At 38.8% G+C, this 288,358-nt stretch overlaps 9 protein-coding genes, 1 long non-coding RNA gene, 1 other non-coding gene and 1 pseudogene across 15 annotated transcripts in view; 6 read left to right on the top strand and 6 right to left on the bottom strand.

The window, feature by feature from the left end:
* Positions 1–11,957, bottom strand: part of mcama (melanoma cell adhesion molecule a) — a 68,195-nt gene extending 56,238 nt beyond the window's left edge. Inside the window, exon 1 of one of the 2 annotated variants that reach the window (XM_067437800.1) lies at positions 11,780–11,957. In XM_067437800.1, the coding sequence (XP_067293901.1) occupies positions 11,780–11,861 (82 nt within the window). In that variant the 5' untranslated portion in view covers positions 11,862–11,957. The remainder of the gene's footprint in view (positions 1–11,779) is intronic. The other variant, XM_067437799.1, reaches the window with a different exon arrangement.
* Positions 11,958–60,285: 48,328 nt separating this feature from the next.
* Positions 60,286–62,335, bottom strand: mis12 (MIS12 kinetochore complex component). Its single transcript, XM_067439946.1, has 2 exons — positions 62,224–62,335; positions 60,286–61,555 (listed from the first exon to the last, which is right to left on the bottom strand). The coding sequence occupies exons 1-2, from the start codon at positions 62,237–62,239 to the stop codon at positions 60,918–60,920; spliced, it is 654 nt and encodes a 217-aa protein (XP_067296047.1). The 5' UTR covers positions 62,240–62,335; the 3' UTR covers positions 60,286–60,917.
* Positions 62,336–65,149: 2,814 nt separating this feature from the next.
* On the top strand, positions 65,150–73,705 carry derl2 (derlin 2). The gene is made up of 7 exons (XM_067437798.1): positions 65,150–65,289; positions 65,694–65,759; positions 68,932–69,005; positions 69,111–69,204; positions 71,531–71,726; positions 71,870–71,960; positions 73,247–73,705. Exons 1-7 carry the CDS (start codon positions 65,197–65,199, stop codon positions 73,350–73,352), a joined length of 720 nt encoding a protein of 239 aa, XP_067293899.1. The 5' UTR covers positions 65,150–65,196; the 3' UTR covers positions 73,353–73,705.
* Positions 73,706–76,205: 2,500 nt separating this feature from the next.
* Positions 76,206–83,351, bottom strand: LOC137071747 (uncharacterized). Of its 3 annotated transcripts, none has more exons than XM_067439943.1 (6): positions 83,161–83,351; positions 81,938–82,018; positions 81,742–81,853; positions 80,875–80,935; positions 80,711–80,793; positions 76,206–76,585 (listed from the first exon to the last, which is right to left on the bottom strand). In XM_067439943.1, exons 3-6 carry the CDS (start codon positions 81,848–81,850, stop codon positions 76,218–76,220), a joined length of 621 nt encoding a protein of 206 aa, XP_067296044.1. In that variant the 5' UTR covers positions 81,851–81,853; positions 81,938–82,018; positions 83,161–83,351; the 3' UTR covers positions 76,206–76,217. The 3 variants fall into 3 exon arrangements, with proteins under 3 accessions (XP_067296044.1, XP_067296046.1, XP_067296045.1); XM_067439945.1 differs by having other exon boundaries at positions 81,954–82,018; XM_067439944.1 differs by having other exon boundaries at positions 81,742–82,018.
* A 6,786-nt stretch (positions 83,352–90,137) lies between these two features.
* On the top strand, positions 90,138–135,351 carry rabep1 (rabaptin, RAB GTPase binding effector protein 1). 2 transcript variants are annotated; one of them, XM_067437796.1, is made up of 19 exons: positions 90,138–90,287; positions 94,188–94,316; positions 98,117–98,320; positions 101,182–101,342; positions 101,513–101,632; positions 104,199–104,279; positions 104,812–104,947; positions 107,865–108,043; positions 112,217–112,327; positions 115,157–115,615; positions 116,662–116,766; positions 116,856–116,972; positions 118,735–118,833; positions 119,372–119,512; positions 121,622–121,811; positions 129,286–129,341; positions 130,063–130,161; positions 130,445–130,561; positions 132,763–135,351. In XM_067437796.1, exons 1-19 carry the CDS (start codon positions 90,242–90,244, stop codon positions 132,862–132,864), a joined length of 2,652 nt encoding a protein of 883 aa, XP_067293897.1. In that variant the 5' UTR covers positions 90,138–90,241; the 3' UTR covers positions 132,865–135,351. The 2 variants fall into 2 exon arrangements, with proteins under 2 accessions (XP_067293897.1, XP_067293898.1); XM_067437797.1 differs by lacking the exon at positions 104,199–104,279.
* A 1,100-nt stretch (positions 135,352–136,451) lies between these two features.
* Positions 136,452–153,013, bottom strand: nup88 (nucleoporin 88). The gene is made up of 17 exons (XM_067437795.1): positions 152,747–153,013; positions 152,499–152,668; positions 152,286–152,411; positions 152,093–152,179; positions 149,371–149,544; positions 148,200–148,386; positions 147,966–148,116; positions 145,648–145,746; positions 145,469–145,559; positions 145,166–145,270; positions 144,218–144,370; positions 143,854–143,979; positions 142,214–142,279; positions 141,874–141,954; positions 141,616–141,742; positions 141,352–141,470; positions 136,452–136,735 (listed from the first exon to the last, which is right to left on the bottom strand). The coding sequence occupies exons 1-17, from the start codon at positions 152,981–152,983 to the stop codon at positions 136,672–136,674; spliced, it is 2,163 nt and encodes a 720-aa protein (XP_067293896.1). The 5' UTR covers positions 152,984–153,013; the 3' UTR covers positions 136,452–136,671.
* A 1,369-nt stretch (positions 153,014–154,382) lies between these two features.
* On the top strand, positions 154,383–213,552 carry vps37d (VPS37D subunit of ESCRT-I). The gene is made up of 4 exons (XM_067439942.1): positions 154,383–154,694; positions 179,825–179,996; positions 197,989–198,071; positions 212,311–213,552. Exons 1-4 carry the CDS (start codon positions 154,527–154,529, stop codon positions 212,788–212,790), a joined length of 903 nt encoding a protein of 300 aa, XP_067296043.1. The 5' UTR covers positions 154,383–154,526; the 3' UTR covers positions 212,791–213,552.
* trnaa-agc (transfer RNA alanine (anticodon AGC)) lies at positions 203,596–203,670 on the bottom strand. Its single transcript has one exon. It is a non-coding gene; the product is annotated as a tRNA-Ala (tRNA).
* A 15,306-nt stretch (positions 213,553–228,858) lies between the features above and the next one.
* LOC137072203 (5S ribosomal RNA) lies at positions 228,859–228,975 on the top strand (annotated as a pseudogene).
* Positions 228,976–241,535: 12,560 nt separating this feature from the next.
* LOC137071745 (uncharacterized) lies at positions 241,536–244,361 on the bottom strand. The gene is made up of 3 exons (XR_010904482.1): positions 244,252–244,361; positions 243,968–244,143; positions 241,536–241,660 (listed from the first exon to the last, which is right to left on the bottom strand). It is a non-coding gene; the product is annotated as an uncharacterized lncRNA (long non-coding RNA).
* Positions 244,362–249,810: 5,449 nt separating this feature from the next.
* On the top strand, positions 249,811–259,407 carry prkrip1 (PRKR interacting protein 1). The gene is made up of 6 exons (XM_067439941.1): positions 249,811–250,015; positions 250,147–250,225; positions 251,046–251,146; positions 258,523–258,608; positions 258,704–258,765; positions 259,142–259,407. Exons 1-6 carry the CDS (start codon positions 249,890–249,892, stop codon positions 259,231–259,233), a joined length of 546 nt encoding a protein of 181 aa, XP_067296042.1. The 5' UTR covers positions 249,811–249,889; the 3' UTR covers positions 259,234–259,407.
* A 1,547-nt stretch (positions 259,408–260,954) lies between these two features.
* upk3b (uroplakin 3b) lies at positions 260,955–278,685 on the top strand. Its single transcript, XM_067439940.1, has 6 exons — positions 260,955–261,317; positions 269,340–269,480; positions 270,659–270,905; positions 275,760–275,839; positions 275,928–276,057; positions 276,678–278,685. Exons 1-6 carry the CDS (start codon positions 261,245–261,247, stop codon positions 276,871–276,873), a joined length of 867 nt encoding a protein of 288 aa, XP_067296041.1. The 5' UTR covers positions 260,955–261,244; the 3' UTR covers positions 276,874–278,685.
* Positions 278,686–288,358: the final 9,673 nt, after the last annotated feature.

Here is a 288,358-nt window from a genome sequence, read left to right as displayed (position 1 = left end):
AAAAAAGGAGAAAATCCTGGACAAACTGGCCAAAATAACAAGACTGCACATTTTAATGGACTTTTGTTTGGTTTCTTTTATAATTTTTGCAGTAAAGTACCTAAAATTCTTCTGCATATTTATGAGATAATGAAATGACTTGTTTTATAAATGAGAGGGAAAGAAGGAAGAAAGTATGGACACAATGGTAACTGAGTATAACATGCTGGAGGACAAAGAGATGTGAAGGGTGTGGTGCTTCTAGAGGAATTTTTGCCTTCAGTAATCAGCAGAAGCGCACAATGAATGCCTCAACAGCTCTTTTGTCAGGAAAGATACTCATAGGATGACATATGTCTTGATCAAATTTCAAAAAGCACTGAAATACATTTCGTGCCATTCAATAGGACGTGTGCAGGATCACATGCCACTAACACCTGAAGAGCTTATGATGATATTTAAAGGTGTGTAATTTCTACCAAACTAACAGCATTAAACGTGCAGTATGCAACTTTTGGCCACTAGGGGTCACTCATTCAAAATAATAACAACAGACGTACTTTGATGACGTCGGGAAAGTGCGTGGGCTCATGGGAGTTGTTGTCATTATTGCCACTGTCAACCAGCGAATCTGGCATCTCCAGCAGAAAACATGTTCACTGACAAGGTAATTGTTATATTACATCTCTATTATTGTTAAGTTTAGTTACGGCTTTTCACTTTATATAATGTCAATCTAATGAAATAGCAGCGAGCTACCGTTACTTAACAAACTTATCAGTAACGTTAGCTAATGTGTGAGACAGAATGTTGTGCGGGCGGTCGCTATGTCAACACACCTATAAGTTGGTAGGCTATGTTGACATATTAACCGCACATCATAATTTGAGTTACTCAAATTATAGATATGTTGACATGGCATCCGCGATTGTCGAACATTCTGTATATCAACTCTTCAATAAGGAAATAAATTTCAATTTAGTTTATCATTACCAACATAAAACAGTAAATGAGAGAACCAGCACCAGCAATACGTTGTTCATTGGAACACGCGCTGTGTCGCTCCCCACGTTCATCAATCATTCTAATAAACATTTATTTTGGAACTCAGAGATATATGAATAAGTAGATCATTATTAAATCAATATTATATTTAGCTAGTATTAACATATGATAAAAGTGACGGTCACCTTATATTAATTGACCAAGATAGTGGCATATTACCTTATGAAGCTAACGTTACTTTCTCCAGCTACATATAAAACCAATAATAGCTAGTCCATCTGCGTTTTACACATGACATCATCGTGTCACCAAATATACGGATAGAAATACACTTTTGAATCAGTTTTTTAAAAAATAGCTCTTTCAGTCTCCAAAAACAGAGAATCCGCCTGTTTGAAAAGCCGATACAAAATGTATAACATTACGTATTCAGCTAAACGCGTCTCAATGTGGTCAAGATCGCTATGCAATATGCAAACATACAGCATGTTATGATTATATGATTATTATGTTAGCTGAATGGTTACTTAAATGACCTGTTTATTAAAACGCAAGCGAGATCAGCATCTCTCTGCAGTCCGAGCTTGTCACGAAGATTTCGCCATCTTTCAAAGGCTTCTCCAAGGTTTACACCTCTCTTGCTTCTTCTACTGTCCCAAAATCTTCTCGGGTCATTTTTTTCACCCGTACGTTTGCGCTTTGTTGAGCTGGCAAAACGTACAGGCAAAGAGTAGTCATGATCCATTATCATACAGACTTTTTTATACGGGGGTTCCCCTTATACTGTCTGTCAGTGTTCCTCTTTGAGTTTGAAAAATATGAAACAATATAAAACACAAAACTACGCATTTTGAATACCTGGCAGAAAAAATATACAGTATATCAATAATTATTCATACTTACAGGTTGTGATTCAAAGGAGGAAGCTGGTACGAATAAACTGAGAACTGCCCCATCTACCAAGAGCAAGTGTTTTGCGAACCCCGCGTTAAACTCAGAGATCTGAGAAGCAGTCATCAGTAAAATGACATGACAGGGCTGGTCAAGTTGTTTACAGGCGAACAATGTACAACATAGGAGGCCATTATGCAAATGTCTTTTCTAGTAACGTAGAACTGTCACACAGATTCGAATTACAAATTACTTGTATAGGTGGTTCAGAGTCGATTCTTTCTTTTGGGAGACAATAACTTTATTTATTGTGCACTTTTTAACTTTACAACTTTTTAGACTGTTTAAATTTACAAACAGCTACACACTGCATGAAAGGGAATATTCGAAAAACCATAATAGGGGTATTTAACAATGCCCTGGCAAGCCCCACTCGCAGTTTCTTCCAAAAAATGAAATCAAGTTAACTAATAACGCTACTCAAACAGACTTCTAAGTTTTTTAGCAGCACTTGGCCACTGAGAATTACCTTGCAACCACCTGAAACAAAAACACAGCAACTGCAGGTATGTCTGCAAAAATCAATAAAGATTTTGGAGAAAGTAAAACGCATAAAGGGCCTGAAGCCCCTGGCTCCCTTTGAATGGGCCGGTAGCCAAGCCTGAGTGAAGGGCATGTGAGCATGAGGGAGAAGTGGGAGGAGGCGTCTAAGACCGTGGGGGATGGGGGTAGACAGCAAGACTAGAGGTGCTACTATTGTGGTGTATGATTTCTGTAACATGAGCAACCTACTAACTCACATGCATGCACTGCACACACATCCAGAAAAAAATTGTATCCACATCTGCCTACTCAAAAATGAGTAAGCCACCAGGTGTTTGCAGCTGTCTGCAGATTTTACGGTAAACAGAGAGAGAGAAAGAGAGATGGAAAGCGATAAAGACGGACAGGTTTTGGAGGAGGGGGGATGAGAGGCAGTGATTTAGAGAGAGATTTTGGAGAAAACATTATCCAAGGACTTCCGAAATCCCCCTTCCATTGTGAGGATTTCTGCCAGATCCAGAATCAGTTCCTGGCCAGTGACGTGTCCCACAGATGGGGCTCTCCAAAAGTGACGGACTGCGTTCACCCAATTAAATACTGCATTTTGGAAGGGTGCGCTAAGCTGGTTATAAGTCTGAAGAATAATAATGAGATAAAGCCAAAGAATCACAAGGGACATGGTCTGCAAAATTAAGCCTTTTATCAGTACATACTATGTATTTCTCATTTATTTTAATGGCATTAGAAAACTGTCTACAGCTGTGTCCTTAACACTGTTGTATGAAGCATATAATTGCTATTGATCCAAAATGAGATTATTTAAGAATGGTATTGGTGGGGAAATTGTCCTTGTACAAAATAAAGGAATATAGAATGTAACAATCAGCTGTATATTAATGACACATGTTAAATGGATAGTTCACCTAGAAATTCATCTTCTCATGTCATGTCAAACTAGTATGACTTTCCTGTCTTCTGTGAAATACAAAGGAGAATGGAGGAGAAAAAAAATGTCCAAACTGCTCTTTTCCATAAACCAAAAGCATACACTACCATCATTTTTAATTATCTTATGCTTACAGTCTTCTTCGATATCACATGTTCCAGAAATCATCTTAATATGCTGATATGGTGCATAAGAAACATTTCTTATTGTTATCAATGTTGAAACAGTGGTGCTGCTTAATATTTTTGTGGAAACCATGATTTAAAATAGAAAGTTCTGTTTTTTTATCAAACTTTTTGGAAACATTATAAATATCTTTACAGTCACTTTTGATCAATGTAATGCATTGCTGAATAAATGTAAATATTATACCTACTCAAACTTTTTTAACGTTAGTGTAGAGACTTGTCAAGCTTCAAAGAGAACAAACATCCATAAGCATTCATACCTGTTCAGTATATTCAGTCATAAAATTAGATTTTCGTACATAATAAATTTATCATGACAAATATAATTTTAGATGTTTGTAGATTCATGTTTAGAAAATCCAAATGAATTATAGTTTAAAATATAAAGTTTAAAATAACCATTTTCAGGGGATTTTCCTCCCAAATTTCTGTTTTGGACAAAAAATGTTATTTCAGTACATGAGTAATATATTCTAATATAGAGAAGCTGTGTGTGAGGAGAAGACTGCTACATTAATATATGTAGCGGCCTACTCCTCACACACAGCTTTTGTATTAGAAAATATTATTTATGCACTGAAATAGAAATTCTTGTCCAAAACAGAAATTATATGGAAGTATACACCTATCTAAAGGATTATTATTATGTTCAATTTCTCATTAATGCAATTATCTAATTATCCAATCACATGGCAGTTGCTTCAATAAATTTAGGGGTGTGGTCCTGGTCAAGGCAATCTCCTGAACTCCAAACTGAATGTCAGAATGGGAAAGTAACGTGATTTAAGCAATTTTGAACATGGCATGGTTGTTGGTGCCAGGGGCCGATCTGAGTATTTCACAATCTGCTCAGTTACTGGGATTTTCACGCACAAACATTTCTAGGGTTTACAAAGCATGGAATGAAAAGGGAAAAACATCCAGTATGCGGCAGTCCTTTGGGTGAAAATGCCTTGTGACCCCACCGGGTACCACTCATCTCCACTACAAATAGGAAAAAGAGGCTACAATTTGCACAAGCTCACCAAAATTGGACAGACTGGAAAAATGTCGCCTGGACTGATGAGTTTAGATTTCTGTTGAGACATTCAGATGGTAGAGTCAGAATTTGGCGTAAACAGAATGAGAACATGGATCCATCATGCCTTGTTACCACTAAGCAGGCTGGTGGTGGTGGTGTAATGGTGTGGGGGATGTTTTCTTGGCACACTTTAGGCCCCTTAGTGCCAATTGGGCATCGTTTAAATGCCACGGCCTACCTGAGCATTGTTTCTGATGTCCATCCCTATATGACCACCATGTAACCATCCTCTGATGGCTACTTCCAGCAGGATAATGAATCATTTTAAATTGGTTTCTTGAACATGACAATGAGTTCACTGTACTAAAATGGCGCCCACAGTCACCAGATCTCAACCCAATAGAGCATCTTTGGGATGTGGTGGAACGGGTGCTTTGTGCCCTTGATGTGCATCCCACAAATCTCCATCAACTGCAAGATGCTATCCTATCAATATGGGCCAACATTTATAAAGAATGCTTTCAGCACATTGTTGAATCAATGCCACAAAGAAGTAAGGAAGTTCTGAAGGCGAAAGGGGGTCAACACAATATTAGTATGGTGTTCCTAATAATCCTATTATTTATATATATATATATATATATATATATATATATATATATATATATATATATATATATATATATATATATATATATATATATATATATATATATATATATATATATATATATATATATAGTGTTTTCTTGTTTCTGGAGTTTGACGTAATTCTTCCTCATTCACTTCCAAATTATGCAGCTGCAGCAAACAGGGCATTCAGCAAAATATCTTATTTTTTGTTCCAACAAAATAAAGTCAAATAGATTAGTGTATGTAAATGATGACAAATTTCATTTTCAAAAAAACTATGCCTTTAACAATATTTGCTCTTTTTATTATTGAATAGCCTGTAAGAAAAAAAAAACTGGGACAATTTTAGTGTGACCAATCTAATTTTGGATTCCTTTTACAGCTTTCTAAAATTAAAAAAAGAGAAAGTGAGGGAGAGGGAGAGGGGCAAAAAGAGCTGGCATCCATCCACTGTAAATTCTTCACCCCCTTCGTTGCACTTGGATGATTGTTATTCATTCTCACGCTTCATTAATGTGGTCAGTCTCCACATCTGACTTTGATAAACATGCCATCACTATATCCCACCTAAGCCCAGGGTTTTACACATTTATTCTTTAGCTGGATCAAAATGTTGCTACGATGGCAGATTTTGCCACTCAGAAGTTCCCTGAAAGTGCAAGAATCTATACAGATCATTGAATAAAGTAACATAAGACAAGCTGGCAGCTCCGGCGGCCTCGTGGCCACAGCAAGTTTGACACATTTCCCAGACCACACTAATATTGTAAGATGTAAGCCAACAAATATTGCGGAGCAGCCAGACTGAGCCGAGCTTCACAAAATGACCAGACACAGTTTTCTTCATTCCTTAACCAGTCGGTTCTTTTAAGATATCCCCTTGTTCAAATAAAGCTCAGATAAAGACTAGGTGACAAACACAGAGCCTTTTCCTTTCAACAACACAATTGGCAAGCCACAAAAGGCTTTGATAAGAGCAATCTCTATCAGATAGTGATCTAACCCTGTAAACTCACCTGTGGATCTTAGACACGCACACCTCAAACTACCATCCCCCATTCTGCTTCCTACCAATAAGCATTTAACTGAAGAATCTCATGCCATTGTTTTGGCTGAGCTCAAAGCGGAGGACTTCAAGCATCGGGGCCCGCTGTGCTGTCGTCTAGCCTGTCTCAGCTCATCACTATAGGGAAATCTAAGCATCAGGATCAAAATCTTGACTTCAGGGATGTGATCAAAAGAGATCTAATACTGAATTATGTTTGAAAGTAAAGGGCTGTGCTTTGATTGAGCACCAAAGCATCTATTGGATTTGATGGGATGATTTTTTTGTTAATAGGTGTAAAATATTTAGTTATGAGTGAAATGATTACCATGGTTACTGCCTGACCTTTCAGCAATTCATAGAGTCTATTTTTGTGGTTTTGCACAGGGTAAACCATACAAATACCATATGAATGACTCAATAGTGTTGGTTTGGATGCACTTTTGATGATAAAACTTTAGAATAAGGTCTCATTTGTTAACATTTGTTAAAGGGGCATTAGTTAAAGGTGCTGGGAAGATGAATCTGTATTTAAACTGGGTCATTAATGTAGTGAAATTATTTTAGAATTTGGTGTCTTCTAGACAAAGAAAAGACAGAAAATGTATTGTGTCTGTTCAATATAACGAGTGAGTCACCGCGCAAGTGTCATAGCACAAACGCAGCAGAAGTCAGATTACATTCATTGTGGTGATGAATGAGCTAAATGAGCTCTCATGATGAGAGCTGAGGTAAACGCGTCCGTGCCCGCTTTTTTGTGTTATTTAAGGGCACATTAGTAATATTCCCCTATAGGCTGTAGTGTTGTCAAAAATACTGACCGCGATACCAAATCGGTACTGACATGGTCAAAATGTGTCTCTTCGAACGCTTTTGAGCTTTAATTGTAAACACCTCTGACTGGTAATTGTGCTCACGCGCTCATCGGATGTGCCTGTGATTGGCTACAATGATGAACGCACAGCAGCGGTTTGAAAGAACATGGAAGTGTTTGAAAGTGTTTTGAAATCCGGAGCAGGAGCGTTTAAAAGCACAAACAGGCATCAACCAGTGGACCAGTAGGCTGATAGACGCCTGCATTCAAACGCTCCGTGTCTATCTATGTAAACGCTCTGTGAAAAGCGTCATTGATGTATTTTTACAACATGTTTGTGAAGTGCTGATCATAGTAGCCAATCACAGACCTATTTGATGAGCGTGTGAGCACAATGGCCAGTTAGAGGTGTTTACGATTCTGCTCAACAGCGCTCAAAGCATCAAATTTTTTGTTGGTATCGTGGTCTGTACTTTTGACTAATAGACTGGTCCATAACATGCATACACTCTGCTTATTACACACACAGGGATGCGCAGCAGCAAACACAAATTTAAAAAAAAAAAAAAAAAAAAAAAGGATTCCTCTATGGAGAAGTGCTCAGTCTTTCCGCTTGCAAATTCTGCCATATAAATAGCTAAACTAAACTAAACTAGCTTTTAAAGGGGTCATATAATGCCATTTTTGTAGAAGTTAATATGATTATTTAGTGTCTAAATTAAAACTTTAATTAATAATTCATCTGTTTAATATTCTAAGAAGTCACTCATTTAACCTGGTTAAGAACAGCTCTGTTTTCAGTAAGCCGTTTCTGTGCATGTGCATTTTATGCTAATGAGTCTTGCTCACCCCGCCCCTCTGTTCTGTGGGGGCTTTGAGTGAGAAGCGTTGCTTAGACAACAGGAGAAAGTTTGACAACGTTATTTCTGCTTTTGTAGGCTCATTTAGTAAATATAAGCACCTAATTTGTATATGCAAACTGGGGGCCGGTGTGATGAGATGTCATGCTCGGCTAGATTCGCCGGGAGCTCGTTCATCTTCTGATGCGGAGCTGCGTGCGGAGTTACCAAAAATACGCTGCACACCACCAGGCGAAAATGGGGTCTTGCGGACCCAACACGCACGACCGCCCCCTCCGCGTTGACGTCATTTTTGCCGCGCGCACCCTCGCGTTCATGCGGACGCGTCATGTATAAACAAGGATTTAGAAGCCATTCTGCACCAGCGTATCCACAATGGCGGACAGCTTGCGCTCGCTCAGGGCGAGTCTGAGCTGAAACGCTGCTGTCAATCAACAGCCGTGGGAGGGGTGTCCGATCGTGTGACGTCACACATCGAACGGCTTGATTTTAGACAGGTGAAAACATATAAGGAGATTTTTTTTAAAAACGTGGATGGATTTCTATTATTATAGGATGGTTGTGCACAGTCACTACAACACACATTGCTGTATAATCAACTTGTAAAAGTGCATGTACCATTATATGACCCCTTTAAAGGGAATGAGACTCTGATTGGTTTATTGCACGTTACGCCCAAAACACACCACTGACTCATTAAGAGACTATGTACAACCCTTTTGGACCATGCGACTGGCGTCTGCTGTTTTTTCCATCGTTAAATAGCAAAAGTAGATTCAGACACGCCCAAAGTGCACCTGAGCCATGGGCAAAAGACCATGTGCTCAGATCATTAAAATAGGGCCCTTAGTCTGCTTAAACCCCCACCAATTTTTTACAATTGACTGCAAGCCTACGTTCATATCTGCCCAGAGTCCCAGCCCCAGCCCTTTCGATAATCTATTTCAATCAGATGTGTCATTATATGAAAGAAATTATCTGACTTCAAGAACTGAGGTAAAGGAAACTGGTTCAAGATTAGTAAATCCAAAGTACACACTAATGTCTTTTGACTAAATATATGAATGTGATAGTGACAAGATATATAATCTATAGCTACAGAATTCACTATACACTAAGAATGCACTGCATACTTCAAACTGAACTTTGAAAGTTAAATATGAGCAGTAAGAGTGCAGTAAATGTGAGGTAATGGTGTACTCACAGAAACAAGTGCACAATTCAAAGCATTCAATCAAACATTATGCAAATACAATGCATATTTGTTGCATGCATACATGTTTAAAGTCAATAACACACAAGTGTTTACTTTTGTTTAGGTAATTGCCTTCTTGCTGCCCCCTGCTGGTAAGAGTCATTAAAGGCTCAGTGTGATTGGATTAGATAGGAGATTAACTCCTAAACTTGAGATGAACCTTTCCATAAGTCAGATTCAATATGCATCAGTTATTGTTTCATTGTACTCATTGCATAAAGTTGAGCATACACTTTAGGTCAAAACAATGCTCAGCACCACATATTTCCAATAATGACAGTTTAACCCCAAATATGTAATGATCTCAACCTTCATCTAATCCACATGCTGTTGCTCGCTGAAGCCGAACAGCAAAACAACAATGCAGATTATCCCTACAGAGGTCTTCACTGATTTCCACCTTCTGCCAGGCCAAAACAATAAGCCCACAGGCTTTTACATGACATTTACTGTCAAGAGTGACAGACAGGGGCTCAACCCAAGATTTTGGGCATAGAAACCCCCTCAAACCAGAAACAGCCACTCAATTGTATCGCCTATACTGTGGGTCACGGGCTGCTATGGGAAGCAGGAAGTCTAAGGCAAGGCATCTTTGTCGCTGGCACACAATGCAGCTCATACGAATTTAAGGGAATGAGTACAGACATCTGGGATAAAAATGCATGTTTTGGCGGATGTCCTATATTAGGATTTTTCACTCAAGCTCTGGTTTTCACTTTAGATTGGCAAGATCTTGAAATGGAGATATTTCTCATTGTCTTTTGCTGTGGCCATGTATATATATAGCTCTGAAAAAAATTAAGAGACTACTTAACATTATACCGATATAGCGTAATCATATTTATTAATCATGATTAATCGCATCCAAAATAAAAGTTTGTTTTTATATATCTGTGTATAATTATTATGTATGCATATATAAATACACTCATTTATGTGCTGTATTTAAGAAATATTTGTATGCATATGCTTTATATATTTATATAATTTATATTATATATAAATAAAAAAAAAAAATATATATATATATATATATATATATATATATATATATATATATATATTCATGTGTGATATTACTAACTATAATTTGATACCGTTTTAATATCGGGTTTTTTTATGGTTCGTTAAAATAAATAGGTTATTAGTGTGACAATTCACAGAAAAAAGATAAATAATACTTGAATAATAATTTAATAATAATGTTTTACTTTTCGATCCCTTTTTTCAGTACATATTCTATCATCCACATCACAGTCACTATAAATTGTAAGGATGACACTTTCAATGTCAAGTTCTTGGATGAAAAATAGCCCCCTCACATCGAGGAAGCAAGGTGACCCCTCTTAATCATAGGGGCAGTTATCTAACGGGGTGTTCAGTAATCCCAGGACAGCCAGCTTTGGTTCATCTGCTGGGGACCTTATTAACATAAGGGGAAAAAGAAGGTAGGAAAGGGGCTTGCTAACAACCTTTGGAAGAACCAGCATTACAGGAGAGTCCTGATCCACACTGAACAAAATATTTTGGGAGAGAAAAAGCGATGAAAAACACTGAAAAAAGGATGGACAAAAGTAGTCGGATAACACAACAGGGGATAGAGATAGATGGACAAGGAGAGGATTATGCAGTGGGGGTCCATCATCTGTTCCCTAATGAGAAGGGCTGGTTCGCTAGTCGTCTAGGTCATGTACAAGAGACCTACAGGGCAATTTGTACAGATATAAGCACGATCAGCGTTGTTTTGAAGAGCTCGGTCTATGGTTATACAACGGAATATTGTGTATTGTGAACGGCTTACTTATCACTGTGAAAATCTTTCATATCATCACATTTCTGAGCACCCTATAATAGAGTTCCACAGACTGTATCTGAGGACAGACACACAAAGCCTGTTTTTGTGACCAGTCTCATGATCTGAACCACTTCAGTCATAAAAATAACACCAGAGGAAACTGCAAATTGGCAAGTTAGTATATGAAGACTCATGTTTAAATGATGGCTTTGTTAAATACATATTTGCTTTGTATTACTAGATAAAATAGGGTAATTAGATTAAATATTTTGAGAAACTTTAAGAATAATATTAAATAAACACTTAGTCCACCTGCTGTTTTTGTATCAAGTCCAGTTTTAACAGTTTACGTATGGGTTTCTGCAAATTCAGCATTTATAAATGACAGGAAAATTAGACAAATTAACGTTACTTATTTAAAAGCAATATTGCATTACTGTACAAACAAGTGCTATGTATTTGTAGTAAAAAAGTGTGTATTTGAACAGGCTGAACGTATTTATGAGCTCACGTGCAGTGTGTTTTGATGAGAAACTTCAGTCTTTTCTCACTCGAATAACAAAAGCCAGAAGGTCAAAACGATTTACAAATGTGGTCTAAGCAACTTTGAGCAGTCGATATCCCAGAATTACACACAGAGCGTTTTAAACACCGCATTTAAACACAATGTGGTACAGTATAACTGCAGCATCTCATTCAAACGCTCGCGCGGTCGTAACGCTCCAAAAGTTTCTCATAAAATTAAACCGCAACAACAAACAAAAAAACAGCACCGCGAGGAAAGATGAGGTGAAATTGTCTTACCTGGCCACGCAATAGCGCACATTTGAAGAAGAACCAGAAAAAGTGAAGTGTTTGGCAGAGCCATGTTTCTGAAGTTATCCATCTGAATGAAGCGCACTGGAGGAGCTCAGCAGTTTTGGCCAGGGGGAGCGCGAGAGAGGGAGGGAGATGGAGTCGAGTTGCACAAATGCTCCCTGTCTGGTCGCTATTGTACTGTCTTACTGCGAGTGGGAGGAAATTTTGGGACATTCAATTAATGCTCCCCACCCTACAAAATAAATATGGTTAAAATAAAATTATATATATATATATTTTATTACCCTCGTGTGAAAGAGTGTAATAGTAGCCTACGACTAATGTTTGACAATTTGATTCTGGCAAAAGTGCCTTCCTAGCATGTTTTGGACATTGACGTGTTAATAACATTTTGTTGACATTGTAACCTTGTTAATAACATGTTTATGGACATGTACCAGTTGTATTAAAAAAAATATATGTATTTGGTAGGCCTATCGTCACTATACCACCATGGTATTGATTCCTACCATCTGATAACAATTTACCAACACAGTGCTTTTTTGTAATGGTCTTTATATAATTGATTATGTGAAATTTGTGTTTGTTCCCGTTTATAATGCATGACTGATTCTGAATATTTCAGATAGCATATATTATTTCTCAGATATCAGACTGTAGCATTTGATAAGCTATGATAACCTATGTCAGATGCCTATGTTAAAAAATGACTTAAATCCACATTTAAACCACTTATAATACACAAAATAGATGTATAATTTAAATGATATACTGATAAATTATGTTCTGGCAAGTCACTGCTCAGAAATGTCTCCTGTAGCCAGATTGGGGGGACTATCCATGAGAGAGAAAAATGTTTCGCATTGTTCTGGAAGGTGTTGTTGATGGTTGTGTGTGTTGGTTTAGGAGAGGGATTTCTTCCGACCTAAGTGAGTGTCAGCATGCAGGTTGTTAACAACCTCTACTGTTATCACCACTCCTTTATCACCTTAGCTAACAGCTGCTAGAGAGAGAGAGAGAGAGAGAGAGAGAGAGAGAGAGAGAGAGAGAGAGAGAGAGAGAGAGAGCGAGAGAGAGAGAGAGAGAGAGAGAGAGAGAGCAGGCCAGAGGAGGGCTGTCACTCCAGCTGTCTACCCAGGCTCCTGCCATCATTCCATGCGCCTATTACTCAAAACAGGGCCATATAATAACACAACATTCATTCATGAACTCAAGTGCTCATATAGTTTGTGGGGGTTTATAAAGTACACTTTTTGTAAAGAAAATTCACAATATAGGGGCAATATATATGTGTTTGTGTTTTCACGTTTCACATGTCCTGTTATTTCTGAGATTCTAGGTCCCATTCACTTTTATAATACAAAAAAACAACTTTTGAGTTATTCTTCAAAATATCTCCTCTGTGTTCTCCAGTGTCACGGGTGGATGCAGGCAAACCAACCCGATCACATGTAAATGCGTATAAATAGTACGAGTGTGCAATGTCGTGGAATGTATACGCCAAAACTCATTTTGGCGTGCATATGATACGCTGTTTTTTGCGTGCATACGATACGCACTTTATGACGTGTATATGACACGCTCTTGGGTAGGTTTAGGGTAGGGGTGGGGGGTTCGTATGTATAATACGCCATAAAGTGCGTATCATATGCACGCGAAAAACAGCGTATCATATGCACACCAAAATGAGTTTTGCCGTATACATTCCACGACATTGCACACTCGTACTATTTAAACGCATTATGAGTGACTGGACCAAGAGTTACTAAGAAAGTACAATTTAAATAGGAACACAAACAACGTAATTAAAGACACAGCTGACACAAACTAACTCAATAATGACAGAAACCTTGACAACCAATCCCTTGGCGGGAAAATTAACAAAGGGAGACAGAAAAATAAACTAAAAGTCCATGAGAACTAAACAAACTGAACACAATGGTGACATAACTCCCCCCTCCTGCACGACCTTGCACCGTAAAGAAACAAACAGAAGATGGAGAGGGAGGGTAAGGGGTTTAGGAGGAGGTCGAGGAGTAGGCGAAGGGCTGGTGAAGAGGAGTAGGTGAAGGGATAGTGAAGAGAAGGTGAAGGGCTGGCACAAGTGTCCATGGAGGAGTAGATGGTGGGAGCATCCATGGGAGTAAAGATAGGAAGAGTGGCCAGAAGGTGCTGACCCAGAGCTCCCCAGTGCCAACAGCCCACAGCGGAGTTAGAGGGAGGGAGAAGCCAAGATGTAGTGGCTGCCGTCATCTGGTACGACCTAAGGAGATGAGGCTGATGGATCCATAGATGCAGACGGAGGGCCGATGGAACTGAGCGACATCAATGGCACTGGAGGCCTATAGGCGATGCCGCAGTGAGGAGCATCAGAGATGGAGCCAGAGTCCACGAGGGCTGAGGTGGAGCCGGTGTGACAGAGAACAGAGGCAATGCCAAAGGGAAGGAGGAACGCGCTCCAGCCATAGGGGTGGAGGGACGGAGCGCAGCAGACGTGGTGGAAGTAGAGTGACGACTGACCAAGGGAATCAGGTGAAGCCACAAGGCTGAGGGTCTCGGGTGGAGCCCAAGATGGGAGGAGCCAATGTGTAGCCGAAATGTTGACGAGATGGAGCAAAGGGATCAGAGGCCCAGAGGCAGAACTGCAGGATCAGTTTCCACTGGCAAGGTTAAATAACAATAAAGCAGGCAAACATGCAGAGCAACACACACTAAGGCCCCGTCCACACAAAGCCAGTGCTTTCCCAAGCCGATCTTTTATTTTCCTAATTTCAAGAAATATCTGCGTACACACGAGATCACTGAAACCGACTCAAAACGATGTAGTGTACATGCCAGGCCAATGTGTGGCGCTGTAATTCTGTCAAAGAAATACACAAAAAATGGAGAAGAATAGATGTGACTAGAAGGGGTATAGCAGTAGTAGGAGGTGAGGCAAAATCTCACGATAAAATAACAATAAATATATTTGCTACTTAACAGATGCGTTTTATTAACGCCTACACCTACCCCAACCCTAAACCTACCCTTACAATAATGTACACTGAAAACTATAGTGAATACAAACTAAAAGTCCATGATAACTAAACAAGCAGAACAAAAAATCATGCAGGTTTCAAATGACTGAGTGAGTGAATGATGACAACATTTCACATTTTGAGTTTTGCAGTGAACATCTTCCCCTCTGCTTTAGCTCTTAAAGGTACACTATGCAACTTTCCGTCCACTGGAGGGCACCTATTCAAAACAAATGTGTAGTTTGATGACGCCAAGTTTGAGCGCAGCATCTTGGGAGATGTGGTCTTCACCTCACAGCCGGTGGAAAATAGGACTCGGGCAGAAATCATGTTCATGTATGCGGTTATTATCGTTACTGTAGTGTGAAGCAGAGCAGGACCGAGTGTTGTGGAGCTGAGCACGGCTGCTGGAGCGATTGTTATACAAACACACGGCTCACGAACACCGGGACTTTTGTTATGACGGGATGGGACACAGTCGCCGGGCGCCTGCACTGATCCGCTCTTCCGCTTATGATTATGAGGTAATGCAGCTCTGTTTATCATATTAGATACATTTAAGTGTGTTGAAAATGATGTTATGACATTACTCCGTGCGTTCACTTGTTCACGCTGGTAAGAGTAAATCCCTCCTGCCAAATAAAACCCGAAACCGAGGGTAGCGCAGATATGACGCAATTGACCAGCGACTTCCTAACTCTATGCTGAAACGTCCCGGTCCTTAGTTAAAATAGCAATTTTCTCACAATTTACAAATAGTTGAAAACATTTGGGATATTGTAAGTACTCAACTAAACAAAATATATAACACCGGCCAAGTGGTTTTTGGATATTTTACTGCAAAAGTTTTTATTTTACTACATAGTGCACCTTTAAATCTTATTTACAAGAGCACCGGAAATATTATGAAAAATCAGCCATTTCATTCTGTTCCTCAAATGTAATTTTTATTATAGCTCATACATCATATGGACTACTTTTATGCTGGTGTGATGGTCCTTTTTGGGATCTTGACACTTTAACATGAGGGTGAGTAAATTAAGACAACGTTTTTCATTGTTGGGTGAACCTTTTAAAAAAATCTGACAACTTGGTGCTCAATCTAATTTTGAGTAAAATGTTACATTCATGTAATTGAAAAGTGAAGAGTCTCTCTTTTTTATATTTTAAAACGCACAGAGTGCACTTGAGCTGTAATTAGAACAAAAGCTGGCAGTGAACCAAATCCAGGTCAGTATTATTAAGGGGCTCCACACACTGAGCCTTAAGACTTATAAGTGCGCTTTGAGGCCGCTGAAGGAAATCATATATGACCAAAGAGGGAAAAAAGAGAATCGTACAGCTTTGATGTTGACTCAGTCAGAATCCAGATCTCTCTCCCTCTCTCTGCTTCCTCCCTTCCCTCTTGTATGTTCCATCTTCGTCCCCACAATCATTCTCCTTCACTCTAAAGGAAGAAATAAAAATTCCACTTCCACATTTATATATACATTATTCATTCTTAAAACAATCCCTGTATTCTTTCACTGCATGTCTCTGTCCCCTCCTCCCCTGAATTATCCCATATTTCCGTTGTACATCCAACTATATTGTCCAAGTTACTTCATCTTGCCAGCCCATCTGTATGTCTCATAGCAGTTTTACGGTTCCAGCAGACAGAAGAATTGGTTTGCTTGGCAGAGAAAATATTGACAAACATGTCTTAAAGACATAGTTAACAACCCTGTAGTCAATAATTGTATCGCTTAAAGGTGACATGAACTGGATTTTATTTTTTATACTGTTGTCTGAGGTCAACTAATGAAGTTCGTGTGTTTTTTACATTCAGAAACATCATAACTAATAAGTAATAGGTTATTTTCTACACTGGTTTTGAGGCTCTCTCCAAAACGCTGGGTTCTGATGGGTGTGCAGCACTGGAGACATGGTAGTCACGGCTAGGATTGGATAAGATTTGCATATTTAATGAGCTTCCTCTCCTGTCATATCTATGCCCCTGTCAGTTCAGTTCACATGAGGGAGGGATTGTTTTGAAAGCGGCAACCGGAATGATTCTTTTGATCACAGGGCTCGTCTTTATCAAACAAACACAATGATCTACTTTTCATCTCATCCACCCGCGATTGATTGGACTATTATTTTTGCATTACATAGCCCGCACAATCGTTCAATACACACATGCGCGAGCGCGCCCTTCAAATCTTAAGTCGAGAGAGAGTGGCCAGCGCAGAACAAGAAAGAATATAATAAGATTCATCGGCTTGCCGACGGGCTTACGCTTTGGTAGCCCATCAGGAGAACACACAGCCCGGGGGACGTTGGGAGAGCCCATGGATCATACATGTCTGAGTCCAGCGTGCTAAAGGTATGTTCTGTTAGACACGTACACATAAGCAAAATGATCTGTAACATTGCAATATTATTACATATAAACACACGTTTTACTCACATAAGTGTGTTGCACGATTCCTCCTGTCAGATCCAATATAGACAAAACTACATTGTGTTTTAATCTCAAATGTCTGCAAATGTAGCACCACCTGAGATTTGTTTACAAACGATTCAGCAGTGAAATGAAGCGAACAAACAAGCAATGTCTTCCCCACGTTAGCTGGAACTTCATTCAAAATAAATTTCAACCACACATTCCTAATATTGGGATCCGAAGGAAGCTTATGCAGCGACTGTTGTTCCACAACCAGGAATAGCGCAATATCTTGCTATCTTCTTCGCAGCTCCATGATTCGGTGGGTGGGGATACTGAATTAGACTCGCTGTAGAGACGTGATTCGTCGCACGATGACGTATAGATGCGTCACACGGCCGTTTTCTGGGCCTGGTGTCTATAAAATCTTTTCTTTGACTAAGTATGAAGTTTTCAGCTCTGAAAATTACAGGATATTCTTATATTACCATGACGTTTTATATATATCAAAAGCTCAAGGGAAAGTTGATTTCTCAATTCATCACCCCTTTACAACTCACCTTTAATCACCAAAATTGCATATTTTTAAATTGCAAAAAAAAATCTTCATACCTTAAAATAGCTTGAATAAACCATGAATATGCAAATTAGCCCTGAATCCACTCACACCAGCTCAGAGATGCTCAACGTTACTATAGTAAACGCTGTACAATGCCAAGTGAAAATTAGGGCTGTCCCCAACTAAGGATTTACACATTCGAATCAGAATTTTCGAATCTCTTTATGGTCGACCGATTGTCGAATCATCTATGTGTGTGTAAACCATAGACCGTAAAAAAATTAACGGTATAAACGGGTTGGGAAGGGCAGGACACTAGTCAGCAGGGGGCTAAGATTATTTTTCTTTTACTTTACACAAGGCATACAGCCACCACTTTTAATAAAGTGATCAAAACTAGGCTACACTACACATTCGTAAATTAACCGTTCTCTCTTAACATTTAAAAACCGCGATCGAAACACAGAACATCACACAAATATATGAAAGAACATTTTGATAAATAAACCTAAAAAAATACCTGCCTAGAGAGGAAAAGAACACTTTGAGTGCGTTTATATGCACGTTCTTAAGCCGATTGTGCCTAAAGGGGGTCGCACACTGCCGTGACTCAGGTATCTCACGTTCAGGCAGACGTGAACATTAACGTTATATACACGCGAGCTCAATTTTGAATCGACTTCTGACAGAAGAGTTGTACGATGAGTGTATCTTGTAGCACAGGGTGAAATCAGTATATGTACAGGGCTCAGTGTCCTTAAAGGGGCGACCGCTCAGCGCCGCGACACGTCTTTATAACACTAATATTGAGCATTCGACCATGAGATCAGTGGACGAATCCGGTCCTGCATATCGATGCATCGAATCTTCCACTATTAGGGGTCACCCTTAGTGAAAATACTGATTTAATTAATTGTATGTATCTCTCAACCGCTCAGCGTCGGACCCTTAACAGTAATTAATATGATTAGCCTTTTGCTTGACTACATTATCAAACCAATGTGTTTGTAACACAAACAATGTTTCTGTTCACCATCTCAGACAGTGGCATTCTTCCTTTTATAACTTGGTAACTTAGTGGAGAAAGGCATATAGTTTGTCATACCAATGTAATATACATAATTCACCCACTACTGTATAGTGCTAAATGTACCCAATTTTTCATATCAGCAGAAAAATATACCAGAATAACATGGCTTCTCTTGAGACTCTCCTGCATATAGGTAATGCTATGCTAAAGCCCACCCTCTCATTTGATGGGATTGGTTACATCAATCATAAATAGTATTTGTGATGTAGAGAACAAGAGCAATTTGTCTTTGGTTCACTGTCAGGAGAAAATACTCTGCAGTGGTGTCGCTTTATGAATATGCACATGTTTTGTCTTAAAGCATATTAAAAACACCACATAGACATACTCTATAAACAACATTAAAAACTTGATTTTTTTTTCACCACAGAGAAATAGAGATATAAATAATCTTAAAAATATGAAAAATTAAATGAAAATTCTGTCATTTTACTCACCTTAACAAATCTTTCTTCTGTGGAACACAAAAGCAGGAAATAATTTGGACCCCATTGACTTTCATAAATGGAGGGTGAAAAAACAGACATTTTTGGCAGGTACTGTCCCTTCAAGACTCCACGAATGGACAGATGCCACCTCTTATCATTTAAAAAATCAAAAATGTTGAATGTGAACAAGAAACTTACATAAAGGTATTACATAAAGTTATAAAAACTTGGATTAAAATCTTTGCTCTGAAAAGTTGTTTGTCTCCAGCAAAACATTTTGTGTTGGCCAGTCTGCTGTATTTTCATGTCGGAGCACGACTAAAGAGATGAAGTTCAAATGAAACTGACATTGTGCACTACCTATATTTATTTACAAAGAATGCAATTTTTTATTTTGCATATTTGGACACAAAAATGTATGAATGTCACTGTTGTATAACAAAATATCATATCTTAAAATGATTGGGGTTCAGTTAAGTTCTGCTCATTAAACAGAATCTGTGACATACTATTATTAACAGTTTGTTTGACCTTAATGATAAAAAGTAGATTTATAGACATTTTGTGGTTGTCAAATGTTAGTGTTCGTTATTCATTGTTAGTTATGATAAACTATACTTGTGGTCACTTAGTTCACCCAAAAATTTAAATGCTGTCATTATTTACTCACCCTCATGCAAACCTGCAAGACCTTCATTCATCTTCAGAACACAAATGACAATATTTTTGTTGAAATCCGAGAGCTCTCTGAACCATCCATAGACAGCAATTTAACATTACAACTAAAGTTAAAAAAGTGAAATTGTATGCAACCACCCCTTTAACACTTTCAAGGCCCTGAAAGGTAGTGAAGACATTGTTAAAATAGTCCCTGTGACTCCAGTGGTTCAACCTTAATGTTATGAAGCGACAAGAATACTTTTTGTGCACAAAAATCAAACAAAAGGGCCTAACGGCAGCTCACCATTGGCTAGCTCCTGCGTCAGCATCACACGCATGCATCTGCGTTGAACGTTGTCCAATGGTAAGCCAGCGTTCTGAAGTAGCGTCTCGAAAATGCTGCACTGTATTGATTAAGTCAACAGCGTAGGAGACTGGCACAGACAAAAAGATATTGCTAATTTTATTTGTCTTTGCGCAAAAAAAGTATTTTTTGTCGCTTTAAAAAAATTTGGTTGAACCACTAGAGTCACATGGACTATTTGGAGGGGTCTATAGAGGGGTCAGAGAGCTCTCAGATTTCATCAAAAATATCTTCATTTGTGTTCTGAAGATGAACGAAGGTCTAACAGGTTTGGAATGACATAAGGGTGAGTCATTTTTGATGAAATCCAAGAGCTCTCTGAACCCTCCATAGACAGCAATTTAAAGGGGTGGTTCCATGTTTTTTTCTAGGTTTGGTTGTGTTTATGGGGCAGTAGAGTATAACATGTCTTAATAATATTTTTTTTTTAAACGTCATATTTTTCTTATATTTTACCTTTATTCCACTCTGTGTCTCCACTGTCCTTTGAACGGCTCGTTTGCTTCCTGCTTCTAGGAAGCCCATCTCTCCGAAAAACGCAATGGTCTTAGATTGGTTAGATGGCCAAATGTAGTTTCATGTATTTTTATTGGCTGAAGTGTAATATATTAATATATTTTATCTTCTTTGCCAAATACATTTTGAGACCACTATAAGTATTTTATGTGTAATTCTATAGTGTATGCAGATACTGGGTGTTAATTGGGTCACTGATATCTGGGGTTAAGGGCGGTTTTTCTTATCCACAGGTGTGCACATTATCTATTCAACATCAGTTTACTTTGCCAAGGACAGTAAGTTCCAAATTCTTGCTAGTTATTATCATGTCACGAGTGAGCTTACACTTAAAGGGCACAAGTTGTATGGAACCTATTTAAGATGATGCATTTTTTTCTCCTTTTTGTCGCTTGACAGCAAGTCACAGTCTACTTTCACTGTATGGAAATGGACAGCTTGCAAAATATCTCCTTTTATGTTCCACAGAGGAAAGAAATTCATATGGGTTCAGAACAGCATGAGGGTGAGTAAATGATGACAGAATTTGTGTTTTGGGGGGAACCGGCCCTTTGAATGTCTTCCCAATTCCCACCTAAGAAAAATAAGACAGCTGGGAAAGAAATATTCATCCAGGTTCATCATGTATGCAATCAGAACCAAGCAAGGCATTTGTGATAATCTCTAAAGATTTATGTGGTTGAATGAGACCTCCCATTGCATGGGTTCAGTTATGGTAATGATGCAGTGAAAGTGTGTGCGTGTCGTGTGGAAGCTAGTTTGACCTCACAAAGGCTAGATTCCATGTCCATCGGCACCTGCAGTCCCAACCTGGGTATACAGTCACCCAACACCACCCCTTTGGGCAAATATCACATCTACTGGTATCATCTCTCAATGACACCAAGTCAAAAATATTCCATTTTCTTTTCATTGTTCTTTCCAAGCCTTTAGCTGCCTTATAGGTCAAAACACCAATCTGACTGTTAAAAGAGCTTTCTTTCTTTGTATTCACAACAGCATTTGGCCACTGCCGTGGCACTATAGGGCAGGTCATGGGTGTAACACCATTACACCAGAACATTTCCTGCCATATTACTTCCTGACACCAAGCGCAGCAGATAACAGTCAGTGATCATGGGTAATGTGATTAGATTGGCTATTCTCCACCTCATGAGCAGGACAGAGACTGTCATGCCCACCAGCTCCAGTTTCGCAGACTGAAGAGCAGTACGTGTCACAACAGGGGTGTCAGACTCACCCCAGACAAATGTTAAGATGAAATATGAGAGCTTGACCAAGAGAGAACAATTCTGTCTCAAACCCCTCCTCCATGACCCTCTAGATAAAAGGTCATTTTGTATTCTGGGTTTCTGTAAGGATTGTATTTATTTTGTGGCTTGCTGATAAACCCTAACGCTCAAAATACCTAATTGGTTTGAGTATGACAAACTTAAATTAAGCTTCCTTTTTTCTTTTGAGTTCACAGCACTGACATATTTCAAGTAAACTGAACTGTTTCATTGTTTTGAGTTGAATGAACTCATGTCCTTTCATTTAGACTAACTTAAGTTTAACTAAAACTGGGCTGAGATTTTTGTAATTTCCCAGCATGCTTTGGCAATGGCATTCGAAAGGGAGAGTAAATGCTAAAATTAAGTGTTATATGATGTCTTTTTGTGCAAGATTAATGTTAAAGGAGATTTAGTAGTGATTAATGTTTTGTTGCTTATTTAGAAGAGTATGGGTTTTTACACATGAGCTTGGTTTGAGAGTAGATAAGTTACATGTTTTAAGTTGCTGTACTTATTCAGTAAGTGTTATACCATACTATTGCTAAAATGTTAGCAAATTAGCAAATTGGGATTTTCTAAATTAGTTTATAGCTAGCCAAATATTTCTTAACTAAAAATGATCTCCTTCAACTTTTTTGAGTTCTGACAACTTATTAGTGTTTACAGTAAACTCATCTGATTTGCAAGAACTCAAAATAAAATATTTCATCAAAATGTATGAGATACCTAACGCAATACTTCAAGTTAGGAGCAATTAACATGCATGAGTACTACAAACTCAAAACTTGAGAGTTCTGATTACCTCACCTTATTTTTGGACTTATTCAGGTTATTCGGACCCAACTTATTTAGGTTTACATGGTGTTGTGTGACTAAAGATGGTGGATTGGAAAATTAGACTCATGGTGGGGGGTTCTTTAGGAAATTGATGTCTATACAGCTTCCAATTCATAAATCTATAGCCGGCTAATAGAAGTGCCAACCCCATCTCATGAGAAAACAGCCATTTTACAAATTGGTTGTTTTGTATTATCTCTCCCTCAATGGGACATAAGCAAATCATGCAAAAGCATATGAATACGAGATTGTAGAAATTCATTCAAATTTGCCACATTGGAATGGTTAGAACTGCTGGATGTAAGAGGCTCGGAGTGGGAAAAACTATAAAAAGTCATATTTTCTCATAATTTTTTTTTTTTTATGATTGACGTTAGTACGCTAATGGTAGTATTAGGTAGTATGCTATTCCAAATAATGTTTGAACATTGCATGCTATAACAGAACACAGTATTTATACTGTGTGAATTAGGCAAAGTTTCTGTATAAAAATACAGGGATGACCTACAACATTTGCCAAAGTGTTGTTTAAGTGCACTGTGGGGAATACTACACAATGCAATGAACTTTACTTGACCTTCAATTTCCAATGTGACAAATGAACCAGAAATAATTTTGACCGGCATTTTAACGTCTTCTTTTTGAATAAATAGCTAAATCAGCTAAATACAAATATATTTCTTATATTAATATATATTTCTTATAGTAATTGTTAAGACATTTTTGACTATTACAAATGCAAAATAACCCTTTTTATTGACAAGCCTATTGCATAATGAGGTCATCATTCGACAACAATGCAGCATACTACAGTTTGAAAAGTGTATCATTGCATAATGTATACGCTTTCACATGCTATTTTTAGTATAAAACGCCATAACAATATTCTGGCAATCTATTCAGAACAACGTCTCGGTTACGTATGTAACCCTCGTTCCCTGAAGGAGGGAACGGAGACGTACGTCAGAACTGAACCGACGAATTGGGATCTGCCCTCAGAGACCTATCCACTTCGAGTGTAAAAAACGAGCCAATCGGAGATTGGCATGTGATCCACACATTCCACGCTCCGCCCCGCAGCGCGGGTATAAATAGGAAGTGGAATGGTAGATCAAATGCTTTTTTTTTCAACTGAGGAGCCGAATACGTGACTGGGCTCCTAGCTGAAGCACAGCTCCTGGCGACGGGACGTACGTCTCCGTTCCCTCCTTCAGGGAACGAGGGTTACATACGTAACCGAGACGTTCCCTTTCAGTCGGTCACGTTCGACGTACGTCAGAACTGAACCGACGAATTGGGATCCCTTTGGAAAACGCCAGGATGCTGGCCCTTCCAGCGTCCTGCTTGAGCGCACTGGACCGTCTAGTATGGTACGGAAGTCAGGGCTCCAAGCAGGGAGGTCAGTCACTGCTGTTTCTGCAAGACCCACTTAGAGTGACCATAGACCGCTGGGAAGCGTGCCCTCTCGGAAGAGGTACGCTGCGGGGCCACGTCCTTCAGAGAAGGAGTGGTGGCGGAATACACATAAGGACTAACCTGGCAGGGTAGTGCAACATATGGCAGTCTCTGGGGTGGTTCCAACCTAATTGTAGGGGGGAAAGAACACGCCCAGAGACGACAGAGCGGGCTCTTTTGAGGGAAAGACACGGGGCTAGCCCGAAGGGTAGCTGCTTCCGTGGACGAATACACATATGGGGTTGCCGTGAGGGAACCGCTACATATGGAACCCAGCCTACAACCACGTTCCACAAGCATACGGGTGCAGGCCTAGCGTCAGACGGTCCGCAACGTCTGACACCGCATGGGGTGACGGAGGAGCTCGACAGGGTTAGCCGGTTTCCCGGGGAACACAACTGGAGACAATAAACGCACGTATCCGGCCCAGAGGGCGGGAGTGGCGTTGCAAGCCGACACTTAGAACGGGCACTTAGCGCTCCTGGCCACCAGGGGCGAGGATGCGGGAAGATACCGGCTCTACACGTAAGCTATAAAACCTAGCAAACGTGTTAGGTGTCGCCCAGCCCGCAGCTCTACAAATGTCTGTCAGCGAGGCGCCTTGAGCCAGCGCCCAGGAAGAAGCAACACTCCGAGTGGAGTGTGCTCTTACACCGAACGGGCAAGGCACGTCTTGGGACTGGTAAGCCAAGACTATAGCATCCACTATCCAGTGGGCTAACCTCTGCTTGGAGACAGCCTTTCCCTTCTGCTGGCCTCCGTAACAGACGAAGAGTTGCTCTGAGGTCCGAAAGCTTTGGGTCCGGTCAACGTAAGCGCGAAGAGCGCGGACCGGACACAACAAAGCCAGGGCTGGGTCTGCCTCCTCCGAAGGCAGCGCTTGCAGGTTCACCACCTGGTCCCGGAAGGGAGTGGTAGGAACCTTGGGCACGTATCCGGGCCTGGGTCTCAGGACAACGTGAGAGTTACCAGGCCCGAACTCTAGGCACGATTCGCTGACCGAAAGTGCGTGCAGGTCCCCTACCCTCTTGATCGAGGCCAAAGCAGTCAAGAGCACTGTCTTCATTGACAGGATTTTAATCTCAATGGACTCCAACGGCTCGAAGGGAGGGCTCTGAAGTGCTCTGAGCACTAGAGCCAAGTCCCAAGAGGGTATCGAGGATGGACGAGGAGGATTTAGTCTCCTCGCACCTCTGAGGAACCTGACGATTAGGTCGTGCCTTCCGACGGACTTACCTTCGACTGCGTCGTGATACGCCGCTATTGCGGCGACGTACACTTTGAGGGTGGAGGGAGACAGCCTTCGCTCCAACCCGTCTTGCAGGAAGGAAAGCACAACACCAATCGAACACCTTCGGGGGTCTTCCTGGCGGGAAGAACACCACTCAACGAACAGGTTCCACTTCAGTACATAGAGGCGCCTCGTAGAGGGGGCTCTAGCTGAAGAGATGGTATCTACGACTGCTTGTGGTAGTCCATCTAGAACCTCCGCGTCCCGTCCAGGGACCAGACATGAAGATTCCAGAGGTCTGGACGCGGGTGCCATAGAGTGCCCCGTCCCTGAGAAAGAAGGTCCTTCCTCAGGGGAATGGGCCAAGGAGGGGCTGTCGCGCGGAGAGTTAGTTCTGGGAACCAGGTCCGGTTGGGCCAATACGGCGCAACTAACAAGACCTGCTCCTCGTCCTCCCTGACTTTGCACAGGGTCTGTGCAAGAAGGCTCACTGGGGGAAACGCATACTTGCGTAGGTCCCGGGGCCAGCTGTGCGCCAGTGCATCTGTGCCGAGGGTACCCCCGGTCAGGGAATAGTACCACTGGCAATGGGTCGAGTCCGGAGAGGCAAACAGGTCTACCTGTGCGGCTCCGAACTGGTCCCATATCAGCTGGACCGCCTGGGGGTGGAGTCGCCATTCTCCCGGAGGTGCTGGCTGCCGAGAGAGCTCGTCGGCTGTCTGGTTCAGCGCACCAGGGACATGCATGGCCCGAAGCGACCTCAGATGCTTCTGACTCCACAGGAGCAGGTGGCGGGCGAGTTGGAACATGCGACGGGAGCGTAGACCACCCTGACGGTTGATGTACGCAACGGCCGCCATGCTGTCCGTACGGACCAGTACATGCTTGCCACGTAGCGGCCCCTTGAGGCGGCGCAGTGCCAAGTGTACTGCTAGCAACTCGAGGCAATTGATATGCCAATGCACTTGCGGTTCCGTCCACAGACCCGCAACTGCATGCCCGTTGTACGTGGCCCCCCAACCCGTGGATGAGGCATCCGTGAATAGCACAGCATGCCTGCACACTTGTTCTAGGGGCACCCCGGCCCGGAGAAACGAAGCGTTGGACCACGGGCTGAAGGTTTGGCGGCAGTAAGGAGTCACTGGGACCCGGTACTGGCCGCTCTGCCACGCCCACCTCGGGACTCGGCCATGAAGCCAGTGTTGGAGCGGTCTCATATGAAGCAATCCGAGCGGCGTGACCGCGGCTACGGATGCCATATGCCCCAGGAGCCTCTGAAAAAGTTTCAGTGGGACCGCTGTTCTGCCCTTGAACATATTCAAGCATTTCAACACCGACCTGACTCGCTCCTCCGTGAGGCGCGCAGTCTGGCTGACCGAATCCAGCTCCATACCGAGGTAAGAGATTCTCTGCGTAGGACAGAGCTTGCTCTTCTCTCGGTTGACCCGAAGGCCCAACTGGCTGAGGTGACTGAGCACCATGTCCCTGTGTTCGCACAACTGCTCCCGAGACTGGGCGAGAATGAGCCAGTCGTCGAGATAGTTGAGGATGCGAACGCCGCGTTCTCGGAGTGGAACAATGGCTGCCTCCGCGACCTTCGTAAAGACGCGAGGCGACAGGGACAGCCCGAAGGGCAGGACTTTGTACTGGTATGCCTTCCCCTCGAACGCAAAGCGTAGGAACGGTCTGTGTCGGGGGAGTATAGAGACATGAAAGTACGCGTCCTTCAGGTCGATCGCTGCAAACCAATCCTGGGGACGGATGCATTGAAAAATGCGTTTCTGCGTTAACATCCGGAACGGGAGCTTGTGCAGGGCCCGATTCAGGACGCGCAGGTCCAGGATTGGCCGGAGCCCACCCCCTTTCTTGGGCACGATGAAGTAAGGGCTGTAGAACCCTGTCTTCATCTCGGCTGGAGGAACCGGCTCGATCGCGTCCTTCGCCAGTAGGACCTCGATCTCTGACCGCAAGACTTGAGCATCGCTGCTTCGCACTGAGGTGAAGAGGATGCCCTTGTACTTGGGTGGCCGGCGCGCGAACTGAATCGCGTAGCCGAGTCTGATGGTACGGATGAGCCAACGGGACGGTCGAGGGAGCTGTAGCCACGCTCCCAGGGACCGTACCAGCGGGACCAACGGCACCACAGACATGCCCGGGGTGGGGCAGCGCATCGGAGAGCTCTGGCTCGACTCGGGAGGCCCGGAGGCGGCCCGGAGTGTCGCGCGAGCTCTCCTGGTGCGGGCAGGGAGCGGGTGAGAAGGCCCGGAGGCGTCCTCGGAGCCCGCTCGACTGCTCGCTGCCCGGAGGCAGAGAGGTGGGATGTTCAGACCCGACTCGGGAGGCCCGTGGGCGGCCCGGAGTGTTGTCTGAGCTTTCCCGGGAGAGGCAGAGAGTGGGTGAGAAGGCCCGGAGGCGTCCTCGGAGCCCACTCTGCTGCCCCCTGGCGAGGGGAGGGGAGGGAGGGAGAGACAAGGCCCGGAGGCGTCGTGAACTGCCACCCTGACCCTCTTGGGGCCCAGGGGGATAGGAAACTGCTCTTTTTGTGAGTATGTGGGTACCGCCGAGCTCCGGAGAGCTGGCGGCAGATGTTTCGGACCAGTCGGGACCCCCCGGTCCTCCTCCGGGGGGTGTGGGAGGGATGCGGACATCATCTCCCGAAGAGCAGCTCCTGTCCTCCCTGGGCTGCCTGTCTCAGGGCCGCTTCCCCTTGCGCTTGCCGGCAGGCTTAGCGGTCTGGACAGGTTGGGCGCCACCCTTGCGCCCGGCACCCTGCTTGGCCTGTGGAGGCTGCTGCTTTGGCTTGGCAGGGGCGGAGGCGGACGCTGGGGGACGCCCTCGGCGACGAGCAGGCGGGGGAGCTGCGGCCGGCGACTGGGTGGAGGCAGCAGCAGGTCGCCGGGGCAGGATGTTCCTGATAGCCTCCGTCTGCTTCTGGGCCACCGAGAACTGCTGGGCAAAGTCCTCGATGGCGTCGCCGAAGAGGCCGGCCTGACAGATAGGGGCGTTCAGGAAGCGGACCTTGTCCGCTTCACGCATATCTGCCAGGTTCAGCCACAGGTGGCGTTCCTGGACCACCAGAGTGGACATCGCCCGACCCAGGGAGCGTGCAGTGACTTTCGTCGCTCGTAGAGCGAGGTCCGTCGCCGCACGCAGTTCCTGCATAACGCCCTGGTCGGAACTTCCCTCGTGCAGTTCCATGAGCGCTTTGGCCTGGTAGACCTGCAGGAGCGCCATGGCATGCAAAGCCGATGCGGCTTCTCCACAGGCTGTGTAAGCCTTGCCGGTCAGCCCGGACGAGAACTTACACGCCCGGGAGGGGAGACGCGGGGCACCACGCCAGTCCGCAGCGGTCTTGGGACACAGGTGCATCGCCACTGACCGCTCGACCGGGGGGATTCCCACGTAACCCTTCACCGCACCGCCATCGAGGGAGGTGAGGACGGAGGAGTCCGTCGATCGCGAGCGAGCGCTGTACGGCGCTGCCCACGACTTCGAGATCTCCTGATGCACTTCCGGGAAGAAAGGCACCGGGGCGGGGCGCTGAGAACCAGCACGGGCCGTCCCGAGAAACCAATCGTCCAGCCGCGAAGGTTCGGGACACGGTGGAGGGTTCCACTCGAGCCCTACGCTTGCGGCGGCCCGGGAAAGCATAGCCGTAAGCTCTGGGTCAGACTCGGGCAACGCTGTCACACCCGAAGGGGGCAGCGCAGCCGAATCCTCATCCTCAGAGCCCATTAGCTCGTCCCCCGATGCAGCGACCGACATCCTGTCTTCCGCCGGAGCCCCAAAGGAAACGGCTGGCACTCCACGTGAGAGGTCAGCACGCTCCTCTGGAAACTCCACCGGCGCAGCGGAGGGGGGAGGGGCCCGAGGAGCCATATGACCCGGCGGGTTTGCCCTGACCGTCACCCTCAGGTCCCCACCCAAGTCATCAGCCAGAGTAGCAGCCCTCTGCTTAGGCGCAGAAGGACCGCTAGACCGGGGGATGCGCGAGGGTGCTCCACCTGCCTTGAGGTATTGGAGTCTGGACCGTAACACTGCGATGGTCATGTTCCCGCAATGGGAACATGAGTCATTCACGAACGCAGCCTCTGCGTGCTGAGTGCCCAGACACGAGAGACAACGAACATGACCGTCAAGCGGGGACAGAAAGCGACCGCACCCAGAAACACACGGTTTGAATGACATCTTGAAAAAGACGCAGGGTCAAACCGTGTTGCTCTTTTAGGATGGAAAACTGCTCTTTTAGTTGTGCTGAAGCACTCAGGGAGATGACCGCGGTCAGCACGCAGTCCGAATGCAAGCCTGCGTGTGACACTCAAACAGGGGAAAACGCCCAGCGAACCAACAAAGGAAGCTCTTTTTGAATGAATGCAAACAATTGCAACTGGTCGGTCTCTCGCTGAGAAGCGCTGTAACACCCGCACTGGCAGTTCTCCTTCCTCTCTCCAAGACTCTTTTAAACACTCTTCGTGGAAACAGCATGAACTGTTCGGCTCCGAAGTTGAAAGCATTTGATCTACCATTCCACTTCCTATTTATACCCGCGCTGCGGGGCGGAGCGTGGAATGTGTGGATCACATGCCAATCTCCGATTGGCTCGTTTTTTACACTCGAAGTGGATAGGTCTCTGAGGGCAGATCCCAATTCGTCGGTTCAGTTCTGACGTACGTCGAACGTGACCGACTGAAAGGGAACATTGATTCTACAATTTTGTGCGTAATCAACTATCTTCTTCTTCTTCTTCTTCTTCTTCTTCTTCTTCTTCTTCTTCTTCTTCTTCTTCTTCTTCTTCTTCTTCTTCTTTCGGCTGTTCCCTTCAGGGGTCGCCACAGCGAATCATCTGCCTCCATCTATTTCTATCCTCTGTATCCTCTTCTCTCAGACCGACTAACTTCATATCCTCCTTCACTACATCCAAAAACCTCCTCTTTGGTCTTCCACTTGACCTCCTGTCTGGCAGCTCTAACCTCAGCATCCTTTTACCGATGTATTCACTCTCCCTCCTCTGAACATGTCCAAACCATCTCAACTTGGCCTCTCTAACTTTGTCTCCAAAACATCTCACATGTGCTGTCCCTTTGATGTACTCATTCCTGATCCTATCCATCCTCATCACTCCCAAAGAGAACCTCAACATCTTCAGCTCTGCTACCTCTAGCTCTTCCTCCTGTCTTTTCCTCAGTGCAACTGTCTCCAAACCATACAACACCGCAAACATCATAGTCCATGGAGATATTGTTTTAAAATGTAATCTCTGACATTGTGTTTCTCCTCCTAGTGCAACAAACCTCTATCGATAATGTCACAGTACGTGCTTTTTGTGACCACATACCTAAGTGCATCTCAGTAGATATACGAGTGTGACTGCTGAAGGGGTGAAAGTCAATCTCTGGGGGTCTTGCTGTGTGTAAGTGTGAGTATTTACGTGGGTGTGTGTGTGGGCATGTTTTTGTGACATATGAGGACACAAATGTGTATAATGACACAGGTATTACAAGGAGAGGGTGACTTATGAGGACATTGGCCGTGTCCCCACTTTTCAAAATGCTTATAAATCATAAAGGATGAGTTTTTAAAAAAAAGTAAAAATGTAGAATGTTTCCTGTGATGGGTAGGTTTAGGGGCAGGTGCAGTGTAAGGGGATATAAAATACGGTTTGCACGGTATAAAAACCATTACGCCTACAGAATGTCCCCATATGTAACAAAAAAATGTGTGTGTGTGTGTGTGTGTGTGTGTGTGTGTGTGTGTGTGTGTGTGTGTGTGTGTGTGTGTGTGTGTGTGTGTGTGTGTGTGTGTGTGTGTGTGTGTGTGTGTGTGTGTTAGGAGGGACAGAATGGTTTTGGTTGACCTCTTGTAGCAGCCGTTGCCATAGCAACCACCGAAGTGGCAATATTTGGCTAATGAATCACTGTGGAAAACCACCACTGACATGCTTCTCTCTGATTGGTTGAATGTGGGAGAAGGCAGAAACCACAAAGGGAAGTGGGCGTGCATTAGTAATGGTAGACCCTAAAGTGCCTGGTGATTTCTTGAGACTGACGCTGGGACATTGTAGGGACCCAGGTGGCTACTTGAAGGGCAATATGAAGTATTAAACAGGAGTATTGGCACCTTTTAATCTTCATTAGGTTGATGGACAGATTATATTCACCTCACTATGACTGTAGTCTCCCATAACCTTGAACTCACACTTGATTTCCCACAATGGTGATTTGTAAGAGGTGGAAGCGGTTCTCTGTGATCTTCGAGACTCATTCAAATCACTTATCCATGCTACGCTGGGGTACAAAAGAAAGGACATGCTTCATTACTCAGAATTTGTTATAGTGATGTAGCTGTCAATTCTCCTTCCTTCACTTGTATAAACACTGACATCAAGAAAAGCCACAACAACCTCCACAACTGATAGATTTTTTGGGAGGAAAATTTGTGTGCTGCCTGCTTAAAGGGATAATTCAACCAAAAATGTTTTATTTTGTCATCATTTATACTCACCCTCATCTCTTTTTAAACCACATCTTCATGATCTCATTTTCTTATGTGGTACAAAAAAGAAGGTTGTTTGAGAAAGGTGTTGTTTTGTCCATAATGGAAGCCAATGGACACCAAAACGTTTTGGTTGCCAATATTCTTTAAAATATCTTCTTTTATGTTATGCAGAAGAAAAAGTCACACAAACACTACAATAATCATATATGATGGCACTAAGTAATATACTGTTGCTTTGTGGTTGTTAAAGTGCTGATCATGCTTGCTAGTGCATTACAATGTGTTTTTTATGTTGTTTGGGTGGTTGCTAGGTGGTTGCTAAAGTGATCTTAGGGGATAGTGCTTTGCAATGTGGTTGTTAGGGTGTTCTGGATGATTGATTGGGCGTTGCATGGGAGTTGCTAAGGTGTTGTTAGTGGCTGCTTTAAGCATTTGCTATGTGGTTGCTAGGGCATGTCTAGTTGGTTTCTTACTGGCCTTGGTTATATAAGACCTGAGACACAAGGTGCTTATTTTTTTCTGGTAACACTAATCTTTATGATTTGAAGATTCATTCATGTCTTTAGCACAACCAGTGTGGGATATGTTTAAAATGTAGGCTTAGTTTGTTTGTTTGAATTAAATGAATGAACAATAGTAAAATTTGCTATAGCAATAAATAAATAAATAAATAAATAAATAAATAAATAAATAAATAAATAAATAAATAAATAAATAAATAAATAAATAAATAAATAAATAAATAAATAAATAAATATTTGTAGTAATAATAAACTATTAACAATTAATATAGCTATTATTAATAATAATAATATTGTTGTTTTTATGGTGATACAATTAATTCATATTTTGATAAATAATTGTAGTAGTAATAATATAAACTATTAATAATAATAGTAATAAATGAATTGCTAATAATTATTGTTAAAATAAATAAATACATAAATGATTATGATAAATAATAGTAATACACTATTAACAACAATAATAATAAATATAAAAATTGAACTAAATAATAAATAATATTGTTAATAATAATAATAATAATAATATAGTATTATGAATGTAAAAATAAATAAATAAATAAATAAATAAATAAATATTTGTAGTAATAATAAACTATTAACAATTAATATAGCTATTATTAATAATAATATTGTTGTTTTATAATGATACAATTAATTAATATTTTGATAAATAATTGTAGTAGTAATAATATAAACTATTAATAATAATAGTAATAAATGAATTGCTAATAAAAAAATCAAATAAATAAATACATAAATGATTATGATAAATAATAGTAATACACTGTTAACAACAATAATAATAAATATAAAAATTTGAATTAAATAATTAAATAATATTGTTAATAATAATAATAATAATAATAATAATAATAATAATAATAATAATAATAATTATATAGTGCTATAAATGTTAAAATATAAATAAATAAATAAATAAATAAATAAATAAATAAATAAATAAATAAATAAATAAATAAATAAATAAATAAATAAATAAATAAATAAATAAATAAACAAACAAACAAACAAAGAGCCAAAGCATTTAAAGACAGCATGAAGTACAGTATGCTGACTGGTGTCCTGCCAAGCTCTTGCTTTAGCCCACTAGAGGGAAAAAGGCAAAAGCTGCAGGCACAGGTCAACCCGTGAACTCCGCTGAGATGCTTGGGGACATGGTCCCCAATTTCCTCAATTGACAAGGGTAACAAAATCAGCAGAACCCTGCCTTCGGCGTGGGCCATGAGCATCAAGCGAGAAAAGCAATTAGAGCTCAGCTGTTCGGGGGACGTGGTCTGCCACAAAGCCCAGGAGATAACAAATTCAGCAAACAAATATGGCTAATATTACAGTGCGTGGAGCAGTGACAGTCATGATTGCTGTAAGTGCTGCACAGGGGCCTGCAGGCAGTGACGGTCATTAGCGCCTTGTGCTTTGGGCCTTGTGAACTGCACCTCTACATACTCAATCTCATTCAGACTACTGACTGAGCACAGATAAATTACTGGCTCAATGAAACTACAGATGGAGAATTCGGGGCTGGCTGCATATCAAACAGACGCAGCCACAGTTAGCAGGTCCTTCATATACCGCTGCTCATGATATTGCATACGCCATATAGTACAATTCTTGAACTTTTTTTTTTTCTACTTTCTCTTTGAGAATAAATAAAACATTTAAAGAACAACCTTCAACACTACATGACAGGATGCAATAAAGAAACACAAACATCATCCTATTTATTTGTAATTTTGATGAGTTAACACTCGCTGAATGATAGCACTGCTAACTAATGCACAAGGACGTACGATTGCTTAACGCATATTGAGAAACAACCTTCCTAGTAACAAGTATGTCAATGCTTTGTGTACTTAGGCCTATTTCTCCTTTTCTATAAGCGCCACCTACTCTCAGGCCACATCCAAACAAAGCCAGAGCTTTCCCTATTCAATTCAAAAACTGCTAAAACAGACTCAAAACAATGTACATGCCAGGCCAGTGTGTGGCGCTGTAATTCTGCCACAGAAATAAACTAAAAACCGATACGAATGGTTTTGGCTAGAAGGGGTACAGCAACTAGCCTAGAAATCTAGACGCACCCTAGTGGCAGCAAATTTAATCTGCCCGCGAGTATTGTCTAGGAACTCTCAATACCCTTCTGAGCTGTATTCCCCTAACTCTTGCCAAACCAATCACATTGTGTATAGAGTCGGTGGGCGGGGCCATAATGACGACGGCCGAGTTGCGTTTGCGTGCTTCTAGTAAACACAGAAACTGGCGAACGGCGGCGGTCTTTCGAATCAGCTTTGCCTGCGATTCTGGAAGACTTGGAGTTAAGCTTTTCTCTGAGTAAAGAACGGCACTGAAGTCATTCTTAAAAAGGGAAGATGTGTTCGGATTTGCTGACCAGATACGGCGAATGTTTAATCTGTCAACAAGCTCTGTTTCACCTCCGTTGCTCTGGTTGGTGGTAGCGCTATCCTATCGCGTGCAGAGGGAGTTTGAAAGACAACCGTTTATCCCGCCCCTCGGGATTGAGCCCTGTCAATGATGAGTTTCCAGACCAAACATCCTGATGTGGGTCTGGCTTGTCAGGCTATACAGCAACAGTATGTGAGGTAAAATCTCACAATAAAATAACAATAAATACATTTGCTAGATTTTACCGGATTTGTGTTTTATTAACGCCTACAGCTACCCCAACCCTAAACAGACCCTTACAATAATGCAAATACAGTAATTAAATGACACAGTATTGGTGTGCGCACACCCAGTGCCCGTAGCAGTATCCCTTTAGTCTTTAACATGCAGGGCCTGTTGTGATGACATCATCGTTTCACAAAAGATAGGGATTGGCTGTACACACGAAGGGTGTCGTTTCAGATTCATCCACTCTGGGACCCGGTTTCAAAAAATATCGGTTGCATGCTCCCAAAACGCTGGATCTGTGTGAACAAAACACAAGTTAACATTTTTACGTATACAGGCCTAGCTAAATGCGTATCCATGTGGACAGGGCCTAAGAGAGTGAATTTTTGTGCCGAACTTTTGTGTGGTGTGAACAAACCTTCAGCCATCTCCATGAGCCATTATATTTTGTTCTGTTTCCCAGAAGGGAAAGACTGTAAATTTAAATGAATCTCTGCTTAAATTTAAATGTCAGGTTTTAGGATTACATTAGCATATAGATGACCTCAAAGCTAACAAACATGAGCTCAAAGTCAGGAAACATTCTTGATTTCATGATATCTGTAAAGCGTCATGTGTCAAAAGGCTATATTTTGTTAAGTGCAGAGAACTCATTCAGAAATATAGGGGTTGTTTGGCAAAGAATGGTGGAGTGATTTCATGGATAGTTTATGCCAGTTTCACATGGAAGCCCATAATACGGGAGCAGCTGCTATGGGTGGAGACAACAGAAAGAGCGGGGGAGTGGAGGAGAGACTGAGGCAGACAACAGCTGTCAGAAAAGATGAAGCTTTGAAAAAAAAGAAAGAAGGATTTCCAAATATGCATGTTATTCTTTTTTGGGAACTATGCATATGTAGATATACAGTATATAGTTGTTAGGGTGAAACAAAGTTGTTTAGGGGTTCTGGTTGGTTGCGAAGTGGTTATTTATTGGCTAAATTGAACGGAGCTCCCCTTCAAATTTATAATATTTTGGGACCCACTTTATATTAGGCAGCCGTATGTACTTACATTTTAAATAATCATTTGATACAATGCACTTATTGTGTACATACAGGTTTTTACATTGTACTTACTCTTTATAAAAATACCTGTGCTGTAATTTTTTTCTGTAGTTACATTTCTAATGACACTATTGACACTTCCCTTACACCTACCCCCTACCCTTAAACTTACCTATATCACCACACCTGTCCCTAACTCTACCCGTATCCCACCTCATTATCAGCAAAAGTGTTTTGCAATACAGTGTGAACACATAACTGTTTTTATTTAAGTACATAGTAAGGCTACCCAATTAAAGTGGGGCCATATTTTGGATATGACTAAAGGTGCTGTCACAGCAGAATTTTGGCTATATTTTGTGGGCAAGAAGTTCATTGTAAAGTGTAGCAATACAGTACAGACAGACCACTCATGCAGAAGACCCAGCAGCTTTCTGTTGGTTAACACAGCAAATTCAGGTGACCAACTCGAATCCGCTGCAAAATCTGCTTGTGGAAGATCAAGACATTCATGATCACTTGGACTCTTATTGAAATGAATGTGACTGCCTTAAAGGGTTAGTTAATACAAAAATAAAAATTCTGCCAGTAATTACTCATCATACTCAAGTTGTTCCAAATGTGTAAGAATTTCGTTCATCTTCAGAACACAGATTAATATATTTTTTAAAGCTTTTTGACCCCTCCATAGACTGCCACGTTATAACCAATTCCAAGGTCCAGAAAGTTAGTGAAGACATCGTTAAAATAGTCAATGTGACTTCAGTGGTTCAACCTTAATGTTATGAAGTGACGAGAATACTTTATGTGCGCAAAACTCCCCGATAATAATGACTTTATTCAACAATTTCTTCTCTTCTGTGTCAGTCTCCTAAGCTGTTCACATTGTGCACAAATTGCAGCGCTTCCGGATTCTACATCAGAATGCCAGAGGTGGACGGTAACTAAGTACATTTACTTGAATATTGTACTTAAGGACACTTTTTGAGTATCTTTACTTGAGTAATATTTTTTTCTGGAAACTTATGACTTTAACTTCACTACATTTGAAAGACAAATATCGTACTTTTCACTCCATTACATTTCTATTAAGCTCCTCAAAGTCGAAAGTCGTTTCTGTAGCAGCTTTGAAAGTCAGTGGATGATTTTTTTTTCTTCTTTAAAAGGTGGTTTAAAAGGTTTGGGTTTTTGCAGAAAGCCTTTCAGGAATCACTCTTGTAGGGTCACGTGAAGGTCAATGAATTCCCAACATTTTTTGAACATTGATTTATAGTTTATAGCAAAATGGAAGAAGATGGATATGAAAATGTTCATTTTGGCAAGTATTCACATAAACAAAGTTGATTATGTCTTAAGTGAAGGTAAACAGTTGGGAGAATATCAGATGTCTATCAGTGTATTGGATCCGTGCATTCAGCGTTAAAGTGACAGCAGCTTTGTAAAGGGCTTTGTAATTTTATACAAGTATTTAAATTAGTTTAAGTTGGTCTGTATGGGTCCCACTTTATATTAGATGGCCTTAAGTACTATGTACTTACATCAAAAAATAAGTACAAAGTACTTACTGTGTTTAAACCGTCCGTCGTATGCTAGTATGTCAGATGGAGCATCACTGACTGGCTTAAACCATGATGGTACAGTGTGCATTTAAACAACAATAGTACAGTAATGCGTTGACATAAAGGAAATTTACTTTTGATACTTAAGCACTTTTGAAAACAAATACTTCTGTACTTTTACTTAAGTGAAAATCAGTTTTTACAACTTTCACTTGTAACTGGTAATATTTTTCCACACCGGTTCAGTATTGGTCGACACTGATCACGTGAGCACCACGAAGCATGAGTGTGATGCTGATGCAGGAGCTGTCCAATACTGAGCTGAACAGAGAGCGCCAAAAAAAATACAACTGAAATAATGCTACATGACAAGACAAAGAGATCCTTTATGCCAAAAAGTTCAACACCCATATTTCATTTTTGATTTTTGGCAGTGCCCCTTAATAAAACTGACAGTCTATGGGCAGAAATGCAAAAATGCGGCAGTTCCATTTGTTGTTTCAAATTGTTCCTATTACGCTTTCTCAGAAATTAGCTTTCAAGCAAGGTACGGCCCCAAATCAGACAGAAGGCACTTTTGCAGTGAGAGGCGCCTTTTTCAAATAGTTTTCTGTTGGCAGTGAGCATTATGCGCACTGTTTATGCGCACCAGGCGCCTCACGTATTAACCGTCTGCTGCGCCTCACGTTTTTGAAGTTGAAAAAAAAAAGTCAACTCTGACCGGAAAAGCATCCGACGTCATCCCGTTTTTTCTTTTTTCTGTTGTCCAATGGCATGAATGGAGAGGCAGTGTGGTCTAGTATCCGGTGCAGTGTGGTGTAATATAGCTGTTTGTGAATGTAAGTGCACAATAAATATAGTTGTCTCCCAAAAGAAAGAACTGCCTTATTCTGAACTGCCTGAAATGAGTCATCAGTAATTCCAGTAATTCAACGCTGTTTTCTACACTGCGAAAGCAAATCCGCTTTGCATGCACTTCCAAAGGATGAGGGCTCGGGCGGTAAAAACAACATCATTGTTACATTGTAACAGCTGAGGAAGCCCCCAGAGCTGAAATTCAGATATGGTAATGGACATTTACAGACTCGGTCATCTGAATCATCAATCTCTGAAAGGATAGGTTTAGAGAGACCAAATCCTTTACGATTTCAGACACTGTGAGAACAGAGATAATGCTGCAAAAAATACAATTATATCAGAAGAGCTTTAATAATTAAGTTTTATCCCCTCATCAGTTCATGAGATGTAAATAAACACACAATTTGAAATAAAACTCATGTAAATATACATCATGCAACTGAGCGTGTGCACAAGCCATTTTTTAGTCCGATTGAGAAAGTCAGATTTAAGCATTTACATGCTTAACTTTTCCCTGTTGAATGGTTTGTCTCAGGTCTACGCCACCGCTTCCAAACCAAACAAAATGTACTTCAGTTATACTGAATGAGGTGTTCATATTAAGGTTTTCAGTCCATCTGAACCAATCAATCTGATTACACGTGTAAACACAGCTACCAAAAAAGTTTAAACAGAGAAATTATCCTTTTCAGGCTCTTTTTTTCAATTGAACTATGTGGGATTTTATGCCTGTTTTATTTGGAAATCACAAGTCCGGTGATGTAGAAAAGTAATAGCATTTCCTCAACAAACCACATGTCTTTTATGGCACAGCGCTGGACAAGTTTTACTCCAAATTTTATACTTGAGGGTTTTGAAAAAATCCCCAAGATTATGCAGTAAAAGGGATGTTTATCTTAGCATCTGTTTTTCCCCTTCTAAATATCTTGTACAGAATCAGAAAAAAAAATATGCCCCTGTCAGCAACCAGCTGTGGGGCTTTGAGTTGAATTGAAGCATATAAGATGTATTTTTTTTAATCTGCAGGCCAAATGCAAACTTGATCTTGTTTGGATGCAGCTCTGCTGAATGGCTGAAAAGTCCCCGAACACAGTCTTTTCTTTGTGGAAAGCCATGTTCGTTTGCAAGGAGGGGCAGAAAGGCCCTTACTTTCAAGAGACAGCAATAATCACATGACGGCTGCAGTCAAAAGGCACAGCTAGCAGCCACAGATTTGACTTGTGCGTTTATTTGATAAGAGCTTTTCCAAAATGAGCCGGCTTTCAGAAATGGCATTTTGCGACGAGGGTGGGAGGCAAGGGCTGTCAAAGGGAGGCATCTGACTCTTCCATTACAGACTTCCTCAGGGCAATCACACAAGCAAGATAAATCATAAATTACTAGAGTGAGGCCTGATGGCTTTTCAGACTCATAATGTGATAAAGACTTCCATTAGCAAAGGGAACTCGTCATCTCAATGTTAACAAAAGATACATAATGAATTTCCATCAAACGCTGTTTAATCTCTGATAGGCCTACATTTGTTGATCAGTTTCATATAAACCAAACCTCTTGCCCACACAGATGGAGGTCAACATTGGCCAAAATTCATAATTTAAGAACTGGCTCCCTTACAACTCATGTCTGTGAATTTGAAATGAATTGACCACACCCACAAGATGTTGATTATGCATGAATTCAGTCACACAACGAAGGAATTTCAATAAAACACAAAAAAGGTTGCTTGTTTTAGACTTTATCTTATTATTTTTATGTAATGTATTGCTGTGATGGCAAAGCTGAATTGTCAGCGTCATTACTCCAGTCTTTAGTGTCACATGATCCTTCTGAAATCATTCTAATCGGCAAAATTGCTTTTTTGTTTAAACTTGATTTTTTTAGGATTCATTGATGAACAGAAATAGAAAATTTGAAAGAAATGCATTGTAAATATTTTTACTGTCACTTTTGATCAATTTAATGTGTCCTTGCTGAATAAAAGTATTAATTATTATAAAATGTAAAAAACTTCTATGCAAAGAACAAATATACAATCTTTGGCATAACAGTATCCTTGTTACATATGGACATAAGTTACATGTACGCATCATAGTAATACAATTTTTTTTCCATAAGTATCCATTGAGCAAACCCTCAACCAAACACTAATCCTAACCTAACCCTTTATGTAGCTTATTATTATTAAATGTACATTGTAAAAAAATATATATATTTTAAAGGTAAAAGACTGTAAAATTCTACGGTGAAAAACAGTTAAAGGGGTACTTCAGTGCTGGGAAGATGAATCTGTATTTAAACTAGGTCATTAATGTAGTAGAAATGTGAAATCGTTTTTTTATTTGGTGCTTTCTAGACTGAGAAAAGACAGAAAATGTAATTTTGTCTCATGGGGATTCGCTGCCCTATGAGGCCACTCCTAAAGCCACCGCTACTGAATCACTGTGACTGGATCACTTTCACTTTCCCACCGCAACCGCGTTCATTTTCATAAAATCAGTTCAGTTAGAGAATACTACAATGTACTACAAGTGTCTGTTCAATATGTGATTTAGCCACTGAGGGAGTGTCACACAGCATAGATGCTCCAGGAGTCAAATTAAATACATTCGTGATGAGCTGAATGAGCTCGTAATGAGAGCTGAGGTAAACGCGACTTCGCTCGCGGCATAGATTCACAGTGCATGTTCAGTCTGGCACATTTTCAGCTCATGCCTTTGGAAGATTAACTTTAATCGGAATTAATTTGAGAAGTTGAAACACTTACTTTGCTCCGCAGGCCGCACCGTTTCCATGAATGCCTGAGGCTGCAGCTGCGAGCTGAGCTGTGAGTCCAATCTCCCATCCCCCATGTGCGAGATGAAGACATTCAAAAAATTCTTTTTTTCCAGGGTTACTCTAGGTTACAAAGCCATATGCTAATCGCTGAAGTAACCCTTTAATTGGTTAACAGAAAGTTTCTGTACTATATATGGTGAATAACTGTAATAGATTTCATTTTACAGTAAAATACCGTCAACTTCACAGTTTTTGGAAGTTAAAAAGAACATGTCATTGCGTAATTTATAGTGAAAAAACGTAAATTGACATTCCCAGAATTAGCGGTGTGATGTATTTTCATTTAAATATCTATGGTTTTTTTTTCTTCTTATCAGTTAAGTACATTAGGGTTTTGTGTCACATCTAATGTTGTTAAATAATGTTTATTGCATTTTTTAAATTTCATGTGTGTTACCATGATGGTGTTTAGTGTTTGTGTGAATGACTAGTTGATGTTAGTTTTTTTGTAAATTTGATGTAAATATTTACATTGTACATGAAATTATTAAAATATAAACCCTTAAATTATAAATTAAAATAGACAGTAAACTATGTGCTGTCCCGTATTTTTTACGGTAAATTTCTGGCAACCACAGCTGCCGTTTTTTTAACTGTAAATTTTAAGTTTTTTTTTTTGTTTGTTTGTTTGTTTTTTACAGTGTATAAATACATCGTAACACGGACACCTTAAAATAAAATGTAACACAATGATTTAATTACGTAATTACATAAAGCTGTTAACTTTAAGACATATACAATACATAAAAAAACACCAGAAGGAGGCTTGGGCATTTTATTACCCCAGAGTCATGCGAGTACGAAGTGAGGGACAGTGTTTATGGTATTTGAAGAAAGCAAAAGCTTTAACTGTATCAGAATAACATTCAAACCTGGTTCTCCTGGGCAGTTCATTTAACTGACATCCTATATCTAAAGAATTTCAACCTGACATGTTTAAATGGGTAGAACTGTTACCTAGCTGTAATTACACATGCTAGTAAAAAATGAACTACATTCTCTTACATTTGTGTAGCCTTAAGCAACCGAGCAGAACAATGACTTGAATCAAATTACTGACTCATTATCTGTGTTGAGAGGATGACGTGAGACTGTGGTCTAGCACAGGTCTGAAATAAATGACACCACCTAGAAAAAAACAGATGTTAAAATAAGTCTTTACGTTTCAGTGTGTTTCAGAAACTCTGATTAATTATTTAGTAAGTAAATGAATAAGGAAATGTACTACTAGGTAATCAATAAATACAAAATTTGTTGTAATTTGTTGTAAAATTTGTTGTAAGAGTACTACTATATACGAGAACATCCATAATGCCTTGTTACAACTTGTTGTTGTGCATGGGCGGCAGTGGCTCAGTGGTTCATGTAGATTTTCTACAAACTGGAAGGTTGGTGGTTTGATCCCTGGTTCCATCTGACCAGGTGTTGAGGTGTCCATGAGCAAGACACCTAACCCCAGCTGCTCCCGACGAGCTGGGTGGTGCCTTGCATGGCTGACACTGCTGTCGGTGAGTGAATGGGTGAATGTGAGGCAAGATGTAAAGTGCTTTGGATGGCCACGGGTCTGTTAAAAGCGCTATATAAATGCAGTCATTACCATTTGTTACCACTGTGCAGGCTGGTGGTGGTGGTGTAATGGTGTGGGGGATGTTTTCTTGGCACACTTTAGGCCCCTTAGTGCCAATTGGGCATTGTTAAAAGGCCACTGCATACCTGAGCATTGTTTCTGACCATGTCCATCTCTATATGACCACCATGTACCCATTCTACCGATGGTTACTTCCAGCAGGATAATTCACCATGTCACAAAACTCGAATCATTTCAAATTGGTTTCTTGAACATGACAAAGAGTTCACTGTATTAAAAAGGCCCCCACAGTCACCAGATCTCAACCCAATAGAGCATCTTTGGGATGTGGCGGAACGGGAGCTTCGTGCCCTGGATGTGCATCCCACAAATCTCCATCAACTGCAAGATGTTATCCTATCAATATGGGCCAACATTTCTAAAGAATGCATTTAGCACCTTACTGAATCAATGCCATGAAGAATTAAGGCAGTTCTGAAGACAAAAGGGGGTCAAACACAGTATTGGTGTGGTGTTAATAATCCTTTAGGTGAGTATATATATATATATTGCATGTTCATAATTATTGAGACCAATGCACAATGTATAATTCATTCTAAAGTGAAGATCATGACTCAAGTATAACTAAATCCTTCAATAATTAATTCTGCAGTGAAAAGCATGATAACTCCCCAGTAGTGAATTAAGTCATTTGCTTTTGATGTCTATAAGGTTTTGGATTGTAATTCTTTCTGAAGGTTTTGGTCATTACTAGTGAGATACTTTAGGATACTGATACAAATGGCCAGTAATTCCTTTAGAAGCATAACACCTCAAGTCATTGCTTTTCTCTTTAGAATACTGATCCAAATGATTAATAATTCCTTCTGGATAATACTCAAGTCATTAATAATGGCTTACCATGATCTTCACTTAAGAATTAATTTTTACATTCATTTTAAACCTGTATTTAACAGGTATTGATTAGATAATAGTGAAATTCCTCATTCAAATGAGCGCTTTACTTTCTAAATAATTCAGCAGAGTTTCATGCTAGTTACTTCTAGAATGATAATGTTGCATTACTCATTTGTTTCTGTATAGTTATGCATTAAAGATTGAACAGTGTAAATTGGTCCGTGTGAATGTATCTTGAATATGTAACTTGTGTTGTTCCATTGCCGGATTTTGAAAAATGTGACACTGTATATTATTTTATATTTATTATTAGGCATTTTTACAGTGTAGCCAGGTAGCATGATTTAACATGCAGTATTTATTATTATATCATTAGATTGCTGTACAAGCAACACCTGGTGAATTTTCTTCCTGGCCTTAAACCAAACCACATAGTTTAGCTACTCTGGGCTGTTAACAGAGATCTCATTCTTAGGTAGGGCACGTCTTCAAAAAGCTGCTATTACATGCCAGTGCCATAATGCTCCAGATTGTATGAGCCTGAAGGCACTGCAGCACTGGCATACTATGCAGAATTATATATATATATATATATATATATATATATATATATATATATATATATTTCTCAAAATGACAGATCTTTGAAATAGTATGGGCTACTTTAAATCTTATGCATGCAGCATGTAACGTATAAATGAGTAAAAAACATGTCCTCCAACCAATACGCCTATATAGGTTGTTTGTTACTTCTATGAAATACGACCCTAGGAGCGTTTACTAAAGTTGCGCCCATATCGACAATATTTTAATTCATGAAATACGACCCATAAGAGCGTTTTCTGAAGTTGTGCTACTTTTGACAACAGGACACTTTCATTTTAAAGGATTTTTCCCTTTTATCTGCATAACATTTCAGGTTTTGCGTTGCTAAGTTGGTAAAGCATTGCACTACACAACAACAACATGTGATAATGCAATCGTGAGTTCGATCCCAGGGAACACGTGTGCTAAAGTGTGTATGCACTATAAATCACTGGGGAGGTTTAGGGATGGGGTGGGTGTAGTTGTAAATAAAAAAATATATATTTTTGCTAAATGGAAATAGGACAAATGGTGACACTGCATTAAAATGAACACGCATTTTGATTGGTTATGACAGTCATACGTCATTTCATGACAATTATTTTTACGTTTAAAACGTAAATAACGGTCGTAGTAAGGTTTTCCCATACTATGGCAGCTTAAAGGGTTAGTTCACCCAAAAAGGAGAATTAGCCCATGATTTACTCACCCTCAAGCCATCCTAGATATGGCAATCTTCTTTCAGACTAATAAAATCTTTATATGATGTTATATGAAAAAATGTCTTGGCTCTTCCAAGCTTTATAATAGCAGTGAATGGCAGAGCTGTTTTGAAGTCCATAAAAGTGCATCTATCCATCATAAAAGTGCTCCACATGGCTCTGAGTGGTTAATAAAGGCCTTTTGAAGCGAATCGATGGGTTTGTGTGAGATAAAATATCCATATTTGAAACTTTATAAACTAAAATAGCTTCTGACAGACGGCCGTACCCATTGATTTACAGCAAAAGAACCTCTGCCCTGACACATGACGGATAGAATAGAACAAAACAATAGTTAAAATGAGAATTTTTAAAGAGGAATGTCAGAGGATTTCGCTATAAGAGAAGAGGGCTTTGAGTTTGCTGCCCAGCCTTATTTGTTTGAACCGCAAGAGGCGTTAAAGCTTGCAATACCCCTACACTGTTAGAAAAAAAAGGTACATTGCTGTCACTGGGGTGGTACCCTAAGGTACAAAACCGAAAAGGTACTAATATGTACCTTTAAGGTACTAATACGGACTCTTAAAGTACTGATATGTACCTTTTAGGGGTGACTAAGGTGCAAAGATGTACTTTTTCACTTTTGTAAAAGTGTACATCCTGCGTCATATTTCGAGTCAGGAGTTATTCTTATGCTGTAAATCCGTCTGCCGGAAGCTAGTTATTTGAGTTTTTAAAATTTAAAACATTTATATTTTTCTTACACAAGCTTTGCTCCAGAAGTCCTTTATTCACCCCTGGGGGTTTTATGATGGATAGATGCACATTTATGGACTTCAAAACAGAAACCATTCACTGACATTATAAAGCTTGGATTAGCCAGGACCTTTTGAATAGAACTCCGAGTGTATTTTCTTCTGAAAGAAGAATTTCATATACACTTAGGATGGCTTATGGGTGAGTAAATCATGTGATAAATTTCCTTTTTGGGTGAACTATCCCTTTAATTAGTAACTCAAAACAGCATATCAACAAAACAGCGTGAAACACACCAAATTAAATAAATGCATATGCTACAAGTACATTGCTTTAACATGGATTGCTGAGTTGCAAGTAATTTTAATTTATGCATATTGAACCCTTCCTCCCAACTCTGAGCTCTCGCAGCGGAAACTCTATTCTGTTTTTGAATACATGCATTTCACGTATTTCAATTACAGAAGCTGAGCGCTGTGACCTCAAGGGACAGTTTTGCCTTTGAAGTCCTTCATTATCACCCTCAAAGCTGAAGGAGGTATAGCAGACCAACACCTTAAAACCCATACACAGCCCCGTCCAGAAGCATCATGCTTTTGCAGACTTAAGGAGCCAAGTGGATTTTAAACATGGAAAAAATTCCATGAAAAAAAAAAAAAACTTTCATAATTAAGTTGGACTACCGGTCAAACTAATTAAGATTTTAATTAAGATTTAATAATTAAGATTTAATTATGATTATTTACATTTTTTGGTGCTCAAGAAACACTTATTATTAAGAGTGTTGAAAAACATTGTTCTTTTTTCGGCAAGAACATTAAACAAAAATGACGATGTATACATTTATATTGTCATAACATTTTCAAATAAATGCTCTTCTTTTGAACTTTCCATTCATCAAAGAATCATGAAAAGATGTATCATGATACTGTTTTAAACATTGATAATAATAATAAGAAGAAAAAAATATAATTTAAAGTCTCTACATGGCTGCATTGATTGGATCAAAAATACAGTAATACACAAAAATAATACACAACACAACGGATTTCAACATTGATAATAATACGAATGTTTCTTCAGCAGTAAATCAGCGTATATTGATTTCTGGAGGATCATGTGACATTGAAATTCAGCTTTGCCACCACAGGAATAAATACAATTTTAAAATATTTATATTCAAAAATATTTTAGATTGTAAGAGAGATTGTATTTTTCACAATATTACTGTTTTGAGTGTTTTTGATCCAATAAGTGGTGCGTAAGAGACCCATGAATTGCATGTTTGTTTGTTTTTTTACGTTTCTTATCCATTAAATCCTTATGTCTTCATTTCCTACATATATCCCAGGTAAACAATCCACTGAATTGTCCTTGGGTTTGCATGTATATCAGTGCACATGATTCCTAAGTGGTCCATATGGAGGAAGCCCACGTTTCTCAAATGTTCAGACAGACATTTGTGAAAGCCCCCGTCGTCTGCCTCGTCCTGCTTTGTACACTCATAGCTGGAGCGGTGCCAGTGGGGTTGTTATTAAGGGTCCTTTGTTAACTCTGAGGGGGGATAATTGTGCGGCGGGATATTGCTCTACACCCCCTCAATGAGGTGCGGGATACAGAAAGAGCCCTGCACCTCCTCAGAGCTGCTCATTACTACTGCTCTACAGCCTGGGCCGGCCCTCTATTGTGCTGATGGGTAACGGTGTACATATTCTCATCCACACCCACCTTCCTCAAAAGACCAACTTAACTTTTTTATTTAAAATGATAAAGTTATAACATATTTTTATTTCAAATAAATGCTCCTTTGAACTCTCTATTTACCAAAGAATCTTTATCTTGGTTTCCACAAAATACATATTAAGTAGCACAAATGATTTTTAACATTGATAATAAGCAAACTTCATTGAAAACCCAATCTGTATATTAGAATAATATCTGATTATCATGTGACACTGAAGACTGGAGTAATGATGCTGAAAATTCAGCTTTGCCTTAATAGCAATAAATTACATCTCAAAACATTTTTACTGTATTTTTTTTTAACAAATAAAATAACAAATAAAAAAGTGTAGTGTAAATCTATCAAACACTGTAAACAAAATCTAGTGAAATTTAATTTGGCCAACTAAAAAAGTTTAGATGTGATAAATAGCTTTCATAATAGCTATTATAATAAATAGCTTTTGAAGGCATTTTATACACCATTTTCAATTAAAAATGGAAAACTTTTATGAGTTTTGGCTGTTCATGTACATGACAACGCCATTTTGGAACTTTCGAAAACGGTTTGAAAGTTTTTGAAAATGATACCATTATTGTGTAAAATACAAAAACGTTTCTATTTCAAGTTCAGTCTATAGGCATAGTGTTTCTGTTTCCTGTTCAGTCTATAGATACGCTCTCAAATGATGTCCATGCAGCTAAACCCTCATATTTCCACAACAAAATTAACAGCACCTCAGACGCACGCACACTTTTCAAAAATTTCAACCCTCTCCTCTGTCCCCCTCCACCACCTCCACCACTTTATCTGCAGACGATCTTGCCAATTTTTTTCACAGATAAAACTACAATCATCAGCAGTCCTCCACACACATGATTTTAGATCAGTCACATCCACAACCAAACATATTCTCTCCTCCTTCTCTACACTCACTGAGGCTGAAGTATCTAAACTTCTCCTCTCCAGCCATCCCACTACCTGCCCGCATAGACCCCATCCCATCACACCTTCTACAAGCCATCTCCCCTGCACTCCTAGCACTCACACACATCATCAACACATCTCTCTGCACCAGCATCTTCCCTACCACATTCAAGCAGGCTCGGGTAACCCCACTGCTTAAAAAAAACCCACATTAGCAACCCAGGCTCATTGGAAATATGTGACTCTGCCTACATTTTTGCAACACCCAAATTATGTACCTCCAGGTACGTTTACCTGCACTTTTTGGGTGAAACATCCACTGGAGGCGCTAAGTGGTAATATTTTTTCTCCATTCCCAGAATGATCTCATGAAACTGGTATTTCACTCCACTGGATTGAGTCCTATCTCACAGGTATACAGGTCTTTCAAGGTTGCCTGGAGAGGGGAGCTATCCAAAGCATATCAGCTGACCACGGGGGTTCCTCAGGGCTCAGTGCTTGGACCTCTCCTCTTCTCCATTTACACTACATCACTGGGACCCATCATACAGGCACATGGCCTCTCAAATCATTGTTTTGCTGATGACACACAGCTCTACCTCTAATTTCAGCCAGAGGATCCGACAGTACATGCAAGAATCTCAAGCTGTCTGGTGGATATCTCGGCATTGATGAAAAAACATCACCTGCAGCTCAACTTAGCAAAGACTAAGCTGCTCGTCTTCCTTGCTAATCCGACCATACAACACGATTTTACCATCCAGCTAGATTCATCTTTGATTACCCCTTCCGGGTCGTCAGAAATCTTGGAGTAATGTTTGATGACCAGCTGACCTTCAAAAAACAAATTTCAAAGACAGCTCGGTCATGCAGGTTTGTGTTGCACAACATCAGGAAGATCAGACCGTTCCTTACAGACCATGCAACGCAGCTTCTTGTCCAAGCCCTGATCATTTCTAGACTTGACTACTGCAATGCGCTTCTGGCTGGACTTCCATCGTGTGCAAGCAAAATGCTACAAATGATTCAGAACGCTGTGGCACGTCTTGTCTTCAATGAGGCCAAAAGGGCTCATGTCAAACCTCTCTTCATCTCTCTGCATCGGCTACCACTCGCTTCCCGGATCAAGTTCAAAGCTCTGACTCTTGCTTATGGATCCACCACAAGATCAGCTCCTGGATACTTTGACTGGCTCCTACACTCTAAAAAATGCTGGGTTAAAAACAACCCAAGTTGGGTTGAAACTGCACCGACCCAACAATTGGGTTGTTTTAACCCAATGGTTGAGTTGTTTTAACCCAATGGTTGAGTTGTTCTTACCCAGCAATTGGGTTGTCTTAAGCAACATTTAACCCAACCACTGGGTTAAAACAACTCAACCATTGGGTTAAAACAACCCAATTGTTGGGTCGGTGCAGTTTCAACCCAACTTGGGTTGTTTTTAACCCAGCATTTTTTAGAGTGTACGAGTCTACACACCCACCAGAAGCCTTCGCTCAGCTAACGGATATTAAACATAATATTCCCGGAACATTGCCGGGTCACCTTCTGTGTGAAAGCAACCACGTCCCGGAATCGATTAACGAACTGAACCCGGGTCGGGGACCTAGTAACATTTTGGGGTTCGATCCGGGACGAGTGCTGTGTGAACAAAAGCCAAAACTAATGCCGCAATGTGTACATAGTTATCGTGCGACTCCTAGAGCTTGTTTTTTTCAATAATACAACCCTGCAGTGCCAGAAGAGCTAACGTTAGTCTGTGTTTTAAACGCAGAGAGAGTTCGTATACAAAAGAAACTAAAATTAAACAAGCAGAAATGTGCGCAAACTGGACACAAGTCAAGACCATGGAGCTCCTTACTATCCGCGCTGAAGCTGAGATCGCTCACCATTACACGTACGGATGTCACGTGTCAACTCGATCCTGGACTGTTACGGGTTGTATGTGAAAGCGCACATATTACAGTATTTCGCTGGCAGTGTGAATGGACCAAATCTAGCAGCCCGGGAAAAAAATGCCAGGTCACATTATCCGTGTATTTGCCGGAATCGCAGTGTGAAAGGGGCTACAGAGAGGCATGAAATCCCTCTCCAGAACTTTTTCATTCACCGTTCCCGGTTGGTGGAACGATCTTCCGTCCTCCATACACATGGCAGAATCAGTCTCTTCATTCATTCAAAAGACTCATCTCTTCCGTGAGCACTTCATCTTATCATTTAAAAAAAAATCCTCCTCTTCCTCCTTTATTTTTCTCTTTCCCCTCCCTATTCTAGTTTTTGCTACTCTACTATTTAGGGCATTTTTTGCGTTTATTCGCCTCTTCATGACAGATCGCTTCCGGTACTCCTCAGTTGTAAATCGCTTTGGATAAAAGTGTCTGCTAAATGTATAAATGTAAATGTAGTGTTTTTGTTTCGTTTTCAGTCTATAGGCACATAATGTTTCTTGTTTTGAGTTCAGTCAATAGGCTCGTAAGTTACATCAACCAACTACTTGCCTGGCATGCATGATATAGAGTTGTAATATATGTGTTATTCATTTTTACAGATCCCTGTGAACAAGGATTTATTTTTTTACAATGTTGTCATCTGAACGCAAAAAAACGCTAAGGAAAAACATTTCCGTTTATAGTGCATCCTTGTTTTGTAAACATACCCTCAGTCATGGTTTTGCATAAGTCCAAAGATTTAACCATCATTGCTGATTAAAATAGTTAGCCTAATGAGGGCACCAGCACACCAGCATTTAATGCTATAGGACCAACCAACATCCTAAACATATGCAGCTATGCTTTTCAGCAGATTCTAAGCCAGAACAATGAGGAGATAAAAATTTAATTTAATCATCATGATCATAGTCGTTCACTCAGACAAAATATTTCTGTTTGTCTTCCATCTTAATCCGCTTATATCGCTGGAGAAGATACTATCAGTTCATCCAGTGTTTGTGCAAACAGCTAAAGATCAAGGCATCTCTGCACGTATTTTGTAACTGGTGCCAGTGCGTTATATTTAGTGTCAGAAAAAACTTAGAAAACAGCAGATAGAAAGACGAATCTGAATCTCAGGCTTCTCAGAGCTTGGTGAGGCGTGGAGAAGGTGACCTCTCCCTGACTGTGCCGGGCTGTCGTCCTAAAGAAGAACAAACAATCTGTCACCAGCTGTCCCCCAGAATATGCCAAGACTCCTCTCCCACCCACAACGCACTCCTGTTGCTCATGGCCAGAAGGCCAAGGGATGGGCACACTGTGAAAATGCTCCTCACCCAGATTTTTGGGGATTAATAGAGCTGCTTGGGAAGCCCCAAATATTTCTCAGCTGTGTCTAACACTGTATATGTTACAGGTGCTGATACAAGAGAAAGCACTGCAATGAAAAAAGATTTCCACACAATAATAAAAAAAAAGATTTTACCTTGACGGAATGTTTTGAGAATACATGAGCATGCGTGCCAAGTCTCTGTTGTTGCAATCAAACAGTTTTATAATCATACGTTTGGAACGACATGAGGGTGAATAAATGATGAAAAACGTATTTAAATTTTTGGGTGAATGATCACTTCACTATCAGAAACCATTTTCAAACATTTTACCTTTAGGGCTATAACACTTATCACTAGGGCAGTAGCCTTAAAAGGACTACTTTGTAAATAATGCATCTTAGTACCTTGGGGTATTAATATGTCCCCTTAAAGGGTTAGTTCACCCCAAAATGTAATTGATGTCATTAATGACTCACCCTAATGTTGCTCCACACCCGTAAGACCTCCGTTCATCTTCGGAACACAGTTTAGATATTTTATATTTAGTCTGAGAGCTTTTCTGTTCCTTCAGTGAAAGTGTATGCACACTATACTGTCCATATCCAGAAAGGGAATAAAAACATCATCAAAGTAGTCCATATGTGGCATCAGTTAGTTCATTAGAATCTCTTGAAGAATCGAAAATACATTTTGGTCCAAAAAAACAAAAACTACGACTTTATTCCATATTGTCTTCTTTTGCGGGTCTGTTTTCAATCCTCAAACAAAGATTTGAATGGTTATGAATCAGCGTATTGAATCATATCCTTTTGATGAACAGAGCGTATTGATGAACCGTCTTAAGGTTGTGAAACGACATTAGGGTGAGTCATTAATGACATAAATTTCATTTTTGGGTGAAAAAATGAACTAAAACTAACTAAAACTAACCCTTTAAGGTACTATGGAATTTTGCAGGGAAAATTTGTCCTTTCTAAAATACTCCCCTAGTGAAAGCGGTTATATCCCTAAAGGTTTTTGCACTTTTTTCTGAGAGTGTTTAAAGGGGTGGTAAAACACGATTTGACTTTTCTAACTTTAGCTAGTGTGTATTGTTGCTGTTTGAGCATAAACAACATCTGCAAAGTTACAACGTTCAAAGTTTAAAGCAAAGGGAGATATTTGCTTTTAAAGAAATCAATTTCTAAGGACTACAGGAAATGGCCGGTAGGGACTACAGCCTTTTCCACCAGACTAGCTGACATCAGCGGGTTCAATATTTACATAAACCCCTCCTCCGAGAATATTAAATAAGGGGGGCGAGGCCATTTTCCAATGGTGATGAAACGCTGTTATTTTTATCCGGATCACAGGTCCAATTTGTTCAGCCTGCCTAGGGACGGGGGAGTTAGGGATCAATGGTTACAATTTAAATCTCACTCTCTGTGCTGCACGGAGGAATTAAAGCTCACAATCGTCGTGAGTTTAAAGCAGGATTCGCGAAAAGGCTTGTCCTGAAAGAGCAGTTCCAACTTTAAAAACAGAAGCTGTTTACAGGCCATAACCTGTAAGTATTATTTTTAATTTTTTTTGTGGGCCGGACGCCCACAACCCGTGATAACGTTACCCTTCAACTAACACAATCATTTTCGACCCTGTTCCTTCATGTAATGTCACATTACATATATCAGGTGAAGTGGATGATCTTGTGTAGTAAATCCAGCAGACTCCGACTCCCTAACAGTGTTGAAAACAGTGCTGAAATGTTGTGGCGGTGCTCCGGATAACTTACTGATCATCAAACACGTGAACACAGCTGGGCGAGCTAACCAATCAGAGCCCATTGTGTATTTTTGAGGGACTGGCTTCATAAAACCTTGAAACCATCAAACCTTTTTTACAAGGAGATACAGAGCAGTGAAGAATAAAGGTAAATTATATGACAAATAATGCAATTTTTTTTAAACGAAGCATGAACACATTACAGTGCAACCCACAAGTACAATCAGGCCTTCGAAAGAATGCAAGGCAGGCGGCCCAATCCTGTTCCTGGAAATCTTCCTAACTGCAGCTCTTTTTATGACAGACCACACTGGACCCACTCATTAAACCTTTTAATCTGGAACCAACATACAATTAACCAGGTTTCCTGGGCTAATCGGGGATGGGGAGTCACAAGATGACGTTTTGGATGTGGGTTGGATGTCCACTGCAGGATACAGTGAGCCCTACTTGGAGAAGCCACCACATGCATGCTTTTAATGTGCCTGGGTTGATCCTTTAGAAAGGTGACCCCGCCTTATCTCAATATGCGATTTGAGGTCATGTCCATGTTATGTATGTATCTCAAAGGGTACTGACGTTTAATACTTAAAGTAACAGTTCAAAATCTCAAACCTTAAAGGGATAACAGTTCACCCAAAAATAAAAATTCTCTCATCATTTACTCACCCCCATGTTGTTCCAAAACGACATGACTTTATTTCTTCTGCTGAATATTAAATAAGGACAATAAGAGAAATGTCGCGGTGCTGTTGTTGATGTTGTTTTTTCCTTCCATTGGTCGCCAAAACGTTAGTTCCAACTTTCTTATATATATTTTTAAATTTTTTTAAATATTAAAATATATTTTTTTGTATATGTTCCGCAAATGAATGAATGCGGAACACGCGTGTGCTGCTAAAATAATTCAAATTATTTTGGCTGAACTATCCCTAAGTATGAGCAAAAGTCATGATTACCTTATAGCAAACACCGCTAATAACCAATGTGCCAATTTAAAGATTGGTTCATAATTCGTAAAATCACAGTTTGTAAGAATTTAACAAAAACCTGGTTTATGAACATTAAAAAACACCTTCAGTAAGCAATCTTGATGTTTGGCCAGAACGAGAGACTATTTTTATCTCTCGATACACCTTACCTTCTTTGAGGAAATCGATGGTGCCATAAGGTCTCGTTTCACGTAACTTTGAGGCCATGCCTTGGATGATTCAAACATCCCCAAAGCAAAGAAATATCTTGTACCAACGGTGTGATGCAATGCAACAGGGACAGAAGTGGGCAGTGCTGTTTGTATCAAAGAATTGAACAAAAACACTTGAGATGAGTGCAAGAAGAGCACTTATACAACAATAACATCATGTTGTTTCGTTTTATATCTTTATTTGGCTGCCTAGGAAACCCTTTACTGAATGAAGTATAAATGGTATAAAATAAATGCATAATCTATATGCAGATGATTGCATCAGTACATATAGATTTATTTAATAGGCTTTTTTTTAAGAAAATCCTGAGCTGGCTTAAAAATGGATCATCTGTATGCAGAATTGATTCATTGTGACTCTGCAGGAGTAGATTAGCTGTTGCAAGCAGTGCTTTCAAGAGTCTATTGATTGCCTGCGTGAGCCGCTTGGCCGTATTGACGTCTCTCACACTCTATTTTTACCTTAAAAATGTTATACTAATTTTAAGATAGATAACATCAAACACGTCCATGCACAAATTATCTGGTAGGTCTATGCATAAATCAGGAAGGAAGATACGTTTTGGTGTTCACCAAGTTGAGTGAAATTCGGTCTTTTTTCGCTTTCACCATTTGTACCACAAGAGGATAAAAAAAGTAGCTTTGAACTTCACACGCTCAAGCATGTTTGCCTCTGGTGGAGACAGTCTTTCAGAGACGTGGTCGGGGGTAATGGGGGCTCTCAAGGCAGTAGTGCATATTTTATTTATTGTTCACTGCAGTACTTTCTGATGTTGTTGCGAGTTAAGTTTAAAAATGAAATGACCTCTAACGTTTGATTTTTTTTTCGAAGCTAACTTTATTTGATGCTAATTACCACTGCTGAATGTTATATTATAGCAATGACTAAAGATATTCAAAGACTCATATGAATGAAGGACTAGCAATATGGTGACATACATCCCACCTTCTTAATAAAAGAGCCAATCAGCAGTTGGTAAAGTCATTGCATCACTTCAGCTGCTGACTGCATGCACATTAGCTGGACCAACCTGAAATATACACTTTTTAAACAGCATTTGAGTGTAAGAAACAAGATTTATGAGGTAGTTCATATCAATTTCATTCCCAATATGCAATTTCATGAAATTGAATCGTAAGCTTAGTGAGCAGGTTTGGAGAATTTGATGTTTCCCAATTCAAAGACTACATGACTGAAATAGGTGCAGGAGAGGTTAAAGACGGCTGCCGAGTAAAATTACTTGCCTTAAAAAAACCTTTGATTATAGATACACATTATATAATTTAGATTTATTGATCATTTTTGAGACAAACAGATTCATGAATGTCATCTTACGATGCAAGCCCATTTGTTGCCCTCACATTAGAGGACATATAAATGTAGCGACCCTGTTAAATGTATACTTTTCAGTAGCATGACAGAAGTTCAGCTGTTTTTAAAGCAGAAGTTTGAAGTATTTTCTTACCTATATATTAAGATAGTCGCGTGAAAATGTGTCATCTTAAACTAGAAAAAGCATAGGGCATGAATTAAGTTTGTATTTTTCACAGCAATTTCCAGTTTTTCACCGTAGCCCTACTGAACTTGAATACCGCGATTAGTTGGTACAGGTGTGTTTTATCACATTTGTACTTTGACTGGAAAGTCTGATTCATTTTGTTAAAACGGTTCATGCTAAATGGTCTTTTAATGACTGTAGTAACTCACATGTAGCAATGGAAAGTTATTGAATCCGTTAATTAAACGGTTCTCTATATGTAGCATTGGTGAGTCAGATCCCTTTAAGTATAGTTTGAACCGATTCTATAGAATGATTTGGAATGATTTTTTCCAGTGTGTGCTACATCTGGAATCATTCCAAATCATTCTATTGAACCGGTCTATGCTAAACTGTCCTCTCATACAAAATTCTGATTCATTCTAATGATTTGACTCTCATAAAAATAAATTATATATATATATATATAATATATATATATATATATATATATATATATATATATATATATATATATATATATACATACAGTGCCTTGCGAAAGTATTCGGCCCCTTTGAATATTGCGACCTTTTGCCACATTTCAGGCTTCAAACATTAAGAAATGAAACTGTAATTTTTGTGAAGAAACAACAGCAAAATTACAGTTTTGCTGTTGCAGGAAAGAACAGGAAATCTTTTTGTATCCAAATCCGGCTTTAAACTTCTCCACAACAGTATCTCGGACCTGCCTGGTGTGTTCCTTGTTCTTCATGATGCTCTCTGCGCTTTAAACGGACCTCTGAGACTATCACAGTGCAGCTGCATTTATACAGAGACTTGATTACACACAGGTGGATTCTATTTATCATCATTAGTCATTTAGGTCAACATTGGATCATTCAGAGATCCTCACTGAACTTCTGGAGAGGGTTTGCTGCACTGAAAGTACAGGGGCTGAATAATTTTGCACGCCCAATTTTTCAGTTTTTGATTTGTTAAAAAAATTGAAATATCCAATAAATTTCATTCCGCTTCATGGTTGTGTCCCAATTATTGTTGATTCTTCACAAAAAATTACAGTTTCATATCATTATGTTTGAAGCCTGAAATGTGGCAAAAGGTCGCAAAGTTCAAGGGGGCCGGATATTTTCGCAAGGCCCTGTATATAAGCTTTAGAATGTTTAAAGTTGAAATACTTCAAATTATGGTTAGCTTGCTTGGCAACCAACAGTAATAGTAACAGTAACTTCTCGAATAACACTGGTGGTCAAGGTCAACATAAATAGCCTACAATCTTTCAGTGTTTCGTGCCATTACAGGATACCATTCGTTGGTTTCGTGGCGTGCAAATGTAGTCAATCTGTCTCTTAATCAGGAGATATCTGCTGTAACCTTATTAAATTTAGCTTGGTTCCACTCTACTGTTCTTTCATAACTCATCACCTCAGTATCTTCAAGCTCAAGCAGGGCTTTCTGACTCCAGCTTGTCAGTGCATGGGTTTGTGGAGATAAGGGGTCTCTTTATTGGTAGACCCTGCTAATCTGACTTGGCAGGGGGGATTGAGGGCAGGCTGTCCGGATTGTGACGCCTCCATCCAGCATGACTTTTTGTGGATGGCCCCAGCTGCTCTGGATACGTCTTTAATGAGTGATGAAAGAGGCAGACGTAGAGTCGGGCAGGTTACGGGGGCCTCCCTCCTCTAATCCACCCAACCCTTCACTGTCTCTGTCTCTCTCAGCCCTTGTTTAGGTGCATGCCCTCCAGCAATACCAGTGCTACGACAATTCCTTTTTACATGAGAATAGCTTTGTCCTTTAGGATTTCCATTTTGCATTGGTGTAACGATGTTGAAGTGGTTTACAACATAAGGTGTACACACCCGAAAATTCTTAAAACAGAAAAAAACTGGCCTTACCTGAGAAGATATGTGTACTTGAATGTGTCATCCACTGACTTTTTTTTTTACTTTCTAAATGTAAACGGTCATAAAATTATGACTGATATTTTGATGTTCCCCCTTTTGCTGCCAAAACAACCCTGACCTTTTGAAGCACTCCAGACCCCTTAAGGTGTGCTGAGGTATCTGACTGGCACCAAAATGTTAGAAGCAGATCCTTTAAGTCCTGTAAGTTGCAAGGTGGATCAGACCACCATGGATCAGACATGTTTGTTCAGGACATATCAAAGATGCTCGGCTGGGTTGAGATCTGGAAAGTTTAGAGGCCAAGTCAACACCTCAACTCGTTGTTGTCCTCCTCAAACCATTCCTGAACCATTTTTTGCTTTGTGGTAGGGCGTATTATCCTGCTGAAAGAGGTCACAGCCACCAGGGAATACCGTTTCCATGAAAAGGTGTACATGATCTGCAACAATGCTTAGGTAGGTGGCACGTGTCCACATGGATGGCAAGACCCAAGGTACAGCAGAACATTGCCCAAGGCACAACATTGCCTGTCAGCTTGCCTTCTTTCCACAGTGCATCCTGGTGCCATGTGTTCCCCCAGGTAAGTGTCGTACCCGGCCATCCACGTGATGTAAAAGAAAACATGATTCATCAGACCAGGCCACCTTTTTCCATTGCTGCGTGGTCTAGTTCTGATACTCATGTGCCCACTGTCGGCAGTACCATGACCCTGTCAACGGTTCTCCACTGTTCCTTCCTTGGAGCACTTTTGATAGATAAGTGCTGCGTCCCAATTCATCTACTTATACTACGTCCTAAAAGTATGTACTCTTTTTGTGAAGAAAAAGTATATACTTTTGAGTGTGTAGCAGAAAAGTATGCAAGCTTCGGGACATACTACTTCGCCATCTTTAACGGACTCTGCTTAGTTACGTGCATCCCGTCACCGTTTAACTGCCCTGTCAATCATCGTCAGATTCGTCAGTTCAAATCCTCCACATTCAGATTAATCTCTTACCGTATCGGACAGAAATGTAGCCGCTCGTTGATCTGCCATTTGTGGGTCTTTAATGCAGAGACTCTCCTCATGTATTTGCAATATAATGATGCATTTAAAAGTTAATGGCCAAACGTGTCATTACAAAAGTTCACAATGCTGCTGCAGGTGAAATATGATGTGACTACACTGAATAAATATATTTTTGTCAGGTTAAATATTGATAGTTGGTCACTCAAACCCCTTTATCTAAACTTCTCTACTTAACCGTCGAACTCGCACATCCGTCATGTTTGTAGTTTTTAACGCTTTTTATCCGCGTTTGTAGTTCTAGTCGAATCCCATACACCTCGCAGTGGGTTGTGAGCAATATCAGCCGTTAGAGTGCCCATCGATTCATACTTCGAATTCGGACCGGAAATGGTAAACCATCCGGGAATCTTTGGAATACTCTTCTCAACATACTATGATTTGGGACATACTAATTCTATTTTCGAATACTATTTAGGATGGATAGTATGCGAATTGGGACGCAGGGATAATCAGTGTTATTCACTTCACCTGTCAGTGGTCATAATGTTATGCCTGTTCAGTGTATCTCAACATAACACTGGCACGAAGATAATTTTTCACTCAAATATTACACATTTTTTCTTTTTCTTTTTTTACAAAAAGTCATATTACAAAACCTTTTTGTATTTTTATTTCATATGGAACAGTTGCATAAAAAATCTAATGTGAACTTACATTCTCTAAAATCTCAATTTAAGATAACTATTTTTTCAATATATTTAAATGTTATCCTGCTTTAACCTAATATTTCCAGCATAGCAATGCAACTTATTTTCAACAACAACAAAAAATTATAATAAAACAAAAATTGTTTCAGTACAGATTTATTTGTGTGGGGGGATGCATCACAATACAAACACAAAAATCACTATTATTTACATTTGTGGACAAAACAAGTATATTAGTCTATTACATTTATTTCTAATATTGCTGTCCAAATTGACACTTGCACGCTGCAGCTCAATCCAAGATGAGACTATGTACAAACTTTAGGTCTTCCTGTGGCGGCGACAAGGTCCTGTACAAGACAACATGAACTTTAAATCTTTCTCCTCACGGGAAAGGGAACATCAAGGCAAAGACCTTAAAATATCTCCTCAGACAACATAAAGCTTGCTGTAAAGTGAAAAACCAACCAGGCTGTTGGACACATCAGTTTGGGCCTGTGGGACATATGGACTAATCTAATGCAGATCTCACTGTACGGAACATCAAAGGAACGGAATCGTAAATGAGAAAAACCAGTGACTTTGAGGAAGGAGAGATGGACTGCATTTCAAATGTCTGAGGAAAATCGGCTGATTACAAATGTATTACTTTGAAGCTGGACTGATCATGGTATGTTAATGTCACTGTACCGAATAGATTGGGCACCACCTCCCCCTGGTGGAAGGATTATGCCATTACACCAAAGCTCTTTTGGTATGGAGATCTCAAATGTTACATGCAAACTTCATCCAGTCCTTTATTTTGCTTGCTAATCTTTCCTACGACGTCCTGCAATTGGCCAACAGTCTCCATCATGTGTCGGACGCTGTCTTGGACACTTCCCAATCCCTCTCGCCTCCACGAAAGACGCAGTTCCTCGATCCATCTCAGCACTTCATCTAGCTGTTTCTGCGTTTCCTTCTGCTCCTCGAGCTCAGCGAGAAGCGCTTGTTTAGCACACACCTCGGCTTCATAAGCCTGTAGAAGTTTTGCAATGGAGTCCTGCAGTTTAATGAGCTCCTCTTTGGCTTCTGGGTACTTCTGGTGCAGCTGGTCATCGGGCAGTAGGACGTTGTGAGGAACGGAGAGGACGCGGTCCATCAGCATCCCCTTCATACGCTGAAACATGACTTCGAAGCGCTCCTGTAAAAACTGCCGTAGTTTTTGGGTGCTCTCTCGAGCTGTCAGTCGGAGCTCTGCTGGCGGATCATGGCCTGGACACAATCTTTTCACAAACACAGACTCAACAGCAACCAATATGTGATTAAGGGAGTCTCGAAAGGCATCACGAACTCGTAATGTGCAGGTCTCTGGGGTGAAGCCGAAGAACTGTGCTTCATACAGCTGGAGGGATTCAGATCCCACTGAAACTACAGTGATAAGAGAGACAAGTTACTGGAAACCAATATCCATGTATATATATATAGTGCCATTACTATTTTTAATGTTGTTGAAAGTAGTGTCTTATGCTCATCAAGCCTGCAAGCCGATTTGAAACCTTTACATTAATTTATCCCGCTTCTGTCACCCTTTTGCGGGAACCAATCACAGACTTCCAATAGTAATAACAGTAAATTATGCATACTTACACATATAAAAACAATGTAACAATTATACATTTAAATGAAGTGTAACCGAGACTTCTTTCAAAAAACTTAAAAATAACAATGTTTTTAAACTTTTGACCGGTACTGTGTGGTACGTACACACACACACACACACACACACACACACACACACACACACACACACACACACACACACACACACACACACACACACACACACACACACACACACACACACACACACATAAATACGTTAGCACGTTTTTCAAAATATGCAAAAACTAGCAGTATTCAACTATAACAACAACAACAACAACAACAACAACATCTAAAAAATAATACATATTTTCTAACACTCTAGAGTTAGAGATGTAGAAAAATAAATAAGCTTCCCGCTATTTGTTATACTGTTGATACTGTACATGTTGTTTAAAAATTAAAGAGGTTTAAAACAAAGATTGGCGTTTTACCTCCGCTCTCTGCCATCTCTACAGCCCGCGCGCAGTTCAACCTTCTTCATGCGTCACTTGGTGAAATTGCGACTCAAAGCGCAATATCGCCCCCTGCTGATTGGGAGCATACATGAACCTAGATATGAACACGTAGACGATTTTCCCAAACCTACTTAGTTCCACTGTCCTCGACATTATATTTTAGTGAATTTCTCTGAGACCATACATGTCACAGTTTTAGTCTGTAAAGAGCACATTCAGGGATTTTCAGAGTTTTGAGGTTTCACAACAATATCTCCTTGGTCTTTAAAAATTACTGTTTTATCAAATTTAGCACTCTTATGGAAATATTTTGTCATTATAATTTAAATCGGACAAATTTTCGAAATGTTTGTTATAAATCAACATCTCAGTAAATGTTATGTTTTTAATCAAAATACGACTTTCTGTCACAAAACAGTGCATGTTTATTAGGCATTTTAGGAGACACAGTTGAAAAGGGAAAGAAAATATCAATGTTCCTATAAAATATTAGATATTATCAAGAAAAAGTTGGAAATGAAAACTACTCCCATTATTACAGTTCTTTTTTCATGCTGCTCCAAGAACACATTAAATTAGATACAGTGTATTGCATTGTATGGCCATTTTACCCACATATTGCATACAGTAAAAAATAGTATGTATTCCGTTGTATCTTTTATAGTTGAGACTCATCTATATAAACAAAGTTTGGTTTTAAAAAAAATCATGAAACCAGAAAAATGATTGGTGAATAAATTAAAAAATCCAGTTTTTCCTATCCTAATGTCCACATAAGTGAACATAACATTATATAAAATATAATTAAAAAAATAAATTCGTTTCTTATGCTCAGTCTAAACAATGTAATGAAACAAATCCAAAAGACTTATCATAGATACAAAAGAGACGCTAAAACCAAAAGACTTTGTTTTCCTGGGTCTTAGGAGGTTAAACTGTGCATAGTAACTTCCAGTCCTGTGGCACAGTGAGTTCATTGACTTTGACCTTCTTACGAAACCAACCATATTATATAGTGCAGAGTGCATAGCATTTCAGCGACACATTTTTCCCATGGAGATTTTAAAAAGATCTTCGATAAAAACAAACCAACCAACTATTTTTTTATATGAAGCAAAAAACTATTTGAAAATCAGACATTTAAAAAAAAAAAAAAAACACCATGTAGATAATGGCTTTATTGAGGGAAATAACTGCAATCCCATCAAGCATTGTGAATGATATAATTCATTAAAAATGATGCTAAAAACCTAATTGAACTTTATATATATATATAACCCTACTGACTTAAAGATGTTTATTGTAGCAACAAAAAGGTAATTTCAGGTTAACTGCAAAATATGCATACAAATTGATGCAGTGTGATCAAATCGGAGGAAGAAATTAAAATAATTTTATTTATAAGTAGAAATGAATAATAAAACAGTCAGCTTTTAATAATAAGAAACAATAAACAAGTCTTTAACCAAATATCTCTAGTAAAATAGTTTTGCCAGAAGAGTAAAGGAGGAGAGGAAGGGCCCTGTCTACATTTGAGATGCAAGAAGAGCAATATATGAGCGTTGGCAATATATACCTACACTCTTAAAAATAGAGTTTCTTAAAGTTTTTTTGGCAGAAAAAAAAAAGGTTCTTTAGAAAACCTTTCACAAAAGGGTTCTTTGGGGAACCAAACTAGCATCACTGTGAAAACCCTTTTTTAGTTCTTTCTGGCACCTTTATTTTTAAGGGTGTGTGTTTAGATCATTATCAGGAACGTTTTAATCATGTAAAAAATAAAAAATAAAATTCCCCCTAACAATCAGCTTTGGCCTCTCGGTATTACAATTTAAGCTCATGCAAAACATTGTGATTTTAACGCCATAGAAGCAGAACAAGCCAAAAAATTTTTTTTTCAACATGTCTGAGTCTACCAAAAACACAAATTAATGTCATGAGACATTTGATAGTGGTCCCAAAAACAGACTTTGCTGAAGAACATATCTCAGCTTTTAGAAAAGTGGCAGCATGTATTTTTTCAGAGCAGAGGTGAACCAATGGTCTGGTCTGCATAGAATATATGAATATGAACTATGATATCAAAAAATACATTCATAAATGGATTGCTACTATATGTTTGAAAAATGTACTGTAGAAATAACCATAAAAGAATAATCATATAGCTTAATTTTTTTTTTTTGTTTTCTCATACACCACAAATCATATAGGCTAACCTTTTATCAAAAGTCAGTCACAAATCTATTAGGCCTATATTTTCAACAGAAGATATGTCTTAACTGCAATCGTTCTTGATATTAAAGTGTCGTAAAAGATCTTTAAGTCAGTTGAAAATAGTTTTTTGCTGTGTGTATATGATATTTCCCAAATAAAATAAGAATTTAGGAAGTTTAGGAAACACTTTAGTTTAGGGTCTATTTCTCAATATTAACTTGTTGCTTAAAAGGCATATTACAGGGATTTTGGCTCTTAAGGCTATTGTTATTAATAACGCCTAAGAATAATGCCTTACTCTGCATGACCATATTCTACATTCCTTAATTCTACAATTTACTAACTAGTAATAAGCAGTAATTAGGAGTTTGTATGTCAAAAAGGTGACCGAATTTTGATTATACTGTCCATCTCCAATAGACTATCAGTATCACATTTCATAAACAAGAGCATTGCAGTAAGGCTATTGTAACAAACATTAAAAACATAAAAAATAAAAACCTAAAAAACGGATAATTTGTCGTTTATTGACAATCTTCACCAACAAATCAAAAAATGACATACTTACAATGACCGGGACAAAGCGATGATCGACACTTCAGCTGACCAATCAGAGCAGCAAGTTCACAAGGCTGTGACCAATTGGAACCATCAAAAACTAAAACCACCTTCTTCATTTGGTTGCCCGGGTGATGACGTGTCAAGAAGGTGCCGGAAGCAGCGTTGTCGCTCCAAAAAATGGCATACCAGACAATCCGACAGGAATATTTACAGATTCCTTTGGTTACTAGAGCTTATACCACCGCCTGCGTTCTCACTACGGCCGCCGTGGTAAGTAAATAAAACGAATGTTAGGGTCTTACGCGCTATTTTTATCTGTGGCCTCGTCCTGATACAGTTATAGCACAGCTGGTGTCCTGTGGCAGCCTGCATGTGGTGTTATCTGGTGATATTTACGTAAAGCCCGCATTTAAAATGTGTAGTTATGTTCAATCCTGTCAAGTGTAATGGGCATAAGTGTACACATCACTCAGTTTGGTTTCCAGTTGCTGTCTGCATGTTCACATTATACATCCTTTTAGCTGACTTACCTCAAGCGAGCTTCTAAAAGTAACTTTCCTTAGTGATTTCAGTAATTATTTGAGTGTAGTATTAATGTAACATCATTAGACAATGTTTGTTTACCTGCAACATGTCATTCGTATCGGACTGTGATGTTTACTTTGTGTTCACAGCAATTAGAACTCATCACACCTTTCCAGCTTTACTTCAACCCAGATTTAATATTGAGGAATTATCAGGTAAGTGTCAACTGTTTCTTTGAAGAGTTTTGTGCCTTGTTTTATTTTGATAAGCCAGACTTATACAATTTTTAAAATGGAAAACTTTGTACTACATATAGAATCGAAAGCAAAAACGTTTCCATATCTGTTTTGTGTACTATTTGATACATTAGGCTTTTATTGCATATATAGTATTATATAATGTGTATCTCTATATACTTTTATTCAGAAGTTCAAACTGAACACGTGTGCAATTTGGGTCTGGCTCCTTATATGATTAAAAAGTAAGATGACATTCTGGTAATGTAAATCAGTGAGATCTTTATAGCAGACTACTTGCATACATTTTGCATATTACTGCTTGCATGCACTCTCTATTTTAGTAAGACGCAATTCAATATGTTGATGATTAAAAAATCCTCAAAAAGCCTGTTGCATCATATTTTATGCATAGATTTTAACATGATTTATATATATCAGGGTATCCGCGGGGTCTTGAAAAGTCTTAAAAGGTGATAAATCAATTTTGGGAAAATTAAGACCCTTATAAAGTATTAAAAAGTCTTATCACGGCTTTATAAAGTCTTAAATTTTGAAAGTATTTTGTTCAAGCTTTGTCAAAAGAGTTTGACTCCAAAAAGTATTTATGAATATATTTATTTTCATCCCCATAAGTATTAAAAAACAACGGGGCGAGCAGTCTGAGATCGGCTCGGAGCGCGCGCGCCACGGATGGAAATAAGCACTGCCACCAGCCAAATGCGGCTGATTTAGAGTTGTGGCGGGTAAACTCGCTTCACCTACCGAGCTGTTTCACCTCTTTGTAAACTTTGTTCAATGCATGCCAGTGCTGCCGTATGTGCGCAAATGACCAGTCGTTTTCTCCGGCATCACTCGCGTGAAGACACGCTGTTAGACTCGCGCGCGCTGAGAAAAGATCTGACGCTGTGCATCATCCGAGAGCGCGCGCGAGTCTCACAGCGCGCAAATATTTAGTTTTCTTTCAAGTCTTGCGCTTAAAAGGACAAACTCACACAAGAAGTATGTCATCATGTCCATCTTGATGAGTATCCGAGCAGACATAGTCTGAATATGCCTTAAGTGAACTGTATAGTATGCACAGTCGAGAAAGACAAGCATATCCCTGCCTCAGGTCTTAAAGGTGCAGTAGCCTTTACTGCTGCCTGAGTGATGTCCTTATATTTAGTTTGACATTAAACAATGCTCTTGATTGAATAGCTTTTGTAAGTTTAATAAGGATTAATCTTTCATTTAAACAGTTAAATATGCAGTTATTTTACATTTGATTACTTCATTCAATTTCTGTACCTTTCTGCAGGCCAGTAGGCCTGTACATTATTATTTAATGTACACATGAGTGAGGTCGAGTTAAACATTCTAGTTTGAATTTTATTTTTTCGGTTTTCGGCTTTTGTTTCTTCTTTTTTTGTTTCGGCCAAGAATTTTGATTTCGGTGCATCCCATTCTGACAATGTTCTGCTCGGTGTGTTGTCAACACGCTTCAAAGATGCCAGAACGAATAGTTTCATTCTTGGGACTAAAAACCATAAAACTGGAAGCCATAAAAGACCACAAATCATCGTGAAAATGTCAGTATTTCATTGAGACTTGAGATTAAATAAACTGCCCAAGTATTGTAGAGCTTGTAGTATTAATTTGTTAAAAACAAAAAAGTGGCTGGTAAAAACATGGAGTGGTAGACTTTAAAAAAAGTTAATTTCCATCCCTGGCGAGCGCAGTCTACGGGTGACGTCATGTATTTGGCGAAATGCGCAGTTAGGTAATGTGTCGCCCACCATACGTTGTAAAACAGATAAGCAATATAAACAATACAACATTTTCCTATGATAGAGATTTTAAGTTTACATTCGACTACAACTGTTTATTAAAGGTTTGTTGCCGATTAGAACTTAAAAGTGCGATGAGGTCTTAAAATATTTTGAGAAGGTCTTTAAAAAGTCTTAAAAAGGTATTGAAATTAACTTCAGGACTCCTGCATATACCCTGTATATATATATATATATATATATATATATATATATATATATATATATATATATATATATATATATATAATTTAAAAACATCCCAGTATATGTTCATCTTGAAATATTGCTAACAATATAACATTTATTATTTTTTTAAAATCATTAAAGATTCCTCAGCAAAATGTAGCCTTTCACAACCTGAAGCAGGGCATTTTTTTTAAAATGATACTAAAAGTCCTTTTACTTTCTAAAACAGTATAACATTTCAGTCTGATGACAAGACCTGTGGTTGATTGTGAGTTTTTCAGCCAAGTTTTGATTATGCTGATAATTTGGAGGCCTTGGAAATTCATACAGTTGCAAGAAAAAGTAGTGGAAATCTGTGAAGTTTTTTTTACCAAATAAGATAGATCAGACATAATGCTGTATTTTTTTTAATATTAATTACTCTCCTGAATAAGATATGTTACATAAAATACGTTTACATATAGTCCACAAGACCAAAAAATCCAGATTTTATAAAAATGACCTCGTTCAAAAACATTGATTCTCAATACTGTGTCATTTGCTGGATGATCCACGGCTGTTTTTTTATGTTTTGTTATGGTTGTTCTTAAGTCCACTGTTTGTCCTGAGCAGTTGAACTGACCAACGATCTTCAGAAAAATCCAGCTTCTGTAAATTCTACAGTTTTCCAGCATCTTTTGTGTGTTTGAACCCGTTAGCAGCGACTGTATGACTTTGAAATCCGTCTTTTCACAATGAGGTCAATTGAGGGAATCAAACACAACTATTAAAAAAAAGGTTCAAACGCTCATTGAAGAAACCTGATGCAGTAAGAGACAGGTGTGTACACATTTGAACAGGATGAGGATATCTCAATTTGTCTTATTTTGATTAAATATAATTTTTTGTTTAGTATTGCCTTTCAGAAGCAACCAAAGATATTTGCATGTTTCCCAGAAGACAAATTAAGCACAATTACCTTGATCTTCAAATTCAAAAAGAGTTCAAAAAGTGTCCCTGGCTCTTAATGCGTCTTGTTTTCTTCTGGAGCATCCGTGAATGTTTGCACCTTTTTAATAGTTGTATATGAGTCCCTCAGTTGTCCTCAGTGTAAAAAAATGGATCTTAAAATGGATGTCTTGCATTATGTGATTTGTGTGTGTGTTTTTCCATAGGTATGGCGAATAATAACCAACTTTTTGTTTTTTGGTCCGGTTGGGTTCAACTTCTTATTCAACATGATATTTTTGTATCCTTATAAAAACATAATATATTGATCGTACATCAGAATATTGTAAAAGCTGCAGTGTGTGTAAGGGATCGAGTCTGACGTTCCTTAACTGGAGTCTCACAGGTACCGGTACTGTCGGATGCTGGAGGAGGGGTCCTTCAGAGGGAGAACCGCTGACTTTGTCTTTATGTTCCTCTTCGGTGGCCTTCTCATGACTGTATCCTTCACATTTTCTCGAAAAGAGAAACACTCAATACATTTATCTGTATATTACAGCAATTAATGTCTAAAATGGAAGACTAAAATGCAGATGTAGTTAATGTCTTTAGCACATTTCATTCAAAATAATAATTTGAAATGCTTAAACATAGGCACACATAGTTTTGTTTGGTAAGCTCTTGTTTAATAAAATCTTACCAGAAAAAGCTTTATCATTTTTTTTTTATTGTACATGCATTTAAAATCTTTTTATTAATTTTATTTATACAATCAGTAGAAGATGTAATTGGTGGAAATTTAATTCCATTGACATAAAGACCTGTTTATAAATGAATTGCAGAGTCCAAAACCACAACTGTAATGATAATGTTGCTGAAGAACGATATTGTTGGAATCACCTTCAGAACCATTTTTTTTCCTAGCTAGTGGGTGATTAAAAACATTGACAGCCAATCAGAATCTGCCCTGCTTAAAGGGTTACTTCACCGTTTTTTCATATTAAACTATGTTATTCCCTTAACTAAAACGAGTTGATACATACCTCTCTCGTCTCAGTGCGTGCACTTAATCTCTCTGACGCGCGGTGATGATCTGCGCGGTGATTATCCCCAAGCCCAGTTCATTCACTATGGAACCAAACAGAGATCAAGTTAGAAGTACCAAACACCTCCATCTTTTCCCTATTTAAATATAATGAGAACGATAATGTATGGCGGAATAGCACTTCTGAGAGTACTTTGGCTCGGTGCAGTAAAAACTTTTTACTGCGCCGAGCCGAAGTACTCTCAGAAGTGCTATTCCGCCATACATTATAGTTCTCCTTTTTAATCCGATTAGAAATGCGCCACGTTTTATTTTGTCACCATACTTGATCGTTCAACTACTCGTGTAACTGTATTTAAATAGGGAAAAGATGGAGGTGTTTGGTACTTCTAACTTGATCTCTGTTTGGTTCCATAGTGAATGAACTGGGCTTAGGGAGCTAAGCTAAATGCTATCAGATCGTCACTGCGTGTCAGAGAGATTAAGTGCACGCACTGAGACGAGAGAGGTATGTATCAACTCGTTTAAGTTAAGGGAATAACATAGTTTAATATGAAAAGGCAGTGAAGTATCCCTTTAAAAGAGCTTAAAGTCCCAGTGAACCGGAAGTTGCAACTGATCTTATTTCAGTGCTGTGATGTATTTCCAAGTGAAAGCAGACTAATGGTTGGAGGGGAGTGGTTAAGGATATTCAAACCCAAGCCGACAACCTGCCGTCATCGGAAAGGGAACACCATTCCAGACTTGAAGTTACTTTTCAGGTTTTGGTTAAAGATTACCACGACAAACATTTTTTTTTTCTGTGTATGAACAGATTAATTGTGCACCCTAAGACCTGTAATGCGCTCCAAAAAAGTTAATGAGAAGATTGCTTTCATTAGGACTTTAAGCATGTAAAGTGGCAGATGAAAAGAAACTGCTGCATAAACAGAACGATTTAATCCCCTGGTGTGGACGCTAATATCGTTTTTGTTATATTGAAGTTATCGTTCATGGTGTGAACAGGCCTTCGCTGCTGAAATGCCATTAAAATTTCAACTACCTTCACTGTGAAAAAAGTATTTTGTAGATTTTAGGAGCACATTTGACAAGAAAATAGCTTTTCAGTCTTTCTACTTAAAAATGTCAAATGTGTTACTTGTCATGTCTTTGTAATTAGTTGTGAGATTTACTATTTCTGATTTTCTGAGTGAAAATTGTTTCTACACCAAATTCTTTTCAATGTACATAGGCATAATACAAAATAAGCAGACAAGTTTAAAGTAATTTAAGATTGTAAGATAACTGAAATAGGAATGAAAAAGTAAAAAAAGATAATTAAAAATGGATTACAATGAAAAAGGCAAAAAGAAAGTATAAATAAAAGGAAAAAATCAAATCTAGTAGTGTAAAAAATAATAGTAGTAATTGAGCATGCATATTGCATTGAAGGCCATGTTCCAATTTATTTTATTTTTTTATGACCATAATGCTCTGATATGTGTTAGATTATATGTAAAAAAGGTTGCAAGTGTGCAAAAGCAAAATTAGTTTTCTCTTACTGTAATGTAGGCATGTAGACAAATATAGAAACAACAATGAAAGATCATCTGTTTGACCATTTTATGTTTAATAAAATCATGTAAAATATTATATATTAAAAAAACAGCAAAAGTTTGTCAAATATACATACAATACGCCATGTATGTTAGGCACTACAAGATTGTGTGATTTCCTTATTTTATGACTTCTAAACATAAACATTGCCTTTGTGACATTTGATTTTCTTAACAGTTGTGCAGATATTTGGCACGTTTGTGAATCTTGTGTTCTTAGGTCAGGCTTTTACCATCATGCTGGTGTATATCTGGAGCAGGAGGAACCCAAACGTGCGCATGAATTTCTTTGGCCTTTTGAATTTCCAGGCACCCTTCCTCCCGTGGGTGCTCATGGGATTCTCTCTGCTGCTGGGAAACTCCATCATTGTGGACCTTTTAGGTAGAGACTTGCTGATTCGTCAGATTTATTCACTTTTCTTGTGCTGATTCAGAATTTAATATGACAATGAGGTTTTTTTTTTACTTATGATGTGTAAAAATTTAGTATACATAAGTTTATATGTTCTGTCATTTTGATATAAGGCATTGCGGTGGGACACGTGTACTACTTTCTAGAGGATGTGTTTCCCAACCAACCAGGTGGCAGCAAATGGCTGAGGACTCCCTACATTCTGTGAGTATTATCAAGGTGTTTTTAATATATGTACCTAATATATGTATTAATGTACCTGTCAAAAGTTCAGAAACATTAACATTTGTCAAGTAATATTTTACAATACCGGTATTACTGTTTTTACTGTATTTTTATTACAAATTAAAATAATAGTTTTCTGTTTGAATAGATTTTGAAATGTAATTTATTCCTGTGATGGTAAAGCTGAATTTTCTTCTGAAAATTCTTTGATTAATTGACAGTTCAATGAACAACATTTATTTTGCATTTATTAAATAATTTATCAAATAGAGATCTTTTGTAACATTATAAATGTCTTCACTGTCACTTTTGATAAATTGAATACACCCTTGATGAATAAATGTATACATTTTTCTTTTTTTATCTTACTTTAAATGTTTTGTATCATTGTTACCAAAATATCATTGTCACCAAAAAAAGTGTCCCATGATTTACTCACCCATAAGCATCCTATGTGTATATGACATTCAATACAATACAATCAGAGTTATATTAAATATCCTGGCTCTTTTAAGCTTTATAATGGCGTTGAATGTCAGCCCAAAATTTCAAGCCCAAAAACTGCATCCATCCGTTATAAACATACTCCACACGGCTCCAGGGCTTAGAACCCTTCTGAGGTGAATCAATGGGTTTGTGTAAGAAAAATATTCATTTAAGTAAAAAATCTAGCTTCCACCTTCTGTATTCAACTTAAGAAGGAAGTTTAATGTCTCTCGCAGTTCAAAATGGTTGCGCTATGCCTGACGTCAGCATTGCGCCTGTTGCACTTTTTTAATTTTCTTTTTTAATTTCTAATAAGTGCTGTTCTTTCAAACTTTCTATTTATCAAAGTTTCTGTTTCCTAAAAAATATTAAGCAACACAACGGTTTTCAACATAATAAGAAATGTTTTTGAACAGCAAATCTGCATATTTGAATGATCCACTGAAGGCTGAAGTAAAGATTAGGAAAATTCAGCTCTGCTGTCACAGGGATAAATTAATAACATTTTAACTTTTAAATTGTAATTTCACAATATTACAGTTTTATTTGTACTTTTAAATCAAATAAATGCTTAAGACTCCTTTCAAAAACATAATATCGGACTGATCTCAAATATCTGATCTGATATCTTGGTTATGTGTGTAAACAAATGTGCCATTTTTATCCTTTTAATCACAAACCTGTGTGCCACACAATCTAAAACAATGAAATAAAAACTTCTAGGTAATATTTTAGTCTTTGCTTTAAAGTTAAACCCCATTTTGTTTCAACATTTCTAGTAAGATGCTCTTTGATACACCAGAGGAAGATGCCAACTACAACCCTCTCCCTGAGGAGCGTCCAGGAGGCTTCGCCTGGGGCGAGGGTCAGCGACTAGGAGGCTAGTCTCTGCACCTGTGTGCCTGCTGATTAATGGACATCTCTGAGAGCAAGAAAATCTTGTTTCTCTTGTGTACAAAAGAACGTGAGCTCTACTCACCGAGCAAAAGAGAGACTTGCAGTTTGTGTGCACGGAAATCATATGCCTCGAAATGTCTGCAAGGCCCATAATGCCCCTCTGACTGTGGGCATGAATGAGTTAAAAAAAAAAGAACTGACTTTTGATATGTTGCTTTTGCTGCCCTGTACAACAGGGGTTACAAATCGAGCAGCTGTGAAAGAGAAATATCTATTGATCATCACCATTTTACTTGTTTTCTTTTCTTTTTTTAAAGAATAAATGTATATAAAAAGTTTGAGTACTGCATTTTTTTTTCTTCAAAAAGCATTTATTTCAAGTTCAAACATTTACAGGACTAAAAGAAAAATGCATACTGTAGTATTAAACATTAAAGTCAGAGCAAATATCATGTGATTTATAGCCATAATATATATTAATATATTTCTCATAGTCCTGAGAAGTTTCATTAACATTTTTTGAACTTACCACACAACCACTTCCGAACAATATGGTAATTAAACAGAAAATGACGTTTTTGAAGATGTATTGCAATAACAATAGGAAGTGAAAGATAGCTTTAATTGAGATACCATGCCATTAGTTCTTGCTTCATGTAGAAGTGTGTGTGTGTGTGTGTGTGTAGGAAAATAAAAATTTGAACACCCTGCTATTTTGCAAGTTCTCCCGCTTAGAAGTCATGGAGAGGTCATGGACCTGACCAATACAGAATAGCACTTACTGATCACCACAGCAACGACCAAAAAGCACACACTTCTGGATCATATCTACGTCTCTCATCCAGATTTGTGACTTCCGCCGGGTGTGTTACATAGTTAGCATAGCTATCATAATCCGGTGTGCTGTATTTTGCGTACTTGAGTTTTTGTTGTAGATGGCTATTGCTGCGCGTTTAGCTAGAATGCCATACAAAACCAACCCATTGGGCCACTGTATCTGCATTAACGACAACAGCTGGGGCAACAGCCTTAGTCCAAATGGGTTGTTATCGTGGCTATCAAAATCCAGTGTTCTGTATTTTGCGTACGTGAGTTTTATAGATGGCTATAAAAAAATACAAATTAAAGAAATTGTGTACTGTGCTAATTAATTGAGACTTTTTACAGGTTGTTGGCCTTGTTTGTTTCGTTGCTTCTATTGCTCTCCCCTTTTTTGTAAGTCGCTTTGGATAAAAGCGTCTGCTAAATGATTAAATGTAAATGTAGGTCTGAAATTGTCATCGTAGGTGCATGTCCACTGTGAGAGACATAATCATTTTTTTTTTTTTAGATCCAGAAATTACAGTGTATGATTTTTAACTATTTATTTGTATGATACAGCTGCAAATAAGTATTTGTACACCTGAGAAAATCAATGTCAATATTTGGAACAGTAGCCTTCGTTTGCAATTACAGAGGTCAAACGTTTCCTGTAGTTTTTCACCAGGTTTACACACACTGCAGGAGGGATTTTGGCCCACTCCTCCACACAGATCTTCTCTAGATCAATCAGGTTTCTGGCCTGTCGCTGAGAAACACGGAGTTTGAGCTCCCTCCAAAGATTCTCTATTGGGTTTAGGTCTGAAGACTGACTAGCCCATGCCAGATCCTTGATATGCTTCTTACAGAGCCACTCCTTGGTTATCCTGGCTGTGCTTTGGGTCATTGTCATGTTGGAATGCCTCGACCCATCTTCAATGCTTTAATGAGGGAATGAGGTTGTTCCCCAAAATCTCGTAATACATGGCCCCGGTCCTCCTCTCCATAATACAGTGCAGTCGCCCTGTCCCATGTGCAGAAAAACACCCCCAAAGCATGATTCTACCACCCCCATGCTTTAAAGTAGGGATGGTTTTCTTGGGATGGTACTCATCATTGTTCTTCCTCCCAACACGTTTAGTGGAATTTTGACCAAAAAGTTATATTTTGGTCTCATCTGACCACATGACTTTCTCCCATGAATCCTCTGGATCATTTAAATGGTCATTGGCAAACTTAAGACGGGCCTGGACATGGCCTGGTTTAAGCATGGGAACCTTCTGTGCCATGCATGATTTCAAACCAACAGTAACCTTGGAGACGGTGGTCCCAGCTCTTTTAAGGTCATTGACCAGCTTCTCCCGTGTAGTTCGGGGCTGATTTCTCAACTTTCTTAGGATCATTGAGACCCCACGAGGTGAGATCTTGCAAGGAGCCCCAGTCTGAGGGAGATTGACAGTCATGTTTAGCTTCTTCCATTTTCTAATGATCGTTCCAACCTTGGACCTTTTTTCACCAAGCTCCTTGGCAATTTCCCTATAGCTCTTTCCAGCCTTGTGGAGGTGTACAATTTTGTCTCTAGTGTCTATGGACAGCTCTTTGGTCTTGGGCATGTTAGTAGTTGGGTTCTTACTGATTGTATGGGGTGGACAGGTGTCTTTATGCAGCTAAGGACCTCAAAAAGGTACATCTAATTTAGGATAGTTAATGGAGTGGAGGTGGACATTTTAAAGGCAGACTAGCAGGTTTTTGAGAGTCAGAATTCTAGCTGATAGACAGGTGTTCAAAAATGTATTTGCAGCTCTATCATACAAATAAATAGTTAAATAATCATATATTGTGATTTCTGGATTTTTTATTATTTTAGATTATGTCTCTCACAGTGGACATGCACCTACGATGACAATTTCAGATCCCTCCATGATTTGGGAGAACTTGCAAAATAGCAGGGTGTTCAAATACTTATTTTCCTTACTGTATATATGTATGTGTGTGTGTGTGTATATATATATATATATATATATACATATATATACTTTTCTTTTTTTTATCTTTTCACCCTACATCATCATAATCCTCACTGTCATCGTTAGCAGGGATTTCAATGTCTTCAATGTCATCATAATCCTCACTGCCATCGTTAGCAGTGATTTCAATGTCTTCAATGTCATCATAATCCTCACTGTCATCGTTAGCAGGGATTTCAGTTTCTTCAGTGTTCTCATAATCCACGCTGTCGTTGTTAGCAGGGATTTCAATCTCATCCATGCCATCATAATCCTTGCTGACTTGATCTTGACTTTTTTTCTCTACTGGGGTGTAGTGTGGCGTGAAGTTGGGTTGTTGGGGTGCAGGAGGGGAGGTGGACTCCTCAACCTCAACATAGTCCAGCACGGACTCCACTTCCTCATAACTCTGATCCACTGGAAATTTAAACATGATTTCAAACTGGTTACATTTCTGTTGCAAAGGGTTTTTGCTAATTTAAATATGCTGAGAAAAAGAAGTATGAAGAGCAAAGCTTTTTTTCATGTTGACATTTAATATGACATTAAAGACATAGTGACCATGAACTGGCCTCAATAAATAATTGTAGGTTAGAGGCAGGTGGTATTGAAGAAAGGGCATTCTCATTCTAGAGGATAGAGCATTTGATTGGACAAACAATTGGATACGCCCCATAGTCATCGATATATTTTTTTTAATCAGTTTTCCTGAAAAAGAGAAACTTAATACAAATTAGTATATCTGTTAAAAGGTTATTTTATTTAACATTTAGGAGTACCCTAACATGAAATACATGTTTTTGGATCAGTGTGTTACTTAGCCCTGTCATTTGTTGGCATCTGTAGGAGCTTGTTTTCATCAATTGAACATGCTGAATTGAAACTTGTCAGGTCATGGAATGTCTGGGAAGTGATGTATTGTAATCTGGTGATTGTCCCTGTTTGTCACCATCTATCGGTGCAGAGTGAATTGGCCTTTACAGTGGTGCTGAAAACCTGGGCGGAGAACTTCATCAGGCTCTCGTGAACATGAGAATGGAGCATTTGTGTCTCTACTGTGGTGTAGTGTGGTGTGAAGGTGGGTTGTTGGAGTGCACTTGAAATTCACTGGAGGAGGATCTGCAGATGTTGCTGAACTTGATGAGCAAGGATCCAGACACATCATCCATCATTCCCTAAATGCTACTGATGACAATGGGTCCTGATGTGCCAGAAGCACTTTTTGACCTCGGCAGTGGCATGTGGGTGGCTGCGCACACAGTGGCCAGTGCAAGAGTCATAAGCTTTTGGCTGCACCCCAGAGCAACATCTTCAGTGCTTTCAGTTTGTTGAGCTGAGAGAGAGCAGATGGCCATTTGTGATAGCCCAGCAGCACAACAACGCTATCCGCTGGTGGTTACAAGCAGGGACCCGCAACGTCGATGAGATCATCAATCTGGTGGGCCTTGAAGAGTTCATTACTCGGCTTCTGAAAGGGACAACCAATTGGTTCCAGTGCCACAACATGAAATATCTGATCTGTAGCTGTGTATTATTCCTTATTATTCCACAAATGAATATAAAACAGCAGAGATTGCAGCCGACCTGAGACCTAAGACCAAAAAGGATGTGAGAGTAACATTTTAGGAATAGATGGTAATATCCCTTGGTTTTATCGCACCTCCCTGAGATGAGTGGGGAACAGATGTGGTGGTGATAGAGGGAGGGAAGTACAAAGCTTCATTGGGGTCATCAGGTGGGAACTCTCTTTCTTTTGTGTGTAGATTATATATGCCCTCAACACCTCCAGAGGACTCATCGGTGACATCTGTCGCCCCAGTTGCGCCCCCTCTGCTTTTACCCCACTCTGTAGTCTGTAGTCACAGGGCCAAAAAACCTCTTAATCCACATCGGCTGCTAGTTCAGCATACCTAAGACTCTTACTTTAGTAGGCCTCCTCCACAGTATCCCAGGGCCCAGTTAGCTCTATGATATATACAGTGCAAAGTGTGGAGGACCAAAGCACAATGTCTGAGATTGGTAACTGCAATTTTGTGTGGGGAAAAAAGGCCTCTGCTTCAGGTTCACTAAAAGTTTCCATTCACAAGCTCCACAAAACTGTCCAGAATTTGGGGTCTTCACTTTGACCTCCCTTGCCCCTTCTCCTACAAACTTCTTTACTGGAGCATAAAGAATGGAGGAGGTAAGGCATTGATGGAGGTCCGTCTGGAGTCTAATGATGCTGCAAGATACTTCAGCACCTGGTATGCCTCCACGTATAGTGACCTTGCATCAAGCTTACCTTGCAGACAACCAAGATGTGCTTCAGGTTTGCTGGTTATGAGCAGAGTACGATATTCTCCGTACCATTTGCTGAGGTTCACTGGAGTTGGGATGACATCATAGGGGGCTCATAACAGGAAATTAATTTCTCCTTCCCGGTGGCAACTCCCACCCATCTCATCTCCCTGCCCTTGCATTGCTTGGGAGATAGCTTTTGCACATCTCATTGTTTGCTCTTTCTGACACACCTCCTCAACCACAAGTTTTGTAGAGTCCACTTTGTTGCAGTTTTGAGGGCACAGACTCTTTTGGCTATAAATGGATAATGGGATTCCACCAGTGTTATATAGACAGTTCCTAAGACTTTCTGGTTATTATAGGTTTATGCTTGATTATTCGGCCTTCACAAACCCGCTGACTGATCTCATTAAAAGGGGAGCTCAAGATCCGGTCCAGTGGAGGGAGCTACGCCAACAGGCATTCACACAGGCTGCTCTGTGTGACAAGCTGCTGTTACTTTCTCCTGACTTTAATCTCCCTTTTGTGTTTCGGACAGACACATTGGACATGAACATGCCCAGTGCTGTACCTCAGTCATAAGCTCAGGCAGTTTGGTAGGTTAGGGCTGTCAAAACCTGGCTGTCTTTAACTTGGGTCGGAGCTAAACTTTGCAGAACTAAACTTTTCTGAAATCCACTGCCGCTTCAATATACTATATATATATATATATATATATATATATATATATATATATATATATATATATATATATATATATATATATATAGCCTAATTAAAATCATAATCAAAACCTTAATCTATATTTATCTTCCTATATTATTATAATGATTCTTTCCAGTTATAATTTTGCTTTATGTTTCTTGTTTTCTAAAGTGTCTTTCATTTAAGTTAATATATTTTATTCCTTTTATATTTCCTTTTACTGAAACACTTAAGAGTCAAGATGAATATTGCCTGTACTATTGTCTGTACCTCTCACTGTGAGAAAGCACGTTATCAGTATGTTTTGGTCAGAACTGGAGCTTTATCAGCTCCAACCTTAAGAGAGACTGTGTATCTGTGTAAGTGCACAATATTCTATGTTACAGATCAGTGTTGAGAATGGTGTATAATGGGCACCCTAAGAGATGGGTGGACTTGTTGTTCTGGGCAAGCTGGCGCCTTCATAGGTCACTATGGGCCTAATTCCGGAGTAAAAGCATCAACAAGTGACACGTCTATGAAAACGTGCATCCGATTAACTGACGTGTGGAAATTTACCATGATTGTGCATTGTCTCTGCACCAACCAGAACCATCCACATTGCAGTAATGACGTGGATAAGACCTTGAAAACGGTATAACTGTTGGGACAATTGAATGTACGATAGGACGAGGCAATGAGACGGTGAGAGAGGGAGCACGGCCTACGAACTCCTTGTCAGACTTGAAGCTGACTTCTGCTTTTGAAACTGCAAACTATTCTTAAGTAAATTTTTCTTTTAATTAATTACACTCCTGACTCTTGGTCTTCATTTCTTCACTACACTCTAAAAAATGCTGGGTTAAAAACAACCCAAGTTGGGTTGAAAATGCACCGACCCAACAATTGAGTTGTTTTAACCCAATGGTTGAGTTGTTTTAACCCAGTGGTTGAGTTGTTTTAACCCAGTGGTTGGGTTAAATGTTGCTTAAGACAACCCAATTGCTGGGTAAGAACAACTCAACCATTGGGTTAAAACAACCCAATTGTTGGGTCGGTGCATTTTCAACCCAACTTGGGTTGTTTTTAACCCGGCATTTTTTAGAGTGTACTGGTCCTGGGTCATAAGCTGTTAACCCCTAACAAAAGTCATCATGTTTTCAACTGTGACAGTGAATGGTTATCAGTATCAACTAATCACTGGATTTTTAACATTTTTGGAGACTGATGCGCCATTGTAATAGGAATAATACTGCATGATGTTCCTGAATAAATATTTTTTTTGGTTGAATGCTGTTATTGTAGGAACATCAATTTTACATTTCCATGCCCCTGAATATGACGCTGAACAGAACAAACTGTGATTAGTTGCTTTTACATGTCAGCCATATGGTCTCTGGATGGTCCTATAGCCAATGAAAATTATTATTGAATCCAGATCTTCTGCCATCAATCTGAAGATTTGGCTAAATGAGACTACCAAAATATAGATCATCCGTGTGGATCTGAAAATCAGCCCGTTCTGTTCGTACTGGAGTTATTGTAAGTTAAAATAAAGTTTATAAAAACAGAACTGACCAGAATTCATGGACAGGAACTGATCTCTTGAAGGTAAAGGTGGTTTCCAATTCTCAACTTCTTTGTGATAAACTTGGTTATCCCTGTAATAGAAAAAGTATTTTGTTTTTTAGAGTATAAACACATTAAAAATATCTGAACTTAAATGACCTTGACAGACTTACTGTTTTTTAAAATTTGTGCCATTGTAATGATTTGGCTTTGCTTGTGTACTGTACCAAGCACCTAGAAAAAGAGCAAAGAAAAATTGAAGGATTGATGTGAAAAATGTTAAATAAAATTAATCAAACAGTGGTATACAGCAGTCAAACTTGTAATAAGGAAGTGGTCACTGGCCTATTTTCAGTAACCATGAGGTTAAGTTTATGTGAAATGGTTATTTCCTGTAGCTTTATGTCGGTTTCAACCATCTACTTCAAACCCCTCTTAAATATGAAAATAACTTCTGTGAATTCCTTCTAATATTGCTAATATTCAATTAACTAGCGTTTTCCTTTTCAATAACTGTGTTATTTATAAAGTGGAGTAAAAAATGTGACACTGGGAGACACACTTTCTGTCTCTGTATTACCATTCAAAAGTTGTCTCAGTATATTTATTTAATTTTTCGGAAAGAAATGAATGTGTTTATTACAGCATGGATACATTTAACTGAACAAAAAGTGACTAAAGCCATTTATAATTTCTATTTCAATTAAATGCAGTTCTTTTATTAATCAAATAATCCCAATGTATCATGATTTCCACAAAATATTAAGCACAATCATTTTCAACATTGAAAATGATATGAAATATTTCTTGAGGACCAAATCAGTATCGTGTGACACCACGAAGGAATAAATGACATTAAAATAAAGTTCAAATAGGACATTGTCATATTTCAAAATAATACAGTTTTACTGTATTATATTGTCATCCAGTTCTACAACAGAATTGTGGCTAACCACACTCATTAAATGCTCTATTTACCATATTTTTATTTCTTTGTGTGGCTCAACAGAACCCCTGTAGAGTTGTTAGATGTGTTTTACCTCTTTTACTGATGCAAACATTGATGAAAATGAAAATGATTACTACCACCAGCGACACCAGAATGATGGCCAGCAGTAATGCTGTCCAGAAGTGTTGACGCAAGAACATTTTCTATGAAGAAACAGAAAATGTTTGGATTCAATGATATCACTAACAGATAAAGGGCATTTAGGTTTATATTACAATGAATAATACTTTAAACTCCAGCTACTTCTCCTTTTCAGCGCTGTTCAGGCACATGCTTGAAGTTTCTTGTTTTCCAGTCAGCTGTGTTTCCTGGGTAGAGAGTGCACCCTAGTTTTAATATGCTTCCAATAGCTTTCACAATCTATTTTGCAATGACAGAAAAATAATCTAGATGAATAATGAATGCAGGATGCTGGAATGAATACAGTAATTGCCATTGTAATATTCCAGATTTATCTCCATCTATGGCTTGAATACAACATTTTCTCTCTCTATCATGCTCACAGCACTCATCCTGCGAAGGCACAAGTTTTACATATGATTAACTGACTTCCTGCATCATTCTTAGCACTGGCTTATGAGCTTCACTTCACTGACCATCTAAATTTAGAGATTCATTTATCTCAATAGTTATGCGTAGTATCTTCACAAACAGAATTAAGCAATAGACAAGCATTCACACAAGTGATCTTAAAGGTTTACATCAAATTAAGCTGTTATATTGATTTATGCTATTGTGAGAAAATATAATGCAAACCATATTGACTTAGAACTTAGAGTGGTCTTAATAATAATGAGCTATAGATAAACACAAACTTACATATTGGCATAATGACATTATAATAATAATATTCTAGCTTACACTGATACTGTTATTAGCATAATTTTCACTTGATTTTAATTTATGCTTTCATGGTCCACTTTAGACATTCTACTAACCAAATGTAAACTAACTCTCATTAGAGCTTTAGTAGACGGTTAGGGTTCAGGTTAGTAAGTTGACATTATTGCTAAATTAGTTATAGTCAGTAGAATGTCTGTTTGGGATCTTTAAAATTAAGTGTTAGAAAATAATAAACAAGCCAAGTCAACTTTATTTATATAGCGCTTTTTACAATGCAGATTGTTTCAAAGCAGCTTCAGGAAAACGGGGATGCCATACAGCTCATTTCAATTATCATAATATGTGGGTAGATCACTCATTTAGTTTATGTTAATTCAGTTTACTATAATTAGACTCATTTGGATATTTGGTTGGAAATTTGTTACAGTCGGTAACTAAACAGTTAGTCTACTAATATTCCAATGACTAGTTGACTTGTAGCTTCAAAGTTACTCATAATCAGTAGAATGTCTAAAGTGGACCATTGAAATAAAGTGTTACATTCACAGCCTAATGGCTATTCACATGTTTTTGTGAAGATGAAAATAATAAGATAAAACATAATTACCTTTGTCTGTTGTAGATGACATCAGTCTTGCACATATTCTATAAACTGGCGATTACAGAAGTGTCACAGACATCTGGAAATTTTAAATAGACAAAGTTCTTCAGAACGTCCAGCTTCTCTGCCCAGTGCCCACTCACTAAAACTTCTTCCACATAAGCTGTAGGTCTGTATGACTCAGAAGTGTATTGTTAGTCAATTGTACATCGACTATGGTTTGGGGAGTTGAGAGAGAGAGAGAGAGAGAGAGAGAGAGAGAGAGAGAGAGAGAGAGAGAGAGAGAGAGAGAGAGAGAGAGAGAGAGAGAGAGAGAGAGAGAGAGAGAGAGAGAGAGAGAGAGAGAGAGAGAGAGAGAGAGAGAGCTACTGAGGGATGGTTTAAAACAGTAATAGTACTTCTGCTATTCTTCAGAGAACTGAATCCAGGCATGTCATTTGTCATCTCAAAGTTTTATGGATTGTTGCGGGCGTGGCCTCTATAAGCAACTTTATTTCTTTACATTTATGGACGCTGTTTTGTCCTATACATTGAGTGATACTGATAATGTCTTCTCACAGCTAATTTGTCCAATCTGTTTTTTTCTTCTCACAGTTTAAGCCAATTTAATGCAACGTGCTGTAGTAATTCATCCTCATACACCCCGCCTCCTTCTCCCTCACAAAATGCACAAAATGATAGTTAGTAGACAAGAATAGATGTATACATTTTTACAAACAATGCAACCAGCAGAGATGTACAGAGGTGGAGAGGAAACAGGAGGAGAGGCACCTAATATAAGGTCCCGTTCTTCGCGATTCCATCTTTCAAAATTTAGCTAGTGTGTAATGTTGCTGTTAGAGCATAAATAATACCTGTAAAATTATAAAGCTCAAAGTTCAATGCCAAGCGAGATATTTTATTTAACAGAAGTTCCCTTTCAAAGCCTACAGCAAACGGCCGGTTTGGACTACAGCAGGAAGTGCAGGGATGTAATGACGTCACTAGAAACGTTTGTTGACTAACCCTCCGCCCACAAGAACACGCAAAATAGGGGACGAGGTCTTGTTGCTCTCCGACATGGAGAAGAGCGCGCATTCAGCGCTTGCATCTCCCCGTTATGGTAAGAGGCGGGACCACAACACGGGAAGCGCTGGCCCAATCAGAACTCGTTACGTGTTTCTGAAGGAGGGACTTCATAGAACAAGGAAATCATCAGGCCGTTTTTAGGACAGAGGAAACAGCGTTGTACAGATAAGTAAATTGTGTGAAAAATATTTAAATGTTTTTTTTTTACACGCGAAACATGAACTCGTGTTATATTGCACACTGTAAACATAATCAAAGCTTCGAAAACACGCCAAGAATGGGACCTTTAATTTCAAAAATATTTTTTTAATGTATAGCTATAATTACAGGCTATTGTAAAAAGTATACAAGTATACTAATAATAACAGTATAGTTTTGAATTGATTTTATTATAAATATGTGGCTATATTGCAGCGCTCCCTTAGTGCTTGCCTGTGTCCCAATTTACAGTCTATAGTCCTGTAAAAAAAGTGCTTATTATTAATCCTGAATAGTATGTGGTATTAATAATTTGTAATACTTTTTAGAGCAGAGTGCACAATGAGATGCAGGGCTTATCTATTTTGCACGATTTGCAGTGTGTTCACCACTGCTCAATATGTGCAACTCCGACTATGGGTTACCAAAATTGGCCATCATGTCCTTTTTTCTGTTCACAGATGATCGGAGGATATTGTGTGGCCTTTATTGCAATTTGAAGATTTTTGTAAAATCACATCTGTTTTTGCTTTTCAAATGGTTTAATATATTGCATGCTCATTTATTTATAAAAATGATTGATCATAAATTATATTGATGATAATAAATAATAATAATATTGGGCTTGTTTTGGGCTTGTGTTTGAATCTTGAATCTTGGGCTTGTTGCTTATTTGTCTCACAAGTGTTGGCAACACTGGTGGGGACACATTTCAAGGTAGGAAGGCATCAAAGCATGTCTGAACCTAATGCTATCTTCACTTCCTGTCTCCTCCTTCATCTGATAGAATTTTGAAGGCAGCATAAATTTGCTGCCTTTGATATCCCACAATGCTATGTGTTCTGTTCAGTGGCAGTTGAGTTAGAAAAAAAAGGTGCTGTCTGAAAGTTGTGGTTGCTGGACAGTTTTTGTCTAAATGTACCTTTTTGACCAACGTTTTTCACTTCTGATGTCAATTTTGGTGAGAAATTACTAACATTGCAATTACATATTTGTTTAGTTCTCACCAAAGCTTCCTTTATTTAGCTGTAGATCATTACACTGTTACACTGCCTCAGAAGTCTGTTTGGCGAAATCAGTTTCATGAGGTACTTTTGTGCATTTACTGTGTGAAAGGCAGCGAGGCAACAAGTCAGCTGACTAAGGCCAATGTCTGCCATATTTATCTCCTCACCAGAGTTTTTGAAGTGCCTTAAAACGTGGAGAATTATTCAATGTGTTGTTGTTAATTTCTGCTGAAACAGGAAGACAGGGCAGGACATAAAAATAGCCACCATATAAATATTCCAATTAAATGGTAAAGCATTACGCTGGGCGGAAACGCTGTATGCACAGAATTACCCAGTTTTGCAGTCCAAGTCAAGCTTTGTGGCCCATTTCAAGGATGTGTTCGGGAAACCTGCCTGGGATGCGTCAATTGGTGAGAGATTGTGGTGATGTCGATTCATGAGTATGCTCTACTATTTCGGACCTTGACCGCTGCCAGCAGATAGAATGAACAGTCGTTGTTGACCACCTATCGTCAAGGTTTGGATCCCTGTGTGTGCTTGCATCTCGCTGCATACGTGGATGCCATCGGGCTTGAACGTTTCATCCAACTATCCATCCCCTTCGCCACTCGTATGCAGTCGTGTATTGAAGAACACCAGGGCCAGTTCATGAACTTCCAGTCTCTCCGCCCACCAGAACCATTACACGAACCCATGCAACTAGATAACCAACGTTTGATTATAACCAGCCTTGCATTGATTATCGTGCCCTCAACAAGTTCCGATATCCACTTCCTCTTGTCCAGACAGCGCTGGAACATCTCCGGGGTGCCACTGTGTTCACCAAGTTGGACCTCTGCAGCGCCTACAACCTCATCCGGATACGTGAGGGGGACGAGTAGAAGACCGCCTTTGTGACCCCTACTGGCCACTACGAGAACCTCGTCATGCCCTATGGCCTGGCCTTCGTATTCCAGGACTTCATACATGAGGTGCTCTGGGAGTTCCTCTACAAGTCAGTTTTGGTGTATATTGATGATATCCTGATCTACTCCCGGAGCCTAGCCGAACATCGCCACCACGTTGCGGAGGTCCTGCAATGCCTGAGGGACTTCCAGCTCTACCTCAAGGCCGAAAAATGCTCCTTCCATCAGCCCTCAGTGCAGTTCCTTGGCTATAACATCGACCACAGTGGCATCCGGATGGACAAGAGGAAAGTAGAGGGCATCAGATCCTGGCCCACTCCATCATCCATCAAAGAGCTCCAACGTTTCCTCGGGTTTGCCAATTTCTATCGCCGTTTCATCAAGAACTACAGTCTCATCTCCAGACCACTCACCCACCTCCTCCGTTGCAAGCCCAAGTCTCAAGAACGCCTTCACCACCGCTCCCCTCCTGGTCCATCCAGATGGCCTTCGTCATCGAGGTTGATGCCTCCACCACCGGAGCAGGAGCGGTGCTCTTGCAACACAGAGTCGGCTCCATCCATGCGCCTTCTTCTCTCGGAAGTTCAACCCGGCGGAGGTCAACTACGACATCAGCAACCGTGAGTTATTGGCCATCAAGCTCGGCTTGGAGGAGTGGAGGCATTGGCTGGAACATCCCGTCATCTTGTTAACCGACCATAAGAACCTTGAGTATCTCCGAGGCGCCAAGCGGCTGAACCCTCGTCATGCTAGATGGGCACTCGTCTTCACGAGGTTCAATTTCACTATATTGTATCGTCCAGGTTCCAAGAATGTCAAGGCCGATACTCTGTCTCGTCTCCACGCTCCTGAGAAAGCCCCCAAAAGTTCTGAGCCCATCCTGCCCGAGAAGCTCTTCCTCCATCCCATCACCTGGTCTGAGGAAACGATTCCTCCCGCCAGTGCCTCCAACTCCACTCCGCCAGGTTGTCCGCCAGGACTCCAGTACATTACCCGCTCACAACGCACTCCCTTGGTTCACTCTGGTCACACGTTGGGCACTGGCCACCCAGGGGCCAATGAAACCCTCTCGCTGCTACCCGAACGCTTCTGGTGGCCCAACATGGCGGCAGATGTGAGAAGGTACGTGAGAGGGTGTCCGGATTGTGCCATCGCCAAGAGTCCCCGGCACCTCCCTGCCGGTAAGCTGCTTCCTCTGCCCGTTCCCAATCGGCCATGGTCACACCTAGGGGTGGACTTTTTCACTGACCTGCCTGTGTCCGATAGCCATACCTGTATCTTAGTTGTTGTGGATAGATTCTCCAAGTCATGTCTTCTGATTCCTTTGAAAGGGTTACCGGGTGCCATGGAAACCGCAGAGATAATGCATAATGTCGTTTTCAGATATTTTGGAATTCCTGAGGATATCGTGTCAGATCGAGGACCCCAGTTCATCTCCCGAGTGTGGAAGGCCTTCCATTCACTTCCATTCACTCCTAGGTGTGACCGTGAGCCTGTCATCCGGGTATCACCCTCAGACAAATGGGCAGACGGAAAGGAAGATCCAGGAGATCGGCAGGTTCCTCCGTACCTTCTGTCACGGTCACCAGAACTCCTGGAACCAGTTCCTTGGGTGGGCCGAGTACGCACAAAACTCGCTCCGTCAGGCCACCACAGGTTTAACCCCCTTCCAGTGCATACTCAGCTACCAACCCCCGCTGTTCCCTGTGCCTCCTTCGTCTCCACCGTCTAGTGTCTCCTCGTCCTTCGATCACCAGTGTCCTGTGGCTGTGTTTTTCGTATTCCATTGTCTGTCTCCATCGTCATTCTGAGTCTCTACGCATCTCTCACCTGGCTGTCATCATCTCAAGACCCCAATCTGGACTGCACTCCACTCTGCTCACTCTACTGGTCTGCTCAATAAACCATTTCATATAACACCTTTGTCTCTGCAGTTCTGTACCGTAACACTGAGCATGTAATATATCAAAAGAAAGAGCTGATCAAAACCCCCAATGCTTCACTGTAGCTCGGGTCCACATTTCATTAGATAGTTTTGATTTATATGATGTTTAAAGCTACACTGTGTAACTTTTTTAGTTTATTCTTAGCTAAAAACACTTAGGTCATTCAAAAATATATGTGCTCATTAATGTATATTTACTTTTTTCAAGTAATAAAGTATTCTCGTAAGTTTATAATATGCCATTGAAAATCCATACGGGTGAGGGGTTTGAATGCTGGTTGCCATGTTGCTCCTCCATCTTGAAAGGACATTAGCCAAAGAGGGACATACCCATAAATTCAAGCTTCGCCTTTCGCGTTTTAACACTCGATGGCACCGTGTCGAATGTGAAGAGGGGGATTGCCATGTTAATCTTGGACTATATCGGCCACCGTAGTTAAAACGAAATCAGAATTGAGAGGAACAGAAACTATTATTCACTGGATGGTCATATACCTTTTCACCGCTAGATGGGGGAAATTATCACACAGTGTAGCTTTAATGTTGAAGATCACATTATTTTGCATAGGCCTATGCATTTGTTTACATATGATTGCTTGTTTTACTGCGTCTTCCTCGCATGTGTTTTGATGAGGAGATTCAGAAATTATTCAGAAGATGCGTATAGCGCCCCCTAACGTCTAACATTGAAAACATGGAAGCCCTGAAAAATCTGTGTTTGGAGGGGAAGTGTTTTCTCACAAATAATGGAAAATTCTGTGTCTAGCGGAGAAAGAGTTATTACACAGATCATACACATGCAATTTCTTTACTTATAAGTTATAATAGCAAGTAAAGAAATTGCATGTGTATGATCTGACATAACCGACTGTGTTTATGTGAACTTTGTGTGTTTTTGACAGTTAAGCACAAAACAATGTTTAAGAGAACTTTGTATAATACTCACATTTCTGTGTTCGTACTTCAGATGTGAGTGCTCAGAAAACCATCATACGTTTAGACTGATGTGGCTTTAAAATTCATGCAAATAATAAACTTTCATGATGATGAAGAACTGCAATGTCATGTGACTGGGTCCTCAATAGAGATGACAATCAAAACCAAACAGATGTTTTAGTTTTTTGCAAAGTATCCGAGGCATGAGCCGTAAATACTCCTCCCCCTTCTGGGGAGCTGCAGCTCATTTGCATTTAAAAATACATGCACGGAACTACAGACACATTTTGGGGACACTTGACACTTGTAAAAAGAGGTATAGGTCCTCTTTAAAGAGGGTGGTGTAGTAGAGGGTGAGGGACATTTAGCCTACTGAATTATTTGTGAGCTATTTATTTATTAATTTAATTTTTGTGTGCCTTTATACTTGTTGTATAGTAGGTGTTGCATTTGAACATTCAGAGATTTATTCATGGAATAAAAATATAAGGATGCCACTAGAAGGTGTAGTGAATTGTTAATGATTTTATTTATTAATTATGATGTTATAATTAATCATTTTAATTATTTATTATTTATTAAAATTTATTAATTTATTATTTTTTTCTCTTCAATTTGGTTGGTTGGTTGTTTTTATTGGCGTAGTACCGTGGAAAATGTACTGAATTATTTGTGAGATGTTCATTTATGAATTAAATTTTTGAGTGCATTTATTTTTGTGTTATAGTGGGTGTTATGGTCACTGACTTGTTAATTAATGTATTTATTGAAAATGCTACTAATATAGGCATCTCTTAAACCATAAAAGAGACACATATAAAGAACAAATGGAATAAATAAAATCGAGATATAATGTCAAGTTCATTAAACAAAGTCTTTGAAGACAGCTCCGCCCATTTGGGGTGCGCATGCGCAGTGCGTGTTATTTCTACAATGACGTTGCTCTGTCTCTATTAGCCTGTTCTGTTGGGCGCTCCTCACTTTCCTACAGAGAGCCGCTTTTCTAAACTCAGCCCCGGGAAACCATGGCCGAGCGGGCCTCGGGATCCACCCGGCCGCCTCACCATGACGGTAAGCGCCATTCTCGACAAAGAAAGGTTTATTGTGCTTATTTAGCTGTGCTCGTTATAGGCCCGCGGCCTGTTCGTCCACGGATTAGCCAGCAACAGTCAACCGGCTGACAGATAGCCTACATCTCTATTATCCTATTTATTAACACATTCTCATATGAAGCTTTAATGCTTGATATGTGTCGACGCTTCTAACAGAACTCTTCTCGCACAAAGCATTTGCTATGCTGATCTTTATGTTCACAAAAACGTGTAAGTTATATATGGTCAACATGATGATGTTGCATCCAGTGGTCAGCAGATGACAGCTGGACTGACAGAAAGTGGTTTCTGTTTTTAATGGTCTGCTATATTTGAAGTGACTGAACATCATGTGTACAGGTTCTTATTATTCAGGCTCGCGTGCGTTTACGTTCATACAGTGTTTTGGTGCACATATTGATTTTTTTTTTTTAAAAGCATGCATTAATGTATATGACACATAAGCATTACCTTGCACTGACCAAAAGTGTTGAATGGTTTTTAGAGCATGCCATTATTGTCACATACTTCAATGTATATGAAGTAGAATATGTTGCACAAGTCGACTTTATCACTTAAAGCACAATATGACAAAAAGTTTGTGATTTTTTTAGATAGAACTGATAGGTTGGTTTTCCATAACATGCAGTTTCCTGTGTAAATCGTAAATACACCCCTGACCACAATCACATAAGCTTTTTTTATGCATTTATATTTTTAGGTGTAAAGATCAAGTAAGATTTTATGGATTTTTTTTCCCTCTCCAAATATTAATGCAAATGTATGCATATGTTGTTTTGATCCTGTTGAGCTACATTTTTTTTTGCCATCCCTAAAGGCTCGTGGTTGCTTTGGGTGTAGTCGTCTACAGACTTTTCCTGCAAATACGTGTTTGTAAAATCTTGTATTTAGGCCAAATTAGAATAAAACCCAATGACAGAGATGTATGATCTGCCAGGACATGCTTGCGTTTGATTGACCGATGTGGTTTGTACCGGCTCGGACTTGGCACTAGAGTCTCTGCTCGTTTACTCGGATGAAGCTTGTGTAGAATGACGTAAGGATCTTCACTGAAGAAAGTAGTTTTGCTTGTTGGTTTCAGTTCTTTAAATGAATTTGCCAGCTGGAATAATGGTTATTGTTCAAGCTGAAGCTTTATCCTTATCATCTGTGGGTCTGATTCAATCAGCATATTTTTTACAGCAGCAAAAAGAGCAAGACATCATGTAATATAGTAATTTAGAAATGTATTTATTTTAATAGTGAATGCTATAAAAACGTTTGGTCTTTGGTTGGTTATCATTTATTGTAAGTTTGAAAAAAATAAATAATTGTATAGAGCACTTTCTAATCCTCCCTATTGCTCCAACCACTGTAAGAAGTTAAAGTAGTTTGTTTAAAGGTCCAAAGAGTAAAAGAAGACTTGCGCATGTTTGATTAGGGAAAGCGAATGACAATCAAATATGGACTCCAAAAACTCTGCACTATAAGCATAATACAAATAAGCGCCACAACTGTTGTGATCATTGATAACCAAATCAGTATATTTAAATGATTTCTGTCACGAGACAATACAGACTGTAGTGATGCTGAACATTCACATGAATAAACTACATGTATATTAAACTAGAAAACGGCTATTCTATTTTTGTTTTTAATTAAGTTCAATTAATGGATTATTTCACTTTAAAATGAAACTTAGACTGTCATTTTCTCACTCTCAGGCCATCCTAGGTGTATATGATTTTCTTCTGTGTCAGATGAACACAATCAGTTTTATTAATGGGGGGGGGAGGGGGGGGGTGTTAAATATTTAGATTTAGACGGACCACCTTTCAGTAGGTTGTGCCCTGCTCTGCCCTATGTTATGCTTTTTCCGCAAGTTGAATATTGAAGGCGGTTTGGCGGAAGGTATACATTTTACTTTATAAAGTTTTAAACATGGATATTTTTATATTTACATATAGCTACAAATCTTTCCTAACCCTCTGGAGATGTTTAGGATGGATGAATGGATGTGCTTTTTTGAGATTCATACTCAATGGACTGCCATTAAAAAGCTTGGAAGTATCAGGATATTTATTAATATAAATCTGATTGTGTTCATCAGACAGAAGAAAATCATATACACCTAGGATGGCTTGAGGGTGAGTAAATCATAGTCATTTTCATTAACAACATAATTTACCACAAGAAAAAAAAAAAAAAAAATACACAGCACTTATTTAAAACTAGAAACGTGTTTTGTGCACTGACACACGAAAGAGCTAACACTTGTATTATTATTTAGCCAAGCAAGCAAACTCTTAGGGGTGGTCGATATACCCTCAAAATTATATCACAAACAATATTTATGACGATATAGAAAAAATGGAACAAAGTTTTGTTGGGGATTGCAGCTGGAAGGCAGCATCATTTATTAGTGCAAACAAAATGAAGGGCATTGTCCATCCTTTTCCAATGAGCTACTGTCATTGATAGAATGTTTATTTCATAAACAAAAAAAGTGTAAATCTATTATCATAAGGAAGTAGCCTTGGTACAAAGTTATAAGTGTTTTTACTGGAAATTTTAAGTAAAACTATAACATTTTAGTTTAGCAATAACTAAAGCAATGCCTTGGTCTGTCTGAATATTCGATTCTGTTTGGCTGGAAGGTGTGCAATAAAATCGTTTAATGCACAGGTAGTTCCAAGTCAGATGAGTCATCGTTCTATTAAAGGTGGGGTAAGTGTTATTTCAAAACCGTTTTAGAAAAAGGACACAGGCCGAGTGGAATAACAAACTTGTAGCCAATCAGCAGGTAAGGGGCGTGTCTACGATTGATGGTGAGTAGAGCACTCGCTCTCGCTCTGTGCACGTCATTATTCAAAACACACGAGTCACACATGACGGACATTAGCCGAGAACTAGCTGCTTTTGCTTAACTATGCTCGTGTGTCTGTTCACTTGTTTGCCCATTTGCGATTGTATTGTGGCTCACTTCAGCGATGATAAAGACCCGTTCATTTCCACACCGTATGGAGCATCTAAATCTCCTCACTGTGCTTCAAGCATCAGCTCACAAAATGTGTCCGACAAGTAAGATACTATACTCCTAATTAGGGCTGCACGATATTGGAAAAAAATTACATTACGATATTTTTTTCCCCAACGATATATATTGCGATATTGAGAGCCATCAATCCAGGATAAAGTCAATAATTACCATTCCGTGATATTAATAATTTCACTAATAAGCAAGCTTCATTACAAGTGACAAAAAAAAACCGTATCACGGTTTTAGGGTCACGGGTTTCCATCCTGTACGGTTCTTGTTTTTTTAATCCAGAAATGTACTTCAGAATGATATATTGATTATCCACATGTTATGTTATGTTATGTTATGTTATGTTATGTTATGTTATGTTATGTTATGTTATGTTATGTTATGTTATGTTATGTTATGTTATCAAGAGGGCTTGAATGAGTTGTACCTAAAGTTGTACGTTTTGTACGATTTAGTACCTAAAAAGTTGTCTTATTAGGTACTAAATCGTCAGGAGGCTGACATGCTGCTCTTCGTGTACTCTCAGGCGGGTGTTGTTATATGCACGCTTTGGAAAGTAAATGTGCCATATGTCATCGCGTCGCTATATCATTGATATCGCGATATGCCACTTTTTTATCATGTAAAAATGTATACCGGTATTATTGTGGACGGTATGATATGACACACCCCTACAAACTCTTACATTTTTTTCCATTGAAAATGTTCCATCATGCATTATTTACACAGATTTTACTCTTGGTTGTAAAGAGCCCAAATGCCATTCAGAGGTTGGAGGTGTAGAGGTGTTGTGAATGTGTGGCACTGATGGACGATGTGTTGTTTTGGCAGGGGTTCTGCAGCAGCGCGCGGCCGAGCAAGAGCAGGAACGAACCGACTTCCTGAAGCTCAAACAACAGCTGGAGATGGAGTTCAACCAGAAGCGCGCCAAGTTTAAGGAGCTCTATCTGTCTAAAGAAGGTAATATATTGTTTACAATATCGGCTGATGGGCCAGTAAGATACAGAAAACTGCATCAGCATCTTCTCCAAACAAATGCTGCAAGAGTTTTTCTAACTAACTAACTAACTAACTAACTAACTAACTAACTAACTAACTAACTAACTAACTAACTAACTAACTAACTAACTAACTAACTAACTAACTTTACTTTATTTATTTGTTTTATTTAGCCTACTTGTATTTTTTGTAGTTTTATTTATTTATTTATGTATTTGTTGGCTTTACGAAGTTCACATAGGTGTCCTTGAAGAGTAACCAGAGGGGTCACATTAACTATGAACACTTTATGCCTTCATTTTGTAGTATATCTGTATAAAGTATCTCTCGTTTTATTATTTAAACCTAACAAACTTAATTTTGTGAAAAGTTGACGTCACTTTCCCACTGGAACAAACTCCCCTCTGCCGGACTTGAGTGGCAGAAGAGCTGCTGCGTGACTAGATTGAATAGGAGAAACTGCGAAAACGGGAGTGAAACAAACTGTTATCAGTTTAAACTAAAGTTTGGACTTGATATAAGTGTTATAAGCTATACATCTTACCAAAAGATCCAGTGATCCATGGATATTGACATTTTGATGCTGGGGAAATACATAAATCAAATTTAGCCTGTGAACAATTTATATAAATAGAATTTAAATCTTGAATCCTGTGATCACTTGTATAATTAAAGGGGGGGTGAAACACTCAGTTTCAGTCAGTGTCATGTCAATCTTGAGTACCTATAGAGTAGCATTGCATCCTGCATATCTCCGAAAAGTCTTTATTTTTTTAATAATTATATAAGAAAGATGCGCTGTTCCGAGTCTTTCCGAAAAAAGCCGAGCGGGTGGGGGCGTGTCGTGTGAGCGGAGCTAAATAATGACGTGTGCGCGCTGCTGCTATTGTGTTGAGTCGAGTGCGTCGTAAAGCTGTGTCATCCCTAACAGCGGGAAAAAAACTTTATTCAAAATAAAAATATGGCTTTTAATCAGATACAGCCATACATCTATGATCCGGAATCAGACCCAGAGGCTGCAGTTGAACAGGAGCAGCAGCAAAAACGACTAGAGCAGGACGTCTCTGTGTGGTACAAGTCATACACTAACTATATAATATGCTTAGCGGCTTGTGTTATTTACATATTTATACTTAAATTATATCGTCGTATTTTTGTCTTTGAAGGTGTACATGTGGGAAGTGCAGTTGTGCACGTGTGTTTGTGTGTTTACGCGTGGTTTGTGTAGACAGTAAGCGGACTAAAAAAAACACAGACATTTGAAGCAGTCTCACTCACCCTTCTAACGTTGGGACTGCTCCATCATTCAGCATTAGGCGATTGGGAAAATCCGGCGTCGAGCTGGGCCTTGTTTATGAAACAGTCGGCACCGAAATGCAGCGAACAGATATAAACATTCGCGCAACTCAGTTGCTGATCCGGAAAAGCAAATTACATCCACTGTTGCCTTAACGCGGGGTTTTTGGCGAATCTGTGCAGGACTGTCTTGGTCTGGCAACCAAAAACGCACTTTTTTGGTGACATTGTTATGTGCACATCACCTGTGCAGCATCCTACAAGCCAGCGCTTTGATGGGCGTAGCCTGTTACTTTCGCTCTCTCCCTCTCTCTCTCACGCGCTTCCGGTAGAATTGTCCGTACGGCCCATACAAGGAAATTCCGCCCCCATTAACGTCAAAGGGGACGCATGATCTCAAAAAACTTGCCGAAACTTATGACTAACCGGAAGTAGTATTTTTGACAAAGAAATACTTCCATCAAACGTCCACCTTAACTTTTGAAACTTTGTCTATGTTTAGTATGGGATTCCAAGTCTTTAACAGTGTAAAAAGATCAGTATGCATGAAACAGCATTTCACCCCCCCTTTAAATATATGTGTGTATAACCCTGGTATATACCCAGCTCCCAACCCAACTTTGAGAATAGATTAACAGCGTTATTTTATTTTTTTATCACCCGATAAGAGTCTCACGTTAACACAGCACGTTAACGCAGATTACGGCCCACCACTACGCATACATATACATATGCATACACACGCACATATAGCAGGCAGAGGAAATTAAAAATTCAGTTTTTTTGTTTTGTTAGTTAATATATATTTTTTTTATTAATTTATAACACTTTTTAAAAATTGCTATTCCTGTTATTTTAATCCCTGTTTAAATGCATATGTTGTAATTTACATAATATATATGAATGTATATGGAGCGTGATAAAAAGGTGACCTTGAAATTGTGGCGTTAAAGGTGACGTGAGCCGGGGGAATTGATGTGATTTTTGTGTACAAGTGCTGCCACTCAAATTGTTTTGCCACTCAGTGGGCATAACTGCAGTCTCATGTCACATGCATACCTTCTACTCAGTGACATTCACATATTTGTATTAAGTGTAGCTCAAGTGTCCTTTATAGAGCCATTGTAATTCCAAGGATTTTGAACACTTTTCTAGGAACACATTTGTGTGGTTGTTAAGGTGCAGTAAGTGATTTCTGAGAATCATTGTTTAACATTGTTGATATTTGAAATCAGCCCAAACAAACACACCCCTCCCTTCATTGTTCCACCCCCAAAATGCACGAACACACAACACTCAAGAGGGGAGTCTCTTTATCATAGCTGAAGCGAAGCAAAATAAAGCTTCTCAAAAATGACATGAGCATACAGTACACGAGTACACAAGCAAGAGTTTGTTGTTATAAGCAAAAGGAACTGGATAAATATTTGAATGCTCCTGATGTGAATTCCGACTAGTAAATAAATGATGCCGCCTGAATCATAATCTCACACCGTGTTGGTTCGTTCGTTGGCCAGAGGAGAAATGCCCCCCGATTTCGCCTGGTTTTCTCCCAAAGTTTTCTCTCCAGCTGATGGGGTTTGGGTTTCTCGCCAATTAACTGTCGCCTCTGGCTTGTTTAGTTGGGGACACTTAATATACAACAATATTATTGATCTGGCTGTACTGGTGCTGTTATATAAGAACTGAACTGAGCTGGACGATGACATAATTTTATTGCAGAACTGCTTTATAGATTAAATTAACTAATTTATTAATTAAGCATCTTTGCAAAAGATTTGAATCAACAGTAAACTGACTTGAGCTGAACAACAGTCACATGGAGTATAGGAATAGGAATGAACAATTTTCCTGTTGTCACTGTGATACTGCTTTAAAATAATCTGTATTGTATAAATAAAGGTGATTGACTTGTTAGTTGAGAGCAGCACACACTCAAAGCGAACTCACAAATGGCGCAGTAACAACCGGTTAAATTTGGTCATGTACCCAACGGTACCTTTTTTGCGGTACTTTAGGGATACTAAATATACTTTAGGGGGATACATATCTGTAAAACAAATATGTAAACCAGTTCTTACCTTTTGAATAGACGTGTACAGTGACACAATCCATTACACATTGTGCCTGGATGCGCATGGATACAGAAGACTGAATAACTAGCAAACAGTTATAGATCTGTATTTCATAGTGAATCTGTCCTGGGGCAGTACTAAAGTACTAAACCAGATACGTTTCAAACATTTCAAACAATGCTAGCAGGGATCTGAACACAAGGCTCCTTTTACACCTAGTGCAATTGTGTCAGGTGATCCGATCACAAGAGGAACGGCAATAAATATGGGTCCAAACAGGGTTGGTTAAACATCATATATTTAGGACACAGTGCAAGAGTAAAACAAATGTGACCTGAACCTGATGGTTCCTTGACATAAACTTTTGTGCTTGTCCTGTAAATACCTCAGAGGAGCTGAAGAAGCAGGCTGCTATACTGGAGAAGGCCCAGGCAGAGTTGAGCAAGATGCAGGACCAGCTGGCCGAGGCTAGAGCAGAGATGGAGACCATCAAAGCGGTGGCCACCGTCTCTGAGAGCACGAAGCAGGAAGCCATCGACCAGGTCAAGCAGCAGTGGCAGGAGGAGGTGGCGTCACTGCAGGCTATTATGAAAGGTAATGCGATACTGACTATTTTTATGCTGAAGTGTCTGATAACCATGGCTGAGTTTTATTCATTGTGCCATTTCTGCTATTGAAACCATAACAAAATCATTCATCACTATCCTGAAGTTGACTGAACTGCTTTACGAGAATAATGTTGCTTTGAGTAATAATAATAAGTGAAATAATTTAAAGCCTCTAAAAGACTTAAAGGGGGTGAAACATTCAGTTTCAGTCAATCTTGAGTACCTATAGAGTAGTATTGCATCCTTCATATCTCCGAAAAGTATTTAGTTTTATTATATTTATAAAAGAAAAATAGGCTGTACCGAGTCTTTCCGGAAAAAAAACGAAGTGGCTGGAGGCGTATTGTGTGGGCGGAGCTAAAGAATCACGAGCGCGCAGCTATTGCACGAGAGTGGCTGAAAGCTGACATCTTCAAGTGTGGAAAAGAAAATGTTACCCTAAATAAACCATGGCTATCAATCAGATTCAACTAATACATATATGATCCAGAATTGGATCCGGAGGTTAAAATAAAATAAACAGGAGAAGCATCAACATCTAACGACTAAACCTTAGCAGTAGCAACCAAAACGGTTTTGCAGGTCAGACTGTGTTATAGTGTTACATAGAAAAACAATGGAGTTGCGCATTTGAATGTGCTTTGTGTGAACGTCACCTAGGTCTGGGGTGGTTTTACAATAAACAAACAGACACCTATAGTGGTCAGCTAAACAAATGTATTTAAACACACACCATAAGTTACATCGCATGCTTCATTGATAAATTAACTATACGATCGTGTTGTTTACTGATGTTTACTCATGCGACGATAGCCAACAACATAGACATTTGAAGCAGTTTTACTCACCACCTGCTTCCAAAGCACGATTGTGAACCTTTATCGTCACAGCTCCATCAAAAACACACTTCTTTGGTGACGTTGTTGATTTGGTGAAGTCCTGACAGAAGTGAGAGCAGTTTTTATAGACGCCGTGCATTTGCTCTCGCTCTGGTCGCGCGCCCGCACGCACCCTTCCGGTAGAGGAGCCCGTACGGCCCATACAAGGACATTCCGCTCTGTCGACGTCAAGCCGACCCATTCTCGAAAAAAACTCTCCGAAACTTGTGAGAAACCGAAAGGAGTATTTTTGACACAGAAATACTCCATCAAGCGCCCAACTTATTTTTTTTTAACTTTGTCTATGTTTAGGATGGGAATCCAAGTCTTTAACAGTGTAAAAAGCTCAGTATGCATGAAACAGCATTTCACCCCCCCCCCCCCCCCCCCTTAATAGATGGCACCATTTATTGGTGTTTTTCATATGAAGTTTAACCAATGCTTTTTTAAATAAATAAATATTCATAAAGGCCACATTAAATTGATCAAATGTCTGTAAAGACAAATATAATGTTATAGTAGATTCCTCTTTTTTAAATAAATGCTGCTCTTTTGAAATTTTGAAATATTTTTATTTATTTAGTTTTCATCTTAATTTAATTTATTTTAGTAATTTTATAATGTGAATTATTCATTATTTTATGAATTTATAATTTATGAAATATTTGAATTTTCATTGCACATCGAATTTGGCTGAGAAATGACTCTCAAAAGATATCATCTTTAATATTGTGTAATAAAGTCATTATTGTGTAAAAAACCTAATAGACATTACAAAATGTAACTTCAGAAGAAATATTTTGGGTGAACTATACCTTTAATGTTTGTTATTATTCATATGGAAATTATACTCTAAATAAGAAACTGCCGGTGACAGTAAATGTGTAATTGAGTTATTCATTCGATTCGTTCATTCAGGTGTGAAGTAAATGGTTCTCGTCATAAAAATGTTAAATGTAAATGGTTCTCTTTATGAAAATTGTAAATATAAGTGGTTCTGTGGCGCAACTTCTGCTCCAACTGTGCCGTGAGTTGCGTGAATTTGAAAGCAACACGGACCAGGGCGTGGAAGAAAAGTAACCTGCACATTCTTTTGAACAAATGATGATCTATTTATTTAAATAAAATGCATGTAAGGGATGATATAGTTGATGATTTACCTTGGATATGAACGAGAGGGAGCATGCAGTGTATTCAACATCAATTGTGTAATAATAAATGTTTCTCAAGCAGCAAATCAGCCTATTAGAATGATTTCTGATGGGTCATGTGAAACTAAAGCCTGGAGGAATGAGCCTAAAAATGGAAGACAAGTATAACGTTGAATTACATTTTTTTTTCGTGCACAAATTATTCTCGTCGCTTCATATAATTATGTAGAACCACTGTAGTGAGATGGGCCTTTATGGGTCTTGAGAGAGGAAATGTCAATGTGGCCAATGGAGGCCTCTCAGAGTCATCGGATTTCAACACAAATATCGTAACTTGGGTTCCGAAAAGATGAACAAAGGTTTTACGGGTGTTGAATAACATGAAGGTAAGCAATTAATGACAGAATGTGGCATTGTGTAAGTAATATCTGGACTTCTATCTAGGCGTTTTAGGCTGGATCATTGTTCACTTTTAGAGAGAATAATCCCTTTGTGGGAGACTATCATCTTTGTAACTTTGCAGACCATATACATGCACAAACAGATACACACTAAAGACAAAGGAAAAAAAGCCTCATATGACCTTGTTAATAAATGAGCATTCAAGAGGCGCATGATGTATAGCGAGAGAAGGAATCCATAGTAACTCTGTGGGTTCAGATTCAGTGTAATCCGTGTTAAATCATAAACGTCATAAATAAACCCTATTTGGACAAGGAAGGTTTAGCAAGATTTCTTTTGCTGTCTGCTGTGAATGTTAAATGTGTTTGAGGATTTCATTTTGATGTATAACTCCTTATCTTGGTGTGTGTGTTTAGATGCAGAGCGGGAATTCAAGTTGCAGTTCCAGCAGAAGTTGGAGCAGGAGCGCGCTCAGTGGACACAGTACCGTGATGGGATGGAGCGAGAGGTGGCCGAGCTACGCCGCCGTCTTACTGAGGGACAGGAGGAGGAGAATTTAGAGAATGAGATGAAGAAGGTCTGGTTTGCTTTTTAAATGTCTACTTTATGATTTTTAGTTCCCTGAACTGTGAAAGAGATAATACAGTAATTTTCTTTAAATCGTGAGTCAAAGCCAAAAAGACTTAAACATCATGTTGGTGTTGGGTCTGTCTGTTAAGCAAGCTTGGTTTTGTAATATCAATCTAGGCCCAGGAGGACGCAGAGAAGTTACGCTCTGTGGTGATGCCAATGGAGAGTGAGATTGCAGCACTGAAGGCTAAACTGTCAAGCTCTGAAGATCGAGTTAAGGAACTTGAGGCGGCGAAGGTTAGACATGCATCAAAATGTGGAACTGAGAGCCAGACTGTTTTGTTCACAAGTATTATTAGATGTGACACATTTTATGTGTCATTTCATTCCTTTTTTTGCGGTTCCCTTTACCTCATGAATAGGCAAATTCACACCTGGACAATGTTCCCTCTAATTTTTTTTCTTGCTGAGCAAAACTTTTCTCTTGGGTGGACAATTTGGCCACCTGAGCAAAAACATTCTTAATACCAGACCTGTACAGCGTATGTAAACACAAAATCGTTTCATTATGCAGCTTTCACTCTTAATTCTAATGTGCCATTATAACTTTTATTTTTTGAAAAGAAGCAGTGAATTCAGAAGTCATTAATGAAGCACATTTTAGGTTACCTGAGAATATATATATATTTTTTTACAGGGCTGTGCCAGTCTTTATTAAAAAAAAATGTTAAAATATAAAAAAATCTAGTCTAGACAGTTTAATTATTTTATTATAATATAATATACAATGAAAAAAATGAAGCAGTTATACTGAGATGTTTTGGGACAACCATAAATGCGTTTTTGTACTGTAAAGGTTTGGCTAAAAATCAAAAAATATAAAAACTTAATGTTTACTGTTTATTAATTTCAAAGATTTTCTATATCAGGGGTTTTCAAACTTGTCAAGGAGCCCTGAACAATCACCTTGTGAGATCAAATCATTATATAATATAATATAATATAATATAATATAATATAATATAATATAATATAATATAATATAATATAATATAATATAATATAATATAATATAATGTAATATAATACATCTGTGCTGTCACTCAAGTAAAAAAACAACAACTAATTAATCACACGCATTTTTCTGTAATTTAATTGCTGTTTTTTATGTTGTAATAATCACTGATAGTAATACTGGTACTGATGTTTCTATGAAATGTATATATTAGGGGTGTAACAGTACACAAATCTGACGGTTTGGTATGTACCTCGGTTTTTAAGTCACGGGTCGGTACGATTTCGGTACACCAGTTTTACAAAATTACTTTATTTATTTTTATTAAACAGTGGTTTACTGAAAAAATTGTCTAAATTAATGCTGTAAATATAGGGAGTCCTTACTTAGGCTACACATTGTAATATTAAAGGTTAACAACAGAGCCCAACTATTAGCCTCAGTTCAGTTATTTTTAGATATAAAAATCAGCACTCATAAGCTTCACATAAGGCAGTTTTTGCATCAACTTCTAAATCTAATTAATTATTATATATTTTCTCTTTTCCAATTCGTTGCTGAAATATAATCATTTATACACGGCTGTCAAATAATGACAGATTTATTTAAACATACATTAAATAAACAAGACATCACTAACAGGTTAAGTAGAATGTAATGAGTATATAGGCTAATATTTAGTGAAAGTGTTTGTTTCTCTAGTGAACTAACACAGATGTGCACACTAAATGACTTGCCTGAGGTAAATGTGATGGGGACATTGCAAGCTTATTTGTCTTTCCATGGTTGAAACACCGATTAAGCGATTACACGACATGATAGATTACATTAAGTTGTAATGTATCCTCAACATAGCCTACCTTAAGAGATATTTCATGTTTATTCTTTAGGAAGAGATGATCGCGTTCACTCGCACACGCCGCCAGCTTTTAAACTGACGCGCCTATACTGATCAGTCACGTCACATTAAAGAGCGTCAAAAAGATTATCGTTTGAATATAATGATAACATGGACTGAATGTGTTCATGAGGTATCTCTGATTGAAGTATGTTCCGCACTTAAAACAAGCCGACTGTTATCTGTTAAAGATTGCATTCGTACCGTTCGGTAGACACGTGCACCGAACCGAAAGCCCTGTACCGAAACTAATATATATATTAGTTAAGGGGTGTAACGGTACACGTATTCGTACCGAACCATATATAAACAATAATGATAGACATTCAGCATTATAGTATAATTGAAAGCTATTCATTTTAACTTTAAAAATTAGCTTTAAAAATACACGTCCACACCTGCGCTGTCTGTGCGTGCGTCTTTCTGTGCGTTGTGTGTGTGTCAGGATGTTCTCAGACTGCGTGTTCTCTTTCGTATTGTCGCGCTTAAATGGTTTAAACGCATTTGTATGAATATGAGTGTGATCTAGCCAAAGGAAGATAGAAGAACTGATGTTGCATTAATTGTGTCAGACTGAAAAAAAATGTATTCCATGTGTTAATGTGTTATTTTTGACAGCACATAATAAAATGTAATATATAAATGTATTATATCAGTTTACATTTTTCAATTTGTTTTAATATTATATTGTATTAAAACCGAAGCATTTAAATAGATCTTATAGCTAAAAATTTCAAGAAAAAGAACATGAACTCTTTAATAATTATCGAAACACACACACTTGGGGGCTGCTCACTGCAGAGCAAATGGGTGGAGCCTACGTCTAGCTCCCCCTCGCTAGCGCGACATCCAGTGAGGAGGAGCGAATGTCATTTGGGCCTAATGGGTGGAGATAGAATATCCAACCACACCCTAACCCTACCCATAACTCTACCCCTCCACCCCATTAGACGTCCAGAGAGGTGGAACTGGACTATCCCCACCCCATTAGACGTCCAGAGAGGTGGAGATGGACGTCATTTGGCTCTGCAGTGAGTACCACTTGCAAGTGCTCGCATCATTCTCTTTCTATGAAACCTGTAAACCTCATTCACTAGTTCTAACTGTAGAGACTATAGTGACACTAACTATAGCAGCTGACCAAAGCACTGCAATTATTCTTCATTGTAAACTACAGATGGATCAATCAGATGGATTTCACTACACATTTAGCTTCTGTCCTCTGCACGGCACTTTGTTCTTTCTGCACGCACACAGCTTAGAGGGAACATTGCACTCAGAAAAATAAATCAAGGTTGCATCTGCATTCCAGCCTTTAGTATGATTGTGATGATAATGTTTTGGCCTCAGGAATGAGTAATAAATCAGTTGAGTCTCAGCCATGAAGTCGAAAGTTTGCAAATGAGTCTGCTTGTTTATTTTTTGAACATAAAATGTTTATTTTGAGTCAGCTTTTTCGACTCTGAAGTGTGAATGTTGCATGAAGGCCTGAAGGTTTATGGGTGCTTTTACTTTTAATCATGAAAAATGAAGTTTGGAAAATGTGCTTGATTTAATTCCCAGGTGAAGGAGCTCAATCACGTCCTGGAGGCTGAGAAATCATGCCGTACAGACTTGGAGATGTATGTTGCTGTCCTCAACACCCAGAAATCTGTCCTTCAAGAGGATGCAGAGAAACTTCGGAAAGAACTCCATGAAGGTATGCGACCAAAATATATATTTTTATGCAGACATTTCTGTTGTGCTTTCATAGAAAGAAAAAAAAATACTTTCATTTTCTTATTTTGCTTGATTGGTTGGCCATTCCATGTAGGTTGCATCATGCTTTCTACGGTCTCTATCTTTACATTTTTGTTTAGGAGCTATTGTGACCCCAAAGTGAACAGCCAAATATTTAGATTTCTATTGATTGATTTACTTATTTACTTACTTGCATTATCTACACATTACCGACATGCCCAAGCATACGATACAAAATATTCTTGAGATATAACTAGGGTTGGGTACCGAAACCGGACCGAATTACCGGTTCCTCATTTTGGACGTGCTTTCGCGCTTTGGCTGGCACTGAGCCAGAGACAGACGCGCTCAACGCTCATCACATATCACAACGATTCAGTGTTTTCACCACATCATGTTTAGTTTAGGTTTCAGACATTTAAATGCACATAGTAGTAGCAAAAACACGCTGATGTCTATGGAAGTAGCATTTGACTGTTTTTTATTTAAATCAGACACACATTACATAAGTTACAATATAGTTTACTCTATTCTTTTCTGAGTTCACCGGTCACTTACCTTCATGTTTTTTGTGAGACGAGGATGAATTTACGTGATGTAAATCGGACAGATCCGATTCTCTGAGGCGCAAACTAACATGGCGGCGTCCATCGCGCATTATAGATCAACTAACATGATCATTATGACAAAACGCATTCACTTACACATATTTGATAATCTGAATATCAGATAGCTCATGACATAGCTTGGCTTGGCTTAGCTTTTACTTTGAATTTAAGTAAATTGTGTTTTGTGTCTATTTATATATTTAAGTATACTTTAAACTTTTAATAAATTGTTAAATTTAAAGAATTAAAGAATAAATAAAATAAAATAAGCCATTCTTTAATTTCATCCATCGTTGTTTTGTGGCTCTTTTTTTTTTTTAAAGTATCGGTTCAGGCACCGTTTAGCCACCGATACCGTTTTAAAAGTACTGGTTTGGCACCGGAATTGTAAAAAACCCAAACGATACCCAACCCTAGATATAACTGTGGTTCTCAACTGGTTTGGCCATGGGACCCCCTTTTCCCCATTGTCGATAAGCCAAGACCCACATTTTTAGGAATTTGAACCAAGATTAATTTATTTCTCGAATGGTTGACACACACACACAAGCACTTTACTTAACATGCACATACATTTTAAGAATATCACCATCACTGATTAAAGGTGTGGTAAAACGCATTTTTTCAAAAGCTTGATTGTGTTTGTGAGGTGCATTGTAACATGTTTATGCTTCGATTTTTAAAATGAAGGTTCTATGAAGCCGGGCCCTCAAATACACAATGGGCTCAGATTGGTTAGCTGGCCCAGTGAGTCCTGATTCACTAACCGCCTAGTGCACGTTTCTCGGAAACCCACTATGACATTAAAGTATATTGTTTTATATAATACACTATACCTTAGGGGGCTTTAACACTGTGTACGTTTGCTGCGGTCAGAGCATGATTGTTTCCGGTGCCCCCGCAGCATTGGTCTGGTTTTACACTCAACTTGATTATATCGAACACTGGTGCGATTGCGTTCTTCTTTTCAAGCCAACTTTGTGCAGAGTCAAACCTCTAAACTTTATGTGGCCTCAAGAACAGTGTGTAGAGAGCTTAATGGAATGGGTTTCTGTGGCCGTGCAGCTGCATCCAAGCCTTAAATTACAAAGTGCAATGCAAAGCGTTGGATCCAGTGGTGAAAAGCACACCACCACTGGACTCTAGAGCAGTAGAGCTCCTGTGTACTTCTGAATTGATGAATCTCAATTCTCTGTCTGGCAATCCAAGGGTCGAGTCTGGGTTTGGCAGTTGCCAGGAGAACAGTACCTGCCTGACTGCATTGTGCCAAGTGTAAAGTTTGGTGGAGGGGGGTTATGGTGTAGGGTTGTTATTCAGGGTCTAGGCTTGGTCTCTTAGTTCCAGTGAACTCTTTATGCTTAAGCATACCAATACATTTTGGACATTTATAATTCATGCTCCCAACTTTGTGGGAAAAGTTTGGGGATGGCACCTTCATGTTCCAACATGAAGTGCACAATGCAAGGTCCTTGAAGACATGGATGACCGAGTCTGGTGTGGAGGAACTAGACTGGCGAGTCCTGATCTCAACCTGATAGAACACCTTTGGGATGAATAGAGAGGAGACTGTGAGCCAGACCTTCACGTCCAACATCAGTGCCTGACCTCACAAATGCGATTCTAGTAGAATGGTAAAAAATTCCCATAAACACACTCCTAAACCTTGTGGAAAGCCTTCCCAGAAGAGTTGAAGCTGTTATAGCTGCAAAGGATAAGCCAACTTCATATTAAACCCTACGGATTAAGAATGGGATGTCATTAAAGTTCATTAGCTTGTAAAGGCAGGCGTTCCAAAACTTTTGGCAATATAGTGGACATCGGCTAAAATGCATACCCAAGTTTTTTTGGTTTTGTTTTGCATTCAAAAACAATGCAAGGTCACAGGTTTAGGAGTTTATTTATTTTTAACTTGACACATTTCTCTTTAAAATTGATGGTGTTAGTTGCAGAACAGTATCATTCGCTAGACCGGATGCATTCTGTGTGAATGCTTTTTTACATGCTAGCAAACTTTTGCATGTTTTCTTTGTTGACTTTTGTGGTATTCAACTGCTGTTTATCACAGTGTGAAATGTAGTTTATACACTCTGAGGTTAGATTGTGCTGATGATGATTTATTGTGATCAGATGTCACTCGCACGGGTATGTCAAAACAGTGTTTTTTTTTTCTTCTCACAAATGCCAGTGAAATGCTTGCACTGACAGGACAGGGGGCTTTATATCCAAGGCAGTTGATTAATGCCCTGTTTGAATTGGGGTTTCTTTCAGTGGTTCACCTGTTGGAGTTGGAACGGCAGCAGCACAATCAGCTGAAACACACTTGGCAGCGTGCCAATGATCAGTTCCTGGAGTCGCAGCGGCTGCTGATGCAGGACATGCAGCGCATTGAGAGTGTGCTGTCCTCCGAGCAGCTGCGGCAGGTGGAGGAGATTAAGAAGAGGGACCAGGTACTTCTGTTTTTTGATGAACTGGAAGCATGAATAATTAAATAAGTTATTAAAAAAAGCAGACCCACAGCAATTCTCGGTTGAGAATTTTTCTGGTCTCTCTAAAACCAAAAATTAAAGGGTTAGTTCACCCAAAAATCAAAATTACCCCATGATTTACTCGCCTTCAAGCCATCCTATGTGTATATGACATTCTTTTTTCATATGAATACAATCAGAATTATATAAAAAAAATCCTGGCTAATCTGAGCTTTATAATGGGATTGAATGGCAGCCCAAAATTTTAAATGTATCCATATTTAAATCTTTATTAAGTAAAATATCTAGGTTCCGCCAAACTACATTCTGTATTCAGCTCCGAGTCCTGCACGTTTCAGGTACCTGCGAGCAGTGTTGTGCAAGTTGCTTCCAAACTGTAATATATTATAGATTACTTATTACTGCTATTTAAAAGTAATTCTTTACATTACAATATTACTGTCTCAGAATTGTAATGCGTTACATTACTCCTGTATTACGTTTGAGTTACTTTCACCAAAATAACTACAGAAGTAGCTCTTAACATTCTAAGATATAGGCTACCACAGAGCATTTTACATCCAGTAGAAGGCGATATGATGAAGCATAATGACGTGGGCCATCCAGGCTAACAATAGAAAATTGGCAAAGTGAATGTTCAAGACAATGCAAGAAATCATGACAGACAGAATCATAAACGATCCAATTCTAAGTATTGTAGAGATAAAGTGATTATCTGGCAATATCTGGGAATAGCTTAGGTCTGTTCATAGACACAGCAGAACTGTGTGTAAACTTTTAGTTATGACTATGCGCATTTGTTCTTTTCTTATTGTTGCAACATCGATAGTTATTTCGGTTGCATTTGATTGTATTTGCATTTGACTAGCCTACGTTCTTGTCCTTATCTCTGATAAACTCTAAGCAATGCGCATCCATCTCGCGAATGTACAGTAGAGATGTGACGGTGGGGACAAAGTGTGATGTGACAACACCGGTAATAATGGTATCTGGGCTTTTAAATCACTATTCTATCTAACCGAAAGGAACATTCGCACTGCCGCTTGGCCATTAATTACGGGAGCGGATGCAAAGAGTGATTTCAATGAATTCCTATGAAAGTTATGCTTCCATATGAACTGAAAACGTATGAGTATTTATAGGTGAATATGCATGAAAGTTTATATGTATATGCGAGTGTTTATAGGTGTATATGCATGAAAGTTTATATGTATATGCAAGTAATTCACAAGTGTGTATGCATTCATTACTAACAATATATGTATTAATATGGATTTCATATTAGTGTGCACGTGTATTTCATATATGTATTTTGAACATCCAATAGTATACATGTATATGCGAGTAATGCATAGGTGTATATGCACGTGTGTTATTTATGTATTGATAAGCGAAGTTTGATTTAAATCCTACGTGGCGCCTCATAAAAACGCGCCAGTGCGCGCACACCGTGAATGACAGCTCGTCAGTAAATGCGCGCTCTGTGCGGCCAAGCAGATTTTAGTTTTGGTTTAAAATTAGCCTATTATTCTTAAAGGGATCCCCTGGTGTTGAGACTTGTATGGCTTAATATAACATTAATGATGTCTCTTACTGAAATATGTAGTAGAAAACCCATGAAAGATCTATTTTATTTAAAAAATCGATTTTATATTTGGACCATGGGCAGCGCCATTTTGTTTGCGTTCTAGGCTGATGACGTAGAATGGTTGCACTCCTCAATCAGCTGGTGTTATCCGTAGCTATTTTTACCACAACGCAACTCGAAAATTGTTTCAGAGTTAAACAAAACCAATGAATTGATTTGTAATTGTACTTAAAACACACTCAAACATACATGTGCGCACAAACTCTCTCTCACACACACGCCAACAGATCGGCGAGGATACACACACCCGCACTGCGCGTGCGTTTTGGTGATGATGCATGGGATGATGGTTCGTGCATTAAAGTTTGTGCACAAGCCCAGTGAATTAAAACCTCAACCTTTAAACTTTCATCTTTAAGACACGAATAACATTCCCTACTTTAGTTCACTAATACAACTTGAAGGAGTGAATGAAGACGAGTGCGTGAAGTCGGACAGCTGTTGTGTGTAATTCGGCTGTACACTCGTTATTGCGGTGCAACGTGAGACTGAATGAGTGCACTCGAACATGTCCACTAAGGTGTCGGACACCACTACAAATGGCCGTCCCTTCAAATAATTCCCTATTTCATGGTATAGGGGTCGATTTCGGATTCAGCCCCTGTCGTGGAGACTGAGCAGCCCAACACCTCGATTGAGACCGCAGTCTCTCAGGTGTGTGTGCACGCCCGCCGATCTGTTTGTGACTTTGTGTAGGTGAGTTTGTGTGCACATGTATGTTTGAGTATGTTTTGAAGTACAATTACAACGCAATTCATTGGTTTGTAATTGTACTTCAATTCAACTCTGAAACAAATTTCGAGTTGCGTTGTGGTAAAAATAGCTACGGGTAGCGCCAGCTGATTGCCGAGTGCAACCATTCTACGTCATCACCCTAGAACGCAAACAAAATGGCGCCGCCCATGGTCCAAATATAAAATCTATTTTTTAAATAACGTAGATCTTTCATGGGTTTTCTACTACATATTTCAGTAAGAGACATCATTAATGTGATATTAAGCCATACAAGTCTCAACACCAGGGGATCCCTTTAATGAAAAACACAACACAATGACAAACTCCCTTTAATAGGAGCTTTCACATGTCACTTTGAAACCAAATCTTCCGCAATCCGCAAGCGTTACTGAAAATGTACCGAGTAAAGTATTACTGAAAATTCATTAGTAATGCCTTACACTACTGCGTTACAGCAAAAAATAATAAGTTACTGTAATGTAATACTTTTGTAATGCGTTACTCCCAACACTGCCCGCGAGTACCCGACGGGTCGACCCGCAAATTTTGCTGAAACGGGTGAAAAATATCCAACTGTGGGATACGGGTGCGGGTGTGGGTTGGACAAGGGGGAAACAAGGGTCTAACATGGGTTTAAAACAGTCAAGTACAAACGTAAAAATATATGTATATTTTTAGGAACACATCTACAAAAATATATCTTGCCTGTATTTCAAGTTAATAAAATAATTTCAAACCAATGTCAGGTTATTTGTGCTCGCACCGCTGCGCGCTCTCCCAGGATTCTCTCACTTTCAAAAAATCACACAAGGCTTCAAGGGGGTCGCATACCGGACGTGAAGCTCAGCGCCGGACGCTGTATATACACACGAGCTCAGTTTTTAATCCACTTCTGATAGAGCTGCATGATGTGTGCATCAGGGTGAAATCAGTACATTGGCGCTTTGTGGCGTGGCAGGATTTTGAACAACTTCCTGAGTCCTACACGGACAGGGGCCGAATGCCGCCGCCGGTGTGTGTACACTCATTGAAAATTTTAAAGACGTGGCGCAGTGCTGTAATAATTTTTTATGACCTGGCAATAAATGTGTAGGCCTATATAATGTTATATGCTAAACTGATTTTATTTCGGGTGCAGGTCGGGTGTCGGTTCTATTTTAAGCGGGTCGGGTGCAAATTTTAATTAGTGATCCATGTCGGAAAACGGGTCTGATGCGGTTTAACGCACCGCGGGTACGGGTGGGTGCGGAATTACAAAATCGGACCCGTGCAGGACTCCGCTTACGGAAAAGCGTAACTGGCGTGACTTTAGTTAAATACGGAAGGCGGTCTGGTGGAATTTATGGATTACTTTTATAATGGATGAATGCACTTTTTAAGGGCTTCATATTTCTGCCATTCACTGCCATTATAAATCCTGGATTAGCAAGGACATTTTTCAATATAACTCAGATTGTATTCATCTGAAAGAAGAATGTCATATACACCTAGGACAGTTTGAGGGTGAGTAAATCATGGGCTAATTTTCATTTTTGGGTGAATTATCCCTTTAACTAATCGGCATTCTTTAAAATGTCTTCTTTTGTGTTATGTCATCAGATTTAAAACACCATTAAGGTTGAGTAAATGTTTTACATGGGTGAACCATGCAAAATTGAAAAATCAGGGATTTATCTTGTTGCGTTGCGTGTTGCATCTGGATAGTTCAGTGTTATTATGACATTTATGCCAACATTTATACATTTTACCAGGAGGAGGATGAGAAGGAGCGGTTGAGTCAGGCTAAAGAGGCAAGTGAGGATGATGGGACAGAGCATGGAGAAACAGTAGAAGACTCTCTGCTCGGACTCTCCATAGAAGAGGTATCCGTGTCACCCCCGTACACCTTGCTAAATCTTTAACTAAAACTTCCTTTAATTAATTTAAAGGTAACATACTGTAGGTACTGTAACGATTTAGGGGGCAACTTTACTGCTCTGATTACAGTCATTGCTAAAATACTGAAAAATGTATAGAGGATATGCATTGATGTTGCTTTCCTGCCTGGGCTCACCCACTTAGCTGGCAAAATGTGCCAAGTGTGCAATATGACTGGCTTTAGTAGGGAAAACTGCAAACACAGAGTAAAAAAAATTATTATCTTATCTTTTTTGTTTATTAAATTAAAGGCATTTAGACTGTGATCCTTGCAACTTACCAAAGAACCTGTGGTCCATAGACATTAGCCCCTTTCACACGTGCAGTCTTTACTGGTATATTACCGGTAACTAAAGAGATTCTCCTCATGCTGCCAAATGAAAAGATTTTAAAGGTAATTTCCGATGACTCACATTATTGAATTTACCGGTATTTTGGAGCTGATGTGTGAATGCTCTCTTAACTTTAGAAAGCCAGAACACCGTTGCTTCTGTGAACAGCATTTGTGTATTTGACAGTGAGGGCATTCTGTTAATGTTACAGTAGTTTACCGGTATTGCTGTGTGAAAGGGATAAGGGATAATTGATAATGTGGCCAGGAATCGAGTGCATATATATGCACCTGATTTGTGTGCAATCCAGTCCTCGGGACCCACTGCTCTGCACATTTTGTATGCCTCTGTTATCTGACACACTCAGTTCAGTTCATGGAGCTCTCTCCTAACAAGCTGATGATCTGAATCATGTGCTTTAATTAAGACATACATACAAAATGTGCAGAGCAGTGGGTCTAGGGGACTGGATTTAAGAGCCACTGTGCTAGATAACACTATGAATACAATATAGGTAGATCTAAATCCGGATGATCACTTATATTAGGGTGGTGGGGGGATATTGCCGCCCTCTTATCTAGAGGGGGGCGATATGACCAAAATCTTAAAATAATAATCAAATTTTATTTCATGATGATAATCTTTATCACCAATATAGTTAATTCCGCTTTACAGTTTTTATGATTTTAACATTTTTGATAACATTTAAATAAAAAATGTCACCATAATAATTGTCACTGTGATGAAATAAGAACAAAGAAACTACTTAGCAGCATATATGTGCACATATGGTTCATATTTACAGAACTAGAGTATATGAAATATGTCCATGAAAAACTTAAATGCGCTCGCTTTGGTCCATATTTGATATGATCCATGTGGTGAGCATTGTTAATTTCATCGCGGCTCTTCGCGTAGAAACCACTGGGGCGATTTTGAATTCAGTCATAGGCTGTAATGCGATCTCCGCTGTGTCCTCACTACAGTGCGACAGTGAAACGGGACCCCTCTCAAACGGTATTGTGCTGTGCCGCGTTCCGAGCGTTGTTTAAGCGTCATATTGCGGTATCATCAAAATTCATGTCGTAATAAAAATAAACACTGGTATTCGGTATGAACCGGTATAACACCCAGCATTATTTTCCATGGTTATCAGAGTTTATGTACTAACCAACCGCAACACCATTTTGTGAAGTTTCTATTTATCCAATGTTGTGGCTGAAACAACAAAGTGTGATAATGATAATATCAGATGCCAATAATGTGCTTTATTTAATATAAAAAGTTTGACTATCATTTTTCGTGACCTTTTTTAGACTGTCTACTGAAAGCAAAATGATGCCTGGATAGGCTAATTCACCTCAGTTCTTGAAAACATAAATTAAGGGAAAAAACAATGTTCAAACTGTCAGCTCAAGGTGACCAAACGTGTATTCTATGATTTAAAAAATTGTTTCAGTCACTCAGTATGTATTTTAAATTGTAAAATAGTGTACAATTTTGGAATTCTCAAATCTAATGTAATCATCTAATCTAATCTATTTTATTGTGAATGCAGTCAGTGCGCTTGCAGAGAGAACCCCTTCATGCCTCTTCTGATTGGTGATGATTTTTGATTGATTGGGTCATGTCTCGGGTTGAGTCTGGTTATTAGATTCACAGTGTTAGGCTTTTTAAATTCTCTTTTCGAAGTTGCAATTTCTGCCAAAGGCCAACTCAAGCAAGAGAACTAACAAGCAGCATCTTGAGCCGTTTATTTCACCCTGTTTTGTCTGAATGTCAGGGTATGCCAACTGCCATATGTAAATGCAGCCCCTGGTCAAGAGCAGAGAGATTTTCTCTATTTTGTTTGATTGACATTAATGACACAGAAATCAGCTATATTAGGCTATTGTCACTTTAAGAGGCAATGCACGGATCCAATATATTGATTCACGTCTGTTTTCTCTCAACTGTTTACATTCACTTAAGACATAAATGTCAGTACTTACAAGAATACTTGCAAAGACAGGCATTTTGACATAAGTAGGCGTATTTATCTGCTCAGGCCCAACTAGGTGGGAAATATGACTTGTTTCAGTAGTCACATGCTCTGAGTAACAGCTTGATGTGTGCGCTCCTCAGACGGCGCCCACATATAACAAAATGAATTCTCTTTTGCTGCTTATTGCGCGTCAAGGGTTTAAAAAACTTTTTTTTTTTAACTGCAATGTTTTAAAAGGCCTGCAAATTATAAACATTTGTGAATGGGCAGAATAGCAATGTCACTTGAATGTAACCACAAAACGGTGTCTTCTCTGCAACACAAACTATACTTCCAGGCCTCAGCTACAACTACAGTGTGGTTGAAGTAGACATTGGCATTACGCAAAACTTGTTAAAGCATCTTTCAGAACAGTTGAGTCAGAGTCTCTTGTTTTTTTTTTCTCTTTTTGATCTCAGTCCCACCTCAGCCACAGTATCCACAGCTCTTTGCACTCTCTGGACGCAGACACGCCAGGCCGCCCGGATGCCTCTGACCCTTATAAAGACGGCCTTCGAAGGGTGCAGTCCACAGACAGTCTGGGTTCATCAGGAGGGGCCCTACAGCCTCACGGGCTGGGGGGACACAACAACAAGGCCAAGTCGGCCAGCCAGCTGGACGAGTCAGACTTTGGTCCTCTAGTGGGGGCAGACTGTGTGGGCTTTGACAGCATGGACACCACCTCCATATCATCCCTCCAGCCGGGACACTTTCTCCTCACTAAGGACCAGGAGAAGGCCATTAAGGCCATGACCCCAGAGCAGGAGGAGACTGCATCACTCCTGTCCAGCATCTCTCATACGGCCGACATGGCATACCTGCCTCCGACTGGCTACCGAATGGTCAGTGAGAGCGAGTGGAATCTGCTGCAGCAAGAGGTCAGATAGTAGATGCTTTTAATTGTTGTTTTTTGTTTATTTTTACATATTTGATGACTGTCTGTGTTTTGTTTTCTGTATAGTAGCATTGTTATTGAAAATATGATGTTGTGATCTAAAAGGAAAACTAAGGTCATGTTTGGAATAGCACACGATCATATTGCTTGTAATATTTTATACTGTGTGCAGTATACCAGTTCATTTGATTCCACAAAATGTATGTAAGACCAGCTTGTGCTACATTTGCTTGTATATGGCCATCAGAAACATACACTGTTTTGAACCAGTTATTTTTAGTGAATCAGAAGCAAAAAGCCAACAAATGACTGCTTTAAGCTGGTTGCTTTTGATAAAGCAGAAACTTACAGTGCAACCGTTATGTTGGTAGTTTAATTCACAAACAAAAGCGCACACAAAAGATTCTTTTACTGAATCAGAAACAAATCACAAAAAAATATTTTTTTCGAGCCGATTCTTTTACCAATTCTTTTTTGAATCCGAAACAAAGCAGAAACAAACGACTCCTTCAAGTTGATTCTTTTAGTGAATCAGAAACAAAGCACAACCAGTATAGTTAAATTTTTATGACAAATGACTCTTGAGTTGGTACTTGTTGGTTTTACAATTTCACAAGCTCAGAATTTACTTGTTTGAATTAGTGTGAAGAAGTTTTGTGAAACTTGAATCTGTATTAACTGATTTTCTCCCACTGCAAAAAAAACCAAAACAACTGATTTCTGAAGGAAATACAAGGAACTGTATCCCACGATGCTATCCACTTGAGTTTCTATTTATATTGTATCTTAGTTTAAGTTACTTTGACTGAAAGTAAAGATGTCTATACAGAAATGCTTAAAAAATGCAGACAAATGTTTTTATAAGGGTAAGCCAACAGCCCGACACTGCTTGCTGAATTAAACATGCAATATAACAAGTTCATGTGACAACAATGTAGGATTTGATTGTTTAAAATGGATCAGCTGTGAGGTGATGTCCTAAATGTTTTTACACATTTAATGTTTGTTTTTGGTGTGGTTTCACCCCAGTTGAAGAATGCTGGAAGGAAGTTGGGGCGGCGATGTGATATGTGTTCTAATTATGAGAAACAGCTGCAGGTCATTCAGGGACAAGAGGCCGAGACAAGAGAACAGGTTTGTCTTTTAATGCCGTTAAAATCATGTACAAGACCCCCATTGAAATGATTCAAAAGGATAATCCGAACTTTATTTGATGCCTTTAGGTTAAAAAGCTCCAGGCCATGTTGCGGCAGGCGAACGATCAGCTGGAGCGGACGATGAATGAGAGGCAGGAGTTAGAGGACTCTGTCAAACAGTCCAATGAGGAAACTACAGCCAAGGTAAAGCTGATTTTGCTCTAATGGATTTAGTGAAGCACAAGCTAGGGTTGGGCCGAAAGACAATGCTCTCTTTCTTTAGACACGTGCCACATTAACGGAGATTAACGCTCAAACTCAATCCCCCGATGTCAACGTCCATCGCAATTTTTCTCTGTAGACATCATCTGATTCCGATTTGGTAGACATTGCTCAGCCCTAGCACAAACACTGGTTAAACATGGATGGTAACATATAAATACAGTTAATTGTCAAAAAGTTGTGTAATAAGGTATATTTCAAACCCTACTAACCAAATGGAACCTCATAAGCCACAAAACCTTGATTATTTATTTATTTTTTTCTCTCATGCAGTCACCACACAAATACTTAATGGGTAACGCCAATATTTTTAACATTAGAATGTTGCACAGCACACATTTTACTTAGTTTACTTCCATCATCCTGTACAGAATATAATTTTTTTTGTGTGAGAATGGAATACTTCTATTCAGCATACATTAAAAATGCATTACATTGATCACAAGTGACTGTCAAAGACATTTATAATGTTACAAAAGATTTCTGTTTCAAATACATGCTGAACTTTCTATTCATCAAAGAATCCTGAAAAAAGTGTCTGTTTCTATAACAATAATATAAAGTAGCACACATATTTCAAAACATTGATATTAAAGTGTTATTTCAACCAAAAATGAAAACTGTCATTAATTACTTAGCCTAATGTCGTTCGACACCCGTAAGACCTTCGTTCTTCTTCGGAACACAAATGAAGATATTTTTGTTGAAATCCGATGGCTCAGAAAGGCCTTCATTGACACCTTCATTTCCTCTCTCAAGACCCATAAAAGGCACTAAAGACATCGTTACAAAGCCCATCTCACTGCAGTGATTCTACAAAAATGTTATAAAGTGACGAGAATAGTTTATGTGCGCAAAAAAACTAAATAACGACTTGTATAGTGATGGGCCGATTTCAAAACAAAGGTTCGAACCGTTCTGAATCAGTGTAACGATTCATGATTCAGATCGCCAGTCTCACGTGATTTCAGCAGTTTGGCAGTTTGACACGCGATCCAAATCATGATTCGATACGATGATTCATAATGGTTCGAAACTTTGTTTTCAAATCGGCCCATCACTATACAAGTCCTTATTTAGTTTTTTTGCACACAAAAACTATTCTCGTCACTTCTTAAAATTATTGTAGAATCACTAGTGAGATGGGCTTTGTAACGACATCTTTAGTGCCTTTTATGGGTCTTGAGAGAGGAAATGACAATGAAGGCCTTTCTGAGTCATCGGATTTCAACAAAAATATCTTCATTTGTGTTCCGAAGATGAACGGGTTTTTAGCGGTGTCGAACGACATTAGGGTAAGTAATTAATGACAGATTTTTCATTTCTGGGTGAACTTACCTTTTAACAAGAGCCCCAAATCAGCATATTAGAATGATTTCTGGAAGATCATATGACACTGGAGTAAATTACAATTTGAAAATGTTAAAATAGAAAACTGCTATTTTAAATTGTAGTTATATTATATAACATCAGAAAAATAAATGCAGCCTTGGTGAGCATTAATGAAGCTTTTTATCCCCAAACATTTTAACGCTAATGTACCTTGCAAGGCAACATGGCTTTGCTGACTACTGTTTTAAACAAAGCCACTGTGTTTAAACGTAAATAGTGCACAGACGGATCTGAATGTAACTGTTCTTCCAAGTCAAACGACTTCAGTAATTTTCATTTGTCTGGCGCACAGATCTTGGAGTTGAAGCAGAAAGTTCAGGAGTCGGAGTCTCTCGTAAGCGCTCTACAACAGGCCTTCAGCCAGGCCAAGAGGAACACCCAGGAACAGATGGTATGACCAAATACCCTCACTCACACACTACACAAAAAACATTCACTTGCTTTGCTTGAGGACTTGAGAGAGAGCATATGTTTAGTTTTTTTCCCATTGAAAAACATCTAATGTAGAAGCTCTTGGTATAGAGCTAGACCTATTTTGAATTTCTTCATGTCTCCATGTACTAATTCACTAAAGTTTCTTTTGGCATTCAGTATTGGCTGCAAAGAATTGATGGTCTCTGCGCTTGCTTGAGGCACATCTGGTTGAAATCTGAAGTTGCACTATTAAAGTGATAAACTTAATGCCGGTGTGACATGATCTCCAGAATAAATCGTCCTGGAAAGGGTTCTGTCGGTTAGTTATTACCTTAGGAACGCACGGGGAATCTCTCAGGGTCACACTGATATTTTCTTTGGCAGTTTTCTTAGTAAATTTTCTTATATAATGGATTGTTTTCCACTGTAAATGGATATATGCTTTATAAAACACTTGTGGCTTGCAGTGGGTTTTGTAGGTTAAGGTGTGTGTGTGCGCGTGTGTGTGTGTCCAGGCTGTGCTGCTACAGTCCAGAGAACAGGTGACCGAAGAGCTGAACAGACTGCAGAAAGATAATGAGAGTCTTCAGGGTAAACACAGACTTCACATGACTCTGCAGCAGCAAGAGGACTTTCACATGCCGACCACTGTACAGGTACTAAATCACATATGAGAGTTGCCTTCATAAAAGTTACACAAATGATTCAGTCAAGAGCAGTGAGTGATTTATTTTATGTTTTGTTGTTTGATTAATGTTGACACAGACGGCAGCAGTAAATTGGGCTGCTGTCAGTGCACACATCCAATGTACTTTTAATTTTTTTTATTTATTTCTCAAATGAAATATTTATTTCTCAACTTAAAGGTGCACTATGTAGGCTTTGTGCAGTAAAATATCCAAAAACCACCAGGTCAGTGTTATATATTTTGTTCAGTTGAGTTCTTACAATATCCCAAATGTTTCCAACTATTTGTAAATGGTGAGAAAAATGCTATTTTAACCAAGGGGCCGGGATGTCTGAAGGAGTCGCCTGTCAATTGCGTCATATCTGCGTTACCCTCGGTTTTATTCTGCAGAAGCGCTTTTCTCTTAGCAGTGTGAACAAGTGTCACAGCAGCCACTGAGCGAACACACAGAGTAACGTCATAACATAATTTAAACACGAGCCATGTGCTGCGTAACAATCGCTTCAGCAGCCGTGCTCAGCTCCCTCAACATTCAGTCCTTCTCTGCTTCATACTACAGTAACGTTAATAATCGCATTCATGAACCTGATTTCTGCCCGAGTCTCGATTGTTTCCAACCGGCTGTAAGGGAAAAACCACATGCCCCAAGATTCTGTGCTACACCTTTTGTTTTGAATAGGTGCCCTCTAGCGGACGGAGAAGTTACATAGTGTAGCTTTAAGACATAACTGACTATGTTTACTAGGATACTCACCAAGATGGTAATTTTAAAATTGTGTGTGAATATGTCCGTTCAAGTGCAAGAAGACATAAAATAGAGCTAAATTCGGTATTTACTGTATTTATGCAGTAGTGATTTTACTAGGGGTGACGCCGAATAGTCGAAGAGTCAATGCATCAATATGCAGAGCCGGATTCGACCACTGAGCTCACGGTCGAATCTTCGCAGGTGTTATGAAATGCGGATCATACCATTTTGGTAATATGGGGGTGTTCAATATTTTAAAGAAGTGGTGCGGCGCTGAGCTTCGTGTCCGGAGTGTGCCCCCTTTAAGGCATTCGCCGCCTGTCCCCGGCTACTCAAGAAGTTGTTTAAAATCCTGCCGCGCCACAGAGCTCCATTTCAAGGTTTTATATTAAATTTATATTTCATTTCCCTCAAATCGTTAATGTACATACTGATTCCCTGTGCTACAAGATACACCCATCGTGCAGCTCTTCTGTCAGAAGTCGATTCAAAATTGAGTTTGCACGTATATAATGTGCGCGTCTGGTGTGAGATACCTGAGACACGGTGCTGAGCTTCGCGTCCGGTGTACAACCCCTCTTTCTTAGGCATAATCAGCTTAAGAACGTGCATGTAAACGCACTCAAAGTGTTATTTATCAAAATGTTACTTTATATATTTTGTGATATTCTGTATTTCGATCGCAGCTTTAAAATGTTATGAGAAAGTTTTAAGAATTTTTATCCACCACATTACCTTTTATTTAAACCTAAATAAGAAAGCCATTGTCAGTTTGTCTGTCAGTTGGCAGGCAGTTTTGATCGCTTTACTAAAAGGTGTTGCTGTGTGCAGTGTGTAAAGGAAAATAAAAATGGTTTTACCTCCTGCTGACTAGTGTCGTGCCCCTCCAAACCCATTCACACACACATGGATGATTTGGCTATCAGTCGACTATAGAAAGGTTCGACAATTCTGATTCGAATGTGTAAATCTTTAGTGGGGACACCCCTAGATTTTACACACTCTAAGGAAGGCATTGTTGGTCAAAATGCATCTGTGTGTAGGATTTTTTTTAAACTGTCAATGAGGTGAGAATGCAAAATGACTTCAAAAATTATACCGGAAAGCATGCCTTGAAATATTTTAGAAACTATGTGATTTAATGCTTTTAAAACACTTGACTCTAATGACTTGTTTATTTTATGAAGTGGCAGTAATTGCAACAAATCTTAGGAAATAATGGAAAAAAACTGATATGCTGTCATTATAAATGGATATATATTAATGTATTTTTTTATTAAGCTCATTCAGTCATTGTAGAGTATTTTTCTAATGTAATTTTCCACACAGGAACTTCAGAATCTGGTGGTGCAGTACAGGGAGGACATTGTTTCTGCACGCACAGCGGCGGAGCATTTGGAGGAGAAGCTGAAGGCTGAAATTCTGTTCCTGAAGGAACAGATTCAGGCAGAGCAGTGTCTGAAAGAAAACCTAGAGGACACACTACAGATGGAGATCGAGGGCTGTAAAGAAGAGATCGGTGAGTGGATTGTACATGTCACTTGAGTTGTGCAGTCACTGAAATCTTACAGCTGGGTATTTGGAAAATAATTGTGTATATGAGCAAAAGTATTGGGAATCCATGCTTTTCAATCAGACCCATTGCCACGGGTGTATAGAATCAATCACCTAGCCATGCAGTCTGCATTCTCAAACATTTGTGAAAAACATTTCTGAAGAGCTCTGTGAATTCAAGAATGGTACTGTGATAGAATGAATTAAATGCTAGATATTCCAGACTCAACTGTAAGTGGTATTATTGGAAAGTATAAGCATTTAGAAACTGCAGCAATTTTGCCATGAAGAGGAAGACCACGTAAAGTCACAGACCGAGTGCGGAGTTAATTTAAAAAGAAAATGTGCGGCGGGAGCTTCATGGAATGGGTTTGCATGGCCGCTGAGCAACCCATCCAAACTCATCACCAAGTTTAGTGCCAAGTGCTACTCAGATGGATTGATGTAAAGCACCTCACCACTGGACTCTGGAGCAGCTCAGACGTAGTTATAGGAAACATGATGAAAGTCACTGAAGAAAATGACCGTATAATGGAGACATGTTTTGAAACATCACCATAGGTTAAAGCTGCTCATACCAGCCTCATACATTTGTGCCTCTGCCTCCGAATACACAGTAGCCCAGCGCCGCGGCTACACATTGTTGTGTTGTAAATAAGAAAACACCTGTATTGCAAACCCCTCCATGTTGCTGTCGGTGTTGGCGTCGGCATATGCCTAGCAATGCAACTTCATTGCCAAAGAAACCAATGCAGATATTCCAGAACACGAAAGAGCCGCATGGACACACAAATCGAATCTGAACAGTTACATAATGGGTGTGTTTACATGCACGTTCTTAAGCCGATAATGTCTAAATAGCCGACAATGAACACGGTCATGTAACCCGTTTTATTTTATCGGAGTAATGTCATAAACGGCTAAGCATGAACAGGTAGTTTTTTTGCCTCTTACCCCGATGTTGCACGGCATGTAAACGCATTACCCTTCTTTCTGTTGGCTTATTGAAGTGCGCATCTTATAGGTGACAAAAAGGCAAATTTAAAAGCATCCAGACAGAGCGATTTTTGCATTAAAAATTAGGACATACTGTATATCACAAACGCAGACTCTTTTTAAGACCCTGAAAATTGAGAACGTGTTCTCATCTCATGCAGCAGAAGTAGAAGAGGTTCATCCAAAACACTGCATAACTGCATGAGAGAATAATATGAGCTATGACTCTCCCGCTAACACGTTGCACGCTTTATTTAACATCACAACTGACGTAACATTTGGAATACTCCGAGTCAGATACGGACATTATTAATAAACCAAGTTATTTCCTTGAAGTGATGTCAAAAATAATAGTCATGTAAACACGGTTTACTTGCATTGTCAGTTTACTGGTTTGCATGTAAACAGGGAAAACTGATTATTTCAATAAGTTGATATTTGTGAATTATCAGCTTACTGGTGTGCATGTAAACACACTCAATGTGGATGTCAATAATTTAAGATTAGATTCCAATCAGATACACAAATAATTGGATTTGGACTGACAGTGTGAATGTAGCCTTAGTGCCTCTGCATACCGAGACATTTTGGACAATGCTATGCTTCCAACTTTGTGGGAACAGTTTGAGGAAAAACCTCTTCTATTCCAGCATGACTGTTCCAGCAACTCCACCCCATCGATCACCTTTGGGATGAACTGTAATGCAGATTGCGAACCAGGCAGTCTCGTTCAACATCCGTTCTTGACCTCACAAATGCTCTTCTGGATGAATGGCCATCCCAGAAGAGCTGTTTTAGCTGCTAAGCAGGGAGTAGGAGTAGACTTCATACTAATGTCTAATGTATTTATAATGAGATGCCATTACAGTCCCTGTTGGTGTAATGATCAGGTGTCCCAATACTTTTGTCCATATAGTGTGTGTGTGTGTGTGTGCGTGTGTGTATATGTATGTTTTTGTGAAATATGAGGACACAAATGTGTATAATGACATGGGTATGACACGGGTATTACAAGGAGAGGGTGAAATATGAGGACATTGGCCATGTCCCCATTTTTTCAAAATGCTTATAAATCATACAGGATGATTTTTTTTATAACGTAAAAATGCAGAATGTTTCCTGTGATGGGTAGGTTTAGGGGCAGGGGCAGTGTAAAAGGGGATAGAAAATACGGTTTGTACGGTATAAAAACCGTTACGCCTATGCAATGTCCCCACTAAGGGTGTGCGATTTATATCGTCTGCGATAATATTGTAATTGTTGTTTTAACGATGTGTGATCTGACAATATCGAGTAATATCCCTCACACACACCCAGAGTACACTACGTGATGTAGTCTTGAAGATTAGACTAGTGCCAGCGCACGCTTTCACTGCGTGAGTCTATTTATATCATAAATGTGATATTTATTGTATACAAGTTTACTAAACAAGAATTTCATATTAACTAACTTGCATTGTAGACACCATATTGCCCATGTTTATTTTATTTGTCCAACGAGAATAGTTCAAACCAAAGTCACAGCACTGTAATCGCGTCTCTGAGCAACACGCAGTGTTTCCTTACTGAATGAATCCGCTTTCTGAACGAATCAGTTGAATCAATGATTCGGTGACTAAGATAGATTAAGATCGTCAAATGATTTATTCCTGAATGAATCAGTTGTTTGAATGAATCACTCATTAACAGTGACTTGCTGCAGTCTACTGGTAGCCTGACAAGCCAGACCCACATCAAGATGTTTGGTCTGGAAACTCACCATTGACAGGGCTCAATCCGAGGGGCGGGATAAACGGTTGTCTTTCAAACTCCCTCTGCACGCGATAGGATAGCACTACACCAACCAGAGCAACGAAGGTGAAACAGAGCTTGTTGATAGATTAAACATTCACCGTATCCGGTCAGCAAAACTCCAAACACATCTTCCCTTTTTAAGAATGACTTCAGTGCCGTTCTTTTCTCAGAGAAAAGCTTAACTCCAAGTCTTCCAGAATCGCAGTCAAAGCTGATTCAAAAGACCGACGTTCACCAGTTTCTGTTTACTAGACAACAGAAGCACGCAAACGCAACTCGGCCGTCGTCATTATGGCCCCGCCCGCCGACTCTATACATGATGTGATTGGCCCGTCCAGATTGTGACGAATACAGCTCAGAAGGGTATTGAGAGTTCCTAGACGACACTTGCGGGCAGATTAAATTTGCTGCCGCTAGGGTGCGTCTAGATTTTTAGGCTTGTCTACTGGCGGTTTTAAAGTATCTTTTCATGTTTTAAATAATTTCAAATATTATATTATTCAAGTATTCAAATTTATGTGTTTAAAACATTAAAACATTATTTATGTAAAATTGCAGGCTATTTGTCACCTCTAAGCTCATTAAATAGTCTGTGTGAATGCCACTTCTGTGTTAGAAAATGCTCATAAAAGGAAAACAATAAATTTAAATGTTTTGGAAAAAAATGTTTCTGTCACTGCTGTGAACTGACCACCACACAGAATATGAAGAATATCAAAAACTTCAGGAGTCAGCTGATCACCAGCACCAAGATACCAGCACTAACACGCTCAGCAAAATATTGCCTAATTATCATTATTGAGAAAATCCCAGAAAATATTGAGTTATAATTTTTTTTGTCCAAATCACACACCCCTGGTCCCCACATTTCACAAAAACAATTGTGTGCATGTGTGTATGTGTGTTTGTGTGTAATATAATTTTACGTTTTGAATTTCAAACCAAAATAAGTACATTATGAAATATACAACTAACATGACATTAAATAACTCATACAATAATGCAAGATTGTTCATACCGCCCACTCTTAACTTGAATGGCTTACATTTTAGGTTAGGAAAAATGTAACTAAATCCAACTTCTCTTTGTTACTCCTTCATTCTTTTGGTTAGCTTCAGGGTAATGAAACTCCTTCAATCAGAGGAATGTACTCTCATTTATCTACTTATCTACTTCATGTTTTTCATTTCAATACTGTCTTTTTCTCCTCCACTTCTCCCTGCATTGGTGACTTGTGTTCAGACATCCTGGAAGGTATGATACTTTACCTGACTGTATGTTTTTCTAGGTCGTGTCTGTCTTTAGTGGCTCCATCGATGCCATCCTAACACACCCTAAACCCATCAGCACTGTGTTTGTGTGCTCAATCACGCCATTTTACACTACACAGCTAAATGAAGTAGAACACTGTACTAATACTATAACTTCATGTGACCTTGGGTTGGTTTCTGCATTTGGAAGAGGAATGAAACTTGGTGCTTCTCCAAATGTGCATAAGTAAATAGAAATGTGTCTCCTCACACTATTCTATGTGCATTTGAGATGTTATCTGCATACTCATGTCAATTTTTCTGTTGTGGAACCTACTCTAAAACTCTTGTCAAGTTTCAATTTAAAGCAGTTTATTTATGGTCAAGTTAGACTTTTGGAAAAAAGAAGTAGGTAATTGCATTGAGGCAGTTTATGGGCTAAGTTGTTTGCAACATACAGTGTCCTCCAAAAGTTTGAGGTTGGTCTTTTTTTTTTTTTAAGTACTCTTATGCAGATCAAGTCTTTACTATTTTAATGTATTTATTAATCAAATAATATTGTGAGATATTACAATTTAAAATAACCTTTTAAATTTGTATATATTTAAAATGTCATTTTTTTATTCACATGATTGCAAAGCTACATTTTCAGTCTGCAGTGTCACATGATTCTTCAGAAATCTTTCTAATATGCTGATTTGCTCAGTGCTCAAGAAACATTCGAGTGGCATTTTTTCCCAAGATTAAAAGTTTTGCTTTTGTTTAGAATAATCACCCCAATAAATCACCGAAACTTTGGAGCAGTAGCGTTTTACTTCCATGTGACACATTTCCAAGTTAAACAGGTTATGATTGGATGCAAATGTGTCCATCAGAATAAGAACATGTGCTTTACTTGGTTTAATTTTTTTAATATTTTTTTATTTTGATTAAGCAGTACAGAATATTGAATATTTTAATTAGGGTTATAAAATACGCTAAATACAACTGAAAACCACCTTTATTTAGATGCAGTAGGCATACGACCGTATCAAATTTTCAAATAACAATAATTGATTAAGCTTTTTTCACTGTATTGGATTAAGGTATCAAAAATTGTTGTCCTCCTAACAGGTTTAATTATTTATTTTTTCATATAGCAAAAAGAACATTTAAATACAATAAAAAAATACACACATATGTATAAATTGGATAAATGTTTCAAACAGTTTAATGTGAAAACGAACACTTTACAGCGATGCCCATTAGTTAATCCGTTAACTAACATTAATATAGTATAACAACTTCTGTGACAAATGTAGATATTGTTCTTTGTTAATGTTACTTAATTAAAATACATGTTAGTTCAGGTCCAATTAATATTAACAGATACAACATTTGATTTTAATGATGTATTAATAAATCTTGAAATTAATATTTGATTAACAACTAACAATAAAAATCCTTCTAAAACATTTATGTTCACTAATAAATTACGGTAACTAAAGTTAAAGGGGTACTTCAGCGCTGGGAAGATGAATCTGTATTTAAACTGGGTCATCAATGTAGTTAAAATGTGAAATTACACATTTTAAAATTAAAAAATGCCTTCTAGACTGAGAAAAAACCGAAATATATTTTTGTCTCATGGGGATGAAGGACTACATTTCCCAGAATGCTTCGCTGCCCTATGAGGCCATTACCAAAGCCACCTACTGGATTACTGTGACTGAGTTAGAGAAGACACTACAATTAAAAACTGAACGTGTCTGTTCAATATAATGAGTGAGTCACCGCACGAGTATCACAGCACTGAGCACTAACTGCAGGAGTCAGATAAATGAGCTGAGCTCTCGTGATGAGAGCTGAGGTAATCGCGACTACACTCACGGCATACATTCACAACGCGAGTTGTTTGGCGCATTTCAGTTCATGCCTTTGCAAACTTAACTTTCATAGAAATTAAGCATTGCGTTTAAATGAGTGCCTGAGGCTGCGAGCTGAGCTCTGAGTGTGATCTCCATCCCCCAGGCGCGAGTTGAAAACATGCGGAAAAATGGCTCCCTCTGCTGGCTGTAGTCCTTTGGCCAAACATTCCTCCTATGATGCAAATATCGTCAATTTGCATCAGAGGAGGAATTTTTCCAGAAATAAAATGCATAAATCTCTTGTCTCAGGGGGATATGAGGGGGGATAGCACAATCATTTGAATATCTCCAGGGTTTCTACTGATACAAAGCCATATGCTAATCGCTGAAGTAACCCTTTAACATCAGAACATTTTCAAACAATATCTAGGCTAGTGCATGTTTTAGTCCAGCTTAAAATGTAAAAATGTTTAAGTATTCATCGTTGTGATAAACACCATAGCAAATACTCACATCTGAATGGGTGTTTGAGCCATATAAGTACTGTTCAGAAACAGAAAGTAGCACAGCTGCTTCTTTTACCGGAATTACACGTTTGCTCGCGGCTGCATTTCTACTGTCAGGGTGTGAATTTCATTTTTATTCAGCCCACCTCCCTCACTCCATGCTTTTCATCCGTGTTGTTGTTTGCATTGACACAGCATACAGGCAGTGTTGTACATTTTAACCGGTTGATGCAAACATATTCTTAAAATCAACTCTAAAAATCTAAATAATTCATAATAAGAAATTGGTCACAGCATTTTGAAGTGCCCACAATAACAATATTGTACAGGTTCATTATCGTGATATATTGTTTTTATCATATATTGGCACATCTAGAAGACATGGTAACGAATGACAGTATTTTACTAAATATTTGCTACAAGAAAAAGCAGCGCAGCAATTTCCTATACAAAGATGTGATTAACAAATAGTTGTTGTTTTTTTTAATTACAAGTTCAATTCAGCAGAACGAAAGAGCGTGAGGACATTTTGGAGAGTGTGTTCAATTATTACCTCAGCTGGAAAGCTTTACACAGTTAGTTTTAAAAACATGGACTGTAGTGCTTTGTTATTTGTTAAAGTACTTGAAAATTCTACATTGTTTTGAAATGGTACCTCAGCTGTTTATGCTGAGAAAATGTAGCATTGGCACTCTTTTAGTTAGTCACTCCCCAGCACTGTTCAGTGCAACCTTATGACTGCTTGTGACACAATGCAGAATGCAGATACAGTATGCCAAGCTTGAGATGTAGTATTTGTAAAGTCATGCTCAATTCATTGTCAAGTCACAGTTTTTCAATTTTCATTCAGGCTCAGGCAGAACTAACACACAGATCTTTGAGCATATAATTCCTCTTGTTACTGAGGAAAATGTTCGCGGTGTACTTGTGCTCTTGTCATAGGAGAACTGGCCATGCATTGACTACATGTGTCTGACTAATGCAAAACACAGCAATGGCATGTGACCATGTTTCTTCTCTGTTGTTGTCTGTCTTCCACCTTATAGCATCTTTTTCCAGCTTGAAAACGGAACTGGAACGAGTGAAGAGTGAGAAGGAACAGGTAGGGCAGAAGGTCAAGTACTGAAAAATGTAGTATTGGCTCCCTTTTAGTTAGCTACTATTGCAGTAATTCCAAATATCTATATCCCAAAAATATATTATTTATAGTATAGTATAGTAAAGTAACTAGAATTTGGGGGCCAGTGTTATTTTTTAGTTTTAATAATAGTTTGAATTGGCTGTTAATTTTTATAGTTTTAGTTTTCATTTAAAAATATATATATATTTATTTTTTTGTAGTTCCATTTTGTGCTTTTGTCTTTTTTGATTATTAATATTATTTTAAATGTTGCTGTTTAGGGTCCATGTATTTTTCTGTTTTATTTGTAGCCATTTTTACTTTTTATTTATTTCCCGTTTTAGTTTTCCCAATTTTAGTGCTTAAGTTTGCAACTTATCTCAGTTTATTGCAAGGCAACATTCCTAATTTTCCTTTTACATTTTTTTTAACTAATAGTTGTATCTTATTTTATTTCAGTTTAAACAGAAAATGTAAACAGAATTGCTTTTAATAGTTTTAGTTAACAATGATAACTCTATTGGGGGTGAGGGGGTTTGTCATTTCTCAAGTTAAATGCAACAATAAGTAATTTCTCCATTTTGTTTATCTACAATTGTATGCATACATTTTCTTTAAGCAAAATGAAATATGACCTAAAGATTGTTGTGATTTGTTGTGTTGCCTCTCTACTTGTTGACCGATCTGTTGATCTTTACAACAGCTGGAGAGCAGCTTGGCGGAGAAGAGACAGATGCTGGAGAACGTCCAAGGCCTGAAGAACAGTCTGGAGGAACAGTTGAAAGACGCCCTCGGCAGCAAGGTCTGAATTCTTATTTGACCACTGCTCTCTGGCTTAACATTAGACGTCTACATGCTGAGCTTTGAGTTATGTTTCTCATAAGAACTCATTGCAAAGTTCATAGTCAACTCAGCACTTCCAGTGCATGTGATGATCAGTTGATCAGATAAGCAGGATTCTCAGAAAGACCATGCAAACAACAGGATTTGCATCGAACAATAGGCATATATATAAGCATTATATAAGCATGATTTATAAAGTAAACTGAAAGTCGAAGTAAACTTGAAAAAATTGTGTGTCTTAGAGTGCTTTGGAGACTCAGGTGTTTGAAGAGAAAGACAAAGCACAGAGACTTCAGACTGAGCTGGACGTCAGCGAGCAGGTCCAGAGAGATTTTGTCAAGCTGTCCCAGACCCTTCAGGTAAACACATTTCACTAGAACATGAAGCACAACACTTCTACATAGAATGTTAAGACCGTTCTGGGAGGTGATAGCTGCTTTGGCCAGAACAACCGAGAATTGAGCCAAAAAAAAAGAAAAAATTGGATGCAGGAATTTATTCTGTAAATGTTTCCTTCATAGTTTATTTATGTACTACATGCTGTCTTACTAAATAAAAAACTTTTTTTTAAAGAGTAAAGGTAACCACAGCTGTTTTCGTTCAGTCGCTTCAGTGTTTATCTAAGCGCAGGCTCCAGACTGTAGCCAAATATTATATACTAGTGTCTATGAATATTAAACTGCAAAATACTATTTAAATATTAATCCTGCATGTTCTGCGTCGCTGTGTGAATGAATGGTGTAGATGCGCAACTCTCACATGTGCACGTACGCGTGACACTCGCTGTCTTTTTAGCCTCTGTCGTGTCACTATATAGGCATGAACGCATAAACTGTCACTTCATGAGCATTTACCGTTTCAGTTGAGAAAACTATTGTCATATTATAAACACACAGATACTCAAAGGTCTTCACAGCAACCGTCAAAACAAAAGGTTGGTTTAACTTGAAGAAATATATTGGGTACAGTTGTACAGTATGCCCTCATGGCCTGATGGAGTTTTGGTTCCTTGCCACTGTCGCCTTTGCTTGCTCAGTTGGGGACACTAAAATGTCGATCTAAATTTCAACTAAATATCCAAATAAGATGAATTACTAAATTAACTGTATGACCGCTGTATGATAAATTGAAATGTGCTGATGACATGGGTAATGGGTTGTTTTCTCCAGAACGACTGTACAGCCAAATCAAATTTTGTTTCAATATTTTCCTATTTTAACACTGTGAAGCTGCTTTGAAACAATCATCATAGCTAAATCTACTGTCAAGTACAAGTCAAGTCTTTTACTATGTCTTTATGTAATATTAAAGGTACCCTAAAAGGAAAAATTTAATTAACCATGGCATAGTTGAATTACAAGAGTTCAGCACATAGACATCACATACAGTTAGTCTCAAGCACCATTATTTCCTCCTTCATATGTAAATCTTGTTTGTGAAAAACACCACAGAAAAACAGGTGATTTTCAGGCGAGCGTCAACTGTGACGCAATCACTGGGGATCATTAACATGTACGCCCCCAACATTTGTATATGGCAGCGCATGCGTCACGTGAGGATAGCAAAAATGGCAGATCATGGAAATAGATGTTATGTTCCAGGCTGTGCAGGGGACGTGGGGACTTTTCATACCCTTCCCACTGAACAAAACTGTCAATAGGCATGTTTATCTATAACCAGATACCGCAACAATTTAATTAAAAGTTGTTCGTTTGCTTGGCCCATTTTACCACGGACAGTTTTTCTAACCTGGACAATAGCAGGCTTCACTCACCATCTGATACCGGAGAAGTGGCAATTCAAACTATATCCCCGCGAGCAGTAAGTAGTGATAAATACATGTTTAAATAATACATTATTAAATAGTTGTATTACTATCTATCTATTTGTCCAATTCACAAGTTGTTTATTAATTTATTATATTTTTAGTTTTAACTGCGCTTCACTAGACATGAATTAAACAGTTTTTAATGTCTGTTCATTTGCCAATTTGAAACGTGATTCATCTTTAAAAGTTTGGAGTCAGTAAAATATTTGTGACGTTTTTCTTATTCATCAAGGAATGAGAATAAAGACATTTATAATGTTACAAAAGATTTCTGTTTCTAATAAACTTTTTTTTTTTTGTACTTTTATTCACCAAAGAATCCTGAAAGAAATGGAGTGTAGTTTCCATAAAAATATAAAGCAGCATTGTTTTCAGAATTAATAATAAGAAGCAAATCGTCATATTAGAATGATTTCTGAAGGATCATGTGACGCTGGAGATAGGAGTAATGATGCTGAAAATTCAGGTTTGCATCACAGGATTACATTACATTCGAATATTTGACAGTATTACTGGTTTCCCTGTATTTCTGATCAAATAAATGAGCAAATGAGTCATCTTTCAAACACATTGAACAAAAAAACTCCCAAACTTTTAACTGTATTGTACATTATTTTTTAATCAGAAAAAAAAAATGATACAAAAAGTGTTTGGAAAGGCAGTTTGTGTAATTGTGAGCGCTGTAGTTATGCCAAGTGCAGCTGCGGATACAATGCTTTTGTTCTCCTGCAGGTGCAGATGGAGCGTATTCGGCAAGCGGACTCCTTAGAGCGGATCCGTGCCATCCTCAACGACACCAACCTTACAGACATCAGCCAGCTTCCCGAGACATGATGTCACTTCCTCCTCACGACTTCCTCCTTCCTCCACATGCACTCTTATACACACTCCACCTGTACCTCAAGATCTTCGGCCCGACTCAAGTGAGGAAGACTTGAGCTTGCAGGTCTTGGAGAAACACTACTGATACTGACCTACTACTGCTATCTGTCCAGCTTATACATGCGTTCACAAGAGCACAGAAAGACTCCCGACTCTGTTCGGGTGAAGGGTTCGCCACGAGGAAATGCCCATCTTTCAATGAACGCATCTTTTGTTCCTCATTCAGTTCAGGAAATGAGAAAATGGATGTGACACTCCCATTCCCAGACCCTACCAAAGTTCCCATCTCTTCCGTCTTTTCCCCTCTCCCTTCCTCGTCTTTCCGTCTGCTGAATTAGCAGCAGCGATCTATGAAGGAAACAGACGCTCCTGAAGTGTGTTGTACATACTTGTATACAGATTACGTGTGTATATTGCATTAGTTAAGTTAATACACAAGACTTTGATTCCAGTCGCCTACGTTTTCTCATCCACCGATCATTTCACTGGCTGTGTCGTATCGTTTACCCTCAACGCCCATCTTAGGAGATCCCCTAAAATCTTTTCTTTTACTTCCTAACAATTGGACAACTTTTGCTTAATGCTACTTTTTTCAGACTGATGTTTTTGCTTATTTTTCCATATTTCTTTCTTTCTGACGGATATTGCAGACACATGATATTTAGTTTACATTTGGTCATATTTTTGATTTTCGATTGATTTGCGTCAGTTATAAGGCAACAGCACCGTTTCAGAAGGTGGGTACCCATCATCCTGCTGTCTGTGTATTAATCAAAGCACACTATGCTAATGATGTACTGTCACAGTGATGCCGTATGCGGCTAAGTGGCTTCTTAAACCGAATCCTGTGTTTTGTGTACCAAATTAAGGGGTACAATAATATATGTATGTCTTGCGGGCAGCGTAAATAGAATTTCATATAGAACCAAAGTTGATCATGTTGACCTTAAAAACTCAAAGCAGCGTATTTGGATAGTTTAAATCAAATTGAAAAGACATGGAAAAGGGCTAATGTTTTTTTAATCATTTTCTTGCTGCCGTTTGTTTTTTTTAACAATGGATACGAGACGATGCAACTCAACTACTGGAAACAATGGTATGTGATTTTTATATCCAGTTCATTTAAATGGCAAAAATTCATGAACAAAATTACAGGACTGAAAGTGCTCAACATGATTTCAACATGGTCTTTAAAAAGAAAATAATAATAATTAATTGAATTGTATTTTAGTTCAGGCTGTAGAATTAAATGATTAGTTCACCCAAAGATGAAAATACTGTCATTCATGAATTACTCACCCTCATGTCATACCAAATCTGTGAGACATTTGTTCATCTTCAGAAAACAAAGAGATATTTTTAATGAAATCTGAGTGCTTTCTTTCCCTTCAATGACAGCTACACAAGCACTTTCAAGGCCCAGAAAATATGTAAAGCCATGTGACTTCAGTAGTTTAACCTCCGTTTTATAGCTTCGCGCAAGATTGCGCAACAAAATAAATACGGCTGTCGCGTCAATACGCATGCGCCGTGGTGGTGCTCTCGTGAACGAAAGTCTTGCGGGTTTGAGGTGAGTAATTAATGAAAGAGTTTTCATTTTTCAACTAACCCTTTAACCAAGTATGTTAATCAAAATGTGCATTGCTTGAAAACAAACATTGGCTCAAATATTGCAAGTCAAAAGGCCTGTAACGTTACCTGCATGGTAAACATTGTCTGCTAATTTTGTAATCAAAGGAGAGAGTATCAGTGATATTTGGAAAAACAAATTCAGTCACAGGTTTCCATTTATGAAAACGTGCATCTTTTTAAATCGATAAATACAATGAATTGAAAGCTTCCTAAGCACATCCCACCACTTTAGCAACTCCCATCTGATGAGTAACGTTACACAGGACTTACCAACGCTACTTTAGTATGACCAGTGCTGCTGTTGTGATGTGTGTACGTGGACTGATGATGAAGATGAAGCTGTTCTGTGTGAATATGTGCATTATATTAAGACCATGTGTGTTGTGGTGGTGTTCTTTTAATTACCTGTCAGTTATAACGCTCACACTTCCTGTGCCGTCTTCACATTCAAACACACATCAAGTTGCTACTTTTCACTAGAACAGAAATGTAGTTTTGACATCGGAAAATTTTAGGAACTACATTTTTTCTTTAGAAGACACTGTTGGAACTCTAATAAAAAATATAAGACTAGGAAACTACCAATTTTGTTAAAATGTTTTTTTTTTCAGTCAGTATAATTTATAATTCATGACAGTCACTTCTGCTGGTTCTGTGATGAGTTAATTGTTAAGATTCATTCACATTAACAGTTATGGTTCTGTTTTTTGCATGCTGTGTTGCAAATACAGAAGCCCTTGCAAATTTATATACTGTACTGTGTACATATCCCTGTATATATCTATATAATAAAACAAATTGAAACAATTTTATGTGGATTTCAAGTCAGTAGATTTCATGAGGTTAGCAAGGATCATATTAATCTCATGTCAACATGTTTAAAGGGATAGTTCACTTTAAAATGAAAATTCTGCCATCTTTTACTCACCCTCAAGCTGTTTCAAACCTGTATGTATTTCTTTCTTCAGCTGTACACAAGGGATGGTATTTTGAAGAATGTCAATAACCAAGCAGTTAACTGGAGCCATTGACTAACATAGTATTTTTTACAAGGTCAATGGCTCTAGTTAACTGTTTGGTTACTGACATTCTTCAAAATACCATCCCTTGTGTACAGCTGAAGTAAGAAATTCATACAGGTTTGAAACAGTTTGAGGGTGAGTAAAGGATGGCAGAATTTCATTTTAAAGTGAACGATCCCTTTAAGACTCATACTTTGGTAAATCATAATTGACAAATGAGGGGAAAAAAGTCAAGTGATGTCGATGTTGGCAGACATAATACGGAACAAAGTGGAAGTTATGGAACAAAAACAGTTATGACCAGTCAGAATTATGAGATGAGTCAATTAGAAGTCAAAATTGGCTCAATTACGATTTGCCTCATAGCTAATTTTATCTAAATTTTGATAATTGTATTAGCTATGATTTTTATTTTTTTATCAATGACTTTCCATAAATTTGATTTGCCAAATTCAAGTTTGTCAGAAATATGATTCACCAAACCTTTTTTTTTTTTTTTTTGCTGTGGTGTAAATGGGCTTACAACACCTTGCCTTATGCACTTCCATTATAAATTAAATTCTTGTAAATGCCCAATATTTTCTTGTTGCAAACTAAAGGAGCAGTCAATGCAGATACTAACGATAGACATGTACCGAACCCAGAACATTCTTAACCCTTAACTACAGTAAATATACAAGCTCCTTGTTCTTGACATGATCTTTTCCTTCGTCACAGTCCGCCTTTATATTATCGGAGGGAAGGAAAAGAGGGAAAAGTCTTCATATCCAGCATGACCTCTTCAGATAAGCCATTGTCTCAGTTCAGGAAATAACGCCGATGTCCAAAGCTGCCGTCTCACAGCTGATAAACTCTCACAGCAGCACATACACAGGAAAGAGTCACTTCAATGTACAGAACTCTTTATTGTTGAGATGTGTACATGTACATACAACTTATAAAAATAGACACTAGTTTATACAAAAATGGTAGCTCTTTCTTAAAGACCTTCTGGTCAAATGCAATCCTTTAAGGAACTCAGGGTCTATGTAGATGCTATTTGGCTTTATTGTCATTTCAAAACGCTGTTCATGCTAATAATACGAGGACTGTTGATTGCTGATGATCAGAAACTGAAATGGTTTTTGATGTCCTTTATCTGCTTCATCATTCCAGCGATGTGCTCTCCCCTACAGGACAGAAGAAAGCAGTTCAGGGTCACCGGACTAACAGTTAAAAGGTAGTGGCCTATGTGTGTACACACCAAGCGGCAACCTCCCGTGATCTCTCTTGAAGCCAATACGGAAGTAATGTAAACTGCAATTCATCAACTGGCCACTAGGGACAGGCTCCAGAAGGGAGCAGAATGTCATTGAGCCCCATGTTAAAATTCTCAACTTTAAAGCAGAAAAAAACATGTTTACAGCCTGGTACAAATTGTGGTTTTGGCGTATAATGCTAATTTTGATCTTCATGACAACTCTGAGGGGGGTGAATTTTTTTATAACTCATTCGTTTACGTTATATAAAGCTTTAAAGTTCTGCATAATTAAGGGCGTGGTTACAAGTGGATAGCCATTTATCCGCCGTCTATAGTTATTGCGTCACCTCAGCTCCGCGCACATCCCGCCTTTTTGCCCATTTTCTGTAATCCGGGAGTGACACGCTATGACTCGCTCACAAGATGGCAACGCCCAGCTCGACCATACTTTAAGCTTCAGAACGGCTTATCGGAATCCTATGGGTGACGTCATGGACACTACGTCCATATTTTTTTACAGTATATGGTACACACTCACACTGGATGTTCTTGTGTTCTATCAGGGGTAAAAACCCATCTCTCTCACACACACACACACACACACACACTGTATATGGATAAAAGTATTGGGGCACCTGATCATTACACCAGAGACTGTATTGTCATCTCATTATGAAAACATTTACATTGATAAGGTGATGTAAGGCTTGGATGCAGCTGCTCAGCCGTGCAAACCCATTCCATGAAGCTCCTGCCGCACATTTTTTGTACTGATATTAATACCGGTGGAATCAGTGGCGGCTACTGGTCTGTCAGAGAGGGGAAGCTCATTTTCGGCCAATTGTCTTATTTATTTAAAAGTAAATTCTGCCCTACGTTCCTTTTCAAGAAAATGGTATTTTACCCTGTGAATAAATGAATGATCTAAAAAAAATATTAAACTGTAAAACTGAAACAAGGAATGTGGTGTATAATTGTGTGAAATGTATGATGAAAATCAAGCAATTTCGCCAAGCAAGTATCAAAGAAATAAGTTGCAGCAGTTTTTTTTCGATTGAACTTGAGAAATCCGCGATGGGACAGAGCGAATAGCTTCAGTGATTCCTTATAGTACAGAATCGCTGTCAGTCAAAAGGAGATGCAGACCCTCCAATCATCACGCAGAAGCTCAGCGTCCGGGCCAGCCCACTCCCCATTCACCCCCAGAGACGCTGAGCGTCCGTGGGCGGGACATAATCGCAGCGTTTATCCAATGACCGTCTAGTTTCGAAGCGCTGAAAAAAAACGTTCAAAGCAGCCCCATTGAAGTCAATGGACGCTGGGCTTCAATAGGGAAATGCACTGTGACACTGCGGGAATGTATGAGAAGGAAATCGAGTCAGCCGACCTGCTATATGTAACTTGATTCTGAACGAACTCGTCTTTGAGATGAACGTTTTCTAACGCATTTTTAGTCAATACAATGTTAATATAATAGTACATATTTGACCATTAATTTTGTGACATTATAAGGGAAGCCGAGCTTCCCTTGCAGTCTTAAAGAAATCACCACTGGGTGGAATCAACTCAGCGCTCGGTCTGTGACTTTACATGGTTTTTCTCTTTGTGGCAAAGTAACTGCTGCTTCCACTTTCCAATAATGCCACTTACAGTTGAGTCTGGAACACTAGCAGGGATGAAATTTCATAAACTGACTTATTGCAAAGGTGGCATTACAGTACCAGTCTTGAATTCACAGAGCTCTTCAGAAATGTTTTTCACAAATGTTTGAGAATGCAGACTGCATGGCTAGGTGCTTGATTCTATACACCCGTGGCAATGGGTCTGACTGAAACTTGAATTCAATAATAAAGAGGTGTGTCTCAATACTTTTGTCCATATAGTGTATGAATGTACATAATCATACATATGTATTTAAACGATTACTTCAGCGATTAGCATACCGCATCCCCCACCCCCCTGAGATGAAAAAGGTCTGTAAAAAAAGCCTCAGATGATGCAAATATTGCCATTTTATTTATATAGTTTATATCGTCACAGCCGCTCAGGAATTCATAACAGAGCAGTGTGGAGCAAAGCGAGTGTTTTCAATGATGTCCTATAAAAGTTAAGCTTCCATAGGCATGATCTGAAAACGCGCTAAACTGGACACGCACCATGAATGACTGCCATGCTTCACTCAGCTCAGTTCTTTACTCTCGTGATGAATGAAATCTGACTCCTGCTGCTGGTCTGTGCTGAGACTCATTCAGCTCACACTGAACTAAATTATTTTATTACCATAGATACAAATGAAAACAGCGGTGGGGGCAGTGCCACAGTGGACAAGTGATAACCGGTAGCCGTGGCTTGGAAGTGGGTTTGTAGGGCAGTGAAGCAAGTATTAATGTTAAGTGTTTGTCTTTCATCCACATGAGCCAAAAATATATTTTCTGGCTTTTTTTTTCTGTGTAACTGTAACAGGGAAGCATTTGCGTAACAATAATTAGCTTTTTTTTTATAACGTTGTAACGTTTTCTACACGGTCATAAAGGATTTTTTATTATTTTTTGTAACAGTAAGCGGGAAGAATTAATGATTTGAACTGATTTACGGTAACGTGTTTTTTGTGTAACTTTTTTTACACAATCAAGTTTTTTTGTGTAACAGCAAATAGGGTGTCTTAAAGGGTAAGTACACCCAAAAATAAACATTCTGTCATTAATTACACACCCTCCTGTGACCAGAAAGACCTCCGTTCATCTTCGGTACACAAATGAAGATATTTTTGTTGAAATCTGATGGCTCAGACAGGCCTTCATTGACACCAATGTCATTTCCTCTCTCAAGACCCATAAAAGGCACTAAAGACGCCGTTACAAAGTCCATCTCACTACAGTGGTTCAACAATAATTTTATGAAGCGACGAGAATAGTTTATGTGCGCAAAAAAACTAAATAGCGACTTATATAGTGATGGACTGATTTCAAATCTGTTTTTCGACCCGTTATGAATCAGTGTATTGATTCATGATTCGGATCACGTGTCAAACCGCCAAACCTCTGAAATCATGTGAGATTGGCGATCTGAATCATGAATCAATCTGCTGATTCATAACCGTTCGAAACTTTGTTTTGAAATCGGCCCATCACTATAGAAGACGTTATTCGTTTTTTTTTCCGCACATTCTCGTCACTTCATAAAATCTCGTCAAACTATTCTCGTCACTTCATAAAATGATTGTAGAATCACTGTAGCGAGATGGGCTTTGTAACGATGTCTTTAGTGCCTTTTATGGGTCTTAAAAGAGGAAATGACATTGGTGTCAATGAAGGACTGTCTGAGCCATCGGATTTCAACAAAAATATCTTCATTTGTGTTCCGAAGATGAACGAAGGTCTTACAGGTGTCGAACGACATTAGGTTAAAGGTGGGGTAAGTGTTATTTCAAAACCGTTTTAGAAAAAGGAAAAAGGGACGTGTCAACTATTGATGGCGAGAAGAGCGCGCTCAGTGCGCGTCATTATTAAAAACCCAAGACACACACAACGGACATTAGCCGAGAACTAATATATGCTGCTTTTGCTCGTGTCATGTTCGCTTGTTTGTCCATTTGTGATCGTATTGTGGCTCACCTCAGCGATGATAAAGACCCGTTCATTTCCACACCGTATGGAGCATCTAATTCCCCTCAGTGTTTCAAGGTTTCAAGCGTCAACTCACAAAATGTGTTCGACAGGTAAGATACTATACTCCTAATATATGTTTGTTTCATCTTTTCATGATCTATATAACCCTTATCCAGTCATAATTTTAATATGTCGTCAGTTGGACTGTCGAGGCTCGTGTACTATCGAGTTGTTCATGAGAACGGTTTGTGTTTTTGTGATAAAAGGGATGACTTTTTCATTAAATATTCAACCTGGATTAATAACAGATTCTGCCGTAGTCGTTGCCTGGGTTGCGTATGTGTGGGGCGGAGCTATCAAAATAGGGCCGAGACCCTTTTGGGGGTAGGGGTGTGTTTGTTTTGGTGATTTGAAATATCAACAACGGTTACACGAAAGCACTTACCCCACCATTAAGTAATTAATGACACAATTTTCATTTTTTGGTGAACTAACCCTTTATAACAGGCAACAGTGACAGGCATCAGTAACGGAACTTTTTTGAGTAGCAATAACAGTGATGTATGTTACTGTAACAGATTTTTTTTGCATGTTACACAAAGTGTAACACATTTTTTAATTTGCAATATGGTAACAGAGATGAGTTCAACATCACTGCAGGCTAGACAATTCTATTTTTCTTAGTGTCTTGTAGAACATAAAAAGGTCACAATGCAAAACATATTTTTCTTAATGCTAAATATAATTTCTTTTGGTTTGGGGTGTAATATGACCTGATCACACTCCAGAATAAGAGAATGGTCATGGACCAACAATAGACCTCAACAAAGTGTTTTTCTAATACATGGTATCACGTTAAAGTATAAATAGCGCACACTCTCGCATTGGCATTGGTATATGTGTGAAAGCAAAGCAGGTGTCAACTTTCTGCACGTACTGTTCTTTCAGCACTCCCTGGACACACTTCCTCTGGTGGGCGTTGAGTGCGAGGCTGGAGCGAGCTGGAGATGCTCCTGTATTCATCTGTTTCTTCTGATAGTCTTTCTTCATGTTCACCTGATAACACATTAAAGCACACAATGACACTGGGGAAATGACGTACATCCGCTCCACTCATGGCAACAGAGTAATGCAGCCAAAATAAACTAGGTTTAACTAGGATACATGAAGCAGCGTAAGGAAAAACAGAGACAGAACAGACCTGTTTAATGCCGTTGTCAAGGTGACGGAGCTGATCGTGGATGGTTTGCAGTTCCTTCTTCATGTCCCTCTCACTGTCTGACAGCACAGGAAGTTGACTACGCAGACTTCCCAAAACCTGTTTTACTCTACACACAGACACGTTCAAGTGGTTTTAGCAGCATAGTTTCAATAACCGAGGAGGAAGTGAGTTATGAAAGTTAAAACATGCCTACATCAAAAACATTTTCTATTCAATTAAATTCACAGGAAGGTAAACCTGTTCATGATGGCTTCCTGACGGTACTTGGCATCTTCATATTTATCAGCCAATCGCTCTGCGGCCTCCCTCAGGCTTTTCCTACAACACACCATCACATTTTTCAACTTTAGCACAGTGCCACCGCAGTAAACCACAGCATTTATGACTCTCCTGTTCTCAGCCCCCTCGTATATTTTGGCTTTTTTCCACACTCCATAATAACATGAGGTTGTGCTCTCTAGTGTGATGTGTCTCTGTAGTACTCATGCATTTAGTTCTTCTCTGTGACTCAGCTGAGCTAAATGTGTTTCTGTACGTGTGGCTGTGATTTGTGTTATTTGGGCAGTGCTGTGGTCACCTCTCCTCTCTACAAAGAGCAAGATCCTCCAGCTGCTTATTCTTCTGTCCAGTCAGGAGCTTTACTCTAAAAGGGAGAGAATCATAAAATAAAAACTTCATGTGGAACAAAACTACTCACCTTTTTACACTACCAAGTATAGAATTAAATTATTTGCATACTATTGCATTGGTACCATGGTTTGGGGTCAGTAGTTTTGTTTTTGTTTTTCAAATAATTAATGTTCATTAAAGCTGAGTTTAATTGATTAAAAATAATAATACTATTGTGAAATACACCAATCAGGCATAACATTATGACAATATTGAATATTGTGTTGGTCCCCCTTTTGCTGCCAAACCAGCCCTGACCCATCGAGGCAAGACTCCACTAGATACTGAAGGTGTGCTCTGGTATCCGTCACCAGGATGTTAGCAGCAGATCCTTTAAATCCTGTAAGTTGCGAGATGGGGCCTCCATGGATCAGACTTGTTCAGCACATCCCACAGATGCTCGATTGGATTGAGATCTGGGGAATATGGAGGCCAAGTCAACACCTCAAACTCGTTGAGCTCATCAAACTATTCCTGAAAATGTTTTGCTTTGTGTCAGGGCACATTATCCTGACGTTTCCATGAAAGGGTTTACATGGGCTGCAACAATGGTTAGGTAGGTGGTACGTGTCAAAGTAAGCCAAGGTATAGCAGAACATTGCCAAAGCATCACACTGCCTCTGCCGGCTTGCATCCTGGTGCCATGTGTTCCCTAGGTACGCGACGCGCACGCACCCAGCCAGCCACATGATGTAATGTAGTGATGTACATGAGATGATTCATCAGACCAGACCACATTTTTACAGTGCTCTGTGGTCCAGTTCTGCTGCTCACATGCCCACTGTTGGTACTTTTGCTGCTTTTCAGTATGGGCACTCTGACTGGTCTGTGGTTACACAGTCCCATATGCAACAAACTCTGATGCAATGTGTATTCTGACACCTTTCTATCAGAACCTGCATTAACTTCTTGAGCAGTTTGAGCTACAGTAGCTCATCTGTTTGATCGGACCACACGGGTCAGCCTTCGCTCCCAAAGTGCATCAATGAGCCTTGGCCGCCCATGACACTGCCGACGGTTCAACACTGTTGAACTCAGGGCGGCAGTGGCTCAGTGGTTCATGTAGATTGTCTACAAACCGAAAGGTTGGTGGTTCGATCCCCGGTTCCACCCGACCAAGTGTCGAGGTGTCCATGAGCAAGACACCTAACCCCAGCTGCTCCCGACGAGCTGGATGGTGCCTTAAATGGCTGACGTCGCCGTCGGTGTGTGAATGGGTGAATGTGAGGCAAAAATGTAAAGCGCTTTGGATGGCCATAGGGTCTGTTAAAAGCGCTATATAAATGCAGTCCATTTACTGTTCCTTCCTTGGAGCACTATTGATAGATACTGACCACTGCAGACTGGGAAACTGTGACTTTTTTTGTGGAAACTGTAATGCATGTTTTTCAGGATTCTTCAAAAGAACAGTTTTTGTTTGAAATGTTTAATTCACACAACATACTGGCTCTCAGACTTGCTAGTTTGATTTAGTTATCTATATTACTTTCTAGAGAAAGAGAAAGAGAAAAATTATTCTAAATATCAGCTTTTTTATATCAGTTTTACCGTCTCTGCATTTCTTCATGAGCCAGACCCAGTTTGAGGATATACTCTTCTCTGAACACCTGTGTGGCTCTACTCAGCAGCTGCAGACATTCTGGAGGAGGAGGAGAAGAGTCCTTATCCCCTGCTCTGAAACACACACACACACACACACACACACAGCGAGAAATCTGTACATCACAAACCAATGTTACGTAACAATGTTAAGGTGGTTAAGGTGATTTTTAGATAATGATAGGTGGTTTGTTGCAGGTTCAAGGTAGTTTAGTTGATAGTCCAGGTAATCGATCATTTAGAACCATGTAAAAACATCTTAAGCTTGTTTTTTGCGCAGGGTTTATAAAAATGAAAGCAGGTCACATTTTACCTCAGCATTAACGGATTAGTCGAGCTGCGTGCCAGGATGTTGCGAATATGCTGTTCGAAAGAGTCTTCAGCCAATCCACGCAAAGGGGAGCTGTCTGACCCCACCCCCGGATGAGAGCAGAGCAAAGGAGGGGATGGTGGACGAATAGAACTTCTACATGGAGATTTAAAGAGAGACTGTTAGCAACAAGTCAAGTACACAGATTTGTACTGTACTGTTACTAACAGCATCATACAAATCAGATAGCAAGTAACTTACTTCCAATTATAATCTAACACGGGTTCCTAAACATTTTTGTCAGCCAAACTGTTTAGATGTAAAATATTTACTTAGTATCCAGAGATTAGAAGGTAATATTTAAACAAATTTGTATGTTCAAGGTCCCTTTGTCCATGAGAGCAATTTTATAACAAAAGAACTATTATATTATCCTGTTGTAAACTGGGTTATTATAAATAACTAAAACTAAAATCTAAACCATACAAAACATTTTCTTTACTTGAAATAAAATGTATATTAACTGAAAATAAAATGGAATAAAACATTTATTTTAATTAAACTAGTTGCCAGTTTAAAAATAAAATATAATAAAGAAGAATTTAATAAAATATAATTTAGTTTAAAAATAAAAACTTTTTAAAAAGACATTAAAAAAAACAACGTCAAAACAGCAAAATGACAAAAAAGTATAATTAAAAAGAAACCGGAAAATATAGCAAACTACTTCAAAATAGTAATAAGTATCTCGATACTAAAATAACAGGTTGTAAGTAAAATTGTACTGTAAAAAAACAAGTGATTATCATGCAGCCCCATTTATTTCTTTATTTTATTAGCTTTTCATTAACTCACGAACCCCTTGCAGTTCCTTCACAAACCCTGTTTGAGAAACCCCGATCTAACAAATAGGTTAAAAAAAAAAGGAGCCAGAAAGTGCTCATCACATACAGAAGAGGGAGCAGAAGACACTCGTAGGTACTCGTGATGCAGATCATGGTGGCTCCAAGGGACAGGTCTGACACTATCCAAAACCCACGAACAGGAGCCGGCAAACTGAGAAAGGGAGAGACATGGGACGAGAGGAGAATTTAAATAAGCACCAGTAATCTACAGCACTTACTCAGCATCTCTTAAGGTTTGCTTAAACGTTTGCAAATCGGGCTTTTCACAAGAGATCTGGGGTTTTGGCTTTAAATTCTGCTTCTGATACCAGAGCACTGAAATGTTAATTTCCTGCAAGAGTTCTTCAACCTGTTAGCGAGAGGTCTGGTACACAGGATGTGCTCCACTATGCAGCGTTGCTCTGCCGCCAGCTCCTGCAGACTGTCTTTATCCTCCTCACCTGCACAAAATACAATATATAGAGCCCCTCAAACACTCCACTTCAGTGTTGTGGATGTAAATAATTAAATGCAAGTAAATGTGCTCACCAGACTCCAGAAACTTGTGTAGCTTTTTGAACCAGGTGAGTCCTACACTGTGAACTCCGGCCTCATGGGTGCAGTGATACCTGTGCTGACACAGAGGATCTGAAGCAAAAACATTTTGACAGAAATGAATACTTTTATTCAGCAAGGATGCAGTAAATTAATCAAATATGACAGTAAAGATGTTTATAATGTTAAACATGAAAAATGCTTTTCTTTTGAATTTTCTATTCAAAGAAACCTGGAAAAAATGATCACATTTGCCTATTAAACTGAGGAAAAAACAAAAACAGTTTTCAACAACATCCTGAGCACCAAATATACATTAGAATGATTTCTGAAGGATCAAGTAATAGTTGCTGTAGGTATCAGTTACGAGTTACAAACACTAAAATTATCACAGAAGTACTGGGAAAGTTTATAGAAGTTTATTTGGATAAAAGCACTGATGTCTATGGTAGTGATCAAAATAGAGTAAATCACAATAATGACATGGGTATGTCAAGGATGTATTACAGAAGTGCAAGACACATGAAAGCCTGCATTCAGCATTTTTACTTTTTCAAAACAAAACAAAAAACTCATCTTGTATGATTTATAAGCATTGTGAAAAGTGGGGACATGAGGAAATGTCCTCATATGTCACCACTTTTCAAAATGCTTATAAATCATACAAGATGAGTTTTTTTTTTTTTTTTTTTTAAGTAAAAATGCTGAATTTTTGCTGTGATGGGTAAGTTTAGGGGCAGGGGCATTGTAGGGGGATAGAAAATATGGTTTGTACAATATAAAAAACATTATGCCAATGGTACGCCCCCACATTTCACAAAAACAAATGTGTGTGCGTGTGTGTTTTTCACTCTGTTATATTGCAATGCAGCCGTTTGCTAAAATCATTTAAGGTAATTTGGTCTCATTTATGTACACACAGCACCCCATTTTGACAGAAAAACACAGAATTGTTGATATTTTTGCAGATTTATTAAAAAAAGATTATTTCCATTTTTAGATCTCTCCAGAGATGCTCAATTAGGTTATGTCAGGGCTCTGGTTGGGCCATTCAAGAACAGTCACGGAGTTGTTGTAAAGCCAATCCTTCATTATTTTAGCTGTGTGCTTAGGGTCATTGTCTTGTTGGAAGGTGAACCTTTCGGCCCAGTCTGGGTCCTTGAGCACTCTGGAGAAGGTTTTCGTCCAGGATATCCCTGTACTAGGCTGCATTCATCTTTCCCTCAATTCCAACCAGTTGTCCTGTCCCCCCCATGCTTCACTGTTGGGATTGTATTGGACAGGTGATGAGCAGTGTCTGGTTTTCTCCACACATAACGCGTAGAATTAAGGCCAAAAAATTACATCTTCATCTCCTCAGACCGGAGAACTTTATTTCTCACCATCTTGGAGTCCTTCAGGTGTTTTTTTTTTCTTTCTTTTTTTCTTAGCAAACTCAATGCAGGCTTTCATGTGTCTTGCACTGAGGAGAGGCTTAACCCTTTTTTGTAACCTTGGCCAGATCTGTGCCTTGCCACAATTCCTTTGACCTCATGATTCTCATTTGCTCTGACATGCACTGTGAGGTCTTATATAGACAGGTGTGTGGCTTTCCTAATCAAGTCCACTTAGTATAATCAAACACAGCTGGACTCAAATGAAGGTGTAGAACCATCTCAAGGATGATCAGAAGAACCACAGCACCTGAGTTAAATATATGAGTGTCACAGTAAAGAAAAAGAATACTTAGGACCATGTGATATTTTAGTTTTTCTTGTTTAATAAATCTGCAAAAATGTCAACAATTGTCTTTTTCTGTCAATATGTGGTGCTGTGTGTACATTAATGAGAAAAAAATTAACTTAAATTTATATTGCAGCCATTTGCTAAAATCATTTAAGGGGGTCTGAATACTTTTCGTACCCAATGCACGCATGCACACGCACACGCGCACGCACACACACACACACAGTAAAGTTCAATTTAAAGTGAAAATGTTGTTAACATTCTTTTAAACTAAAGAGGTTCAAAAATTCTAATGTTTTTAGAGACCTTTCTTAAAATTCACAGTTGAAAATGGTTGCGTGTTATAACATGAAATAGTCATCTGTAGTTTTATAAAAGTCAATTTAAAGCATATTTGGTGAATAAATGTATTTAATTAAATTTTTAGTAAAAAATGTAAAGAGGTTTGTGGTGTCATGCTGCAGTTTTGACATAGTAGTACATGGTGAAAAGCAATTTTATTTTTAGCAAATTACACATCTTGACGGCATACTATAAGTATTCAATTTGGGAAGTATGAATGGTGAGCGCTTGTGTGATGATCTCACCTCGGTGTAATCTGATTGGACAAGTGAAGTCTGACTCTATAATCTCCTCCTCCTCCCCAGCAGGCAGTTTGAGCGTCAGCTCCAGCTCCACACACTCAAACACATAAAGTGAAGGCACAGTCTCTGAGCCTCTGGACCATCTCTCCACCGCCTGAATGCACATACACAGGGGCTCAGCATCTTTTTGCATTTGATGATTTGTAAGATAGCTAGACTGAATTCCATCTGTCTTACTCCACCATCCTCATCTTCTTCTGCCTCCAGCACCACACAGTGGTACAGCATTCCTGATTCAGTGGCAATAACCAGGATGTTGGGCACACAAGGCAGGCAGAGCACAGCACACGCATCATAGCCATAGTTATCTTCTGCCGCGGGGTACATGGGCAACGGGCCCATCGGCTTTCCTAAATTACTGATACTAAGAGAAAGACTGAAGATTAATGGAGCAAATCTCTCTGACAGGCTAGGCTACACATTAAGAAATCATTACCCGTGACAAGAAACAAGAAAAAACATGTTTATATCCACAAAACATACATGCAGAAAAAACAAAAAACTCATGGTGCATCTGGGTGAATATCAGAAATCTTTTTTAAAGGTGTGTGTGCGTATACACAGATATTTTCTGTTCAATCCTAGTTGTATGGATCTACATATATCAAACATTTTTACTTTTTTGCAGGGTTCCTATAGTTGAGTTGCCATTTCAAAATTCCATATTTACTTTTCCAGACTTAAAATTCCAAACCTCTATGTAGATTTGTCAGACCATATTTAAAATAAATGAGTCATACAGCATTATATTTGGTATATTATAAGGTCCTTGTAAAAATATTTTTCATTGGTTTTCTCAAAATAATAATACACTTGCATGAGAAGAAACCCAAAACAATTTATAACCTACATATACTCACCTGACACATCAGTTTGACACTGTAAATGTGGTTTTATTTTGCATGATCACCAAGCAGCAAAGTCTGATTTCGATGATCGTTTGCTGCTTTATCCGTTGCTATTTTGAGTGGAATGTACTTTTTTTGTGAAATTCAAAAGTGATTCTCTTATGGTAAAGACAAAGTGTTTCGCATAATAAAAACCATGCACCTTGAATTCATTTGGTTGTGTTTGATGATCACTAAACTTCTGCCATGAAAACACTGCTTGTATGATACATTTGTGTTTAGAAATTCTTAATTTTATATTTTAGAAAACAAAAAAGTGCAACAGTCTGAAGAGACATTTTTTGCTGTTTTCTTTTTTCCAAACTTATTCAGACCTGGAAGTTACTGAAATCCAATTCTAAACTCCATAGGAACCCTGTTTTTGTCAATGAGTATGTTTTTGTCAATAAGTATTGTTTAACAGCATCATCATGGCACAGTTATGGACATGTGATTGTTACCTGTGTGTGAGAGAGATATAAGTCAAAAATGTCTCTCCATTCCCGTATAGTATGTACAGCGGATACACCAGCAGCTCTGCCTTTATACGCAAACTGCTCAAATGAGGAGAATCCGCCAGCGGTCCGAAGTCAAACGCCACAGCCGTCTCGCCGAGAGACGCTGCATAGGAACGTCTGGAAGAAAAAAGACTTCAGCTATTAGGTCTACATCAGTAAATTTATATACTAACACTTCATTTTTAGACCCAAGCCACTGTTATTACTGAATAATTTTTTATATTAGAATCTTTATTATTTTTATATTTCATTATTCTAATAATTTGTTATATTCTAGTTTTGCTGTGTTACAGTGTAATTAAACATTTAAATGCTGAGTAATAACAATTAACTTCATTTACATACTATAGGGTTAGGCTTAGGAATAGGGCTTGGTTTAGGGATAGTAGCATGTAATTATGCATAATTTATAGTTATTACTACAGTAACTACATGTAACGTGTTACAAGGACACTGTAAAATAACATGTTACCATATTTTTTGTTCTTTTAAATTAGATTTTATATTTATAGTTTCTGTTTTTGTTAGTTTTAGTAATTATGTTGTGTCTTTTTTCTTTTTAAATATGTCAGTAACACTTTACAATAAGCTTGCATTGTTAACTATATTAGTTAGCATGAAATGAGAAAAAAAAAACGAATACACTAAAATCTAAAGTTGTATCAGTTAATATTATTTAATGGACCTGAGCTAATATAAGCTGACAACGAAAATGTATTTGTAATGTATTTATAAAAAAAATACTGTAACAAAGGTTATGCTCATTGTTAGTCAATGCATTTACCAACATTACATTATGGAACATAAATATTAGTGTTACCAATATGTTTTTTTTTTTAAGTACTAGTTTTAATTTATTTAGTTAATATTTTCAGTATTGACTAAACGAGAAATGTTGCCTTTACCTACACTAGCTATAATAAAATAAGTTGTTTTTAACATTATATTACACTTGGGGTGCCTTTACATCTGAGCGTTTGTGTGAAAACGTTTGTTCTTCTGGTGCGTTTTCTTCCTTAGTTCGGTTTGTTTAGGGATATGAACGCTGGGATCCACACCAAAACAATCGCCCGATTGCAAACTAACTCGAGGGCGGTTTGCTGAAGGTGTGAAAGCAATCTGACCCAACAGACCAAAGGGCATTATAATTCATTACAGGAAATGTGCTCTAATAGCAATAGTTTCTGATTCTGTGAGTGAGCACATTAGTTATCACAGATGAAATCCAAAAGAGCAACTCATTTCAAAATGTTGCGTAACTGCCCTTTTCTGCGCGAGAATGCTGTCCTCCTGCTCTAGCTGCATTATAACATTCATTTGTGTGAGTGTGTCTTGAAATAGAGACAGTGCCGCTGGGAGATCCAGAGAGAGTGTGTTTGAATTTTCTGCAGTACTAATACGAATGTAGTAGGGGTGTAACGGTACACGTATTCGTACCGAACCGTTTCGGTACAGGGCTTTCGGTTCGATGCACGTGTGTAACGAACGGTACAAATGCAATCTTTAACAGTCGGCTTGTTTTAAGCGTGGAACATACTTCAATACAAGTTCCCACGCGAACATATTAGGTATTCAGTCCATTTTATCACAAAATAAAAAAGATAAATGCCGTTTTGACTTTCTTTAATGTGACGTGACTGATCACAGTATAGTACGCGTCAGTTCAAACAGCGGTGCCACGCGAGTGAACGCGATCGCTCTTCCTAAAGAATAAACATAAATTAATATCTCTTAATGTATGTTGAGGATGCATTACAACTTACTGAAATGTATAATATGTCATGTAATCGCTCAATCTGTGTTTCAACCGCGGAAAGACAACAGCTTGAGAACATATATATGTATATTGAGAATATATGCACTATATTATATATTAACCTATATATTCATTATGTTCTACTTAACCTGTTAGTGATGTCTTGTTTATTTAATCCATGTTTAAATAAATCTGTCATTATTTGACAGCCGAGTATAAATTATCATATTTCAACAACGAATTGGAGAAAAATATATATAATTAGATTTAAAAATTAATGCAAAAACTGCCTCGTGAAGCTTATAAGTGTTGATTATTATACCTGAAAATAAATAACTGAATGTTAACCGTTAATATTGCAATGTGTAGCCCAAATAACGACTCCCTATAAAGTTCACAGCATTATCTTTAAGAAACTTTTAGCTATAATTGAATTAATTTAAAGACAGAATTTTTTTGCAGTATATATACCACTGTTGAATAAAAATAAATTAAAAGCAATTTTGTAAATCTGCTGTACCAAGATCATACCGAACCGTGACTTCAAAACCGAGGTACGTACCGAACCGTCAGATTTGTGTACCGTTACACCCCTAGAATGTAGTATATAATTTAACAGCAGGAATGACAGCTACATTCATATACTGTTTGTGTGTGTCTCGACAGTTAGACATAAAGCCACAATAAGATCATGGAGCAAACTTTTCAATCATTTTGATGGATGATGGAGAGGAAACTGACCAATAAGAGGACACTTGTACTCGCATGTGACTTAAATAAACCCATTTTGGTACGCTTTGAAATGTTGCCTTGTGAAAGCGAACCAAGCCAAGAAGAAAGTTCAACATTGTAACGAATATAATAAAATAGCAGCGAAATAGTCATTTGGAGGAAAACTGACCACCTTACCCTCTTGTATGAACATTGCTGTCCTCATCCACCTGAGACACAGATAAAACTTTGGCAGGGGACTGCGGCTCCTTGAGATTATAAAATCTAGGGGGAAATACATTCTTTCAACACTCGAGTACAATAATAACAATAATTATTTTGTTTGGGGAGACATCTTTAACACTGCTGTCAGACATTTATTTTTAGATACCTCATGGTGTTATCTGAGGTCAGTAAAACTAAATGAGGCTCCTCAGTTTCACAGGGATACCAGGCAGCTTGTCGGAGTGTCACAGAAGCAGAACTGGTGAAGAAGCGTTCAGCCACGGGAATCGTCCTTGTGAAGAAGAAAACATTTAAAACCAAAGAACCTGGTCACTAGTGGAGGAATAACGCAGCTCCCGTAAAGGTGAAGTTCACTCACTTGCAGTTGATCTGGATGCGTCCACCCTCAAACTCTGACCTCTTGCCCCAGCGCTGCGGCAGTTCCAGTATCGTCGCTCCACGCTGACCGATGAGAGCCACATGATACTGCGTAGGGCTGACGAGAACCTGACACACCTCAAACAGCGGCGGGTTGATGCACAGCAGAGTCTGCGGAGAGCTCGGTCACTATTTACACACTGCCAGTGAAACAACTACAGCAGAAAGACACTATTTAAAGACACTCACCTGATATTTAGAAGTGTCTGTGTCGCCGTCAGCGTTAAGCTGTCGCAAATTTGTCGTGTAAAACACACTCTCAACACTATCCCATATAAAAAGGTCGCCATTCAGACAAAATGTAAGGTTCTTGGCTATTCTTTTGCTAGTCCCCTGAGGCTCTAAATGACGGCTCTCTTGTAATTTTGTGAAGATATCGTGGTTCTTAAGCGCTTCCCTCCAGCGATCTCCCGCGAACGACGCCATGTTTTTTTCTGTATTGTCGTGGAATAAAGACGTCAGAGACACCCACCAATAGAATCACGCTACACGACTAGGTCGTTTGTGTTGATTCGCGGGTTTTGTAGTTTATTAAGGACCGTTGTTTTTAGCCTGCACTGAAAGGAGAAGTTTAACCTACACTGAAATAAGAAATATTATAGTTATTTCATATTGTAGTTTAAAAAGCTGATAAACAATACCATTTAAAAAGTTGATAAATAATATTTTACATGTATTCATTTAGGACATAATATATTATAATATACTTTTTTTTTTTAACATACTCTGTTTACTTTGCGAAAATGGGCATAATGATATATTTTATTGTATTTTTTGTTGTTGTTTACTATATGTGCTTAAAACAACTGAAAGTAGTGTTTGCTGGTCAGTTTCTGTGTAAATGTAAAAAAAATGTAATCAACATTTTCCACTTTTGATGTCATTTCTAGAAATAAATATTTAATAGATTTAATATTAATTAATTTGTTTAATTTATTAATTAAATATTTGTTTTGTTCTTACCAAAACTCTCTCTATTTTGCTTTAGATAATTAAACTGTTACACTGCCTAAGAAGTCTGTCCGAAAATCAGTTTTGTGAGGTGAAAATAAGTCCTGCCTTCTAAAGAAAAGAGCCAATCATCGATTAGTAAAGTCATTTAGTCACTGCAGCTGCACTGTTCCTATAGAAACAGTCAATCTTTTTACAGTCTATTTTTCGAGACTCATGCCAAGGTCCTTAGTTATTTCCATAGATTGTAAAAAAAAAAAAAAAAAAAAAGTGTCCGTGACGTCACCCGTAGACCGTTTCTGTAACCTAACAAAAAAGGTCTACGGCCGGGCCGTTGCCATCTTCGCTTCAGTGGCAGAAATTGATATTATTGTTATATTAACTTTAATTCCAGCTTAATTTTTAATAAACGGAAATAATGCTTAATAGTTTTAGTAGTTAAAAGGATAGGCTGGTTCACCCAAAAATACAAATTCTGTCATAATTTACTCTCCCATCATGTTGTTCCAAACATTCTTCCAAATATCTTCCTTTGTGTTCAGCAGAAGACAGAAACTCATAAATGTTTGGAACAACTTGATAGAGAGTAAATGATAACAGAATTTTTATTTTTGGGTGAATTTTCCCTTCGATAACAACACTAACAAATCTGAATTGTAAGAAATGATCATTTAAGACAACTGGTCAGTTTATAAACAAGTAACATAATCTATTTGCCCTTTTGCTTAAGATAAAGAGAACTTGGTTAATGCTCAGTTTTTGTATGAAGAATCGTATTATATCTGATTTCTGTTTTATGTATATTACCGTATGTATGGCACGTTCTAACTGCTGCGGCGTAGCGCCTCCTCGCGGTGGAATGCGGAACTGGGGGAATCTGTAAACGTATGCCATAGTCTCAGTGTGCATTGTCTTCGCAAACAGTCAGTGGTGCGCCTTCAAGCCGACGAGAGCTTCTCCAGCACCACTCCCGTGTTCACGTACATTTGGCGCCGAGCGTGAGCAAAATGGAAGTTAAATGGCTGGCAAACGGAGTTGTTTAGTGCGCCTCACGGGGACAAGAATGTCCCAGAAAAGAGACGTGAACTCTTACCCAGACGGGTACAGGGTCCTCAATAGCAGTGAACTACGGGAGCTCCTTCAAGATGAAGAAAAAATGAATCAGATCGTGCGACTCAGTGAAAAGGTATTTGTTGGTTTCTCACACACGTTGTAGAGCTTTAACAGGCTGTTTCTTTGCATGCCTGTCAATTTTTCTCTGAACAAACTGGTGTACTTGTCATTTGGCCAAACTGAGGTAGATTATTCCATTCACCTACAATCGAGTGATTTGTGTAGCATGTTATATGCATTACACACCATCCATCACATACATCCTGTACCATACAGCGCTGCGGACCATTGCACTGCAGATGTACAAAGACATGATCAAATTATCTTTTGTTCAGACATTTTGTCCCCTTTAAAAATCGTCAATGTTAAAGTTTTTACTTGAAAAGTAAATAGCGAATTCAACTATTTTGGTAATATTAGTTATTTTCCATTAGATAGTTTTGCAACAACTGTGTTGACAAAATGCGTATTTTTTACTCACTTAATGTAAAACAGTGATAATCCGCAAGTCTTTGAAAGACTTCATTATCATGCATATTTACATGCATTATGTAGCAATAATAAATGTTTATTTCAGTGATGTGTAACACTACAGTAAGTTGCAGATTATTCATGTATAAATTAGTATTGTAACATTGTTGTAGTGTTCATGTTGTAGATGTCATGGACTATTTTACTTAGTTGAAGCTTTAGGCTATATTGAAGCTTCTCTAAAATCTTTAATTAATATTTCATGTCCATTTATTCATATATTTATGTCATGTACCCCCATATATAGACTGTACATTATCTCTTAAGTATTGCATTTAAGCATATTTCTTGCATTGTAATGCAGTCAGTGTTTGATACATTTGAATTGGGTTTTATATATTTTCTGACTCACCATGTTTAGTCTATACAATTTCTCTAGTAGATCATCACATATTGAAACATAGTCAGGTTATTTGAGAGCTCTTAAGGTGCATAATTCATTTCCAGCTTAGAAAATCATTTCTCATTTAGGACCGATCTGGTGTCACTGTAGACTGGGATAAATGACATATGAGACTTAAATTGTCGTAGCCTGATACCAGACCTCTGCATGCCTGCAGGAAAACCTGAGCATGGTGTTTGAAATATAAGGACAAATATGTTTGCACTAGGTCATAAATGCAACCATAGTCTTAATAAAATATGATATACACATCATTTACAGTAAATTAAGGGAACCGTTCCTAATGTCATGCTAAACGTGTATTACTTTATTATAAATGTGGAACACCACCGGAGGTGTCCTGGCTGTGAATGAGGACAGGATGTCACGCAAAAAAAAAGACAAAACTTACCATGGTACATTACAAGTCTACAAAGGAGAAACAGAGCGAATTTAAGTTAGTGTTCTTAAATCTCATGCTTGCATGTTCTAACTTCACCTCACGCTTTTTTTAGAAGAGGTGAGATCTAATGGTGGCGTCACTGACTATGACTAATGTATATGACGCATTTAAAGAGAGAGATTTTCATAACAAAGCTTCAGATGACTTAGAATATGCCATGACATTTATGTTTATGGCTATTTTCCAGTACCTTTTGGTCATTTATGAAACTTAACATCCCCCATCACCATTCGCTTTCAATGTAAAAGAGTAGCCAGGATATTGTGCTAAATTTCTACTTTTGTGTTTCACAGAGGGGAAAAATTATACAGCTCTGGACTAACATATGATGACAGAATTAATGTAATTTAGGATTTATTATATTTAAATTAGCTTTTCATATTTTCAGTTTTCATTTTACTTTTAGTTTGTTATATAATATATATTTACATTAAGTATCGCCTTGTTTACTAAACCTATGTTTTGGGCAGACACAACTACGGAAAACACAGAATCATTTGCTGAAGAAATAGTGTGGATGTAAGACGTATGGCATTAAGTTTTGACACAAATTGACCAAAGGTTCGAATCCGCCTTTTGCCGAAAAATTAAGAAAAGGTTAGAAAAGTCAAAATTAAGTGTCTAACGTGCTTTATAAGTGTTTATCAGTTAGGGGTAAGTAAACGCATGTACTAAATTAGAGATGATAAAAGTGGGTGGGTCCAATATCATTGGTCCCACACACAATGGTTCCAACGCCCATGTATATATATATATATATATATATATATATATATATATATATATATATATATATATATGTATATATATATGTTTGTGTGTGTAAAAATATATTTTTTATAGATTAAAAATAACAACCCACAACAGAATTCAAATTCTTTTATTTTATTTTTTATTTAAACTATCATTTGAACTGAGCAGTCTTGCCACAGTTATGGATGGAAAATATATTTGTAACATCAGCAGCATGTGGTAAAAATAGGAATTATACCAACACAAACAGCTACAAATATAGATGCAGACTCTAGTACTCTACATTTTATGGATTGATGGCTTTTATTGATAGCCGCGCACTAGAGTTATGCGATGAGGTCGTAGAGGTCAAACTCCTAACGGCTTGTGATCGGTGAGGCCCATCACTATTCCCATCACAAACAGGTCAATTCATTAACACACCAAGGTCTCCAAGGGCAACCGCAATGAAGGGGTCACAATGGTCTAGTGCTCTAGATACAGTTATTGGTCTTGTATGCATGAGCGTCACTCTCTAACAAGGGATTGTGGTGGTTTTACTAAATGGAAAAGGCTCTGTAATACCGAGCTGTGCTCTTTCCTATGAATAGCAATGAGGCGGCCTTTATGGTTAACTTTATGTGCTCATTAGAGATACAGAGGGAAGACTCCTTGAATTCATCAGTAACAGCAGTGCTTTGGTCATTCATGGTTTATTGACCAAGCCGAACTATATTGGACTAAACAGATGGTCTTAATGTATTGTGCTTGCGCTGCATGCTCAATGCGTACAGCCATCATTAATCATATGGATTCTTACCTTTGCAGTTTTTTATCGCTTTCATGTTGATACCATCTCAAGCTTTGAAGTTAAATCTCATTGGCTTATTAACTAATACTGTGAGTTTAAGGCAAGGTTATCTGTTTGGTGACCAGTGGCAGACAGAACAAATGTGAAATCTTAATAATTAAGATTAAGATTTTTTTAAAATATAAATTTAAGAAAAGCAAATCACACAAGTAAGTTAAGTAGCTACGTACACTAACATTCTACATTAAATAATAATAATAATAAAACAGGGATTTATCAATTTTATTGTAATTTTTCTGTGCACTAGAGGGCGCCTATTCAAAGCAAAGGTGTAGTTTGATGCCAAGTTTGAGCTCAGAATCTTTGGGAAATTGGGACATGTGGTCTTCACCTCACAGCCGGTGGAAAAGATCGGGATAGGACTCGGGCAGAAATCATGTTCATGAATGCGATTATTAACTTTGCTGTAGTGCAAAGCAAAGCAGGGCCGAGTGTTGAGGAGCTGAGCACATCCGCTGGAGCGACTGTTGAGCAACACACGGCTCGACAGCAGGACTTTTATTGTGCCACAATCGCCGTTGCCATTTCGGCTTTTCCGGTCATGAGTATGAGGTAATGCTGCTCTGTTTATCATATAATACTATTGCTCTGCTAATAGTAAAGCGTTTCTGGAGAATAAAACCGGAAACCGAGGGTAATGCAGTTATGACGCAATTGACAGGCGACTCCCTCAGATGTTCCGGCTCCTTGGTTAAAATAGCATTTTTCTCACAATTTATAAATAGTTGGAAACATTTGGGATGCTGTAAGAACTTAACTGAACAAAATATATATAACCCTGGCCTAGTTTTATGATATTTTACTGCAAAAATCCTACATAGTGCACCTTTAAATAGAGCAGTAAAGACAGTAGAACAGTAAAGACATTTATAAAGCTACAATATTTAATTTAATTTAATTTAATTACTTTTGCACTAGACTAGAGAATGCTCATAAAGTACTTAAACATATCACAAGTTTAACCAACATACCACTGTTTTAATCATTAATAGTAAAATATTAATGGTTAATAGTGCCAAATCAGCATGTTAGAATGATTTCTGGAAGATCATGTGACTGGAGATTTTAAAATATATTCAAATACAAACCAGTTATTATAATAATATGTTATAATATTGAATGTGTTTTAGATCAAATAAATGCAGCCTTGATGAGTAAAAATATATTTAAAAAAAAGAAAAACTACAAATGGTCACAATTTATCCAGCAATTTGTAAATGAAATGCTCGTTTGAGTCTGTTCTTTTCACTGTTAGTTTGGTTCTCAAGTTCAGGATATGTTTTATGGTGCTTTTGTGTCCTTAATTTAAACAGTCCCCAATCATCAAAAGTGAAAATTGTTTTGAGTTTGTTTATTTGAGGAAGGAAAGTCATACAGTTTAATAATTACACGTAGAGCAAATGATGACAGAAGCTTAATTTTTTTAAATGACTAATGAACTATTCCTGTACGGTATTTTCCAGTTTGTGACTGTAGGCATTTGATTTGTCATATTTGTTTTATGACCATTGTATCATCCAGCCCACATGGTCCCCAGAGGTCTTGCATCTGCACAGTGTATAAACAGACATACAGGCAGCTGCAAGCGGAAATGGATAGTCTGTGTCAATTCCTGTTTAGGGAAAACACTCTCTGTATGTCTGGGATTATTACTTTTGCATTAAACAACAAAAAAAAAGGGAGGAAATGGGCAAAGAACAGAGATATTGGAGAGATTCGTGCTGTCTTTGGAGAGGGGGCCAAAGGCCCTGCTGTGCCCTCCGCCTTCAGAATGTCCATTATCCAACCACAAGTGTGAAAGACATGCACACAAGCTGGGGCTGGACTTGGGCAGTTACTGGCTCTGGGTGACTTATGACGCATGCGGCAGACTCAGCAGTATGGAATACTAACCAGAGAAGAAAAGAGCCTCAGGACTCGCTCCTAGTAACTAAAAGATTGATCACAGACCTGTGAAATGCGAAAGAGCACGTGTATTAGCTGTCTTTGTGGTATGAAGCACCACATCCTTGCAAAGATAAGCCACATCCTTAGCTGGAGTTGCAAATGTTCAGATACATTTGTTCTAGCTGACAGACTCCATACAGTTTTAAAGAGATTATCTGGCAGATTTATTAGCTCTGTGTCAAAACCTAGTGAGCTGCCTACCTAGTGCAAAAGTAAGTCATTTCAAAATAGACTAGTTGTAAATGGCCTGAATGAAACTTAGAATGAAAAAGTTGTTTTGGCAACTAATGAAATACAGTGTTTCCCACAGGTTCGAAATCAATGTGCGGTGGGGCGGGTTGTGCGGGTTGTGGGCGGGGGTTGGGTGGGTGGAGGTGTGTGGGGGGGTTATAAACGTTTTAAAATGTATCCTTTAAAGAAATCTAGTATTTGACCATGTCTAACATGTATTCAAATGTAAAACATACAAATAAGTCAGCAGTTATGATCTGCAATACTTAATTAATACTCAATAATAGCAACTTCACTATTATTTATTAAAGGGTTAGTTCACCCAAAAAGGAAATTGTCCCCAATGTCGTCCCACACCTGTAAGACCTCCGTTCATACACTTACATTCAAAGGACAGAAAGGCCTCGGACTAAATCTAAAATATCTTAAACTGTATTCCGAGGATGAACGGAGGTCTTACGGGTGTGGAACGACATTAGGGTGAGTCATTAATGAAATAAATTTCATTTTTGGTTGAACTAACCCTTAAGGAGCAATACAGGTACTTTGCGGGTAATGGCATTACAAATGAAAATTATTATTTTTCCGGCCACAAAATGACTCTAATTTGCATCTTTGCACACTATGCTGTACTTTTTACCAATTGCTGCAAATACCAGTGAAGCTGCTGTCTAGTCCAGTGTTTCCCAACCTTTTTTCAGTCATGGCACCCTTTAAAAATTTTCACAATGTTGTGGCACCCTCTCACATACGTTACACTTAGGCGTGTAGTGGTACAGATTGCTCACATTTCACTTTGTATCACGGCTTTAGGTTCACGGTTTCAGTACATTTCGGTATTTGCTATGTTCAGGGAAAAAAGGACTACTGTCAAATAAAAATAAAGAAAATAAGAAAAAATAACTTAGATAGAAGCAGCAGCACAAATAAATACTATTGAGCAAAGATACTAATAAAATAATCAATGCTTTTCAGGTTTTTCAGGTAGGTCCAACATTAGTCTTTAGGTAGAGAAATGGAATAAAGTAATCAAATGTAAAAAAAAAAACTGAAAAATGAATCCTTATTAAACTTACAAAAGCTATTCAATCAAGAACAGTGAGTGATGTCCTTATCTTTTGTTTGACATTAAACAGACAACAGTAAAGGCTACTGCCCCATTAAAGACCTAATGCAAGGATAGTCGTTGTTTTTCTCGACTGTATACAGCTCACTTAAGCCATATACAGGTCCTTCTCAAAAAAATTGCATATGTGATAAAAGTTCATTATTTTCCATAATGTAATGATAAAAATGTAACTTTCATATATTTTAGATTCATTGCACACCAACTGAAATATTTCAGGTCTTTTATTGTTTTAATCCTGATGATTTTGGCATACAGCTCATGAAAACCCAAAATTCCTATCTCAAAAAATTAGCATATCATGAAAAAGTTCTCTAAACGAGCTATTAACCTACTCAACTCTAAACACCTGCAAAAGATTCCTGAGGCTTTTAAAAACTCTCAGCCTCGTTCATTACTCAAAACCGCAATCATAAGGGGTAAGACTGCCGACCCGACCCTGTCCAGAAGGCCATCATTGACACCCTCAAGCGAGAGGGTAAGACACAGAAAGAAATTTCTGAAGGTATATGCTGTTCCCAGAGTGCTTTGGGACAAGTGCGCAGATTGTAGAGTTAGTGATGTCACTAACTTGCGAAGAAGCACGTTGTAGTCCCTTCGTTGTAGAAATTCGTTGTAGTCCTTAATAAGCCATTTCTTTAAAAGAAAATTGTGGCAAGTAGCGAGGCGATAGACGCGGGCCTGTGACGAGTGGTAATTAGCGCCAGCTGCACCACACCGTTCGTCTCACGGAGAAGTGATGGGAGCATAAAAGGAGGGTTTGGTTTTGACCATTTTAACCATAGAGTTATGGTTTTGTTTATGTTTTATTATGTGTGCGCGGGCAGTCGTCCGTGAGGGTCTGCCCGCGTTACTTTCGTTTTGTTTATTATTTGATTAAAGTTGTTTAAATGTTCGCCGGTTCCAGCCTCCTCCATTCTCATACAAACAAACTGCCTTACAAAAATATATCTCCCTTGAACTTTGAGCGTCGTAACTTTGCAGATGTTGTGTATGCTCAAACAGCAACATTACAAGTTACAAAAGTGAAATCATAATCAAACACCCCTTTAAATTTAAAATGAATAACGAATATATAAAAAAAAAGTGTATTCAAAATGTTAATATACTATAAAAGTAAATAAATAATACCAAAATGACACTGATCTAGCTCTTATTTACATTGAGTCATGTTGTACTATACAGATTTTTATCCAATCACATGCTCTGTAGAATAATTATGCCCCTCCCCCTAGTACCACCTGTAACGGACAATCATGGTTTTTGTCTGCGACGTAAGTGAAGCCTTTTTGCTGTAAAAAGGCAAACCCTTTGATAATACTTATTTCATTAGTAAATATCCCAACACATGAAATAAAACTGCTTTCAAAGCAATTTCAAAGGGTTCTTAAAGGGCGACCAAAAAAAAAAGAGTTAAAAGCTGCTGGTGTCCTATTTTTTAAATTGTATTATTATTATTTTTTTGTAATAAACTTTAACAGATATGCATATTTAGCATAGCTTGCTTTAGGATATGTTTCTCTTCTTTAGAGTACAAGATAAATATTCATATTTTAACCTTCATGTGTAGTTAAAAAGATGTCATGAATATATGAGTCCCGCTGAGCCGTCATAATTGTAATTGTTAAGCAGAGCTTCAGAGTGAGTGTAATTTCTGGATGTTAAATGCAAACAGATTAGGTTTTGCAGAAGAGATAAGAAGAACGCCATCTCTGCCAAAGCCACACTTTTGGATTATAAGTGAGAGCTATGGGAAAATCTATGACAGCCCATATCCAATTCATTACCCAAATCATTTATCATCTTGTCTAGATCCCCAAAACGGCTCTGCAGGAATTTAAACGATCCTTCACTGATCGTACCCTCATTTAGTGGTCGAAAACATCTGTATCGCCTTTAAATAGATTCCGAAACTTTAAGTGACTCTTTGGAAAGATAGTGTGCTTTTTGTTTGCTGTGAAACCATGGAAATGCTTGCCTTGTTGGAGTGGGCTGCAATAATGTGAAACAGTTAATGAGAGCTGAGAGCTTGTAGTCATTCTCTGCTTGGTCCTGTCATGAAACAAGAAACATCTATCATGTGTTAGATTGTGGTTAAATTGCACCATATGATTTCCCAAGTAGGACAGGTTCCTGGATCTACATTATCAAACGATCCTAATCTTCACCATAACCAACCTCTAAAACCATGACAAATGGTAGGAAACTATACACTATGCAGGCATGAATACTTGGCCACCACATTGCATTTGAGTGGTGCCGTTGTACATACTTACTGTGCATTCTTGCATAGCGGTAGCAAACTTAAGTACTTAAAGGGGGCTCTACACTTAAAAAAGAAAAAGTTGCTTGTTGAATGTAAATAGACAAAAACTCAACAACTGTATCAATATTGCAGCAATTATTGATTCTAGCATGTTATATATTTGGCAACAATTCTTTTAACACTAATTGATGGAGTGTGTCACTTTTCATTTCTTAAACAACTATGTAGGAACACATTATGTCCATATTCCTGCATGTCAATGTCAAGATTCATCAAGCTCAGACTGTGAAAGAATGGTTGGAAGAGAGCATGAAGAATCATTTTCACACATGAAATGGCACCTCTGATTCTAGACCTTTAATTCATTGAAAGACTTTACAGATAGCTTGACTCTTGCATTGTTAATTCAAGATCTTGACCATAAATGTATGCACCTTTTAATGGAAATAAATTAAGTATTGAAGTTAAAGGGTTACTTCAGCGATTAGCATATGGCTTTGTATCAGTAGAAACCCTGGAGTATATTCAAATGATTGTGCTTTCTCAGTCTAGAAGGCACCAAATTAAAAAATAATTTCACATTTCTACTACATTAATGACCCAGTTTAAATACAGATTCATCTTCCCAGCACTGAAGTACCCCTTTAAGAATACAATCCATACAAGACTTGAAGTGGTGTGGACACATTTTAGAATGCAAATTTGCATAGCTAATGATTCACATACTTGCAAAAAGTTTCAGGCCTAACCAAGGAGGTCAAACACCTGGTTTTAGCTATGCAGTAGAATTCCCGTTCATCTCAATGGCAGTTGTTTGAAAGTATGTGATTTGAAATTTGTCATTTTTGCTCATTGTTGCTTAGATGTTTTGATCCAATTACCTGAGCTGTAAAAATGCCATATAGATTATTATTCATGACAATGATGTCATGACAATAATTGTCTGAAAAACTCCCAAACACTTCACTGGGGAGGATTTTAGCTGTCTTCTTTATTTCAGTTCATTTAGGCATTTGCTATATGAACACTGCAATCACACTCAAAAAATTGACCTATTGCTAAGCCCCTCCCCTTGAAAGCAGATGAGCCATTTGAGTATCAGTTGCTCGGGGACAGGAACTCGGACATCTTTAGGTTTCAGTGCCATAGAGAAACATTGGAAAATCTGAAGCTCTCATCATTTTGATTTTGTTTATGCTACAAAAATGGTAAAATGATGTGCCTGGAGTACTTTAACACTGATTTCAGGTATCCTGAGAGGATTTTCTGGTTGTCATACTCTCATTAAGTTACGATTAAAGGTAGTGAGTCCTGCTAACATACAAACCGAAATAACTAAATGTTCTCACATCATGTACAGTGTAGGTCAAAAACACATAAATGAAGGTCTACATTTCAGTGCCTCTTCATATTAAACTGGTTATATGTAAATTAATTTAATCTTACCCTGGGGTACATGAACAGTGTTGATCCTGGATGTTGTCATCTGTGATCATGACGAGCGTAACATGAGGCTTCTCCCGCTTGCACTGTGATCTGTAAACCATAGCTTCCAAATTAATCTCCCACCATATTTATTTTAAAATCTTTTATATGTCCCTCCATGGCATATTTAAGTCCAACTTGAATGGTCCTTCTGTGTCACAGACTTTTTTGTGATTTATTTTCTAATTAGTTTTTGTTTTAAAAAAAAGAAGTAATTTCTGTAAGTTTAGATACAGTGCCTTGTGAAAGTATCCGGCCCCCTTGAACTTTGCGACCTTTTGCCACATTTCAGGCTTCAAACATAAAGATATAAAACTGTAATTTTTTGTGAAGTATTAACAACTAGTGGGACACAATCATGAAGTGGAACGAAATTTATTGGATATTTCAAACTGTTTTAACAAATCAAAAACTGAAAAATTGGGCGTGCAAAATTATTCGGCCCCCTTAAGTTAATACTTTGTAGCGTCACCTTCTGCTGCGATTACAGCTGTAAGTCGCTTGGGTATGTCTCTATCAGTTTTGGACATCGAGAGACTGAAATTTTTGCCTATTCCTCCTTGTACAACAGCTCGAGCTCAGTGAGGTTAAATGGAGAGCGTTTGTTGAACAGCAGTTTTCAGATCTTTCCACAGGTTCTCGATTGGATTCAGGTCTGGACTTTGACTTGGCCGTTCAAACACCTGGATATGTTTATTTTTGAACCATTCCGGTGTAGATTTTGCTTTATGTTTTGGATCATTGTCTTGTTGGAAGACAAATATCTGTCCCAGTCTCAGGTCTTTTGCAGACTCCATCAGGTTTTCTTCCAGAATGGTCCTGTATTTGGATCCATCCATCTTCCCATCAATTTTAACCATCTTCCCTGTCCCTGCTGAAGAAAAGCAGGCTCAAACCATGATGCTGCCACCACCATGTTTGACAGTGGGGATGGTGTGTTCATGGTGATGAGCTGTGTTGCTTTTACGCCAAACATAACGTTTTGCATTGTTGCCAAAAAGTTCAAATTTGGTTTCATCTGACCAGAGCACCTTCTTCCACATGTTTGGTGTGTCTCCCAGGTGGCTTGTGGCAAACTTTAAACAACACTTTTTATGGATATCTTTAAGAAATGGCTTTCTTCTGGCCACTCTTTCATAAAGGCCAGATTTGTGTATACGACTGATTGTTGTCCTATGGACAGAGTCTCCCACCTCAGCGGTAGATCTCTGCAGTTTATCCAGAGTGATCATGGGCCTCTTGGCTGCATCTCTGATCAGTCTTCTCCTTGTATGAGCTGAAAGTTTAGAGGGACGGCCAGGTCTTAGTAGATTTGCAGTGGTCTGATACTCCTTCAATTTCAATATTATTGCTTGCACAGTGCTCATTGTATACTCATTGTATTTGGATACTAATTTTTGTATCCAAATCCAGCTTTAAACTTCTCCAAAACAGTATCTCGGACCTGCCTGGTGTGTTCCTTGTTCTTCATGATGCTCTCTGCGCTTTAAACGGACCTCTGAGACTATCACAGTGCAGGTGCATTTATACGGAGACTTGATTACACACAGGTGGATTCTATTTATCATCATTAGTCATTTAGGTCAACATTGGATCATTCAGAGATCCTCACTGAACTTCTAGAGAAGGTTTTCTGCACTGAAAGTAAAGGAGCCGAATAATTTTGCACGCCCAATTTTTCAGTTTTTGATTTGTTAAAAAAGTTTGAAATATCCAATAAATTTCATTACACGTCATGATTGTGTCCCACTTGTTGATTCTTCACAAAAAAGTTTCATATCATTATGTTTGAAGCCTGAAATGTGGCAAAAGGTCGCAAAGTTCAAGGGGGCCGAATACTTTCACAAGGCACTGTATGTTTACGGTCTGCATTATCTGTCTTACTAAGGAGGGACTCCCATTTTGATGTGTATTTTAGTCTACGGAGCAATGCGGGTAGTGAAAGGGAGAGCTCGCACTCGCAGTTTATCAGAGGTTTTTTTTTCAGATACAAAGCATCTTTGTATCTGCATCAAAAAGCATCTACAAAGCATTAAGGTATTTATGTTTATCTGTGTTTTTGTATAATTTGCTGTATATGTTAATTATTATGCAACAGAGAGAGAGAGTTTGTGAATGAGACGGTAATGCGCACTTCTAATGCTTTGTTTGTTCAGCTTTTATGGTTATTTTATTTATTTATTAATTTTATTTTTTTGAGTAAAAAAAGATGCCATTCTTTTTTATAAACCATCAGTAAAGTTTGACTATCATTCGGAGAGGGTCCGTTACATTCTGTGTCCAAAAACAACTTCACTGACAGCTATTATTAAGACTGTAAGCAACTCTGTTTGTTTGTCCAAGTTAGCAACAGTAACTAAGAGTGCGGGGCTTTCTGATAGGTCATTTGGCTCTGGAGTATGAACTCTGGAGTATTGTTGGGTATCGTTTGAATTTTAGCGATTCCGATTCTTATCAACTCCTTATCAAGTTTCGATTATTCAGTCACGATCAATGAGTGATTTTCTTTAGTTCTTTGAATAACATTAAAGGGGGGTTTACACTCAGTTTCAGTCAATCTCATGTCAATCTTGAGTACCTATAGAGTAGTATTGCATCCTTCATATCTCCGAAAAGTCTTTAGTTTTATTATATTTATAAAAGAAATATGGGCTGTACCGAGTCTTTCCGGAAGAAAACAGAGCGCCTGGAGGCGTATCGTGTGGGCGGAGCTAAAGAATGACAAGCGCAAAGCGGTGACGTCCTCAAGCGTGGAGAAACCCATCGCTATCGATCTCAGCTAATAGATATATGATCCAGAATCATTCGGAGGCTGAAATAAATTGAACAGGTGAAACAGCAACACTGTATTTTATGTACTGTATTTAGTGGCCTGTCAACATTTGTGTGTCTTTACTCGCAGTTTATGAGGACATAATTCGGTTTATGGACTATTGTATGCGACTAACGTTAAACCTTAGCAGTAGCAAGCAAAACCATTTTGCACGTCAGACTAGTGTAACGTACAGAGAACAACAATGAAGTCCGTTAGCGCATTTGAATGACGAAGCACGCGATCGTTTCGTTTACTGATGTTTACTCACGTGATGATAGCCAACAGCACAGACATTTGAAGCAGTTTTACTCACCGGCTGTTTCCAAAGCAGGACCGAACCTTTATCGCTGGGACCGCTCCGTCAAAAACACACTTCTTTGGTATGATTTGGTGAAGTCCTGACAGCAGTGAACGGTGGAGATCCACTTTTAGACGCGACTGACGCGATGTTGTGAAGCTTCCCGTCATTTCTGCGTTCAAACTGGTTGGTTTGAGGATAAGTAGTTGAAACTATGGCTGAGGGCCTTCTCTGGGTATGACCGTGCCTCGCGTAGCCTCGAAGAGGATCAGTGCTCTCTGGTTCCACATGCTAAGTGCTAGTCTCAAAGCCACTAAGGGATGCAAAACGCAGGTCTCTATCACGCGTTTCTGTGCAACACCACTGTCTCTACCAACCATATAAACTATATTATAATTCGTTTTGCCGATGTAACTGGTTAAAACTTAAAGGTGCACTATGTAGTATTTTTGCAGTAAAATATCCAAAAACCACTAGGCCAGTGTTATATATTTGGTTCAGTTGAGTACTTACAATATCCCAATTTTTTTTAACTATTTTGTAAATTGTGAGAAAATTGCTATTTTAACTAAGGACCGGGATGTTTCAGCATAGGGAGTCTGAGGAAGTCGCCTGTCAATTGTGTCTTATCTGCGCTACCCTCGGTTTTCATGTTTTATTTGGCAGAAGTGCTTTACTTTTAGCAATTTGAACAAGTGAACGCACAGAGTAATGTCATAACATCATTTTCAGCACATTTAAATGTATCTTATATGATAAACAGAGCTGCATTACCTCATAATCATAACCGGAAGAGTGGAAATAGTGCAGGCACCCGGCGAATGTGGCCCGTCCCATCATGATAAAAGTCCCGGTGCACGCAAGGCGGGTATTTGTGTAACAATCGCTCCACTGGCCGTGCTCAGCTCCACAACACTCGGTCCTGCTCTGCTTCACACTACAGTAACGTTAATAACCGCATGCATGAACGTGATTTCTGCCCGAGTCCTATTTTCCACCAGCTGTGAGGTGAAGACCACATGTCCCAAGATACTGCGGTCAAACTTTGCGTCATCAAACTACGCATTTGTTTTGAATAGGCGACCTCTAGTGGAAGGAAAGTTGCATAGTGCACCTTTAACGTTGTGATGAGGTCTTAAAATGTATGGAAAGAGTCTTAAAAAAGGTCTTAAAAGGTTTTAAATTTAACTCCATGATTCCTGTATATACCCTGTTAGTACTCACCCCTAAAATTGAATGATGTCAAACTGGGACAGCACAGACATCTCTTCGTGGCTCAATTCGTCATGCAGAACTGATGCATTTAATTTGCAATCACTTAGCATTATGTGATCAAAAAAACTGCTTGGCATTTTCCCTCTGCGTTTGATGAGGGATTAGTTCTGAATATTTACATTGCTGATACTGTAATAATAATCCTTTAATTTGAAAATGCTTATCTGCTCATTCTGTGATCCACTGTTCTGGAGAAGTTGAACATTCAACCATCACCTGCTCTCTTGAGGCGATGATGGAACGTCCCACTGTAAACAGCAATTATGTCGAGAGTTCAGTCAAGCAATTGACCACAAAAGTTTCAAGTTTCCGAACAAAAAGAACCTCACATAACCTTAACCATGTTCTGATCACTTATGCTCTTTTGAGTTATTCTAAGCAGCTCAAGTATTCCAGTTTCGTCGTCTTCAGAAGATGGTGGCTTGATCAAAGGGGACTGCCGTTCTCACATTCCCCCCCTAGCCAGATAGATTCTGTTATAGATGTGCCACCATTGGGAATATCACCACCATGTTTGAGAGTCTTGCACAGCATTAAGAAGGAAGGCGCAATTCTCATATTCGTTGAGCGAATGAATCATTAATCCTCTTATATGCTTGACTAAGCAGACTCAGTCTTCGTAATGTTCCCCAAGTTTTGAAATGCATAAAACTGGCAGTTAATATTCATTGCAGCAACAGGAGAAGAAAAATGAAGTTCTGTTATGACCCAAACCCTCACTTACAGTGAAAGTAGGGGTCTGTGGTTTCGACTGAAGTCTGGGCCTTTGCGAATGCTTTCCATGAGGACATTGGTTTGGACTTGTCTCTGCTTTTCCCTCCATGGTTAGAGATCGGTCTTGGGCCATGTCATGCAGGACGGTCAGAGCAAATAATGGCCCTTTTTTAAAAGGACGTGTGGACAGATTTGTCCAGCAGCCATTCCAAAAGGATTATTTCGTCATGGGACGTTGTTGTATTGTAATTAAGCAACACGTAGCAGACTGAGGCGGTTGGTTAATCGAGCATTGTCTCCACTGCCGCTCCAGGCTGTGTCCCCTTTTCGCTGGAAGAACGCTTATTCACTTTCATCTGGAAATAATCAACTTGCTTTTATAGAGATATTGTTTAATATCAATATTTAGCGCCGTACAGAAAAAAAAGGAAATTGTGGTGAGTGAGGTCTTCACCTCAGAGATACTCTGTTGCTGTTCGTGATGCCATCATGCGTTTATTATTTTTTTCTCTTATGTACTTATGGTTTGACCTTGAACCATAAGCCGCCTTGTTGGTCATAAATTGGACCTTGAGATAAAATAAGAATTAAGCAGAATGTTAGTAAGACTAGTTATATTCCCAATTCACAAGCCCTCAATTGAGAATTGATTCAGTTGAATTATGTTTCAGTTAAAATACATATTTTGCTTTTATGAAAAACAATTCTCTCTCAGCTACTGCTATAACCTTCTAACTTTGTACAGAAATTAGAAGTTTATTAAAATGAACAACAGGGCCCAAACTATGCAGCTCAATTTATTTAATTTAAGATATATAATAAAGAACACACAAACAAAAAAAAGTTTAAAGCAAGTTTTTAATCACCCTTTCTGTTTAAAGTTATTATAAAAATTTATAAAATAATAAGAAGGATTACAGCTCTGTTTAAAGTTAATTTAATGAAGGATTCACCTGTCAATCTCCTAAGGTCGAGAGTCTGTTTGAAAAACTGAATGACTTTATTTGGTTTTGAATCATATACTACACTGGTCTTGCAGTATGTTTTTTATTATTATTATTCACTAAATGAACCGGTTCAAAATAATAATTTGTATGTACATGAATTGGACTACTTTGGCTATGCTGTATTTTTTTATTTACTAAAAATAACTGGTATGTGTAATTTTCTCATGATCTGGACTACATTGACTATCTATAGAGCTAATTCATAAGAATCATTTGTTCATGAATTAGGCTACTTTGGCTATGCTGTATGCTTTTATTCACTAAAAAGAACCGGATCATAAGTCATATTCATGACTTGGACCACATTGGCTATACTGTATTATTTTACTCACTAAAACGAACCAGTTCATTTAAGAGTCATTTGTTCATGAATTTCACCACAGTAGTTATGCTGTATCTTTCAATTTTTTATATATATATATATATATATTTTTTTTAAAGAACCAGTTCTTAAGAGTTATTTGATTAATTTTTATGGAAATTGTTCAAATGAAGATTAATTGGATTTTTTCCCCCCAGCCTTAAAGCTGAAGTGCTGAAAGTCTTTGTTCACACGCTGATGTAGGCCCTTGCCCAAGCCATACCCAGATCTCACTGTTCTCATGAAACATAAGGAGCTTTTCTCTACAAAAATCAAACACATTAACTAAAGTCTTCAGTCACATTAGTATAAAGCTGGAGGCTATTATTTTCTCTTACTTAGATTTCCTACAATCTCCCTTGGACACGTTCATGGATTCTGTGCCTGGCATAATAAGCTAACCTCATGTGACCCCTGAGGAATTTGATGTATTGAATTGCATTATTCACACTCACTCTGTACGGCTCATTCCCGAATACAATTTTGAGTTCTCTGTGCATTCCTGACTTCTGTGGTTTGACCTTGATGGCCATCTTGTATGAGGAGCTGCATTCTTAACGGCATTGCACAGGATTACATTGAAATTAAGGCTCATCTGCATTTTAGTACAAAAATAGTCTGCAAATTAGTACAAAACACCACAGTGGTGCTTCTTCTGTATGTAAAAATGTAAAAGCTTTATGCCAAGTTTTTAGCTCGATTTTAGCCCCGATTTTGACTCGCAGACAGGTTTTGCCAAATCGCAGACAAATTCCCAAAATCATTGGCAAATCGGTGCTCGTTCATGCGAGTGACAATCCCGCAGTGTGAATTATAAAAGATGCAATCTAAGAGACTCGCTGACAGGTCGCAAGCCTGTGAGATATTTGGCAGGTTAAATATCTGGACCTGATGGAGATTCAAAATCCTGCTGTGTGAAATGTGTTTTGACCGAAAATTACATCAGCGATGACCAACAGCCAACATGCCGAAAATTGTTGTGTGTTAATGCCAGCAATCCCAAATAACATGCTAACAATTCCTAAAAACATTACATTTTTGAGAAAGTACATAGTGTCACATGCCTGTCCTGTCGTGTGTGCACTTGTGGGTTTTGTTATGTTGAGCATGTGCTCGTGTCCCTGTCAGTTCCCTCCCCCTTGTTATCTGATTATTGGTTAATTTGCCCCACCTGTTCTCCCTCATTATCTGCCTTGTTTGTTCCCTTTATAATCTCCTTGTGTTTGTCAGTCTGTGTTGGATCCTTGTGTAATGTCTGCGTCTCCCGTTCCCCCAGTGACTTCTGTTGGTATGTTTTTAGTTTTAGTTTATGTTCTATTATGTGTTTTGCCCCCTCGTGGGTGTTTGTTTTGTATTTATGTTTTATTTGTTATAAATATATATCCTTTTCTGCACTTGAGTCCTCGCACCATTTCCTTTGTCTGTAACGTGACAGAAGGATCCAACCCTAGAGGATTCAGCAAGAGGATTTTTTTGTTTTTGTTTTGTTTGTTGTTTGCTCGTTGGACTATGGAGCTAACCAGGTGCGTACAGGTGATGCGGCAGGTGAACTCTAAATACATCCGCCAACAGGGGGCGGGTGTAAGAGAGTTCGCCTGTCAATTCCTCAAGGAGGTGCATCACCTGTACCTTAACGACACAGAGAAGGCAGAGGTTTTTAACCTCTGCCTGGACATGCCTCTCAGTCCCACGGAGGTGGAGAAAATGGGGACTCCGGACTTTTGGGAGTTTGTGGACCGGCTGGACTCCAGTCCCTCTAGGACCAGGGTCCGGATAGCTCCGGTGGTCCCTGTTCCGGTGGTCTCCAGACGGAAGAGGAGAAGGAAGGCTCCCTCCATGCCTGCTCTGGTGGTCCCAATTCCGGTGGTCCCAATGCCGGTGGATCACGTTCCGGTGGTCCCATTGCCGGTGGATCGTGTTCCAGTGGTCCCTTTGCCGGTGGATCGTATTCCGGTGGTCCCAATGCCGGCGGATCGTATTCCGGTGGTCCCAGTACCGGCAGATCGTGTTCCGGTGGTCCCTGCTCCGGTGGTCCCGAAACGGAGGAGGAGGAGAAAAGCCCCCTCCGTGCCTGCTCCGGTGGTCCCGATTCCAGGGGTTCCAGTACCGGTGGATCGTATTCCGGTGGTCTCTTTGCTGGCAGATCGTATTCCGGTGGTTCCAGTACCGGCGGATCGTGTTCCGGTGGTCCCTATGCCGGTGGATCATGTTCCGGTGGTCCCTGTGCCGGTGGATCGTGTTCCGGTGGTCCGTGTGCCGGTGGATCGTGTACCGGTGGTCCCTGTACCGGTGGATCGTGTTCCGGTGGTCCCTGTACCTGTGGATCGTGTTCCGGTGGTCCCTGTGCCTGTGGATCGTGTTCCGGTGGTCCCTGTGCCGGTGGATCATGTTCCGGTGGTCCCTGTGCCGGTGGATCGTGTTCCGGTGGTCCCTGTGCCGGTGGATCGTGTTCCGGTGGTCCCAGTGCCGGTGGATCGTGTTCCGGTGGTCCCAGTGCTGGTGGATACTGCTGGACTGGAGAAGTTTCCCAAACGCCCTGCCTGCGCCGCTGAGGCGTCCTGCTCTCCGTGCGCCGCTGAGGCGTCCTGCTCTCCGTTCGCCGCTGAGGCGTCCTGCTCTCCGTTCGCCGCTGAGGCGTCCTGCTCTCCGTTCGCCGCTGAGGCGTCCTGCTCTCCGTGCGCCGCTGAGGCGTCCTGCTCTCCGTGCGCCGCTGAGGCGTCCTGCTCTCCGTGCGCCGCTGAGGCGTCCTGCTCTCCGTGCGCCGCTGAGGCGTCCTGCTCTCCGTGCGCCGCTGAGGCGTCCTGCTCTCCGTGCGCCGCTGAGGCGTCCTGCTCTCCGTGCGCCGCTGAGGCGTCCTGCTCTCCGTGCGCCGCTGAGGCGTCCTGCTCTCCGTGCGCCGCTGAGGCGTCCTGCTCTCCGTGCGCCGCTGAGGCGTCCTGCTCTCCGTGCGCCGCTGAGGCGTCCTGCTCTCCGTGCGCCGCTGAGGCGTCCTGCTCTCCGTGCGCCGCTGAGGCGTCCTGCTCTCCGTGCGCCGCTGAGGCGTCCTGCTCTCCGTGCGCCGCTGAGGCGTCCTGCTCTCCGTGCGCCGCTGAGGCGTCCTGCTCTCCGTGCGCCGCTGAGGCGTCCTGCTCTCCGTGCGCCGCTGAGGCGTCCTGCTCTCCGTGCGCCGCTGAGGCGTCCTGCTCTCCGTGCGCCGCTGAGGCGTCCTGCTCTCCGTGCGCCGCTGAGGCGTCCTGCTCTCACTGCGCCTCCCTGGCGCTCCCTGCACTGACCGCACCACCCAGGAGTCCTGCTCTCACCGCGCCTCCCTGGCGCCCTGCTCTACCCATGCCGCCCTGGCCGCCTGAACTCTGCGGGCCGCCCCGGCCACCTGAACTCGGTGGGCCTCCCGACTTCGGCGGGCCACCCTGGTCATTCGAACTTTGTGTGCCACCATGGCCTCCTGAACTTTTTGTTTTCCTCGTTCCTCCCTTGTTTACCCCTCCCTTGTCTGTACCTTCTTTGTCTGTCCCTCCCGTGCCCCCCTGGTCTGTCCCTCCCGTGCCCCCCTGGTCTGTCCCTCCCGTGCCCCCCTGGTCTGTCCCTGGCGTGCCCCCCTGGTCTGTCCCTCCCGTCCCTCCCTGGTCTGTCCCTCCCGTCCCTCCCTGGTCTGTCCCTCCCGTCCCGCCCGGGTCTGTCCCTCCCGTCCCTAGTGGAGCGTCTGGTAGCCGCTCCTTAAGGAGGGGGTAATGTCACATGCCTGTCCTGTCGTGTGTGCACTTGTGGGTTTTGTTATGTTGAGCATGTGCTCGTGTCCCTGTCAGTTCCCTCCCCCTTGTTATCTGATTATTGGTTAATTTGCCCCACCTGTTCTCCCTCATTATCTGCCTTGTTTGTTCCCTTTATAATCTCCTTGTGTTTGTCAGTCTGTGTTGGATCCTTGTGTAATGTCTGCGTCTCCCGTTCCCCCAGTGACTTCTGTTGGTATGTTTTGAGTTTTAGTTTATGTTCTATTATGTGTTTTGCCCCCTCGTGGGTGTTTGTTTTGTATTTATGTTTTATTTGTTATAAATATATATCCTTTTCTGCACTTGAGTCCTCGCACCATTTCCTTTGTCTGTAACGTGACACATAGCCGATCAATGGTCAAAACACCAGACAAATCTCCTCACCTAGATTATGATTCATAACGGGTAAGCTTGTAATAATGTGCTATAGTGGTACTTTCGTATGATAGCTTTCCATGGGAAATTCGAGCATGGTGCTTTTCATATTAGCATCATTACGTCCCGTCTGTATACATAAAGGAGGAGTTTGTCTAGTAGACTATATCGCATGTGAGGATATAGCTATAGCCTTTTTTAACAGCAGCTGGAATAACTCAATTTATCATTTTGATGGTGGATTGTAATCCAGAAACGATCAAATGACATTATTATACACAATTGGAGATTCACCCATTGTCAAAAGCAAAAGATTAGACTGTACAGAAGCTGAAATGCGCGACGAAGAGAAAAAAAAAGGTTTGTACCAGAAATTATCTTTTTGGGACTATTTCGGCTACATAAAGGAGGATGTTGAACAAAAAGAGGTACTTTGCATGGAGTGTCTTGTGGCCACAAAACAAGAAAACACCACCAATTTGTCTAATCACTTAAAACGGCACCACAAAGATCTTTACAACGAATACAAAGCAGGGCTCGACATTAATGCTTGCCCGGGACGTGGGTGTTTTGACGGGACAAGTGAAAGATAATTTTACTTGACTGCAGGACAAGAGCCTGATTAAAACTAAAAATAACTAGCGAATCACCAAAATGCAAGAATGTTTGTGCATTAATTTAGTGTAAGTGGCGATCGATTGTGGATAATATATAATGAACTGATGATAAGTTCGCGCTGTTGATGTTCGTGCAGCCTCCTGAGGAGAAATCACAACACTAGAGCGTTTTCCTGAATACCATCACGACTGAAAATGACACTGATTTCATATATCAGTTCCATAAACAACTAATTAACATTCACTTAGTCACTTGCATTTTAGATGCAATATTTAGTGTTTTTGTTCTATTTCAGCAGTGAAAATTGTTCACAGCAGACCTGTAACACGTCTCACTCATAGCAACAAGTGTGAATGATTCAGCGTTTGAATGAACGACTCAGTGACTCACTCGTTAAGACGGTCACCTGCTGCCACCTACTGGAGGTTTAGTTTCATGTTTACACATACTTTCCAACATTTCTTAATATCATGGAATGGTAATAATTGACTTTAGCCTGGATTGATGGCTCTCAATATCACAATATTGTTGGGGGAAAAAATATCGCAGCCCTACTTCAGTGCTTAGCTGAAGTATCAGTAGAAACCCTGGAGTATATTCAAATGATTGTGCTCTCCCCCGAAAAATTCCTTTGGAGGAATTTTTGGCCAAAGGCTAAAGACTACAGCCAGCAGAGGGCGCTATGTCTGCATGTTTTCAACCCGCGCATGGGGAATGGGAGATCGCACTCACAGCTCAGCTCGCAGCAGCAGGCATTCATGTAAAGGGAGCTATGCTGAGCAATGTAAGTGTTTTAACTTCTCAAAATTATTTCTATGAATGTTAAGCTTCCAAAGGCATGAACTGAAAACGTGCCAGACTGCAGTGATAACACTGGTAATACTGGTATCACCGGCAGGGGCTTATAAATCACTAATTATAAACTGAAAGTAAAAATGTGCACAGTCGCTTGGGCATTCATAACAGAATGAAGCAAAATTGATTGTTTTCAATGAGTTTCAGCAGGACTGACACCCACACAAACACCTCCTCAAAACATTAGATTAATCCACCCTGAGCAGCTGTGCTGATGTACGTCTGTCAACATGTGTGAAGATGATAATTCAGTAAATAACTGCAATTGCAGGTTTCAAACAGAGATGGTGACAAAGAGGCAGACAGCAGCTTTACGAAAACATGGTAAAACTAAGGAAGCAAAAAAAAGTCCATTGTTTCTTCAACAGTGCAGTGGTGTATGAAACGATTTCAAACCAAGCAGCTTTCTGTTGGTCAGTGTGGTGAATTTATGTAACTAACTTGAAAATAAGCCAAATTTTCACCATCACGCAAAACTCCCAATTGCGTGTATTCCGATTGGAATGGCAGCAGTTAAATTTTGCTCATGAAATTTCACCTAGCAGCGATAAATGTGACCGCACCTTAAAGGTGCAGTATGCATTGACAGCTAGCAGTTGTAATGAGTACTGCAGTCCAAAATTAAAAATATTGGAGAGAGTTAATCCCCCCCAGGCTCAATGCTCACTTGGGTTGCCAGATTGGGGAAACACAACAGGAACGAGTGCAATTGATCATGAAAGGTGAAGGGCCCTACACACACCTTAAGTTGATTAGTTGATTTATCTGCATTTTAATATTCTCCCATTCATAGAGATTATTAGATGGAGGCCAAGACATTTTAGGCCAAATAAAATCTACAGTCTCTGGCACAATTCGTTTTCTGGCTTCCATGGCTGCCATACACTGTGTTTTCTTCCAACACGGCAAGTCGAAATACTATTGGGTGAATTGGCAGCGGGCAAAATCAAACACACCAAAACCGAAACGGACATTCCCGACACGGAATGCACATTTCAGAGTAAAATAACTGGCTGTAGCATTCAGCATTGTTTTTCAGATAAACAATATATGACCTTAGAATGTTTCCTAAATATCTGCAAACATGTTATGGTATTTATATGCTTAAGCACATTCAAACACATGACATGCAGCACCTTTAAGAAACATGGTAGCAATGCCTAAAACTTTCTCAGTGATCTTAGTAATCTTAGTGCTCAGATCTAATTGGTCTAAAACGGTCTAGTTGGAAGTGGAACTGGTTTGATATGGTTTCTTACAGTCTGATAAGGTCAAATGGGGTCTGAAGTGGACTAACATGGCCTGTCTGAGAGGTCTTCATCTGACATTCTTTCTGCTTTTCTCTTATAATAAAACATTCAAACCACAAACTTTTAGGCAAGACTTCAAACTTTACTAAGCTTGACCTTTTCTAGTTCCCAGATAATATTTTAAACACTTACTTTTGAAATCATATTATCACATTTGCTACTTTTCCACACACAATATAAATGCACAGTACATATGTAGTTGCCTTTATAATTTTGGAAGCAGGTCATCATGGGGGTCCTTGGCATCAAAAAGTTGAAAGCAGCTGGATTGCTTGACCTGTCGCCTGACAGTGAATACAGCCGTTAAGCTAAGGCTAGTACTTGGTGACCTTCTGTGTATTTAAGCTGTCAGGAACTCCCCTCAAGAGTGAACACGCATGAAATGGACATTAAAGGTGTGGTAAAACGCATTCTTTCGAAGGCCTGATTTTGCTTGTGGGGTGCACTGTAACATGTTAATGCTTTGTTTTCAAAAAATTGCATTCTTTTTCATATAATTTACCTTTAGGCATTATAGTAGTTGATCTGCTGGATTTACAACACAAGATCATCCACTTCTCCCGCTATATGTAATGTGACATTACATGAGGGAACAGGGTCGAAAAATGATTGTGTTAGTTGATGGGTAAAGTTATCACAGGCTGTGGGTGTCCGGCCGCCGTTATATGTTTAAATACTGACGGAGATGGGGCATGCTGGATTTACAACCTAAGATCATCCACTTCTCCTGATATATGTGACATTTTTCTGATTGTGTAATGTCATTTGAAGTGGATGAAACCTAAAATTAACATCAAAAGACACTGAGCTCCGTCATCTCTCACTCACTCAGTCTCTGGCTCAGCGCCAGTCAACACGCTAAAGCAGATTTACATTTTTTAATTTGGCAGTTGATCGCTGAACGTTTTAATTTGTGATGATCGTACACTGCAGGGACCAGTCTAGAATGTGATCGTACTTGTCAAAGGGTTAACAAACTGGTTTGCAGAGCCAAACAGCGTTTCATTTGTATACTTCCTTGCTAAAAACGTACGATTAACAATAGAAGCTATTACAGGAAAACACATCGATGAAAAATGAATCATACTTACAGGTTATGGCCTGTAAACAGCTTCTGTTTTTAAAGTTTGAACTGCTCCATCTTTCAGGACAAGCCATTTTCTGAATCCTACTTGCGACGATTGTGAGCTTTATTTTACTCCGTGCAGCACAGAGAGTGAGATTTAAATTGTAACCATTGATCCCTAACTCCCAGGTCTCTAGGCATGCTGAACAAATTGGACCTGCGATCCGGATAAAAATAACAGCATTTCGTCGGCATTGCAAAATGGCCTCGCCTACCTTATTTAATATTCTCGGAGGAGGGGTTTATGTAAATATTGAACCCGCTTATGTCAGCTAGTCTGGTGGAAAAGGCTGTAGTCCCTACCGGCCATTTCCTGTAGTCCTTAGAAATTGATTTCTTTAAAAGCAAATATCTCCCTTTGCTTTAAACTTTGAACGTTGTAACTTTGCAGATGTTGTTTATGCTCAAACAGCAACTTTACACACTAGCTAAAGTTAGAAAAATCAAATCGTATTTTACCACCCCTTTAATGTAGATATGTTTAATGGTTAGTCCCTGTGATTACTCATAACTGATTAACACGTCTTGGTCTTCCTTTGGGTTGTAGAATCGATTGATTAGTCTTTTATATGGTATTTGTAAAAATGCAGTCTTTGTTGTTCAAGTATCTTTTCTCAAATGTGATGAATAACTGAAATTTTTGTTCAGTTCCAGGAACTCCAGCTGGACAGGGACACCTTGTTAGTAACCAATCGGAGTCTTGCAGAAGACAGCCTTTCACGTCGCCCTCACCTTCAAAACGGCAAGCTGCAATTGGCTTCAAAGTACGAAGAGCTGGCGAAGCTGACCACTGCATGCAGGGAGAAGCAAAGCCGACTTGGTGAGTAAAAGGTTAGGGTTTTGACTTTTGTGAGAGTGATGCTGTGAATGATAATTACACCAAGCATTCCTTACTGTCCTCATGGTTCAAAAAATCACACATTGGATTTTTTGTTTCTTATATTAGTCATACTGGGCGATAAATCTATATCATTCAACCTATTGCAAGTCGATTTATCATCACAAGAGTCTTAAAAAATATATTATGAAGGTTGAAAAGTTACCTAGTGCTGATTTAATAATAATTAAAAGAATATAATACAAACAACATATTTTTTCATTCATGTTTTAATTTATACAAAAAATGACTTTACTGTAAAGGGGACTTGTGGTGTATGTAGATAGAAATGACTCATTATAAGGTAATAAAAATGGTTCATTATGTAAGGTCTTTCTTTATACACCACTGAAAACATAGTTATGTATATTATATTGCATTTCTGTAGATCCTCATAGATATTACACTTGGCACCTTTAAGTTTAACAAACATGCACAATCCCTTTCCTTCTACATTTAATGAAATTATTATTACGATATCGAATTATGTACAAAAAGATCATATTTTTGGCCATACTGCCCTGCCCTTGCTATACCATGTTATATAATAGTTCTCATCCTCTAATTTGAAGAGCGTGGAGCAGGCAAAAAGTGGGAAAACTAAGAGTGGAGTTATTACAGAAGTGCTTCAGTCACATACTCCAGTCCACTCTGCCTTTTGTGCTGCCTCTCTGTTAGGCTGTGCTAAAATGTGAGCTCAACCCAAATGTGTCAGGACAGAACATCTTTGGGGAAAAAGTATTCTGTGCTCCTCCTCATATTAAAGCAATGTTAGACACATTAATTTAAGCTTGTTGCTAATCTGATGACTGATATTTGATGATACACCGGCTGTTGACTGAGCAGTTTAAGAATAGCATCGGGGCACTGCTGTCGTGTGCTTCTGGTAGTAATATTTTAATATTGCCAGGCAACATTGTTCCATAATAACACACCCTGACATCCGGAGCTCCTCACTTATTCAGCGCGAGAATGGTTGACAATGGTTGACCTGTGCCTGGATTGTTGATCCGTCCAGCTGTGATATCCCCAGCACTGGTGCGACGTTACCTTCCATCGCACCCTCACCAGGGTGGAGTGTAGCGGTCAGGTCCCATAGGGGTTGTCTGGGGCCACTAGGTTCCCACCTGGCTCCCCCACCTCTTTTCAACACCAGCCAGGAATAACTGCCCTCATCTGGACCAGACGTACTTAAGGTGCTCAGGTTTCACTTCCCAAACAGTTCCTCATGGGTTCACAGAGACTTGTTTTCCTTTTTCTCTCAGCGTGGCCAGAATAAGAGAAATATTATTGTGTTCTTCTTTGGTCTTCCTCCCTTGGCTGAACGCTCAGCATGATAGTTTCTCACGGACCATCTTTTTTATTGGCCCGCTGACATCGCGTGTCGATTATCAGCTTGTTCAACTTGTGGGTTGTGGGCTGGAAATCAGTCGTTTATTGTTGTTTTCTTTATTTTTTATGGCTTCAGAGTTCATAAAGATACTTGGTCAGGATTCAAGTGTTGAATCTTTTCGATGATTATATAGTCCCGGAGTTATGAATGTTTATTAAATGAAGGAAAATAAGAATAACTTTGACTGAGTTTCTAACTAAAGTTTGTAAAACAAACAAAAACATGCACTTAGGCACTTAGAAGACTGTTGGGAAATTTAAACACAGAAATGTCAGTGTGCAAACACCAGAATTAAACAGTAAAAATGTAACTGGAGTTCTGAGGTTTGAATACTTTTCTAGGTGGATGACCTTTAGGTTAACATTAACATAATTCCTGTGGGAGACATTGTTCCAGGTAAACAGTGCTTTATGAATAGTTATGTTAATACCTTCCAGTTTTACTACTGCTGATATCATGCATGGGTTATCTTGGGTTTATAGGGTCATGCATTGAAATATAAAATAAAAATAGATTTTTTTTTGGTGGGCCAGTGAAAATTATTGCAGGGAAAGCAACTGGCCCAACTCCCAACATGATTTTTTTTTATTGTTGAAGTATCACCATCATTTGTTGAATAAGTGCTGCTGCGAGAAATGTACGAAAGCACCTAATTTGAATTAAATTCTGTGAGGAACATGATTTGAAATGGATGCATTTTTTATTGCTGCTGGCAAATAGCTTTGAGCTTTGTGTTTAAGTTATTTTATCTCAAAAAGAATAACATTGAATGAATCTGAATGTGTATAAAAGTTGTTGCAGCTCAATTTAAGAAGTGTTTTTAGCGTATTGGAATGTGGGTGGTTAGTGAAATTCCACCCAAAGTGGCGCAACTGTTTAGTTAATTTGATTTTCTGTGTGTTTAGCCCAAGTCAAACAACAAGTATCTGTTGCAATGTTTGCAAAGGAAACTTAAATGAATTAGCCCAGCTGGGATCTCAGAGGAAGACGTTGGAATCCTGGAAGTGTTTCTCTGGAATTCTTGCTCTGCCGTCGCTCTTGGCCTGTGTGGTGCATTCACCCTCACAACCTGCGCATAAATGATTTAGGCTTGCGGTGGCTTTACAGACTACGAGATTAGGCGATTTCTCCTTTTAGCATTAATTCTATATGTATGGTGAGGCTGTGTATTTCCGCTGTGGTCCACAACATGAACACACCGCCGTACTTTTGGGTCACATTCCAGCCCTTTGACCAAAGAAGCCGATATGAATTATTTGTTGACTTGTTTGGCCCCTCCTCACCATTGTGCAGCCTAACTTGTGATGCAGATCCATTTGAAAGGGCTTTTGTTTGAGACCCCACCTCCAGTGCCTTTCAAAGAAAAGGCAGAGATTCATATGATAGTCTCAGCAGCCGACCCACCCCTTCACCCGAGAGCCCGGCAGCGTCTGGGAACCAAAGTCTGAGCGCGATTGATGAAAAAAGTTGCCAGAGTGAAATGCCAGCAGGAAATTGAACTGTCGTGAGCGGGCAGAGAGGAGGAGGAGACGGTGGGGTTCCTTCGGTGTCCGACAGAGCAACAAAAGATCAACGGAGATATCTGCTAGTCTGCTTACACGCTCTGACAGAGCTTGTACAGGAAGTTCCCATCTCCATGGCCACTTGGGCAACGGCCCACTCCAGAAACGCTGTTTCACAGGACCTTTTTTTCTTCGCCCTTGCAGCTGCCGGCCAGTGACGGAAGGAGGGTGGAATGTTCACCTTCCTGTCACCATGTAGCGCACATGTACCAGTGCCTCCAGCTGCAGGCTTCAGCCGGATGGGTGGGGGAGATTGTTCCCCCCAACAGCAAACATCTGATTCTCATTTCGTTAGAGCCAAAAGAAAGAATGAAAAACCCTTGGATTGCTTCGTCAGCTGAGACCGAAGTTCTTGCTCCGAGGCTTGCGAGTTATTGCGTAATACACCGTGGCAGCGACAGACGTTGGGAGAAGAATTTGGCTCTGGAATTGTGCACTACTAGTTTCTTGACAGGAATTCAGTCTAGCTTGATGATTCAAGTCCTGACGCTTCCATGTTAGGTGGTTTTTGTTCACACTCAGGCTTTCCCATTTGTTTCTAATGCTTTCGCCAAATGTGTATGAAATTCGCCCTCACGTGGTCAAGGGCACATTCTTGACCTGTAAATGTTATGGAGGGCGACACGGCACTGGTGCACGACACACTATCCATCCTGCTTCAAAAGCAAAGAGCACCAGGAGAGCCCTTTTATTGTTAACTTAGCGTAACGACACCGTTTACCAGAGGCCCGACCTGCTGACCTTTTACACACATTACAACCCAATCATTGACCTCTCAACACATACCCACAAAACTCTCACCAAACTGGTTGTCAACCACTCCACCCTTTACAAAAAAAAAAAAACCTCAGAGGGGGGCCAAGCCGCCATTGCGAGTGAGAAAAGGGCATCTTTGTCTCAAAGCGCCTGTAAATCACATGGCCAAGAGGCATGCTGGGGAAGCCAAAGAGGCCGGGGAACTTTGTAAGAGCGCATAGTTCTTGATGGAGGAGTTGGTAATTAACAGGATGTGAAGTCGCTCTTGCCCCCTCTCAGTGTTTGAATGCAGGGGGCAGTTATCAAAGCTGGATTAGGTCCATTGAGCTACCACACACATGAGGCCTTAATCACTCAGTGGGGGAAAGGGGCCTCTTTTGAAATCAATCTCCTGAGAATCCAACCCAAACTGGGAGCTCCGTGCCAAAAGCCCTTAGAAAAAAATAAATTCGATACATTATGTTGACATTTCTGTGTTTGACTCTTTCACATTGGCTTAAGCCCAGTGACATTGAATGGAAGGAGAACTAAATGCACTTTTGGATACAAGGAAAGTCTGGCTAAAAAGGATAATTGCTCCCCTTCAGTTCAATGGCAATACATTGATATACTATAGGTATTAGACAGTATCATAACACTGACACATTCTGCTCCATAATGATCCAATTTATAATACTATATTTAATGCCTATACTTTTGCATCAGTTTTAGCATTGCGATTATAGTAAAGGCTATGATGTGAAACCCCTGTTTACCATATGAATGAACATATACAGTACAACTATTCAAATGTATTATATGCTTGTTTAGCAGACGTTTGGTATTTATTAAACTTGTGTAATAAAATAATGTATCAGTATAATGTGCTCTGGACCTTTAGCTGTGACATAGACCCTACTGTTCTAAGTTTGGGTTCAGTAAACTTTAAAAAAAAAAAAGTCTCTTATGCTTACCAATGCTGAATTTATTGGATTGAAAATATAGTTTAAAAAAGAGCAGTATTGTGATATTTGATTACACTTTTTCTTCTATTTTAATGTAATTTATTCCTTTGATGGCAAAGATATTGCTTAATATTTTTTGTGAAAACTGATCATTTTTTTCAGGATTCTTTGATGAAAAAAAAGCTAAAAAGAACATCAATTACATTTAGAGTTATTTATTTAGTAGATGCTTTTATCCAAGGTGATTATATTTATTTGAAATAGAAATCTTTTGTAACAACAATCAAAAGTGACAGTAAAACATTTAATGTGTCCTTGCTGAATAAAAATATCATTAAAAAAAAATCTTACTGAACCCAAACGTTTGAATGGTAATGCATATATAATATACACTTCCCGGCCAAAAAACAAAACAAAAAAATGGCTGTTTGGATTTAAATGGGCAAATGCTTTAGCCCAAAGCCCTCTTGACCAAAAATTTATAAATGTTATGATGTTATTTTATCAAGAGATGCATCGATTTTTGGTCAAGATCTTGACAAGACAACTCAGGAGTCCAGCACTCTGTAAAGTCTCCTACTGCACATCCCAAAGACTCAATGAATTTAAGGTCTGGACTCAAAGGTGCCAATTCATGTGTAAAATGAATATTCATGCTCCCTCCCAACCATTCTTTCACAGTCTGAGCATAATGATTCATGACATTGTCATCCAGGAATATGGCCATGATGTGTCTTCCTACATGGTTGTTTAAGAAATTAAGACTAAGCTGCCTATTAGTGGGTAGCAAATACACGTTAGCCTACTACCGGTACTGCAGAAATGCTGGTATTGTCAGAATTGGTACCGAAGTACCGGTACTTGTGACATCCCTATGTACTACAATGAACCATGATACATGTTCAAAAAACATGATAATGCAGTGGTACTTTTTTGTTAGTCTACATATTTTTGGTCCTACGTGAAAGATATGTAGTGATGTTGCATCTGTTTTGAGTGTATATTGACCTTTTTTAGAAGAAAACGTGTTGACCTATCTGTCAAGCCTTTTAATTAACCAGAAAGGTCTCCTCAGGCACCTGCATCCCTGTGTTTGGGCTTGTTTTGTGTCCTCACATTGTCTATTTTGACCCGAGGAAAACCTGAACAAAAGCCCTCCACAAGTGCATTCCTCAGAAGGGCGCTGGTGCACTTTCCCCTCTAATTCTACATCAGAAGTGACACTTGAACAGAGTTTTGCTGTGCAGAAGCAGATGTCCGTTCAGTGGTTTGATCAAGTGAGAAGATTGACAATTCCACTTCACCTAATGTTGTTCCAAACCTGGCTTTCCCCTGAAAAAGATCATCACTTGGAATATAGTGTGCGTGTGTCATATGAACTGCTTTTATGGTTCATTTTGATGCCTTTACTGTAAACTGTCATGCAAAATGTTTAATATTTTTCCAGTTCTACAGCAAACTCACTGATACAGATTTGATTGAACTAAACCTTTTACACGTGAGACGATGTGATGTGCAGGTTCTCGCGTGCAAACCCAACGGGGCACATTAGCCTTCTGAAGTTATTCCTTTCAATCCGATGACAGGAAAGCAGCCGGTGGTATTTATCTGTAAAGACCACAAAAGAACACCCACCGTTCTGTTATTCTGACAGGAAGTGAGGGAGTGTGTGTGCACACGCTTGCAGAGAAGAGAGCATTTCAATTCTTTCCTGTGTATATGCTCGCACATTTATCAAGCCTATTAGAATTAATTTTGCCAAGAATTCCATTAAACGAGGCCAATGTGAAACTAAACCACGTGGAATACATTTCACATCATCAATTATTTCAAACAGTTGTCTCTCTTATACTTGTATACCATACATCATTGTGGCAGTACACACATTTTTATATAAAGAAAAGTTGAGTTATAGAAAGTGAAAATATTCTTCAATGAATGAATGTGAGACAGCCAGCAGCATTAGCTTGCGACACACAAAAAAGTGTTGCCATTCAAGGTTGCTTTACACTGACAGAAGTCCTTGTATAAATAGCATTTTCCTTCCATGCATAGTAATGATTCCAATCCATTGACATGTGACTTGGGTTGACAAGGTAAAATTGACTGGTCCACTGAGTCTTGCATGCCAAGTCCATTTCGCTGCTCAAGACATGGAGAATCTGTTTTCTCATTTTTCATGAATCCTCAATTAATTATTCACCAGCTTTAGTTAATATCTCACGCTTAGAGGCATGCTCATGCATATTTTACTGACATAATAATAAGGATAATCACCTTGCTAGATAAAAGTAATTAGGTTTCAGTTCACTTCAAAAGGCTTTATTGGTATGACAAAAATAGATTAATTGAAACAAAAAAAGTAGATTAACTGATTCTGAGCAAGTAAAATCAGGTTCATTTACATCTGCTGAAAGATTGAAACTATTGCAATTCTTGTAAATACGCTATATGCAATAGGCTATTGATATAGAGTGTTGTTATTGTTCAATAAAACTAAAACTATTACAAATATGAAATATAAATATCAGATTAAATGCTTAAAATGAGTTAAAGTTGAAACTGAAATAAAATAAAGTTAAATAGAAATCTACTAAAAATAAAAGAATAAAAGCTAGTTAAATATTAATAAATAATCGAATATATACACCAGCAGTCATAACATTATGACCACTGACAGGTAAAATGCAAGTAAAATACTGATTATCTCTTCACCAAGGCACCTGCTAGTTGGTGGGATATATTAGGGAGCAAGTAAACATTTTGTTCTCAAAGTAGTGTGTAATGTGTTAGAAGAGACAAAATGGGTTAGCGTAAGGATTTGAGCAAGTTTAACAAGGGCCAAATTGTGATGGCTAGACTGGGTCAGAGCATCCCAAAACTGCAGCTCTTGTGGGGTGTTCCCAGTCTGCAGTGTTCAGTATCTATCAAAAGTGCTCCAAGGAAGGAACAGTGGAGAACCGGCGGCAGGGTCATGGGCGGCCAAGGCTCACTGATGCACGTGGGGAGCGAAGGCTGACCCGTGTGGTCCGATCAAACAGATGAGCTACTGTAGCTCAAACTGCTCAAGAAGTTAATGCTGGTTCTGATAAGTGTCAGAATACACAGTGCATCACAGTTTGTTACATATGGAGCTGCATAGATGCAGACTAGTCAGGGTGCCCATGCTGACCTGTCGACCGCCGAATCCGCAGAAAGAACTGGACCATGGAGCAATAGAAGAAGGCGGTCTGTTCTGATGAATCACGTTTTCTTTTAAATCACGTGGATGTTGCTCACCTGGAGAACACATGGCACCAGGATGCACTATGGGAAGAAGGCAAGTCAGCGGAGGCAGTGTGATGCTTTGGGCAATGTTCTGCTGTTCACAGCACACCTTCAGTGGCCTAGTGGACTGTTTTGGCAGCTAAAGGGGGATCAACACAATATTAGGAAGGTGGACATAATGTTATGCCTGATCAGTGTAAATGACATAATTATAAAACCCAAGTTTAAATTTAAATGAACTGAAAATAATAATAAAAGCTGATTCAAAATTTGAATAGATACTATAATAGTATAACAAAAATAACACATGAGTCTAACACATCTCATATAAGTGGACATCATTAACGTTGCAGACTACTGGAAGCATTTTATAGTTTTTTGGGAATTCTGCCTCGTGCATATATAATTGTACAGTAGATGTGTATGAATAATTTTTTATGTTAAGTTTTGTTTTCTTCACTTATAGCATTATGTATTATGTAAATTATAGCCATTAGTATTTATTGACACACGACTCAGATTGACAACGTGTATTGCATTGAAAAAACTGCCTGGTCCACTGGGTCTGGTCTGATAACACAAGACGTGGTGTATCAGATAATTAGTCTAAGCCTGCTTTCAAAAGGTTAAACCCATCCTTCAGAGGATGCATTTCAATTTAGGGGGGCATCAAGGCACGTCTGAATCCAAGGTCAGCCTCAATTCCTGTCTCCTGAAATACCTTCATCTGATTGATTTTTGAAGGCAGCATAGATGTATCCTTCACTGCCTTTGATATCCCACAGTCCTGAGCTTTCCATTCTGTGACAGTTGAGCTAAAAGAAATAAGGATAGCGCCTGAAAGTTGGGGTTGGTGGTCAGTTTGTGTGTAGATATGTTTTTGACCAATGTTTTGCACTTTTGATGTCATTACTAGTGAGAAAATACGAATGTAGTAATTAAATATTTGCTTTGTTATCACCAACTTACTCTATTTTGCTGTAGCTCATTAAACTGTTAATCTGTTAATCCTGCGGTGCCTTCGTGTGCATTCGCTCTCTACAATGTTATTGCTTGATAAGGCTGCGAGGCAACAAGTTATTGGATTTAACCTATGATTTATCCAACATTCAGCAGCTTCAGATAATATGTCCTGATCAAAGGATTATGCATGAATTTGTATCTATCTTTATAGGATAATTACCTTGCCAGCCAGATTAATAATCATAATTTAATTCAATTGAAAAGGCTTTGTTACAAACGGTCAGCAATCTTCCTTCCAATGAAGCTCAAGATGCTCTTTTTGATCATCTCAAATCATGCTGAAAACATGATTATCAGGTTTTGTTCATACAGCTCGAGTGGAACAGATAAATATTATTTTAATTATTAAAAAACTTTTGAACTTTTGTAAATTCAATGGATTTTTTTGTTAAATGCTTGAAATAAGGTCTGTGATAAAAACAAGCTCAATAAATTTTCACTCTTTATTCTACAGCATAAAATACATACAATAGGTTTTCTGAAAATATTAAACATCACAGTGAACAGGAAAACTCCATTCACTAGTCCGCTTTCACAGCCTTGTTGTGTTTATAATTTCTTTGAAACTGGACTTGCTGTCATAGCAACAGGCCCGTTATTTTAAACCGGCTCGGGAGCAGCTTATTTCATGTAAACAGGATTAGATTGCATCTTGAGGTGATACTTAAAATCTGTCCCAGCAACTGCTAAATTCCATGCTAAAAGTTAACATGGACGTGGTAACACTAAGCTTAATTATGTAGATGGTTTATAACGGTGTCTGTTACTGTCAAAAAAAAAGTGTTGTAACAGTTATTACAATGCATAGATAACGTTACGGGCTGGACGATATGGCCAAAATTTATATCACGATATATTTCTTAATTTTGGTCGATACGATATAATTTTGATATCGATATGAACTATATAAAAGCTTTAGAAAAACTACCAAGAACTGCCACAAAGGATGTCTGTACTTACAAACTTCTGAAAAATTAATTTGCCAAGTCTATGAAACCTCCTCCTATAAAACTATATAATATTTTAGAAATAAAAACGGTACAAATAAATTAATGTTCACCTTTTATTTGTATTTAGCCTTTATACGAACAAGAAATGTGAAATCACCGTCAAATAAACATACGACTCTCACTTCGCAGACGCAGTTTATTGAGCATTTTCTTTTAAGTTTAAAATTTCAGTGAAGAACGATTCATAGCGCTATATTCTCCTTTTATGCAAAACTATAGACCTTTATCTACTGATGCACAAAAAATAAAATAAAAGAAGACTCAATTCAGTGGCCTATTTGTGCTCTGTTTGAGATGAGTGCACGCTGCTTTTTGCAAGGCTTTAAACAGGAGAAAATTACACATTTTCGTGAAGCCATGTCTGACCGTCTTTCACAAGCATTGAAAGGTAATTTAAACGAGAATGAACGCATTGGTGTTAATACATGTCATTGTGTGCAAATGTGGAAAGTATTAAAACAAATGTGCCACTTGCCTCTTACATAAATAGTCTACATGGATTATTTGTAACGCTTGGCATCGTATTGTTAGACATTAGATGATGCATCTATGTCGATGTATTGTTACACCCCTAGTCGGCAGCTCTCCGGCACATTTGGCAGCACACTGAAACCTGAAGTTTAATATCAGATCTTAAGCCCCATTCGCACGGGATTAGTATTATCCGGGGACCTCTGGTGATTTGTAATAATTGCAGAGAATGAAGTGATTGCAGTACCAGTTTTGGCCACAATCTTACAAACACTTCCTTTTAATCTACTTTTAATCTACTAACTCTCACTGCTTTGTCGGACAAAACAGCAGATTCAGCGATGTGATTGGTCAGATCACCTGTCAATCAAACTTGCGTTGATAAGTGAATTGCATTTTATATCAATTTAAACCATGGTACATTTAGTTTTCATTTAAGTGTATTCTTTTAAATTGCGTTACTTCTGTAATAAGTGCTCCATTTTAAGTAACGCTTAAGTACTTCCATAATACGTTTTTTTTTTCTTTGTATGTTAAATTGTACTTATTTTTCACAAAAAGGGTTGTCCCGTGAGAAGAAACAAATTTTCCTTCCAGAGGCATTCAATATGAATGTATTTATTTTACAAATGCTAACAGAATACTAAAGTAAGACCTCAAAAGGCCAACAAAGACCTTTTGTTTGGAACAAAACAATTGTGTTCAGTCAATGAAATCAATTACCATTATGTGTTCATAAAGGGGGGAGCAGAACCTGCCTCTGGTTTATTGATCTCTGAAATTCAGCTCAGATGAGCTAATATGTTTTTCTTTTTCTGATTGGCCATTTCATTCATGCACGTAAATGATTGCAATCTCAACTGTTTTTCCCCTTTGTTTCTGTTTGGGTTCCACGTGAGCACTTCAAGCACAGGACTGTGATCTGTTATGTCACAATAAGAGTGTTGACTCCTCAGCCTCATTTGCATCAGTAGCCATTGTGACGGTGAGATCCCACAAGCCCCAGGTCATATCTCTGGCTCCAGTAGTCTTCTTGCCGTGGAGCGGACGCCCTGCAGCCCATCTGCATGGTTTCTTTCCAGTATGTAGGTCACCCACAGCTGCTCCCCAAGTGTTTGTTTGGCTGTCTGTCGCCTTCCATTACCGTTCCATTGCGTGGCTCTCCGGGGTCATGCACGTGGTTTGCCACTCCCCCATTGCTCACGCTGACATGCCTCAGCAGTCACAGGGCCAGAATGTACAGATACACACTAATGCATGTGACATAGTGGGCCTTTGATAATTAATGTTTTGAGAGCGGGACGCGTAGTGGCAAAATTAAATGCTTTGTTGTGAGTTATTGGCTAGGCGTGTGTGTGTGTGTGTGTGTGTGCGCCTGACTGATCTGAGAGAGTGTTGGCATCAATCCATAGTAGTGACAAGATGAATTAAGGATGAAGCTTATCATTTTGTCTGTGGGAGTATCTCAAATAGATTATCTAGAATAGAATGGCAATGGTATAATAATGGTTTGCCTGAATAGAAGCATGGTATTACATGGTGTTGTCATGTTTTTGGTCACTACCATGGTGGTACTTTCACACAAAAAATTGTTTATATGTAATAAAGCATGCCATTTTTTACACCACTAGCGCCACCAAAAAGAATTGCCGTCTTTTTAAGTCAATTATTGTCTCTATGACAAAAAAAATTTTTATGTACACTGCTGTTCAAATGTTTAGATCAGCAAGATTTTCTTATGTTTTTTAAAGAAGTCTCTTATGTTTGCCCAGGCTCCATTTACTTGGTTTAAAAAAAAGTTAAAAATCATAATAATATTATTATTACAGTTTAAATTAACTGTTTTATATTTTTAACTCTAATTAAACGGTTTAATATTTTTAAATGCAATGTATTCCTGTGATGGCAAACCTTTGAAACTATGTAACAATTCAATGCATCCCTACTGAATAAAAGTATTCATTTCTTAAAAATCTTTCTGACTCCAAACTTCTGAACAGTAGTGTATACAATAAATGCTATTATTTGATTTTTTATTTTAATTTTTTTGTGTAAAAAATAACTCAAATGTTAAATTAAATGGTTAATATGTATTGTCAAAAATATGTGTTTGTGCTGAGGGCAATGAAAATGCTGGCAGGAAAAGAGGATTTGATTTTAAGTTTGAATATCCACATTGTTTTATTTGTTTGTATTTTATGGTAAAAGTAAAGTAAATATAGAACACCAATATTAGCCTATGTTTTAAAGTGACTGGTTCTCCTGAAAAAAAAGGCATCTGGGGGGTAAAATGTGTGTTATTTTGGCAAGGTTGCCTGCTAAATTCACATTTCTGGGTCTATATATCATATAATTGAGATCGCTTCAACCCGCGGACATGGAAAACAACCCGTGGGAAAACCGCAGACTTGGCAACACAGTGCAGTTGAGTTCTGTTGACATTTGACAACTAACTTTATGCGTAGCTCCGTTGCTCTGATTGGTTGAAGGTCTATCCAATTGAGGTCTTTCCTGGTTCAGTTGAAACACGCTCCTTAATCACAGCCCAATGGAGCAGTTTCAGACTCATATTCTGACTAGAATTGAGGATGATGACATCAGGCTAACTTTTTCCTGCTGAAAAAAAGCATAAAAGTACATATTTTATCTTCTTTTATGTTAATTACCACCATAAATTTGGTAATATATTTTTTATTAAATGAGATGTAGTGCAATGTTTGACCGAAATGGTACAGTTATAATAACTTTTTTTTGTTGTTGTAAGTTTAAACTTTTACTTTTTCCTAAATAAAATGTGCAATTTCTTTTATAGTGTTGGAGTACCGTGTAGATGGAGAATATGATAATAATACAGTGCCATTTTAATTACCAAACTGATACCTTCATTGTACCATAGTGCCTCCACAGTAATTTTCTCAAGAGCATTTCCGTCCTGTAATAGAGGTTTGTTTGGGGAGCTGTTCTGGCTCATTGGAGCGCAAATGGTGTCATTGCTGTGACCTGTCTATGCCCTCGATGGCCACTAGCTCAGCTTTTCACATCCCCTACAGACTCAACACATCTGCACATTAGCATAATTGCCTGCTGCCATAGCAACCCCAGCACAACACTTAGAGGGTCCGAGCCCCTCTCTCTCATCAGTGGACATGAGCTAACAGAAAGTGATTGCACCCAACCTCACCCTCAGGGCTCTGCAATAACACTGTAAAGAGACCTGAGTGCAGCTTCAGTCCTGCACTTTACACAAAGACTCAAGCCGTGGAGCTTCTTCACAGCTGAACACACACACAATATGTTATCAGACACTGTTGTGGTGTTCTTTTTGTCCTGTTGGCACAGTTACCGGCCAGATCTGTTTGTGCAGAGGGACATTGTCAGCTGAAGTTTTCTATACATTAATGTTCTGTAATTGCACCAAAAGGACCACAAAAGTCAACTTTTTAAAGAGGACCTATTATGCTTTTTCATGTAGTGTTGCTGTTTGTGCATGAAAAAGGTCTGCAAAGTTTCTCCAAACCACTCCAAAGGGAGTTATTCTCTATATTAGTAAGCGGTGTTAGCCTCGTAGTCTTGAGTTTTCTTCCGGGAACATACCTGTCAGGCTTGAGTAGCGTTAGTAGTGTGTACTCATAGTTATGGTGAGGGATGTGACATTTTTTTTAAACACGTTTGAAGCGGTTGGTCCATTTGACCAATCGGAACACATTGAGCTTTTTAGAAGGAAGGGCTTCATAGACAGGAACTAAACTGAGCATTACTTACGGACTGTCAAAAGAAGTGCTGCAACAAAGTAAAATATGCAATGTTTTTGTTTTTGTTTTGTTTTGTTTTGTTTGTTTTTTAACATCTTCTTGTAGACCCAAAAAACTAAATCAAGACACTGTGAAGTGATATAATATGGTCTTATTAAAATAAAGGTTCCAAAAGGGGATTTCAGCAGCGATGCCATCGAAGAACCACTTTTGGTTCCCCAAAATAACCTTTCAGTGAACATTTTAATAATCTAAACCTTTTTCCTCTATAAAGAACCTTTTGTAGAATGAAAAAAAAATCCATGGATGTTAAAGGTTTCCTAATGGAATAATAGATGCCAATAAAGAACCTTTATTTTCAATAGTGTAGTCATATCATGTTTCAGATCTTCAATATCTTTATGTGAAGAATAGATAGAAAATTAGGTTAATCTCTGGAAATCCTCTCATGCATAGTTCTTAAATGTCAAGCGTGCTTGCATGTTCAAACGTGTAACAGTTCTTGACAGACTGTTAACTCACTGCTTGCTTGATTCATTCAGTGAGAAAGTCTTTAACTTGGTAACTGGGGGTGGGAATCAGCAGTAACTTAAGGCCCATTCACACAAAGAAAAATCAATATAATGGAAACTATATTGGATAACGTTCTGTTTACTGCGGTTATGTCATCTGTCACTGTAAATTTTCAGGCTCTTTAAAGGTGCTCTAGAATGAAAAATTGAATTAACCTTGCCATAGTGAAATAATAAGAGTTCAGTACATGGACATCTCATACTGTGAGTCTCAAACAGCATTGCCTCCTACTTCTTATGTAAATCTTGTGCATGAAAAACACCACGGAAAAATAATTGCTTCTCAACATAAACCCAACCGTGACGCAAGCGTTGGGGATCATTTATATGCACACCAACATTTGCATCTGTCCAAACATGTTCATTGTCAGGCGGAACTGGAGCCGAATCATTGGGACTGCAGGTAGACACACTTGAGGATAGCAAAAACGGCACATCATGGACACACGTTATGTTCAGGCGGTGCAGGAGACGTGAGGACTTTATGTAAACCGTCATGGTTGAGGTTTATTATAATCGGATACCACAACAATTTATTACAAAATTGTTTATTTGTTCGGCCCATTTCAAGCAAGCTTCGCTCAGCGTCTTAAACTGAAGAAAGTGGCAATTACAACTGTATTCCTGCAAGCAGTAAGTAGTGATTTATCCACTTATTGACTAGCTGTTTAAACAATTTCTGATTAAATTGAAAGTTCCTTAGAGAGACCGCATTGTCTAGATGACGCAAGATGCTAGTACAGTAACAATAGGAAACTCCAAGTACCATACAAAACTAAATAGTGTCTAATGACAAAGGTCAATATTGTTTTGTATTACAAAATACAACCGTAGATACGTTGCTTACAGATCGTTCACTCTATCCTTCTAGCAAACGTCACCTTTTCCACCATATAAGTTAAAACGACAGTCATTTGACAAGGCTATTCGTTTTGTAAAAATATAAGTTATATATTTATATTTTTGAGAACTGAAGTAGGCCTATGATGTTTTTGCATGCCTGTTCAGAGTACAGTCAGTCACTGCGTAACGTTAGCCTACATTGTGACTAACGTTATATAAACTTGCAATATCGTTGACGAAAAAAGACAAGTCTAAAATGTAGACTGAATGACACTTTAAGCAGAACATCTCAAATGGAGATTGCTGAAATGCAGCTTACTTGTTTATTGGTGGTTTCAGATCATCCGCATGAGAGAGAGAGCGCGCGCGTGCATATGGTTGCTAGATTGGACATGTTTAGGTAAAACACCGGATAGTATACAGGTTTTTTTCACAGAAAAGCTCTGTAGGGGGGGGTTTAATTACTGAAATCTGGCAACCGCACAGTCTTTCTCAGACATTCAGTCGGTCTGTGTTCTGTCAGGACGGTCAGACTTCACCGAACACGAGCCGCTTCGCTGAACAACTGAACTGCTGTGCTGTGAGCTGCTGAAATAAGCCAATCAGAGCAGAGCTCAACATTAATATTCATGACTCTTCCAAATGAGGCAAAAACAGAGCATTACATCCTAGGGACAATTTATAGGGTTGTAAATGGACTTGTAAAACTGTGTCTGGACATTTTTTGCCCTTAAATAAGCCACATGCCCTTTATGTAGATATCAGAGAACAATTTAACATATTGTTTCAAATCATTCTAGGGCACCTTTAAATTGGGTGGATTCTGATTGGCTGTCAATATTTTTTCTCATTCATAAGCTTGACTTTTTTTTTTTTATTAAAGTGATTCCAATGATATCGTTATCGTAATATGATCTATTTAATATTATGATAACTTTGAAATGATTTATGTGTAGTGTAATCTTACTAAAAACTACAGTATACTATTACTATTTACTACTGGATTATTTGAATCAATTCTTTTTAAATTGTCTTCTAAGAACATTGTTAATTCCGGTTCACACCAACACTAATATTTCTATGTGAAAATTGTATGTGAAAAAATTTCCAGGTAGGGTAGGCACTTTTTGTTATACTGGTTAAAACTCTCTTCACATCTTGATCGCAATGAATAATATAAGTGATCTAAATATTAAAAGATTTACATATATCTTCTCAGGAGGTCTTAGGTCTTATGCTTTGAAAGCTAGCTCGATATTGCTAGCCTCTCAGAATTGCCTACCCTACCTTTAAATGTGAATTTATTTTTATTTTTTTATGAAGAGCGGTTCACTTTCGATGATAACTGGCAAACTAATGAGATTAATGCCTTTGGTCACAAATAAAGCATTATGGACATTGAATAGCAGAGGAAGATTCCAGAACTGCCTCTCTTGTCAATGTACTCTTGGTATTAGAAATGAAAATTTGTGCAGCATATTCTGTCAAGATCTATAAATCGCTCGTTTGGGAGCTGTTGTGAGACACCTTTCTGAGACAGAGAATATATGCTGTATGAAGATAGAGCAGATATAATTTAGTTTAATTACAGTTATAACTTATGTTGTCATCTTGCTTTTATGACATGCTATTGCATTTGTGTGGAATGTGGAAAGACAGATGTGACAGCTTGAGCAGACTCCCAGATGTGTTCTACTACAGCAACTCTTCCTCTTATCAACATGGCCTCACTCCCTTTGTTGCATGTTCCCGGGGGTGGGGTTTATGTAAATGTTAGCGTTAGTGATGTCACTAACCTGGGAAGAAGCACGTTGTAGTCCGTACCAGTCTTTTGTTGTAGTCCTTCAAAACCGATTCCTGTCACACACACAAAAATATCTCCCTTTACACTGAACATTGTAACTTTGGGGAATTTGTTTAAGGTCAAACAGCAACATTACACAGTTGAAGTTAAAAAGTGACCCCTTTAATTAATATCATTACTGCAAAGTAAAATGTTACCCTATATAACCCTGCAGATATCGATAACGGCTCATTTCGGTGAGTGAAATGATAACTTGGTAGTATTCATTTAGTGAAACCGTTCAACCACTGAGCTGAAAACAGATGGCACAAAAGAATCATTCACTCACTCTATGTAACAGGACGTTGTCTATTTATTATATACATATTATTTTGTTGTCTTTCACATTTTTTTGTCGTGAGGCAGTTGATTCAGCAGTGGGGCTACTGGGGTGCTGCAGAGTCACAGTAATATGTATAGAAATTAGTTTTACTCCTCTGAGCCAGTGTCATGTTGAGAATTGAAACTGACTGAGATTAAATGTTTGTGGTTTTTCCAGAGGCCTTCACGGAGAAGCACGGCCCTCAGACTGCCCACAATCTGCTCCAGGAGGAGGTAGCACGTGCCGAAGAACAGTCTGAGGTGATTTTAAAGTCCTTTGCATCCTTTATATCTCCAGAAACTCTTTCTGTGTATTTTATGCTCAGTCCCTGCCCACCCTGTATCAAAATACAATTTGGACATGTTATTTTTTAGCAGTACTTTCAGGGATGTTGTTTATTCAGACACACTGTTGAATGAACATGCCCTGCCAACTGAACCAGAACAAAGCAGAATGAAAGCCTGACAAAAGTGCTGAAAGTCCTTACTCTACATGACACAATCCTTGTTTACACTGAACCAGTTGATCCAGCTCTGAATTTGAGGGTGATGTGAAGGTGAAAATCCACAGTTAAAATCCACTAACCTCTGCACTACTTACAAAGATGGATCTGTGGTCTAATCAATGATTTAAAACATTGACAGCCCATATGTCATAAATAAGAAATAAGGCAAGCACATCAGAGCTGATGTCATGTCTCCGGCACTGGGGTTTGTCCCAGAAGTAGAAAAACTAGCACTCCCAACACTTAATTAAGAACATTTCTTACACATACAGTAGGTGTGTATCTCAACCTATATAGAATTAAAAGGTGTAAAATTTTAGTGCTCTGCCATGCCGTTGCTAGGGTGATTGCTTATTAGCCCAAGTCCTATACTCAAGTCTCGATAATATTCCCTTCTTAAAAGTAAGTCTATGAGATTTTGTGTTTTGTTTTTGCCCACCAGGCAAAAATGGATTTCTGATTGCTGAAAGTAATTGTAATTAAAAAGTGTCATGATTTTAGCTGTCATTCACATCTGTAGCACAGGTGCAAGACAATTATGAAGTAATAGACTATACAAATTGTTCAATATGAATACAACAGTTGCTGTAATAGCAGCCCTTATTGTCTCAGAAGCATGAAATCCATATATTCACACAAATGAAGATATTGTTGATGAAATGCGAGAGCTCTCTGACCCCTCCATAGACAGCAATTTAAATAACAGTTAACTATGTTTTTTGTGATTATTGTTGAATAGACTCATTATTTTTGTTTGTTTTTGCGCACAAAAAGTATCCTTGTCGTTTCATAACATTAAAGGGTTAGTTCACCCAAAAATGAAATTGATGTCATTAATGACTCACCCTAATGTCGTTCCACACCCGTAAGACCTCCGTTCACTTTCAGAACGTAAGCATATGCAGTCTATACACACTTTACTGTCCATGTCCAGAAAGGGAATAAAAACATCATCAAAGTAGTCCATATGTGGCATCAGTTAGTTAATTAGAATCTCTTGAAGCATCGAAAATACATTTTGGTCCAAAAATAACAAAAAATAGCTTTAGCTTTCTGAACATGGACAGTAAAGTGTGCATAGACTGCATATGCTCTGGGACTAAAATATAAAATATCTTAAACTGTGTTCTGAAGATGAACGGGTGTGGAACGGCATAATGTCATTAATGACATTACTTTCATTTTTTTCAAAAAATGAAAATGATTTCATTAATTACTCACCCTCATGTTGTTGGACACCCATAACACCTTCGTTCATCTTCGGAACACAAATGAAGATATTTTTGTTGAAAGCTGATGGCTGAGAAAGGCTTCAGAAAGGCCTCCATTGGCATTCAGTACATTTCCACTGACCCACTCACAAGACCCATAAAAGGCACTAAAGACGGAATTACAAAGTCCATCTCACTACAGTGGCTGTACAATAATTTGACGAAGTGGCGAGAATAGTTTTTGTGCGCAAAAAAATCTAAATAATGACTTTATCTGCCAAGTTATTGCCTTCCGTGTAGGTCTCGGACGTGAACTTACACAATAGCGGCGCTCCTCCTCTTCTGGGTCATGAATCGAACGGCGGATCTGCGTCATATTCTTACACGTGTAGCGTTCACGTCAATAACTTGGTGGATAAAATTGTTGTTTTGATTTTTTTTTTGCGCACAAAAACTTTTCTCGTCACTTCGTCAAATTATTGTACAGCCACTATAGTGAGATGGACTTGGAATCGATGTGTTTAGTGCCTTTTATGGGGCTTGTGAGTGGGAATATACTAAATGCCACTGGAAGCCTATCTGAAGCCTTTCTCAGCCATCAGCCGTCAACCAAAATATCTTCATTTGTATTCCGAAGATGAACAAAGGTCTTACGGGTGTCCAACGACATGAGGGTGAGTAATTAATGAAATAATCTTCATTTTTGGGTGAACTAATCCGAACCAAACTAAGGTCGAACCAATGAAGTCACATGGACTGTTTTAATGTCTTTCCTAACTTTCTGGGCCTTGAAAGTGTTAATTAAACTGCTGCCTATGAGAGCTCTCTGATTTCATTAAAACATATCTTCATTTGTGTTCTGAAGATAAACGGTTTTAAAGGTTTGGAACGACATTAGGGTGAGTAATTAATGAATCAATGACATTTTGGGGTCAATATCATTTTAACAATATTATTGTTGTGAAATACACTTAACTAAACTGATTTCTATTTTTATATATTTTAATGTTATGTAATATTTTTATATTTCTTTAATGGCATGTCTGAATTTTCAGTCTTCAGTGCCACATGGTCCTTCAAAAATCATTTTAATATACTCATTTGTTGCTCAAGAAACATTTCAATGTTGAAAACAGTTGTGCGGCTTAATATTTTTGTAGAAACCACAATGGATTTTTTTCAGGATTCATAAATGGAAATCTTTCGTAATAATGTAAAAGTCCCATAAACTGTGAGCCTAAATATAATTCACAAAAGCAAGGTGTTTTAATAAAATGCTATTTCATAAGCAGATCTTTGAGTCACTGAGTTGTTGACTCAAAATTACTTGTTTACAAACCATTTACATGGATTTATTAAAAAGACTTGACTCAGAAGAACGATTTTTCCACAAATTGAACATCACTAATCGTTACGTGATATGTTAGCATTACAAACCATTTAACAAAGGGCTTAAAACAGCTCAGCACAACATGTGCCATTGGAAAAAATACTCTTTGATGTCTTGTCTTGTTGTTGTCTCAGCCACCCTGCCCTATCCTTTCGGCTGCGCCTGATTGATCTACTTGGGGTTATCCGTCCTCAAGCTGTAAACAAGCACTGTGTCTTCCACCTCACACAGGCCCGATCGATAGCTCTGTGACTTTGTCATTATGCCCCTGCTGTCTGATTGATGATCTCACTCCATTGTAAGTAAGCTGTATGAAGAGCCAGCCTTTAGCAGGACCCATGCCAGACAAAACATCAGTCCGACACGTGTTTTTCTGAGCTGGATTAAAGCCGTGGATTCCCACAGGACTTGCATATTCTATTAGTCTGGAAAAGGGCTGACGGCAACCGTTCATAGTCCGTTCTTATATGAAACTATAAAATTTTAATGATGCCTTGATTGAGGAATTATAAAGAGCTTATAAACAGCAGGATACCACATGAAACGCTGTTGGAAGGCTCTGCTTTATCCATTAAGACAAACAGTCCTTTAAAAAATCTTTGAATTTATAACTTTTGGATACTTGTAACTTTGTGTTCATGCAATAGTAATTTTACTTTTGATTACACTGGGAAACCCCACTGCGGCGGTAAGGCATTATTATGATTGCGCATGCTTGAGGGATTTCAACAAACCCCTGAACCCCCTAAGTAAATGTAGTGTTTGTCGTGTTTGTTCATTTAGAAAGGTGTGCTATGATGTTTTTTATTCGATTTTTGCTTGCCTAACATTTATACGAATGGGGAAAAAAATTCTACACTGTAAAAGGTATTTTGGGCCAACTACTACAGGTGCTGGTCATATAATTAGAATATCATCAAAAAGTTGATTTCACTAATTCTATTCAAAAATTGAAACTTGTATATTATATTCATTCATTACACACAGACTGATATATTTAAAATGTTTATTTCTTTTATTTTTGATGATTAAAACTAACAACTAAGGAAAATCCCAAATTCAGTATCTCAGAAAATTAGAATATTGGGAAAAGGTTCAATATTGAAGACGCCTGGTATCACACTCTAATCAGCTAAATAAATCAAAACACCTGCACAAGCCTTTAAATTGTCTCTCAGTCTAGTTCTGTAGGCTACACTATCATGGGAAAGACTGCTGTCTTGACAGTTGTCCAAAAGATGACCATTGACACCTTGCACAAGGAGGGCAAGACACAAAAGGTCATTGCAAAAGAGGCTGACTGTTCACAGAGCTCTGTGTCCAAGCACATTAATAAATTAAAAATTAAGAGGCAAAGTAAGAAAAGGATGTGGTAGAAAAAAAGTGTACAAGCAATAGGGATAACCACACCCTGGAGAGGATTGTGAAACAAAACCCATTAAAAAATGTGGGGGAGATTCACAAAGATTGGACTGCAGCTGGAGTCAGTGCTTCAAGAATCACTACGCACAGACGAATGCAAGACATGGGTTTCAGCTTTCGCATCCCTTGTGTTAAGCCACTCTTGAACAACAAACGGCGTCAAACGCGTCTCGCCTGGGCTAAAGACAAAAAGGACTGGACTGCTGTGGTCCAAAGTTATGTTCTTTGATGAAAGTAAAATTTAGCATTTCCTTTGGAAATCAGGGTCTCAGAGTTTGGAGGAAGAGAGGAGAGGAACACAATCTACATTGCTTGAGGTCCAGTGTAAAGTTTCTACAGTCAATGATGGTTTGGGGTGCCATGTCATCTGCTGGTGTTGGTCCACTGTGTTTTCTGAGGTCCAAAGTCAACGGAGACTTATACCAGGAAGTTTTAGAGCACTTCATGCTTTCTGCTGCTGACCAACTTAAGGGAGATTCAGAATTAATTTTCCAACAGAGCTTGGCACCTGCTCACAGTGCCAAAGCAACCAGTACCTGGTTTAAGGACCATGATATCCCTGTTCTAGAAAATCTATAGGGTATTGTGAAGAGTAAGATGCGATATGCCAGACCAGCAATACAGAAGATCTGAAGGCCACAATCAGAGCAACCTGGGCTCTCATACCACCTGAGCAGTGCCACAGACTGATCGACTCCATGCCACGCCGCATTTCTGGAGTAAATCAATCTGTGTGTGTGTGTGTGTGTATATATATATATATATATATATATATATATATATATATATATATATATATATATATATATATATATATATATATATATATATATATATATATATATATATATATATATATATATATATATATATACACACACAGTGAGGAAAATAAGTATTGTTTTTAACTAATATTTTCTTTGGGGCGTAAATTCAAAATTTCCTCAGAGATTTTGGTCCATATTGACATGATAGCATAACGCAGTTACTGCAAATTTGTTGGCTGCTCATCAATGAATGCAAATCATCTGTTCCATCACATCCCAAAGGTGCTCTACTGCAGGGGTATTAAAATACAATTCCAGCTCAAGCATCCAGTCGCAAAAATGTCAAAAGTGGATAAGGTCTGGACAGATTGTCATTTATTGGTGCTCTAGTATAGCATTACATTTACATTTATGCATTTGGCAGACGCTTTTATCCAAAGCGACTTACATTGCATTCAAGGTACACATTTTTACATTATTGTCATTTCTTGCTTTCCCTGGGAATCGAACCCATGACCTTGGCGTTGCTAGCACCATGCTCTACTGGTTGAGCTACAGGAAAGCCTAGCACAATATAGCACAATACAAAATAAACATACTTGTCCATACTATGATATGGGAGATGTTTTCATGAATTTTATTAAATATATTATATGAGACGACCACAAACAACTTATATATGACTGAAAATGGTACATTGTACAGGCTGTAATTGTCAGTTGGCTATTAATATTTGTGTTGCCGCATCAAAAAAATGTTAGAAATTAGTAAAACAAAAAGGTTTTAACAAATGGTTTCACTTCTTACAAAAATATGTTAAAGTCCCAGTGAACAGAAAGTTGCAACCGACTTTCCTTCAGTGTTGTGATGCATTTCCAAGTGAACCTGAATATTAATGAATTGGGCGGGGTTTTATTGTAGTCCACCTCTCTCCATCCCTCGCTCATAGCAGACTGACCGCTGGAGTGGAATTATAAGGATATTTAACCCAAGCTGTCAAACTGAAGTCATCAGAAAAGGGATGCCATTTCTTGTTCACCACATCTGACGGTAGAAGGTCTGGACTCTATCGCAGCTTTCATTGGTCAAGGACCGCCCAAAAGGACGTTTGACTGACATGTAATGCAACCAATCACAGTTTGTTTTGTTCCGCGTCATGTTAATTGGCGTGAAAATGTAAAGTTAATGTCCCTGCAATAAAAAAAGCATCTAAAAATGGAGCCGCAAAAAAGGAGCCGCAAACTTCTCGTACTTTTGAAAATTCAGCGTTTAAATGATCCTGGTAAGTGCTCATCTCAGTTGTAAACCAGGATGGCATTCTTCTTCCATGAGTGAGCTTGGCATCATGGCATTACGGCACTACACCTATAATAAGTGACAAAAGCCTGGTGTTGTATTTGGTTTTAATAATGTTCGCTGTGGAGAATGCTGACTCGCAGCAGTATGTGGAACAAACATGGTCTAAATGTGTAGTACCATTTTGTTTAAAGCAGAGAAATACACTGCATTTCGCGCTTTACCCAAAAAGCAGGTTCACAATTACCAACCTGCTCTTTCAAAGCCTCATTTAGTGATTAGGGATGTCAATTTACACAAATTCCCATGATCGATCATCGTTTAAATTACCGATCAATTCATCTTTAGCCTTTATACTGCAATATGTGTCTACTGCAGTGGATTATAGCAACAGCATGACGGGGTGTGCAAATGCTGCTCAAAACGCCATGTTCCTCACCAAATGAATGAGAAGGGTTCTTAGTCTAAATAAAGACTTGTATATCCTAGTAGGATTGTAAAATTAGTCAATGCGATTTATCATAACACTGAATACAGCAACTAAACCCAATGAATTCACAACGATTTATTCAAATGGTGTTCTCATTAAAGTTAAGTAATATGACAGTCCCAATCATAGTTATTATTAGTCGTGCTTTGCTGTTTGAGCTGCGTGCTGAATGAACACGGGAAAACTGGAGCACGTTGCTATGCCGCATTAACTCAAAGAAATGCATCCTATATGAGATGAATCAGTTATAAACAAAATAAACACAATATTACAACATTTATACAAAACAAAAGGTTGTGAATGCACATGCAAACTTATAGTCATGATAAAGGTCTAACTCCAGCTGTAAAAATGGTCCCAAATATATCTCCGGTTTGCAATAGCCTTGTGTCTGCATTAATCGTTTACATCCCTAGCAGTGATGCAACATTTGCCCATCTAAATATCTGTTTTGCTTTAAGAATGGGTTTAACAAACAAAATGGGCCTCAGCTTCTGTATGTAATGAGCATGGTAGGTTATATCTTTCTCTTCCTGGGTTTGCTCCAAAAGTTTGGACATGTTCACCTTGGAGATCAGTCTTGAAAATCTCCACTTTTCCCTGGAAAGTCTGGACTGCCGTTATCAAATAACACAGTGTTGTTCTGTCCCTGTAGATTAACGCTGAAATCATTAAGATGTGATGTAATGTCTGACAAAAATGCAGCTGTTTGCATCTTCTCCACATCTTCCAAAAACTTTTTTCACTCTTTTGCTCTGGTCGAGAAGCATTGATCTCCTCAAGAATGGCCCAAATGTACTCGAAAACCTGAGCCATCTGACATTGTTGTGAAGTAGTATAAGTCATCATAGCTGCCATTGATCTCTGTCAGTAAGTCTCTTAGCAGACGATGCTGTATGGACGAAGGTGCTATATTTTTTTCTATACTTTATATTTTGTTTCTTCATTGTCGTCATGACCTCAGCGGACTGGCACAAATAACAGATTGGTGTATAATGCATTGGTTAAATATCAGGTCAGTGTGGTTCTCTTTCAAAAGTGCAACCATTCCCCTCCCTCTTCCCATCATGGATGAAGCTCCATCTGTGGTGATGGAGACAACCAACTTCAGATCAATCCCTCTTTTTGTCAGCATTGTTTGATGGCCTCATGGATGTACTCTTCTCGTGTATGTGCTTCATAAGTTGTTAAATGCTCTTCATCATAGAATCTCAAAAATACCAAAAGCTGAGCAATATCAGTGGTATCTGTTGAAAAAATGCATGGTGCATTCTGAATGGCCTCATCAATCTCCCAGTTACATCTTCAGCCAATATTTCAGTTCTTGTAAATGCTGTGGTATCTGACAGTGGGATCAGTTTTATCTTTTCCTTCAAGCAAGGTCTGTAACTTCACTCACACAGTCTTTTACCATCTCTGCATCTGCGAGAGGTTGGGCTTGGTCGGTCGATCATGTTTGAAAGCTGTCTAAAATTATTTTATTGACTTTTTAAAATGATTTTATTGATATTGTTTTATACCATTCGGTACTTATTGGTCCTTTGGGTTCGACTGCGGTCTGCCATTTGAATAGAATTACTCTATTGGATTGTGATCTAGTGACTGGAGGCCATTTGAATATATTGAACTTACTGTCATGTTCAAGAAACCAAACCAGTTTGAGATGATTTGAGGTTTGTGACATGGCGTGTTATCCTGCTGGAAGTAGCCATCAGAAGACACTGTGGTCATGAAGGGATGGACATCCCCAGCAACAATATTCAGGTTGGCTGTGGGGTTTAAACAATCCCAAACAAAAGTTGGTACTAAGGGGTCCAAAGTGTGCTGAGAAGTATGTATGTTGGCATAAACAACATGGAGAAATGTTTATGCCATATTCTGACCCCCTACCTTCTGAATATCCCAGCAGAAATCGACTCCTCAGACTAGCCAATATTTTGGAGAGTCCGTGCAAAGGTAGCCTCAGTTTCCTGTTCTTGGCTGATAGGAGTGGCACTGGTGTTTCTTCTGCTGCTGATCAGAGTAGGCAGCCTTTATATTCTCACAGAAGCTGATGAGCGTGAACTTTAGCAGCGCAACTCGACATCAAGTACAAGGTATGCAATAGTAGTTAAACTAAACATTTCATATTTGACAGCACTTCTTTACGTAAGAAATGTTAAACAAATGACAAAAATATTCAGGCATATTAATAAAATTATCTATTTTCACCATTTTGAATTGAAAATAGGCCTGTGTAATGTGATTCATAATGTAATTAAAGGGGGGGTGAAATGCTGTTTCATACATACTGAACTTTTTACACTGTTAAAGACTTGGATTCCCATCCTAAACATAGTCAAAGTTTCAAAAACTAATGTTGGACGTTTGATGGAGTATTTCTGTGTTAAAAATACTCCTTCCGGTTTCTCACAAGTTTCGGAGAGTTTTTTAGAGTATGGGTCTACTTGACGTTAATAGATCGGAAGGTCCTTGTATGGGCCGTACGGGCTCTTCTCCCGGTAGGGTGCGCACGCGCGTCACTAGCGCGAGAGAGGAAATGCACTCTGTAAACAGTAAACTGCTCTCAGCTGCAGATCCAGTCGTTCGTGAACACTAATGTTGGTAATAGTCCGCGCCGCGCTCCACTTCATTCCTCCACTTTGACATTAAGCGACTTCAACGCTTCAGCACAGCATTCCGGGAAGGCAGCGCTGCATTTGAACCGATTTGAACGCAGAAATGCTTCAGTTGCATCGCAAAGTGGATCTCCACACTCCAAGAAGTGTGTTTTTGACGGAGCCGTCCCAGCGATAAAGGTTCGGTCCTGCTTTGGAAGCAGCCGGTAAGTAAAACTGCTTCAAATGTCTGTGCTGTGCTTATCGTCGCGTATGTAAACATCAGTAAACGACACGATCGCGTGCTTCGTCATTCAAATGCACTAAAGGACTTCATTGCTGTTCTATGTTACTTATAACGTTACACTACTCTGACGTGGAAAACCGTTTTGCTTGCTACTAAGGTTTGGTCGCATACAATAGTCCATAAACCGAATCATGTCATGTTGACAGGCCTCTAAATACAGTACATACCACAGAGACGGACGTCCTGCTGTTGCTGTTTCTATTTCAGCCTCCGAATTAGATTCTGGATCATATCTATTAGCTGAGATAGCGAAGGGTTTCTCCACGCTTGAGGACGTCACCGCTTTGCGCATATGTCATTCTTTAGCTCCGCCCACACGATACGCCTCCAGGCGCTCAGTTTTTTTCCGGAAAGACTCGGTACAGCCCATATTTCTTTTACAAATATAATAAAACGAAAGACTTTTCGGAGATATGAAGGATGCAATACTACTCTATAGGTACTCAAGTTTGACATGAGATTGACTGAAACTGAGTGTTTCACCCCCCCCCCCCCTTTAACAAACAAGAAATATTAACAAAGCAGTTTTCTTCAGATTAGGCATAGCCTAAGATTAATAATGAATATGTTAATATTGTAAATTAATATAATTCCATTTGTAGCCATCAGTAAATTAAAAAAGCTGTATGGGTAAAGTAAATTATAAACGTGCCTACATTCCTGGGTATGATTAAGGGATGTACAATATTGTCATGAAGAATAAAGCATTATTATTTGCTTTAAACAGCCAATATCCTAATGTGCTTTCTAATAAGCTACTAGTTTATAGTGCGAATTGGACCCTAAACTAAAGTGTTAAAAAAAAATTCATACCCTCACTGGAGGCTGAGCACCCCTTAAATGAAAATCATAGAATAGCCCCAGGCCCATTCTCCTCTGACTTCTGGCATCAACAAGGCATTTTTTTTCCCACAGAACTGCCTCTCAATGGATGATATTTTCTCTTTTTCTGACCATTCTTTGTAAACCCCAGAAATGTTTATGCATGAAAATTCCAGTAGATCAGCCGTTTCTGAAAATCTCAAATATTGGCACCAACAACCATAGCACATTCAAAGTCACTAAGTCACATTTCTTCCCCATTTTAATGCTCAGTTTGAACTTCTGCAGATTGTCTCAAGTGGTACTCACTTCAGTCAAATAACATTCAGCTCCTCCTCTTTGAAGCTCCGTTGGGGTGGAGGGGTGGGTAGGGTTAGGGTGTGGTTGGATATTCTAGCTCCGCCCATTAGGCACAAACTGCATTCGCCCCTCCTCTCTGGAGTTCTAGCGGGTAGGATCTACATGTACGCTCCACTTCTCGATTATCTTGACCATGTCTACATGCCTAAATGCATTGAGTTTAAACTCAAGTAAACGTATCGCAACGTCTTGGCAACTAATTTTCCTTCAGAAAATGTGCAAATCAAATGTATATTTATTATTAAAGGACGAGGACATTAGAACACTTTGTATTCATGCAATAGCTTTTGAATCGGTTTACTTTATATTTGTGGAAAAGTAGCCTTACCTGCCATTATAAAATGCCAACGTGACGGAGATGGGGTAGGACATCATATTGCAGAACCGTATTTGTTTATTTATTTATTTAAGTTGCATGTTATTGTCCCACACTAATGTGTAGTTTGCCCTGGGCAGTGTCCTAGAAGACTTTTGTTCTGTCTGCGAGGACGTTTAGGGGGTTGGGTTTGTGCAGACGAGACTCATCAATTATTCAAGCACCCATACTGAGACAGACAGAGTGCAGACCCCTGCCCCTTTCACCAGAGGCTTCAGTGGATACAAGGTCATGTTAAATTCATCCTCCGATCATTTGTGGAGACCTCATATTTGTGTGTTAAACTCTACAATGCAAAAACCAATATCAGGTGATCATAAAATGTGCTTTATGTATTAACTCTTTCCCCACCAATGTTTATTAAAAAGTTTGCCAGCGGCAGCATTTTTGATTTTCATATAAGTTTCATAGCCCACAGAATATTTTGTTGAATGAATACCTGAACATGCAGCATGCTCGAACAGAGCCTCTGCTTCAAAACAAAAACAAAAAAAATCTAGCTTTATGCATTTTTTTATCAAAACTTGTATGTGAGTGTGTTTCAAAAGAGTAAATCGAGTCAACTGCTTCCCTCAAACACTTCACAGCCCTATATCTCATCCTGGGTCGACATCTCTTTCGGTGACATTGAGCAGTTTTGATTTATATGCTGTTTAATGTTGGTGATAGTGTTATTTTACATATGCATACATATGATATCACCACATTCGCCTGCTTTCATCCGGAGATTCAGTACCCTTTCAGAAGATTTGTAACAGCGCCCAACCATATAACAGTGAAAAACGCAAAGGCTGTTTATTTAAGTGTTTAATTAGGTTTGCCACTTGTAGCGCAAAATAAATTATTATATAATTATTTTAATTTTAGAGTACAATTATAATTGACAACAGTTGTATATTTCTATCTCTATTTTTCATCATTTAAAGTATGCATTACAATAATTATTACTTTAATTATCATATGCAATTTGATTGGGTTCCTAAAAAAGAGAGGTTGGTTGTGCAACCTTATATATGAACAATTTTAAAATAAAAACAAATCAGAATAAAACACTAAATAAAAAAAAGATGAAAAACATAACCACAACCATTAACCAACATGGAAATGTGCTGTTGAATTATTGTACTATATACTATATTTAAGTAAATATTTTACATCTGAGGGGTTTAGCCCCAAAAAATTAAGAACCCCAGAGCTAGAGCATCTTAAACCTGCAAAGACCAGCAATCTACCTCAGGCTGGTTTGAAGGTCCACTATGTAACTTTTCCGTCCGCGAGAGGTCGCCTATTTAAAACAAAGGTGTGGTTTGATGACGCCAGGTTTCAGGGCACAATCTTGGGATGTGGATAGGACTCTGGCAGAAATCAAGTTCATGGATGTGATTATTAAAGGGGTACTTCAGCGCTGGGAAGATGAATCTGTATTTGAACTGGATCATTAATGTAGTAGAAATGTAAAATTATTTTTGAATTTGGTGCTTTCTAGACTGAGAAGACAGAAAATGTATTTTTGTCTCATGGGGATGAAAGACTACAATTCCCAGAATGCTTCACTGCCCTACGAGGCCACTCCCAAAGCCACCACTACTGGATCACTTTCCCATCGTGTTCATTTTCACAAAATCAGTTCAGTTAGAGAACAGACAATAGAATTAAAAACTGAACATGTCAAATATTCAATATAATGTGATTTAGCCGCTGAGAGAGTGTCACAGCACAAAGATTACAGAGTACATTCACCGTCATGAATGAGCTAAATGAGCTCTCATGATGAGAGCTGAGGTAAACGCAACCGCTCACGGCAGTCGTTCTCAGCGCGTGTTCAGTCTGGAGTGTTTTCAGTTCATGCCTTTGGAAGCTTAACTTTTAATAGGAATTAATTTGACATGTTGAAACGCTTACTTTGCTCCACACTGCTCCATTTACATGAATGCCTGAGGCTGCAGCTGCGAGCTGAGCTCTGAGTGCGATCTCCCACCGCCCATGCGTGGGTTGAAAACATGCGGAAATAGCTCCCTCTGCTGGCTGTAGTCTTTAGCCTTTGGCCAAAAATTCCTCCGATACGTCTTCCGGTGAATTTTTCCAGAAATAAAATGCATAAATCTTTTGTCTCAGGGGGATATGAGGGGGGAAAGCACAATCATTCGAATATACTCCAGGGTTTCTACTGATACAAAGCCATATGCTGATCGCTGAAGTAACCTTTTAGCGTTACTGTAGTATGAAGCAGAGCAGGACAGAGTGTTGAGGGAGCTGAGCAAGGCCACTGGAGCGACTGTTAATAAGATGAACGCAACATACGCCTCGCGAACAGCAGGACTTTTATTATGCCACAGTCGCTGGCGTCATTTCCGCTTTTCCGGTCATGAGTATGAGGTAACGCTGCTCTGTTTATAATATTAGATACATTTAAGTGTGTTGAAAATTATATTATGAAGTTGCTCTGTGCATTCGCTCAGTGGCTGCTGTGACACTTGTTTCTCTGCTAAGAGTAAAGCGCTTCTGCAGAATAAAACCGGAAACCGAGGGTAACGCAGTTATGATGCAATTGACAGGCGACTCCTTCAGACGTCCCGGCCCCTTGGTTAAAATAGCATTTTTTCTCACAATTTACAAATAGTTGGAAACATTTGGGATATTGTAAGAACTCAAGGGAACAAAATATATAACACTGGCCTGGTGGTTTTGTAATATTTTACCGAAATTTGTTTTACCTTTAAGCCATTTATTTATTTCTAGCAGTGTTTATTTAAATATTTCAGACTGCTTGCGATTATGCCAGCAAAAGTCATGTGAAGGTTCATTAGGTGTAAAAATAACTTGTTTTATGCAACTGGGTTTTGACATTTGTCTTGGAACATGATGAGTCAGAAAATCAACTGCGTCACACTTGTTATGAATCCGGCTTGACTTCCCGTCCTCTAATACCTGTTTATTTGTCATTTGACCTTCACAGGAGTTGCTGGAGAGGTTCATGGAGGGACACGTGCCCCTGGAGGAATTCCTTGATTCTTTTCAAAGCCACAGGAAGACGTACCATATCCGCCGCGCTCAAGCCGAGAAGCTCCAGGAGTTCAACAGACCTGGCAGGAAACCGAAGAAACAGGAGGAGGAGCAGAAAAAGGAGGAGGAGCACAAGGATTCCCGTCCCAACGGCATCAGCGCCCACGGCCCTCCTCGTCTCTTCCAGCTCAGATACGGGCTGACCCCGGCCATCCTGCTGCCTCTTTCCTCTTCCTCCGCTTCGGTCCTACCTCATCTGGACTCGCGCTCGTGCCAGCCGCAGGTCTCAGGGCCTGGCGTCCCTCATTCCTGCCCCGGGCAACCCGTTGGCCTGAGAGTAATAGGACAGTTACCCGGCTGGCCGGTGAGACCGGTCCGATTGCAGCAGCTGTACAGGCCCAGTCCCCATCAGTCCGAGCCTCCCTGTCGATAACGCTCAGCAACGCGAGTTTGGCGTGAAAGCGAAGTCCGCGAATTACGCAAAGACCACGTGAAGCCTTCATCGAGTCGATATATAATACTGATGCTGCCATGAAATCAAACATTCATGTACCCAAAAAGGGAGGAGAGCAGAAAGCCATAAAGTATTTGTTAATGTTGCTTGTCATTGTTGCCTGTTCGTTTTAACTTGGTTATGTTTTGTATTTGTGTGGGATTAGTCGGGACATGGCAGGAGTTTAGCTGCTGTTTGTATGAGGGGAGTGCCCTGTTTCACGAGACACTGCTTTTTGACTGGAAGGTCTTTTGGACCGCTGAGGGAATTGTGAAATGGCACCTTTTTGTAATGTTAATGGGTGTTCAATAAAGTCTAATCATGATGTTTATTTTAAACCAATATCTTGGTTGTTTCGTATTTTATTTTCTGTTTTCTTGGTGTCGGTCTTGATTTTACTACACTGTAAAAATCCATTCACAGAACGTGTTTTTGCTTTCCATTGTGTTACTTTACCATTGTTTTTCTATGTAATCATACGCTTGATGGATTTGACGGTTTTTGACCGGATTTGAAGGTGTCTGACCATTGAGCTTAAACACCTTTTAAAAAATGTGTTTCTAAACCAAAAACGTGTTCTGTGTGAATGCCTCCCTAATTCATGTTTTTGTCTTTTTTTTTTTGTCATTCTTGAAGCAACATTTACCTGTGTTTCAATAATGAAATGGTTCTATGAGTATGAATATAAATCATATAAAGATATATCAGGTTTCCCATGCTTCCTGGAAAACCTTTTTTTTAACTGGAAAGTTTGTTTAAAAAAAACATCTGGGAAAAACTTTTGCAAGATGAACACATTTGTGAATCCTTTCATTATAACTAACAAAGTGTAAATACGGGATGTGCACTGTAGCAGCTTCATTGATTATGATGGGAGTTTTCACAAGAGTGCAGCGCTCAGTGAGTTAGTGCTAAAGTGATTGACAGCTTCAGTGATTATAAAGGGAGCTCTTTGTTTTCTATCTTTATATAACCCCTGCTAAGTATACACACTGCAAAGTTTGGGGAATGACTAACATTTAAATACTATATTAATAAGCATAGCAATGGACGGTGGTCAAAATACAAAGAATTCCGATGTCAAAATACTGTAGATGTGTGCATTAAGTGTAAATGCAGACTTTTAGACCTGCCACTTGTTATATTACATGTAATGTGTTTCTTTGGTATTCATTGACGTTTATTTTTAGTAAAAAATATGGTGGCTTGCTCGACTGCCATGACAGTCACCACAAGCAGAGTGATACAAGCGGTGAAGCGGTACCAGTGCTAGTATATATATAATTAAAAAAAAAATAGTAAGCAAAATTCCCCTTAATTCTCATTGCATAGATTTTAAAAAAATACTGTGACGTACGCAAATTCTTTTTAAAAAAGTTATTGAGAATATTGTGAATTCTGGGCATATTACAGTAATGGGAACCATGTTAACTGTACGAAAAACTAGTCATATATATATACATATAAAACGATCAGGCATAACATAATGACCACTGACAGGTGAAGTGAATAACACTGATTATCTCTTCATCACAGCACCTGTTAGTGGCTGGGATATATTAGGCAGCAATTTAAAAAAAAAAATCCAAGGGCCAAATTGTGATGGCTAGACTGGGTCAGAGCATCCCAAAACTGCAGCTCTTGTGGGGTGTTCCCAGTCTGCAGTGTTCAGTATCTATCAAAAGTGCTCCAAGGAAGGAACCGTGGAGAACCGGCGGCAGAGTCATGGGCGGCCAAGGCTCATTGATGCACGTGGGGAGCGAAGGCTGACCCGTGTGATCCGATCAAACAGATGAGCTACTGTAGCTCAAACTGCTCAAGAAGTTAATGCCTGATAGGTGTATATACAGTTGTGCTCAAAATGATTCATAACCTTGGTAAATATGACTAAAGAAGGCTGTGAAAATAAATCTGCTTTGTTAATCCTTTTATTTTTTAAATGTACAATTTAATTATTACAATTTAAAATAAGACATCACATTACGAAATAAATGTTTTTCTCTAATACACATTGCTCACAATTAATCATACACTTTTATTAAATACTTTTTGCAACCACCTTTTGCCAAGATTTCAGATTCCCAGATCCATTTTGGTCTCTTCAGTTTACCTCACTCTCCTGTAGTGTTCAGGTTTTTTTTTATTCTTTTTTTTTATTTATTTATTTATTTATTTTTATCATTGTCCTGTTAGAAGATCCAACCTTAGCCGATTATAATATGAGGCCGTCAGGTTTAGATTTGTTATCTTTTGCTGGTTGATAGAATCCATGGTGCCATGTATCTGAATACAATTTCCAGGATCTCTGGAAGAAAAATAGGCCTTACAGCAGTATATTTCACTGTAAGCATGAGGTACTTTTTAGTTTTTATTCCTGTGCCCCAAACCCCAAAAAAAAAAAAAAAAATGGTGTCACTGAGCACAAAATGAAGCTTCTGCCATGACCATCCCAGTTCCCCAACATGAACCCTGCAGAAGCTGAGTGGAGTGAACTGAAGAGAAGAAGCACCAACATGGATCTGGGAATCTGAAGGATCTGGAGAGATTCTGTTTGGAGGAATGCTCTCTGATCTCCAAACTCATCAGGCATTATAGAAGAACACTCAGAGCTGTTATCTTGGCAAAGGGAGGTTGAAAAAGTATTAAAAAAAGGGTATGATTAATTGTGAGCAATGTTGTATTAGAGACAGACATTTATTTCATAATGAGATTTTTCCCCATTTAAAATTCTTATTCTCCAATGAAAGGTAAGATTTTATATTTTTTTAATTTTTAAAGAAAAGTTTAAAAGGTTTAAAAACGCAGATTTATTTCCACAGCCTTCTTTGCTACCAAGGGTATGAACAATTTTGAGCACAACTGTATATATACAGTTCTGGAAAAAAAGAAACCATTTAACATTGAGAAATCAATTTTAAGTGCTCTCTTAATTTTTTCCATAGCTGTATTTATAGCGAAAGAGAGAGAGAGAGAATGTTGTGAATTAGAAAAATAAAGATTACAGTAATCTAATGTGTAAACTGAGCATATTACTAACGTCACGGAAATATTAGAAGTTCCTAAAATAAGAAAGTTCTCTTGATGGAAAATAAAGTATAGTATTTTTTTCTTTTGATTTTGGGTTGAAATGTGACCCAGACATGTTTTCATGAGATTCACCCTATTATTATTTTTCTATCATCAGAAAAGTTTTATTTTATTAGAGCTTTTCCATCCAAGTAATACAAAATAAAAAAGATTACATTAGATGAACTGATTAGTTTGTATGTGCAAGACTCATTTTACAATGAGAACGGTTCAGATGGGTTATTTATTATTTACACAGCTGCAGCTGAAGTCTTTGAAAGCCCAAACTTCACCACACACTTTGTTTCCGGGGTTTTTTTCACCCATTGCAGTGGAGTCTGTAGTCAGAGGGTATGGACACGCTGTAATCTGACTGAGCTCTCATAGATGCCGGGTGATTTTTGCTCCAGGGTTATGCCTTTATTCTAAAACTAGAGTTAAGTGGGGTTACAAATAAACTGGGATTAGCACAAAATACATTTGAGTAACATGCTCTTAGACCAGCGCCAATCAAAAGCAAATCTAAGAGTGAGGGATTTATTTATGGAAATCCTGTTATGGAATACCCCATGTGGACATCAAACGCTGTTTATTTGTAAGGTTTTTATGTCCAGGCCGGAAGGTTCTTCATTCATTTTCAGTGCTTGTATTGTATTTTGAGCAGCTTTGGGAAAATATCTTACGATATGAATCGTTAGAACTGAGAGGGTATGTGCCTTTACAATTCTTCACCCTGTAGGGATCAGTGAGAGGTGCAGAGCAGAAAATATTAATGTGTTTTTCTCTAAGAATCCACAAACCTTGACATGAGTGGAATTCAGCAAGTTCATTTGTAAGTGCCGACACCTAACCTGCAATGTGTTTGCACTTGTTTGGATCTATTAATGCATTAAAAATGCTACTCATCTCTTTAATGATGAGCATTGTTCATTTGTGAAATAAAATTTGAATGTCTAAATGTCAGGGTAATACCACTGTCCAAAATCAGTAAAGAACAAAAAACTCATTACAGGATTTAAAAAAGAAAACTGTATGGTAGTTCAGCACAATCATTTTCTTACAGAAGTCATGACTACCAGATTTACTAACAGCTTGTGCCAGCACAACACTCTTTTGGTGTTTTACTAAAAACACTCAGTGAAAAATGTTTTTTGCTGTATTTTTCCCCTCACTGCAGAGCAAGGGAGGAGAGTACTCAAATCAATCACACAAGGTGATTTGCTAAGGTTTGCGCTCATCAATTTACTGTTTTTCCACCATTTTTTTACCACCAAAAAAGCACGTCTTAAAGGGTTAGTTCACCCAAAAATTAAAACTGTCATTAATTACTTACCCTAATGTCGTTCGACACCCGTAAGACCTCCGTTCATCTTCAGAACACAAATGAAGATATTTTTGTTGAAATCCGATGACTCAGAAAGACCTTCATTGACACCTTAATTTCCTCTCTCAAGACCCATAAAAGGCACTAAAGACATCGTTACAAAGCCCATCTCACTACAGTAATTCTACAATAATTTTATGAAGCGACGAGAATAGTTTTTGTGTGCAAAACAACTAAATAACGACTTATATAGTGATGGACTGATTTCAAAGAAAAGCTTCCAGAAGCATGGAGCTTAATGAATCAGTGTATCGATTCATGATTCAGATCGTGTGTCAAACTGCCAAACCGCTGAAATCACGTGACTTTGGCGAGCTGAATAATGAATCAATACGCTGATTCATTACGGTTTGAAGCTTTGTTTTGAAATTGGCCCATCACTAAGTCATTATTTAGTAATTTTTTTCACAGGTTTTCTATGTCCGCGGGTTGAAGTGACTATTATGTGATATATAGACCCATGAGTGCGAAATTTAGCAGCCAACCTTGCCAAAATAAAACATTTTACCCCCCAAACACTAAAACACTATTTTACCCCCCATTTTTTTTCCAGTAAACCCCCCGGGAAGCTATCGTTTAGGGCTAGTAGTTGGCGGATTTTGTTGTAAAAGCTTGGCAACCCTGTCTGCACGCGCGCTGGAATAAACGATCTTAGCCGGTGTTGTAAAAAAATAAAGAATTTAATGATACACAGAGTACTTACCCAACATGATCATCATCCTAAAATGTTTGTGAACGGGGCTAAGTTCGGCTGGCATCCAGGCTACTGAATAAGTGGCTAATTTGATGAAGTCAAACAATCTCGTTCATACATTGTTGTAATTTTTGCTTTCCTTTTTATAAAATCGTATGTTTACATTCGAATCAAATTGTACTAGGGTAGAGTGGGGGGAAACACCCCCTTGGGGTAGTTTTTTCCCAAACTGACCATTAGCCTAGATAAAATCAAGACATGTTTTTGTTGTTACTATAAATGGACTATGTTGACCAAAGTGATGTAAAAGTTTTCACCGCAAAGTTAACACTTCCTGAGAAAACGGATTTTAATTTAAGTGATATCATTTTTAACAGTAAGATAAAAAGTGTTCTAAAGCTTGTCGTTTTGCAGAACATCACAGATGATGTATATGATATGAGAATAGCAAGGCCTATGGTTAGAGAGTACAGGTTATTTAAGGAAAATATTATTATATTTTCAGAATGACATCATTTTTTACCCCAAACCTACTACCATGTAGCCACTGGAGTAAAAAAAAAAAAAAACAGGGGGCATGGCTTCCCACTATCATCATAATTACTGTTGTTCTGAACTTCATGTTCTTTGTTTTTCCATCAAATCTAATCTAACTAGGTGGTTGAAAAAAATATTTGGACTTCATTTGGATTCACAAAACCAGACAGAAAACGAAAAGTTGCAATTTTCTAGACCGGTATGGCCAATTCAGGAACTTTCCTGTCATACTATGGGTCCTGCAGGCGCAATCAGTGAAAATAGTCCCAGCACGCTCTCTGTGTAAGCAGGTTGTCACGTTATGTTGACAGAAGTTAGCCTATTTTCAGGCGCTGCATAATATCATTGCGCCGGTGCACCTGTGGTACTGCAGCAAAGTTCCCTGATTATTACGCAGGAATAATATCGGGAGTATATCGGTCTAGAAAATTGCAACTTTTAATTTTCCATCGGTCTTAGTACGCGATGTAACTATGCACATCACAACATGTAAATAGGAAAACGTTGGCATTATTTTGTCACTTATTGAGCAGTAGGCTAGATGGAGTGGTTTACCTCCAGTCTTTGCGCTAGGCTAGCGGTGAGCGTCGGAGAGTTATGACACGCACGGAGATGAGAATGGTATGTATGGACTTATCTAACTCTGGGGGATACGGTGAATAAGCTAAAGTCCTACAAATTTGCAGTGTTCCTTTAAGCTAAAACATGCTTGTACCCTGATTTTGCTGTAAACGTATAGGCCTAAAGCAAATTGCTTTTTCGGAATAAGGGCGTTTTACCCCACTCTATTGTAATTCATACAACATCACCACCTCATAAAATAAAACTGACATGGAACCGAATTTGTTATCTTTTCTTTCCTTTCCTATTGTGATGTACACAAACCTAAAGGATTATTAAAAATACCATACTAATATTGTGTTTGACTCCTTTCGCCTCCAGAACTGCCTTAATTGTATGTGGCATTGATTCAACAAGGTGCTGAAAGCATTCTTTAGAAATGTTGGCCCATATTGATAGGATAGCATCTTGCAGTTGATGGAGATATGTGGGATGCACATCCAGGGCACGAAGCTCCCGTTCCACCACATCCCAAAGATGCTCTATTGGGTTGAGATCTGGTGACTGTGGGGCCATTTTAGTACAGTGAACTCATTCAGACTCATCAGACCAGGCAACATTTTTCCAGTCTTCAACTGTCCAATTTTGGTGAGCTCTTGCAAATTGTAGCCTCTTTTTCCTATTTGTAGTGGAGATGAGTGGTACCTGGTGGGGTCTTCTGCTGTTGTAGCACATCCGCCTCAAGGTTGTGTGTGTTGTGGCTTCATAAATGTTTTGCTGCATACCTCGGTTGTAACGAGTGGTTATTTCAGTCAAAGTTGCTCTTCTATCAGCTTGAATCAGTCGGCCCATTCTCCTCTGACCTCTAGCATCAACAAGGCATTTTCACCCACAGGACTGCCACATACTGGATGTTTTTCCCTTTTCACACCATTCTTTGTAAACCCTATAAATGGTTATGTGTGAAAATCCCAGTAACTGAGCAGATTGTGAAATACTCAGACCAGCCCATCTGGCACCAACAACCATGCCACGCTCAAAATTGCTTAAATCACCTTTCGTTCCCATTCTGACATTCAGTTTGGAGTTCGCCGCCACCTACTGGTAGTTTAGTTTTTAGTTTATGTTTAAACATTCTTTCCAACGTTTCTTATTGTATTAAAAATATATAGTTAAAACAATCTCATAACATTATTTAATGCAGTTGTAATTTGTCAGTGTAAATTATTTAATTTAACAACCATAGTGTTATTCTAATTTAATTTATTGATCAAATTTAAGAATATAAAAGGAAAGCTAAAGCATATCTAATATTTAAGATTAATCATCATAAATATGAAGATTTAAATACATCAAAGCTGATGAAAATGTTAATTCTGAATATTGATATTTAACTCTGCAGATCGCCCTGATATTGTGAGTCAGAATGTAAACTGGGCAACAGATGATAAGCACAGTTAGCCTATATTAACCCAAAACTAACTTAATTAAAACGCCACAGCCCAAACTGTTTTCTTCTTTTTAATTATTAGAATATAGACATTAAGAGAATAACTTGTTATACAAGTACTTTTACTTTTAATACTAAATGTACATTTAAAATCAAGTACTTTTTTTACTTTTACTTAAGTAGGATTGTCGTTGTAGTATTTCTACTTTTACTTAAGTAAATATGGCTCTGGTTATTTGTACTTTTACTTAAGTACTGAGATTCAGTACTTCCTCCACCACTGTCACTCACCAACTTTTACTTCATCCATTGCTACTCCTGCAACGCTCGCTCCTTCTGGGTTACGAGAGGCAACAACAAAAGTTTCAATGTCGCAGTGGTGGTGACGTGTGGGTCAAATGGCATATCGTTGTGGCGTGTATGTGTAATGGTAATTTGGACAAAGAAATTGTAATAGCCTACAATATGTTCGAGGGGGGAAGAAGGAGGTGGGAACCGGCGAACATTTAAAAGACTTTTTGGAAAATGTACTTAAGTAAAGTACCAAAGTATTTGTACCTTATTACATTCCACCACTGGTGAGTGGAGTAGCTATATGAAATTGTTGACAACGAGTCTTTAAAGGCACTTTTGCCTGTTTCATTAGCCCATTCATGACGCTGTTGTGATGTTGAGAGAGGAGATGAAAAATAAAGCATTTTAATTTGAATGATTTTAGCGTGTGTGATTTATCGTGGGCATGGGTCGGGTAACGGGCCAAATATTAACGGGTCTGGGCGGGTGCGGATTTAATTTTGATATTTTCACGGGTCACGGGTCGGATCTGGTGCTAAACCTTGCGGGTATGGGCGGGGGCGGGTCTCCAAAAAATGGACCCGTGCAGGACTCTGGGCTAGATGAGTAGTCAGTAGTCAGAGCATCCCAAAACTGCAGCTCTTGTGGGGTGTTCCTGGTCTGCAGTGGTCAGTATCTATCAAAAGTGGACCAAGGAAGGAACAGTAGTAAACCAGCGGCAGGGTCATGGGCGGCCAAGGCTCATTGATGCACATTGGGAGTGAAGGCTGGCCCATGCGGTTCGATCAAACAGATGAGCTACTGTTGCTCAAACTGCTCAGGTTAATGCTGTTTCTGATAGAGAGGAGTCAGAATACACAGTGCATCGCAGCTTGTTTCATATGGGGTCACATAGCCACACACCAGTCAGGGTGCCTGTGCCCCTTGTCCACCACCGAAAGTGCCAACAGTGGCAAGTGAACATCAGAATTGGACCACACAGCAATGGAAGAAGGTGGCCTGGTCTGATGAATCACGTTTTCTTTTACATCACATGGATATGGCCAGGTGTGTGTGCGTCGCTTACTTGGGGAACACATTGCACCAGGATGCACTATGGGAAGAATGCAAGCCAGCTGAGGCAGTCTGATGTTTTGGGCAATGCTCCAGACAGTGAAAATCACCCTAACAAAACACAAATCTAAAGACAAATCAGTCAGGAAGAATGAGGGGAGAACAATTGTATATCAAAACTCTGTACCATGAGGCAGTACCTGCAACCCAGTCAGGTTGCACATGCAGTCCTGCTCCTCCAGGATGGCCCATCCATACGTGCTGTCGCAAGGAGGTCTGGTGTGTCACCGTTTCTAGAGCATGGAGGAGATACAGAGAGGCAGGCTGTTACATGAGAAGACCTGGAGAGGGACGTGAAAGGGCAATAACCTAGCAACAGGACCAGTATCTGCTCCTTTGTGCGATGAGGAACAGGAGGACTGCCAGACCCTTACAAAATGACCTCCAGCAGGTGTGCATGCTTCTAACCAAACTGTCAGAAACAGACATCATGAGGGTAGCATGAAGGCCTCGATGTCCTCTAGTGGGACCTGTGCTCACAGCTAAGCACCATGCAGCTCAACTGGCATTTGCCAGAGATTACCAGAATTCAAGTCCGCCACTGGCACCCCATTCTCTTTACGGATGAGAGCAGGTTCACACTGAGCACATGTAACAGACGTGAAAGAGTCTGGAGATGCCTTGGGGAACATTATGTCCCTGCAACATCATCCATGACCGGTTTAGCGATGGGTCAGTAATGGTCTGGGGAGGAATATCCTTGGAGGGTCGCACAGACCTCCACGTGCTAGCCAAAGGTTCCCCAAATTGCTGTTAGGTACCAAGATGAAATCCTTAGAGTCATTGTCAGACTATGCTGGTGCAGAGGGCCCTGGGTTCCTCCTGGTGCAAGATAATGCCCAGCCTCATGTGGCTAGAGTGTGTAGAGGGTTTTAAGATGACGAAGACATTGATGCCATTGACTGGCCCCAGACCTAAATCCAATTGAGAACCTCTGGGAATTTATGTAGATGGGACACCATCTGCAATCTCATCAGGAGCATGCCCAGACATTATTGTGAGTGCACACTACACACACTACTGACTTGCATTATGAGTTGCTATGATGAACTTCATGCAAGCCTGTAACTTCAGTATTTTACATAGATTTTTAGTATGATTTTAAATCCAGCCCTCGGTGTTGATGATTTTGGTTTCCATTGACTGTTGTCACATAATTTTGTTATTTTAAACATATAAGTATAGGATAGTATATATAGTATATAAAGTTGTACAGGTATATCTCATTCATTGAGATCAAATGTGTGATTTAAGTGTTTCCTTAAAGGGGGGGTGAAATGCTGTTTCATGCATACTGAGCTTTTTACACCTTTAAAGACTTGGATTCCCATCCTAAACATAGACAAAGTTTCAAAAACTAATGTTGGACGTTTGATGGAGTATTTCTGTGTTAAAAATACTCCTTCCGGTTTCTCACAAGTTTCGGCGAGTTTTTTTCGAGTATGGGTCTATTTGACGTTAAATAGAGCGGAAGGTCCTTGTATGGGCCGTACAGGCTCTTCTCCCGGAAGGGTGCGCGCGCGTCACTAGAGCGAGAGAGCAAATGCACGCTGTAAACAGTCTCTCAGCTGCAGATCCAGTCGTCCGTGAACACGCCGTTATGTGGCGCGCCGTGCTCCACTTTATTCCTATGGGTGACGTCGAGCGACTTCAGCGCTTCAGCACAGCATTCCGGGAAGGCAGCGCTGCATTTGAACCGATTTGAACGCAGAAATGACGGGAAGGTTCAAGGCATCGCTTCAGTCGCGTCGCAAAGTGGATTTCCACGGTCACTGCTGTCACAGGACTTCACCAAATCATACCAAAGAAGTGTGTTTTTGACAGAGCGGTCCTGCTTTGGAAGATGCCGGTGAGTAAATCAACTTCAAATGTCTCTGCTATTGGCTACCGTCGCATGAGTAAACATCAGTAAACGATACGATCGCGTGCTTCGTCATTCAAATGCGCTAACGGTTACTCCATTGTTGTTCTGTATAACGTTACACTAGTCTGACTCTGACGTGCAAAACCCTTTTGCTTGCTACCTCTAAGGTCTAGTCACATACAATAGTCCATAAACCGAATCATGTCCTCATAAACTGCACACAAAGGCCCCTAAATACAGTACATACCACAGAGACGGACATCCTGATGTTGCCGTTTCTCCTGTTCAATTTATTTCAGCCTCAGATTTGATTGTGGATCATTATCTGTATTAGCTGAGATAGATGGGTTTCTCCACGCTTGAGGACGTCACCGCTTTGCGCGCTCATCATTCTTTAGCTCCGCCCACACGATACGCCTCCAGGCGCTCGGTTTTTTCCGGAAAGACTCGGTACAGCCCATATTTCTTTTATAAATATGATAAAACTAAAGACTTTTCGGAGATATGAAGGATGCAATACTACTCTATAGGTACTCAAGATTGACATGAGATTGACTGAAACTGAGTGTTTCACCCCCCCTTTAATTGTTTTGAGCAGTATATATACTCCTATATTTGTATGTATTATTTTATGTATATACACACAAATATGCATATAATTGTGTAATTCATATATAAAAATAATTAGTTTCCAAACTAAATATTAAGCAGCACAGCTGTTTTCAACATGAATAATAATAGCAAATAATTATATAGTGAATGATTTCTGAAGGATCATGTGACAATGTAGCCTGACAATCGAGACCCACATCAGGATGTTTGGTCTGGAAACTCACCATAGACAGGGCTCAATCCGAGGGGTTGGGATAAACGGTTGTCTTTCACGCAACTGGATAGCTGTGCTACAACCTACCAGAGCAACGTGAAGCGGAGCTAGATGATAATTAAACATTCACCGTATCCGGTCGGCTAAACTCCGAACACATCTTCCCTTTTTAAGAATGACTTCAGTGCCGTTCTTTGTTCTTTTCTCAAATAAAAGCTCAAATAAAAGCAATCCAAGTCTTCCAGAGTCAGTGCCTAAGTTAAATTGAAATTGAGAGTTTAGTTTTTCCAGCTCGCAAGTCTATTAAGAGTTGCTAGACAACACTGGCTGCAAATTAGATTTGCTGCCGTTAGGGTGCATCTAGATTTCTAGGCTAGTAACAATTCAGCTTTGCCATTACAGGAATAAATGACATTTTAAATTATATTAAATCATTAAACTTAAAATTATTATATTTGACTGTTTACAGTATTTTATATCAAATAAATGCAGCCTCCGTGTGCATAAGAGACTTTCAAAAATATTAAAAGTTAAAAGTTTAACTTAAAGTTTTGAACCATAATATGATAAAATTATTATGATATACATTGTCAAAAGGTAATGCCTGAACAAAAAATGTTCTCCTACAAGGAAGCATGAAAATATGGTTAAAAAAGACACATTACGTATGTTGCACTTGTGTATTTCCTTGATTGAGAATTGACTGAAATCTGCAGCATGAAATCGAGCAAATGAAATCAGTAAAGAACAGAGACACCTTCCTGTTTATGTATTGACAGCATTCCTCCTGCCTCCATAATGAATAACACTGATCTGCTCCATGATAAGCACATGCTAGAACAAGCTAATCCACTGCGCAAATAAAACCCTGCAGACTGATAAATGAACTCTGGCTTTTAAGAGTCAAATCACACCTCCGGCCCGCCCCTGTCATGTCCAGTGTTTCGGAATGAAAATGAAGACATATTGGAGTTTTAGGATTTGAGGGGTCTCTGAGGAGGAGGAATCGGATCAGGGATATCATGTTCAAGGTCGCCTTGTGCTAGATGTGCCGATGATTTGACAGATGTGGACTCTGTCTGACCTCGTGGACTGACGCTGTTATTACGGGATGTCTGAAGGGTCATAGACGCCGAGAAGAGACTTCACGCACTGTGCCTCTAGGTTTTATGCTAATTCTTGAACAGTGAAGTCATGCTTCTTCAGTAGATGATCTAGTGAGTTTCATGTCTTACTGAGGCTTGATTCAACGTGTTTTTTGACCAATTCCATTACTATATTCTCTAGCTATTTTTGACCCCACAATGGACATTTCTCAAGGTAATCTGTTGAATATTTTTATATTTTTCATCTATATTCTCATAAAGCCTTTTAATATATTGGTTTGAAACCAGCTCAATCTCATGAGAATCATGAAATCAAAATTGACCAATTTTTATGGAATATTGCAGAAGCCATTTGGTATAAATGATTTCCCTGTGCACATCATTGCTTTGTTTAAATTCATGTGGCCTCACACTTGTTTCAAAATAACTTCCCCTCCCTTAAGCACCTATTCTGATGATGTGTTTACTGCCGCGAGGGCAACCTGTCACTTACATGACCAGGGATGGGCAGTATTTCAGATACATGTATTTAAAATACGTATTTGAAATACAAAATACGATTTTGTATTTTAAAGCCTTTGGAAAAAATCGAATGTAATTTGTATTTAAATACACTTAAGATGAGTACTTTTGTATTTTCAAAATACTCAAAATACTTTGAGCCAGTCAACCTCTTTATCAGGAGCTGTTTTCATGCATCTACTAATTTAGACCAGACACGACCCTTCCCCCAACCCCCCAACATTCATTCACGTGAGCCGCAGCTGAATCCGGCCTTGGATCGGCAACTTTACGAAATTGTTGGAATAAGGATGTCCTGGTCAATTCTACTTGTTGATTTAAGTAGCTTGTCAAATGTGTTTGAAGCATTAAAGGGTTAGTTCACCCAAAATTGAAAATCATGTCATTAATTACTCACCCTCATGTCGTTGGACACCCGTAACACCTTCGTTCATCTTCAGGACACAAATGAAGATATTTTTGTTGAAAGCTGATGGCTGAGAAAGGCTTCAAGAAGGCCTCCATTGGCATTCAGTACATTTCCACTGACCCACTCACAAGACCCATAAACGGCACTAAAGACTTCGTTACAAAGTCCATCTCACTACAGGGGCTGTACAATAATTTTACAATGCGACGAAAATAGTTATTGTGCGCACAAAAATCTAAATAACGATATAATCCACCAAATTATTGACGTGAACTCGACGCATGCGCGAGAATATGACGCAGCTCCGCCGTTCGAATCATGGTTCGAATCATAGCGAATACATGACCCGGAAGAGGAGGAGTGCCGCTATCGCGTGAGTTCCAGGTGAGTTCACGTCCGAGACCTACACGGAAGACAATATCTTGGCAGATAAAGTCATTATTTTGATTTTTTTTTGCGCACAAAAACTGTTTTCGCCGCCTGGTACAATTATTGTACAGCCACTGTAGTGAGATGGACTTTGTAACAAAGTCTTTAGTGCCTTTTATGGGTCTTGTGAGTGGGTCAATGGAAATGTACTGAATCCCAATGGAGGCCTTTCTGAAGCCTTTCTCAGCCATCAGCTTTCAACAAAAATATCTTCATTTGTGTTCTGAAGATGAACGAAGGTCTTACAGGTGTCCAACGACATGAGAGTGAGTAATTAATGACATAATTTTCATTTTTGGGTGAACTAACCCTTTAACATTACTGCATGTTAGGGATGGGTGATATCATATGACAATACATATCGTAGATTCGTAGCAATGATATAAAATGTGAATCAATGGAACTTTTTCTAAATGGTTTACATATATATGCCTATCGGGTTAAGCATATATATCTGTGCAGCTTTTAGTGGGCAGGAATAATTGGAATGTTGGAGTGGAAAAAGATGTGAGGGCGAATGAGTTATTGATGTAATTTGTGCTATTATAACTGCCACGAAAGGAAATTCAAATTCACACTTGCACATTGGCAGGCAGTTCATTTGCTCGCGCGCTCCGGGAGTGAAATGCTGACAATTAGGCCTACACTTTTGACTTAAAGGCCATTTTAACATAGCAAGCGGTGGAATCAGCACACAGTTGCTGCTTTCTCTTTAACTTTGTGCAATTGAAGCCTTGCAATTCACATGGCTCTACGCCGCAAACCTGCTTACTGAGGTGCTACAAGGCTTTTATGCTTGACGTGTTCTCCGTTGTATAATTCTGTGAAACGACAGAGGGCGTTTCTCTGTCTAAACCATACAATGTAAAAAAATATGGACGACTCGACATCATCCGTTTCCGCTTGCCACAGTTGAAGCTTTCAGGCGGCCTGCACGGCGCTGACATCTTGGGACCGAGTCTGCGCAGTAGTGATTTCGGGACCGGAGTTGCGCAGTAGAGCGCAGGAAGTGGAGCAGGAAGTACAGCTGTGATATCAAAAGCCCGCCCACACTCTCGCAGATGCAGAACAACTAATTATGTTGGTGTGAAATAAACAGTTACGGAAATGTAGAAATTAAAGCTAAAGCTCCAATCTGCTCCCAAAAATCCCGAATAAAGTCAGTTAGTGCCTCAGTGACAACTTCACTCAAAAAAGACGTCGATCTTAGCTGTCAATCATGATGTCACACCCCCCGTTTTTATAGCATCAAATAACTAACTAAAACTAAACTTATTTTAAAAATGAACACTTGAAATGAAATCATCGTGATGATAACTGCCTCCAATGACATAAACTAACTTTGGGTAAAAAATATTTGAGGTGTAATTTGATTTTTTTAGTTTGCCTCGCATCCATTAGAAAACACAGAGGGGCAACTATACTGGGACCGGTCACCAGGGGGCTTGGTCTAAACCATCAAAAAGCAGCGATGAGAGGGAGTAGTTTGTCGAATAATTTGTCAAACACTCGTCTCGTGAGAAGTTTGTGAATAAATAGATTTTTTCACATAAACTGATTAGGCTGTGGGTCATTTTGAGGACACATGTGAAAAAGTTTTTTTTTGTAGCCTACACTTAAACCCTAACCAAATTATCAAGTTAAACCCAGTAAACTTCAAATTGTGACTTGTGACATTAGAACAAAACATATCAATATGATAACATATTTATAACACAAAATTGAACAATACTGTTACATATACTGTTACATAACCAGCAGCCATATCACCCTGTAGCCCAAGACTGGTTTCCCACTGAAGCTAAGCAGGGCTGAGCCTGGTCAGTACCTGGATGGGAGACCAACTGGGAAAACCAGGTAGCTGCTGGTAGAGGTGTTAGTGAGGCCAGCAGGGGGCGCTCACCCTGTGGTCTGTGTGGGTCCTAACACCCCAGTATAGTGATGGGGACACTATACTGACAAAGAGCACCGTCTTTCAGATGAGACGTTAAACCGAGGTCCCGACTCTCTGTGGTCGTTAAAAATCCCAGGATGTCCTTCGATAAAGAGTAGGGGTGGCATCCTGGCCAAATTTGAAAAAAACAAAATAATTAGGTTAGTCATTGTCTGTCTCCATCAGAGGTGGTAAAAGTACTCAAAAGTTATACTCGAGTGAAAGTATATATACCTAAATAAAAAAATACTCCAGTAAAAGTAGAAAGTCCTCCATTCAAACATCACTTGAGTAAAAGTACAAAAGTATCAGATTTAAAACGTACTCAAGTACCGAAAGTAAAAAGTAAATATTCAAATTAACTGTAAATATCAATAATTAAGCAGATAAAATCTTTTGGGACTGATATGCAATGCTTTAATTGAACAAATTATAAGATTAGATACTGCAATTAAGAATTTGTTAGATTTGCAATTAATAAGAGACAATGAAGCACCTTAACGCAGTATAGGGGTTAAACTTAAAATAGACATGTTCCATAACATTAGCTCCATAAAACAGATGAGGAGCAAGATACTATTAACTAATTCAAAATTAATTCAAAAGCCATAATAAAGCCATAACCACAATGACATATTACGTAACAATTAGTTAATAGTCATGTGCCTCAAAAAGTAAAGTCATAATATAATTTTGCCAATTGTTATGATTAATGATTAATTAAACACAACTGAGAGTCGGAATGCATGGCTTTGAATACATGAATTTACATTATTAGTTAATTCAATTTGTTTTTAGGGAATTAATGATGTCAATAGCAATTCCTATATTACTTAATCTATTAATCATAGAGAATGTTCATTAGTTGCTGATGCAGTAATCATTAATACATGGTTTAGTTCTTCATTAGTAATACATTAACTCATGATTATCTGTGCATTAGTTAGGCATGAATTATAATAGTGCACCTGTATTGTAAAGTGTTACTGATGTTTTCATAGTAAATTCTCTGCCGCAAAATAAAAAAGTTGGGGAAACACTGAGCTAACGTTAGTGTGGCAAACCTGACTTGTCAGCTTTTCCAAGTCTATACCCGACTGGATCATCCATGACCGACCTGACCGGTTTGGAAATCAAGTGTAATAAATACTTAATACTTGGAACTGCATGGGGAAATGTATTGGAGTAAAAAGTAAACTTTGCCTTTAATATTGTAGTGGAGTAAGAGTAAAAGTAGATGCAAATAAAATATACTCAAGTAAAGTACAGATCCCCGAAAAAAATACTTAAGTAAAGTATCAAAGTATTTTTACTTGATTACTTACCACCCCTGGTCTCCATCAGTTTAGTTTAGTGATTGTGCACACAGAAAAATTGGGGGGCAAAATTGTACCTTTAGGGGTACAACAGCTTGTTGCTGGGGAAGTACCATTAAAAGGACAACTTTGTTAGCCTAGAAATCTAGACGCACCCTAGCGGCAGCAAATTTAATCTGCCCGCAAGTGTCTTCTAGGAACTTTCAATACCCTTCTGAGCTGTATTCCCCTCACTCTGGACGGGCCAATCACATCGTGTATAGAGTCGGTGGGCGGGGCCATAATGACGACGGCCGAGTTGCGTTTGCGTGCTTCTAGTAAACACAGAAACTGGCGAACGACGACGGTCTTTCAAATCAGCTTTGACAGCGATTCTGGAAGACTTGGAGTTAAGCTTTTCTCTGAGAAAAGAACAGAATGGCACTGAAGCCGACCGGATACGGCGAATGTTTAATCTATCAACAAGCTCTAATTCACCTTCGTTGCTCTGGTTGGTGGTAGCGCTATCCTATCGCGTGCAGAGGGATTTTGAAAGACAACCGTTTATCCCGCCCCGTGGATTGAGCCCTGTCAATGGTGAGTTTCCAGACCAAACCTCTTGATGTGGGTCTGGCTTGTCAGGCTACAACTTTGTACCATTTTTTCCACAAAACGGTTCATAGTAGTAGTCATTGTTTTAATTATTTCAAAGCATAGTGACACGACGCCACTACCATGCATGCAGAATGTAAAGTGCTGTGGCTGGTCAAGGAAGATGAGCCGACCCAGTGAGCTGCAACCTCCAATTTCATCTTGAACTGTAAGCCAATGGTTATAAGAGGCTGGATTGAGAGGATGTGTACCAGTAACGAAACCAGTTGTTAGTTTATCTACCACAAAAAAAACAAAAAAACACCTTACATATGCCAAAGAATAAAAGGACTGGAGTGTGGAAGATTGGAGCCGTGTTCTACAGTCCAACAAGTCCAAATTTAACAAGCATTTGATGGTGTCAGATGATAACTAGAGTGTTTTAATAGCAAATATATGTGCTGCACCATGTGTGTGAGTGGCTCTGGTTTCCCCCACAAGCCAAAAACATGCAAATTGTCCGTAGGTGTGAATGCATGTGTGTGAGACCCAAGACATGTAATGGGGAGGGTCGGGGAAAGATCAAATGGCCAAAAATGACATCCACACAGTTGACAATGTTTCATTGCATCATGGTAAATTATACGATTGATCCGTGGAACACGTAAATTTGTTTTACATTAATATTCGCTATTGTAGATATATATATATATATATATATATATTAGGGCCGGGACTTTAACGCGTTAATTAAGATTAATTAATTACGTGACTTTAACGCGTTAATTAATTACGCAAAAAAAAAAAAAAAAAATTAACCGCATTTATTTTTGCACCGCGGAACGTTTTTCAATGAATCAGTTTCGACGGACCGATTATACTGGAACACCAACTAGCGCGACAACTACAACAACAAACCATGGGTGCGTCTCAATCCGCTCCCTAGTTCAGTAGTCAGGGCACTGATCAGGGAGTCAGCCCATTGACTTATGTCTTGATCAGTGCCCTGACTAGGGAACTAGGGAGCTGATTGAGACGCAGGGCATGCGTGAACATGAACGAAGAAGCTGATGAGACTGCTTTGCTTGGCCCTGTGGATGGGAAATTTTGTTTTAAAAAACGAAAGAATGGAAGCGTCGTCAAGAGCATGGTAGTGTGCAAGCTATACAACAAGGAATTTGCGTATCACCGCAGCACATCGAGCCTCAAATATCACAAATATGCTTTTGCTAAACTTAATGGCAAACATTGCGCTGGTCTGCTGGACTGAAATAAATAAACAATATTTTGTTGATTAAGCTTATGTTTTCAGTCATTATTCAATGGTATACTAAAAATACATGTGCAAAATTACTTCTCATTGTTCTCAGGTCAAATATTTATATGCGATTAAAATGCGATTAATTTCGATTAATTAATTACAAAGCCTCTAATTAATTAGATTAATTTTTTTAATCGAGTCCCGGCCCTAATATATATATATATATATATATATATATATATATATATATATATATATATATATATATATATATATATATAATTTATTTTTATTTTGTAAATGACTGTTTGCTTAATTCCATAAGTCCATGGCCATAAGTACAGCTTGGCATTAATGTGATTCAATCACGCTGTCTGCCAAGGCACAGACAGATTTCACAGTGTGCTTTGCATAAAAAAGGAAGATGGAGGCTTTCTCATGAACAGAACTGCTTTGTTCAGCTAGATGACATCTTTGAGAAACATCAAATGATGTGCTCTCGGGCCTGTTGATGTCCTGTGGTAAATTTCAGTCACAGCAGCATTATTATACATTTCAACAAAGCATTATTTGATCAGTGTGAAGCCAGTGTATTGTGTTGCTTTATGAATGCTGAACTGGATGAAAAGATTTGACTGCTTACTGCTCTTGCAGACAAACACACACATTATTGTGTAGAGGGTCGTGGAAAGTGGACATCAAGACCAAATGATGCCTGGACCATCTGGTGTGCATACAAACTGCATTTTTGGGGGAAGCGTAATGGTTTGTTGCAACATGTCCTCCAACCATACGCCTGTATAGGTCGTTTGTCACTTCCTAGAAATACGACCCATAGAAGCGTATACTAAAGTTGCACCCCTATCAACAATATTTTAATTAAAGGGGGGGGGGTGAAATGCTGTTTCATGCATACTGATCGTTTTACACTGTTAAAGACTTCCTATCCCATCCTAAACATAGACAAAGTTTCAAAAGTTAAGGTGGACGTTTGATGGGAGTATTTCTTTGTCAAAAATACTACTTCCGGTTAGTCATAAGTTTCGGCAAGTTTTTTGCGATCATGCGTCCACTTGACGTTAATGGGGGCGGAATTTCCTTGTATGGGCCTTACGGACAATTCTACCGGAAGAGCGTGAGAGAGAGAGAGGGAGAGAGCGAAAGCAACAGGCTACGCCCATCAAAGCGCTGGCTTGTAGGATGCGCTGCACAGGTGATGTGCACATAACAATGTCACCAAAAAAGTGCGTTTTTGGTTGCCAGACCAAGACAGTCCTGCACAGATTCCCCCAAAACCCCGCGGTAAGGCAACAGTGGATGGAATTTGCTTTTCCAGATCAGCAACTGAGTTGCGCGAATGTTTATATCTGTTCGCTGCATTTCGGTGCCGATTGTTTCATAAACAAGGCCCAGCTCGACGCCGGATTTTCCGATCGCCTAATGCTGAATGATGGAGCAGTCCCAACGATAAAGGTCCCAACGTTAGAACCGCAGGCGGTGAGTGAGACTGCTTCAAATGTCTGTGTTTTTGCCTATGCTCATCAAGTAGCCCAAACATGATCACGTATAGTTAATTGATCAAATGGAGCATGCGATGTGTAGTGCGTGTACATTTGTTTAGCTGGCCACTATATGTGTAACTTTATGTTTGTGTATTGTAAAAGCACTCCAAACAACAATACACAAAGAGGGGGGAAATATGTTGAACTAAATAAGCGCGCTTCTTCATTCAAATGTGCTACTATTCCGTGTCTTTCTATGTAAACACTAACTTAGCCTGCCGTGCAAAACCAGTCCGCTTACTGTCTACACAAACCACGCGTAAACACACAAACACACGTGCACAACTGCACTTCCCACATGTACACCTTCAAAGACAAAAATACGACGATATAATTCAAGTATAAATATGTAAATAACACAAGCCGCTAAGCATATTATATAGTTAGTGTATAACTTGTACCACATAGAGACGTCCTGCTCTAGTCGTTTTTGCTGCTGCTCCTGTTCAACTGCAGCCTCTGGGTCTGATTCCGGATCATAGATGTATGGCTGTATCTGATTAAAAGCCATATTTTTATTTTGAATAAAGTTTTTTCCCGCTGTTAGGGATGACAGCTTTACGACGCACTCAACACAATAGCAGCGGCGAGCACACGTCATTCTTTAGCTCCGCTCACACGACACGCCCCCACCCGCTCGGCTTTTTTCGGAAAGACTCGGAACAGCGCATCTTTCTTATATAATTATTAAAAAACTAAAGACTTTTCGGAGATATGCAGGATGCAATGCTACTCTATAGGTACTCAAGATTGACATGACACTGACTGAAACTGAGTGTTTCACCCCCCTTTAATTAAATACGACGCACAGGAGCATTTTCTAAAGTTGTACTCCTATTGACAGCAGGACACTTTCATTTTAAAGCATTTTTTCCTTTCCCTTTTCCCTGTAAACTGAAGAATGTTTTATTTTTATATCAGACCATTATTGTGGATCTGACCATTTTATTTTATTTTATCTTATTTTTTTTTATTATAATTTTATTTTATTTTATTATTATTATCTTTTTTTCTTATCTGTTTTAACTATGCTTGTTTTAAAAAATGTATTCCTCCATATGGTATTCTTTTTTTTAATGCATTTGTTACCACTGTTTTAATTAATTTCTATGTAAAGCACTTTGAATTGCCATTGGGTATGAAATGTGCTATACAAATAAACTTGCCTTGCCTTGCCTTTTATCTGCTTAATGTTTCAGGTTTTGCACAGCTCAGTTGGTAAAGCATTGCACTACACAACAACATGTGATCATGCAATCGTGAGTTTGATCCCAGGGAACACGTGTGCTAAAGTGTGTATGCACTATAAATCACTGGTTAGGTTTAGGGATGGGTTGAGTGTAGTTGTAAATTTAAAAATATATTTTTGCTAAATGGAAATATGTCAAATGGTGATTAAAAAGTCCACACATTTCATTAAAATGAACACGCATTTTGATTGGTAACTACAGTCATGTCATTTCATGACGTCAGACGTAACACGAAACTGTCATTATTTTTACCAGCTATATGGCGCATGCGCATAGTCAAACGTAAATAAAGGTCGCAATAAAGTGCTTGAAAGACGACCTATAGTCGTATTTTTTTGGAGGACAGGTTGGTTTACCTATAATCTTTTCCTAAATATTGATGCTTTTAGTTGGTGTTTCTAATTGTATTCTGTTTTGTTGGTTACTGATGCAATGCCCCCTGGAGTAAAAAGAAGGGCTCTGACCTTCTTTCGCTCTCAGACTGTGCCCCTACAGGCTGTTTGTGTTGGTCAAAATGGTTCAAATCAGGGCTCAGCTTGTTCCTGGAAGGGCTGATCCCCTGTTTTAATGCTGAGGATGAAACAAAGGACAAAGGAAATCACAGGACATGATTCTATCTCATGGCAAACATATTATGAGAGACTCATTTGAACAGCTATTCACCATGCACTTCACACCGCATTACTTCTTTGATTGATAGAAGATTTAAAAGAACAGTATTAATTTGTAATAGAACAGTTTTTTAATGTATTTACTGTGACTTTTTTTTTCACTGACTAGATGAATGCATTTTTTATTTAGCATTTGTATCATATAAGCCCCTCATGTGTGTTGCAGAGATTTTAACATGGCGGGGGTTGCATCGCAACAAAGAGGTTATCATTATATCTACAGATTGTCCTCTACCACCTTGAATCCTCAAATTATTCTTATTGGGTCCTGTGTCCTAAAATCTATAAACCTTTAAGTTTAAAGGAATCTGTTTCATTTTTTATCCTTTTGAAAATATCTTATAGTAAGTAATGGCTTGATGTTTAAGGATAGCTGAAAAATTCAAATGAGAGCTCATTAAATTTCACTATTCTCAGGAAAAGCCTCAAATACAAACTGTCAAAATTGTTCCTTATTTTGAAGGATGTTGGGTAGGCAGACTGCTGAGTGCAGTACCCGCGGGAAGGTAATGAGAAAATGAGAAGGGGGGTGATATATAGCCACCTTTGATCCTGCAATGCTTTTATCAACTGAATCAACTAACCGCAGTGGACGAGGCTGTAAATTTGACAAGCTGTTTACTTGAGTGTGTTAGAGAGAAAGAAATATAGAGAAAAGGAAGAACGACAAAGCCATTTATCACAAACCACTGAGCCATATCAGATGCAATAGGCCTAAGTCAGATCCATACTAATGTCTCTTTTTAGATGAGATACTGCAGTTTTTGAACAATGTTTGATTAAGGATAGTCAGGTTCATGAGGCAGCCATCTTGGTAATACAAATAATACAGACATTTTAGGAAAGCTATTTTGTAGCTAATCAAACTACAACCTACTCACATTAGGCTGACCTGATGGTTTAGGTTAAAGGCACAATATGTAAGTTTTCACCACCAGAGGTCGCATTTTTATTTTGATGAGGAGAATGGAACAATGGGAAATGTTCAGAGAATTCACGAATCAAATTCAAAATTGAATGCGATATTAGCCTGTGACTGATATGTGACTACTCGCCAAATGATTTGGTGGGTTAATGCTGCGCAGTTTTACGTATCCTCATCTGTAAATTGCTTTATATCTATTCGAGTCATCTGTACATGACTATTACTTGTACAATAAATAACAAATATTTGCTTACCTGTCTATTAAAACACATGCAAGAGCGTAATCTCTGTCAAGTCCAAGTTTGTCACGAAGCTCTCACCATCTTGAAAACATCACGCCGATATTGATCCTTGTTTTATTTATCCATTTGTCCCAAATCCTGCCTGCCATATTTGAGTTTTGGATTTTCTGTCCTCACCGATGAATAATCGTGAGCCATGATGATGCAAGATTCTGTGTAACCAATATTTCCTCATTTTTCCCCGTGTTGCCATGTTTCTACAAGCCGAAACCGAGGATATCACAGACATTATGTCATTGATAGGTGATTATTACAAGGGACGAGTCATTATTTTAAATTGAAATTTACACATCCTTGGGAACTTTTTGGATAACATACTGTATAAGTAATACGGCCGGTACCCTGAAATTGCTCTCTGACAGGAAACGATCAGACATACTTCTCCAATACACTTCTCTGAGAGAGCAAGCGCCTCAGTTCCACAACATACCCGGGCGGAGACTGGGTGAGAAGCTTGCAATTTCTTTCTTGGCTTTCTGAAATCTCTCAATGACAGTATTGACTGTGTTGTCAAAGAGGCCTGGAGGAGCTTCCATGCAAGAATGACTTGCCTCAGTTCAAGATGTGCCTCTCTCTTATTCCTGAGAGGTTCAACCAGAGATGCCTCTCCATGCCCCCCATAGCTAGATGCCAAAGAACGGCCGATTGCTCGGTGGCCCAGGGAGATAAATTTGTGGCATGGAGCAGCTCTGGACCACCCCCTTGCCTTCATCCGTGTACTTCAGCAGGTCAGCTTGTTATGCCTATAATAAATCCATCGTATGTAGACAACCACTGGTCTGACCCTTTCACATAAGCTTTTCCCACAAAGGACAATTAAACTCTGCATGGCTTGTTGGGTAGCTTTGGAGCCTTTAAAGACAATGCCGAATCAGGGGAGAGAACGCTGGCAAGTGTCTTTTCAACCCTACCTATTGCACCATATCCATGTTCATTTAGTCCCACAATTGAAGAATCATTTAAAAACGAGGGAAGAAAGACACGGGCAGAAAATTACTTATGCCGCCTTCACATGCTATCAGAAATTTGATAATTCCCACTTCTGAAGTCGGGATTACGAGCTCATCCCATTCAAATTTTTACCTAGGAAACTCATATTTACGATAATTCCAAGAGCACGTGGAGACAGCATTAGTCCCGGATCTCAGTCAAGTCTTCGATGTGGATGTTGTAATTTACTTGACAGGAAGCACTCGTCTAACTTGCAATACGCTTCCTGCTTCTCGGCTGGCCAGTCAGTATTTATCTAAGCTAGAGCACGACTCACAAGCTCCTCATAAGCAGGAGAGAGAGATGGTGAATCCTCAAACACCTCTGTTTTGATGCTAACAACATCCAACCGAACCCCCCCCCCCCCCCCCCCCCCCCACCGTAATGCAGCACAGGCAGTGAGACAAACAGGAAAAATTAAAAACAGAAAGCAAACAGAGTAGTATGTCTGAATACATAGAATTCGAAAAACAGTAGGCGAAAAGTACCTGGATGGATTCTGAAGTGGAATTCAATTGACACTTTACTATCCCATGAGGCCTCAGGAAAGGATTTGTGAATGTAGGTGAAGAGATGCAATTGACAGTGACAACATGGGAAGCAGAGCTTGATTGACTTGTTCAAAAGTAGATGTTGAGATTGCCCACCCCATGTCTATTTCACTTAAAAAGGCTAAATTTGACCTTACCTAATATTACTGTCTGAAATTTAACATTTCTGTCGTAAAACAGTTGTCAAACATGTTTAGCTACCTTTCACTCTTTTACCACTAAAACTGCTGGTACAGTAAAGCCCGCCATTTTGACAGACCATCTCAATCATTTTCACGTTGACGAACGATAGCTGAGGAAGACTAGTCTATAAATATATCTCATGTTACCATGGAGCGCAGCATCAAAAATAAATTAAATAAATTTAAATTAAATTAAAATAAATTAAAGTGGACCATCAATTATGCTTTTTTACATTTTCAACTTTCTTTAGTGTGTAATGTTGCTGTTTGAGCATGACGCCGTTGTTAGTGTTCCACCACCATTTGAAGTGACAAAGGCAGGTTTTTTTTTGGAAGTTTATTGACAGACCCTTGATTTTGACCGAGGGATCAAGTATACTCGCAAGTACACTTCAGGCAGATCCATAGACTATGGTGCAAGACGTTTGCGATGTCGTAATACAGAGCTCACACTTAATTTACCCACAAGTGATCAAGAGCTTATGGCGTTCCATTTACAAACCATTGCAAGGGTTCTGTCTGCAGGGAATGGAAGTAATGACGTACACGGCGAGGGAAGGGCATAAAAAGTGGACTCAAACACAGCCTTGAGAAGCTGAAATTTGTGGTTATCGTAAGGAGCGTAACAAAACATGCTGGAAACTGTTGACCAATCACAAAACATTGGTCCAGCCGACCAATCAAATCACATTTTACTTATCATTGTACTTATTATAGCTGTGTCTCATTTCGTTAAATTTTGAAGGCTGCGTCCTCCGGAGGACACGCCCTCTGTAGGATGCAGTATACGGAGTGTCCTCAATCAGAATTAAACGAGACGTCCTTCGTAGGACACACAGGCAGGAAGTATCACGTTGCTATGCCAACGCGTTCAGCCTCGTTGCGCTCTACCGCCAGTTATATGAAAAAAATTTTATAACTTGAAATGTTTCTGGTCTTGACAGCAATGTTCTAAACGTTTCAAAAGCACTAAACAGTTGTAATCCTTTTTTACAGGTTGTAAAAAAAACAACAACAAGCTTAAACTACTTACATTTAAACACCACACCTACGCTTGCATGTATATCTGGCGGTGGTGCCGTTTTTTCAAATAATATTTAAAAAAAAAAATATGACGGTTGTTAATGGCGACGCAAAGAATTGTGGGTTATCTCCAACCGTGATTGGATACACCTCATGCACACTCTGAATTCCTGTAAAAAAAGGTCGTATTTTAAGGTCGCATTTGGAGTGTCCTACTCACTTTTTTGAAATGAGACGGTCTTATGACGTATGCAACCTTCGAATGCGACCTCCAGAGGACGCAGCCTTCCGAAATTAGACACAGCTTATGTCATCACCTCACGTGTCGATCCTAGACAGACTTCTTCTACATTTTTAGTGTATATCTGTGGCAGAATTACAGTGCCACATACTGGTCTGGCATGTATACTACATCTTTTTGAGTCGTTTCAGTGGTTTTGTGTGTTTGCAGATATTTCTTGAGACATACGCTTATTGCTTCCTTTTTTTAGGTTAAGGGAAAAAAATGTTGGATAGGGAAAGCTCTGGCTTTGTGTGGATGTGGCCTTAGTACACCCTAAGATAATCAAGACTTTATAATATGAGGGACCATATTTGATTATTATAGGGACCTGTCAATGTGGTCGTTAATGCATAAATGTAGCTTCTTCAGTTCAACTCACACCAAAAAACGGATTTTCTATTTTTAAGGCGGCTCCAGCTAATGCTCATGTACATTAAAATGCAAATAAACAGCCAATGTGCTCTGTAACCAAGGCTATTTCACCTGAAAGCCAGGACTTCAATTCCTGCACACACCATATTGAGTGTTGCAGCATTTCTCATTCCCCTTTTACTGTTTGCAAGCATCAGCTCAAGCTCTCTGGTGTACATGATGTGTGTGTTACATGATTAGTGTCTAATTGTGTTAGCATGCTTAATGCTTCTTTAAGGGAACATCATTCTATAAGAGCGGTCACACTTACCCTGGAGGCATCTATAGTCACTCACAGGCAGTGACAAGCTAGTCCTAAGCAGTGACACTATGGGCTTTTAGGAGAGCAGGATTGGTTTGAGTCACACACATAGTGCTTTAGAAGTTGACAATCAGGGACATTAATGAATCAAGACTGCAAGTTCACTCAACCGGCTCAGACAGAATTCAACATCTCACTGAATGCTAACAGACAAACAAAACACATGCATACTGACCTACAACTGAAAGTCAATTATATATAAAATGTACAGGAAAACATATAGTTTATTGAACACAGGTTTGATTTAAAAAAATAAAAATAAAAAATAGAATTACTTCAATTATTCTGACTTAAAGTTTTCAGTTTAAAACCTGAGGAAGAAAATACACATTTGACTCAAAACCTTATACTGTCATCATGTCACAACTTACCCCAGTATACTGCTTTAATTTAATTTAAAAAAAAAAAAATTTTTTGCTTGCTTTATCCACATGCATATTTATTTGAGCAGTGCCATATTTTAATTATAGTTTTCTATATAATATCAGGGATGCAGAGCATATTAGCAAGGCTGAAAGGTAGGAAAAGATTTCCCCACTCTCACATGAGCTCTATCTGAATATGTTTGTGTTGTTTCCTGGGCACAAACCCATGAGAGCCTCAAAGAGGAGTTTCACAGAATTGCAGGTCAGTCATGTAGAAATCGGGTTAAATGACGTTCACACATATCTTGTTGCAACCTCTGAAAGTAAGCTAATAATTACAATTTCCTTTAGGATTTCTAGTGTTGTTAGATGCATTGATGCGCATATTCCCATCATCGCAGCTTTTGAAAATGAAACAGATTACAATATGGAATGGAAGAATACCAGAAAGAAGGGTAGTCCGAAATATATGCCATGTTAAATAAAGTATTCACCATTTATTTGGTCGTCTTTATTTGCTAATTACAAAAGCAACAGTTATTTTTCCTGTTTTAATGTTCTGTGTTACTATTCTTCCACCATCTTGTCTTCATCTGTCAGTGCTGGTGTTTTGTGAGTCTCTCTCTTCTTGCTGTTGGCTGAGTAGAAGTTAAATGTTAATTTCATTACCCTAATTCACAAATGAAACAGGTTGTGTGAAAAGAGCATCAGACTATGATGAAAAAGCTGCTGCACATTGAAAAGGACATTAAATGTTATTTATTTAATATGTCAAATGTTTGTAAAGTCTTTACCTGATTAAATAACGTTTTTATACTTAATTTTTAGCTGCTACCACATTCTCTTTCCTTCTTTTTTCGTACGTGGGATGAAAATGAACATTAGTTCAACAACTTACCATTCTTCCAGTTTCCACCTATTATATTATAACAATGGTTAAGAATTAAACTTGCGTTTGACCCGGAAATATGCGGGCATCTTTTTGTTGGGAACTGTTGCCATGGTGAATCCGAATCGTAATTTCGGAGCTCCATTGATCATGGCTTTTCATAGTCGTGGTGCCTGTGCTTAAAGGGATCCCCTGGTGTTGAGACTTGTATGGCTTAATATAACATAAATGATGTCTCTTACTGAATTATGTAGTAGAAAACCCATGAAAGATCTACGTTATTTTAAAAAATCGATTTTATATTTGGACCATGGGCGGCGCCATTTTGTTTGCGTTCTAGGTTGATGACGTAGATTGGTTGAACTCCTCAATCAGCTGGCATTACCCGTAGCTATTTTTACCACAACGCAACTCGAAAATTGTTTCAGAGTTAAACAAAACCAATGAATTGCTTTGTAATTGTACTTAAAACACACTCAAACATACATGTGCACACAAACTCACCTACACAAGTCACAAACAGATCGGCGGGTGGGCACACACACCTGACAGACTGCGCTGTCTCAATCGAGATGTTGGGCTGCTCAGTCTCCATGACAGGGGCTGAATCCGAAATCGACCCCTATACCAGCTGTTGTAAATCGGCTGTACACTGCGGTGCAACGTGAGACTGAATGACTGCACTCGAACATGTCCACTATGATGTCGGACAACACTACAAATGGCCTTCCCTTCAAATAATGCCCTATTTCAGGGTAAAGGGGGTCGATTTCGGATTCAGCCCCTGTCATGGAGACTGAGCAGCCCAACATCTCGATTGAGACAGCGCAGTCTGTCAGGTGTGTGTGCCCGGCCGCCGATCTGTTTGTGTAGGTGAGTTTGTGTGCACATGTATGTTTGAGTGTGTTTTAAGTACAATTACAAAGCAATTCATTGGTTTTGTTTAACTCTGAAACAATTTTCGAGTTGCGTTGTGGTAAAAATAGCTACGGATAACACCAGCTGATTGAGGAGTTCAACCAATCTACGTCATCAACCTAGAACGCAAACAAAATGGCGCCGCCCATGGTCCAAATATAAAATCGATTTTTTAAATAACGTAGATCTTTCATGGGTTTTCTACTACATAATTCAGTAAGAGACATCATTTATGTTATATTAAGCCATACAAGTCTCAACACCAGGGGATCCCTTTAACCATAGACAGTAAAAGAAATGGACTGAGCTATCCCATTGACTTCTACGGCGCTAAGTGAGGTCAGTAAAGGAGCACTCATTTCCTGATGGCTGAGTGAACTGCGCAGACTCAGACTGAGCTTGACGACGTAGATGTGACGTGAGCCTCCTGTCTGACAGCTGTAGGTCTTCTAGTAGTTGTGGAAAGTGAAATGTGAATCACGTTGTTTAAATATTTTCTCCCGTTGCTTTTGGCTCACTATGGGCTTCTCCCCATTCTTCCCCCTTGACTTTATCAGACTTTATGTCTCCACGTCCCCCCGACTGTCTCATAGACAGTAAAAGATTGCCTGCGAGCGTCTCCTCAGGTCTATACGGTAATTTCTCAACTGTGCGACAGAGTCGCATTGGTTATGACGCAATAGTTCACCTATTTTTACAAAAACAGCTTCTGCAGGGCGATACTGTAAGATACAACGGAGCCTTTTATGCATTGCCGTGTTTCTTTAGAAATAAACAATGGACAAATGGAGTCTTTAAACATCTCAGATGTAAAGTTATTCACTGTCAAAGTGACTCAAAAATGAATGGGAGTCAATGGGATGCTAACAGCAGGTGATGGCTTGGTTAGCAATGGCAGCCCCTATGGGTGGAACGCTTTCCGAGCGCTAGATTACCCCCTTGTGCTTAACTCAGAGTCAGTCTACTCAGAGTTGATTGAACTACCTCAATCCAGCTGTTCTGAAATCCAAAACTCAGTTTCCCATCTCAGGGTAAGTCAACTCAAATTTAAACTCAGAGTTGGTTGTACCTCCTTATTGAAACGGGCCCCTGTTGTTCATGTATTGTTTTGCCTGTGCTGTGTGTCATTGTGTCTTACCTTCATCTGCTGCTGTTCCCAGGACACCTAAATGAGGAGTGATAGAGCTGGTCGTGCACTCGCTGTCCTCAGTCTCGTTTCCAGTCCCGATGGGCATTGCACCTGAGGTGGTCTCCACAGCCTGTGTCTGTACGGATGGAAGTTGTTACACCTTCTTTCTGTTCATGTGTGTGTCACTATATACAGAAAATATAAACATAAGCTAGTTCAAAATATTAATAAAACAGTAATTATTGCTAAAAAAATAAATAAAAATAAAAATCTCATTAGCAAATAATTTTTACTTGTTGGTTACTTGAAGGTTTGGAGATTAAGATAAACTTGAAATTAAGGCAAGACACTGTAGGAAACCCATTATTTTCTCGGTTTGAGATTTTGGGTTATTTGTCTTCTTAGTGGAGACGTGTTCTTTGGAGTGATCATCAATCATGCTTCTCTATCTGGCAATCCAATGGACAGGTTTGGTTTTTTTCAGTTGCCAGGAGAACAGTACTTGCCTGACTGCATTGTGCCATGTGTAAAGTTTGGTGGAAGGTGGATTATGGTGTGCCGGTGTTTTTCAGGGTTTGAGCTTGGCCTTGACGTTATAGAAGCAGTTTGGAGATGGCCCCTTCCTGTTCAAACATGATTGCGCTCCAGTGCACAAAGCAAAGTCCATAAAGACATGGATGAGCAAGTTTGGTGTGGAGGAACTTGACTGGCCTGCACCGAGTAGATAGATAGAGAACCTTTAGGATGAATTAGAGCGGAGACTGTGAGCAGACCTTCTCGTTCAATATCAGTGCCTGACCTCACAAATGCGCTTTTAGAAGAATGGTCAAAAATTCCCATAAACACACTCCTAAACCTTGCGGAAAGTGTTTCCAGAAGAGTTGAAGCTATTATGGCTGCAAAGAGTGGGCCAACTCCATATTAAACCCCACAGATAAAAAAAATGGGATATCAATAAAGTTCATGTGCATGTAAAGGCAGATGTCCCAAACCTTTTGACAATAAAGTGTATCTATAGGTAGCCTGGATGCCAGCCGAATTTAGCCCCGCCCACAACATTTTTAGAGTCGGGCAATTCGGTCTGGCATCGCTCCATAGAGGAGTAATTATCCCCGAACAGAAACTGTTTGGACCAATGAAATCATCAGGGCGGGCTTTAGACAATGACGGACAAATGATACAAAGTAACGTAATCATGCACGTCATCAGTGGCGTAGCACCAAATTTTGGGCCCTGGGTACAAACCATCTTGCTGGGCCCCCGTACCATGTATAGAAAACGGACTTCCCTGCCTCGGGCCCTGGTTACTCAGTACCCTTTATCCCCCCAGTCCCACGCCCCTACACGTCATCAAAGGAGCTTGAATTATATTTACTTGAATCCTAAACGGAGAGCTTGTTTGTATCTGCATTAACCTTCATCATTTCTCTCAAAGATGATGATCATGTTGGCTAAGTACTCTGTGTATCAATAAATTCTTTTTTTTTTTTACAACACCGGCTAAGATCGTTTATTCCAGCGCATGTGCAGACAGGGTTGCCATGTTTTTACAACGAAATCCGCCAACTACTAGCCCTAAACAATAGCTTCTCGGGGGGTTCTCAGGGGAAAAAAATGGTGTTTGGGGGGTAACGTGTGTTATTTTGGCAAGGTTGCCTGCTAAAATTCGCACTCATGGGTCTATATAACACATAATAGTCGCTTCAACCCTTGGACATATAAAAAAAAACGCGGACTTGGCAACACAGTAGTTGAGCTGTTGACATTTGACTATGCGTCGCTTCGTTGCTCTGATTGGTTGTAACTTGTAGGTCTATCCAATTGATGTCTTTCCTGGTTCGGTTGAAACACGCCCCATAATCACAGCCCAATGGAGCAGTTTCAGACTCATATTCTGACTAGAATTGAGTATGACCACATCAGGCTAATCTATAGGTGGTTTTCTAAATTTTAATTGTTTTTTATTTAGACAGAAATATTGAGTTTTATTTTAAATACCTGAGAAAGTAAAAAAAAAAAAAAGCTGCACAAAAATGTATAAATGCACTGTGATTCAACTAGGAAAGTATGGTGATATTAGCTGACATAGTTGCAACTTGCAAAGTTATGTATAGTTAGTAAAATTTCTAATGTGGCCCACTGAAATAAAGAGTACCTGATATTTTACTGTAAAACAAGATAAAAATACAGGTTAAGAGAAAGATTTGAAAAAAAAGGCACAAAAAAGAAGAGACTGTATAGGGGTAATATCATGATGCCAGCTCGCTCCAACATGTTTAAGGAATTACCCTACACAAACAGTTTGTGATTATAATCGGAAAATCAACATCGGCTTTGTGTGGATCTGTTATGCTGGGTCAGATCTCACAATCACAGTCGAGTGGAGATGTGAGATACTGCTATGGTTGAATTCTGCTGAATATTTCACTGCACACTGATAACTATTCAAATCAAAACAGCCCCTGTCTGCTGAGCTATCATGTTCAAAAAAACACTATACACGATGATTATAATGATGGCTGTAGCCTGGGAACTATTGCATTTAACATTACCGCTGAACCAATGTGTGAATTATGTCTAGCATAACAAGGACACTTAATTTATTTTCATTTCATTTTGTTTCAAATAAAACATTCTCTGTTGCCTCACCAATGTCTGTCTTCACTTCTTACCATAAAGGAGGAAAAGACGGTGTACGGCGACAGTTATGTCATTGTCAAAACATGTTAGTGCTTTACCAGTTGACGGTGGTGAATCACATGGTGACTATTTTAGCCTATGTGGATTGTCCAGTTGGCCTGTTGGGTCACACAACATGTTTAGAATGAAATACTACATGAAGGACTTGCAAGTGAATATGGTATTGCATTAAATAAACCTACAATTTTGTTCCAGGATGAAAATACATACATGTAGCCTAGAAATCTAGACGCACCCTAGTGGCAGCAAATCGAATCTGCCCGCGAGTGTCGTCTAGCAACTCTCAATACCCATCTGAGCTGTAAACGCCAAGCTCTTGACGGGCCAATCACATCGTGTATAGAGTCGGTGGCCGGGGCCTAACATAATGACGCCAGAGTTGCGTTTGCGTGCTTCTGGTAAACACAGAAACTGGCGAACGCGGTCATTCAAAACAGCTTTAACCGCAACTCTGGAAGACTTGGAGTTAAGCTTTTCTCTTAGAAAAGAACAGAAGGGAAGATGTGCGAATACGGCGAATGTTTAATCTATCAATGAGCTCTGTTTCACCTTCGTTGCTCTGGTTGGTTGTAACGCTATCCTATCGCGTGCAGAGGGAGTCTAAAAGACAACCGTTTATCCCGCTCCTCAGATTGAGCCCTGTCAATGGTGAGTTTCCAGACCAAACCTCTTGATGTGGGTCTGGCTTGTTAGGCTAACAGTCATGTGGTTTGAGGATTTAAAAACAGATGTGGCGGATATGCATCCTAAGTTATATGCATCTAAATACAACTCTGAACAAATAGGGGTGGCAACTGGCAAGCAATGGAAATGCTGATGACCTTGTCCTGCCTGTATGCGTCCTGTTGAGGAAGGGTGAGGTGATATCTATAATAAGGATGATATTTCTGGATAAACTGCAGCTTCTCTGAAAAAAAATTATAGCATGTTTTTGGGCATAGAGCATGATATGATATATTTTATGATGAGATGTTATTATTTTAGCAAGACTAAGACTGTAAAACAAGGTTATTCTAAGTGCTTCACATGGATTTTAGACTACTTTTTTGAGTGAACACTGAATATAATGAAAAACATTGTACTTTTAAAGGGTCAGATTTAGGATGCAGATCTATAAAAAAAAAAGCACTGTAGCAGTATGGTACCGTGATAGTATCAGATGGTTATCAGTCTTGGGGATACATTACAAGTAACGTGAGTTACTATAACTCACATTACAAGTAACGTGAGTTATGTAATCAGATTACTTTTTTCAAGTAACTAGTGAAGTAACATTAATTTTAAAATTACTACAAAATATCTGAGTTAGGTTTTCAAATAAGTAATGCAAGTAACTTAACTTTTTTTCCCATTTATTGACTGACAGGTCCCCATATTGAGAGAATTCAGAAGTAAGTACAGAGGTGGTATTCCTCAAAAAGAGTGAAATGCAAACTTAGAAACCTGCAGTGATTAATATACTCTAAACTCATATACTTTTATATAGTCTTAATTTTGTTTTTCGAGTGTACTAGAATATGCTTTCATGGTTGATTGTTCAAAAAACATATTTTTTCCATGAATGTATTATACTGTCCCCAGTCTGGCTGGCGAGAGTGCCATGTACACGTTGCCATGTAGTTCCTGGAGCTCAGAGTAATATAAGGACGAGCGACATCAGTGAAGGACGAGAGAGGACCAGGCCTGGATTTATGTTATGTTTTGTTTATGTTTTGTTGTGTGTGTGAGGACAGTCATCCGTGAGGGGCTGCCCGCGTTACTTTCGTTTTGGTTATTATTTGATCAAAATCTTTGTTGAACATTCGCCAGTACCCGTCTCCTTCCTTCCCATATTTTTAAACTTTATTACAGGGTAGTTCACCCAAAAAATGTAATTCTGTCATTAATTACACACCCTCATGTCATTCTCCGTTCATCTTCGGAACACAAATGAAGATATTTTTGTTGAAATCCGATGGCTCAGAAAAGCCTTTATTGACACCAAAGTAATTTCCTTTCTCAAGACCCAATACCCGTTACAAAGTCCATCACACTACAGTGATTCTACAATGATTTTATGAAGAATAGTTTTTGTGAGCAACATCAGCTCAAACAGGCCCCCCTCTTTTTAAATGATTATTTAAATGAGTAACATTGTGACTTCATAAAGCCCGATAAAAAAGTGTGTTGTAGTTCTTGGAAATATATTTCTGTTAATAAAATATTTCTCTTTGGAGTGGACTTATGCTCAAACAGCAACAGTACGCACTAACTAAAGTTGAAAACAGTAAAAATAGCATAATAGGTCCCCTTTAAATTACAAAAATATAGGCTAATTTATGTATTTAATCTCACTTTATTATAATCACATTTATTTTTAATTTTTAGGTTTTTTTTATTGCAGAAGTAAAAGAGGTTAATTTCTTCTACAATCCAGAATGGCAGCACAACTGAATGATTTGTCTGAGCTGCCCCCTCTACTGTACAGGAGTGAATTTGCATTTCCTTCAGGCTGAGGCTTTATCAATTCACTTTAGTGTGAAATGGCATTTACATCTGAGAAAAACAGACCTTTTTGTTTATAAAAAACTAACTTTTAAACTTTTGTTTATAAAAAAAAACAAAACAAAAAACAAGCAAGCCCAGCCCAGATGAGAAAAAGTAAGGCAAGTAGCCTATGTAACAAATTACTTTCTATAAAAAGTAACTAACTTTGCAGTGTTGTGGAAGCTGAAGTCTATCTATCTATCTATCTATCTATCTATCTATCTATCTATCTATCTATCTATCTATCTATCTATCTATCTATCTATCTATCTATCTATCTATCTATCTATCTATCTATCTATCTATTAACCAATCGATCTGTCATTAAATCAATCGATGTTATAGCCTATAATTTTTTTCTAGAACAAAAACATTTTCATAAAGAATAATCTGAATTTGGCCGAACAAATCAATTCAGAATTAATCGAATCACCTAATCTATCAAAATGTATGTGTAATATTGTTTTATGGAGGATTCATGGTTGGCTTTCTATTTTATTTATTGTATTCATTTATTTTACATAATTATTCAGACTGAGACTAATCTATATTATCAATGCAAAATGGCATCCAGTCATTAGCGCCTATTTTATGGCCCAAAACGATGTAGATCCACACCAGTCCAATGGGTGGCAGTATGTGGCCTGAGATATGTGAACAGAGGAAGAACTCAAAACCTGCATCGAAGAAGACGCGGGAAGAATCATGGCGGAGGATAAGAAAGATGTGCGATCAGGGAAAGCTCCTAAAAAAGAGTCCCAGCCTCTGATTATCGCCAAAACTCCAGCAGAGGAGCAGCGCTTGAAGTTGGAGAGATTGATGCGAAATCCCGTGAGTTAAAGGCAGTTTTACACCAAACTATAGCGGTTCCTCTTGGAGTAGTAACTCAAGATAATGATGCTGCCGAACTGTTTGTATTGCACACCAAACAGTGCTGAGTTTTATATTGTATTTTTTTAAAGGATAAACCTGCGCCCATACCAGAGAGACCAAAGGATTGGAATCCACGCGCTCCACCAGAGTTTGTGCGGGATGTGATGGGTTTGTGTCGTTTGTTTACTCTCTGATTTCGGGATGGGAATCCTAATATAAAGATTCGACTCACCTGAACGACTCCGATACCTTAGTAACGATTGTTTTAGCACTTTTGAGGAAGAAATATTTATAGATTATTTTATTTTATTTTTTGCGTAGTGGCATCAGCAAATGTTTTCAAATGAAATTTAGATTTGAGAAGGACCTGTTGATCATCTCCAAAACACAAATCAAGTTATATTATGATATTATGCCCGCAAATGTTGGCATTGAAGCCAGCTTCCAAAAAAAAATTCACACAAGTATGTGTTTAAGGAAATAATTTCAAAATCGTGATTACATCAAAATCACAATATTGATCAAATAAATCATGATGGATTTTTTGTTGTTGTCCATATTGCACAGCCTTACCTCGTGGTAGTTTTCATTAAAATATCTTCAGATTTCATTAAAATATTTTAGGGTTAGTTTCTAAGACAGGAAAAAGATGACAGAATTTGTATTTTTGGTTGATCTAATTCTAAAACACACACACACACACACGTCATATATATATATATATATATATATATATATATATATATATATATATATATATATATATATATATATATATTTGTCATAATACCATCAAGTTTTGGATTTATATTTTGTCTAGTACTACATACACTTTACTGTCCAATGTCAATTGATTCCAATATTCACAGAATTTCTGCCCACACAAATAATCTGTCAGGAATGTAATTTATTTGTACTTTACTCAGCCACACCACTCTTCAGGGCCGTGGATGACATTAGTGAGAGCTGTTGTGTGTGTTTGTCTCAGGTTCCAGTGCTGGAGCAGGCAGCGGTGAGTTCCATGTGTATAGACATCTGCGCCGCCGAGAGTATCAGAGACAAGAGTTCCTGGAACGAATATCTGACAAGGTAGGTTTATTTTCACCTGAAGCAAATTATTATTATTATTAATTATTATTATTATTAACTTGAAGCTGCTTTACCGTTTATGTATGTCGCTAGTTATATATATATATATATATATATATATATATATATATATATATATATATATATATATATATATATATATATATATAATACATATTACACATACTAGTGTCTATGGATATTAAACTGCAAAATACTATTTCCATATTACTCCCATGTTCTGCTTCTCTGTGTGAATGATGCACAGATGCACGGTTTTGTTTGTAGCTCATGCACCCACATACACACATTATAGAGAGCCAAATATGGGTGGGTCATATTTCAAGAATATTTGCGATAACGATATTTATGACAATATAAAATATATTTAAAAATAAGTTTTATTGGTGATAAAGCAGCATAATTTATTAGTGCAAACAAAATGAAGGACATTGTCCTTTCTTTTCCAATAAGCTACTGGTGTTTGAATGTCATGTGATTCTCGTTGTTCTGGTGACATTATAACTGTTTCATTAATGAATTTTATCAAAAGTAATTCCATTAATCAAAAGTAATTTTCATTTGTCATCTAAGTAATTCCAAACATCGCGATGCAGACTACAACATTGTGATCAAAATACACTCCACTTATTAACACGCTCCACGGCGCCACCCAGTGGATTTAGTTATAACTGCGACATTTAGAGGGATTTCCCATGGATTCACTGCATTTACAGTCAGCAAATCAACGCAGTAAAATTCGAATAGTATTTTTAGCTTTCGAGTATTAATAACAGATTGAATATTCTATTCTTGAATATTCTATAATACAGAGAAAATTAAAACAATTAAAAAAAAATTTACAAATCAGAATGTTTGTATGTGTGAGGGAGAAATTGATTCTATTTAGGACGGTCCTCAGGAAGTGAAGTACAGCTTTGCAGGCCCTCTTTTCTCCTCAAGCGCTCTCTCCTTCCTCTACCATCTCTATCTCTATTTTGATCGTGGGATGTTGTCTCAGGTGATTTTTCTTTTTTTTCTTAAAGTAGCTAAAAGACAAAATACTAAATTAATAATACAAAAATACTAAATGTATACAAACAGGGCTTGACATTAACTTCTTTGCTCACCAGCCACTGTGGCTAGTGGTTTTCCAAAGTTACTAGCCACTAGCATTTTCATTGGCCACAATTTTGCTGTTTGGAAATTACATTGTATATGTTACTTAAAACCCTTTCAAACTTTCAAATGCAGAGTTACCCCCCTTAAATCAAGACTACGTTTTATATCAGCTGGGATGTGCTGGTGGGCAATATGATAGACTAAAATGAGAAATGTAATCTGATAGGCTATGAGTTATTTTAGTTAGGCAAAAAGAAAAATAATATATATATAAAATAAAAATTCAGATACTAATACATATTTATTTAATAGGTATACATTTATTTAACATCTGTAGTTGTTTGATTAACATTAATGACAGACAGGTATTTAATTGGGCTGCTGAATGCATGGATGTAATATTTGTGACACATCCGGTTATTACCCACCTGTTTACGTACACTTAAGCCATAACCGACTGTTCATGCGATGGACATTTTGACATCAGTGTGCACGTGTATTTGACTATTCAGGAGCAGGGAGAACTGATCACGCGTGCGACAGAGAGCGCACGAGAGAGAGAGAGAGCACTTTTGTTGTGTGTCATTCAGTGCGATTCCGCCTATTTCGCCTTCACTAAGTGTAAAGAATTGTAGTTCAATTGTAGCCAATTTTGTGATACGACGGTCTTGGCATTTCAGTTAGCTGTAAATTATATTCAACCCGCCAAAGTGGTTAGTGGGAGTGGCTGTCGTACGCCACAGCTGAAATCTACCCGCATTTGGCGGGTTGGCGGGTGTTAATGTCAAGCCCTGCATACACATACATTTATTTACAGTAGGTGAATGAATGTGTGACCCTTGTCTTGTTCTGGGCCTTGATACTTTGTTATACTTCATTATTGGTACCAATTCTCAGAACTAATCTTACCCAAAACTTGTGAACAAATGAGTCACAAGAAAAACACTTTATACAGGAAATGATTGCTTATAATGTGGCACTATTGAATGACTAACTTTCTTTTTAAAGTTTGAATATCAAATGTTACTAGCTAAAACAAAAATGCACAGTCACAGATTAGAAATAGATATAATTAAATTTGATTATACAACCATTTAATCACTTTCAGCTTTACAAGTCGATTACTGTTGCTTTAATTTTAACAGCATTACATTGTTCCGCACACCGGATAGGAAGCACTGTGCCTCGGACATCTCTCACACCCCGGTCGCGTCAGTCTGTACTCGCCTTCTCAAGTTCTAGGGGCAGTGAATCAGATATCATATAGGCAAAAGTTTACTTCTATAAAGAACAAAGTGGCATACATAAGTTCACTTACTTGAACAGTTAGCGGTTGCCTGAAAGACGTCTTCACACGGCAGTGGGAGAAATTTCAAACGACGCATCACAAGAACCATATCCACCAACCAGAAAAGCTACTGTTACCATGGAGATGACCGCCAGTTTATCGCCCAGTACATATTTTTAAATCAACTGTTAATTAGAAAACAGTTCATCAAATTCAGCTTCCTTCAGTTCATCAAATACAACCTTCACGGAGTTAACTTGTCCCAACGGGAAAATAACACACCCTCTAAACAGCAGTTTGGATTTGGAAATAAGAATACTTGCTTTAGTTTTGGCTTCTCGCGTGTGTGCGTGTGTTCCGAGTTCAAATGTCCTGCGTGTCCGGCGGTTCTTTCCGAGGTCGAGGGGGAGCGGCTGGTTGCTCTAGAGATGCTCCGTGTTCTCCTTCTGAAGAAATGCCCTCGGGGCTAGGAATTTGATGAATCAGTAGGGAAGCGAGGAGAACCAGGGAAGAGGGGAAGAGAGGAAGAGAGCGTTGGGGCCTGCTGGCCCATTTGTCGTGTGTGGGCCTGCTTGGAGGGCCTACATTGGTGGCCTGGCTCAAAGGCCAGCCACGAAGACGTGTTGGTTCAGCCAGAGAGAGAAAAGAGAAGAAGGGGCAGAGAGTGGGAGGGCATCCGAGCACCTCCTTTTAAAGTCTGGGAGTAGTCCTGCCCTCCTGGGTTAGACTTAACCAATGAGATTGTTGGGATTTCCAGGCGGGAAATTCCTCAGAAGATTTTATGGCTCTTTGTTCCAAGCCTGAATCAGTGGGTCTCTGACCATTCATACTCCAATTAATGCAACAAACACACACTGCATTTTCTAAATAAGTGATATACATGGAAGTGTAAGTCGTGAAGTGAGCATTAATTTGATAGGAGACATGACATATATGAGGTTACCTGAACTAGTAAGTTGTTAAGACAAAGACAAAAAGATGCAAAATACCATACAGAAGAAACATTTTACAAGACAGTTATGTGTTTACATACAATGTCCTGGGGTGCATGTTCATTTATAGATGGTTGTCTATAATTTGAGGCAAAAACGTGTTTTATACAAGCTCTAACTCTGGACTTTTCATGTGGCCAAATTCTTTTGGGCCATAAAACAGTCTTATCAGATGGTTTCCAGGGAAACGGAGAATCTTTCTCTGTTGTGTTGGGGGAAGGTCTGTTACTAAGCACAAAGCATTCAAAACATATTTGTTAAATGTAACTGGCGATTGTGTGTTTGATTCGCCTGAGTCGCTACATGCTGCTATACCATTATCGCAATATGACACTTTTTTTTTTTTTTTATCATGGAAAATGTATTATTTACGGCATTTTGCTTGTAGTATAACACTTGATCGGATTGAAAATGATGAAAAGTAAGTAGCGCGCACTCGTCAGTAAAGTTCAAGCGTTAACGTTACAACAAAAGTACAAATGGAGCAAAAACGCGTTTCTGACTTGATAGTAAAAGAGCTGTCAGATAAGGAAACAGACTTCCGTCACTTCATGAGTAGCAGCTGCCACGCTCGCTCTCCAAAAAAAAATACTGCACGCTTGATCTCCAAAAAAGCCCTGTAAGCCTTGCGGCATTTATGCAGAGCATTGGTATGTGCCATACTCAATTGCTGAACCATGCATTATAAATAAAATTCATCAATATTAAAAACATTTAATTAGTTGTAAATTAAATCTTTAATACTATTACAAAAAGATAATGTGTACATTGACTTGAGTAGCCTGTATTGGCCTATACATTATTTGCTCAGTTGAACATTTTTTGGTGGAGGATGCGCGGGCAAAAACAAGTTAACGCAAAACTCTGAGCACAACAGCGATAAATACTCTTCAGAGGTTTATAAATACTCTTCAGAGGTTTATAAATACTCTTCAGAGGTTTATAAATACTCTTCAGAGGTTTATAAATACTCTTCAGAGGTTTATAAATACTCTTCAGAGGTTTATAAATACTCTTCAGAGGTTTATAAATACTCTTCAGAGGTTTATAAATACTCTTCAGAGGTTTATACTGTATTCTTTGTGTTACTAAAATAGATTATAGCTCAAATCCTATCTAAAAAAAAAAAAAAACCTTTTCCTAGGCACACTGGTGTAAACTTCTGTAAGATTTCTGATTAATAATAAATTCGATTTTTGGTTTACAAACCCTACAGTACCTGTCTGTCCAAACCAGACAAGACGTGACGAGATGCAACAAATCAATCAAAAACCACAGCCAATCAGAACAGCGTGTGGGTGGGCTCTAGCGACAAAAACACGGCACTAGAGATTAATCTGGACAGCACTCGCAAGGAAATTAATAAGTACAAAATCAAATTCACAAATATTACGACATTTAAACTACTAAAAATACATACTGAGTTACTAAACCAATTGTTGTCATAGAATATACTTGTTTGTTTACAGTTTGAACGCTCGTTTCAATGTGTTTAATTTTAAGATCTGAGGTGACTTATCCTTTTAGTATGACAAAGCGGGGAGCGCTAAATGATATTCAAAGTAACATTACACACTTTTAACATTAAATAAAGCACATAAACACTTCCTGAGATTAACATTGCCATGTTCTGTGTTGTTGTTCCAGCCGCGATGTCGCACAAAAAATAGAAACCATTTCTAAAATAGATTAATTGCGTGTCGCAGTCGTGGTTGGTCAGGACAAAAACTCTAATTAACAAGGAAAAGATACCTTTTATCGCGTCACGTGTAGTTATGACACGGTGTGACGCCACTGAGGGACGGTCTGTCAACATTTTTTTCTCCCAAATTAAGCTGGTGAAAAAGGTGATGCAAATGATTCCAGCCACTCACCATCATCCACTTTCTGCATCTGTTAACCACTAACACAAATAAATACAATGTATTTGAATTTACCCCTACTTGAAAGAGAGTGCTTATAACTATATTAAAAAATCTTGTATTTAACAAAGAAATTTAAGTTTTATTAACAAAAGTTATCTTGCACGTTTGCCTCTACCATTTTTCTGTATGATATTGTGCATCACTTTTGTCACATGATTCTGCGCTAGGGGTTGAAAGACTTCCATTTTTTTAAAGTCGACATTTATGTGATGAAAGTCGAGTCGACGTCGACTAGTCGCAGATGACGTCATTAATGAACAAATAAACCTGAGCCTCGAGCTGAGACTCGAACTCGGGTCTTCTTGTGCACAGGACAGCTATGGCATATGACACAGCGCTGCCCATAAGGTTATTGGTCCTACATAACAGCCTTTGTATCAGTTCTTTTGTCTTATGGCCGTTATATTTCTCACAGATTTCTGCTCGTTCTGAATAAGATACAGATAAAGTAGCTCAATAAAGATTACATGTATATGAATGCATTTGTGAGTAATTGTGTGTGGATTATTTCTACCTGGCAGTGTCTCTCTGCTAATAGTGAAGCTGTGAGTTTAGTTATCAAGAAATATATGCTAGAACTTTTCAGTTTCTAAGCTATTTTACTGATAGATCACAGAACAGTGTTGATAGATTTATGCGCTACTGAATGCAGGGTTTTGTGAGGCACGCGCGATCTCCGCGTAATGTGCGATCGGCTATGTGTGTGTGTGTGTGTGTGTGTGTGTGTGTGTGTGTGTGTGTGTGTGTGTGTGTGTGTGTATGTTCCAATGCAGCACGCATTAGTTTTTAGCGGTGATTAACTTGCGTGTACAATAAGCCTGCATTCTCCTGATCAATTTTGAGCATCCAGATGGTATAATCAAACGCATCTTGTGGAGAGCATTTATTTGTCATTTTTAACTGTTCAAAACAGAGCCTGTGTGTCAGGAAATTGTTTATCCTGTAGCGCCCTCTATAGGCAGCGACTAGTCGACGTCAAGCTTAAAGCGTCATGACAGAGCATTAAGGTCGACTAGTCAATTAGTCGAGTAGTCGGTTCAACCCCTATTCTGCGCTGTGCCTATTATGCATTATGGAATGCAGTTCCACCTGTATTTGTAGCGGCTTGAATAACTGAATTTAGGTGTGGTGTGAGAGCAGAGGTAGATCTGCTCTGCTCTCCAGCTCACGGGTGCAGAGGTTAGATATACATTTAGCAATCATTTGAGTCGAGCAATATTGAGTTGACCTTCCCTGCGTAATATTTAGATGTTTATATGTGAATAAAATACTAAATTCAATCTGTTCATCAACAAAGCGATTTTGTCTCGTATGGATTTATTTTACAATCACTTTATGAACATTTTAAAGCGCAAGTGTTAGGTGAATAGACTTCTAATGAAGGGACAGAAAGCTTGCAGATTTTAATTAAAAAAATCTTTGTGTTTAGATGAATGAAAGTCTTGGGTTTGTAATGACATGAGGGTGAGTAAATGATGACAGAATTTTCATTTTTGGGTGAACTAGAAATTTGTGGGTAAAGAGTTTAAGATTAACATCTATTAACATTATAATTAATGTTATTAAGATTATTTGTTTTAGTGTTTTTGGGTCTTGAACTTGGGTTGATTGGGTCTGTTTTCAAGAATAAAAACATTCAAATAATAAACAAAAGTTTACAAAACAATCTGCTGTCAAATGCTATGAACAGACGTGATATGAGAGGCCACTAAAAATGAACCATCCACTTGTTCCTGATGCTGGTATCCTTCTGAAGTCTGTGAAGTTTAGATTGCCAATGTAATATTCAGGTGTTTATGAATGAATAACCTAAATTAAATCTGTTTATCATGTAAAGTGATTGTCTATTCAGAACTTGAAACCACTCTATTAAAATAAAATAAAAAATTACTTTTGCCAACATTATTTGCGTAGATGAAGAGTATATTTTGGGTCTGAACTTGTCCTGGGTTTGATGGGGTCCGTCTTCAAGGATAATAAAAAAAATCTTCATTTCAAGATGGAGTATAACTAATATTGGTTCACATTTAATTTGTTCTACTCTTGCAGCAAAAGCTGGATGAAGATTATATAGCGAAGGTAGAAGAAAACCAAAAGGCGGCTGAGGAAAGAACAGCCAAGCGCAGAAAGAAGAGGTTTGCTAAATAATCAGGTTTAATTTAGATCTCTAGAAAGCTCTTAGTGTATCTCTTGTGTTTCTGAATCGCAGTTCTTCTTTTGTGCCATTTAGGGAAAAGTTGAAACAAAAGAAGCTGATGGCCAAGAAAGCCAAGATGGAGAGCCAGAAAGAAGGTTAGAGATTATGAAATACAAGTATTCAATACCATGCTCTGGTATTACTGAATTTATTCACAGTTTTTACCAACAGCAGGAAGATATCTACTAAATAAGCAAATTCATATTTTATTCTTTAATTATTAATAGTTAATTTATTTGTTTGATTTGTAAGTGTTCTGTTGGCCAGTGTCAAAAAGGCAAAGGAAATCCTCTATTGTTGTAGCATCCATGAATGTGAATATTTAATATAGACACTATTTATTACTGCTAATGTTGGATGAGAGCACAGATCATCATCATCATCATAATCATAATAGTAACTGCACCTCTTGAATTTGAGTCATTTCAGCTTTCATCTAAGCTGTGCTCTTTAACATGTTTGTGTCAGCAGGCTCCGAGTCTTCCTCGTCGTCATCGGCTTCTGAAGCAGAGGAGCGAGATGATGATGCAGAAGTGCCCAGCTTCATCATGGGGAAGAGGTGACCGAATGAAGGAATGGAAGTATCCAGCATATATTACCATGTGATGCCATAAACACCTCAAGCAGATAACACTTATCAAATTGTGTTCTGACAACTCGTTTTTTAGAAGTGCTCTGGTGTCCTTTATGGTTGATGTTAAATGCTTGAAGTTAATGTGGTCTGATGTTCAACACTTGACTTGGACATTTAAAAAGCTGGATGTTTTGCGTGGATAAAAAAATTTGCTAACACGTTGCTTAAAGCCATATATATATATATATATATATATATATATATATATATATATATATATATATATATATATTATTGAATGCATTAATTAGGCTTCTACATTATGAATACTTTTTATAATGAATTAAACAATGGCTTTAAGTAAATTGTTAAAAATAATTTGATCAGACTTGACTTAACTTTTTTTCTTTGTAAATATGTATTTTTTAAATAAACCACAAAAGGAATAGTCGTGTTTGGCGTTTCATGGAGCATCTTGTCACATACTTTTCTGAACAAAAAAATGGGATGGGTTAAAGGTAGTTTGAGACCACATCTACATTTATTATTATTGTTTTAAATATAAACCTGAAAATAAAATGCTGCTAATTCTGTAATTATACACACTGTTTCTCTGACCTCATTTATGGAGAACCATAATTATACTAAATAATTTGTGCACGCAGGCCCATTTAAAATTTTAAAACAATAGTTCATTTGAGGATTTTGACAAATGATCTCTAATTTTCAATGTTTCATAAAAATGCGGAATAATCTCAGGATTAGAAAAAAATGTAAACTGAAAGGATCCGCAGTGTAATGGTTCATTAGTCACTAATGGACCCTGTTGTCATGTGTACCACATTCCTTTAATGCACTGTATTTGTAAAAAGGAGCGCTATATTATTTTCTCCACCCTGCATAAACCGCTCGGTAAATACTGTTAATAACCCTAGTTCATAATCTGATTCACCACAATGAGATTTTGGATATTGACATTACTATGTCATGAGTTCTACTCACCAGTCCAGTCTTTGCTAATAATATATGTTCTGAGTTACACGTATTCACAGCCCTTTCTTAAGAAAGACAATGTTATAGAGAGAGTCTCAATGACGCATGCCTCAAAATGCCTATAACAAGTTCGAATGCCTCATGTCTGAGCAGGTCTAGTTAAGCTGGTTCGACCTCAGACAAACACTATTTTGTTTCTTTGATTACAGTTGCTGGGGTTGCAGAATATGCCGTTTAGTTTGTCACAGAAAACCAATATGGGGAAAATGTGTAAAATAATATGTATTGCTTAAGTTATTAATGTTCTTCCCTCAAGAATTGAGAACTGCTTGTATTATTAATTTATTGTTTGAATAATCTCCACACCCCTGCTTTTGCACATTGTGTCAACTGACGTCATGCGACTGCTTTGTGGGTATGGTGTTTGCTAACTTTTACGTTAGTCATTCAAACAGCCTTTCATCTGATTTTGCTATATTTTCCATTTATGTTGGTCATATGCTGCTTCACAATTTTGGGTACCTTGAGACTTTAATTGTAGCAGTGTATGTATATATATATTAATGTGATGTTTAGCTTTCCCGCCGGGCCATCCAACATGTAGGTGTGTTTGTTTCTTCAGTAGAACACAAATGAAGATTTTTACCTCCAACCGTTGCTCATTGGACCCCATTGACATGCATAATACAAGCAACGGTTGGAGTTAAAAAATCTTCATTTTCCTATCCCTTTAGAGCAGAAATCTTTTAAATATGATTCAAGCATTTTTCAGAGCTTACAAAGTAACAATAGTCAGACTTTGGAATTTCAGAGCATGTTTTTGTGCCCGGAGCACCTCCCAGGTTCTCCCTAGGATCCACACACCCTAAACTCCCCTCCTTTCAGCTTCTTTTTAAACGTGTTGATTTAGTACCTGCCAGACTTACTATTATATTGCAGACACCCAGGCAGGTGTGATTCTACTGCGGATTTTATTCATTAAAAAATATCTGCGTCCTTGTTACAAGATGAACACAAATGCAGTAATCCGTTTGATGTCATTGCTGTCTATGTGGACGTGGACCGGACGAGGTAGGCTAAGTGTATTTTATATTTGTTTAGTCTTTTTATATAGTTGTTACTATAGAGATCGGGGGTTAACACTTTAGGGTCTAATTCTTACTATTAAGTTGCTTTTTAGGATGCATATTACTAGGATATTGGCTATTTATTAGCACTTATAAATCACATATTAATGTCATATTCTGCATGATCATACATCCCTTAATCCTATACTCAAATACCTAAACTTAACAACTACCTTACTTAACTATTAATAAGCAGTAATTAAGAGTTTTTTGAGGCAAAAGTTACAGTTAAACTTAGAATTGGACCCTTATCTGAGGTGTGGACACATCTGGTTGTAACATTGCATTACAAGTGCACTTAACTGATTCTTTAATTAAATGTGTTTTTCTGAGTGGTCTTAAGAGTGTGTAAAACACACACACACACACAATTGGTTGAATTCAAGAAGTTTTTGCAGTTTAAAAAAAACAAAAACAAAAATGTAAACATACACACGATTAGATTTGAACATATTTATAATGCAGAACAAATATAGAAATATATTTCTATATTGTATATCAAGGGTTCTTGATATACAATATCAGTTCATAAAACGTTTTTGAATATTTGTACATGTATTTAACTTTTGAGAACATAACATTTGCTTTTGGGGTTCACTTCTGAATTAAAAATGTAAATAAAAACATTTGATCAAATGTGACCCTGTCTGAGAAAACCCTCCTAAAGTCATTTTTTTTGTGATTCACTGTTTTCAACATAAAATCATTCTACATAATGTAAAGAACATTCTGTTAAAATATAACCTTGATATCTCTAATATTAACTGAGTATGGCTATGTTAAAGATTTGCTGAATTTCGGGCTCAGAAAATCATGTTTTTGAGAAATTCCAATGTAAACACAAGCTTATTTTTAAAACTGCAACACATTTGATGCATAATTATCCTGAATATGAGCCATATACCACATTAAAGCTGAGATTCTCCCATTTTCAGTGATATATGACACATTTATGGGAAAATTCTTAAAGGTTTGTAAAACAGGCTTATTTATTATGATGCGTATGTCCAAAAAGCACAAAAACATTCAAACGAATTGGGGGTACAAGAGCTTGATTGTAGCAACAATTACCAAGTCAGTTAATTTAAATTATTTGTATAACTTTATTAATAAAATTAAATATCCATGGAAAAAGTCATTAATATATAAATTAATTCATATATTACATTTCAGTAGAAAATCTCTATCTTACATTATTTCACTGGGCTACTATGTAACATTAAGTACAATACTGGAGTAAAAAAAAAATAAAGAGACGGATAGTTCACCCAAAAATGAAAATTCTGTCATCATTTATTTACCCTCATGTACCCTCAACCTGCACTTTCTTCAATAAACCCGGTTATATCATTATTCGGGGTAATTGCACCGAGATTAATATTGGAAAAGCTGTTTAAGCAATCATCTATTTTCTGTTCCTGCTCGCGTTTAAGTGCTGCCATGTCAAATAGCCTAGATAACTTAATTCACTAATCCAGTGTTTCCCAACCTTTTTTCAGTCTGGCGCCCTTTGAAAATGTTCTACATTTTGTGGCACCCCCTTACATAGGTTACGCTAGGGGTGTAACGAATTGGATTCATGAATTGGAATTTGAATTGAATTGACTCCGCCCCACAGGAAGTTGAATTTGAATAACAGGAAGTGGAATTAAATTAATGACAATTCAAATAAATTCCACAGTCACACAACAGACGGATAAAGTTATAAGTTACCCATTATAAATGTGGTTTGGGTGACTTTATCAATGCATAGCAATTTCTTTTTAATATGATTAGTAACTAATTGAATTACCGATTTTTCCTCACACTGTAAAAAATGATTTAGAAAAAAAGTTACCTGGTTGCCTTAATTTTGAGTTCATTGAAATTAAAATTTTGAGTTAATACAATGAACATTTTTTGAGATTCGACAACCTTTATTAAAATATTATTAAAAGATTTTATAAGCATATTGGGTAATTGTGTGTGTTTTATTTCTGATGACGCAGTGAAACATGCCAAATAGTGCTATTATGATTTATCACATTTTTTATGTGGTTCAGATACAATAATATTTTGAGTTTCTATTTATTAAACAAATTTCATTAACGTCACATTTGACGTCACATTAACGTCAAATTTCAATGACATTTTAGTAGTTTTTATGATGAAATAAATCTTATTAGTGGAATGTGCTTTTTCAATTTAAGGTGACTTGAAAAAACAAATTAGAGTAAATGGATATGACCTGTTTATATTTGACTTTGAGTTGTTATTGAATGAATAGTCTGTTTGATGCTGGCACAAGTAGAAACACACTTGTTATTGCACTAGCATTAGCAAAGTAATTGCTCATTGAACAAAGCAACATTCTTCATAATAATAATACGTGCAGTTATTCACATCACAACCTAACCATAAGCTCTACTCTTCTGCACAATGGTAATGGTCAAAACTTCAACATAACAGAAATTCTTTCACATGTCAAACATAAATGAACATTATACATTAACAGATGTTTCCATTCAATCAAAAACACATTAAACTGTTAATTTTAATATTAATATCCATTTCCAGCCATATGCAAAGTATGCTGGGAACTAACAATGGTGTCTCTAAATAAAACTGCACAACTGAGCTAATTCTCTTAAAATAAAATGTTATCATCTTAATCGGTTGCTCAATTCAAGCATCAAAATGACTTACATTTCCTTAAAAAAATGAGCTGAACCACAATTTTCTTAAGAAAATATACACACTGTTTTTAATTATCACCTGTTTTTTGTTTTTTTACAGTGTCACTACTCAACCCTGCATACAATAATTGTATTAATTAAGCAGCTTGCAAACATACTTTACAACTAGAAAAAATTGGGCCCCCAATTAAAACACACCTGAACCAGCTAATCAAGCTGTCAAAATGTCACGTTAACTCATTGTCATGAAACATAGGCTACTATAGAAGGCAAGACTGAGCCTGTATGTTCTGTTCTTTGCCTAGTTTTTCAATCAATACACCTGTACCACTGTAAACACAGCAGGTGTTACGCAATCTATTTTCCCTATGACAGGTGCAAATAAATCAGGGCTGATCACGCAATTATTCTGTGACAGACTAGAATAGTGATTGTCACAGTGTGTTTTGGTTGTTTCATGTTCATGTTCTTAGTTTGCCATATTCACTGTCTTGCTTCTTATTGTCATGGTCACCGTCATGTTTCCTGATTTTGTCATGTGATCCTGCACTGTAAAAACAAATTTTAAAAATAAGTTGAGAAAACAGATTTTGTTTCGTTGGTTCAGCAGACTTAGTACAAAAAAAAAAAGTACTATTTTCCCCTATAGCTTTTTCTTGTTTACTCTACTTTTGTGAATAACAGTTACACAAACTGAAAATAAGTCGTCTGTGACACACTGTGACAAACAAAAAGTTTAGTTGAGCCAACTTGACATTATTTGTTTTCTGGAGAGATGCAACTATTCTGTAACATATTGTTTGTAGTTGAGACAATGCAACATGTTGTGTCTATTGGAAACAGAAGTTCTTATTAAGAATGAACAGGTTCAGATGTTTATTAAAAATGTTTGGTCACCATTTTGGTGATAGAAAAATGCTATCGTTAAAAGCGTTTCCTTTAGTTGGGCAGTTTGACTTCTACAGTCTAAAAAAAAAAAGTTATAGCCTGAAATTTTTAAGTACAATTGACTTGGATTTTTAAGTTATTTCCACTTAAATTATGTTAAACTGACTAAAAAAAAAATAGTTGCATCTTGTATAACTTATAAAAAAAGTTGAGTAAAAACACTATACGCAGTGTAGCGTATGAGTTTGTGGTTTTTGTAACAGTGTTTAACAAAACATAATTTGTTGCAAAGAATGCGGTAATCAGGTAGCCTGACAAGCCAGACCCACATCAAGATGTTTGGTCTGGAAACTCACCATAGACAGGGCTCAGTCCGAGGGGCGGGATAAACGGTTGTCTTTCAAAACTCCCTCTGCACGCGATAGGATAGCGCTACACCAACCGGAGCAACGACGGTGAAGGGGAGCTCGCTGACTGATTAAACATTCGCCGTATCCGGTCGGCTAAACTCCGAACACATCTTCCCTTTTTAAGAATGACTTCAGTGCCGTTCTTTGTTCTTTTCTCAGAGAAAAGCTTAACTCCAAGTCTTCCGGAGGCGCAAGCAGAGCTGATTCGAAAGACCGCCGCCGTTCGCCAGTTTCTGTGTTTACTAGAAGACTGTGTTACTAGAAGCACGCAAACGCAACTCGGCCGTCGTCATTATGGCCCGCCCGCCGACTCTATAGCCTACCTACACGATGTGATTGGGCCGTCCAGATTCTGAGGAATACAGCTCAGATAGGGATTGAGCGTTGCTAGACCACACTTGCGGGCAAATAAAATTTGCTGCCGCTAGGGTGCGTCTAGATTTCTAGGCTAGTAATCAGGTGATCTATTCTAGATAACAGCATTATTAAGGAGAGTAGATTACTACTTTATTCATTATCAAAGTGATTATTTATGAATAGTATATTGTATTTACCAACAATATATTTATGCAGCAGATCAATCATTCCGAATTCTGATTTTTAAATACATTGTGGGAACTTTTTTTAGACACACACACACACACACATCAAGAATCAGCATGTGAATCTCAACAATGGTGACATGTTTCATGCCACAATACATGCTGGGAGTCAGAATCTATGTTGTTGACTCCCAGCATGCATTGCAGCACGAAGCATGCCACCATTGTTGAGATTCACATGCTGAGTCTTGATGTCTGTGGCAAAACATATTTCCCCCTGTAATGCATTTAAAGTTCAGAAGGTCTGTTCTGCTGCAAGCCTGCAACAACGTTTTGCTGGTAAAATATTGGTCAGAAAAAATATATTCATGATTTATTAGAGTTTATGAGGCTGAAAACTTGATCATTTGGGTTTCTTGTTTTTTTGCTTAATTATGCTTGTTTGCTGAACACTGTTACAAAGGCCACAAACTCACACAATCTAACTGCCCAACCAATGGAAACACTCATCACCAAAATGGTGATGGCCAAATGATTTTCAATTTAAAAATCAACATCTAAACCTGTTAATTCTTAAGAACTTCTGTTTCCAATGGACAACATTTCTTGAATTGGCTCAACTACAAAGTATTTGCTACAGAATAGTTGCTTATCTCTAGAAAACAAATAATGTCAAGTTAACACAACTAAAAACAAAAGTTGAGTCAACAACAAAAAAAAAAAGCTTGGGGAAATTGGTACTAAGATTTTAGTTGTTGTAAGGGGCTTCTGCCCCTTTGAAAGTGAAAGCTGACCCTGCCCCCCACATTCTTTCGTCTACTGTTTTCACGGGCAATGACTCCTTCTGCCGGCCAATAGAACAGAGGGACAGGTCATTTATTATTTAAAGCCGTATACACTGAAATGGCTTGGTGGAAACACACTGTAAAAAATTATTTAGAAAAAAAGTTACCTGGTTGCCTTAAAATTTTGAGTTCACTGAAATTAAAATTTTGAGTTAATACAATGAACATTACTTGAGATTCGACAACCTTTATTAAAATATTATTAAACGATTTTGTAAGCATATTGGGTAATTGTGTGTTTTATTTCTGATGACGCAGTGAAACATGCCAAATAGTGCTATGTTCATGATTTATCAAAAATGTTATGTGGTTCAGATACAATAATATTTTGAGTTTCTATTTATTAAAGGGGGGGTGAAACACTCAGTTTCAGTCAATCTCATGTCAATCTTGAGTACCTATAGAGTAGTATTGCATCCTTCATATCTCCGAAAAGCGGTGATGTCCTCAAGCGTGGAGAAACCCATCGCTATCTCAGCTAATACAGATAATGATCCACAATCAAATCTGAGGCTGAAATAAATTGAACAGGAGAAACGGCAACATCAGGATGTCCGTCTCTGTGGTATGTACTGTATTTAGGGGCCTTTGTGTGCAGTTTATGAGGACATGATTCGGTTTATGGACTATTGTATGTGACTAGACCTTAGAGGTAGCAAGTCAAACGGTTTTGCACGTCAGAATCAGACTAGTGTTATACAGAACAACAATGGAGTAACCGTTAGCGCATTTGAATGACGAAGCACGCGATCGTGTCGTTTACTGATGTTTACTCATGCGACGGTAGCCAAAAGCAGAGACATTTGAAGCAGTTTTACTCACCGGCTGCTTCCAAAGCAGGACCGAACCTTTATCGCTGGGACCGCTCCGTCAAAAACACACTTCTTTGGTATGATTTGGTGAAGTCCTGACAGCAGTGACCGTGGAAATCCACTTTGCGACGCGACTGAAGCGATGCCTTGAAGCTTCCCGTCATTTCTGCGTTCAAATCGGTTCAAATGCAGCGCTGCCTTCCCGGAATGCTGTGCTGAAGCGTTGAAGTCGCTCGACGTCACCCATAGGAATAAAGTGGAGCGCGGCGCGTCATAAGTGTTCACGGACGACTGGATCTGCACCTGAGAGACTGTTTACGGCGTGCATTTTCTCTCTCTCCCTCTAGTCACGTGCGCGTACACCCTACCGGGAGAAGAGCCCATACGGCCCATACAAGGACCTTCTGATCTATTAACGTCAAGTAGACCCATACTCGAAAAAAACTCGCCGAAACTTGCGAGAAACCGGAAGTAGTATTTTTAACACAGAAATACTCCATCAAACGTCCAACATTAGTTTTTGAAACTTTGTCTATGTTTAGGATGGGAATCCAAGTCTTTAAAGGTGTAAAAAGCTCAGTATGCATGAAACAGCATTTCACCCCCCCCCCCCCCTTTAAACAAATTTTCTTCACTGTATCAACTTAAAGTTTTAATTTCAATAAACTCACAATTTTAAGGCAACCAAGTTACTTACTTTAAGTTAAACCAACAAAAACCAACCAATTTTCTTTACAGTGCAGAGCTGTTTTTGACCATGTAAAATTAGTGTTTTCTTAAGGCTACAACACCAATTTTGCATCAGTTAATGCTTAGATATAACGGTGAAGAAAATATAAATACATTTCCACATTGACTAATCTATTTATATGAATATAATGTGTATGCTATTTTCTGGTGGTATGATTATATAACATAAACATATGTAAATCAATTATTTGGACAGAGGCAGGAGGGGCAATATCTATTATTATTATTACTATAAAACTGGAAATTAGCAGGGAACTGGACAGAGGGCAAGACCTGAACCACTTTCTGAAACAGTCAGGATCGAGGCTTTGGACATCATCAATGACCTCATTGGTCTAAACCAGTGGTTCACAAATCTGTCCTGGAGGACCACCAGGCCTGCACATTTTATATGTCTCCCTATATCTGAAACACCCATTTCAGATCTTGCAGTCTCTACTAATGAGCTCATGAGTTGAATCAGGTGTGTTAGATTAGGGAGAGCAGGCCTGGTGGACCTCCAGCCCTGCATCTCAATCACCTCCCTAGTTCACTAGTCAGGGCACTGATCAGGACATAAGTCAATGGGCTGACTCCCTGATCAGTGCCCTGACAACTGAACTAGGGAGCTGATTGAGACGCACCCCAGGACAGGTTTGAACCACTAGTCTAGTGTCCAATCCTGCTCCTGGAGGGCCACTGTCCTGCAGAGTTTAGCTTCAACCCCAATTAAACACATCTGTACCAGCTAATTAGGTCTTATTAGGCATACTAGAAACTTCCATCAGGTGTGTTGAGGCAAGCTGGAGCTAAACTCTGCAGGACAGTGGCCCCCCAGGACCAACTTTGGACACCCCTGGTCTAAACGATACGATCCTTGATACGCACTTCAAGCTTCCGGGATTTCTAGACACACGCTCCAAAGCCTTGGCAGAAGTTGGCACAGAACGTAACATCACTAAAAATAAAACTGCACTTGGGTTCAAAAACCTTGCCTCTAGTGGACATTCATTACAGTGATAAAGTTGGCACAATGGGGTCATTTCTCTTTATACTGTCTTTTTTTGTCTACAGGTTCACTTCAGCCCCAGCTCACAACTAATAATTTCATAGGCAAAATTACCAGCAATACGGTAATACTGAAGCAGCCGTATTGTATTTCTGATCAGACAAAAGATGGCGATGAGCTATGGCTGGTAGCTGCGCTGTGCTCAGGTAAAATATATTTCGATATTAAGGTCAGGGTTCAGTAATACACACACACACACACACACACACACACACACACACACACACACACACACACACACACACACATACAGATCAGCCATAACATGACAGACGATGTAAATAACACTGATTATCTCTTTATCACAGCACCTGTTAGTGGATGGGATATATTAGGCAACAAGTAAATTGAGCATTTTAGCAAAAAAAATCAACTGACCCCTGTCCACTGTCGAAAGCACCAACAGTGAGCATGTGCGCATCAGATGATCTGATGATCACGTGGATGGCCGGGTGCGTGTATGTTGCTTACATGGGAAACACATGGCATCAGGAAGCACTATGGGAAGAAGGCAGTGTGATGCTTTGAGCAATGTTCTGGTGGGAAACCTTGGGTCCCGCTATCCATGTGGATGTTACTTCACTTTAACACATACCACCTACCTAAGCTTTCTTGCAGACCATGTACACCCTTTCATGGAAACAGTATTCTATGGTGGCTGTGACCTCTTTCAGCAGGATAATGCGCCCAGCGCAATCGAGCATCTGTGGGATGTGCTGACCAAACTAGTCCGATCCTGGACTTAAAGGATCTGCTGCTAACATCTTTGTGCCAGATACCACAGCACACCTTCAAGGTCTTGTGGTGTCCATGTCTTGACGGGTCAGGGCTGTATTGGCACTAAAAGGGGAACCAACACAAAATTAGACCCTATCGACGGTTCACCACTGTTCCTTCCTTGCATTACTTTTGATAAATTCTGAAACTGCAGACCGGGAACACCCCACAAGAGCTGCAGTTTTGGAGATGCTCTGACCCAGTCGGTTAGCTGTCACAATTTGGCCCTTATCAAACTCGCTCAAATCCTTACGCTTGCCCATTTTTTTCCTGATTCTAACACATCAACTTTGAGGACAAAATGTTTACTTGCTGCCTAATATATCCCACCAACTAACATGTGCCGTGATGAAGAGATAATTAGTGTTATTCATTTCACCTGTCATAATGTTTTGCCTGGTCAGTATATATAGTGAGAACACCACCGGCCATTCATATTGTTGAGCCCTTATGTTTGTGGTTTGAGTGTTCTAAAATGTTGCAGGTCACTGAAGATCTAATGCAAATGCTCCCATCTGTTAAATGATCTAACCTCTTTAACCTTCAGCAAACACCGTCTTTGATAATGAAGTTACCAACGCACCGACACCGTCAGCTCCCTACATCCTCAACCTGTCACCCTACCCAAAAGCCTTTGACCCACCATCGTGGAACTTCTTTGTGACCAGAGTTGGACCTCTAGCAAACTTTCCCTGTAATCAGGCCTCCAATGATGTCTACTTCAAAGTCGGAACTGATGGGAAATGTAGTGGCACCAACTGTAATGGAATATTACCTGATGGATCTCCTATAAGGTAAAACAACTGCAATGTGAACCTAAGAACTTATTTTTACAGATTCAAATCCGCCTTTCTAAAAACACATAGGAAATTTGTGCTCATTCTAAATGCAATTCATGTTGACTCTAAAATGCTAATTCTTTTCCAGGATTTAAAGTCCTCATGAATTTTTATTTTATTTACTTTTTTAGCACATATTAAAGGTCTTAGGGTGAACAATTAAAGGTTTAGTTCACCCCAAAATGAAATTGATATCATCAATGACTCACCCTAATGTCGTTCCACACCCGTAAGACCTCCATTCATCTTCGGAACACAGTTTAAGATATTTTATATTTAATCCGAGAGCGTATCTAAGTGTATGCACACTATACTGTCCATGTCCAGAAAGTGAATAAAAACATCATCAAAGTAGTCCATATGTAACATCAGTGGGTTAGTTAGAATCTCTTGAAGCATCGAAAATACATTTTGGTCCAAAAATAACAAAAACTATGACTTTAATCAGCATGGTCTTCTCTTCCTTGTTTGTTCAGTCCTCGAATAAAGATTCAAATGGTTGTGAATCAGTGAATTGATCCATGGTTGTGATCAACCGCAAGTGAAAACGCATTTTCAAAGTGCGACCACATTAGCAAAATGTAGGCTAAATTCAGCAGTGTCAGTTGTGTATCAAATCATGAATCTCAGCTCACACACTCTGCATGACCAACTTCATAGTCTCAGTCTCAGCTGTCACCATAGTCTCCCGCATGGACCGTTGGCTGAACATCTAATGCATAAGGCAGACAAAATTGATAATGAGCTTTAAAGTCCTAATCTGATTTATTGAACTCTACAAGATTTTTGGGAAACACTTGTCGCTGCCTTTAATGATCCGTCTGGAAACAAAATCGTTGTGACGCCAAACCCCTGCATGAAAGAAGAAAGCCGTTGTGTTTACAAATGTGAAAATGAATGCTGATCAGGATCAACTAAAGCCGGGTGCACACTGCGATTTTGCCCACAATTTGGCCGTCTGAGACAAATTTAGCAAATCCTAAAAGATTCCTCAGATCCTAGGCTAAAATCTGACGTCTTTGGTCGTTAGTTTAACATGTTCACCGGCAGCCGATTAATGAGCGCTGTGATCAAATTTTACCTCAGACGAAATTCTGGCAGTGTCAGAAGATTTGGCACAGAATCCTGCAGTGTGACTTCTCCTACGACAACAGTCAAATATCTCGGTTTTTCAAGACAAACTATGACCAAAGTCTGACATTAATGACAACTGAGATCTTACAGTGTGACATGGCTTACATCGGGGATCATGTTCGTACAGTCTGACAAGGGACATTCGCAAAGGATTTTGAAAAATCGCACAGTGTGCAGGACCCATAAGGCCCTGTTTACAGCGGGTATTAAAGGGATAGTTCACCCAAAAATGAAAATGTGATGTTTATCTTGTTAACCCCAGGTCATCCAAGATGTAGGTGTCTTCAGTAGAACACAAATGAAGATTTTTAACTTCAACCGTTGCAGTCTGCCAGTCATAATGCATGTGAATGGGTAACAACTCTATGAGAGTAAAAAAAAAGACATGCTTAGACAACATGCACAAAAACCCTGCTGCTCGTGACGACACAGCTCTTAAGACACAAACCCGAACAGTATTTATGTATTTTTCTACCTCATATGCAGATGAATCTCATCTAGTGTTCCCATCCGTCATTACTTCTGTCTGGTAAGGTCAAAACTGGCACAATCATAGATATATATTATGTAGATGAGGAATGAATATATGTATGTATGTATGTATGTATGCATGTAAGAATGTACAGGTCCTTCTAAAAAAATTAGCATATTGTAATAAAGTTCATTATTTTCCATAATGTAATGATAAAAATTTAACGTTCATATATTTTAGATTCATTGCACTCCAACTGAAATATTTCAGGTCTTTTATTGTTTTAATACTGATGATTGTGGCATACATCTCATGAAAACCCAAAATTCTCAAAAAGTTAGCATATAATGAAAAGTTTCTCTAAACGAGCTATTAACCTAATCATCTGAATCACCTAATTAACTCTAAACACCTGCAAAAGATTCCTGAGGCTTTTAAAAACTCTCAGCCTGGTTCATTACTCAAAACCGCAATCATGGGTAAGACTGCCGACCCGACCCTGTCCAAAAGGCCATCATTGACACCCTCAAGCAAGAGGGTAAGACACAGAAAGAAATTTCTGAACGAATAGGCTGTTCCCAGAGTGCTGTATCAAGGCACCTCAGTGGGAAGTCTGTGGGAAGGAAAAAGTGTGGCAAAAAACGCTGCACAACGAGAAGAGGTGACTGGACCCTGAGAAAGATTGTGGCGAAGGACCGATTCCAGACCTTGGGGGACCTGCAGAAGCAGTGGACTGAGTCTGGAGTAGAAACATCAAGAGCCACCGTGCACAGGTGTGTGCAGGAAATGGGCTACAGGTGCTGCATTCCCCAGGTCAAGACACTTTTGGGCTACAGAGAAGCAGCACTGGACTGTTCCTCATTGGTCCAAAGTACTTTCAGATGAAAGCAAATTTTTCATGTCATTCAGAAATCAAGGTGCCATAGTCTGGAGGAAGACTGGGGAGAAGGAAATGCCAAAATGCCTGAAGTCCAGTGTCAAGTACCCACAGTCAGTGATGGTCTAGGGTGCCATGTCAGCTGCTGGTGTTGGTCCACTGTGTTTTATCAAGGGCAGGGTCAATGCAGCTAGCTATCAGGAGATTTTGGAGCACTTCATGCTTCCATCTGCTGAAAAGCTTTATGGAGATGAAGATTTCGTATTTCAGCATGACCTGGCACCTGCTCACAGTGCCAAAACCACTGGTAAATGGTTTACTGACCATGGTATTACTGTGCTCAATTGGCCCGCCAACTCTCCTGACCTGAACCCCATAGAGAATCTGTGGGATATTGTGAAGAGAAAGTTGAGAGACACAAGACCCAACACTCTGGATGAGCTTAAGGCCGCATTCGAAGCATCCTGGGCCTCCATAACACCTCAGCAGTGCCACAGGCTGATCGCCTCCATGCCACGCCGCATTGAAGCAGTCATTTCTGCAAAAGGATTCCTGACCAAGTATTGAGTGCATAACTGAACATAATTATTTGAAGGTTGACTTTTTTTGTATTAAAAATACTTTTCTTTTATTGGTCGGATTAAATATGCTATTTTTTGAGGAATTTTGGGTTTTCATGAGCTGTCTGCCAAAATCATCAGTATTAAAGCCGCACTTGGCTACTTTTGCTCTCGGGGTCCCCCTACAGTTTGGAAAAAATGATGTCCTCAGCTACTGTCGTAAGATCAGTCATCCTACAACAGGGGATGCCATCTCGCGTGCTTTTGTTGACATGACAATCCTGATAGCCCTGAACTAGTGATGCGTGGGTCGTCTCATAACCCGCAGACCCCGTATGTCTATTTAATGGCCGCGGGTGCGCGGCGGGTTGTAAAAATATATACAGTGGTGCGGTGCGGGCCAAATAACTTCATAAAAGTGGCGCCGCGGGTCGGTGCAGCACTAACAGTTCCCCTGAACACTGCAAGAGGAGTTCAGAGTTCTTCTGGCGGCGCGTGTGAAATGTCTTCATCCCAGGTAACGTTACAGTCAGTGGCATATGTTTCAGCATGTCATATGAATATAATTTCATGGGTTTTATTTTTTTCAAACGCCAAATAATCACGATGCTCACGTTTACAAGCCAGCGTCATTGTAGTAGTCTATTGGTTACCGTTTTACAGAATCTATATGATACTTCAGTTCAATGTTTGAGTGGTAGCTCACCGTAACAAGCATGACAGCATCGGTCAGGCACGCCTCCTTCAGCTCACGCCGACGAGCAAACGCTGGTCCAATGTTGATCCTCGTCCTGCCTTTAATCCCATCACTTTTTCGTTTCCTCTTATTGCTTTCCTCCAACAAAACCTTTTCTTTATTATTTGTCTCTGCTGCTTCGGACATAACTATATTATCCGACGAACAAAGTTGGGCTCGCACGTCCGAATGTAAGGAAGTGTGTGTGTTGGGGGAAGTGACGTATATGCCGTAAAGCAGTCGAGTTTTGTAGTTCTTTTTGTTCTCGGGTTACTACCCGAAACCTGAAGTTTTAAAGTACGATTAAAAACGATACAGACCCCATCAGGCTATGGCAGACGTGTCATTCAACCTATTGTTAGTCGATTTATCATCACAAGAGTCTTAAAAAATATATTATGAAGGTTGAAAAGTTACCTAGTGCTGCATTAAAACAATAAAAGACCTGAAATATTTCAGTTGGAGTGCAATGAATCTAAAATATATGAAAGTTTAATTTTTATCATTACATTATGGAAAATAATGAACTTTTTCACAATATGCTAATTTTTTTTAGAAGGACCTGTATATGGTTATATATGTATATATAGAGAGAGTTGTTACCCATTCACATGCATTATGGCTGGCAGACTGCAATGGTTGAAGTTAAAAATCTTCATTTATGTTCTACTGAAGAAACAAAGTCACCTAAACCTTGGATGCACTGGGGTTAACAAGATAAACATCACATTTTCATTTTTGGGTGAACTATCCCTTTAAGGTGTTGTTTTTGTCTTTGTTTTTTTTTCTCTTTTTTTTGGCGATTGGATCACAAGTAGACGTCTAGACGAGGGAGACATACACGTTTATACCTGGTGTTTTAATGTCTCTTTTGTTCACTTTCAACCACTTCTGTCTTAATTTCTGTGAGATGAGGGTATTTATTTATTTTTTTGAGTGAAAGAACAAAACTTGACAGCAGTTTAAAAAAAACACTGGATTTAAGTTTGATGTTAATGTATTGCAACTGTTTTTCCCTTTTTTTGCACAGTTTCAAGTATCTTCAAATCGATGTGAGCCGGATTATTGTTAATTCGTCGAGCTGGTCTGCCTGCATTCCTCTTGCGAAATGTAAGAATTCATAACATCAAATAATTTGAATTACAATTCTGCTAAGTAATATTGGAGTAATTCATATCTTAATTACCTGTTCATACAGCACAAAACCTTCAAACCATTGACGATGGTCTAAGTGCGAGATCTGGTGCCATGGTTGTCATTATTTCCATCCTATGTGCGGCTGTGGCTCTGCTTTTACTCATTTTCTTCATCATGTTATGCGTGGCCTAGTGAGTATATCATGTCTTCCTCACAAATACAGTGGTCCCAAAACATAGACACTTAAATCTCACTTTAAATTGATATATTAAGTGTCCAAAAACTTTGGGGGGCATTTCATATTAACTGTGATTTTTGTTTCAGACAATATAGCTAATATAAATTTCCTTCATGATATTGCGTAGCAGTCTAAAATGCATTACCATATGTGACTCTGGACCACAAAACCAAGCATAAGTCCCACGGCAAGCAATACATTGTATGGTCAAAAATTATACATTTTTTGTTTTATGCCAAAACACTATTAGGATATTAAGTAAAGATCATGTTCCATAAAAATATTTTGTGCATTTCCTAACCTAAATATAATCATCAAAAACCGCTATAAGAACTTCATTTGGACAACTTCATTTCAAATAGTTGTATCTCGGCCAAATATTATCCTATCCTAACAAACCATACATCAATGAAAGCTTATTTATTCAGATGAATAGGCCTACATCTCAATAAAAAAAATCAACTCTTATGACGGTTTTGTGGTCCAGGGTAACATATATGATTGCATGTAATGTCATCTAATGCCATCCCAATTCATTTTCCTAACATGCAACTAAATCTTGTCCATATCCAGCTGTGGCAGGAAGAAAGACATCTCCCAAGGGACATCTCCCTCGAGAGGCATGAACTCAATCCGTATCCCCCGCTATGACATCCACAGCCTGAGGCGAGCGCACCCCTACGACAACCCATCTTACGAGTCCGAATGGAAAAATTATTTCACATCGGACACTCTGCCCAAGTCTGGAATACAGACACAGAAGTCGTGAGCCCCCATAAACACCATCATTGCATTGCATTCTGAGGGAAATTACTATGCTGTATTTCCTCTTCCAGTATGTCACAAGGCAAAATAGAGGAAGTGAACTTCAAATGAACCCATCACTCTATGACTCTCACATCATCATGTAGGCCATGTTACAAAGATGTCTGGTGACCAGAATGGTTGTTTTGGAAATTTTTTTTCTTTTTTTTCGCTATTATCTTTTGGCCTCAGTATTGTATAATGTGATCAAGATTGAACAGAAATACACTCTTTACACTGACTACAACATGCAAATTCACTAGATGGCGCTGTTTAGTAACCAAGCAAATATGTGGTAATGTGACAGTCATACTGTAGTTTTTGCTAGTGCAGTGTTTCCTAACCTTTCTTGTTTTAGAGTTCAAATAGACTTTAAATATCTTTTCATCAACACCAAACCTGGAATTTTGGTCTCAATAGTTAACAGTTTACTGCATTAACTAACATTAGCAATATATTTGAAAGCAATTATTAACTTTTGTAAATGTTAGTAATTAAAACTAAATTCATGTTAGGTCACAGTTTATTCACTAATGTTAACAAACACAACTTTTGATTAGTAAAAGCATTAGTAGAAATGCTTGTATTGTTCTTTGTTAGTTATAAAATAATAAAAAAACGTTCTGTAAAGTGGTATAAGATATCTTTTATATATTCATATTATTAACATTTTTATTACAAAAACAACTCTCTAAATGGTTTATATGTTAAGTGTAACAAATGCAGATTAAACACACATTGCACATTATTTTATCTTTACTGTAAACCCTAACACTCAACATATCTGTGGTTTGAGTAGGGTAAACCTAATTTAAACAAATTAGTTCAATCTTCTTAACTTCTAAGAGTTTAAAAAACATTTATCTCAAAACTGACACATTTTAAGTCATTTACTGAATTAAAGCTAGCCAAGTCTCATGACATGATAATTGTATAGCTTTTAGCAATTTAAATATCTGCTTACTTGAACTTTTCTGAAACTTAAAACATTTCTTAACTTAAACATTTTGATGTAAGTTTTGTCAACTTATATCTTGTTTGTATTATATGCTTACAAAGCAATTACCCCAAGGTCTTACTTATTATGAATCACGATTAAACGAGTTATAAATGTATGTTGCATGTGCTGTAACTGGTCTCTAAGTTTTTCATGATTGTTAATCACTTTTTATATATTGTTTAAACAGTTTTGTAGTGTGACATGCATTTTGAAAGATACAGCCATTTCATTAAGTTTCTCAATGAATATGATGTCATAAATGTATTCATTTACTAAAATTACTAACTATCATGTCACGCCTGCCAGCCGGAGTGCCTATGTGATAGCCACCAGAGGGCACTCCTCCCATCTTTTCCCATTACCCAGAATCATCATGCCTGATTATTTTCAACTGTTTCTCATTATTCTGGTTAAAGCCCTGTGTCTTCACTCATGCATTGAAGTCTTGTATGTGTTCCAGTGCATTCATTTATGTGTCATGGTTTTGATCTTCTGCTTGTCTTTCTTGGATTTTCTTATTTCTTGACGTATTATCTGGATTGTTTGGCCTGTGGTTTTGACCATGGCCTGTTTTGTGGGTTATGATTCTGGATTGCCCTAATAAAGCTGCTTTTACATCCTCAGTGATGTCAGAGCAGTTTGTAACATACAACTTAAGTTTATTGTATTTTATTTTTAAATTGTATTCTTTTGTTTTACTTCTATTTTATTTTAATTCCATTATTTTTATTTTATTGTATTTTAACTTTTTTATTCATTTAATTTATTCTTTTTTTTTTTTTTTTGTAATTGCATTTTATTAATTTTTTTTCTTTTGTTCTATTTTTTTCTTTTATTGTATTTATTTATTTTATTCAACTCATTGTATTGCATCTGGGATTGTCTTCAGATTAGTTCACCCCAAAATATAAATCTTCATTTAGTGCCCCTCAAAGTTGTTTCAAACCTAGCTGTATAAATGTGTTTCTTCTGCTAAACACAAAATACACTTTGAAGAATGTCAGTAATCAAACAGTTTGATCTTCCCCATTGACTTCCATAGTATTTTTTTCTCCATATATGGAAGTTAATGGGGACCAACAACATACACACATTCTTCAAAATGTCTTCTTTTGTGTTCAGCAGAAGGAAGAAATTCATACAGGTTTGGAACAACTTGAAGGTAAATGATAAATGATGACAGAATTTCTTTTTTTTTTTTTTTGGTGAACAATCCCTGTAACATTGCACAGAATGCAATGGAAAACTGTCAGATATGGTCAGAATTTTACAAAAGACACACGTGATACTACCTGAAATTTTGACCAGCCATTTAATTAAGCTTGAAAAACATTTGTCAATATCAAATCTAAAAATGTTTTTTTTTGTACATTCATTCTCCATGTAATTGTACCCTAAAAAGTCAAGCATTCATTCATCATTATAGAATGACCAAGCATAACTAATGGCAGTTAAGTTTTACATTTTGGTGAATTGGTGGCAAATTCATAAAATCTCATTCTTATGCTTTCATGATCTGATATGACCCACTGACGATTAGGGATCATGCTTGTGTTTTTTAATAAAAAAATCCTACATTTGTGTACAAATCGCTAATTCATATGAAATCACCATCTCACAATTAAATTGAGATCCTCATTTACCACATGAAAAGAAAAGGCGTGAAAAGAAAAAAATATATACAGTCTTGTTCAAAATAATAGCAGTACAATGTGACTAACCAGAATAATCAAGGTTTTTAGTATATTTTTTATTGCTACGTGGCAAACAAGTTACCAGTAGGTTCAGTAGATTCTCAGAAAACAAATGAGACCCAGCATTCATGATATGCACGCTCTTAAGGCTGTGCAATTGGGCAGTTAGTTGAATTAGTTGAAAGGGGTGTGTTCAAAAAAATAGCAGTGTGGCATTCAATCACTGAGGTCATCAATTTTGTGAAGAAACAGGTGTGAATCAGGTGGCCCCTATTTAAGGATGAAGCCAACACTTGTTGAACATGCATTTGAAAGCTGAGGAAAAGGGGTCGTTCAAGACATTGTTCAGAAGAACAGCGTACTTTGATTAAAAAGTTGATTAGAGAGGGGAAAACCTATAAAGAGGTGCAAAAATTGATAGGCTGTTCAGCTAAAATGATCTCCAATGCCTTAAAATGGAGAGCAAAACCAGAGAGACGTGGAAGAAAACAGAAGACAACCATCAAAATGGATAGAAGAATAACCAGAATGGCAAAGGCTCAGCCAATGATCACCTCCAGGATGATCAAAGACAGTCTGGAGTTACCTGTAAGTACTGTGACAGTTAGAAGACGTCTGTGTGAAGCTAATCTATTTTCAAGAATCCCCCGCAAAGTCCCTCTGTTAAAAAAAAGGCATGTGCAGAAGAGGTTACAATTTGCCAAAGAACACATTAACTGGCCTAAAGAGAAATGGAGGAACATTTTGTGGACTGATGAGAGTAAAATTGTTCTTTTTGGGTCCAAGGGCCACAGGCAGTTTGTGAGACGACCCCCAAACTCTGAATTCAAGCCACAGTACACAGTGAAGACAGTGAAGCATGGAGGTGCAAGCATCATGATATGGGTATGTTTCTCCTACTATGGTGTTGGGCCTATTTATCGCATACCAGGGATCATGGATCAGTTTGCATATGTTAAAATACTTGAAGAGGTCATGTTGCCCTATGCTGAAGAGGACATGCCCTTGAAACGGTTGTTTCAACAAGACAATGACCCAAAACACACTAGTAAACGGGCAAAGTCTTGGTTCCAAACCAACAAAATTAATGTTATGGAGTGGCCAGCCCAATCTCCAGACCTTAATCCAATTGAGAACTTGTGGGGTGATATCAAAAATGCTGTTTCTGAAGCAAAACCAAGAAATGTGAATGAATTGTGGAATGTTGTTAAAGAATCATGGAGTGGAATAACAGCTGAGAGGTGCCACAAGTTGGTTGACTCCATGCCACACAGATGTCAAGCAGTTTTAAAAAACTGTGGTCATACAACTAAATATTAGTTTAGTGATTCACAGGATTGCTAAATCCCAGAAAAAAAAAATGTTTGTACAAAATAGTTTTGAGTTTGTACAGTCAAAGGTAGACACTGCTATTTTTTTGAACACACCCCTTTCAACTAATTGCCCAATTGCACAGCCTTAAGAGCGTGCATATCATGAATGCTGGGTCTTGTTTGTTTTCTGACAATCTACTGAACCTACTGGTAACTTGTTTGCCACGTAGCAATAAAAAATATACTAAAAACCTTGATTATTCTGGTTAGTCACATTGTACTGCTATTATTTTGAACAAGACTGTATATATATATATATATATATATATATATATATATATATATATATATTATATGAGAGGGTTGCGCTCTGGTAACTCTTTGATAGACCGGTGAGTCATAAGAAGCCCACACAGACAGTGGATCCCCTCCTCTGGTCACATTTCTAAAGGTTCTGGATCTCTCGTCTGTATTCCTGGATAAATGAGTCAACCGTGCCCACACTCATGTATTAGATCACCTATATATTTAGTAAAAACACATCATTTTCTGGAAAACCTCACTGGAGCCTAAACAACAATGGCAAAACTCTGTTGTGAAGGCGCACTTCTCGATCTTTGTTTTTTTTCCTGACGTTGACAGCACTTGTGTAGCCTATATCAGAATCTGTCAGTGTGTTCACGTCTGACATTATGCGAGAGTCCATTTCCATCAGACGCCATAATCTACGAGTCTTTCAGTGTTTTACCTTGTTTATTCATGCATTCAGTGAGGCTGTCAGTCTTCAAAAATAGCCATGACTGGTGAGCTTAGGGAGATATTTTCTTTGAGTTTTGTCTATATTTTTACGTGAGTCATTTCAGTTAGTGTGAAGCCTCTTTCCATTATTATGGCAGACTGGGGTTGTTTGGTCACATCATGAGCTTATCAGTCATAATAACCTGTGTGGAGAAGATCTCAGCGGAAAAGGAAGTACACTGTCATATTGCACTTACAGCTCTCAGCTATTCTGAATCACCGATTTTAGTTCTGCTTTCTTAACATAAATAACATGGAATCATTCAGAGAGAAAAAAGGAATTTCACTGAGGCACGTGCTGCAGTTAAATGCAATGCCAGACAGATATTTCGAGAAATGAAAGAGAAGTGGACAGCTGTAAAACAAAGACGTCACACTCACAATGTGTTTTCATTAAAGCTACACTGTGTAACTTTTTTAGTTTATTCTTAGTTAAAAACACTTGGTTCTTATATGTGCTCATTAATGTATATTTACTTCTTTCAAGGTATAAAGTATCTCGTAAGTTTATAATATGCCATTGAAAATACATACGGGTGAGGGGTTCGAATGCTAGTCGCCATGGTGCTCCTCCATCTTGAAAGTACATTAGCCTGAAGGGGGATTCTGAAACCCACTGCCGCTTCAATATACCTGTATATATTTATATCCTAATTAACTTCATAATCAAAACCTTAATCAATATTTACCTTCCTATATTATTAAAATGATTCTATCCAGTTATGATTTTGCTTAATGTTTCTTGTTTTCTAAACTGTATATTTGGTCTTTGAGGAGTGACTGAGGGTCTGGCCTAGAGATGTGTGATGTGTCACTAAACACTGGCAACAAGGTTGTGTGTTTGGACTTTTGAGGTATCACACACCCCTAACATGTCAGGAGTGCAGTAACAGGGTTTGCTCACTTAGCCCGGCTTCCATTATGTTTTATTCCTTTTATATTTCTTTTTACTGAAACACTAAAGACTCAAGATGAATATTGCCTGTACTATTGTGTGTCCCTCTCACTGAAAGAAAGCACATGCTATCACTATGTTTTGGTAAGAACTGGTTAGAACTGGAGCTTAATCAGCTCCAACCTTGGAGAGAGTGTGTATCTGTGTATGTGCTCAGTATTCTATGTTACAGATAAGAATGGTGTTCAATGGGCACCCTAAGAGTTGGGTGGACTTGTTGTTCTGGGCAAGCTGGCGCCTGCTTCAGATCTGGAAGGTCACTACGGGCCGGGGTGAAAGCGTCAACAAGTGACACGTCAGTGGAAACGTGCATCAGATTAACTGACATGAGTGGAAATTTACCATGACTGTGCATTGTCTCTAAGCCAATCAGAACCATCCACATTGCAGTAATGACGTGGATAAGACCTTGAAAACGGTATAACTGTTGGGACAATTGTATGTACGATAGGACGAGGCAACGAGACGGTGAGAGAGGGAGCGCAGCCTACGAACTCCTTGTGAGACTTGAAGCTGGCTTCTGCTTTTGAAACTGCAAACTATTCTAAGTACATTTTTCTTTTAATTAATTGCAATCCTGACTCTGTCTTCGTTTCTTCACTACTGGTCCTGGGTCATAAGCTGTTAACCCCTAACAAGCCAAAGAGGGACATACCCATAAATTCAAGCTTTAACTTTTGCGTTTTAACACTCGATGCCACCGTGTCGAATGTGAAGAGGGGGATTGCCATGTTAATCTTGGACTAAATCGGCCACCGTAGGAGTTAAATCGAAATCAGAATTGAGAGGAACAGAAACTATTATTCCCTGGATGGTCACCTTTTCACCGCTAGATGGGGGAAAATATCACACAGTGTAGCTTTAACAGTGATTTTGCATGTAGATTTACACCGATCAGGCATAACCTAATATTGTGTTGTTCCTCCTTTTGCTGCCAAAACAGCCCTGACCTGTTGAGGCATGGACTCCCCTAGACCCCCGAAGGTGTGCTATGGTATCTGGCTCCAATATGTTATGTTAGCAGCAGATCCTTTAAGCCTGTGTCGAGGTGGGGCATCCATAGATCGGGTCTGTTTGCTCAGGATATCCCACAGATGCTCGAATGGATTGAGATCTGAGGAATTTGAAGGGCAAGTCAATGTAGGTGGTAGTGTTGTCAAAAATATCGATATTTCGATATATATCGATACTGGAATATCTGAAACGATACGATTCTCAGTTTTTACAGTATCGATATCAGCTGCGCTCTCCTCTCTGACCGTCAGCGAGTTGACACACACACCGGCATATTCTCACTCAGCCCAGTTAACCTCTGAGCACGGCGAACGAGCGTTCTGCTGGACTTTTTCCTCATGACAGTGTGTTAGTGTTAGTGTGTGATCGGTCTGAATTTCGCGGGGGATTGCACATAAATTAATTCTACTAATCCCCGCAGATTTCGTGCTCCACATCTGAAGCGCACACACACATAGCCTACCGTAATAAAGCCGCCTCTGACATGATACAAGTGCAAACATTTGCTTCCTTTTCCAGCTTATTATTGGTCAAATACACTCAAAGAATTATCAGTGCACATCTGGAAGAGTATTAACGTAAACACAGTCGCAAACAGTTCAGGAAGAACGAGTAACAGGAACAGTGTTTAGGATCCATGCGTCTGTTAGTCTTAAAGGGACCGCAGTCATTTGCTATTCAAACTACAAAAAGACAAACGATCAACTGCTCTTGACTGATCAACTTGTGTAACTTTAATAGTTTCATCTGTACGCTATTGAATTTTTTACAAAGAACATTATCCAATGTTGTTTTAAATGTAATTACTATGCATTTTTTAAATTCAGTTTCTTATCTGAATGTTAGACTTAGCTGAAAAAATAAAGCAGTCTGTTTAATTTGTATCTTCTATTCTATTGCATTTATTTGTGCTATTGTTTGTAATCTGTTTATTTGTTCTTATTTCATTACTGTTTACTCATCTTTTTAAATTCAATTTACCATTCGAAATCAAGCTTTCTTGTGCTGTGTGTAAGCTATTGCAACACAATTACCCCATTGTAAAAAATACATTGAGATAGCAAAAATTTGTGAGATAATTTTAATAGTAATTGATCAATAGTTGTTCAAATCAAAACGATGCCCAACCCTAAGGAACATGCTGGCCACATGAATTTTTAGTAAAAAATAACAATGAATAATAAGTTCTGTTGTCATATTAAGCATCTTATCTTATTTATTTATTTATTTATTTATTTTTTACTGTGGTATCGATTTAGTATCGATATATCGATATTTTAGTCTGATATCGTATCGAAGTCATAATTTTGGTATCGTGACAACACTAGTAGGTGGTACGTGTCAAAGTGACATCCACATGGATGGCAGGACCCAAGGTTTCCCAGCAGAACATTGCCCAAAGCGTCACACTGCCTCTGCCGGCTTGCCTTCTTCCCATAGTGCATCCTGGTGCCATGTGTAAAAGAAAGAGTGATTCATCAGACCAGGCCACCTTCCATTGCTTACGTGCCCACTTTTGGCACATTCGGTGGTGGACAGGGGTCAGCATGAGCACCCTGACTGGTCTGTGGCTATGCAGTCCCATTCGCAACAAACTGCGATGCACTGTGTATTCTGACACCTTTCTATCAGAACCAGCATTAACTTCTTGAGCAAATTTTCTAAATCTATCACATGAGGACAAAAGCTGTGTCCGAAACTTGGAAAAGGCTACCTTCGGAGGACACATTTCAAGGTAGGACGGCATCAAGGCATGTCCGAATCTAATGTTAGCTTCACTACCTGTCCCTGAGATACATTTATCTGATCGGGATTTAAAGGGAGCATAAATGTATCCCTCGGTGTCTTTGATATCTCATTATCATGTGCGTTCCATTCTGTGACAGTTGAGCTGCAAAAAAGATGGCATCCAAATTCAAAGTTGAATTTGTTGGTCAGTTTGTGTGTAAAAAGATTTTGACCAACATTTTCCACTTGTGATGTAATTTATAGCAAGAAATTACTAATGTAGTAATTAATTATTTGTTTAGTTCTCACCAAAGCTCGCTTTATTTTGCTGTAGATCATTAAAGGTGCCCTAGAATGATTTGAAACAATATGTTAAATTGTTCTCTGATATCTACATAGAGGGTATGTGGCTTATTTAAGGGCAAAATTTGTCCAAATACAGTTTTACAAGTCCATTTACAAACCCTATAAATTGACCCTAGGATGTAATGCTCTGTTTTTCCCTTATTTGGAAGAGTCATTAATATTAAAATTAGAGCTCTGCTCTGATTGGCTTATTTCAGCAGCTCACGGCAAGCATTTCAACTGTTCAGCGAAGCGGCTCGCGAGTCCTGACAGAACACAGACCGACTGAGTGACACTTTAAGCAGAACATCTCAAATGGAGATTGCTGAAATGCAGCTTACTTGTTTATTGGTGTTTTCAGATCATCCGCGCGTGCATATGGTTGCTAGATTGTACATGTTCAGGTAAAACACTGGATAGTATAAGTGTTCTTTTCACAGAAAAGCTCTGTTTGGGGGATTTAAAGTACTGAAATCTGGCAACCGCACAAACGCTCTTCTTTCCCAAACCAAAACCAGTGATTTTAGACTCGCTTTTTTCGTCAATGATATTGCATGTTTATATAACGTTAGTCACAATGTAGGCTACGCAGTGACTGTGATGTACTCTGAAATACAAGCATGCAAAAATATCATACTTCATTTCTCAAAAATATAAATATATATATTTGTACAAAATGAATAGCCTTGTCAAATGACTGTCGTTTTAACTTATATGGTGGAAAAGGTGACGTTTGCTAAAAGGATCGAGTGAAGGATCTGTAAGCAAAGTATCTACGGTTGTATTTTGTAATACAAAACAATATTGACCTTTGTCATTAGACACACTATTTAGTTTTGTATGGTACTTGGAGTTTCCTATTGTTACTGTACTAGCATCTTGCGTCATCTAGACAATGCGGTCTCTCTAAGGAACTTTCAATTTAATCAGAAATTGTTTAAACAGCTAGTCAATAAGTGGATAAATCACTACTTACTGCTTGCAGGAATACAGTTGTAATTGCCACTTTCTTCAGTTTAAGACGCTGAGAGAAGCTTGCTTGAAATGGGCCGAACAAACGAACGATCTTGAATTAAATTGTTGAGGTATCCGATTATAAACATCAACCATGACTGTTGACATTTTTTATCTGTGGGAAGGGTAGAAAAGTCCTCACGTCTCCTGCACAGCCTGGAACATGACGTGTGTCCATGAGCTGCCGTTTTTGCTATCCTTGCGTGAAGCTTGTTTACCTGCAGTCACAATGATTCGGCTTCGTCAGTTTCACCTGACAATGAACATGTTTGGACAGATGCAAATGTTGGGGGCGTGCATAAAAATGATCCCCAACGATTGTGTCACAGTTGGCAGCCTTATGTTGACAATCACTTATTTTTCCGTGGTGTTTTTTATGCACGAGATTTAAATATGAAGGAGGAGCCAATGGTGTTTGAGACTCACAGTCTTTGATGTCCATGTACTGAACTCTTATTATTTCACTATGGCAAGGTTAATTCAATTTTTCATTCTAGGGCACCTTTAAACTGTTACACTGCCTTAGATGTCTGTCTGAAATTATATTAGTGAGGTGATTTTCATACACAAACCTGCCTTACAAGTTATTGCCTGAGGCAGCAAGGCAAAAAGTCAGCTGCCCAGGTTTTAGGACGCAGCCAATGTTCACTTGCTGCCTAATATATCCCACCCACTAACAGATGCTGTGATTAAGAGATAATCAGTGTTATGTATGTATATTAAAAAAAATGACTTGGAAAATATTAATTTTATTAAAGGGTTAATTCTACCAAAAATGAAAATCATGTCATTTATTTCTCACCCTCATGTCGTTCGACACCGCTAAAAACCCGTTCATCTTCGGAACACAATTGAAGATATTTTTGTTGAAATTCGATGGCTCAGAAAGGCCTTCATTGACACCAATGTCATTTCCTCTCTCAAGACCCATAAAAGGCACTAAAGACGCTGTTACAAAGCCCATCTCACTATATTGGCTCTACAATAATTGTATGAAGCGACAAGAATAGTTTTTGTGAGCAAAAAACAACAACTAAATAACGACTTATATAGTGATGGCCGATTTCAAAACACTGCTTCCTGAAGCTTCGGGGCTTTATGAATCATTAGGTGTTTCTCAATATCAAGGATGCTTCCTTGGAAGGACTGATCGAGAACACGTAAATGGAACAGGCTAGCAAGTGCATGTTATTGCGTCATTACATTAGAAAAGGTCCAATTTCGGTATGAACGCCTCCGTTTGTTCCTTGGTCCCTGTTCCGATTGATTGAAATTCCGATGATCCTCGAAATTGGAACAGTCCTTCCATGGATGTCGATGACGTAGCATCCTTGGAATTCTGGCTTCCAAGGATCCTTCCTTGACATTGAGAAACGCCTAGTGTATCACATCAGCAGTTCGGACCGCCAAAGTCACATGATTTTAGAAATTTGGCAGTTCAAATTTGACACGCGATCTGAATCATGAATCGATATACTGATTCATAAGCTTCAGGAAGCAGTGTTTTGAAATCAGCCATCATAAGTCGTTATTTAGTTTTTTTTGCGCACAAAAACTATTCTCGTCGCTTCATAAAATTATTGTACAAT

Source organism: Pseudorasbora parva, chromosome 3 (genome assembly GCF_024679245.1).
Source record: "Pseudorasbora parva isolate DD20220531a chromosome 3, ASM2467924v1, whole genome shotgun sequence".
NCBI classification, from domain to species: Eukaryota; Metazoa; Chordata; class Actinopteri; order Cypriniformes; family Gobionidae; genus Pseudorasbora; species Pseudorasbora parva.
This window is presented reverse-complemented; position numbering and strand designations above follow the sequence as displayed.

Bases quoted from the DNA above. Each gene is read 5' to 3' on its own strand.
- derl2 (XM_067437798.1), top strand. From the start codon at position 65,197: ATGGCATACCAGACAATCCGACAGGAATATTTACAGATTCCTTTGGTT. The intron at 65,760-68,931 runs GTAAGTGTCAAC...GTTTTTCCATAG, and splicing joins TAATATTGAGGAATTATCAG to GTATGGCGAATAATAACCAA. The intron at 69,205-71,530 runs GTATCCTTCACA...ACAGTTGTGCAG, and splicing joins TCGGTGGCCTTCTCATGACT to ATATTTGGCACGTTTGTGAA.
- LOC137071747 (XM_067439944.1), bottom strand. From the start codon at position 81,850: ATGTTCTTGCGTCAACACTTCTGGACAGCATTACTGCTGGCCATCATT. The intron at 80,936-81,741 runs GTAAAACACATC...CTCTTTTTCTAG, and splicing joins TGTTTGCATCAGTAAAAGAG to GTGCTTGGTACAGTACACAA. The intron at 80,794-80,874 runs GTAAGTCTGTCA...TTTCTATTACAG, and splicing joins GGCACAAATTTTAAAAAACA to GGATAACCAAGTTTATCACA.
- rabep1 (XM_067437796.1), top strand. From the start codon at position 90,242: ATGGCCGAGCGGGCCTCGGGATCCACCCGGCCGCCTCACCATGACG. The intron at 98,321-101,181 runs GTAATGCGATAC...GTGTGTGTTTAG, and splicing joins ACTGCAGGCTATTATGAAAG to ATGCAGAGCGGGAATTCAAG. The intron at 130,562-132,762 runs GTAAACACATTT...GTTCTCCTGCAG, and splicing joins AGCTGTCCCAGACCCTTCAG to GTGCAGATGGAGCGTATTCG.
- nup88 (XM_067437795.1), bottom strand. From the start codon at position 152,983: ATGGCGTCGTTCGCGGGAGATCGCTGGAGGGAAGCGCTTAAGAACCAC. The intron at 141,743-141,873 runs GTTTACCTTCCT...GTCTGTGTGTAG, and splicing joins CAGGAAGCCATCATGAACAG to AGTAAAACAGGTTTTGGGAA. The intron at 141,471-141,615 runs GTCTGTTCTGTC...ATGTGTTATCAG, and splicing joins TTGACAACGGCATTAAACAG to GTGAACATGAAGAAAGACTA.
- vps37d (XM_067439942.1), top strand. From the start codon at position 154,527: ATGGCTGGCAAACGGAGTTGTTTAGTGCGCCTCACGGGGACAAGAATG. The intron at 154,695-179,824 runs GTATTTGTTGGT...ATTTTTGTTCAG, and splicing joins TCGTGCGACTCAGTGAAAAG to TTCCAGGAACTCCAGCTGGA. The intron at 179,997-197,988 runs GTGAGTAAAAGG...TGGTTTTTCCAG, and splicing joins GGAGAAGCAAAGCCGACTTG to AGGCCTTCACGGAGAAGCAC.
- prkrip1 (XM_067439941.1), top strand. From the start codon at position 249,890: ATGGCGGAGGATAAGAAAGATGTGCGATCAGGGAAAGCTCCTAAAAAA. The intron at 250,226-251,045 runs GTTTGTGTCGTT...TGTTTGTCTCAG, and splicing joins GTTTGTGCGGGATGTGATGG to GTTCCAGTGCTGGAGCAGGC. The intron at 258,609-258,703 runs GTTTGCTAAATA...TGTGCCATTTAG, and splicing joins GCCAAGCGCAGAAAGAAGAG to GGAAAAGTTGAAACAAAAGA.
- upk3b (XM_067439940.1), top strand. From the start codon at position 261,245: ATGAACACAAATGCAGTAATCCGTTTGATGTCATTGCTGTCTATGTGG. The intron at 269,481-270,658 runs GTAAAATATATT...TTTAACCTTCAG, and splicing joins GGTAGCTGCGCTGTGCTCAG to CAAACACCGTCTTTGATAAT. The intron at 275,840-275,927 runs GTAAGAATTCAT...CTGTTCATACAG, and splicing joins CTGCATTCCTCTTGCGAAAT to CACAAAACCTTCAAACCATT.